The sequence below is a fragment of the Dendropsophus ebraccatus genome, chromosome 6, assembly GCF_027789765.1.
Source record: "Dendropsophus ebraccatus isolate aDenEbr1 chromosome 6, aDenEbr1.pat, whole genome shotgun sequence".
Lineage (NCBI taxonomy): Eukaryota > Metazoa > Chordata > Amphibia > Anura > Hylidae > Dendropsophus > Dendropsophus ebraccatus.
Window position 1 is genome coordinate 118,887,436 of NC_091459.1, and position 230,556 is coordinate 119,117,991.

A 230,556-nucleotide genomic window follows, 5' to 3' on the forward strand; every position below is an offset into this window, starting at 1 on the left:
AATTGACAACCAACAACAGCAGAAATGTTAAAACCACTTCAATAGACCATAATGAAACTACACAAGTGCCCTCACAATACACAGGGCAACAAGTCATGTGCCAGGTGGGGGAAACCCTCACAATAAATGTCCTGCCAATACTGCACTACACATTTAAGAAAACATAATAGAGGAAAGAAAAAATCAAAGTATATAAATCAAATAGTCAAAAATCAAGTAATACAATAATAATCTATTCCATAATAAGTGCAATAGCCACAGTAGCAGGACTATCCTGGCACACAGCACCTACACCCTGTTGCCCTGTGTATTGTGAGGGCACTTGTGTAGTTTCATTATGGTCTATCAGGCCTTTTTAAGTGGTTTTAACATTCCTGCTGTTGTTGGTTGTCAATAAACTATTTTTCATTATTTAATCTATTGAGTGTGCATTACTCCTTGTTAGTCTAGCCGCTTTCTCTTTCTTTTTGTTTGACAAAACTAAACTCATGGCAAATGGCAACTTTATGGCTTTAACAGACACTAACTGAAATCAAGAAAAAAAATGAGGCAGTAAAGTTTAATTTTTTTAGACCATGCAGAGGGAAAAAAATTATGAAATGTTCTTTGGGGCCACCTTAGTTCAGTACCGAAATCACAGTTTTGGGCTTTTCAGGTACAATCCTTAAACTATGATATTGCCAATCCAGAACATTGACGCATTTTAGACCTGGTCTGTTACAACACTGACTTATTAGGTTGTCTACTTGGACAGTGTTAAAGAACTCATCAATGATATAGCAAGTAGAGGAGGAAATTGAGACTGCACTCACCCCTTTAAAACTTCTTCATCTTTATTGGTACATCGTGGTACAATTCTGACAAGGTGCAGATACAGCAGCGGCAGACGCCATGGAGGTAAGGTTATAGGCTGTTTCACGCCTTTACCACCGATCTGTAGAAGCATCGTAAAGGCGTGAAACAGCCTGTAACCTTACCTCCATGGCGTCTGCCGCTGCTGTATCTGCACCTTGTCCGAATTTTACCACGATGTACCAATAAAGATGAAGAAGTTTTAAACGGGTGAGTGCAGTCTCAATTTCCTCCTCTACTTGCTATATCATTTATGTGCCTTCACACTTGAAACTAGCACCACCCAATATTGTTGGCTGTCCATGGACTGTGAGCAAGAGGACTGCTGGGAGCAGTAGTGCCACCATTGTCTGGTTGTGGATATAAAGAACCCATCAATGCTGCATTTTAGAATCCAGTTCCTTTTTGAAAATCTTTATTTGATCAACAACGCGTTTTGAGGCTGATCTCATACAGAATGATATTAGTGACAGATCTAGTGCAGTGAAATGCTGACTAGGTAAATGTATTTGACATGGTGTTTAAGGCTAAATCTCCCTCCTTTTAAAGTCTCAAAGCGCGTTGTCAAATCTGTTAACTGTTTCAGCATTGTTCTGGTTAAAGTGACTACATGATGGACGCCCTCATGTATTACAGATGTATAGTGACATCATCAGTATTGCTGCTCCTAGTCACCAATTTTATCTGGACCAGCTACCTATCTAATATGTATGGAGTCCTCTGTCGGGGGGGGGGGGGGGGGGGTATTGATTGGAGCATAGGGTTGGGTCCCTGGTGTCCGGTGAGTAATGTTCCCCTGCAGGAAGTGGCCACACCGTGGGGATCTAGGTTTTTCCTCCACTAGACTCTCTGCACTCTTTTCTACCAGGGCCCCTTCTCTGTAATTCCTATTCCTAAACCGCTGACCTCGTCCTCTGTATACATCTGCGCTTACAGAATGTAATCAATAACAGTCGGGGTGCAGCTGATCCCCGTCAGCCTCTGTATGTGAAGGATAAAGTATACAGCTCATATATCATAAGGATCAGATACAGGTATTACATGAATGTGTGATATAACCTCTCACCAATGCGGCCAGCACCATTACTAATGCGGGGAGGGGGGCTGCTGATAATCACGGCTCACTCCATAGACAATGCATTACATAATCCTTCATAATATCGGGATAAAGAATATACACTGCTCACAAAAAGTTAAGGAAATCTGGCCGCAATACCCCAGAAGCTCAGTGTTCTTCCTGAAGAGTGGGATGTCTTGTCTCAGCAGACAATAAGGCGACTTGTGAACAGCAGGAGACGTCATTGACAAGCAGGAATTGATGTTTAAGGGCACATGACAAAGTTATAGCGACAGTGACATGTTGTTGGGGTATACCTACCACTGGGGTTGGATTTTGTTTCAATATAAGGAAATCACCACTGCTACTTCTACTTATGTACCCCATGATATAATATCACTTTAAACTGAACTTTTTAAGTTTTCTATAAATTTTACCCACAAGCCAAATACAGTGAAACCTTGGATTACGAGCACAGTTTATTCCGGGAACGGGTCTGTAATCCAAATTATTTATATATCAAAGCAAATTTTGCCATAAAAAAATTAATGAAATGCAACAGATTTATTGGGAAGCATCGGTCATACAACATCCATCCTCAGATGTAGGCAAGACGGCGGTGACGTGTGCACGGCAGCGGCGGGAGATAATTGGACAAGGCCCTGGGGAATCAAAGCACTCACCACTTGGGTTACATCTGAACACACAGGATCTAGGCTGTCTGAACACTGAAGTGGGAGCGTGCAGCAGCCTCACTCACTCTCCGTCCTACGGCAGCAGGGAGAGGAGAGAAGGCCGAGCTGCTCGCTTCCACAGGAGGATCTCCGAAGTTCTACAGGATCCCTGACATCGACGGGCACCAGAGGAGAGCCAGAAGACGTCCAGTCTTTGGCAGATTGGATCATGTAGCAATGGGTTAAAATGAGAGGGAATTCTAGCCTGTACAGTATTAGGCTGGGTTCACACTACGTATATTTCAGTCAGTATTGTGGTCCTCATATTGCAACCAAAACCAGGAGTGGATTAAAAACACAGAAAGGATCTGTTCACACAATGTTGAAATTGAGTGGATGGCCGCCATTTAATGGCAAATATTTGCTGTTATTTTAAAACAACGGCCGTTATATTGAAATAATGGCCGTTATTTACTGTTATATGGCGGCCATCCACTCAATTTCACCATTGTGTGAACAGATCATTTCTGTGTTTTTAATCCAATCCTGGTTTTGGTTGCAATATGAGGACCACAATACTGACTGAAATATACGTAGTGTGAACCCAGCCTTAAGATGGGACCACAGAGGAGATTGTATTAAAGGGGTACTCTGGCACTGATAAAAAAAAATAATCATTTAATCAAAAACATAGTTTTCCCACTTACCATTCCTCCTAAATCTGTCTCCGTTTGAATTTCCCGCTGTTTGCAGGTCCCTGAAGCTCCTAGTTGGTGGCTTCATTTTTTCTTTACTTCCTGGTTTGGGCTTTCCTATGATGCACTTTGTCTCCTGTAATGTCAAACTGACTTTGTAAAACTGTTAGGTGGCTTACATCTTGTTCAGCCAATCAGAGCTGAGCAACCTGAGTCCTCTGACAAAGGGAGGCTGGCTTAACAGGGCTTAGACCCGCCTCACTCTTGATGATATCATTGTCACAAAATGGCTTCCACAGAGCAGCCTGGGGTCAACAGTCATTAGGTAAGAATGAGTATTACTTCACTTCCTGGTGGGGGATTGAGGGGGGGGGAAGATAGGCAGATAGGTGATTGAAGCATATTATTAAGTTATATAACTTTCTAATGTGTTTCAATTACTGGGAAAAAGCTTTTCGCTGGAGTACCCCTTTAAGAAATCTTGCTCATTTACCAAGTTACTTTTAATTTACCAAGTTACTCTTAATTTTATAAAACATACAGCTTGTCCTACAAAATGCGCATGGATCAGGTTAACTTTACCTTATAGGGAACCTGTTACCCTCGCACTCGGGGCAGAACCCCCAATAGAGCCCTCCATACTTATCCCCTCCTGCCAGTCCCAATGCTGGTCCCGCCGAGGAGAAATCATCGCCTGCACACCCATTATGCAAATTAGAAGAGATGAGTCCGATTTCCACAGGAAATCACTGCTTCAGTTATTTTCTTTGGACATTGGACTCGTCTCTTCTATATCTCATCTCTTGGACCCACCAACATTTTTGTAGCCTGTCTTTGCACCTGTTCTATTTTATCAATATCTTTTTGTAGGTGAGGTCTCCAGAACTGGACACGGTATTCTAGATGAGGTGCCACTAGAGCGCTATACAGCGGGATCACAGTCTCTCTCTTCCTACTGGTTGTACCTCTAGCTATACAGCCCAGCATACGATCAGCTTTCCCTACCACTTAGCTGCACCCTTTCTAATACAGCACCACAGTGTATCAGTGAGCTCTGTAGACAGTGGCGTAGCTACCATAGAGGCAGGGAAGGCGGTTGCTATGGGGCCCGTGGAGGGAGGGGGCCCAGGGAAGATAAATGTCTTCTGTGTCCTTTTGCTTAACCCCTTATTTACTGCAGTGTGTAAGTGACCCAGTGTTCTCTTACATGCTGCAAAACAAAGAAAGGGTTAATAAGAAGACAATTAGCTCTCTGCCTGACTACTCTGATAACCTCTGACCTCTGTTCTCTGAGCTCCTGCAGAGGTCAGGGGTTATCAGTGCAGGAGTAGAAGGAGAGAGATAATTGTCTTCTGTATTAACCCTTTTTTGTGTTGCAGCATGTAAGAGAACACTGGGTCACTTACACACTGCAGTAAATAAAGGGTTAAGCAAAAGGTAGTCTGCTCCTGCACCTATGTATATAACCATAGGATTCTCTCTCTGGCCACAAGAGAAATTTTTTTTTGGCCACATCACAGAGTATGTGTGTGTATAATATATATTATTATTATTATTATTATATATATATATATATATATATATATATATATATATATATATATATATATATATATTAGTGTGTAGGGGAGGGGGCGCCCCATACAGTTTTTTGCTATGGGGCCCCATGAATCCTAGCTACGCCACTGTCTGTAGAGTGCCCGTTCCATCACTAATTTTTATAAAAGTGACTGCAATGGCACGGCTGGATATTTTTAAACTGAATGTCATGTCTGGATTCAGTGATAAAGAGGTGAGGCCCACGACATTTCTCCTTATATTGTACGATTCAAATTAATTCTTCCAAGAAAAGCTGAAATCTTTTTTGACCACCAGAGGGCAGTGTTGAGCCTTGTAGAACTTCGAATTTTATCTTGTAATTTCTTTGGGAAATGTTCTGCATGTTTTAGTCCCAGTAGTCACATTAACTGGAAGGGGGGAGCAACATTTTTTATGCTTAGAACTTTTTTTTTACAACATGAAAATATGGAAAATGGTAAATATTTGCATACCTCGAAGTCCCCATGTGACATTTATAGGGTACTCTATGGGGTAAATGAGCCGTTAAATGAAGAGTTTAAAACAAGATGTTATTCCAGATTATTATATACACATTTTCATACTAATTCTGGAGTAATTTGCCAGAAACTATGTCGCCTTCTGACAAGATGATCACAAGGTGTCCTGCTGCTGCCAGGATCTTCAGCGATCAGCTGGAATCTGTGAGTGCTCAGTTTTCTTACAGCACCACCACAGGTGAAATCGAGTATTACACTTTTGTTGTTGAAATCAATGGATAGGTCCATGTATTGCAGACATACCCACTCAAGTTCTGCCTCTCTTTCTGGATCTACTCTGGACCTTGTGTCTCCACTAACGTTACCAAAGCTTTTTAATGGGGTCTTGACATCAGGACATGCGTTGTCCATGACCCATGGTTTCTGGCAGCCAGACATCAGATAATCATAGAAGCTGCTGGATCAATTCAGTCTCTAAGGGCCCTATTTCACGGACCGATCAATAATGTAAACGGCCCTATTCCACGGCCCGATGATCGTTTAGCGAGGGCTGCAAGGACATTGTTACCGATGTCCTTGCAGCCCTTGCAGCATACATTACCTAGCAGGGCTTCTCCTCCGCTTCATCTCCATCCCAGTCTTCGCTTGCAGCATCAACACCGGAGCGGCCTGACTGAGCTGTCAGACCGCTCAGCCAATCAGTGGCCGCTATGATCCCGGCCTGTGATTGGCTGAGCGGTCTGACAGCTCAGCCAGGCGGCTATTCTACGCAGCGATGCACGGTGGGTAACCGATGATTTTAGGTTTGGGCCTAAATAAACGATCAGCCGATGACATGATCATCGGCTGATCGTTTTCTCTATTCCAACTAGCGATAATCGGCCAAATCGGGCCGATTAGGCCGATTATCGCTCCGTGGAATAGGCCCGAGAAACACATTATAGCTTTTTGGTTCACCAGTGGTGATGGGCACCAACAGAGATTTTGGTATCACTTATAAAACTAAGGGGCGATCATTGCATATATTTATCTACTTTCCATTGAAAGCTGTAGGAAGCTCCTAAACTGCCCCAGTGAAGAGGGTGGATGAGCAGAACCCTTATGTGATCAGGTCGCTCTTGTTTTGTTCGATCTCCCTTTCAACCCTTTCAAGTCTAATCTTGGCAAAAAACCTCAAATGTGTATGGGGGTCTCCCGTCTCACCACCGACAGATGATGTCAAGAGAAGAGTTTGGCAAGCTAGATTTTTAGGGCTTGAGTCCATTTGTTTCCTCTTTTGAGAACAGATTAATGTCCCCCCCCCATGCCCAGTGTTCATGAGTAGAGATGGGCAAACTTTTCAAAAGTTCAGTTCAGCAGGTTAGCTAAGTTTGGGTTTGTCTGAACTGAACTTTAAACAAAACAAACCACATGCGTTTAGCTGCTTTAATGCGGTTCAGCAAGTTCGCTCAACTATACTTGAAGGTGCCCCCCACCCCCCAGCCACCTTCAGCGCAGCAGGCTGTCACTCTCCAGCCGAGCGGGCTTTCACTCTCGTCTGGAGGCGGCTGTGGGGAACGCGTAGTAGGAATACGGGGGAAGCACAGGCAGGTGAGTACACCCCTTTTTTCAAGTGCATTAAATTGCGTGGCAGCCATCTTTGCAAACTCGCTACGAGTCATTCATCTGTTTTCAAGAGTTGACTGTTCGGCTGACAGCTGTTGAAGGTGCATGGACACGCTACTCAACTGACCCTTATTCCGTATGGTATCGCTATTTCTTAGGACCAGGATTCTAATACCCCATCTAGGACCCCTGATATCCACTGTATCCATAGGTGTCAGTTCCCAGGAGACATGAGCAAGGTCCTTCAACTTTCGGTTGGGTACCAAGAGAGATGAGAGCGCAACTAGAGCATGCTCGAGACCGATCATTTGGCATTTGAATACCAGTGACTGAAGAAGTTGGATGCAGTCCTAGGGAGTCCAGGAAATCATGGATACAGCCATAGGCTGTATTAAACTCCCTAGGACTGCATCCAACATCTTCAGCCACCAGTATTCAAATGCTGAACAATTGGACTCCAATTGCGGTCCTCACTAGTGTCCAACCATCTTTTCCAAGGATCTCATTACATAAGTTTTGTCCCTACCAATATCTGGGGACACAGGATTCACCATTCCTCCTGCCTATCTGTCTTCTTGTAGACCTCGGCGGGACATCTGCTTCACATTTCCCCCACGCTCAGGCCTGTTTTGAGTCGTGCCATGTTCTCCGCATCCCTATGATGGCGTGTAAAGTTACAGATGGGTGTCTGTTCTCCGTAAGGCTTTGTTTACATTTTACAAATTGCTTAATGGTTGATTCTGAAAGTTCATATGCAAACTCCGCTCCGAATGTTACACGCCTCGTAGTCTCTGTTTACAGCAACGCGTTTTAAGGCTTGCCACTGAGTGACACGTCTGCTTACATTCCCTGGATTTTCCATGTGACCTGTCTGAGGCTATAGAGGGCCGTGTGATGAAGAAACAAGGAAAGATGTCCTATTGGGTTTGTCAGATGAGGTGTCCTAACTACACCAACTGGATACAGAACAGGAAGTGTTGTCATGGGATCTGCATGTTTTATGTAAATTTAGACCCCTCTGTGAGTTCACCTGTAATACATTTACCCACCATGACCTTTATGTCATGTTTTCTCAGTTTTCATAATTGCAGAATCGCAGCTCTGAGGCAGGTGAACGCTTTGCGGTCAAACGTATTTCTGAGTAACATGAATCATCTGTGGCTCAGATGTTGGCCGCCTACTTTATGAGACTCTTTTGTCCTTTCGTCAGTTTTTCCCTAAGGAACACATGTATCTCAATCTTCTGTCCAGACTTTTATTATCTTTTTTTTTTTTTTTGCTTTTTTGTCTTATTGTTGTATCGGTATAGTTGTACACAGCAATTGGTAATCTCTGCAACAATCTGCGAACCCACCATCCATAAGGACGAATGGGACATGGGACACGAATGGGACATTGGTACATTGCGGATTTGTGTTGGGTTTTTCATCTAGCATTGACATGAAAATGTTTCATTTATTTTTAATATCTGTTGCGCAGATTTTTGTTGTGTCAATTTCCAAAGGGGAAAGAGAGAAGACTGGTTGCAGAACTCAGCCGGGAATTCCAGGGGTACTCCAGAGATTAAAAATATGTTATTAATACATTGCTTTAATAAAGTTTTATTACTTTGTAATACAACTTGTTAAAAAAAAACATGTAGGGTTTTTATGTACATTTACACTTCAGTTTAGTGGCAGCACGAAGCGGCAACGCGGCCCCCTCTGCTGCCACCAATGTTTATGTCGGGAAATGCTCTGATCTAGTGCTACCACACAACACTATACTGACCAGGCTGTGCCCATGTTTTTCCGGACTCCCTAGGGCTGCATCCAACTTCTTCATACAATGGTAATCAAATTCTGAACGATTGGACTTGAGTTGCGCTCCTCTCTATACAGTTTCTAATACTGTGACCTTGTATGAACTAATTTGTAAGAAAAAAAATTCCAGGGGTTGGAAAATTCCTTTCATTATAAAGACATTTACCTTTACAGTTCTTTTCCCTAGATCACAGGCGTTAAACCTGCCGCCCTCCAGCTGTTGCAAGACTAATAATATACTTTATTTTAAAATTTGGAGTTGTACCTGCATTGCCTCTTCTTTCTGCCATCATTACCTAATGGCGAGCCATCCAGTGCCTTGGTATTTAATTGTGGCCGCAGGCACTTACTGTCATGCAGTGACTCTAACCAATGCATCATCCATGGGGAGTTCATTACGATGATGGCCATGGCTATATTATGACATCGGACGAAGGCTTTTGTGTCGTTAACTTGATAAGGTATTGTTGTGCAGAGATGACAATGGTGGGTGACAGTGCTGAGCGGTAACACAAGATTACCACAATTTTATTTCTATTGTTATAGAATCTTTCTTAAGGGCCCCATACACTTTATACTAAAGTTGCCCAAACCCACCACCATTGGCAGCTTTTGCTAGTTTTGGCAGGTATGGTGGCCTTCTGATTCTCCACTGACGGATGATGAAGGTGGAAATAAGGGTCGAACATGCACGAAAGTTGAAGTGTATTAGGAAGTTAAGAGGTTTAACTACTGGCCAAACTAATGTTATTGAAAGTTTATGGCCAGATAGTTGTACCGCTGTAGGATGTTCTTCTACCCATAAGCTGCAGCCGGACTGATCTGGTGCTGGCTTCTCTGTCTTAGAACAAACTGATCATCGGTGATGACTCAAGAGATCTCCATACACCACTGCTAGCAGCTGATTCAGTCAACAATAGTGATAGGTGATCAGTATCTACTGTCGTCTGCAGCCCGCCCTAAGTTTCCATGACAGGATACAGATCTATCAATCGGCATAAAGGACTTTCCAATGAGAGCATCCAAAACCAATGGACAAAAGCCAACACAGCAAATCAGCTTTTCTACACACATCTGCCTTCTATCGGGTTTGTCACGCTCATTCGTGTCGCAAAACACTTGTGGCTTTTTTGTATTATATTTTAATGGATGTTTTGATCAATTTATTGTAAATGGATTAAAAAAAAACAACACAATGGGTGTCAGTTCTCCAATCCATCATCCAGCTTTAATGGAACAATGATTGTTGGATGATGTTTCCAGAAGATGATTGTTTCCAGAAGTGGATGATGCAAAACAGAGCTGATCTCAATGGAGGCAAGTTCATCTCTCTGTGCATGAATATTTCAACACCAGTCTGAACCCCATAGGCATACATGGGATGTATCAATGTTCCTTCATACAAAAGTTATGGTTAGGCTTAAAGGGTTTGGTGGCTTTTACCTGAATATTCCACCTGGAGAATAAAGGAAAATACTATGAAGAATTCTTCAAGAACGTCCCATCTCTGAAAATCTGCATCCATAACTATGTACATTACATAACTAGGGCTGATCGATGAGTAGGGGGGATCCTGGTTCTCCATGTTAGCTCTCTACCATGTATTTGCAGTATCCTATTGTGTAGGCGATCTATCTATTATTGCTATCAGCACAAGATTAATAGAGCAATCATGTAGTACTGTGTGCTTTAGCAAATAGCTCCACATTACCACTCAGGAGTCCCAGGGAGAGAACAGGAACATTTCACCAAGTTATTATATTCCCCGAGTCTGACATCTCATTGTTCGTTAATTGACGTCTTATATTTTCGGCACATCTGTTACTAGGAGCCTCGGTTTATGGTTTATCCTTCTATACTTGATTAAGAAAGAAAAGTTACAGGTCAGACTGGAAATGCCCAGGAGCAAGGTCCAAGAAGAAGGGGTGGATGGATAGGTGGAACATACACATGGATAGAACATACACACAAATAGAACATACACATGGATGGGTGGAACATACACTTGGATGGATGGAACATACACATGGATGGATGGAACATACACATGGATGGGTGAAACATACACATGGATGAAACATACACATGGATAGAACATACACACGAATAAAACATACATATGGATGGGTGGAACGTATACATGGATGGATGGAACATACACATGGATGGGTGAAATGTACACATGGATGGCTGGATTGTACACATGGATGGGTGGAACATACACGTGGATGTCTGGAACATACATTTGGATGGCTGGAACGTACACATGGATGGGTGGAATATAAACATGGATGGGTGAAATATAAACATGGATGGAACATACACATGGGTGTGTGGAACATACACATGTTCTTTCAGACTACAGCTACATGTCTTAATTCCACCATAAAGTGCTATTAACTTAAAATCCAGAATGAACAATTCTTTTCTCCAGAATCCTTTGTTAAGAGATACTGAGGAGACCCCATACACGTGGGATTATCAGCCAATTCCACCAGAATTGTTGAGTTCTGGGAAGACTCATGAAATGATAGGACAAACCAAAGGTTAGGAATATATTTTGGACCAGTGTTAGGGTGGTCATAGACATTGTATGTTTGTTGGTGTATTCAACCAAGCCTAGTGAGACTTGTTGGTCGTTTAGGTTCTATAACCCACCGGTGACCAAAATTAGTTAGATCCAGCATAAAAAGTCTATGGTCACCATAAAGCTTTAGAAGAGAGCAGCTCTCACCCAAATACTCCATTACCATAGCAGTATATCTCACCATCAGGGTCCTGCTGGCAGCCATTGGTCACTTCAGGTTGCAAGGCAAATCCTCTCACCTCTCTCCACCCTAGATCTCCCTCTTGGCCGTGGCTTTCCTGGAAATGCCAGACCATTGACCTTTAGCAGGTAACTGCATCCTCACTGCACCACCAGTGTACATTACTTCCTTGGATTTTGTTCCTTATTGCAGGTGTGACTCTGATACTGTCCTAACTTTGAACTTGTCACCTGTTGTACTACCCCTACTTTTGCCCCATGACTTTATTTTCATTTCATCCTCTGGTTTCTCACATCCTGACTGCTTTCCTAGTGATGACCCCGGCTATATTACTGACTACATTACACTTTCATCTGTACTTCTGCTGTCGATCATGTACTAGACTATTATGGGGATTATGACCTGGCACTATGACTGGGGGAATTAAGGGTAAATATTAGGAAGATTCTTAGGCTCCACAGCTCGCTCTACAGAGCAAACACTTGACTGCTCATTCTTTGCACCCTCATTTGTAATGTAGAAATATAGAGCAGAAGCATCATGGAAGATGGAGTGAGAAGATGTTAGAGTCAGAATCCTGTTCTCTGGTTGCTGCCTCCCTCAAATCATCCTCAAGTGGTGTCCATTGCCGTGTAGTAAATGGGAGGGTCAGTGACCACCAGAATTGTCATCATGCCCCCAGAAGAGTAGATGGAGGTAACTTCAGTATGTGACGTGTTTATCAAGGATGAATAGTTTTGATGGCCACTAATGTAGGTGTAGACTTGCCGAAGATGGACAACCAGATCGATGGACAAACAAGAGTAGATAGAATGGACCATAGCAATTTACCATGAAACCAGAAGGGTTATTGTTGGAACAGGCTGGGGGAAGATGACAGGATCAGGGTAGAAAGGTAAGAACCAGAAGTTTTAGCTAAGCCAAGATTACAAACTGGGAAATAGAGGCAAACTGAGCCATTGATGACAATGATCGATGGAACCCCCCAAAGTCAGCAAGGCTGAGCTTATACATAGTATTGTGGTCGGTATTTGGTCAATATATTGAAACCTCTCAGAAAGACAACCTCCTTGAGAAGACCATCCTATTTAGTCCAACATACATTATTCATAGTGACCATTTTCTTTGAGATAGATAGATAGATAGATAGATAGATAGATAGATAGAGTGAGCACAGGGTTAACAATATGTCACAATGGTGAACATTTAGTATTTATCCGGAATTTGACTCAACTTTATATATATTTACATGAAAACTTTATTGCGAAAAACCGAACATAAAACTGTCAAGATCTTCCCGGCCATCTATGAGAGGGAGCCAACGTTCTGTCATCATCTCAGATGTTGGCAGCACAATCTGCACATTGTTCTCCATATGTGGCCCCAGATTCTACGATCCTGCGGTTATTCATGTCCTTGTATCACACAAGTTAATGGAACTCATATCTCATGTTCCCACCATGGTAGGTCAAGAACATTACGGGGCCACGATGGCCGGTCAGATAAGTTTATGAATATAATCTGCTATAGCCACTGTTGTTTGACTCCAGCTTACATATATTTTACTTTTTATTCAACCAAATTGGGAACACTATGAATGAACTCTTGGCAAGATTGCATAGAAGAAAATAAGGGGCAACATACCAAGCACACAACGCCACCAGCACCCAACCTTAAAACTTTCTATAGTCTTGAGATTATTTCACTATAGAGCTATGTTGTTGACATCATCTTGGATATCTGCCATGATGAAGAGTGGTTGTCACTAGAGATATGCGAACATCAAGAGCGCTCGGGTTTGTCCGAACCCAAACATGCGCAATTTGATTAACGGTGGCTGGCGAAGTTGGATGTATCCTAAGGAAGTCCTGGAAAACATGGATACAGGTCACACAATATCTAGTCACTACTTTGGTATTCTAGTGAACAATGGACAAGACCTGTGACCATCGATAAGAGGGTGTGAGACCATAGAAGACTATCTATGATTTTCTTGTCTTTATTGGTACTTTGGATAAATGATTCCTGGACTTTCCTCTAACTTTTTGGAATTTATGTTGTTTATGTTCTGATGGCAGGATCCATGAAATTGTCCTGTTAGGAAGTTACTTTTCTACGTATGTCTTATCGTATTTAGTCATGTGCTGTAAAGAGCTTGCTAGTATAGGCTCTGGCTCTTGTTATACCAACCAAGTGAAGCACACTCAAGCCCACCACCCACTATTTTGACATTGATAGTGTTGGTAGGATATGCCACCAATCTCTTGAAGCCCAGCCAATGCCAAGAAAGAGGATTGGCACCTTAAAGAGCACTTTACATGGGTTGATTAACGGCCAAGAGCGTTGCTAGAAATGCTCCTGCAGCCAGTGGGCCCATGTAAAAGTGACAGTGATCAGCCAAGGATTGTGCAAATGCCTGATGTTCAGCTAATCACATTTTTGGCACCTGCTTCAAGTTTTCATTCTTGGACGCACATCTACCTGTGTAAATGAAATATGCGGCCGATAAAGAGAAAACTGACAGCACAGATATGCATATATCCGTACTGTCCATTTCCAGATCACACAACAGTGCATAGTTACCTAGTGCATTGTGGCATACTGCTCTCTGGTTCTCATATCTACTTTGTCTTCTCCAGAATGATTGACAGCTGGAGGACTGAGCAACCTAAAGGTACAGTGGCTGGACGGGAGAGCCAGAGAGTGAGATGCCGTATCACAGCAGTGCACTATGTAAGTATGCTCTGCTACGTGATCTGGAAACTGAAAGCATGGACATATTTATATCCGTGCTGTCAGTTTCCATGGCTGTACGAACAATACAAGGATAGCTCTTGCAGCCTGGCCACTCGATTAATTGTGCCATGTAAAGACATTGCAAACAAGCGTTATGTCCACGCTTGCCATGTTGGGCCTTATAAAAGAACCTCCTGGGACCTCCTCCATGGGAGTCCCCATCCTTCCTCCCCAGCCTGAACTCAGTGGGGAGAAGCTCATATGAAGTCTTGCACTCAGTTGTTTCCATATTATGTGTAGCCAATGGCAAACATGACATCTTCCGGTCCCCCGCTTGCACTCTTCTTCCTACTTTTGAGACTTATCTTGGCAGTGACTACCCGCTCAGCCAGGCACTGACTGAAGTGGTGATAGACAAGTATGTTACAATAGAACGTTTCACAATTTTTCATTATATGACGATTTCGATGAATTTGCATCCTGTCGTTCTGTGGGTTGTGAACTAGTGACCAGCGTCAGGTGACGTCATCAGCCCACGGGACACGCAGTAACTCAATTATCATTACAATGCTAAAACATAAATAAGACTCTGATTTCAGGAAATCTGCCCGGGTCGGTTCACAATTAGATTATCTCAGCCGCGGCAGGCTGAGAACACATGTGAGAAGTGACGGAAGACATTAGACTTTTTTATTGCCTGTTGTTTTATATTGTTTTTCTGGTCACGCATTGGCTCAATGTGACAGATGTGACCATACATACAGAGCACATCGTAGTTGCCATGGCTTGAAGGGGGTCTTGTCATGTTGTATGCCAACTTCTGTACCCAACCATGTTTGTATTTTGGTTCATCTTTGGGACTGGTGGGCATTGAACACATGGCCCCTCCAGGGTAGGCAATAATGTTGTATTTCTGTATGGTGGGAAAACTCTCATCCAACCCATCTAACCCCAGACAAAATGGGTGAAAGGGTCACTCAATCGCCACTAACTTGGTGACAATTCAGTTCTTCATTCTGTTCATTGTTTGTAACGCACATGTACTTGGTATGGCCCACTTCTTGTGAAGGTAACCACAGAGGCCATGGACCTTATTTCCCTTAGAGCCCCGGTAGAGCAGAACAGGCAGCCGACCATTGTTTAGGAAGTTACATCGATGACATGTTGTCCTCACACATGACCACAGCAACCACTGTCAGTGTTCATAGGAGCAATGGGCTGTATGTATGTACAACCATTGCTTATGTCACTGTCTGAATAATGGTAACAGATATGACAGAAACTATGAAAGTATTGAATGGATCACGCTTGGGTAATTGGGGACCACTGGGTGCCAGTAGTACCCAACCAGTCCTGGCACATAGACGACTGTCATCAGAACTGTTCTAATGTCTCTGTAGCCCACGCTTTTCTTGGTTTTGTAAGTTTTTGGGGTTTTGTACAGCGTTCCTGAGAATGAAATACATTCTGTATGCTTGGAAGGAGTCAGCTACAGCTGTTCTTAGGGATGATTCACTTGTCCCGGGCTCTGATCTTCCCCATCAGGATATAAACAATGAAGTGGGCCATAAATTTTGCATTTATCACATTGGATATAAATAAATGGGCCCAGCCGATGAGGAAATATCTGCCCCAGTGGTTACTATTGGAGACTATGCAATGGCCATAAAAACATCAGGTCAGACTTGCTGTTTGGTAAGAGGGTGATTTCTCATACGGTATTATACAGTATTGTAAGTTTTTGTAAGGTGGGCTTCTTGCATAGGTCATTGACACCCATTACACCCTTTTTTCCAATCTTTATGAATCCAGCCCACTCTGCCTGTTTGGATATTGTGGAAAGACCAACATGTCTTCCAAACCGTCAGTCTCCAATGGCCTCACAGGAATCGTGATGGGCGCATATACTGGACATCTCACATTATAGTCTTGTTCCATACATTCATTTGACCTAGAAAGTTCTTCTCCTTTTTTGTAAACTTGCTTCATAGGATTGGGGCTCCATTGTGTCAGCAACAGCAACAAAATGGCCCGTCTGACTTCCCCTTCAGAATCCGAGAGACCCATTTGTGTTTCTTCCACAACTACAGAATTTGTTTTAGCATGAGACAATTGTCTCAACATTAGATGCCCCCCCTTCCCCCCCGGTTGCACTCCCAACACCTACATGAGCCATTGTACTGGTCCTTGAACTATAGCACTGGGCACACCAGTCTCCCAGATAACTGGGTTTACGATTTCAAGCACTGGAATGCATCAGGGGTGCAATAGTTGCTGAGATGGGGTGAATCCCTCTGTATGTGCTGACTACCCTTGACCAACTAATTTCAGCTTTTCGTCTCCTTCCAGCAGATTCAAGGATAAATCAGACTGACGTGGCACAGTAATCTTGCACAGTCAGTCAGTGGTCAATGTCTCTCCACTCAGTACTCCAGAGACCACTTCTAGGCAGCATCCATTGGGAATCAACAGGTATCTGTCTCTTTCTTCTCCAAAGCTCTGTGAAGACGCATCTTGCTGACACAGCCAAAAATGTAAGACATAACTTTATGTAAGGAGAGCATCTTTCAGCCCCTGATACACCCTCCTTACAAGTTCATAAACATAAAAGCACCACAACCAGCCAACTGCAACAGGATTGTGCATCCTAAACATTAGCTCCTGATCCGTCTGTTCTAAGCCACCACCGGAGGTATATGGGGGTGAAAGAGGTGTCTGGCAGTGTCTTACCTCTCCCCACTGAAGTCAATGTAAATGTGGGGTGTCGACTAGTTTCCATGGCAGTTAGAAGCATTTTGAAGGCCTCCACGCCTGCCTCAGGGTAATCTGCCAATACAGCCTGCCTCAGGCACGCTGTAGAAATTAGCAAACTTCAACTTTAAGTCCAGATTCTGCAACTTCCCTAAACCCAAACACTCGGATTTAAACTCTGGATCTGGAAAATTTGGATGCCGCCCCCTCAGGAGTCTATTAACACATGGACATAAGTATAGACTATATCCATGTTTTCCTTGCAGCCATAGGGCGGCAACCAACTTTTTCATATGTGGGGAGTTAAATGCCAAGTGTTTGGGTTCAGAGAAGTTGCTGAATCTAGCTTATAGTTGAAGTCGATCTGAATGGATAATGCAAGCAATAGCATATCATTTATCAGTAGAAACATTCGGATGGAATTGATTATAAAAGTCCTTTAGAAAGGCTTAATAAAAGTCCTTCCCCCTTTTTTTATGTTTTTCAAGCAAAAAATATTAAAAATAAATAAAAATAAACATGTGGTATAGTTTGAACTATTAACATTTAGCATTACTGACTCCACAAGGGGAACAACATAGACAACAAAAGGGGAAAAAAAAACCCGCAAGATTTGCCTTTTTTTGGTCACATCTTATATAAAAAAATAATAATAAAAAATAATCAAATCCTGATCTAAAGCCTAATAGGTAAAAAAAATAGAATGTTCTAGAGGTTAAAATGGCAAACTAATTTTGTAAAATAAAGTTTAACTATTTTAAAAGTAGTAAAATAATATAAAAGCTATTTAAATCTGGAATCTGCTACAGGATAAAGATACCGTCAGTTTTATCATTAACATTGGGGGCTATGTTCACACTACGTAAGTCTCCGGACGTAGCGTGTTCCGTGAATAAGCGGCCGGAGATTTATGTAGTTTGCGTACAGTGGAAAGTATACGATGTATGGCTGCACAGTTCACACTACGTACGAACTTACGCCCGGATCGTACGCGGCGCCGTAAAAAAATGAACCAGACCATTGTTTGAGGACGAAAATGCCGTAACTTACGCCCGTAGCGTAACATGCGGTCCCGTACGTAGTGGTGATTTCTTCATTTTTGCACTTTTCTTTGCCGATCCAAAAGGTTCTGTGGGGTGTTCGGGGCTAGGCGAAGATATCCAAGTAAAAGACCGCTGTCAGATCGCTACGTAGGGCGCACGGGAAGTGTAAGTAGACTGCGGGCGTAAGTTCGCGCTCCGTACGTAGCCGGCCGCAACTTGCGTAAATCCCCGGCCGGAGTTTCACACGTATATGTCCGGCCGCGAAAATATGCGGCCGGACATATACATTGTGTGAACATAGCCTTACAGTGTGTACATGTTATAGAGATAAGTAAGCACACTGGTTAGAGCAGTGCTTCCCAACCTTTTCCACCTCTGGGCACCCCTACCAAATAATGTTCTACAAAATAAGAAAGGCCTCACTTTCCCTTTTCCTTTCTATCCGGGCCGGTCTACCATGATGATTTCTTCCAGCTACGTTTCATCTCTTCAGAACCTGCGAGACAGACATGTTAGGCTCCGCACATTTCTAGCAACTTCCTTCCCTTTCTCCCTCCTATAGGCTCCCATAGTAACGGCACTGTTTGGTGTTATGTGCAGTAAAGCGAGTTGGAATGTGGGATGCCCCTTGTATGTCGGATCCCCTGCTGTACCCTCATATACTATTAATGCCTCCTAATGTGTCCCCTTATACTAATAATGCCCCCTGCTGTGCCCCCATACAATAATAATGCCCCCTGCTGTGTACCCCATACAATAATAATGCCCCCAGATGTGCCCCCATACAATAATAATGCCCCCAGATGTGTCCCCATACAATAATAATGCCCCCAGATGTGCCCCTATACACTAATAATGCCCCCAGATGTGCCCCCATACAATAATAATGCCCCCAGATGTGTCCCCATACAATAATAATGCCCCCAGATGTGCCCCTATACACTAATAATGCCCCCAGATGGGCCCCCATACAATAATAATGCCCCCAGATGTGCCCCCATACAATAATAATGCCCCCAGATGTGCCCCCATACACTAATAATGCCCCCAGATGTGCCCCCATACACTAATAATGCCCCCAGATGGGTCAACATACAATAATAATGCCCCCAGATGGGCCCACATACAATAATAATGCCCACAGATGTGTCACCATACAATAATAATGCCCCTAGATGTGCCACCATACAATAATAATGCCCCCTGCTGTGCCCCCATACAATAATAATGCCCCCAGATGTGCCCCCCATACAATAATAATGTTGCACCGTTCAATGGTACTCAGTGACAAATTAGAGGACAGTGGTACAGTACAGTAGGGGGGAAGTGACATCATTAAATTTCTTCAGGGGGTACAGGAGCGCAATTAGTTTGAAGTACAAATACGGCTGTATTTTCAATGTAATGCACTCCATTAAAGTCTATGGGGGATTAGCCAGCACTGCACACACCGTGAAGAATTTCAGCTAGAATTGATTACAACCAAATAATTAACATGCTCATTATTTACCAACTGGTTTTCAAAAAGCTTTTCTTTTATGTTTGTTTGTTTTTCACCTGTTCACTCATTGTTTTATTTTCACTCAAAATTACGACCATATTTTGCTCTCATTTTACTGTGTGTTAGCAAACACAGGTTTGCTCCTACATTGTAGAAACCATACTGTAAGGGGGAGTTTACATCTGGTAGATTTGTTGCAGAGATTTCTGCAGCTGTCCTATGGAACTGATTTTCTCCAACAAATCTGCCATGTGTGAACTCACCCTGACACGTATTATCCTGTCAAAGAGAATACACATTACACTGTAACCCATCATGTTATGATGTCAGACGCACACAGCCATGTGACTACTACATTGCTACGGGGATGGCCATTGACCCATTGCAATACAAATGATTATACATGGCTCTTTGCGGATGGATGCCGACATGTCCCATAGACCTGCAGGGTTATTCCTTTATTATTCCTACATGTACACCTCAGGGAATGATTTCTGAATCGCCAAAAAAAGTATTAGATGGTGACAGAAAGGAATAAACATCAGGAATAGGAGATGTCGACAGCTGTGGAGACGTCCTGGGAGAGATTCATGAACATCTGTATGAGCGTTCATCACTCAGGAGCTGTCCATGAGAAGTGGAGGGGAGTACGAGGCTGTCGTTCTCCATTGGGGTCACCGTGTATTCCAGTTATAGGGCGTCCGGATGAACATGTCTCATTTATTAATGGATTGCTTCCTCTAATTCTGAATTCCACACATAATGTGCAGAAGATGGCCGGGAACACAATGTCACAGTCACTGAGTGACAGTCTATTATTACTTTTATCCTGTATTATACTCCACACTATTCTGCTGGTGGGATCACTGTGTACATACATTACATTACTGATCCTGTACTGATACTGAGTTACATCCTGTATTATACTCCAGAGCAGCACTCACTATTCTGCTGGTGGGGGTTACTGTGTACATACATTACATTACTTATCCTGTACTGATCCTGAGTTACATCCTGTATTATACCCCAGAGCTGCACTCACTATTCTGCTGGTGGGGTCACTGTGTACATACATTACATTACTTATCCTGTACTGATCCTGACTTACATCCTGTAGATCTTTTATTTAAAAGTATAAAACATAACAACAAACCAACAATATAAATAACATAACTGTACAATATATATATAAGTCCATAAGAGTCTATAAACGTATTGACTGGTCCAGCCTCACACTTACTAAACGCACTGCTGTATTATCCCTCACACGTGCAAACTAGATTTCCCCAAAAACACCACAATAACAACACCACAATAGTAATAGTAATAGTAATGAAGTCCCAACCTGACTCCCAGAGCTGTGCGGGCTGTGGCTGCTGGAGAGGATGATGGCAGGGGGACACTGAGGGACACAGGGCACTGGAGGGATACTGAGCATCCCTCTGCCATCATCCTCTCCAGCAGCCACAGCCCGCACAGCTCTGGGAGTCGGGTCGTGACATCACCATTTTATCCAGGAAATGACATCACCATGTTATCCAGGAAGTGACATCACCATGTTATCCAGGAAGTGACATCACCATGTTATCCAGGAAGTGAAGCCTTGATGCAGTCGTAAGAGCAGGGAAAAAAGCACTTTATAAGCATTTCCCGTAATAAGTGTATATTGGTAATTTGTATAACTTTTGGGGGGCAATACAATACTTTCAAAAAAATTTCACTGGACTTCTCCTCTAAGGCCAAAATCAGCCCAGTTCTGAAAGGGTTAAGGGGTATATCTGTCATTCATAAACATGCCTTACCCATTCCGGAATATTCCCCTGCCCCCTGCTGCCATTCTCCCACATATCACCAATAAAAGCTTTTCATATGTCAATATGTTTAATTCTTTATGGTCGGCCATTGGTTGGACCATTGTAATGATGATGACGCTATGTCTCCATACTGGTAGCAGCTGGGAAATCACCACCTCTATAACCCCCGCTGTGATCCCTCCAGGCTGCTGCATTGATACTTGAATAAAATATGAAAAGTATTTGCAATCCTTACATCAGTGGAATAGAATTTCCTTGTTCCCTGTATACTGATGATTAGAAGCTGTTGGCCGGGCGGCCGTCTTGCAGGAGCTCACTCATTGTTACTGCTGATACGGGAATCCAGGTGGACTCTCGCATGTAACTCGATTTTCACCACAATCATCATGTATTGTGGTTCTGATTAAACTTCTGGAATGTTTCTTCGGGATTTTGCTTTCCAGATTAGTGACAGAATATCAGAATCAGTGTTATAACTATTATGTACAGATGTGTCCAGACTTACCTTTCCGCAAATGACATTAAAGATCACAATTTCTTGTGATAGATATATAATACAATATCACAACATGTAAAAAAAATGCAATGGGCTGCAACCTCTTACTGATACATATGAACCAATGTGGGTCAGGGAGTATGGAGCAGGCTCAGCAGCTAAGCCTGCCTCATACATAGTGGGTGCCGGCTGTGTATTACATGACTGGTATCTGAGATAACTTCAATCCCAATGTGATCAACAGTGACACTCAAATACCTCCTCCACCCCCATGATATGACATGAGTGATAAGAGGTTAGGATGGCAGCTGGGGGCCTAGTGGAGCTTACTATAATACTTATATATACTTAGAGTGCTTACTATACCATACACAGCAATACAGGATTATTGCAGTGTACTGTAAAAGTGACCAAGCAATGTCTCCTAGTAGGTCTAACAGAAAAGTAAAAAAAAAAGCACTAAAGGGGTATTCTGAGAAAATGTTGTATTTGTGCTTTGGGCGCAATTAAATAGAATAAAAAACTATACTTACCCTCCCCGCTCCCCTGCCGCTGCCTCTGTCAAGTGTCAGTTACTTCAACCACTCCAACCTTCCTGCTCAGGTAATTAGTGGCTGAGGTAGTGAGGTAACCCAGGGAGGGGCAGTTGTTATTAGCAAGAGCAGGTGTTGCGGTAGCACTGCAGTACCTGTCATGGGGCTCAGAGTGCTAAATGCCCTCCCTTGATACCAACACACGCTCCATAATATACAGTGTAAGGCTATGTTCACACAACATATATTTTCGTAAAACCATTTATACGGAAATATACGTGCTATTGCTGTCTAGGAATCCCAGCTAGAGCGTATACACATAATATACACTTCGCCCGGGATCCCTAGCGGTGGCGTAAACAACTGACACGGCAGTTTTATGCGGCCGCTATTCATTGAATAGCGGCCGCAGAAAACCATATTAGTGCTCACTGTGGAGTGTGCTGCTTAGTTGCTCGCTCCAGAGTGTGCAGTGGAGAGTTCTGATGCGGGCACACGGATGTGCCCGCATCAGAACCCTGCAGCTCTAAAGATCATCTAGCCGGTACTGCAGTATCGGCCACAATGATCTTTTCAGAGTCCAGCCAGGTCACGGAACGGCCGGTTTCTTACAGCATGTGAACATAGCCTAAGTGCAGGTAGTCCAGCAGTAACTTAAGCAGTTTGGAACTTTTACTGTAGCATTTCTTAAAAGCACAGTACACAGTAAATCACAGCCTTTTATAATCAAGGTGCAATAGGGTAGTTTGAGAGTTGACTGACTGAGATCCTGTTTTAGACTTGTAATTACCTGAAATACTTGGACTCACTGCTTTAGCAAGTATACTGAAGAGAGGGCACAGAGTGACACAAATCCAGGAACATAAGTCCCACCTTGTGGGTAAGCTAGACATCCGAGTTCTCCTTTAGGTCCTAGTAGGTTTGCAGCCGAGTTAATCTACTTAAGTTGCGTTTTCCTAACTGATTACTTTTTTGCCCCCAGCAGGGTTAGATCTTGGTCCCCATTTGTAGTAGCCTCACAGTAAGTTTACAATTTTAGCATGGCTAGCACAGGAACACTTGAGGTAAAGTAATATAGAACCCATAGACGGGTCCTGTTCTCCAGGCCAGACAATGGGAAGTCTCTCAAGGTTCTCTTTATTTTACTTTCTGTCTCTTTCTAAAGCTGACTAAGGATTGACCTAGAACATAGAACCTAGAACATAGAACCTAGCTCATGGAGCTACTTGATTGGAGGAAAGGTTATAGGGAGACCGTGAGTCTGTCTTGTGATAGGTACCCTCCACGGGGATCGGATCTCAGCCAACTCTCACCTGGTGGAAAAATTTAATACAGTACATGACCTTGGTCACATATACATTCAACCCATTAGCACTCTTTCCTTCAGCTTTGCCTGGCAACAATAAAGATTTCCCACAAAAAGAGGGCTACAACACTTATATAATTCAAAATCCAATATTTTATTAAGTAATCAAAAAAATAACAATTAAAATTGTACACAGAACAAAGTAAAAATTCCTCACACAGGATTCAATATCACAGCCACATGATTGTGTTTGCAGGAGGATACAAGTACAAGGCAACAATAAAACCCACTGTGTGACATCTAGTGGTGGGAGTGCAATACTACACCTTCAGCCCAGTATATATTTTTGGTGGTACCGACCTACATAAGAATACAGAACAGCAATAGCACACCTGTTCTGGGACGTTGCAGTGGGACAGTGATCGGCTGAGTTGGAAAGTCACAGACACACCAAGGTGAAAGAACAGCAACAGCAGGGGAGCGAGGAGAGTAGGTAACAGTTAAATGGAAAAAAGATTCTCTATAATAACTCTTTAAACTATCATCAGTCTATCGGGGCGTCCAATGCACCACCAGCTTCTCTCCAAATCGAAATCCAGAAAATAGGCATGGGACTATAGCTTTTATTTCCTCTCAGTTAATAATAATGTTTCGGCCAAGGACTGGTCTTTTTCAAGCCATCAATCACATGTAGCAGCATGCTGAGCTGGAACAGAAGCTTTAGTCTGGTGCCTCGGATTCTACATTTTTCCTTAAACTATCATGTTATGTTGAAAAAAATGCAAAAATGATTGTTTTCTTGGACAACTTACATCCCCAAAAAATGGCTTTGGGAATGGAAGGAATAAAGCAGATATACCCCATTGCCAGAAGTCTATCAGTGTTTACATTCCTAAGTGCAGCTTGGTTCTATCTATTATCTATACATCTTATTGATATATAGGCTTTTCCTTTCAGGAATTCTTACTATGTCCCTTATTTGGGACAATTTGTCATGAGGGTACTCTATTATACTACATGGTATGTGTATAGTATAATTTACTCTGGCTGGAAGGCGTGCGAGCGGTGATAGCGCTGGGAGAGGTCACAGGGATGTCACGTGTTTTAATATTTTTTTTGTTGTTTTCGATGAAGCTTTTATAGCTCTACTGTAATCTTTGATGAGAGATTCTATACACATTATTATAATATGGGATTTAGGTATATTCCCGTAGCCATTTCCACTATGTTTATTTCACTTAGGACGTTGTATTGTTTGTATATTGTTTTTTTGCTTTATTGTTAAACACTATTTATATACCATACATTAACCCCTCCCCTGACCTCTGGGGTCTGGTATTTGCTTATTCTGGCCTGTTCACTGTATATTTGGGTTTGGATTTGGATTTATATGTGTGTGAATCATCCCGACTGTCCAGATTTTGGATAGATCCCTTTTATGTTTTGTTTTTGCATTTTTCTTTGCACACTGTATTGTGTCAGCACTTCACCATACCAACTTTTCCCGGAAGGAGTGTTATTGTGTGATTTATTCTTGATCCCGTATTATCGGCTCGTACATTGTAACTGTGATCTTTTAGAGTTGTGGTATTCTCTTTCTCAGTTCTTTTTGTGGTATAAAGTCATGAGTCTTTACTGTATGTAGTCTGGGTGTGAGCACAATCCTTATATTTATTCGAAGTGTATATATATATATATATATATATATAAATATATATATATATATATATATCGTAAAAATATAACATGATTAAAAATACAAAATGAAAACTACCAAAAAAATAAAAAATTTTATGATGAATTATAGATATCACTGGGAAAGGGGGGGGGGACCAAGAACCAAGTGGGAAACTCGTTGGTTCTATCAGAAGAAGAAGAAGGGCCATATAGCTGATCATTGGCTAAAGGGGAGATTGGGGGAAAAAAAACTTTAGTCCAGTTTACTTGGGCACAAACCAACTGAGTTGGGGACTCATGGGAGCCCATTATAGGCGAAGGGGGGGGGGCACAGCAAAGGGGTATTTACCCTAAATGCTATAGTGCCCACCCAAATGTTATGAGTCTTGGAATGAAAAACCAAAACATTGCATCCTGGAAGCAAAAATAGACCATGGGGGAGATTTATCAAACATGGTGTAAATTGAAACTGGCTCAGTTGCCCCTAGCAACCAATCAGATTCCACCTTTCATTCCTCATAAATTCTTTGAAAAATGAAAGGTGGAATCTGATTGGTTGCTAGGGGCAACTGAGGCAGTTTCACTTTACACCAGTTTGATAAATCTCCCCCCATGTCTTTAAGGGTCTCTTCACACGTACCGACTAGCAGCTGAAATCTCGCTGTGAGTTTTGCAGCGAGATTAGCTACGAGTCAAGGTCCTGGCAGGTCCCAGTACTACATACTTGCAGCGGTCTAAAAGACCACTGCGAGTATGTAATGCAGCCGCCCCCTTAACCCCTTTTGCTCCTGCCCGGCTCCCGCTCCGCTTCTGTATATACATTACCTCTCTCCTGCAGGGGTCCCGGCGTCCTGCTCTCCCGCCCAGCCAATCAGTGGCTGCGGCTGAGCAACACACTGATTGGCTGGGCGGGAGAGCAGGACGCCGGGATCCTGTGCAGAAAGGAGAAGTAATGTATATACAAACAGCGGAGAGGGAGCCGGGCGGGAGCAGAAAGGGTTAAGGGGGCAGCTGCATTACATACTTACAGTGTTCTTTCAGACCGCTGCAAGTATGTAGTACTGGGACCTGCCAGGACCTTGACTCGTAGCTGATCTTGCTGCAAAACTCACAGCGAGGTTTCAGTTGCGAGTCGGTACATGTGAACGTACCCTAAAGGGCCTGAGGATGTAACATTTGTCGGACTTATTCGTAATTTACTACACATGTTTGTGCTTTTTTTCAAGGCCAGATGTGGATGGTAGACGAGATGTGTACATCGATATGATATCTACTGACTGTTACCTGGATAGACTGTGAGGTCTGCACAGTGATAATTCCATTCAGACTTCGGCCTTGTTTTCTATTGCATAATGGCTATACCTGGGGTGTTCTTACCATACAAATATCCTATACATGCACAACATTTCTATATATAACAACTCCAAAGATCACTCCTTATGATGCCATTACCTAAAAATAATGGACTTGAGTCATTTTAGGATAGTTCCTGAAAACCTAAAACCTAAAAGCAACAGTGATTTAAAGAAAACCTGACATCTTTTTTCACCTTAAAGGGGTAGTGCGGCGGTAAAAAATTATTCACAGAATAACACACATTACAAAGTTATACAACTTTGTAATGTATGTTATGTCTGTGAATGGCCCCCTTTCCCGTGTCCCACCCCCCCCACCCGTGTACCTGGAAGTGTAGTGCATTATACATACCTGATCCGTGCCGACACCCGTCCGCCATCTTGTGCCAAACGTCATCTTCGGCCGGCCGGCCCGAACACCTTCAATCTTCCCGAGTGCCGGCTGCGTCATCAGCTCGGCACGGATCAGGTATGTATAATGCACTACACTTCCGGGTACACGGGTGGGGGTGGTGGGACACGGGGAAGGGGGCCATTCACAGACATAACATACATTACAAAGTTGTATAACTTTGTAATGTGTGTTATTCTGTGAATAATGTTTTTCTGCCGCACTACCCCTTTAAAGGGATTTCTCATGTATGTAATTTATTATGTAAGTCTGTAGAGGAGACATATGTGTAATGTACAGGTTTTCTTATTGTTATATATCTTTAAGAATTTTCCTGCTGGCGGCCATATTGTAAGCAATCTGTATACACAGTGTGGCAGGGTGAGTGCTTGATGGCAGCTGCAATGAACAGGTTTTGATTTACAGAGCAGCGTCATAGAATATTACAGTCTCCAGGAAGTAATATAGAACAGCTCCTCCACCAAACAGCAGACAGTGACTGGGGCACTGTATACAGAGTCTTACCTGTGTATATTGTGATACTAGTCTGTCTTCTCTGCTAATAGAGCTGTCATTAACTCACCCACCCTCTAATGATAATGAGATGACTCTGTTTATTTTGCCCCAGTCTACACAGCAAAGTTGAAAAGTGAGAAGCAGGAAATGTTAGCTTTTTGTCTCAGATAGTGGACAGTTGATTTTAAAAATACGACATTTTCTGCTAATACTATTTCTTTTGAGTATTTTCTTAGCCAACATCTATCATTGAATCATTTATTGATTTTACCCTTTTTAATCTGGGAAGAGTCTAAAATCTTTATGCAGACACAAATATCCATGACTACCATTCCCAGTATACATAACTGAGTTGTTCCCTGGGTGGCCAACAGTGCTTATCATTATATACTGGATCTTACTCACCTTGCCTGGTTCCATCACCTTTTCGAGACCTTTTCTTGGGTCCTTCCCTGTAGCCGTTTTCACTGTTCAGCTGGCTTCCTATTAAACTGCACAACAAGGAGTCTGTACCGAGCATGCTCTTCTGTGTGTACATTGAGGTGTCAAACACTTTAGGTGCCAAAAGTTGGCCAAATTCACTAACTTTGGTAGGTTCATCTGACTCTAGGGACCTTTGTGGACAGATGATGTCAGGAAGAGAAGGGTCAGACATGTTGGATTTCAACCACCTGGTTCTAAGTGACATAAGCCACCTCCAGAGCTGTCTGACAGTAGTTTACTCCCCCCCCCATACCCCATTCATGTGCATGGAGAAATGCACCTATTGAAGGTATATGGCCATCTTCTCCCACAGCTGGAATCTAAAAGAATTCTGAATGCAGCTCTAGATGTGACTGAAGAAGAATAGGAATAACAACGGTTTGAATTTTATCATTAACTTCTGTCCTTACATGACATTTATGCTTTTTCTTCTCTTAGATGGGATTCCCCTTTAGCACTATATTTATACTCATATGGCAGCTATAAACACGGGGAACCACCTTGGATCATGAGGACGAGGTGGAAACAGCTCGTCTTTTGATCTCGTCAAAGTCTGGGCACCATGTCTGATGTCTGGCTGCAGGACCGTGTTTTAAAGGATTCACACCCAAATATCCACAAACAAATCAGAGCGAGCACAAGACGTGCGGGCCGCTGGTGTTTACCTGATCCCAGCCGCTGCCAGTTCTTTGGATAGATGTCATTTATTTTATTCTATCGCAGTGTTCCATGACCACAGTCAGACTCTGCTCAACGCTGACATCATTCATCACCCTGATCCAAATAACTCATCCTTGATGCCTTGCAGTCGTCTATGTGTCAGACTTCATTATCCCGGAAAACATGGATTCAGCTATGAGGAAAATAGGCAAGACTGAGCCAAAACCGCCCTTACTTTAACAAAACAAAACAAATAGTTTTTTGGGCCCACTAGCCAAAAAGGGTCAGGGGCCAGGCCTGTAAGGGATATAGGTGAGGCCTATAAGGATCATTGACTAGGCTTGTAAGGATCGTATGCCTGGCCTGTCATGGGCATGACCTGTAAAGATCATAGGCCTGGCCTGTAAGGGCCATGGGCCAGGGGAGCAGGGGGAATAACCCGGTGGGCCCTACCCCTTGGTGGGCCCCTGAGCAAGACGTGGGCCTGCCTGTCTAGCAGCTCCAGGATGACATATAATCCCCAAGCAATGCTGCACATGCCTTTCACCCGGTCACTCACTGCCTCTATCTAGTAACCTTGGGTTTTATCATATTATATAGAGGCAGGGAGTGAATGGGGTGACAGGCAGCATGTGTGCAGATTTAGCGCAGCCCCTCTCCTCTCCCTTGGGACCCTCTGCCGGCTCCTCCTCTTCTCAGACTGCATCCATCAGCTCTATGTGCTGCTGCTGCCAGTTGGGACACAGAAGGACAGAAGGATAGGAGGGAGAGGGGCTGCAGCCTGCACTGTGTGGCCCTGGAGCTGCAAATCTGACAGCATGTGAGCTATACCTGGTGATTTTCCTTACCAGAAGTAAATATGTGTGTGTGGACAAAGTATGTATATTATGTGAGTCGGTGTGTATGGTGCATGTGTGTGTGTATTATCAATGCATATTTGTAAAGTGCATTTGTTTAGGTGAGTAGATGTGCATATTGTATGTGTATGTGTGTGTGTGTGTGTGTGTGTGTGTTGTGTGTACTATGTGTGCATATAGGTAATTTCTTTATATCTGTGTATGGTGTGTGTAGTGTGCATGTGCGTACTATGTATACATATAGGTAATGTGCATTTCTTTATATCTGTGTGTATATACTGTGCATATTTGTATGTAATATGAATGTGAATGTGGGAATATAATAAAGAAACTATACTCACCAGTCCCCGTGCCCCTGCACTGCTCTCTCTCCCACAGCCGCTGGAAGTCATTTTCAGTAATTTTCGTGTGTGAAGGCCCTAGCTACCTTAGCTGCAATGTCACATACTCGGTTGATGGATTGCCTGCTCAACCAGTCAATGACTGCAGCGGTGTCCATCCCCAGTCAGTGATTGAGCAGGCGATCCATCAACCGAGTACGTGATGTTGCAGCTGGAGGAGCTGCAGGAGGCTGGTGGCTATTGGATATCATTAAGGAAGAGCTACGGGGGTACGGAGAAGGGAAAGTATACTTTATTATGTTCCTGCACCCCCCTGCCTACATGAGATTTGTTTCATGGGACTTCTCTTTTCAAGAAACTTTAGTGGCGGTTTATGCTGTTTGCATAGAGTGACTGACAAGTTACTAGTAGTGAGCTAGCATCGCTGGTCACATACACAGCTCTGTGCAAAGTCGCTATAGTAATGTTAAAGGTTTGGCGCTGGTTATATCTGATATATGTGGATGGGCCCCAAGAATCAAGGTACCCCAGTCTGATACAACGAAACACCTCCTCTCCTAGTAGGGAAGTTGTAGGGCGCAGGTCCAAGGAAGATCAATGCCACGGGCAGGGCCGATTCTGGGGTCTCTGAGGTTTGCCTCAGGCGGCCGCCCCGAGTGATGGCCGGCATCGACCTCTCCCCCCCCAGCCAGCCACTCACCTGTCCCATGCCACAGCCGGCCTGCACTCTCCGCTGTCTCCACATCCCGTCAGGTCCCGCGACGTCGCCCTGAAGCTGTCACGGACCTCCAGGCTGTGGTGAGTGAGTGGGGTGATCGGGTCACGCGGGGCAGCCCCGCGCAACCCGATCACCCCAGCGCGTCCCCCACCGACCCCGGGCACTCACCACAGCCTGGAGGTCAGTGACAGCTGCAGGATGACATCGCGGGACCTGACGGGATGTGGAGAGTGCGGGCGACAGGACAGGTGAGCGGCCGCTGTCATTTTTGTTAAGTGATACTTAACAAAAATGACAGCAGGGGGGACATAATGCCGCCCCCTGCCGGACCACAAAATCTGCCGCCTGAGGAGGAAGGCTCATTCCGCCTCATGGCAGAAGCGGGCCTGGCCACGGGTGAAAAAATATTTATTTAAAATTCCCATAAAACTAGCTAAAAAGCGACACAATGCGTTTCCAAACCGAACCAGTTTCTTTTTCAACTGTCAATGCCAAAACAGGAATTCAGATTCAGATTACTCGGATCTGAATCTTATTATTCTGGAGCAGATCCCAGAGAAATGTTCTAACAGATATAGACGTCTTATCAATCGTGAATCCTTTTGGATCTTTAAGTTATGCAGCTTATCACCCTATGGGTTAAATGAAACTATTGAAAACATCCGTTGATAAGTCCGAATTTCTGCAATATTTATATGTATTTATTTATCTATTTATGTTACATAATGGATTGTTACATATTATGTGTTTTTTATCTAGCTATATATGTGTGGTTGTATGCTACTACGTAACCTACTTATCCTGGTTCTTCTCCTATCCTCATCGCTGTTCTGTGATGTCACGCTTGGGGTGGGGATATAAGCCAGCTCCTTCTTTCCTGTTTTGGCATTGACACTTGAAAAAGAAACCGGTTCGGTTTGAAAACGCGTTGTGTCGCTTTTTAGCTAGTTTTATGGGAATTTTAAATAAATATTTTTTCACCCGTGGCATTGATCTTCCTTGGACCTGCACCCTACAACTTCCCTACTAGGAGAGGAGGTGTTTTGTTATATTCACATGATCCAGTTGGATCTACTGGGGGAGAGGCTGCGGTTCTGATACAAGCTATTCTGAGTGTTGTGCCTCCTTGCTGCACAACCTTCCTAGGTGAGAGCTTCTATTATTGTGCTCACACCCACTCTGCTGTCTGACCTGTGCTATGGAGCGCTGTTTTATTTCTTTGTTCCAGTCTGATACAGGCCGGGCCAGTACTCCCCCTAAAATGCATAAGATAGGGGATATCAAGCTGATTAGTAGGGGTCCCAGTGGTCACGAGAATGCGGGGAAAGTGGGGACAGAGGGGACGGTGCTCCATTATTTCATTTTTGGGGCAGGCTATGTGTTTGATGTTTTACCATAGACTAATATAGGGGGGAAATAATTTCATGTCCATAAGCAAATTAGTGTTTTTTTCATCAGTAGAAAACCTGGAGTCACATGATAAAGAATCACATGGCTGAAGGAAAAAAAAAAACACAGGGGATAAAACTCCAATAGTAATTTACACAAAAATGAGAAAAGTGTCAGAAAAACACCAAAAAGCAGGAAAATCTTGGTTCAGATTAGTAGTGAATTGGCTGCAACAACTTTTGTGGATTTTGTTGAATCATGGAGGGTTACTCAATTTATTTATTTCTTTTTTCAAATCAGCTGGTGTCAAAAAGTTATATAGATGTGTAAATTACATAAATGTACAACTATCCAGTCTTCCAGTACTTATCAGCTGCTGCATGTCCTGCAGGAAGTAGTGTATTCTTTCCATTCTGACACAATGCTCTCTGCTACCACCTCTGTCCATGTCAGGAACTGTCCAGTGCAGGAGAGGTTTTCTTTTATCTTTTTTTAAGATATTTTATTAAAGGTTTTTTGTTATAACTGTACATTCCACTAAGGATTTTCATATAGTTCTTTTATTCCCCCACCACCACCCCTGTACAACACTGTTTTCTCTGTACGAAAATATTGTGTAATGAGGAGAGGTTTTCTGTGGGGATTTGCTGCTGCTCTGGACAGTTCTTGACATGGACAGAGGTGGCAGCAGAGAGCACTTGTGTCAGACTGGAAAGAATACACCACTTCCTGCAGGACATACAGCAGCTGATAAATACTGGAAGACTTGACTAGATTTTTTTTTATTAGAATTACCAAATCTATATAACTTACTGACACTAGATGATTTGAGAAAAAAAAGACGGACTCTTTAAATTAAAAAAGTCAATGGGGAAAAATGAGAAAACTTAGACTAGACAGTCTAAAAATGCGCCATATTTAGGTGCAGTTGACACCACGTTTTTACTTTGTTTGCTCCCTTACAGATACGTCCCCAGTTATGGTGGACGCTGTGTTATACCATCTGTCCTACATAAACTCCCAAAACTCATACTGCAATACCTCCCATTCTTGCTTTTCATTCTGAATCATAATGTTATGAGCATAATACAAATTCTATAACACTCTGAACCTACAGCATTACAACCAATATAACCATAATCTATTTCTGCCTAGAACACCACAACCCCCAATATAACCTGACAACTGGATACAGCCATAATACAGTTCCCTACTGCATTACCCACATGTATGTACATAGGAAGGCGGGAAGAAGGTCTAGGTTCAGAATAACCTGGCTGCCTTTTAGCAAAAACATTGTCACAACTCTCCACAAGCTGCCGGTGGAGTCCTATTCATTTCAATGGAGCTTTACAGCAATGGAGCAGCTTTATCCATAGCAACCAATCACAGCTCACCTTTTATATCTAAACAAGCTCTTATAAAATTAAAGCTGAGCTGTGATTGGTTGCTATGGGCAAGTTAGAGTAAAGTTGCGCATGGCAACCAATTACAGTTCAGCTTTTATTTTACCAGAGTAATTTGAGAAACAAAAGCTGAGCTGTGATTGGTTGCTATGGGCCACATCAAACCATATTATTTAGTGTTCTTAGTGTGGCCTAACCATAGGCTGTTTGCTTGGTTACAAGTGTGTTTAATGACCTCTGCAGTAAAGTGCATCGCCAGTGATTAATGGGTTAATGCTTCAGATGTGTTTACCTGCAGTTACCATGGTAACCCTGATGACAAGCGCTTATGTCATAAAGAAGGTTCCATAAAGCAATGCACCGCGACCTGATCAGTGCCATCTTGGATGCGCCAGAGGACCTTGAGCTTGACTACTTTACTCTTCCCTACCCTTGATGTAATTTGGAGGTTCTAGCAGGGAAAAGGGGTGGTCTGCTTTAGACTACCGCTTCATCGAGTCTCCACCTTCTTGAGAAGTGGACCTGGATCTGTGAGGGAGAAGAGATACAGCCGCCTAGCCATCAATAAGGTGACAGATATTGCAGCCGGATTTCTCTCACATCCAGTTTATTATATGTATAGTATGGTATTACCCTCTAAGCCCAGGGGAGGGGCAACTCTCCAGCCATGGCTCCCTCGAGGTTTCCCCCACAGGGGGTTTTTCCTCACCTGAGTGCTGGAGAGTGACTCTTCGTGAGTCTGTCATTTTCGGTGTCATGTAATTTTAAATAAAATTGCAACCCTTTGACACCTGATTACAATGTGTTGTGTCTTTATTTTGTGTTCTTCGGTTCAGCTTATTAGGCTTGGGAGTTGAGGATCCATTACATATTGCAGAGTCATAAAGCATCTGCCACAGACCTATCACCTGCACAATAATCACAAGTAGGATGGAGCAGTGTCTAGTAGAACTCCTGCATGTATATGCATATCCCTGGATTAAAGAGACACTCATATCATGAAGAAAAATCAGTTTATACCTACATCTGCAAGGTTTGTCAAAAGTTTTTTTTCAAGTGAAAGGGTCACACTAATCGTAGCATATTATAGCAACATGGACACCAGCATAAATATACATCATATACACACAACCCAGTGGCTCTTGTGTGTGGGGGAGCATCAGGGGCAAGGCAAAGTATTGCACCCCCTCACACATACATTCAGGTGTGGCCTAGGTAGCTGCCTCCCCCCCAAAAAAAACAATCCACAGGATAAGGGATATCAAGCTGATTGGTGGGGGTCCCAGTGGTCACAACAATGTGGGGAATATGTCCCTGTTAAAGCTTTGGCTGTCTAAGCATGATGGGAATTATAGTTTGCAACAGCTGAAGGGCCAATGGTTCCCCATACCTGATATAGTACATTAGAACATACCCCTCTCCCAAAGTTAAGCCCCTATTCCATGGGACGACTATGAGGAGCAAACGAGCGCTATCAGCGGCTGCCGCTGTTCCACGCGGGTGAGCCGATAATCGTTCCGTGGAATAGGGCCTTTATTCACAGGATAAGGGATAACAAGACCTATAGAGCAGCTGATGAATTCCTCGCTCCCAGTCACTAATTGGCTGAGTGGGTGACCCATTGGCAGAGTATGTGACGTTGCAGCTGGAGGAGCTGCTGAAGGCCGGCGTCTGTCAGATATCGGTAAGGAAGAGCTACGAGGGCAAGGGGACGGGTAACTATACTTTCGTTATTATGTTTCCTCACCCCCCTGCCTGTCTGAGATTGGTTTGACACTGGTTATATCTGGTATATGTAGCATGGGCCCCTAGAATTAAATTTCCTGGTGGTCACAAGGTACCCCAGTCCAACACTGCAGGCCTGTAATGGTTGTTGCAATATCTTGCTGGAATGTCGCATACACTTTTGGTGCCAGCAGGAAATATTTCCTTATGTGGTTGCTGTTACTCTAACTGGAACAAAAACACAATGGTTACAGTCTCTAGACTGTACACAACTTGTCAGTTTCTTGATTAGTCTCTTGATAAAGAACACTTTACACAGTCTCTTGTTGAAGCCTAATGGTCAGGTTGTAACCAAGATGGGTGCCAGCTTAGCGTCTTTCTTTGTCACTGTCGGTTTAAGGGAGGCTAGCCCCCATCAAAACATTCCCTGTTGGGCATTACATGTGCACTTTTAAAGGGAATCCGTCAGCTCCCGGGCACTACCTATGGTGTTGACAGTGTGCTGTAGCTGGCAGCCCCCAGTGAGCATGGTGCCTTTTTGGTAATTTTCCATGCAGCGGATTATGTACAATCTTATGTCTCCTACTGTCACAGAGCAGTTGTTCGTGCCACACTTGTCATGCATCCTTCTCCCTCTTCATGAATAATCAGTGCTGCCCGGCCTCCTGCTCGCTCAGCTTTTAGATTGCAGATCAGTCCTCTGTAGGCAGGTTATGTCTGAAAGAATCTTTCTTCTGTAATGTGTTGGAGCTGTTGTCTAGGGGTAACTCACCTGTCTAGAGACCTGACAGCAGTTCATTCTCTGGTTTGAATCCCCTGATGGAAATTAAATAGATGTCTTTTTTTCCTCATAATTGTATAATTTTTAAGGCTATGTTCACACACACAGTGTTTTTGCTCAGTATTTTGGTCAGTATTTTGCAACCAAAACCAGAAGTGGATTGAAAACACTGAAAGGCTGTGGTCACACACTGTTGAAATTGAGTGGATGGCTGTCATTTAATGGCAAATAATTACAGTTTTTTTAAAACAATGTCTGATATTTGCCATTAAATGACGGCCATCTGCTCAATTTCAACAGTGTGAGAACATAGCCTTTCTGTGTTCTCAATCCACTCCTGGTTTTGGTTGAAAAATACTTACCAAATACTGAGCAAAAATACTGTGTGTGAACATAGCCTTAAAAATGATACAATAATGAGAAAAAAAAATAAAGACCTCTATTTAATTTCCATCAGGGGATTCGAACCAGAGAATGACCTGCTGTCAGGTCTCTAGACAGCTGAGTTACCTCTAGACCACAGCTCCAACACAGGGAGGAGATTCTTTCAGAGATAACCTGCCTACAGAGGACTGATCTGCAATCTGACAGCTGAGCGAGCAGGAGGCCGGGCAGCATTGATTATTCATGAAGAGGAAGGAGGATGCATGAGAAGTGTGGTACGAACAACTGCTCTGTGACAGTAGGAGACATAAGATTTACATAATCCGCTGCACGGAAAATTACCAAAAAGGCACCATGATCACTGGGAGACTGCCAGCTACAGCACACTGTCAACACCTTAGGTAGTGCCCGCGAGCTGACGGATTCCCATTAATATCCAGTTATATACAGTGTTTCACTTTCTTTCCTTAGTTCACCAATGCCATCGCTTCTGCAGGTCTGCTCTCTTCTCTTTACCCATATATAATTGGTGCCAAAAAATTATGTGGTAGCCACATCAGGCGCTGCATGGTTGTATTTCTATAGGCCCCTTCTGTCTCTCATATGGTCTCAGCCACAGACTAGCTAACTTCCTCCTTACAGCCTTCATTTATAGCCTATGATGCAGCAGAGCCATCTGGTGGCCACTTCATTCCCATTTGAAAGTTACTGATGGTGTATCTGGACCACCCCTCAAATATGACAGTCTTCATTATCACCCATATTTATTACTTAAGTCCTTCAAAGCCTAACTTTTAGTCATGGTTATTTGGAAAAGTCTATATGGGCTATATGAGGCCTGTTTTCTGCCAGACTGAAGCCACCTGATGGGACTCAAGTTACATTTCCCTCCTTCAAGTCAGTGTCAATGAGAGTGTTTAGAGAGTTGTACATTTCCAGTCACTCAAATTAAATCGGAAAGTCATGGTATCATTCTTTCTCCATACTTGTCATATATTTCTGGCCCTATGGTATCCTTATGCAAACTGGATGTGATTTGGTGATTGGTGATTTTCTATTTTCCAAACTTGGAATTAGTTTTTTTTTTAAACAACAAATTGTATTTTATTTTGTAATAATGTTTTGCTTTGTTTGCTAAAATTCCAAGCAGCTATGTTCTTGGACATAGACGTTGTGTGTTCCTGTGTCCTGGCCACAAGTTTTTCATTTGTCAGGCTTCATTGATGGTCGTATAAACAGATGAACAGAAAAACGTTTATGGCAACCTGAAGCGCTCAAATCCAATTTGGATCTGGCTGGAAAGTATTAATCACACTGTGAAATAAAGCAGGTCTGTCGGGAGAGGTCACTCATTATCTCAGGGTCATTTACAAAGTCTTTGTAGTTTTCGGCTGGAGATGCATCAGGCTAATAATAGTGGACTAGAGGACCATGCACCTACTATACAACTACAGAAAGTGCAAATCAAGTGGTGCTGATACCTTGCACGTATGTCTCTTCCCAGGTGCACAATTTTAGGAGTAGAGCCATTGTGGCCACATCAAGACCATGAAATGTACGAGAAAGGTCATTCTCCTCAAGACCACTGGTGTTATATTCTACAGAAGGGACTAAAACAACTGTTGGGTCCAGTCAAGTCTAACTCAGGGACAAATGGACATGTATGGAGGTGCTCCACATTTTGTCATGACCATATTATGTTTAAATCAGCATTAGTAGTGTGGAGTCCAGTTGGAGAAGACAAAACATAACCAGCATAGAAAATCTAGAGTAAAGGAGGACATACACATGCAGATGGGACCATCATGGTTCATTGTACTAATAATCACTGTCAAGTACTCAAGAAACTACAGTATGTCCACCCAAAAATCTAGTTTTGGCATAAAAATTTTCAGCATTTTTTTCTATTCAATACCGTATTGCGTGGCGAACCATTGACTTTTTAGTTGATGTGGCAATATGGAGACTTCTTGTTTTGTAAAATGCAGATGTGGCCAGCCTCATCTTTCTCTTAGATCAGTCAGAGAAAGGAAATTTTCATGACAGCCTCCACCACAATATACTGACATGTAATAAAGGAGCCAAAAGGTATAAATGACAATATCTGTGTCTCCATTTGAGGGAAGGTGAAGTATATTCAGTTCAAAGATAAGTTGAGAGTCGACAGTTCTGTAAGGTGTAGATTTCACTGGCCCCATCAAGGTTCATAATATGTATGGGGGGGGGGGGGTTGTCTTTGTTATTAGTAGGGCTGTAAACCACAAAACTCTAGTACTTTTTGAAATCTCCTAAAAACAAGCCAGACATGTGACATCAGTCATGGTGATGTCACATGTCCAAAGTTGACCCCAGTTAAAACTTTTATATATTGAACTATAGGTATGTTTTCCAATAGAGATATTATTCCCTGATGACATTTATAAACTCATACAGGTCAGATCTTAAAGAGGAAGAACTGGATGAGATGTGATGGCTCCTGTGCCATTCTGCCAATCAGAGTTCGCTGAAACAAACTAGGGTTTGGTATGTACTATACAATGTGTTTATCTTGGAAACAACTCTTTTCAGAATTTAGAAATCCATTGAAGAATAATTTTTCTAAATTTAACACAACCCTCAGAGCCAAGAGCTGAAGCAGCTGCTCCGAGGAGACCACAAAAGTCTTGCTGTACCCACAACATTTAGTCATGGTAGGCCAAGTCAGTGGGGCATGGGACCAATTACAACATGCAGATCCAATATGTGTACAAGGAGCAAAGGAATTTATTTACCTTAAAGGCAAATGATTTTTCTAAAGCTCCTTTTACGTCAGATCTTAAAGTGACACTGTCACCCCCATTATTCATTTTTCAATCTTTAAAGATGTGTGTAACCCGCAAATAGCTCTCTGCATACCTTTTCGTATTTTTTTTTTTCATGAGGCGGGTTGCTGAGAAATTATAACTTTGCTGAGTGTCTTCTAGCGCCACTGGGCGGGGCTTAGTCCCTGAAGCGCCACATAGCCCCGCCCAGTACATTGACGTTGACCCCGCCCCCTTTGGCACGTCATATCTCCCGGACGACGCTCACAGTCTTGAGTACTCCAGGACGTCGGTGACGTGCGCGTCCACATCCCCCTGCGTCCGTCAAGTGATGCGCAGGCGCAGAAGGTGACCACCGGGTCACCCACATCCTGCGGATTATACCAGCTGCACAGTCCCTCGCCGTTCCGAACGCTCCTGAGCCCTTGCTGCGGCTGTGAATCTCCTCACAGCCAGCAGCGAGGTGCAGAGATAGTTTGCAGACGCACTGCGGCGTCCACCTTGCACTGCGCATGCGCCGAAAAGAACCTCCGCATCTCCGCGCTAGATGAAATAAATGATTGTTTGACTGTATATGAGCAGCAGTGTAATATGAAGATATCCTGTGTAATATAGAGGAGGAGGAGAAGACATAAGTAGTGTAGCAGTAACCTCTGTCCTCAGTGTGGTGTTTTTCTTCAGTGTTGTATGGCTGCAGCTGTGTGTGTGTGTGTGTGTGTGTGTATGCTATGGCAGCAGGCTGTGTGTGTGTGTGTGTGTGCTATGGCTGCAGCACACTGTGTGTGCTATGGCTGCAGCAGGCTGTGTGTATGCTATGGCTGCAGCTGTGTGTGATGGCTGCAGCAGGCTGTGTGTGTGTGTGTGTGTGTGTGTGTGTGCTATGGCTGCAGTTGTGTGTGTGCTATGGCTGCAGCAGGCTGTGTGTGTGTGTGTGTGTGTGTGCTATGGCTGCAGCAGGCTGTGTGTGTGTGTGCTATGGCTGCAGCAGGCTACGTGTGTGTATGCTATGGCTGCAACAGGCTGTGTGTGTGTGCTATGGCTGCAGCAGGCTGTGTGTGTATGCTATGGATGCAGAAGGCTGTGTGTGTGTGTATGCTAAGGCTGCACCAGGATCATGTAGGACATTAGGGAGAAGCTGCTGATAAATAACTCCCCTGGTATATGCCTGGCCATTTATGAAGGAGCAGGAGTCAGAGTCGGTCCTGATAAAATTCAGGAGTCGGAGTTGGAGCCTGAGCTGCGGCTTACTGACTCCACAGCCCTGATTAGGATTCCAACCTTTTGGACTCCACCAGTCCTGAGAATAAGCTGAATGTTGATGCCATAAGTCTCTACTCAAGAGATTGGGCCCAGATGCAGTTCCCAACACAATCAGGTGACCAGTAGCACCGCTGTACATTAAACCATACAATACAATACAATACACCACAGTGGGTAGAGCTTGAGAAGACTGCCGTTGTGATTGACTAGAGCACTAATAATTCTCTAATCTGGTCACTGATGATAGTACGAAGAAGGTCCTCAAGGGATCATGCATCCTAACATAATCCATGCTTGGTGACAACCTGCCACCTGTTAATATCTGCCACACACATGAATGAAAAGGGGGTGATTGTGTTACCAGCCAAATGTATTCATAGGCAGGACATTGTAACTAGATGAGGAACATCTCCTGGAGCGGGAATACAAAACACTTCACTTTGTTTCCCAGTACTAAGTAGGGATGTTGATCCAATGTGTTTGGTTCATTTCCCAGGGTGAACATGCACATCTGAAGTCAACATAATCCTGCATTGAAGCTCATGTTAATTTGCCATGGAAAGTTTAGACAGTCTTTTTCACCGCAGTTCCTCAGTTGACTGCGAGTCCTGCATGAGTCACCAGTAAAGAAGTTCTGTAAAGGAAAGCTCTAACTCAAAATTCGCTCTGACATGGTGTCTATACATGCTGCAACCTGCCAAGTGTCTCTCACATGGTGTCTCTATAGAGAAAAGGAGGGAAAAAAAGGGCGAGAGGCGGCGCCTCGTGTGATACCGTTTGAGATGGTAATGAGGGTGAGGACAAGTGATTTAAGGCTCACCTTTTAGCCACTTGGGCTTGATGCATATCACCCCTTGTATGGGGTACTCGATGGTTTCCAATGGTGATGCTGTATTGTATACTGGAGCTGCAGGCTAGTCCTAGGGTAGGCTCTCTGGGATGCTTCCAAAATGGGGCCCATGGGAAGAGTGCATAGAGGAAAAACGAAAAAGGTGCCAAGAAGTCCATCTGGGAACCAGCGCTGCTCCAGAGAATTCACAGCCACGAGGTAGATGAAATAAATGTTTGTTTATTGCAAAGGCACAGGTATAACGCATTTCAGAAGCAGCAGCTTCCTTCATCAGAAATTGTGCATACAGAGCAGAGACAATCAATGGGGTTATAAAGGGTACATTTGGATAAAAAAAACACAAAAACATGCAAAGGGCGCCAAACCCGCCCACTCATGTTGCTAGGCGGTGCTGGTAAACACATCTAAACATATGTAAACAGTGACACAATGTCAGACACAAAGTAGTTTCAATACAAAAATATAAACAGTAACATTTAAATACAACTAATAGTAAGACTATAGTGAAGTGAAGGATTCAGCGATCGCTATAGTTGCAGGTTGTAACCGAAAGATACTATGAAGCTCCGGCTCACGGAGCTGGAACGGGTCACGTGGGGGCACGCTGGCCAATCAAGGAGGAGGTGTGGCGCTATTGGACCAATGGGAGTGCGGCCAACACACTGGAAGCTCCGGTCTGAATCCCCATGCAGCTGTCGTGTAGTACAGCGTCTGATGGTGGTTTGAGTGGTCCTATTGAGTGAATGATCGGGTAGTGGATGGCCAGCGATCGTGAAGTGTATACCGCATCTTAAAAGGATTAGTTGGATGCAGAGGCCAAGCACAGGACAAAGTAAAAACATAATATAGGACAACATGTGCATGGTCAAATAGAAAAAATAGTACATAAAAGTGATAAGTATAAAGGGATATATAAATATATAAATAGATATGCGTAGGAATGCGTAATAAAAATAAATAGATATATAGAAAGATATGTGTAGGGGTAGATACATATGATGAAATCATGAGCAAAACTGAAATGTATATGTGTAGATAAACTGTATAAAATATATGATGATTAAATGAACAAACATAAAATGTATATATGTAGCCTGTATAAAATACATATGATGAATTAATGAACAAACCTGAGATGTATATATGTAGATAGTCTGTATAAAATACATATGATGAATTAATGAACAAACCTGAGATGTATATGTGTAGATAAACAGTATAAAAATATTGACTATAAAAACAATTAAAAATGCATATGGAGAAAACATAAAGGATAATCATTATATTATGAACAAAAATGGAATGAAAAGATCATATATCGAAAGATATAAAAAGTAAGGTATGTGGATGTATGTGGCCATACATATGGCGGATGGAATAGATACATATAAAATGATGTAGGATGGGAATGGATGGAGAGGATCTGTGACTGGGGGGTGGGCTCATAAGTGCATCCAGGACTAAGGGAAGGTACAGTCAGTGGTAGATAGACTAAGGGAGTGGGAGTCAGTAGACATTCTCAATGTATTCATTAAGCCCTTTTGGTATCAAAGTTTTTAGTTTGAAAATCCAGAAATTTTCCCTTTTTCGCAGCGTTTTGAAGCGTTGGCCACCCGTGGGGATTTGTTCGATTGGTGTGATGCGGAAAGGACAGAAACTTGATTCGGTGCATTCAGTCGCATGCCTGGAGACACTATGTAGAGTGAACCCTTTTTCTACATTCGCTCTATGTTGGTTCATCCGGGTACGGAGATTGCGAGTTGTACGACCGATATATTGTACCCCACAGCGACACTCTAGTAGATATATGACGTATGAGGATCCACAGTTAAGGAAGGATTTGATGGGGTAGGACTCGCCTGTGGTGTGGGAATTGAAATGTGTGGTTCTATGAGTGATGTTCTGACAGCATTTGCAGGCTTTTGTTCCGCACCTAAAACTGCCCAGTAGTGGGGTGGTATATGTATCTATTCCATCCGCCATATGTATGGCCACATACATCCACATACCTTACTTTTTATATCTTTCGATATATGATCTTTTCATTCCATTTTTCTTCATAATATAATGATTATCCTTTATGTTTTCTCCATATGCATTTTTAATTGTTTTTATAGTCAATATTTTTATACTGTACACATACACATTTCAGTTTTGCTCATGATTTCATCATATGTATCTACCCCTAGACATATCTTTCTATGTATCTATTTATTTTTATTACGCATTCCTACGCATATCTATTTATATATTTATATATCCCTTTATACTTATCACTTTTATGTACTATTTTTTCTATTTGACCATGCACATGTTGTCCTATATTATGTTTTTACTTTGTCCTGTGCTTGGCCTCCGCATCCAACTAATCCTTTTAAGATGCGGTATACACTTCACGATCGCTGGCCATCCACTACCCGATCATTCACTCAATAGGGCCACTCAAACCACCATCAGACGCTGTACTACACGACAGCTGCATGGGGATTCAGACCGGAGCTTCCAGTGTGTTGGCCGCACTCCCATTGGTCCAATAGCGCCACACCTCCTCCTTGATTGGCCAGCGTGCCCCCACGTGACCCGTTCCAGCTCCGTGAGCCGGAGCTTCATAGTATCTTTCGGTTACAACCTGCAACTATAGCGATCACTGAATCCTTCACTTCACTATAGTCTTACTATTAGTTGTATTTAAATGTTACTGTTTATATTTTTGTATTGAAACTACTTTGTGTCTGACATTGTCTCACTGTTTACATATGTTTATATGTGTTTACCAGCGCCGCCTAGCAACATGAGTGGGCGGGTTTGGCGCCCTTTTTGCATGTTTTTGTGTTTTTTTATCCAAATGTACCCTTTATAACCCCATTGATTGTCTCTGCTCTGTATGCACAATTTCTGATGAAGGAAGCTGCTGCTTCTGAAACGCGTTATACCTGTGCCTTTGCAATAAACAAACATTTATTTCATCTACCTCGTGGCTGTGAATTCTCTGGAGCAGCGCTGGTCCCCAGAAGGACTTCTTGGCACCTTTTTCGTTTTTCCTCTATGGTGTCTGTATGAGTTTCTCAGTGGTGGCTTATAATATGGGCAGTTTAGGCATCTGCACTTGGCCTATGGCAGCCCAAACTACCCATATTCCACTACATCCCATTTGCTGGGAACCCAGGGCTACTTCCTAAGGTAGGCACCATATTCCTGTGATCGGCCAGAGAGTCATTGACTCACTACACAACACATCGATGGCAGATAATGAGAGATGATTGTCTTCTTTTTCCCCACTCGGTTGGTGCAAAGAGGGCAATGTTGGGGGGCTACTTGGTAAGGGCACTATTGGGGAGGTAACTACTGTATGGGGCTCTATTGGGGGTAACTACTGTGGGGGCACTAGTATCAGGTATCTACTGTGTGGGACACTATTAGGGGATAACTACTATTAGCGGATAACTACTATGTGGTGCACTATAATGGTGGCCAAATGCTGTGTAGGGACACTTTTACGGTGTAGTGGCAATGTTAGGGGGCTATGTACAGTACTATGTGGATGAACTATTGTGGGCCTAACTACTGTGTGGACCACTAACTACTGTAAGGGGGCATTATTTAGGGGTTATCTACTTTGTAGGGGCACTATTGGGTTATAACTAGCATTAGAGTGGCATTGCTGGGGAGGCAACTTTTGTATGAGGGCTCTATTATGGGGGTAACTAATGTGGGGGCACTAATATCAGGTATCTACTGTGTGGGGCAGTATTAGTGGGCTTCTGCTGATGGGGACACTATTGGGGCTAATTACTGTGTGGTGCACTATTAGGATGTCCAAATGTTGTGTGTGTGGGGGGGGGGGGGGCACTTTTAGGGGATGCTACTGTGTGGTGGCAAGGTTCAGGGGGTTAACTACAGTCTCTGAAAAATATTAGGGTGCCAACTACCGTGTGGGGAAACTTTTAAGGAGCTAACAGCTGTGTGGGGGCACAAAAGAGACACTATTACTTTTAGAAGCACTATTACTCTGTGGGTCAAAAAGAAGCCATTTGGGGAGGTATGGATGGTGAGTTGGGGAGGTGTTTAGGGTGCCCTAAAACTGAGGAGCCTAAAGGTGTCCATACACCGTATACTAAAATCTGCCAACCCCGCCTCTGCAGTATGAAGTGTATAAAAGTGCCCTGACATGTTCTGTCAGACGTGATGGATTTTCAACCCCCAAACCTATTGTACTCAGGGAACAGTTACTAAAAATGTATGGGTTACATAAAATGTTTGTATGGCAGATTTTATAGAGTCATTGCTGAAAGACGTCTTCATGGTGGTCTGGGCTAGATGGAATAGAAATCCATACTCCGTAATCATTAACCAGGACACATAACCACTAGACCACAAGGGAATAATACCAATCACCTGGATTACCATAGAATGGCTGAAGAAGGATACTAAAAGACTGAATGATCAATGCATTGCGTAAATCACAGCTTCTTTATGTATGGGCCCTAAATAACAGGATCAATAGTTACCTGTAACCAGAATCTTCTCATACTCAAGCTGGTCACAAGTTATTAGAACATCAGAGAAAATGTATCTAAAATCCATTGTAGTTGGACATTTTCATTCTTTTGATAGAATTTATTACTGTACTTTGTATATCGATTCTCACCAAAGCATATGAGATGGTATCACACATATCTTAGATACATCAGCTGAGTTTGAATAATGACAGGACATGGTCTTCATAAAAACATTACCTTTACTTCATACCATATGATCACATTATCACTGTATATTCCTCAGTATATAGTCTCGGTTTGGCTCAGCAAAGTCTCCTGTCTGCACGAGCTATGGAAGTAAAAACAGAAGCTGTGCCGTGACAATATGGCTGTCTACCTTCGAGCCCTTTTTGGTCATATTGTTTTTTCCACTTGAGCTAATATAGTCCTGCTATTTTTCTGTTTTTCCATTAGCTTCCAATACATGAATTCAAAAAAGACAAAAGCGCAGTATAAAAGAAATTGTTCATCGGATAAAAAAAAATGCAGAATTGGCGAGTACGGTAAATATCTGCTCAGAATTTTTTTGGTAAATTTTTTATGCTTATTGCTCAGTATACAAGGCTCTGGGGCAAATGTAGACGCAATAAAATGTCTTACATGTTGCATTTTACTTGTGATTGGTTGTTTATTATAACCGTGCTTGGCTCTTTATGATTGTCTAGGATCGCAGCCTCCATTCTAACTCAGTAGGGGCCATTATAATAAAAGTGGAGTGGCTACACCAAATTGTGGAGCCATTGGTCAGGTCATGGTATTGCCAGATAACAATAACGTGCCCCTTCTGAATATTTCTTTGGCCTCATAATCACCTGCGGTAAATGGATTTAGAAGCGTGAACATCTTTGTTTCCTTCCTTTCAAGCCTGAAGTCAACGAAGAATCAAAGTCTCATCCAACAGTCACCGTGATGCTTGGACCTCAGCATTCAACATAAGATGTCGTAACCCACTACGCTGGGATAGGATCTAACATCTCCATGATCAAGGTTACAGTGTCTTCTGCCCCTTGGCTCACTGTTTGATACAGGTCACGCCGGCATCTTCAGCGTGGCCACAGTTAGTCTTGCCCCAGCTGGAGAACAGGCACTGAAGAAGGGATTCCTCAGTTCCTTTACAGGCAACATCATCCATCCAGATACGTCCAGTACCTGTAAAAATGGAAATAAAAGGTGAATTCATATTTTTTCTATTGGTGGAAAAGGGGGAAATAAAGAAAATAAACACTTTTTAATACATTTTTAATTTTTGTCAAGCTGGTGGGGGGTATGACATCCTTTGACCTTCTCCACAGGTTAGATCTTCCTGTCATTGGGAAGATCCTTCACAGTTTATGTAAATGAACCATTGCATACTTGCCTTGCCCTGGTGCCCTTACATCTCCTGATTCTAACGTCCTAGCACAAGAATAACTCCTGTGCATCAAGCTTGATGTCTCTGGGTCATGCTAGACTTGGATCTATCTTTTACTCCCTATATCCAAGCTCTTGCACGCTCCTGTCATCTACATCTCAAAAACATCAACAGAATCCGCCCATTTCTCACCACTGACACAGCTCATACTCTTAAAGTCGCCCTGATCCATTCTCATCTTTACTACTGTAACTCCCTACTAATCAGTCTTGCTTTCGCTAAGCTCTCTCTTCTCCAGTCTATCCTGAATGCAGCAGACAGGCTCCTCTTCCTCTCCAGCCATTACACTGACGTCTCCTCCCTGTGCCAGTTACTGCACTGGTTGTCCATTAAATCCAGAATTTAGTTCAAACTCCTCATCCTCACCTATAAAGCTCCCCACAACTCTGCCCCTCTATACATCTCCTCCCTCGTTTTCTACCCGTGCATTCTGCTAATGACCTTACACTAACATCTTCCATAATCAGAACCTCTCACTCCCTCCTCCAAGACTTCTCTTGTGCTGCACCAGTTCTCTGGAATGCAATACTCAAAAACCTCAGACTCATACCCTACACCCGCAGTTTCAATCGTGTCCTAAAGACTCATCTCTTCAGGCTCGCTTATAGAACTCTAGTGAGACCACATCTGGAATACTGTGTCCAGTTCTGGAGACCTCACCTACAAAGGGATATTGATAAAAAAGAACGGGTCCAAAGGCTACAAAAACGGTGGAGGGCGTCAGGCATAAAGCATATTAGGAAAGACCTAAGGATTTGAATCTGTATAGTCTGGAGGAAAGAAGGGAAAGTGGGCCTATTAGTAAATCCTGCCGGGGAAAAGGGGCAGGGCCTAGTATAAGACCGACGTACTTGTACGCCAGTCGTCATAAATCCCCCCCCCCCATATCTGAGACACTTTTTACCTGTACTCAGACAATGGCATGTTACTGGCTTACCCAACACTCATAGGTGCTTTCTGTTTCTATGCACAGTGGCCTGACTGTTGACAAATAAAGCACTTACTGCCTCTCGTGTCAACCTCAGTCCTCCTAGTGTGTAAGCTCTTGTGGGCAGGTCTCTCACTCCCTTTGTATCTTTATGGTTTTTAATTATTTAGTTCTGTTATGTGTCAATGTAACCTCTGTATTGTATTGTATCTCGGCTTTTAATGCATTGCATAAATGTAATGGGAATGGAATCAGGGAGTTGGGGCAACCTCGTGTAATGTAATGTGAAGCATTCAATGCTCCAGGACACAGTATTGTAGAACTTCGTGAATCCTGGGGATTCCTGTGTCCTCCTGGTGATTTATAGCGTCTCTTCCTTTTCAGGCTCCTGCACATACTCCTGATTTATATCACCGGGATGGAGATCTTGGACTCAGTTCTGTTGTTTTATAGCAGGCCACGGCAAAGGAACGTGTTCTGCAGATGAGCAGTCCTTGAGGGAGACCTCTATAAATGTCATGGCTGAATGATTCAACAGGAGCAGATATGAGACTCTTTAAGGTTTTGGGTTTTGGTGGTGGATGAAGACGACTTCTCCTAAAATTCATATACGTACATATTGGCACGCAGGGTTAGGGTTGAATCTTCAATCAATCAAAACCATGCAAACTATCAGACTAAGTGTAATCCACCAAACAAGGATGTATGTACTATAGAAGAAGCCCCTATATGTAGAAACGTGGAGGCTAGGTCTTCCCATCTTGGGATGGTGCATTTAGTGATGTGGTGTCTCACCACGGGTGTTGCTATTGGTTACTCCCTTCGTAAAAGCCTCTACTTTTGTCAGTGTAAGTGGTGATGAAGTAGTGCCAGAGTTTCACCACAAGATGTCACTGTTGCAAGTTTGTGTATTCAGTTATTGCACAGCTGTAGTATTATTGTTTGTTTATATGTCACATGGATCTGTAAGCCAATGAGAGTACAGTCTTCTTCTATCCTTCTTCTCTCTTTACTTCTCACATATTGAGTTCTGTATGGAATTATTTCCACCTAATACTGCATCCAGTACTTAATTCACCAACAACAATCACCTCCTGTCCACGATCGCTGCGGACCATCTCTGAATGAACTCATCTGATCGGGACTTGCTCCAATCACCCAGGTACGAACACTGATGTGTATTGCTATGATGGAGAGGGCAAGGTGATTTCTTGAGGTTCTACAGGTTGACGGATCAGTGTGAATACAGCCGAGGGATCGCACTGTGCACTGCCTACAGAATAATGCCGCAGGATATACTACATTCACCAAACACCATATTGGTTGTGAGTGGAATTTATGTGCAAAAGAATACAGTGAGTAGCGCCGATGGTTGCATCTAGATCACTAGCCTAGTGAACTAGTAGCTATTCTTACTTCTCACATATGCACTCCTCACCCACTCACAGCACACCTTACAGGGGCTGTAGATAGGAAGTCACATGGGTAGAGGAAGTGTAGTGTCTTTTGTCACTAGACTCTGTAGAAGAAGGACACAAGCCAAAACGCTCTCTACAGCGGTCCAGTTGGGTCCTGGCCCTTTGCCAGGTCCCCAGTCTCAGTGTGCAGTCTAGAAGCAGACCTAGGCACATGCAACCTACAGATTCTTCTCAAGTAACTCCACTCAACACTATGCAGTGTTAAACCCTCACTAGAGAGGACAAGTCAGAGATCATCGTTATGGACAAGGAGGGACACAGTGCAGGACAGTATCCATAAAGAAAGGGAAGGAACTGATCCGGATAGAGCAAAGTTGCTGGAAGCCTATAAACTCTATCTCGCAGCGTGGGTGTAAGCAGGGAACCCTCAGCATTCCTCTCATCCCAGGTAACAAGGTTTGGGGCTTGTATCACCCACTAGGATAGTATTCTCTCTCCCTCTTTTTAAGTATTCTCCTATTTCTACCTCCGACATCCTGGCAGAGCACAGTACTACTTGGGTTGGGACTCTAACAACATCCTCCTCTCTACTCTTCTGATACCTCTTGGCACGCAACCCAGTCAGCATGACTGTACCACTCTCCATACTCTCACTACAGATCTGGATCCTAAGCTAACAAGTGTCTTATCAAGTGTAAAGTATTCTACCAATACAAAACTGTATAATCTGCTGCATACAAGTATCTTCAGAGTAAACCAGATTTTATTTATGATAAAGAGACTCTGTGATTCCTCGTCAAACACCGGCACAGTACACACACACTCTTTGGGTCATCTCCCCTTTCTGTGGGTGGCAGTGCCAATAGTCCGGGTGGGTCTAGCACCCAAGGGACCCCGCAACAACCCGGCAGGACACTGTCCACAGGGGGAACAAGGTATAACCGGCCCTTTAAAATAAAAGCAGGTGTGCCACCATACCTGTGTGCCCAACAGGCACTGGCGTCACAACATAACATCACTGGGCCCGGCTTTAACTTGGCCAACCACCATAGAACTGGCGTCACACTTCACCATCTGGCAATTGACCGCCCGTGTCACCCCCACACTGGGGGTGTACTACCACCGCACCACAGTGACACTACACCATACCACTGGATGATTGCACTGAAATCACTAAAAGGCCTATTGTTTTAAGTGTTCACTCAGCTGCTACTAATGGATATCTGAACTTTTAACAAAAGCCAAGAAATTCTATGAACAATGGACATACACTAGAAATCTATGTCACTTATAACTGGTCTGGTGGTGATATGGTCTATATGCTAGATTATCAATCAGTGAAACACAAACGCCTGGGTGTGTGTGTGTGTGTGTGTGTGTATATACAGTGGTGCCTTGGATTACAAGCATAATTAGTTCCAGGATGGCACTTGTAATCCAAATCCACTCTTAAACCAAAGCAAATTTTCCCATAAGAAATCATAGGAATGCAGACAATTGGTTCCACACCCCAAAAATAATGATTTATTATTCTGAATAACATCTAAAACAGATGAAACAAACATTCAGAAACAGCAGAATATGTTACTGTACAGTAATGGAGAGGAAGGGAAACACAAGGGCTGACAGAGACTGCAGGGAGCATAAAGGAATGAGCAGGGTAGCTGTGGGCACATACATGCAGCGCTCTCTGTCCGGGGAGAGAGGGGTTACAGCTATGGAGAGATTACCTCCACAGTCCTGTCTACTGATGTGAGTCCCAGCCTGAAGTGGATCTGCTATGATTTGAAAGGTGAGGGAGACTTCCTGGGTCAGAGTACAGGGCTGTAGACCCCGCTATGCAGACCATGCCCCTCCTCCACTCTCCACCCTCCACCCAGTACAGGGAGCTCTTAAACCAAAGCAATGTTCTTAAACCAAGTCACAATTTAGAAAAACTGTGAGCTCTTAAACCAAAACGCTCTTAAACCAAGTTACTCTTAAACCAAGGTACCACTTTATGTATACTTGCCATTATTCAAATATGCAGACATTTAAGCCCCACCTACAAGGAACAACCTAAAAGCATTTAAAGCAATACTGTATCCACCAACCTCACCACACCAATGGTATTGTCCGTTTGATGGAATGCCCCTGGGCAGGATTTCTCCTATTTATTGCTTGTCGAAACAGTGCACATGTGCCGCTTTGGATCGTTAAGGCACATGTGCAGGGTTTAGACAAGTGATGAATAGGAGAAATCCTGCTAGAGGCAATCCTAATACTGGGGAGGGAGGGAAGGAAAAAAGGAGAAGCGTCGCAGGCCTAGGGCACAGATGCTGTAAGCCACGCCACATTGACTCGGCTGCTGCAGATTGAAAGATTGTTTACCCTAACTAAGGCACCGGGCACATTTTAAAAGACACGACTAGGAAGGCCTTACTCTCATCAAATGCACCAGGGTACCAGCGGTTTGGGGAGTTAGTTGGTGAATTTAAGAATGTCCCCCAAATGGCCACTTTAATAAAGATTTGTATTAACACTGCTTTTACAGTTCAGTTGCATAAAGGCTGTAAAAGGGCTACAATGCAGTTGTGCCCTGTGCTAAGCCCACCCATTGTAGGTGTTTTAAGATGTTTTCCTAGACATGGAAATGTGGTTGGGGAGTGTTAAGCTTTATAAAACACTTCATGGCAGTCTGGGCCAAACAGAGAATAAAATGGAAACTGAACAGTTCCATACAGAAAAGACGCCCCCTGTAGTTACTGAATGTATTTGCCCTGTAGTCACTGGGTGTATCTGCCCTGTATTCATTCTTCACTGCTTTGAATAAATACATGACCATTATATAGTATCTTCACTACATGACCATTATATAGTATCTGCATTATTTACAGCTTGGCAGCTGTATCTAAACTTATCTTATAGAAGTTGCCTTATAGATACGCTGCCTCCAACCTTCTAATAACACAGGGCGTATCATCCATAAGATCTAACAGGTTATTTGTGGATCATCTGTTATTGTGTCAGCGCCGGGGCCTCCGGAGACTCCTTAGGTAATCTGATTCATTTGTTAGAACATGGAAATCCTTATTAAGCCCATTCCTGAGATGACTGAGCCCTTACCACCCTGGACAGTAAATTGTATTAGTGCTTCATGTATCTGCTGGGGGTGTATCATAATAATCTAATAATGTGCAAGTCATCATTATAGTATTAAAAAGAAAAATTCTCTGGAATTATAAATCAGTCTGTCTGGTCTGTTTATGGAATTCGTAGGCACAGTGTGATGTATAATCTCGTAAGTCTCTTTCTAAAAATAAAATTACTGGAATCCAGATGATCTGCGTCGATGGCTTGACTCCTACATCTGCCAGCGTTCCTGACACGGCCCCCTTCCCGAAGCCTTACGTGGGCACCGTGGCCGACATTCTTTGGCCTACTCGAAGTTCACTCCATTTCTTCAGCTCAAGACATTAGGTTATTTGATGACTTTTTGTTGGGGTTTGGTTGCACTGACGGAGGTCATTATGTGTAAGCTTCACAAACACAAACACTGGCTTGTATCCTGGTTCATGAGGGCCGTGTCCATTGGCATCATCTTGCGTTTCGGCACCTCTTGCTGGTCGTGTTTGTACGTAAGATTTAATTCCATTTTCTGCCAGGTTCTCAGACTAAACACAATTTGCAGTAATTATTCTGAAGGAGTATAAGGAAATCAATAGATCCGCCTGGCCAGAGTAAATAATACTAAGACCAAAGTTCTGTGTTTCTGACTGCATTCAGTGCCTGGATTCTGCTGAACCAAGGGCATGTGATACACCATTCCAGGCAAATACCCTACTAAATGACTCTTAACTCCCATCTGAAGGATTATAATAGAGTGAATGCTCTACATAACACTCTCATGGCTAATTTGTCAAAAAGGATTCGTGTGACCAGCTTCATGACTTTATCAACCAATCGCTAGTGTTGAATGGACTTGCTGAACTGCTTGGGTTCGGCAGCGCCCCCTAAACTCTAACACTCTGCATTGACTCCTGGTGGCTGGAGAAGTTTAATGCTGCCCTAGGGAGACCAGGAAAATAGCCATAGGCTAAAGGCTGTATTCATGTTTTCCTGGCGTAGTTTCATGGTTTCCCTAGGGCGACATCTACCTTCTCCAGTTTCTGGGAGTCAAATGCAGAGCGTTCAGGTATGAAGAACGTTACCAAACCCAAACAGTTTGGCTAGTGTGCTCAACACAATTTTATCACCTCTCGAAATGTCCAAATAATGACTTGCAAGGGGTGGCCTCTATTCCATAGAGGAGGATGTTTCAACAGCTATGGGGTGAGGTAAGGGAAGGATCAAGCTCCCGATGGCTGATTTCAGTCTCTGGCTTTTTGTGTCAGGGGTTTTCAAGGCAAGGCACCTGCCCAGGTTTCCAAAGGAATTTGGCTTATACCATGTTCATCATGTGGGGATGTCAAAGCAAGATGCTTAGACACATTTTGTCAATTCTGCATATCTCTAAGATGTGAAACGTTATGCCCTACCTTGAAGAAATGAACAAGGAATAACAAATATGCCCTTTCTCATGGCAGCATGCCAATTTACATTGGTGGAAATGACATTGGTGGGATCTCCAATATTGGCCAACATGAAGGGGCCTTGATGCAAAGTCATCAGCTACACTAACCTTTGCCCCAAATGGCCTCTGAAATTCAAATTATTTCAATGGAGCCTTAAAGACAGACACTATATTAGACTACAGACCCTTTACAAAGTTATGGGGCAGAAGGTGACCAATCCAATGTCACTCAGTTTCAAAATGTAATATTACTTAGACATATTGTGAAACTACATTTATGACACCTTCAGTGATGAAGTCCTCCTACCACGTGAATGGATGCTGTCACTTTAAAAAAAAAACTTTTAACATCTTATGGTTGGACACTGGGTGTCACAACACCAATCATTTTCTAGAATGAGTGGGGACAAGTCTGCCCTAAGAGACATCCTCCCAGTTAAAGCGACTTTGTACCCAAAATCCCCCCTTCCCCCCCAAAACGCTTGTACCGTTGGATAGCTGCTTTTAAACCAAGATCTGTCCTGGGGTACGTTCAGCAGGTGATGCAGTTATTGTCCTAAAAAACTACTTTTATAATTGCAGCCCTGTGTCAAATTGGCGTGGCCTAGGGTGTGTGTGCCCAAGCCTTGCACCGCCTCTCCTTCCTCCTCCCTGCCCTCTTCATAATTAGGAACACTCCCAGGCAAGATTTGAATAGGAGAAATCCTGCCCCGAGGCATTCCTAATGATGAGGAGGGCGGGGAGGAGGGATGGAGAGGCATTGCAATCCTAGGGCACAGACACTCTAGGCCAGGGGTCTCAAACTCGCGGCCCTCCAGCTGTTGCCAAACTACAATTCCCATCATGCCTGGACAGCCAAAGCTAAAGCTTTGGCTGTCCAGGCATGATGGGAATTGTAGTTTGGCAACAGCTGGAGGGCCGCGAGTTTGAGACCCCTGCTCTAGGCCATATTTACACTGTAGTCTTATTTGACACAGGGCTGCAAGTATAAAAGTTGTTTTTTAGGATAATAACTGCATCACCTGCCGAACGGACCCCAGGACAGATCTTAGATTACAAACAGCTATCCGAAGGTACAAGCGGTTTGGGGGAGGCAGATTGTGGGTATAGAGTCACTTTAAGTCCACTGAAATAAGTTTCACACTTAGAACTCAGCTGCACGCTACTCTCCATGCTCATTCTATTCATTGGTCAGTGTTTAAGCACTCATGCTCGACCAATGAAAACTTTAGGCCTGTCAAGTGACAGGTACACTATAAGGTACCCACGCTTCTCTTTTGACAGTCTTTCGTGTATGGGGCTCTCTTGAACAATCCCCGACAGATGGTTTATGTTGTGTAACTATTGTGTATGTGCCCCGGCCCACCTATGAGAAAATTACTCATTACAGAGGACTTGGGACATTAGGATATTGATAGTCGGTACTGGTTGATTTTTGAGAATCTGAAAATTTTGTAAGATGAAACCGTGGGTATAATTGTGACCAGACCTATGAATTCTATGGACAGGTGCTCCATATAACTTGCCTTTAATGTCTAACGCGATGGCTTCTTAATTATAGGAACACGTTTCAGGCTGGAAATGCAGCAGCTCATTACCGGCTTCTACATTTGGCGCGTCTACCAGCACCTTACATCTGCCACTCGGGAACAGAGCCGTGTTATGTTTATTAATGATCATTAATAGGAATGGGGTCTGTCAGTGAGCGGCATGTCCCGTCCCCTCCAACTGTACCCCAAGGCTCATAATGGGTATGTGTTTGGGTCTTTTGTTTTTTTGTTTGGCCATCGGGCATGTACTGTAATAACAGGGAGCACTATTAAAGTATAAAATCCTATTACCACATGGGGGCACAGGGGGCACTATTACATTATAGGGCATGAGGGCATTATCACTTCATGGGAGCACAGGAATCATTATAACTCTTTGGTACAGTAGGTATTATTTCTGTATGAGGGTACGGGTGGCATTATTGTGCATGCAGACACAGGGGGTATTATCACTCTATAGGGACACAGGGGGTATTATTACTCTATAGGGACACAGGGGGGTATTATTACTCTATAGGGAAACAGGGGGTATTATTACTCTATAGAGACACAGGGGGTATTATTACTCTATAGGGACACAGGGAGTATTATTACTCTATAGGGACACAGGGGTATTATTATTCTATAGAGACACAGGGGGTATTATTACTCTATAGCAGCGGTGGGGAACCTCCGGCCCGCGGGCCACATCCGGCCCCTGAGACCTGAATGTGTGCGCCGCTCTGGTGGGGCAGGAGCCGGCATACACAGCATCCTCCTGTCTCTGTGACAGCTGCCAGACACAGGAGGATGCTGTGAGTGCCATCCCCTTCCCCACCAGAGCGACGCACGTCTTCCTTCTCCGCCTGCAGGAGAAGACTGCCACAGGCTAGAGGGGAGAGAAGAGGATCTGCGCAGCGTGGGAGTGGAGGAAAGGTGAGTGGGATGTTTATTTTTTTATTTGGGACAGGCACTGGGGGTTAACTATGCTACCAGGGACATGACTGGGGGGGAGGGGGTGTTAACTAGGCTACCAGGGACATGACTGGGGGGGTTAACTAGGCTACCAGGGACATGACTGGGGGGGGGGGGTTAACTAGGCAACAGGGACATGACTGGGGGGGTTAACTAGGTTACCAGGGACATGACTGGGGGGGTTAACTAGGCTACCAGGGACATCACTGGGGGGTTAACTAGACTACAAGGGGCATTACTGGGGGTTAACTACAATAGCAGGGGCACTAGGGGAACAATACTATGCCTTGTCCTGGGTGCTGCAAACCCACGCTACTAATTGCCGCGCACAGTATGCAGCCTTGGAATGATTTTATTAATGCCCGACCGGCCCTCGACATGGAAAAGGTTCCCCACCCCTGCTCTGTAGGGACACAGGGGATATTAATATTACTGTATAGGGACACAGGGGGTATTAGTACTGTATAGGGACACAGGGGTTTTTATTGCTGTAACTAATTGACAGTAATATGTATAATGTACTGAATATGACAGGAATTCATCCCGTCAGCGTTATTTATGTGTATATGAAGCTGTGGCGCCCTCCTCTGTTTACGTTCATCAGACTATAACCCAGATACATCAAAATCTATAAAAGTGACAGCCATGCCCTCCGCACGCAGCTGTCAGTCAGCCGGGATTTGTTTGCCATCTTGTCCCCGTACCACATGTTATGCTCAGCATCAGATCCGTATCTGAGGAGGGGATCTACATCTGATCCGGGCGTGGGCGAGCTGTGTGGTTACACGTCTCCTTGCCGCTAGTCAAACACTGGTAATGTGTATATTTACCATATGTAGGATAGGCCATACGCAGTATGTAGTGGTTTGGGGCTCCAAAAGGAAACATCGGTCATTTTGGAAAATCTTGGATTTTTATATTCACATAAGATCACCCTATCTGTTTCTAGGAAAGCTGAATTGCAGGTGGATGACCCCATTAATGGGATAGAAGTGTGGACATGTGATGAGGTTTAGATATTGGATGGAGCTGAGTTTCCCAGCAGCACAGAGTACTTCAGCAGAGAAATATGCAGCTCTTGTAAGAGATGACAGGCTTGTATCGTGGAAGGAGCAGGCACAGAGTGTTTCAGGAGAGGAGTGTGCTGATCTTAAGTGGATTGTGTATTACAGTTACACAGTGGAAAGAATGGGTTGATCAGCAGTACAGAGTGTTTCAGGAGAGGAGTGTGCTGATGATGTGAGAGGTCACACACTGAGAGTGCAAGGAGGGCACAGCAGAGGTTAACCCGAATACACGTTCTTTGCTTGGAGTGCTGAAATCTCCTTAAGAAGCAAATTAAAGTTAAGCCGCCATATCCTGAAGGAGAATCACATTATGAGTCCTGGTTACATGGAAGGAAAACCCCCATTATGTTGTGTAATGGATCCCATATGTCCCGCCGCACACTCCTCTAATCCTGCTCATCTGTCCTGGAGCTGGAGCGCCTCTGCTGGGAGGAATGGGCCATCATAGTGTAGGGGTATCCATACAACATGGAGCCTGATCATCTGTCCTGGAGCTCGAGCGCCTCTGCTGGGAGGAATGGGCCATCATAGTGTAGGGGTATCCATACAACATGGAGCCTGATCATCTGTACTGGAGCTGGAGCGCCTCTGCTGGGAAGAATGGACCATCACAGTGCAGCGGTATCCATACAACATGGAGCCTGATCATCTGTACTGGAGCTGGAGCGCCTCTGCTGGGAAGAATGGACCATCACAGTGCAGCGGTATCCATACAACATACTGTAGAGCGTGATTATCTGTACTGGAGCGCTTCTACTGGGAGGAATGGGCCATCATACTGCAGGGGCATCCATACAACATGGAGTTCCATCATCTGTACTGGAGCTGGAGTGCTTCTACTGGGAGGATTAGGCCATCATAGTGTAGGGGTATCCATACAACATGGAGCCCCATCATCTGTACTGGAGCTTGAGCGCCTCTACTGGGAGGAAGAGGCCATCATTGTGTAGGGGTATCCATACAACATGGAGCCCTATCATCTGTACTGGAGCTGGAGCGCCTCTACTGGGAGGAAGAGGCCATCACTGTGTAGGGGTAGCCATACAACATGGAGTTCCATCATCTGTACTGGAGCTGGAGTGCTTCTACTGGGAGAAATGGGCCATCATACTGCATGGGTATCCATACAACATGGAGTTCCATCATCTGTACTGGAGCTGGAGTGCCTCTGCTGGAAGGAAGAGGCCATCGTTGTGTAGGGGTAGCCATACAACATGGAGCCCCATCATCTGTACTGGAGCTGGAGCGCCTCTACTGGGAGGAAGAGGCCATCATTGTGTAGGGGTATCCATACAACATGGAGTTCCATCATCTGTACTGGAGCTGGAGCGCCTCTGCTGGAAGGAATGGGCTATCATTGTGTAGGGGTAGCCATACAACATGGAGCCCCATCATCTGTACTGGAGCTGGAGCGCCTCTGCTGGAAGGAAGAGGCCATCATTGTGTAGGGGTAGCCATACAACATGGAGCCCCATCATCTGTACTGGAGCTGGAGCGCCTCTGCTGGGAAGAATGGACCATCACAGTGCAGCGGTATCCATACAACATGGAGCCTGATCATCTGTACTGGAGCTGGAGCGCCTCTGCTGGGAAGAATGGACCATCACAGTGCAGCGGTATCCATACAACATACTGTAGAGCGTGATTATCTGTACTGGAGCGCTTCTACTGGGAGGAATGGGCCATCATACTGCAGGGGCATCCATACAACATGGAGTTCCATCATCTGTACTGGAGCTGGAGTGCTTCTACTGGGAGGATTAGGCCATCATAGTGTAGGGGTATCCATACAACATGGAGCCCCATCATCTGTACTGGAGCTTGAGCGCCTCTACTGGGAGGAAGAGGCCATCATTGTGTAGGGGTATCCATACAACATGGAGCCCTATCATCTGTACTGGAGCTGGAGCGCCTCTACTGGGAGGAAGAGGCCATCACTGTGTAGGGGTAGCCATACAACATGGAGTTCCATCATCTGTACTGGAGCTGGAGTGCTTCTACTGGGAGAAATGGGCCATCATACTGCATGGGTATCCATACAACATGGAGTTCCATCATCTGTACTGGAGCTGGAGTGCCTCTGCTGGAAGGAAGAGGCCATCGTTGTGTAGGGGTAGCCATACAACATGGAGCCCCATCATCTGTACTGGAGCTGGAGCGCCTCTACTGGGAGGAAGAGGCCATCATTGTGTAGGGGTATCCATACAACATGGAGTTCCATCATCTGTACTGGAGCTGGAGCGCCTCTGCTGGAAGGAATGGGCTATCATTGTGTAGGGGTAGCCATACAACATGGAGCCCCATCATCTGTACTGGAGCTGGAGCGCCTCTGCTGGAAGGAAGAGGCCATCATTGTGTAGGGGTAGCCATACAACATGGAGCCCCATCATCTGTACTGGAGCTGGAGCGCCTCTGCTGGGAGAAATGGAGCATTACAGTGCAAGGGTATCCATACAACATGGAGTCTGATCATCTGTACTGGAGCTGGAGCGCCTCTACTGGGAGGAATGGGCCATCATAGTGTAGGGGTATCCATACAACATGGAGTTCCATCATCTGTGCTGGAGCGCCTCTACTAGGAGGAAGAGGCCATCACAGTGTAGGGGAATTCATACCACATGGAGCCCCATCATTTGTACTGGAGCGGGAGCTTCTTTGCAGGGGGGCACACTCCTCTAATCCTGCTCATCTGTACTGGAGTCCCATCATCTGTAGATGGATATAGACAGTGGACGTGTCACCCCAACATGTGGTAGGTCAGCAGTGTTGTGGATGCAGCTCTGGATGTGACTGGAGGATGAAACTTAAATGTAAAGTATTGGAGATGTAATTTTCGAAATATTCCAAACATGTCTCTTTAATTTTGAAGTCTGAAGAATTCCAGTTCAGGATTAATGGTGCAATCACATGAGACCATAATAATCCAGATATTACAGTTCTGGCCTGTGCGGTGGGGATGGTGTTCTTACTAATGTCTGTTTAATGATTTTAGGGGAAGCGGTGAAGGTCCCCACTGATTGAAATAGTTTAGCATTAGGTTGGTGTATAGCTTGTCTAGTCTGTCCAGCTGCAAAGGGGCCCCGAGGAAGGAGGAGGAGGATGGGGCCCAATCTACATCTCCCATCATCTTCCCATATTCACAATTTCCAGCCATCTCTCATACATACAGAGAGACAGCATCAGCCCAGTATGTCAGGAGACTCTGTATGATCACCTGAGCTGCCGATATAGAAGGTGGGAGAGGAAGAAGCCAGTGAGACCTACAATCTAGGTATCTTACCCCTGTGCAGAGAGAAACATAGAAGGCTGTCGGCAGAAAATTACCTTTTAGTAATTTCTTTGTTATTCTTAGGATAGATATACAGTGGTGCCTTGGATTGGATTACGAGCATAAAGCGATCAGCATGTGGAGTATAATGTATAGTAAGTGCATAAACCTCATAACACATCAGCATTTTGTAGATACAGGATTGAACTGCAGATCCCCATAATGCATTAGCGTAGTACAACAGGCCAGAATAGAGAAGCAGGGCTGCTGCCAGAGGTCGGTGTGGTCACATGACAGCAATGGGGAAGGGGGTGTGTTGAGCATGGACCAATCAGGACTGACAGAGACTGCAGGGAGCATGAAGAAATGGGCAGGGTATAGGGTGAGCACAGTATAGCAGCACTCTCTATCTGGGGAGAGAGGGGTTACAGATATGTAGAGATTACCTCCACAGTCCTGTCCCCTGATGCAAGCCCCAGTCTGAAGTGGATCTGATATGATTTGTAAGGTGAGGGAGACTTCCTGGATCAGAGTAAAGTACTGTAGACCCCGCTATGCAGGCCATGCCACTCCTCCACTCACCCTCCCACCTAGTACAGGAAGCTCTTAAACCAAAGCAATGCTCTTAAACCAAGTCAAAATTTTGAAAAACTGTGAGCTCTTAAACCAAAATGCTCTTAAACCAAGGTACCACTGTATGTATATACCAGGCAGGTTTACATTCAGTTATTGTGGTTTTACTAACAACATCTGCTGGGAGTTTGTTCCAAGCATCTACTACTCTTTACTCCTGCACCTTATTTAGTCCTGTAACATATTTTAAGGTTTCAATCATGTCTTTCCTCCAGACTATACAGATATACATCCTTAAAGGGGTTATCCAGCGCTACAAAAACATGGCCACTTTTCCCCCTACTGTTGTCTCTAGTTCAGGTGCAGTTTGCAATTAAGCTCCATTTACTTCAATGGAACTGAGTTTCAAACCCACCCAAACTGGAGACAACAGTAGGGGGAAAGTGGCCATGTTTTTGTAGCGCTGGATAACTCGTTTAAGCCTTTCCTGATATATTTTATTTTATATCTATTTAATCAATGTACTTTTTTAGGTTTCCAGAACTGTACACAGTATTCCAGATGTGATGTCACTAGAGCTGTATACAGCGGGATCACAGTTTCCCTCTTCCTACTAGTTATACCTCTAGCTATACAGACCAGCATATGATTTGCTTTCCCTACTGACTGGTTGCACTGGGGACTCATTTTAAGGCTGTCAGAAATCACTGCCCCTAAATCCTTCTCCTCTGAAGTCTTTGCCAACAAAAAACTGCTGATATGATACTCGGATAGAGGATTTCTCCTCTCCATAAGTGCAATATTTTACATTTGGAAACATTGAACTACAAAACCTTCTCCTATGTCACTATCCTTACCTACCAAACCTTCTCCTATGTCACTATCCTTACCTACCAAACCTTCTCCTATGTCACTAACCTTACCTACCAAACCTTCTCCTATGTCACTATCCTTACCTACCAAACCTTCTCCTATGTCACTATTCTTACCTACCAAACCTTCTCCTATGTCACTAACCTTACTTACCAAACCTTCTCCTATGTCACTATCCTTACCTACCAAACCTTCTCCTATGTCACTTTTTTTTACCTACCAAACCTTCCCCTATGTAACTATCCTAACCTATTAAACCTTCACCTATTTCACTATCGTTACCTACCAAACCTTCTCCTATGTAAGTATCCTTACTTACCAAACCTTTTCCTATGTCACTATCCTTACCTACCAAACCTTCTCCTATGTCACTAACCTTACCTACCAAACCTTCTCCTATGTCACTAACCTTACCTACCAAACCTTCTCCTATGTCACTATCCTTACCTACCAAACCTTCTCCTATGTAAGTATCCTTACTTACCAAACCTTTTCCTATGTCACTATCCTTATCTACCAAACCTTCTCCTATGTCACTAACCTTACCTACCAAACCTTCTCCTATGTCACTAACCTTACCTACCAAACCTTCTCCTATGTCACTATCCTTACCTACCAAACTTTCTCCTATATCACTATCCTTACCTACCAAACCTTCTCCTATGTCACTATCTTTACCTACCAAACCTTCTCCTATGTCACTATCCTTACCTACCAAAACCTCTCATATGTAACTCCTTACCTGCCAAACCTTCTCCTATATTACTATCCTTACCTACCAAACCTTCTCCTATGTCTCTAACCTTACCTACCAAAACCTCTCATATGTAACTCCTTACCTACCAAACCTTCTCCTATGTCACTATCTACACAACTACACAACTACCAGCTTGGCAGAGACTAATTGGTCTCAGGCTGAATAATAATGCAACCACAATGCACTGCTCTAAAGCAAGTTCTGCACAGACTCTGAACCAGCAGGGGGTGGCAGAGAGATGTAAGGTTCTGCAGCAGAATAATATGAAGGAGAACTATGATGCGACCAGAGTAGATACAATGATGATGAGTCAGAGGAGTCAGTATTTGCCAGACAAGGGGATATGGGATTTCTCGAGCTCCTATCCAGGACGCTTACAGATGAATGATGATCTCCTTCCAGTAACCAACAAGTCCATGGAGGTCAGCCTGTTCTTTCCTTGGAAAATAACCGCACGTAGCAGGCACAGCGCTGGTTAAATCCTTTGTTACTTCATTCCGCACAATCCTCCTTTGTTTTCCGATGATTACACAGCTCATTTACCGCTGCACATCTGCCTCCAGGCGCTGGATCCTGTGCTCATGTTTGCCATTTTAAGGTGAAGTCACATAAAGGGTTAACCTCAATCCTGATTGTAATGACAATGATTTTCGGTAAAATATATATATTTACTTTCCTAATTTGTTTTGATGTATTGATGTGGAAACAAGATAAAACACCAAGTGGACCGGAAGGAGCTGCGCCACCTAGTGACCATGTCATGTCACCATTAATACTGACTGCTAGGATCTCTGCAGTTTTCTACCTTACCTACTAAGCCTTTAGACTATGACAGTCTGCCCTAGGGCTGTAAAGCATATAATGGCGGTAATTCTCAGATCTCAGACAATTGGTTGTTGTCTAAATCCATAGATGGCAGGATGTGAAGTATCTGCCTATGGGACTAAAATCTATCCTCTCCTTTAAAACACAGGTCTCCATCTGCATCAATATATACATATTGACCCCCGGACGAAGGCAACGAAACGAGCGTCGGGGTGGTGGCGTCCCGGAGGAGTTACATAACAAAGGGACCTCTAAGGTAGTTTACTTGCTGGATCCCCAGAATTTGTGGGGTAATAACAATAACAAATAGGTGGACTACAGGATTAATGTTACCATATATGCTAATTTAATAATTTATATGCACTAGCACTTTGGTATTGTAATATAAAAAATTTTTAGCATTATTTATTGTGTATTGCACTTTATCCATCTGTAAGATGACTTATGTTGTGGGTCAGGGATTGCATAAATTAAGAACCACCTCCGGGATAGCCACCGTTCTTTTTAATGTTAGGTTTTCTCTCTTTTTATGAATTGTTTTAAATATATGTACTCAATAAAGATTAAACTTTCTTGCTACGTAAGTTCAGCATTTTTCTCTTCTTTTGGTGAAAATTGTTACGTAAAGCTGTAGTAGCAGCAGAATGGCTGCATGCAAATAGCTGACCATAGCATATACAATAGAACACAGGATACTGCATTTAGACAAAAGTGTGAATAGTTAAACCATCAGTCACTCAGACCCTAGGATTACTTCTTAATTTCAAAGATACACAAAATAAAGCATTTATTTTCACCTTGCCCAAACTTGGCGGTCCTGTACACCTCCTCGGCTCCCTTGTATCCCAGCATCCGGCACACCACATCTCCGTCTTTCTTATCCCAGCCATCGTCACACACCGTGCCCCAGCTCTTGTTGTGGTACACCTCCACTCGTCCTTCATGGGGACCGGATCCGTTCACCAGTCGGACCACCCCCTCCTCTGCTGGCCCTGCAATACAACACATCAGTCATTACAATACTGGAATACTGGAGGTTGTAGCATATATATATTACAAGCATAATTAGTTCCAGGACTGTGCTTGTAATCCAAATCCACTCTTAAACCAAAGCAAATTTACCCATAGGAAATCACAGAAATGCAGACAATTGGTTCCACACCCTAAAAGTAATGATTTTTTTTAATTCTGAATAACATGTACAACAGATGAAACAAATAATGAAAAATAGCTGAATATGTCATAATATAAGTTACTGTAGAGTATAGCAATCAGCATGTGGTGTATAATGTATAGTAAGTGTATAAACCTGATAACACAGCAGCAGTTTGTATATACAGGATGAAACTGCAGATCTCCATAATGCAGTAGTGTATGGCTGCTGCCAGAGGTCTGTGTGGTCACACAGACCTGAGTGTGAGTGCAGGCACATTATAGCAGCAGTGTATATAGCTGAGTGTAAGTGCAGGCACATTAGAGCAGCAGTGTGTATAGCTGAGTGTAAGTGCAGGCACATTAGAGTAGCAGTGGGTATAGCTGAGTGTAAGTGCAGGCACATTAGAGTAGCAGTGTGTATAGCTGAGTGTAAGTGCAGGCACAATATAACAGCAGTGTGTATAGCTAAGTGTGAGTGCAGGCACATAATAGCAGGAATGGAGAGGATGGGAAACACAAGTGCTGACAGAGACTGCAGGGAGCATGGATGAATGAGCAGGACATATGTGGGCACATACATGTAGCACTCTGTCTGGGGAGAGAGGGGTTACAGCTATTAAGAGATTACCTCCACAGTCCTGTCCCCTGATGTAAGCCCCAGCCTGAAGTGGGTCTGCTATGATTTGTAAGATAAGGGAGACTTCCTGGGTCAGAGTACAGTGCTGTAGACCCCGCTATGCAGACCATGCCCCTCCTCCACTCCCACCCAGTACAGGGAGCTCTTAAACCAAAGCAATGCTCTTAATCCAAGTTACTCTTGAACCAAGGTACCACTGTGTATATATATCTCATTTGACCCAGGAACAAACATAGATTTTGTGTTTGGGGTGAGGTGACCTTTAAGGGTATCCTGTGCACTGAACATCTGTGAGGTTATAATCAGGAACATGCAGCCTGCAGCCAGCAGTCGCACTCTCTGATAGGATGATGACTGGCACATGGTTCTGATTATCCACCTTGGAGGGGGGGGACATCGGAGCCCTGGCTGTAAGCGATGAAGAGCGGCTTTCCTGAGCGTTGTATTCGCTCAGGTTCATGATGTCGCACAGCTGGATGTACAGATGACCATCCCTATAACTGCAGCTCTTGGATCAGACCCCGACCACACGTATATAGTAACAGAGAAAACACTGAGAGGGGCCCAATGTAATCATTGAGGGTCAGATGTCCCATATATTGTATATAGATGGACCCCCACACTATACCCGGGAGACCTATCATAAGAAAAGGGGTTCATATCCAGAAAAACTGTCCTCACCTATTACTTCTCACAGCTGAGGGGTCACTGTACATTACATTACTGATCCTTTATTATACCCCAGAGCTGCACTCACTATTCTGCTGGTGGGGTCACTGTGTACAAACATTACATTACTTATCCTGTACTGATCCTGAGTTACATCTTGTATTATACTTCAGAGCTGCACTCACTATTCTGCTGGTGGCATCATTATGTATATACATTACATTACTTATCCTGTACTGATCCTGAGTTACATCTTGTATTATACTCCAGAGCTGCACTCACTATTCTGCCATCACTATTTCCTGATAATTAGGATAATATGTAGTGAGCGAGGTGCCATAGTATCCCGGGTCATGTGATCAGCAGGGATCTGGTTATTATGACATGTATGAGGGGATCGGTGTAATGTTTCCGCTGCTTATTTTTATGCCGCACGCTGGAATGTCACTTGGCGGCTGACTCCACATTACACATACTGGAAGAGTGTGGAGCCTTGGGGACAGGCCAGGGACTAGACAGGAGAGAGCACAGAGCTGGAGACACACACTCCGCAAACCACCGATGTAGTAGAGCTAACTATGTACCATGCAGCAGAGGTGGATTAGTATTGGACACATAGAGGAGTTATTTTTATTTTAAAGTCCTCTATATGTACAGCTATGACAGAGAAGACTTCTCTCTATATATTATGATTCAATACTCACAGATGTAGCTGAGCTGAGTATACCAGGGCCATAACAACGCTCATCTATTCTGTGTTCTGTTACAGGTTTAGCCAAAGAGCTACAATTAATTTTACTTATGAGGTCTGGAGTCAGGATAGGTCTGATCTGAGGTCTCTGTTTATTTAGAGGCTCTCATCTGGGGTCTGTTTTAGTTTCTAGGTTCTGATTTGGGGTCTGTGCTAGTTTAGGGGTCTGGTCTAGGGCTTAGTAGTCTGATTTGGGGTTTGTGTTAGTGTATTGTCCTGGTATGGGTGGTCCACTAAGTTTGATTCCACCTGGGTAAAGTACCTCTGTCAGGTATTGTACCAAAGGGATTGGACCAAAGGGATGAAGGTGTTTACTTGTATTTCCCCACTAGGTGTCACTCTCTGTTGTATAACCATGTCTTCCTAACAGCACATCTGAAGAAGAAAAAAGTGTTAACTAAAGTATTACCCTTCTTCACACACACTCACACACACATCTCTGCACACACGCACACACATCTCTGCACACAGCCCCACCAATCAGAGTGAGCCTTAGTGCCCCCTATACAAAGGTGGTTAGTTCCTGGTGGGAGGTCTTTCGTCTTTTGTCAGTGTATGGGAAGAAAGAGCCAAGAGAGAGAGTTTCTTCTATGCAAGCTACCTTTGCTACTATGCAATGCTAAGCCCTCAGGAGGGGGAACCGTCCTCTGGGAATACCTTGTCCATGTCAGCGATCCTTCTCAAGTATTCTCTGAACAGTTACCAAGCCAAGTAACTGATCCCCAGTAAGACAAATAGCGTGAAAACTGAAGCACTGAATACTGAAAAACCCTCTGTCCTCTTCTGGGAAACCTAGTTGTAAAGGCCTGGGGCTCGTACTGCCTCACAGGGCGGTCACCGATACTGTTTAGGCAGAAGGCCTGCATGGTCTGCATAGTGGGATCTACAGTACTGTACTCTGGCCCAGGAAGTCTCCCTCACCTTCCAAATCATAGCAGATCCACTTCAGGCTGAGGCTTGCATCAGGGGACAGGACTGTGGAGGTAATCTCCTCATAGCTGTAACCCCTCTCTCCCCGGACAGAGAGCGCTGCATGTATGTGCCCACATCTGACCTGCTCATTCCTTCATGCTCCATGCAGTCTCTGTCCGCCCTTGTATTTCCCATCCTCTCCATTACTGTACAGTAACTTATAATATCATTATAATATCACATATTCTGTTTCTAAATGTTTGTCTCATTTGTTTTACATGTTATTCAGAATAATAAATCACTATTTTTGGGGTGTAGAACCAATTGTCTGCATTTCTGATTTCTTATGGGAAAATTTGCTTTGCTTTAAGAGTGGATTTGCATTACAAGCACGGTCCTAGAACAAATTATGCTCGTAATCCATGGCACGACTATATATATATATATATATATATATATATATATATATATATATATATATATATTTTTTTTTTTTTATTGAAATACATAAAATTCTCATCCAAACCACGTAATATAAACAATAACTAAACTTCATGTTCCATCAGCAGTCACAGGCGGCCATCTTAGAAACTTCAACCATACATCTTTCTCCTGAATGTGACACTGATTCGCCTTATCTGTCCAGTAAACAGCACCCCGTCTAATTATTAGGAGAATTGGTAGAATTCCCCCCCCCCCCCAAATTTCTCTTCAACATTTTGTTTTGTATCAATAAATCTGACTATAAGAGTAAAACCATAAAAAAGAATCATTTATCAAAAATATCTTTTAAATTTGCCAAGAATTTGTAATCTGGCTTTCACCGTGATGGTGACGGGCCAAGCTCCATGTGAGGCCCAGGACCCTGGTAATCTCTCTTTTTTCATGTTTTATTTCTGTTCTGAGAAAATACAAGTAATTTTTTACATGTCATCAGCTATATCTTTATCTTTATCTTGATTTTCACTTTTTATGTAATATATTCCCAAAGGAACCACAAAAATGATTTGGTTTAGTCTTCTCCATTGTTCATAATTCTAACATTATTTTTTTACGCATGTATTTTTTATACAGCTGCTTTAAAAGTTGTGGTTGCTGTTATATACTCATAGCAGGTGCAGCGCCAGTCTGCTGTTGTTTACAGATAGTAGGTCCAACATCATTTTGCTGTTGTATACAGATAGTAGTGCAGCGTCAGTCTGCTGTTGTACAGTATACAGATAGTGGGTCCAGCATCAGTCTGCTGTTGTATACAGATAGCAGGTCCATCGTCAGTATGCTGTGGTATACAGATATCAGGTCCAGCATAAGTCTGCTGTTGTATACAGATAGCAGGTGCAATGCCAGTCTGCTGTTGTATACAGATAGTAGGTCTAGTCTTAGTTTGTTGTATACAGATAGCAGGTACAGCATCAGTCTACTGGTGGGGTAGACTCTCTCCAATTCCTGGCTACAACTGGTGGCCAATAATATGCCTAGAATGGAGAAGACCCCATAGCCAAATCAAATAAGGGCCCTATCCTAGAGTTTTCTTATGCCACTATGACAACTCATCCAAGGAAAAGCCCCGAGCTTGCCTATTGTTTCTATTCCTTGTAGGAGAGAAAGCTATGAGGACCCTTGGGGTCAGATGCCCAACTCCTGTTTGTTTAAGATACTGTTGAACTTTGATACTATTGAACCATCCTTAGGATATTGGATTGGTGATATCCAGGCCTTAGCACCCAACGATCAGCTGATTGCCCCACTTAGCGCTGTATTCTTTTTGTTATTTATTGGGCACAGCTCCATACATTTCATAGTGGATGTGACTGGTACTGTAACTCAATCTTATTCACTTCAATGGGACTGCAGTTCCAGGCACAGCTACTACAAAATGTACAATGAAGGCATTCACCAGTAAGGCCTCCTCTGATCTGTAGAGGTGCTGACATTTTTAAGGTAGTCTTACACATACTGTAGCTGTTGGCTGAATGTTTACGTGTTCTGAACAGAGAAAGGGGAATAAAGCCTCTGACAGGCCCCTCTGGCGATGGCTTATCTCCTTAAGAATAAAAAGATGTGGCAGTCGAAATCCAACATGCCTGATCCTTTCTGGGATGCTCCCATACCCATTAGACTGTCATCCAGTCTTGGCAATATCGCCAGCTTCGGTCAACTTTTCTCGAATGTGTACGGAACCTTAAGAATAAGCCTTCAAAATCAAGGTCTAGAAAAGCCCTTTAATGGTATGTTTTCAGTGGAGAGGGGGTAAAGTTGTTTTAGGTCCTTAAAACTTACACATGTCCAACCAGAGCTGCAGCCTCATGATTAAAAAACCATACCCTGTAATGGTAATAGAGTCTTCTTGAGACTCTTATAAATCCCTGGGGAAAGTCTTGAATTGAATCCTGAAGAAGAGCTCATTCTGTCTAGACAGGTGTTATCCGACTCAATGGACTGAAAGTTTTTCCTTTAATGATCTTCGGGGTTAATCCACCAGTACACCACCCGTCGTTTCTTAAAAACAATATCTTATTAGATCAACAAATTGTCCTGCCAATTTCTTTGGATTCGCCAACAGCTCGTAAAAGCAGCTTAGCTTTGGGATCTCACCGGGACCAATAAAAATGTCTTATGTTTAGCAACGCCAGCTCGAAGACCGTACGTCTAGAATAGAAGAGTTGCTCCCCGTTACAGGTGCTGAAGCCGGATTGCTACATTCATCAGCTGTAAAAATGCCTTGTAGGCTCTTCATAAACCCTTCATCGGGGCTTTAACAGTAAGTGCAGAACACTGAACCTGAGCCTACCGAGCTTCAGCCTACACAGACCAAACTAAAGAGGAATAATCTTCACCAGGATGAATGTCTTCCTGGAGGATTTTCTAATCACATCAAGGACTAACACTGAGGCATTGTTACGGCATCTTAAACTCTTTCTCTGCCAGGGATTCCTAGAATTAACACATTTTTGATATATGTCGGGAAAAAAATAACAATATTACAGCCCCACATCATAAGAAAAACAGTTTACGCCTTACTGCCACCTTTAGCATACTACCTCCGATAGGTGGCAGTGGAGGGCGTGCACTTTCCCTTTGGCAATTTCATGCAATTTTGCACCAAAAATTTTGTTGAAAAAAAGCATAAAATAATCAGATTTTACGGCTAAAGGACTCAAGCAGAAAAACAGATGTACAACCCATCATGATATGTGTCACATTTGTCTACGAACATCTACGAGCTCTGGAACCAGGGCAAACTTACATGAGTTTGTTGCTACTCCTTAAGGTAAAAGACCCCATAAATGTGGCACCTCTGCAACATCTCCAATTTGATCGGTAAGGGGAGTGATGACATGAAGAAAAGGAGAAAACATCTCCAGTCTGTAAGGGTATATGCACACAAAATAATTCTTGTGGAAAACTCTGTGCGGAATCCGCCGCTCGCTCCCCCGCACCCCCACTTGAAGTTGTGCCCATCACATAGGCTCCATTATATACTCAGGTGGATTCCGTCGTCCACCCAAAGAATTTATGTCAATTCTTTGGGTGGACAGTAGAATCTGCCCAACTACAGAATGGAGTCTATGGAACCAGCGGAGAGGGAAGCAGGAGCGCGCGGGGGTGAGCGGCGGATTCCGCAAAGTTGTTTGCGTATATTACTCTGTGTGCATATACTTTAAGAGGGTGATGACATGAAGAAAATGAGAACATATTTCCAATTTAATGGGTAAAGGGGGGGGGGTGATGACATGAAGACAAGAAGAACACATCTTTGATCTGATGGGTAAGAGGGGTGATGACATGAAGACAAGGAGAACACATCTCCGATCTGATGGGTAAGGGGGGTGATGACATGAAGACCAGGAGAACACATCTCCGATCTGATGGGTAAGGGGGGTGAGGACATGAAGACAAGGAGAACACATCTCAGATCCGATGGGTAAGGGGGTGATGACATGAAGACCAGGAGAACACATCTCCGATCTGATGGGTAAGGGGGGTGATGACATAAAGACCAGGAGAACACATCTCCGATCTGATGGGTAAGGGGGGTGACGACATAAAGAAAAGAAGAACACATCTCAGATCCGATGGGTTAGGGGGGGGGGGGGTGATGACATGAAGACAAGCTCTACTCCTTCCATCAGTGTCCCCCAATTTGTGGCTCTATACCTGTTGTAAGACTCCTATCTTGCCTGGCACTCGAAGGCTGTATGGACTTGGTGGAAATTTTAGATTTGCAGGGAACCTCATGGAGAGCCACAGGTCAGGGCACATGCCGGTGTTTACAGACATGATGTATGACTTACATCCTTGGCAGCAACAGGCTCATAACTTCATTACTTTTACATCGATGTAGGAGGCCGTGTTGTTAGTTGGGCGAATTAAAGTTTTTATGTAGATTCTGTACAGTTTAAATTCCTTCATGTTTCATTTTTATTATTTCAATTTAAGAAGAAAATTCTGAAAGGGAAATGACAGGTTTTTACAGCTTTCGTCTCTGATCTAAAGTAAACATACTTAAGTGTGGAAATGTGCTCAGACGTAGGCGAGGACGTGTACTGAGTATATCCTAGAGTCTGGAGCTGCGGTATAAGGAGGGCAGATGTAGCTATGTCTAAAGGTCTGGGTAATAGGAGATGTGCAGCCAACGAATGATGGTAACAAAGGGCTACAAGAACGATCTATGGGATGGGTGATCATTTACTGTACAAAAAATAAGGTCTCTCAAAAAGAGACTCTTTTTGAGACTTATCCTGTATATAAACGTAGTTCCTATGGTATATAGCATTTCTGGTCATGGGCTACACTGACCATTGGTTCGATAGACCATTTACTTATGAAACCTTTGATATTCATCTCTACAGTATTATGTGTACACACATGGATCCTTCATTCTTCTTCTTCTTCTTGTACAGCCATTCAGGTTAGATATGTGTTGTCCAACACAACCAAAACGCCAACATGCCCTAGCTGGATGGAGGAGTCAGGGAAGATGGCGAGTTGTACTCCTTAGATCAGGGATAGGGAACCTTCGGCCCTCCAGCTTTTGCAAAACTACAATTCCTATCATGCCTGGGCAGCCGAAGCTTAAATGGGAATTGTAGTTTTGCAACAGCTGGAGGGCCGAAGGTTCCCCATTCCTGCCTTAGATGCTACTGGGCATTACACTACTGCCAGACACCTTTGTTCCCCTTACTGGGTATTACACTACTGCCAGACACCTTTGTTCCCCTTACTGGGTATTACACTACTGCCAGACACCTTTGTTCCCCTTACTGGGTATTACACTACTGCCAGACACCTTTGTTCCCCTTACTGGGTATTACACTACTGCCAGACACCTTTGTTCCCCTTACTGGGTATTACACTACTGCCAGACACCTTTGTTCCCCTTACTGGGTATTACACTACTGCCAGATACCTTTGTCCCCTCCAAACTCCTCCATGTTATCTTCTGTACAGCATGTTGACATCCAACTGGCCTGATCCTTTGGAGGGAGTATATTAACCTCCTTAGACAGCCATCTTGTTCCACTAATTTCGGTGGCTTTGACCTACTAACATCTAGTGTGTACGGGCAACTTAAAGGGGTTTACCCATCTTTCAAAATCTTTAAATGGAGTGATGGGTTGAATATGTACATTCTAACCATTCTCTACGGAAGAGGCAACCTGCATGCCCAACTCATGTCTCCACTGTTATAGTAGACTTGGGTCTCCACTCGCGAGGATACCCAGAGACAGTGATTCCTTCAGGTACCATGGTAAAGTGTCCTCTTTGATCTTCACTATGGGACCCCCTCTCTTCCTTGTACATCACTGGCAGTGGAGGAATAAGTATTTACTCCTTACTACAGACTGTGAACCTGACCATACCTATAGCATAGCTCATTCACCTCATTCACCCCCATACACATGCAGTCTTGAGGAGGGACATAAGACATCCCAGCTGGTTTCCATCATAGGATTAAGCCTTTACTGGTGTGGAGAAGATGCCCGCTTGACTTTGTGTTTCACCACCTGTTACATGGGATCCTGATCAGACCTCGGGGGGGCCAGAACCTTTCTGAAAAGTCCCATTCATGTCTTCCAGGCTTATGGGGTGGGGGGTGTTTGTCGGAGAACAGAGCTGTGTTATTTCATTATGTGGTTGGTTTCTGGTGAAAACACATGATGTCACCCACCGTAATAAACAGGAAGGACCACCCTCACTACACTGGTCGGCCGCTGGCAGTTATTGACTTGGTTTGTGTTTCATTTCTAATGTAATTTTCAGTGTTCCTCGTCTGGAATTAAAGTATCTTGTGTTCTTACGAGAGCAACAGATATAGACGCTTCAAGGGAATTATCCAGTAGTGAATGGAACCATCTGTGCATCAGCTCTGCCCATAGACTTACATTAAAAAGGTTGCCATTAGGTTACGAGACCAGTCCGAAAATAATCTGATCAGAATGATCAGCGATCATCTGTGATCTGTGAGGGAACCGTACTGTAAGTGCTCACTTTCCCTGCAGCGCCACCTCAGGAGAAATTCAGTATCACATGTTGCTTATTGAAAAGAAGTAAGACTTTTTTCACATAATTTTTTTTTTTTTTGGGGGGGGGGGGGGGGGGGTAGAATAAATCTGAAATTTGTTTTAAAGGGGAACTTATTTTTCTTTTTGTTATCAGAAAGGTATATAGCTTTGTAATTTACTTCTATTAAAAAAAACCTCAAGTCTCATTTTTTTCTGGTCTTACTCTCTCTGTGTCTATCTTTTTCTATGGGCATTTGCAACTGCTCTGGACAGTTCCTGACATGGACAGGGGTGGCAGCAGAGAGCACTGTGTCAGACTAGAAAACACACCACTTCCTGCAGGACATACAGCAGCTGATAAGTACTGAAAGGCATAAAATGAAAAGAGAGGAAAGAAACAGCAGCAGCAGAGCAAGGAAGGGGTTACACTAAGCACTAAGCTGCTACTGGTGTTGCTGCTTTTGTTGAGACACTTAGAGGATGAGGAGGTTGCTCTTCAGCACTGTGGACATACAACAGTAGATATGCTGGTATTTACATGAGGGACAGCTGTTTAGAACTTTATAGGTGGTGGGATGAGAGGGAAGCTTTGATTTACCTTTGAGGAACATTGTTGATCATTTGGAGCAGGTAGACTCACCCAGCTTGCAGGTTCACAGCCCATGCTTTCTCAGGCTCTCTCCCACTCCTCTTCCTGTAATGTATCCTGATTTAGCTGTTACTAGAGAAAGATTTCCGCTGACAACAGACAGTGGTCACACAGCCTGTTTATTTGAAGTCATTTTGGGTTAAAGAAGTGATATACGAATATGTTTAAGATTATAAAGTCTATCAAATGACAGTGACCTTATATGTTGGAAAATTGTCAATGAGTTCAGATAATGGAAAAACTCAATCTAATCTAACATCTTCTCATCTTGTCTTTTTCTCCAGTCACACCCAAAGCTGCATTTAAAATTCTATTCTAGGGATGCATAATGGGAGCACAGTTGACAGTAGGATAGAGCAGAGCTGTCAGACCACTACTACATACCAAAAGCTGCTTTCAATTGGAAGAAGTTTGAATGCAGCTCTGGAGGTGACCAGAGCATAAAACATAATATAACTCAGGATGATAATAAGATAAAGTAATAGTAAAGCTGGTCACTTTTTAATATAGTATGTATCTATAAACTGAAGGCTATGATCATAGAATATAATGATGGATCCTGGGGGCTACTGTCATACACCACTGGAGGGGCAGATGGGATTGATTGTGATTTATGAGCATATAAGGTACAGGCAGCACGTGCTGCATTAGGGTGGGGGGCAAATTCCAGAGACCTGATGAAACATGAGCTGTAATCCCTCCCCCCATTATATTATTATAGGATCCCCATTTATTATTTATTGGGATACTCTTGGTTTATACTGAAATGACGTATACCTCTGCAGAAAATATAATCCAGATGAGACGATATAAGGGACAATGTATAAATATACAGCAGATGACGGGCAGGCTCGTGGCAGATGATTTGCCTAAGGGCCATTATTAGACTTATAACAGTAATATTAAAGGGCAGACATGGCATAGAGACAGCTAATGTAATGGGGGCCAGCACCGGCTCCCCCCTCCCCGTTTTGTAACGCTATACAGATCCCCTCACTCTACTACTCACAATAGACGCAAGTCAGAGGTTGTATCTTATAAAAGCCGCTCAGGCTTATACCTACCCCACTTTTTTTTTTACCTTAGGGGTCTTTTTTGCCCATTCTTTGTACGTCTGTGTTACATCCCCATGCCACTATTGCTTTTGTCGGACATACCCACTGGTAGAAGATGAATGGGGCTCTCCCGAGTAATGATTTCGGTGGAGATAGGAGTCCGTAATGATGGCAAATCACCGCCCAACCCCTTTGTTCTGGGAGAGATAAGCCACAGCCAGGGCTCTCGCTGAAGCTTATCCCTCTCCTTTGAGAATACAGGCTCAGATCATCTAATATGGAGAATCTTTTAGCCCAGTATCATGTCAGTCCTGTGGATACCGGGAATTACAGCTATTGGAATGGATAAGTTCCTAGATGAGTTGTGGGGGTACAGAGAAGGGAAAGTGCAGGCCTGACTGTGGCCTGTGATAGTATCAGAGGCTTCTACAGTATATCCTAGGGCCAGTGGACTCCTACCTGTAATCCCCCTGAAAAGAGCAATGCTGCTAGGGACACTCTACTGCCATTACTGAGGGTGGGCACTATGCGGCACTCTGTCTGGGAGCACTCTGCTGGCAGTATTGTTTACGAGGGTGGCACTATGCAGCACTCTGTATGGGAGCACTCTGCTGGCAGTATTGTTTACGAGGGTGGCACTATGCGGCACTCTGTATGGGAGCACTCTGCTGGCAGTATTGTTTATAATGGGTAGACTGCTGTAACTGTTATGAGGGCATTCTGCTAGCACTTTATGCTTGTAATAATGTTTCTGCAATAGTGTTTATTGGACACTATGGGGGGGCACTCTACTGATAGTATTGTTTATCGGTTAACTCTTTGGGCACTGATATTGAACACTCTCACTCTGCTGGTAGTATTGTTAATTGTATAACTCTTTGAGTACTGATATAGGACACTCTGCTAGTAGTACTGTTCCTACATATAGAGGCACATAGTGCAGACTGTTAGTGGATCCGTCAGATAAGGAAAGTCAGTAATGTATAGGTGACAAATACCTGTATATAAGTCTAAGTGCGAAAGTAAGTACATGGATACCGAGTAGTCAGCCTCCATGTAGGTCTATACTTACCCTCCTATATACAGGTATTTGTCACCTATACATTACTGACTTCGCTTATCTGACGGATCCACTAGCAGTTTGCGCTATGTGCCTCTATATGTACAGTCTCTGCCCTGTATAATTGGGGGAATATAGGGTGTCCCCCACACACCTAGCAGCACTTGTTTTTGTATACAGCGCTAGTGAGCATATTGTATCAGCTCAACACAATAGGGGAGGTTTATCAAAGGCTTTAAAATTTAAACTGGTGCAAACTGCCCACAGCAACCAATCACAGCTCAGCTTCCAGCTCTGGTGAAAGGAAAGCTGAGCTGTGATTGGTTGCTGTGGGCAGTTTGCACCAGTTTAAATTTTACACCCTTTGATAAATTTCCCCCAATGAGTTGACTGCACTACCGCATATTCTGGTAGTATTATTTCGTGGAGCACTCTATGGACACTCATATGGGCCACTCTGCCTGCATAACAAAGTAATTACAGCCTGCACATTTATTCTAACACTTGTTCACACTATGCAGTTTGCACACAGCCATGGCTAGCAGTAAATCAAAAACAGAAAGTTGCTGCAGCAAAGCGCAAGTGCCATGTAACATTTTAGTTTTTTAAGGAAATTTTTGAAATTTTCAAAAAATGTTTCAAAAATTTTCTTAAAAAACTAAAATGTTATATGGCACTTGCGCTTTGCTGCAGCAACTTTCTGTTTTTGATTTACCACTCTGCCTGCAGTATTGTTTATAGGAACACTCTACGCCAGTGCTTCTCAATTCCAGTCCTCAGGCCTCACCAACAGGTCATGTTTTGAGAATATCCCATACAAAGGACACCTGTGATACTACCTGATGCACTGACTATAATTATATCATCTGTGAAATACTAACGAAATCCTCAAAACTGGACCTGTCGGTGAGGCCTGAGGACTGGAGTTGAGAAGCACTGCTATACGCGCACTGATATGGGGCACTCTGCTAGTAGTATTAGTTCATTGGAGCTATAGGTTGCTGTGCATTATTACAGAGCGATGCTGCATGTTGTCACAAGGGGGCGCTGAGGAAACAAATATTTTCAGCTGTGTTTGGGTTCTGTGGTTTGGATGTGGATACATTCCGATCGGGTTTGTTTATTGCACTTGTTGATGTGTAATAGGGAACAGGTTTCAGTGAAAAGTCATCGTCCTTACTGAGGAAATATCCAGACTATTGCATCAAGATATTAAATCTTAAGGTCCCTCCTTCTTAAGGCTCCGCCCCTAGTGAGACCCCTCCCATTCTTGAGGCCCATCCCCTTAACAAGAACAGTTGCAGTATAAAGCATGGGAGACAGATAGACCCCTGCCTGATCCTAAGCAGAGCTAAAATCCAGAAGATATCTATAGATGAGCTGCGTAATCTGGTGGCGCTATACAAATAAATGTTATTGTTATTATTATAGAAGTGTAGGAGAAAGGGAAGAAGTGCATGCTGGGATTTGTAGGTCTTCAAGACACATTTAGACTAAGGGCCGCTACATACCTCGAAGTAAACAAGCAGTGATGAAAGCTACCTACATCTGTAACTAAAGGCCCTATTCCACGGAACGATTACTGGACGTATTCGGCCGTTACGGACAATAATCGTTCCGTGGATTAGAAGGCAACAATCAGCCGACATAGGAGCGGTGACAGCAGACTGCCACTATCCTCCATAGGCTGCCCGGATGACCTAGCAATCACCCCCCCAACCCCCCCCCCCCCCCCGCACCCCCTCTCGCACCCACCTGCTCACTGCTGAGATCAGACCTTACTAATCAAACACTGATGGTCAATTGCCTGTGAACTGGAATCACACATCAATTGTAATTGAGCAGCGGGACCAGGCACTATTGGAATAGCGGTAGCAGGGGATCAGGGGGAGGTGAGTGCAGGGTATTTGTATGGGAAAACCTCTTGTTTGCAGTTCAGTTCCTGGCATGAAATTGCAACTGTGGTATTGTGGCAAAAATTACTGTGGTATTGCAGCTAGATTCCATTGAATTGAATGGAGTTGTAATACCACACACAACCTGAGCACAAGGGTGGCGCTGGTTCTGAAAGAAAACAGCTATGTTTTTCTAACCTCGTATAACCCCTTTAAGGGCTTTATATGCAATTGTTCTAATATCTAATTGTTATGTAATGATCCTCAGCGGGCCTTGCCGTCATGTTTATGTCATCCAGCGTTCAGATATCCAGACGCCTAGATCTTGAGAATCCAGGACACGCAGTTCTCTTATCGGCCTGCAGGGATCAGCTGTGACGCCGCTGCCTGCTAAGACTTCACAGAAGTCATTCCCACATTATATCTGGAGCGCGTCATTCCGCATCTGGTTTGTGTCACTGAAGAGACTAAAAGCTAATGGGCCTGGGTCTCTTTAATTCTGTTCTACAACCTGTAGCAAAACTACAACTCCCATCATGCCCTGACATCCAACTGCTGTTAAAGCATGATGGGAGTTGTAGTTCTGCAGCAGCTGGGGATCATTACTTGATTTGTGCTTTCTTCTAAACACAGCGCCACTCATGTCTGCAGGTTACGAGTGGTATTGCAGCTCAGCCTAATTCACTTCAATGCACAACACATCAGGAGGCTCTTTAAGGGTTACTACTATGTTAGAACTGAGACAAACAATTTTTTTATTTGTTCTCAGAAAATTCATAATATTTTATTCTTTGGCAATGCCTAGTCTTTGTGCAAGAAGGAAAAAATGCTGCAAATCCAATCTATTTCTATCGATGCCCGGGACTGGAGATGATGACAGCCGGCTATATGGACCAGGGCCAGATGTGTGTTGTTGTATGCGCATAGACCAATCTGCCTTAATAATCGTATCACACTGTGTCTAAGTAAATAATAAAATCGTGCCCCACTTTGTCCAAGTAAATACTGCCATATAGTGCTCAGGTAATAAAGATATGTTAACCGAAGAACATATTATATAACAATGGCATACAGTTTTTATATAATACTGGCATACACTGTCAAAATAATATAGTCTATAGAGCCTAAATAATTGTGCCATGCTTTGCCCAAGTAAATACTGCCATAAAGTGCTCAGGTAATAGAGATACATTGACCAAATAACATATTATATAACAATGATATACAGTTTCTATATAATAATAGCATACACTGGAAAAATAATATACACTATACCGCCATATAGTGCTCAGATACACTGACCGACTAACATATAATAAAGCCTTGTTAGGCAATTTCTAAATAATAGTGGTATACAGTACACTGCCATAAAAACAGAGCCTAAGTAACAATATTAGATTGTGCCTATGTAAATACCACTATAAAGTGTTCGAATAATAATAACATAAAGTGACCTAATAACATCACCTTATGTGCAGGGCCTAAGTATTATTACCAGACAAAGCTTAGTGAAATACCGCCATACAGGGGTGTAGCTAATGTCTCTTGGGCCCTGGTGCAAGAGGTCAACTTGGGGCCCCCCCTTACCACATACTGACTAATAACACCACATACTGACTAACCACACCACTGCTATTGACTAATACCACCACATACTGACTAACACCACCGCTGCTACTGATTAACACTACCACATACTGACTAACACCACCCAGGGCCGTTTCTGCCATGAGGCGGAATGAGTATTCCGCCTCAGGCGGCAGATTCTGCGCCCCTGCAGGGGGCGGCAGGCAGAAGCCCTGCAGCCGCTCACCTGTCCTGCCGCAGCTGTCCCGTCGCCAACGCTCACCGCTGTCCCGCGCCGTCAGCCAGCAGCTGTCATCGCCCTCCTCATCATGAGTGCCCGGGGTCAGTGGGGGCATCCTCTTGTTCCTTCATCATCATACCACTACACCCCCATCATTCTCTTGTTCCATCATCATACCACTACACCCCCCATCATCCTCTTGTTCCATCATCATACCACTACACCCCTCATCATCCTCTTGTTCTATCATCATACCACTACACCCCCCATCATCCTCTTGTTCCATCATCATACCACTACACCCCTCATCATCCTTTTGTTCTATCATCATACCACTACACCCCCCATCATCCTCTTGTTCCATCATCATACCACTACACCCCCCATCATCCTCTTATTCCATCATTATATTATTACACCCCTCCTCATTCTCTTGTTCCATCATTATATTATTACACCCCTCATCATACCACTACACCCCTCATCATCCCCTTTAAAACAAAAAAATCTATACTCCCCTGAATGATTTCTCTAGTCCCCTAGTCACAGGCGCTGGCGGGCTTCCCGTGGAGGGGGGCAGAGCTTCGCGGGACCTGTTTTTTTTTTTTAACGCGATGCTCCCTGGCCGGAAGTACTCCCGCTTCCCCCCGGCACACACGGAGCTCCATGGGGTGCCGCAAGACAGTCGGGGGTCCGTCCCAGCCTGCCTCTTGTGATCGCAAGCAAAACATTGCTTGCGGTCACAAGAGGGAGTGGGAGGCGGGCAGTGCAGTGGCAAGGGGGGCCTCTCTGTGACCGTGGTCGCTACGCCACTGCCGCCATATAGTTTTTAGGTGCAATAACCAAATATTAGCTTCTTATATTACACCGCTATACAATTTCTAAATAATACTATATACATTACAAAACGGCCTATATAATATTACCGCCAAACGCATGTCCCAAAGCACTCTCCTGGTCCGGCTTCAGCAAGAACACACTGAGGACATTTGGGGGGAGCAAAAAATTATATAAGGCATTTATTATATTATTTTTTGGGGAAAAAACAGTATAAACAAGGATGACCAAAGAGGGATGATACTTGAATGGTGCAACCAGTATAAGGCATCAGAACAAGTCATGGCTTAAAATTAAGGTCAGTTTTCTCTCTACCCTACTGGACCTAAAGAAAAGAGATTGGCTCCTGCTTTGCACATGGCGCCAATGGGAATAATTGAGCTCCACCTCCCCCATAGACGTGTCACCAGTGGGGTCTTGTTCCATAGACATCTTGGTGGCATCAACCAACTAAGATCTCTTGGTTATGGCCAAGCTTGGCAGCAACCATATTTACTCATGTATGGCACCGAATATATAGCGGAGACCATGTAGCATCATTGACGTTCTGCAGACAATAGCAGCAATCTCATTACCAACATGGAAGCACATCTATTTTTGCTGGGAGATGGACGCCTCAGATCAACGCAGACAGCTGACCTGGAGACAAGTCCTGGCTGAGCGCAGCCCCCTCTAAACGCATCAGGAAATTGCTTACAAATGAGACACTGGGAAGGATAAAACAGATGCACATTTTTCGCTCTGTTCATTTTGGAAGCGTTCAGTGTCTGTTCCTAACCCGAGCGCAACGTCAACACAATGAGGTTCTGTTCACGGATAAAAGAGGAAAAAGAGAAAACAATCAGGATGGCTGCCTCGAAACGCGTCCACCAGGGATGTGACCTCTCTCCTGTTGCTGGATCTAATTACATGACTTAGGCTGGAGTTATGCACGCGTTTCGCTCTAGGCTCGTTGCTCTGACACGTCGGCCCGTAGATGTGACTGATGAGCCAGAGGGATCGAGATATGTCAGATACTAAACACTGTAAGGATGCTCTCTCTAGTAGAGTGTAAGCTCTTATGGGCAGGGTCCTCTCTCTCCTCTAGAGTGTAATCTCTTATGGGCAGGGTCCTCTCTCCTGTAGAGTGTAAGCTCTTATGGGCAGGGTCCTCTCTCCTGTAGAGTGTAAGCTCTTATGGGCAGGGTCCTCTCTCCTGTAGAGTGTAAGCTCTTATGGGCAGGGTCCTCTCTCCTGTAGAGTGTAAGCTCTTATGGGCGGTGTCCTCTCTCCTGTAGAGTGTAAGGGCCCTATTCCACCGGACGATTATCGTTCAGATTATCGTTAAATCGTTCGAATCTAAACGATAATCGTTCGGTTGAAATGCAGTTAACGATTAACGACTGAACGAGAAATCGTTGATCGCTTTATAAGACCTGGACCTATTTTTATCGTTGCTCGTTCGCAAAACGTTTGCAAATCGTTCGCATTGAATAAGACATCGTTCGGTCGTTCGCAGTAGATACAAACGCAATAGCGAATAAATAGCGAAGAAAAAACGATCGCAATTACGATCATAAGTAACGATTATTGTTCCATGGAAATGAGTGAACGTTTTCAGGTCTTTCGCAATAGCGGTCGTTTGAGATCGTTAATCGTTAACGATTATGCAAACGATAATCGTCCGGTGGAATAGGGCCCTAAGCTCCAGGGCCGGACTGGGACTGAAAATCAGTCCTGGCATTTCAGAGCACCCAGGCCCACTCGCCGTGCGGTGATAAGTTATGAGACGATGGCTACATGTTGTATCATCACGGCCATGACTGGAATTACAGATATTAACACAGTAAATGGGGTCAGAAGCTTCTGCCTCTGTACTGTGTAGCTGTGCTGCAGTTACAGGTCGTCACCACTACACAGTGTACAGAGACAGTCTGCTTCCGGCCCTGGGCACCGTGCTGAGTTTAACACCACCACCGCATACTGACTAATGTCACCACACACTGACTAATGTCACCGCATACTGACTAATGCCACCGCATTCTGACTAATGTCAGTGGTGGCATTAGTCAGTGTGTGGTGACATTAGTCAGTGTGTGGTGACATTAGTCAGTGTGTGGTGGTATTAATGTCACCACATACTGACTAATGTCACCCCATACTGACTAATACCACCGCATACTGACTAACCCCACCGCTGCTACTGAATAAGATCCTCTGTACACAGATCACTATCACCTCATCCAGTTTATAGAGGTGGACGCAGTTCTACACAGGTTTTGTACACCATATACATTACAGTGCAGTTATATTAGGTGACTCACAGGGGTCGTCTTCTCTGATCAGAGTTCTTCCCTTTTCATTTTCTTCTCCATCTGTCATGGGCCATTAGAACTTTTCCAAGCCAGGAATCCACAGAATCTGCCAGACAGACATATAAGGCTCCTCACACTGGCACCATCTTCATCTCTATACACACTGCACACTTGTATTGTCCCCTTTACACCCTCCTTTAGTGGGTAGGCTGACTCTATGTGATCCCATTTTAGTATATGGCCCTCCTCTCTGTCGCCCCTCCTTATAGATAGCCCCCCCCATGCTGCCCCTCTTACAGATGCCCCCATGTTGTCCCCTTATAGATTGCCCCCTATGTTGCCCCCCCTATAGATGGCCCCTCCTATGTTGTCCTCTTATAGATGGCCCCCTCTCCCCCTTTATTGTCCCCTTATAGATGTTCCCCTCTCCCCCAATGTTGTCCCTTTATAATCCCCCTCTCCCCCTATATTGTCCCCCTCTCCACTATGTTGTGCCCTTATAGGCCCCCTCACCCCCTATGTTGTCCCCTTATAGATGGCCCCCTCTCCCCCTATGTTGTTCCCCCCCTTATAGATGGCCCTCTCTCCCCCCTCCCTTATAGATGGCCCCTTCTCCCTCCCTTATCGATGTCCCCCTCTCTCCCCCTTCCTTATAGATGGCCCCCCCCCACCCCTTATAGATGCCACCTTCTCCCTTTCTTATAGATGTCCCCCTCCCCCCCTTCCTTATAGATGGCCTCTTCTTCCCATCCCCCCCCTTATAGATGCCCCCTCTCTCTCCCTTCCTTATAGATGGCCTCTTCTCCCCCCCATATAGATGCCGCCTTCTCCCTCCCTTATAGATGTCCCCCTCTCCCCCCTTCCTTATAGATGGCCTCTTCTCCCCCTTCCTCCCCCTTATAGATGCCACCTTCTCCCCCCCTTCCTTATAGATGGCCTCTTTTCCCCATCCCCCCTTTATAGATGCCACCTTTCCCCCCCCCCTTCCTTATAGATGGCCTCTTCTCCCCATCCCCCCCCTTATATATGGCCATCTTCTCCCCCCCCCCATTCCTTATAGATGGCCTCTTCTCCCCATCCCCCCCTATAGATGCCACCTTCTCCCCCCCCTTCCTTATAGATGGCCTCTTCTCCCCATCCCCCCCTTATATATGGCCATCTTCTCCCCCCCCTTCCTTATAGATGGCCTCTTCTCCCCATCCCCCCACCCCCTTATTGATGGCCCCTTCTCTTCTCCCCCCCCCTTTGTGGAAAGCAGGTTTAAAAAAACAATAAAAAAACTCACCTAACAACGCGCTCCCCCATCAAGCCTTTTTCCTGCAGCCTCCATCCGATGGGCGGCTGCCGGGGGTGTCGCATGTTATCCCCGGCAGTGCGCGTATCACAGAGCTCTCTGTGGGCCTGTGGCCGTGACTTCCGGCACACGTCTCTGTGCCGGAAGTCGCGGCCGCAGAACAAGCCCACAGAGAGCTCTATGATATGCGCGCTGCCGGGGATGGGATGCGACACCGCCAGCAGCCGCGCAACAGACGGGGGCCGGGCGGAGCGCTGTGCGCCGGTCCCGTGCTCCTCCTGGCCCAGTGACTCCTTTTCCCTATGGTTGGGGAAAGGAGTCGCCGGGTCAGGAGGAGCACTGGACCGGCCCCCGGAGGCCACCGGCCCTTATGGCATTTGCCAGAAGTGCCCTATGGCCAGTCCGGCCCTGCTAAGCTCTTATGGGCAGGATCCTCTCTCCTGTAGAGTGTAAGCTCTTATGGGCAGGGACCTCTCTCCTGTAGAGTGTAAGCTCTTATGGGCAGGGTCCTCTCTCCTGCAGAGTGTAAGCTCTTATGGGCAGGGTCCTCTCTCCTGTAGAGTGTAAGCTCTTATGGGCAGGGTCCTCTCTCCTGTAGAGTGTAAGCTCTTATGGGCAGGGTCCCCTTTCCTGTAGAGTGTAAGCTCTTATGGGCAGGGACCTCTCTCCTGCAGAGTGTAAGCTCTTATGGGCAGGGTCCTCTCTCCTGTAGAGTGTAAGCTCTTATGGGCAGGGTCTTCTCTCCTGTAGAGTGTAAGCTCTTATGGGCAGGGACCTCTATCCTGTAGAGTGTAAGCTCTTATGGGCAGGGACCTCTCTCATGCAGAGTGTAAGCTCTTATGGGCAGGGTCCTCTCTCCTGTAGAGTGTAAGCTCTTATGGGCAGGGTCCTCTCTCCTGTACAGTGTAAGCTCTTATGGGCAGGGTCCTCTCTCCTGTACAGTGTAAGCTCTTATGGGCAGGGTCCTCTATCCTGTAGAGTGTAAGCTCTTATGGGCAGGGTCCTCTCTCCTGTACAATGTAAGCTCTTATGGGCAGGGACCTCTCTCCTGTAGAGTGTAAGCTCTTATCGGCAGGGTCCTCTATCCTGTAGAGTGTAAGCTCTTATGGGCAGGGTCCTCTCTCCTGTAGAGTGTAAGCTCTTATGGGCAGGGTCCTCTATCCTGTAGAGTGTAAGCTCTTATGGGCAGGGTCCTCTATCCTGTAGAGTGTAAGCTCTTATGGGCAGGATCCTCTCTCCTGTAGAGTGTAAGCTCTTATGGGCAGGGACCTCTCTCCTGTAGAGTGTAAGCTCTTATCGGCAGGGTCCTCTATCCTGTAGAGTGTAAGCTCTTATGGGCAGGGTCCTCTATCCTGTAGAGTGTAAGCTGCAGTTCCCCTTGAGGCAGCCACTGATTTTAGTATACATAGTGAACATCATTTGTATAGATCATCATGAGGAGGGGCATAGGAGTCATAAGCAAATGGCCGTCATGGTGTTGCCTACCCTGACCATTGTTTAATATGGGCAGTAATTATATATGTTATCCAGTTATTTCTGTGTTTGCTCTTCCCCCTACCCTCCATATTGAGTTATGTTTTACAGAATGCTTATATCTGATTGGTTAAGCAATGTCCAATAGAAGACATGCGTTAGTTTGATTGCTCACCTGTTGCTGGTCAGCTCCTTTATACTTCTGCCTAGTAACAGAGTTCCTATTGGTAGGATTTAGAGATGAGTGAACCGGGTTCTGGTTCGAGTCGATCCAAACCTGAACTTTTGGCATTTGATTAGCAGTGGCTGCTGAAGTTGGATAAAGCCCTAAGGCTATGTGGAAATCTTGGATATAGTCATTGGCTGTATCCATGTTTTCCAGACAACCTTAGAGCTTTATCCAAGTTCAGCAGCCCGAGCTAATCAAATACCGATCGTTCGGGTTCGGATCGATTTGAACCAGAACCCGGTTCGCTCATCTCTAGTAGGATTACACTGAGGTACCAGTATACCAGTATATATGTGTGCTTTTCGTGAGATCTTCAGCAATTAATTCAGGATCTTGAGGAGAGAAGAGTGCCCGCCTGCCTTGTGCTGTGTCAGAGCTCCTTCGTCGCGGCCCTAAAAAGTTTAGCAGGGCTTTATAGTCGCCCAGCTTAGGCTGAGTGGACTTTAAATATACTGAAAGTTTATATGTTTTATTATTAATTTAAAAGATGGTTTTATCTATGGTTTTTAACCCTGAAATAAAGAGGACCGTGGCCTCAATTTTCCACCAAGAAGTTGTAGTGTTTTTATTTCTTAGGTATTTAGTAAGTATGGTTATGGCCTTAATGGCTAGTGCAACACCATGTATTTACAGTTTATAACAACAGTATTTGTTCAAAAAAATGTAAAGAATCTTGGGTCATCTCTTACCTACATCTCCTCTGTCTCCTTTCTCGCCCTTCTCTCCCTTTTGGCCACGATCACCTGAAAGAAAACAAAGATACATTTCATGTCAATGGTTAAAGCAACGACAGTACTTGACAAACGTACACATACAGTGCCAACAGTGTGCCCCAGTAACCAATAGTGCCAACAGAGAGTCCCACAATAGTCCTAATACTTCAAATAATTTCTCTCCATGTGATCTCTTATGGGATTCCTAAAATATTTGGAAATCACCTTACTTAACAAAAATGACTCAGTACCCAAGAAAAAAGTGTTGGCCACTAGGTGTCTCTCTCCTCTGCATTCTGAGGTCCATTGTCAGTTGTTAGGAGAAATCTGTCATTAGCAACAGCCACTCCAGGACAAATTACAGAAGACGATTGCTGAAGATGATCCACACTGTTTCTGGAAGGTAAATCAAGGCTTCTTATCTATGATCACACATAAAGCTTAGGGTGGCTGTCCCATGTGTAACAATCACTTTATCTACTGCTGTATGTACTGTACACAGTGCTGCAGCGTAATCTCCCCTCCCTTTAGCTTCACAGTAGCAGCATCAATAGTAGCAGCTTGGTGTAACCCCTTCCTTGCTGTGCTGCTGTTTATTTCCTTTCTGCTCACATAACATCTTGCAAACCTAGTACATCAGTAACCTTTTCTTCCTCCACACACACCATTTGTACGGTGTAAATCATAATTTATTAAAGAGAATTGCCTGCCATATGCCATTTAGACTATAAAGCTCTAATTAAAGAATCCTTAACACTCATGTATTCCTATAAATAATTTTGCTGGCTTGTGATATCATCATGATTGTCATTTTTTCTATCTGAGAAATTCAGTTGAACAGGACCATCTGGCGGTATTATTTCCCTGTTCTTGTCCTTTTTATGAAGGCACAGTTACAGCTGGCAACTTTCTTCCTCATTTACCGTTGTATAAAATATATATCTGCCAAAGCAGTCATCATAGAAGCCAATATAATAATAGATTCATTACCTACACCCAATCTGTGCACACCACTATCAAATTCTATTGTTATATTTCTATTGGTCTCCCTATGCAGTGATGTCCTCAGCTCCCCCTAGTGGTGGTTACAGGAAGCCAGAATTATATCAGGAATGGCACCTGTCACACACCTGCTTCTTTAAATACTCAAGTAAGTGCCCCCTCATCCCCAAAACCTTCTAGGGCTTATTATAAATATAAAATATTTTCTATGTAACCATTATATCAGAAACACAATGACAATCAGGGCTTCATGATATAAAGTTATCATGTTCCCCCATCCCCTTCAGCTATGTATACATCTATCAGTACAGAACATGGGCACGTCTCCTGTGTACGGTCGGTGATGAGTATTAAAATACAGCAGGACATCAGCCAGAAGGATCAGGTTACATAACACAGAGAGTGTTGGGATATTTATGGGGAGCAGGGACTGCGCTGGAATGTGTAATGCCTCGCAGGGGACCCGCCGGGCCGCAGGCCATCGATATCAGATCCTGAACAGACTGGAATAACCAGCGATTTACAGGAAACATGCAGGAGGATTGTAATGACAGAGCTGGATTACTGAGGAACATTCCTATACATGTATAATGTGAACCTGGACCGATAGGAGAGAGGGATGAGGGGCCACATGATCCTCTGATTCATTACAACTCATATCCATCTTTCTTAGGACTCTGAACATCCAACGAACAAGTTATGTACTGTATGGCGGCATACACATGTGCTGGAACGCAAGTGATGTTATCAAGATGGAACGCAAGTGATGTTATCAAGATGGAACGCAAGTGATGTTATCAAGATGGAACGCAAGTGATGTTATCAAGATGGCAGAGCCCGACCTTGCTGCACCGAAGAGGATTAGGTAAAGTAAAAGATACAGACTGCAAAGGCAGTCTTTACCTTCATAAATAGACTTAGGAAGAGATAAACTTTCATAATAGGGACAGTAAGTTTTAGGTGATAGGTTCTCTTTAAAGTGACACTGTCACCCCCTTTCTGTATAAGGACACAGCTGTAAAGCCTAAATTCTTCAGTTTTCATGCCTTACTTCATTATAGATTTATTATTGCTTGGTCCAGTAATAAATGCTTATCAATGGTGGATTCTGCCACCTAGGCGGGGCTTCACGGCTGCAGCGCCACTTAGTCCACCCACATTTTTTCCACAGACTCCGCCCCTCTGTGATGCCCTCACTGTATAGGCCCTGCCCATCAGTCTAAACCTCTAGGCCTGCCCAATCCAATCCACCGAGGCCTAGATGGTGATGACGTCACAGAGGGGGTGGGGCCTACAGAACAAAAGTGGGCGGGGTGTCGCTTTGCCCATGAAGCCCCGCCCAAGTGGCACAATCCACCAGCGATAAAAAGCATTTTTCACTGGACCAAGCACCAAGAAATCTATTATAAAGTAAGGTATGAAAACTGCAGGATTCTGGCTTTACAGCTGTGTAGAGGAGTCCTCCTACAGAAAGGGGGTGACGGTGTCACTTTAATGACAGGATTGGACTACACTGATCGGTAAAGGGTTGTCTTCTCTGCTGGTCGGTAAAGAGTTGTCTTCTCTGCTGGTTGTAAAGGGTTTTCTTCTCTGCTGATCGGTAAAGGGTTGTCTTCTCTGCTGGTCGGTAAAGAGTTGTCTTCTCTACTGGTCGGTAAAGAGTTGTCTTCTCTGCTGGCTGTAAAGGGTTGTCTTCTCTGTTGATTAGTAGGGTTGTCTTTTCTGATGACTGATAAAGTGTTGTCTTCTCTGATTATTGGTAAAGGGTTGTCTTCTCCACTGACTGGTAAAAGGCTGTCTTCTCTGCTGGTTGGTAAAGGGTTGTCTTCTCTGCTGGTTGGTAAAGGGTTCGTCTTCTCTGCTGGTCGTTAAAGGGTCGTCTTCTCTGCTGGTCGTTAAAGGGCTGTCTTCTCTGCTGGTTGGTAAAGGGCTGTCTTCTCTGCTGGTTGGTAAAGGGTCGTCTTCTCTGCTGGTTGTTAAAAGGCTTGGCTTCTCTGCTGGTCGGTAAAGGGTCGTCTACTCTACTGATTGGTAAAGGGCTGTGTTCTCTGCTAGTTGGTAAAGGGTTGTCTTCTCTGCTAGTTGGTAAAGGGCTGTCTTCTCTGCTAGTTGGTAAAGGGTTGTCTTCTCTGCTGGTTGATAAAGGGTCGTCTTCTCTGCTGGTCGTTAAAAGGCTTGGCTTCTCTGCTGGTCGGTAAAGGGTCGTCTACTCTACTGATTGGTAAAGGGCTGTGTTCTCTGCTAGTTGGTAAAGGGTTGTCTTCTCCGCTAGTTGGTAAAGGGCTGTCTTCTCTGCTAGTTGGTAAAGGGTTGTCTTCCCAAATAAGTGACATTTTCTGCTTCATTGATCAAATCAGATGTCATGTCCGACTAGAAACATCAGAGAACAAACACCCTGAAACCATTGGTAGAAGAACAAGTTAGTGGGGGCAGAGTTATTGTCTGGGGGATGTTCTTGTGGCATTCTCTGGGTCAGTCATGCATGTGGAGATGCTCTCAGCTGGTTTGTATTATAGTAATAGTTTCACATTAACCTGTATACCACCCATGACCCCAAATAATAGAAACAGTCACTCTATCCATGTATATTACCCATAGAACCTTTATAACTAAATTGTTTAAGGAGCACATATAATAATACCAGTCAATGTACCCATGTACAGTATATTCTCCTTAGAATCTGCTTAACACACTTTATGGTGCATATATAATAGTACCAGTCACAGTACCCCCTCTTTACTATATGTGGCACCCATACTCTAAGCATCTGTACTCAACCACTTCACTTTCTACTTCTTGGCCCTGCCATCCTGGGCTTTTTTCTGCAGGACATATGGACCTTTCATGTTTCACTCAACTTTGAGGCTTACGCCAAGTGAGAGTGCAGTATGGGCAGGTATTATATCTAGATGAAGGTCTGTGATCGCTCTGCTCTCAGTTGCAGATTGTGTTGTCTCCACAACATATGGTAGCCACAGTCTCCTACACCAAGCCCGAGCAATCTCACGGAGCTCCATAAAAAGCTCTTCATTAAATATCCCAGACCCCATCAGCAGTTTTATGCTTCACTCTATATTGTTTAAGCCTAAATATAAAAACCGTAATAAAAACCTGCAGGAAATTCTTGAACTCAAAGACTCTGGGAAAGAATTGTTCTCAGGAGTCGTCCTCTTAGCTGTGCCGAATGCAGCAAGACAGCGTAGAGGCCTTGGGACCTGATGGGAAGCAGATGAGCGTTGCACCGGTTATTAGATGCTACACATTTACTGAAGGGTAATAAGTGCAGTCGGCACATGAAGGGCAGCTATAAAGCTGATAATGAACCAAATAAAGATCAGACAGGAAGGTCAGTTCTACTCCATTAGATGGCTGGATCTTAGCGTGAAATCCAAGAAGCCTTGAACGTACAACCATTCTCGTGGCTGTATTCCAAGGAGCCTACCAGAAGGTTAGAGTCACCATTATATCTTTGTGATCCATGTTTAAAACTAGTAACTTTTTTTGTTATTTTGGAATCTTCCATGGTCAGTGCTACCGAAAAGGTGCCTTTTATGGTATGAATGCATCATAGGACATTCTGCTCATTGTATGCAGGTACTGTATGTCAATACCAGGGCCACTTCCACTCCCAAGGCCTGTTATAATGTTATATTAGCTGTTATAATGGATGTACCCTAGTAGACCTAAAAACTACATATTAGTCCTCTTTCTGTCTCAGAAGGTTTTGCCCTGAAGCTTCAGCTCCATAAATCTGTTGTTGACCCCTTGCTGCACAAGTACATGAATGAGGCCTGGTGAGGGAGTGTGGCGGAAAGGAGAATCTTATTTCTTGATCTGGCAATTTTAATGTACTGGTCATGGAGGCATGGCCACAACTTAGCGAGTAGCTTGTAGGGGGATACAGAGGTTGCTGCGGCTCATGAAACCTATACTTTGCGAGGGCCTAAAAGTATCTCATCTCTATACAAGGAGAACAGTACACAATAGTTGGAGGCCCTATTGCGGATTACCCACTGGGACCCAGGAGAATAACTTAAGGCTCCATTCCCAGGGACATAAAAGTGGTGTCCATTGTTAAATTTGCAACAAGACCCCCCAACTATCATGTCCAGGCTTTTAACATTTCATGGAAAGAGGCCTAATACTGTCGGAGAATGGCAGAATTTTATTCTCTTGACTGTAGCAGAAAAACTCTAAGGGAAAATGACTCGAGGCCAAATGTTCAAACAATACGCAACATTGGGTGACGAGTTAAACCATGAAGGATTTCAGCATCTACAGCCAGCTGGGGAGGTCAGAGGCCAGGAACTCCACCTTGATTGGCTGCAATCAGAATTTGTGGATTTTCTGGGAAGAGAACTGCTTGGAGCAGTTCACTTAACTCCATGTTCATCATGTTGACTCATGACAATGACAGAACTGTCAATAAATAGACCTGGGCGTGGAGATGATGAAAATCGTTACAGTAAATTAGTTATGAGGCCGATTATTAAACCGCAGTATATGCCGCCAATCAGTGTCCCTTATCATCTCATCGCAGAGCGGATACATAATGTAGACGGCATGGAGGCTTTATATTTTTCAGCTCCTCGGACCGCATTCCTGAAAACCAACCCAATAATTCATCTAACTGAGTGGAGTTGTTGGAGTCCCATACAATGGCATCAGGGATCTATGGGCAACCTTAGCGGTGTATTGCTGGTCCAGTTACTAAGGGGTGCAGGTGGAAAGGGAAGCTCCCTCTCAGTTGGCAGGACGTTTTACTAAGTATCTTCTCTATGAGAAGTCAAGAGCGAGAGAAGGAAATCCACGGGGGCCTGCCATATAGGCATCTTGCCTCTTCAAGGACCACCAGGGCTGTTGTCATTGACTCCTTCACTAGCATAGCACACCAGAGATCTTTTACTTCTTCATTGCCCTAGACCATCAGGGAGGTTATCATAAACCCCCTCACTATGCTAGACCACCAGGGATGTTATCATATACCTTTTCACTATCCTAGACCACCAGGGATGTTATCATTTACTCATTTATTGTTCTAGACCATCAGGGATGTTATCATTTACTTCTTTACTACTCTAGACCATCAGGGGTGTTATAATTTACTCCTTTATTTCCCTAGACCACCAGGGATGTTATCCTTTACCCCTATATTGTTCTAGAACACTAGAAATTTACTCCGTCATTGGCCTAGACCACTAGGGAAGTCATCCTTTACTCCTCTTTTTCTCTAGACCACCAGTAATGTCATCATTTACTCCTTTATTTACTCTAGACCACCAGGGACATTACTTACTTCTCCCTTACTATAGACCACTAGGAATGATATCATTACTACTTAATTGCACTAGATATGTTATCAATTTCTCCTTTACTCCCTAGACCACCAGGGATGTTATAATGTATGGCTTCACTGCCGTAGACCACCAGGGATAGTATAATTTACACTATTGCCTTAGATCACCAAAGTAGATTATTATTTAATATTTATCCATCAATGCTCTAGCCAGCAGGGGTTGTTGTAATTTACACTTTCACTGCTCTAGACCACTAGGGATGTTATCAGTTTCACTGCTGTAAACCACAATCAGTGTTATTATTAACACCGTCACTGCCATTGACCACCAAAGCTAGTATCATTACCTTTTTCACTGCCCCAGACCACCAGGAATGTCACCATTTACCTTTAACTTCTAGAAAACACAAGAAATGTTACCATTACTGCCTTCACTATCATTGACCACCAAAGCTAGTATCACTACTTCTTTCACTGCTCCAGACCATCATGAAATAAAAAATGATTAATCCCTTTACTGCTGCGGACTACCAGAAATATTATTACAAATTCCTGCAGTGCCCTTACCTACCAGCAGGGGTGGACATGCAACATGTACTACCTGTATAGCTTCCCTCTCAGCCACCTTAGAGGATGCCCTAGTGTGTTAGAGCTTATGTAAGGGACACAGTTCCTGGTGAACTGTTCTAGAGACATATAGGGTTGAGGGTACTATGTAATGTGTGTAATATTTAAGGGTTAATGCAGAGTTATATTATTCACAGATTGAGAGATGTGAAAATAGTCAGATGCTCTCCGTCTAGGGGTAAGATAACAAACACGGCTCCGAGGACTCAGCAAAACATCTTCCCTTATGAAAACAGTTTACGTTTCCTATACACAAGACAGACTCAATGTTTCACATTCACAATAAGCCCGAAGTCTGAATAAACAAGAAAGGAAGAGGGACCCTGGAGATCCGGCGCCCACCGTATATTCTGTGATTCCTATTGTGCCGGAGACGACAGGGCCGCAATCGCCAAAATACAAAAATATACACGGCCTGACCCAGATTCTTCATCTCTAGGATGGGAGGGGAACAGGACACATTGCTCCAAACATCTGCAGATCCTGCGCAGATCACTCCTGCCATGAAATGGACCGTCACACTGTATATTTATATAGGATTGTAAATGGGCAAGTGCCGAGGTTCAGGGTGGGGGGTCAGGTTACAGAATAGTTAAAGACTAGAGGAATGGAAATTGTCACAGAAACTATAACTCAAAGCCAAATGCTGAGCATATTTGCTATATTCATAAACAGATGTAGCAGAGCTGATTCAGGTCATGGGACTCCATTAGGCAAGGCTTACATGGTGGCTCCTGCCTAAGGGTCCTATTCCACGGGCCGAGGAGGGCCCGATCAACGATGTGAACGAACGGCGATCTGCTAGATCGCCGCTCGTTTACTGGGCCTATTCCACGGCCGATGATCGTTGAGCGAAGGCTGCAGTGACATCGTTACCACAGGCTATGACAGGCCACACTCAGCCAATCACAGGCCGCGGCGGTCCCGGCCTGTGACATCGTTACCACAGGTTATGACAGGCCACACTCAGCCAATCACAGACCGCGGCGGTCCCGGCCTGTGATTGTCTGAGCGCTCCGTCAGCTGACCGGCCATTCTGAAGATAGAGCGCGCGGGACCCATGGGATGAAGACAGCGCGGAGAAGAAGCCTGGACAGGTAATGTATGATGCTGCTGCTTGTCAAATCGTTGGTCGCCCGCCGCGCACCGCTATTCAACTGTAGCGATGCGCAGTGGGGGAACGATGATTTTAGGTCTGGCCCTAAATGAACAATCAGCCGATGACACGATCATCGGCTGATCGTTCTGTCTATTTCACCGAACGATAATCGGACGAATCGGGACAAATGGGGCCGATCCGGCCGATTATCGTTACTGTGGAATAGGGCCCTAACTCTCACACTACACTAAATCTTCATTTGTAAGACCATGGCCTATTGTATGAGCACTACTACCAAATGACAAATTTGGCACTAAGCACATCTACACTAATAAACCCACATTTAAAAGAATGCCTGCTTATGTTAGATAACGTCTAGCTATAACGCTACGTAGATGAGCTATATTAGACACCAACATCTGTCCTTGGTAATTATATCAGGGGCTGTATCTATGGAACATGTACACAGTCGGGACTCATTATTCTAACCATCAGGACCCGGCAGGTAATATCCAGAGTGCCCTCCATGTGCAGCACGGACAGCAGCTAGACAGGCCAGGAGTGACTCAATAAAATCCCGGTAGGTATCACAGGTATCCAAAGCCACGATCAGGGTCCCACAGAAGCTCAACTGGGTTTAAATGTGGGGAGTTAGGGGCCAGGGTAGCACTGGGAAGTCTTGGCCATGCTCTTTTAACCAATGTCAGATATTTCTAGCCATTTGGAAAATCCCATCTACTCCAGGGGAGACAATCAGCATGTACAGCTATACATGATCGACAAGGATGGATTCAAACCCACATTGGCTAAGAGAGACTTCACATTATTGATTGGCCCAGAAAACATGGCTCTGCCCCCACCAGCTTGAGTTTCTCCAGCAATGGCTCATGGTGTTTTCTGACACGCCAACATCTATACAATCCATGAAGCAGAAAACCCTTTATCAATCAGCAGAGAAGATGATCCTTTGCCACCAACGCAGAAGACAACCCTTTACCAACCAGCACAGAAGAGCACTCTTTACCAATCAGCAAAGTAGACAACTCATTACCAAACAGTGCAGAAGACAACCCTTTACCAACCAGTGGAGGAGACACTCCTTTACCAGTCATCAGAGACAGCTCTTTACCAATCATTGGAGGAAACAACCCTTTACCAACCATTGGAGGAGACACTCCCTTACCAATCATCAGAGGAGACAACCCTTTACCAATCATCGGAGGAAACAACCCTTTGCCAGTCATCAGAGGAGACAACCCTTTACAATGATTGAAGGAGACAACCCTTTACCAAACAGCAGAAAAGAAGACAACCCTTTACTGATTTTTGAAGACAACAACCCTTCACCAAGCAGTGGAGAAGACAACCCTTTACCAACCAGCGCAGAAGACATCTATTTATCCACCAGCGCAGAAGACAACCCTTTACCAATCAGCAGAGAAGACAGCCCTTTACTGACCAGGAGAGAACACAACTCTTTGCCGATCAGCAGAGAAGACAACCCTTTACCAACCAGCGCAGAAGACAACCCTTTACCAATCAGTAGAGAAGACAACCCTTTACCAACCTGTGAAGAAGACAACCCTTTACCAACCAGCGTAGAAGACAACCCTTTACTAACCAACGCAGAATACAACCCTTTACTAATCATCAGAGAAGACGACCCTTTACGAACCAGCATAGAAAACCAGTGAAGGAGTAGACAAGACTTTACCAACCAGTACAAGTGACAATACTTCGCCAATCAGTGTAGGAGAAGACAACCCTTTACCAATCAGCAAAATGTTTAACCTGATACTGAACACTGAAGCCTTTTCTGCTGATTCAACTTGGTTATCTGAGTTGCAGTGACCATCTGTCTGCTCTGGAGCCCCATACACAGTAGGGATCACTGATCCGTTGGTAGCCTCCAGGATTACTATGTTGTCTTCCCTTGTAAACCTTCATAGCCAATGTTCACCTTTCACATCAATGGCAGAGACCTGTGCTCAGTTTCACTTATAATGAGGAGTAAAGGTTTGGAGTTCATCCATTTAAAGTAGGAAGTGATCATAATAACGTGACTCCACCATGTATATAATACAACAGATAAAATAGTAAATTATACAGAATGTCTTTACAATAATCCATATATTAAATTGTTTCAGGTGTCGATCAATGCCAAGCAGCAGTTTCAAAAGCAAGTACAAATATAAGGATGCATAATAATACAGCCTAACCCCCACATTGCTTTAATAATAAACCATGTCTTGAGTATAGGGGTCAAGACGTTAACTAGACTCTGATACAAAAGTTTTGTAACAAAATCCTATAAAAGTGTAACCCCACCCCTTTAAACATTTTATAAGCTTAGTTATTTGTACAACTTTATTAGCATCGCCTGATACAGATCTGCACATACTAAATTTTTTTGCATTCTGCGCTCAAAAGGCCAAAGGAAGCTTCCCTTGGCCGAGCCCCATCTGGCAGTGAAGACTGGCGGAGAGGTCCAGGAAGAATAATACTTCTCAAGTAAATAATAATTGTCAATTAATAAGAAATCACTCAGTACACAAACTCTCCGCTCCAATTTTCCCCGCGCTAATGGCTCTCAATGGCTTATAGCACTGGAAAGTTTTGCAGGTCAACATTGCTTTTCGATATTTTTGCTCCAGTCTCTTTTTGCGAAGGATCTTTTGCTTTCTGTAAAGGACAAATGGCCAGTTACAACCTTTTGAGGAAGATTAGTGTTTTGTGATATTGGGAATAAAAGCATCAAGTTCCAAAAAGTTCAAGGATTACAAGGGAACATTTGTGGTGTGGAAATATCCAAGCAGTGATGCGGCTGTGTCGAGGAAGGGGGAGATATGTTTTTATAATCAGTTACATGAGTTAAAAATCAACATTTTAGAGGAAAAGACTTTTCTGCTCACCCTCGGGGGTTGAGTTGAACTCATGGAAATTTTTGTGGTCGGTGGTTAGACCGCTATGTTGATGGAAGGTTTATCTGCTGAGCCTCCCCAGGCTGGTACCTTTTAGATAGCAAATATCTTATTCTCCTACGTGAAAGTCAGACTTTTGCGGTTTAAGGTCACTGAACCCGTACACACATGAATGAGTTTACCTAGAAGACGTATTGTCTAATCAAGCATGAGAACCCCAATCTGTATGAGCACACTGGTGGAATTTGATTACTCAATGTAGATAGTAATAACCACAATGGACTATAGATGTCACGTTTCAACCACATTTTCTAAAATACCTAATAACCGGGGTCATTATCAACAATTGTGATTACTATGGGATCATTATAGCAGGTCATACTATGTTTTGGAAATTTTTGAAAATAAAGGCAAATATGACCAATAATTGTCATTTCCATTTCAACATTTATGGCACATCCAAAGCATATTACAGTATGATAGATGTTAGACCCACCTCTCGAATAGAGGGTCCCTTGGCCACCTAAATGAAATGAAGAGAATGTCGGGGACCGGAAAAGCTTAATACCTGTACGTTTGGACTAAGGATTTGTAGGATGGTTTGGTTTTGGTTGGTAATAAAGGGAAGTCTGGTCATAGGTGTGTATTAAGAAGAAGTCTGGTCTGTACTCTTTATTAGGGGAGTGTTTTGTTGCCAGTCTGTATTATGTAGGAGTCTGGTCTAGTGTCTATATTAAAGGGGGTCTGGTCTGGGGTGTGTATTACAGGAGAGTCTGGTCTATGGTCTATTAAGAGGGAGTCTGTGGTCTGTATTAAGAGGGTGTTTGGTCTAGGGTATGTATTAAAGGGGAGTTCTGGTCTAGGGTCTATATTAAGAGGATGTTTAGTCTGGGGTTTGTATTAAGGGAGAGTTTGGTCTAGGCCTAGGGTCTCTATTAAGAGGGAGTCTGGTGTCTCAATTAAGAGGGCATTTAGTCTAGGGTATGTATTTAAGGGGGGGTCTAGTCTAGGGTCTGTATTAAGGGAGAGTTTGGTCTAGGGTCTATAATAAGAGAATGTTTAGTCTGAGGTCTGTATTATGAGGGAGTCTGGTCTGTGGTTTGTATTGAGATGTTTGGTTTAAGGTCTTTATTAGTGGTGGAGTCTGGGGTCTCTGTTATCCTTCCCCTTTCCCTTCATACATCCCCCCCTTGGTTGAACTTGATGGACATGTGTCTTTTTTCAACCATACTATGTAATTATGTAAGGGTTTAGGCCTAGAGGGGGTTCTGGTCTGGGGGCCTCTATTAAGAGGGTATTTGGTCTAGGGCATGGGTCTCCAAACTGCGGCCCTCCAGCTGTTGCAAAACTACATTTCCAATCATGCCTGGACCACCAAATCCAAAGCTTTAGCTGCCCAGGCATGATGGGAGTTGTAGTTTCGCAACAGCTGGAGGGCCGCAGTTTGGAGACCCATGATCTACGGTATATATTAAAAGGGGGTCTGGTCTAAGGTCTGTATTAAGGAAGAGTCTGGTCTGGGGTCCCTGTTTAGAGGGAGTCTGGGGTCTGTATTAACAGGGTGTTAGGTCTATGTGGTATGCATTAATGGGGGGCGGGGGAGTTTGGTCTGGGGTCTGTATTAACAGGGTGTTTGGTCTATGTGGTATGCATTAATGGGAGGGGGGGGGGGAGTCTGGCCTGGGGTCCGTATTAAGGGAGAGTCCGGTCTGAGTCTTTATTAAGAGGGAGTCCAGGGTCTGTATTAAAAGTGTATTTGGTTTAGGGTCTCTATTAGGAGGTCTGGTTTGAGGTTTGTATAAATGGGGATTCTGGTCTGGGGTCTCTATTAAAGGTGTGTTTGATCTAGGATCTATATTAAAGGTGTTCTGGTCTGGGGTCTCTGTTAAAAGTCTGGGGTCTGTATTAAGCGGGTGTTCGGTCAAGGGTATGTATTAAAGGGAGGTCTCTCCTGGGTCCTGAATTGAGGGAAAGTCTGGTCTGGGGTCTGTAATAATTTTGGGTCTGGGGTCTGTATTAAAAGGGTGTCTAGGGACTGTATTGAAAAGGAGTCTGGTCTAGGGTTTGTATTACTGGGGAGTCTAATCTGGGATCCCTACTAGTGGGAAGTCTATATTGCCTGACATTCCTTTTTCAAAAAGTTATTAAGTATGAGAAGACATTATAGGAAGCACATGGCATGGGGGGGCTCATATACATTCTGCACTGGAGTCCAGCAGATAGTAGTCATGTCTCTGCAGCGGACCACTTTCTAAATAATGATTTATAAGCAAAAATATTCTCATTTCCAAAGAACTAATGAGCAATCTCTGTGACTGGTGGACTTGCTCCAAGGTTACTGCTCAAGTGCTAAGAAGAAGGATGCGTTTGTACTTTATTCTGTCACATAACAAGAACCTCAGTGTTCTTGGGTAGAATCTCCATGTACTGAGGATTTGTACACTGACAGATCTCCCATTATTGAGGGTGAAAATTCTGCATTGTGTTGTTTGATCCTCATTCTTCTTTGTTGTGATTAGTAAAGACAATGAGCTCCAGCCAGTGCTCAGGGACCCATCTTACATTACTTTTTATTCTGTAAAAAAGCCTTCTAAAAATATATAGGTTTAACTGGTTTTTCAAAAAGATGGATTAAAGTCTCCTTTCATTCTACATGTACTATACAGACCTATGTGTCTCCATGGTTACAGACTACAAAAGTATCTTTGTAGTCTGATCAGTGGCATAGCTATAGGGGTCGCAAGGGTTGCAGCTGCATCTGGGCCTATAAATCAGGTGGAGCCCCTCACCTCTTTGAGCTTGGCTCTTTAAGGTTGACTACAGCGATACCAAATGGCTATAATTTTTTTCATGTTTTACTATGTATAAAAGGTTAAAACTTCTAAAATACTACATGTAAAACTAGCCTAAGAGTGCGGGCCATTAAGCACCCCACAATTAAGTTGCAGCGGAAGGACAACTGGAGGCATCTAACTGCCTTGAAGAGGTACTCTAGCGAAAAGTTTTTTCAGTAACTGAAACACATTACAAAAGTTATATAACTTTGTAATATGCTTTAATCACCTATCTGCCCCATTCCCTATTCCCCCCCCTCAATCCCCCACCAGGAAGTGAAGAAAACTCATTCTTATCTAATGACTGTTGACCGCAGGCTGTTCTGTGGCAGCCATTTTGTGGCAATGACATCCCCAAGAGGGAGGTGGGTCTAAGCCCTGTTAGGCCAGCCTCTCTTTGTCAGATGACTCAGGTTGCTCAGCTCTGATTGGATGAGCAAGATGTAAGCCATCTAACAGTTTTACAGAGTCAGTTAGACATCACAGGAGACAAAGTGCATCATGGGAAAGCCCAAACCAGGAAGTGAAGAAAAAAGGAAGACACAAACTGGAGCTTCAGGGACCTGCAAACAGTGGGAAATTCAAATGGAGAAAGACTCAGGAGGGATGGTAAATGTAAAAACCAGTAGCAGGAATGAGACAGGTATTATAGTCAGACAGGCAAAGGGTCAAGGCAGGCGGCTTTAGAAGCAGGTCAGACAATGCAAGTCAGCAATGAGAAAGGCCCATTATATAGGCAGGAATTCAAGCAGGACGTGTAATCTGGAGAATAAGAACAGGTCAAGATACATGAAGAAGCAGCAGGATCACAGAAGTGCACCTTTACTTAGAATGCACAAATGCAACAACGCTTGGGCAGGGAAGGGAAGGTTGAGATAGTTTACATAGGTGCAAGTGGCTCTGGATTGGCAGAAGGCACCATCAGGCAGAGACAAGCTGCTTCTAAATCCAGAGTATGTGGCAACATGCACACCCTAGTACCTATACATGTCATTGCAACAGGGACCAGATAAAGGAAGATGTCTGAGAACACGAGAGCAAGCAGGGCCAAGCGAAGCATGGAGCACAGCAAAAGAGTGGACTGGACCCGGACGGCACTGCCTAGGGTAAATGGCAGTTGCCGCCGAGTGGCACCCAGGGGCGTTACACCAGTAATATGCAGCACTCGTTGTTAGTGTGGTATTTTACATGACCTCAGTAGGTACATATAATATTTTTTTCTGTGCTGCTTATGATTCATTTAAATATTCTATAGAGGGTTTACAATATGGTTTCCCTGTAGAACCCCCCAAAAAACCCCATGAGAATCAAGAAGAATATATGCACTCTACACAGATACTGCCCTTGATTGAGGCCAAATCCAGAATAAGAAAGCCCTATAAGGCAAAAGAGCAACTTGACCACCGTATTGCCCATATGAAATATACATACGAGCCTACATCAGCTTTGTGCAGATGTGCAGAACTGGGAAATACATGTTACAATAGCATTTCATTTTGCAGCGGTGATTGTTACATTCCCTGCAGTTAATACCGGATATAATGAGCTTCCCCGTCACAGCCCATTGGGATCAGTAACCGTAAGCTCCATCCCTTGGTCTATCACAGTATTTATTTGTTTACTCAGTGGGGGCCGAGCCTCTAAATTACTGAAGCTTCTCATTATAACACCCAATCCTGATGGAAACCAAGTGTCTGATTGGAAATGTGTCAAGCAGACATCTCTTCACCCAATTTCTCAGCCTCAGTTACCACAAGAAAAGGTTCAAGCTAAGATATTGGCCAAGACTCTTCTGCATCTCCCAGGATGCCAAAACCCCCAACCCTTACTGGTCCTCCTCTGCGGGACAGTCGATCCCACCACTTATCAGACCCGCCAAACCCACTGACCTCAGGACCTTGACTCCATAGGAGCCTGTTTTTCCTTGCATGTGGTTATGTTGATTATTTCTAGAATAAGGCTGTTTATTTTCTATTTCTATTGGATCATATTTGTTTGTCCTGGCTCCCATCCCGAGCCCTCATTTCCTTTACTTTGGCTATTAAAGTTTTTCTATGAACAGATTGCTTCCAACTCTGCATAGACAATTGTCACAAACAAATAGGAACGCTATGAAAACTCCACGACTGAGTGGTTTGTATCATGTCCCAATTAGGCTGTGTTCGCATCTGCACTATTATTTCCAGTTTTTTATTCCATCATGAGAACAGGAAAAAAATGGCAGTGCCAGATGCCTTAAATGATGGACACCAATGTCACCTGAAGAACCCCACTGACTCTTTTGGTGTCTGATGGGTTTCTCTCTGTGTTTACCCAATCTACTAGGACCCGAGGTCTTATGTGCTCACCCAGCAAACAGATGGAATGTGCCATTGTCTTGCTCCATCATCCTAGAACCAATCTCAGACTCTGGTACTCTGGTACATAATTCATTGTCCTAGCACACAAGAACCTTGTCAGTAGCTCCACCACCTAACCAGATCACCAGGGGTGTTATCATTTTCCCCTTTCCTACCCCAGACCACCAGAGATGTTATAATTTACCTGTTTACTACCCAAGACCACCAGGGATGTTATAATCTACCTCTTAACTGCCTAGACCACCAGTGATTTTATAACTTACCTGTTAGTTGCCCAATACCACCCCCAGTTACTGCCACAGATGGCCACATATGTTAGAATTTACCCCTTAACTACCGTAGACCACCAGGAATGTTATAATTTCCCCCCTTCACTACCCTAGACCTCTAGGAATATTATAATTTTTCTCCCAACCTGCTGGATTTTACCGTTAACCTTCTTACTTCCCCAGACCACCAGGGATGTTCAGACACTCTCCCATAGATTACACCAATGCTGTAGTCAGTCACTCCTGGAGGTTCTGTGTTTGGGTAAGTTGCTTTATAATATGCTTATTGCTCAGAATATAGCATCTATGTGCCTGAGCTGTATACAGTCAGGTAGTCAACTCACTGCTCACAAAAGTTTGTTGCTATAAACCCCTTTCCTTGAATAGCCCACTAGGAATGTTTAATTTACCCCTTACTTTACCCAAACCACCAGGAATGATAAAATGCACTGCTTAACTGCCCCAGACCACCAGGGATGTTTTCATTTACCCTTTACTTGCCCCAGACACCCTGGATAATATAATTGACGGGTTCCCTTCCCCTATCCACCAGAGATGTTCTAATGTACTCCTAACCAACTCCAGGCCATCAGGGATACCCCCATTAAGCCTTTCACTAGCTCCAAGCCAACCTACGAGTAAAACAAGTAAGACGTACCATATACAGTAAACATAATAATACCATACAGTGCATTAATATCACCAACATATACTGTCTTTACATCGATCAGTATCAGTTTGCAGAGTCCTGATGAGGCTTTATCAGCTGTGTAACCGGGCCACACAAACTTTATGATAGTCATCCGCAAGTTCTCAGTTACAGCGGAAGACGTGCCAATACTCAGCTGAATGCTGGTCCTTTTACACTGCTAGATTATCAGCACCGAGGGTTCCTGTCTGCCAATAATCAGCCCGTGTACACGGATCCTTAGGTGTTTTCCTCTCTCTGTCGGCAGCTCAGTGTCAGTCTACCTGTTAGAAAGGTGTACCTGTCACCACATCCACTGGACCCCCTCGATGTGCAATCTATTTGCGTCTTGAAGTTTGGGTATTCATGGAGATGACCACGCTAGGTCGATACTGTTTGCGACCCACACTGGATCAGAATGTCGGTCCTGCAGAGTATTGGTAATCTCCATTGATACCTGAACTTCTGTCAACAAATGGATTCCACACTGAGTGGGTCCAGCGGATAGGGTGACGGGTACACTTCAATACACCGACCAATTTCAGCCATATAATGTGAATGGGGTCCTCCAACTCTTCCTCATCAAATGACATCAGGGGAAAGAGGGGTCGGGCGTGTTGGACTTCGATTGTCTGATCCTTTTGTTCTCAGAGATGTAAGAGATGTAAGAGTCCAGTTCTGGCTTACTACTTCTTTCTCCATTCAGAAAAGATGAACACTTCATATCTATAGGAGCAGCCAGAAAGACGTCAGTCGGCCAATCAAACGTTTGGCCAAATGCTATGGTATGTATTTGGGTAACTTTAAATCTTTGTGTATTCTATTTCTAGATAACATGACTATGAATGAAGAGCCTCTCTAAAGGTCTGTACACGTAGCCGAGTGATAAACACTTGGAGGGATGTGGACTTTTCACATATGTGTGAACCTAGTTAAAACTTCCACATCGACAGAGAAAGAAAAACTCATTGTTTCCAGGCAGGTCACTTCCACCCTGTGGATTTCCACAATAGATAAACCATGTTTGTTTCCATTCATCGTCACGCCTAGAATCAAGAACTCCAGTGTCGACCACTATCAAACACAGATGTACCACCTGCTGGGCTACAGTCCCGGGGGAGACATATTGAGCCCCAGACTTGTTCTAACTGCTCATATAACTGCACCATAACTCATGTTACATGGAGGACAAGAAGTAACCCTACGTCATTTAACCCATTGCTATCCATGTAACCATCAACAATGGGCACAATATTCCAGGTTTTCTCGTCTTGCTGAGGGACTCCCATTCTCCTATTGCGCGTTTTAATAAAGAGGTACAGTTAATCCTCATAGAACAATATCCTTAGTACACCGAGATTTCACATTAGAACATTGAGGCTCTTGTAGGTGACAGAACGAAGAACAAAACCATTCATCTTGTTAGCACTTGGGAGCGGTAATATTGGATCAAGCTCATGGTCATTCCTTATAAATTTATTGAAAATAAGAATATTTTTGCTATAAAAAATCTAGTAAGTGACTCTATATAGCATTCTGTTTATTATATGTATGTAGAATGGAACAAATAGGGGGTAGATATAGAAGAGAAGGAACCTCATGGGAGGAGTAAAGGTTGAACCTGTCATGTGGCTTGTTGGTTCTCCTCTTCCTAATAAGAGGGGGACAATTTTTAAAGCTGATCATGGTTTCTGGATGTCAAGTTCCCAACCTTTAGCTGTTATGCCAAGGAACTCCATGTCTGCCAACTGGCGCATGCTAGTCACTCATAAAGGACTTGTCTCTTTGATACCTTCAGCCGGACCACAACTGATCCTAAGAACAAGCCAGTAGTTGTGTACATAAGAGTGCTTACCAATCCTAAATTATTTAAAAAAACAAACAAAACAGCAATTATCTGACTCCACCAAACATCTGACCCCACCAAACATCTGACCCCACTGAACATTTGACTCCACCGATCATCTGGCCACATCAATCATCTGATCCCATTGTCTCTGCCTGACATCTCTTCACTTGAGGTCCAGTTGACCAGATTCAGGAAGCAAGACTGCATTGTGACTAAAGCCCCTATTACACAGGGCAACGGAGAGGAGCAAACAAGTGCTGTCAGCGCTCGCTTGCTCCTCGTTCGCCTCTTGCTGCAACCGCTATTGCACGCGTCGGCAGCGAGCGGGTGAGTACAGGGGCGCCGCAGGGAGCTGCCCGGGTGATCGCTTGATTGTCCGGGCAGCTGTTGCTGTTCCTGTTTCACGGAGCGACGGCAGCAGATCGCTGCAATATTAGTTGTTTGTCTTTCAACATGTTGAAAGACAAACGACAGCAACGACCAGCTGATATCGTTCATGTCAGCTGATCGTTGTCTTCTATTACACAAGACGATTATTGGCTGTAACAGCTGATAATCGATTCGTGTAATAGGGCCTTTAGTCACCCCAACCTCTCCTCTTTTTCCTTATAGAGTATGAGCTCCTATGGTCAGGGCTCTTAGGGTGGTATTACACGAAGCGATTTTTTTCAATTAACGATAAACGATCTCCAACGATCGCAATAGCGGTTGCCTAATAATCGTTCGTTTTACTACACGGAAAGATTATCGGTTGAATTGGAGCAACAAAGTTCAAGAACACTCCCCTTTCAATTTGCGAATGAACAGGGAACGACTATACGACATCTTATTCAAACGAACGATGTGCGAACGATGTGTAAAAGACAAACGATAAAAATAGATCCAAAACCTATTAAGCGACGAACGATTAACGTTCGTCGTTTAATCGTTGTCTACTATTACACTTAAAGATAATCGTTCAAATACGACCGATTGAATGATTATTCGAACGATAATCGCTTCGTGTAATACCACCCTTACTCCTTCTCTTATGCTTTATGTATTTTAAGCTCCAATTTTCAGGACTCCTCCACCCCACTCATTATTCCAAATAGATTGTAAGTTCCAATGCTCAGGACTCCTACCCTCTTCTTGTAAGTGCTTATAGTCAGGACTCTTAGGGGGAGATTTATCAAACTGGTGTAAAGTAGAATTGTCTTAGTTGCCCCTAGCAACCAATCAGATTCCACCTTTCATTTTTTAAGACCCTGTGAGGAATCAAAAGGTGGAATCTGATTGGTTGCTAGGGGCGACTAGGACAATACTACTTTACACCAGTATAATAAATCTCCCTCTTAGTCCTCCTCTTATTCCTTATAGATTGTCTGCTCCTATGGTCAGGACTCTCGTTCCTCCACTTGTATCTCTTCTTCATTGTCAGTTCCTATCACTCTCTCCCCCCATTATGTTTCCCTCATTTCTTCCTTTCTTTTTGTACCCTTCCATTGAGGCCTCCGTTCCTTTCCTCCTCTTTCTCCATCTTTATCATGTTATGTCCACAGTCACACTGTCTCAGCATATAATATGGTACGTGTAGATTTCTCCCCTCCATACTCCTTTGTGTATTTTTACAAGGTGTCTGAGAACCGTCCAGACAAGAAAAGTCCCGGAGACATTTCTAGTGACGTTCCACAGTAATGGCCTGGACTGACCCACAGGGGAAACACGTTCTTTCATGTGTAATAACTCTAAATGTTCCTATTATAGTCTACAATGTGCAATATGACCCTGAAGCATAAGAGACACTGGGATAGACGCATACATAGAGGACATGTGCAGGTTAATGACTATAGACAGCACACTCACTGTCTCAGGCAAATATGTAATGCTTACAGGTGTGGCCACAAGAGGGCATAAAAGTGCTTTCACCACTTTGCTATAAAAAGTTCTCAGAGGCTACTTTTAGGTAGTGTCTCACTTGGTGAGAGAATAGCGACTGCTAGACATGTCTCTACGATGTACTCGAAGACCATTATCCTATAGACAAATATACTTTATGGAGAAAAGTATTGGGCCTCAGCTCTTAAAGGCATTATCCCACAAAAAATGTAATTAAAGAGGTAGTGCGGCTCTAAACATTTATTCACAAAATAACACACATTACAAAGTTATACAACTTTGTAATGTGTGTTATGTATGCGAATGGCCCCCTTTCCTTCTAGTGTGGGTGGGGGGAACACGGGGAAAGGGGCCATTCACATACTTAACACACATTACAAAGTTGTATAACTTTGTAATGTGTGTTATTTTGTGAATAAATGTTTAGCGCCGCACTACCTCTTTAAGCCCTGGAATAATATGCACAGCTCTTCTTATAATATCCATGGAAAGCCTACTCAGCTTATTTCTTCACCTTTCTGTAGCTTTGATCTCTTCACTTCCTGTGGGAGGGTCCCAAAGTTATATATAGTAATTTTCTTTGTCTTTATATATACAGGCTTATAAAAGTACATAAAGAAAGTATGTCGCTCAAAAAAAATAAAGGGGAGACGTAACCAACACAACGTAACTCTGCAGGTGGTGACCACAGACCATTTCTCTGTTGTCATCCTTTCTGGCTGTTGTTTTGGTCACTTTTGCATTTTCTTATTGCTCTCACCCATAGAGGTAGCAGGTGGCAGTGTCTACAACCCACAGAAGGTGCTCAGGTAGTGCAGCTAATCCAGGATGGCACATGAATGCGAGCTGTGCAAGAAGGTTAACTGTGTCTGTCAACGTAGTGTCCAGAGCATGGAGCAGATACCAGGAGAAAGGCCAGTATGCCAGGAGATGTGGAGGAGGCCGTAGTGTCCAAAGCATGGAGCAGATACCAGGAGACAGACCAGTACACCAGGAGATGTGGGGGAGGCCATAGTGTTCAGAGCATGGAGCAGATACCAGGAGACAGGCCAGTACGCCAGGAGATGTGGGGGAGGCCATAGTGTCCAGAGCATGGAGCAGATACCAGGAGACAGGCCAGTACGCCAGGAGATGTGGAGGAGGCCGTAGTGTCCAAAGCATGGAGCAGATACCAGGAGACAGGCCAGTACACCAGGAGATGTGGAGGAGGCTATAGTGTCCACAGTATGGAGCAGATACCAGGAGACAGGCCAGTACACCAGGAGATGTGGGGGTGGCCATAGTGTCTAGAGCATGGAGCATATACCAGGAGACAGGCCAGTACGCCAGGAGATGTGGAGGAGGCTATAGTGTCCACAGCATGGAGCAGATATTAAGAGACGTGGAGGAGGCTGTAGTATCCAGAGCATGGAGCAGATACCAGGAGACATGGAGGAAGCTGTAGTGTCCAGAGCATGGAGCAGATACCAGAAGACATGGAGGAGGCTGTAGTGTCCAGAGCAGGGGTCCCCAAACTAAGGCCCGTGGGCCGCATGCGGCCCCCTGAGGCCATTTATCTGGCCCCCGCCGCACTTCCAGAAGAGACAACTTTCATTTGTGGTCAGTGAGAGGACTGCTCTTACTGACCACCAATAAAAGATCTCCCCCTTCCGGATCACGCCAGCTGTAGCCAAACTCCACCGCCGCCTATCCCTGACCCTGCCCCGCATCCATGCCGCCGCCATCCCTGGGCCCTTGTTCAGCAAAGCACTGACAGCATGTCCTACGATCCTCCTGCATGCAAGTGACAGTTACGTTTGCTCATGCACGTCCCGCAGAATGACGTCACTTGTCTCGGCATGCCGCAGTGGGACCTGCGTGAGCTTGGCTTGCCTCACTGTCATTCTGACAGAGCTGCCTCCTCCAGGCAGAACAGGGGTGAGGGGGGGAGAGGGCTGATAGAGCGTGGGAAGGGGGAGTGAGGGGGGAGTTGAAATGGGATGAGGGGGGCTTATTGAGGGTGTGAAGGGGGAGTAAAGGGGCTGGTTGAGGGGATGAAGGGGGAGTGAGGGGGCTGGTTGAGGGGGTGAAGGATAAGTGAGGGGGTTGGTTGAGGGGGTGAAGGAGGAGTGAGGGGCTGGTTGAGGGGGTGAAGGGGGAGTGAGGGAAGGCTGGTTGAGGGTGTAAAGGGGGACTAAGGGGTTGAGTACGGGCTAGGTGAGAAGTGGAAGGAAAGAGGGATGCTTTTAATTTGGGGGTGGTGGGCGGGGGTTGTGGCATTTTGCATTGGGATTTGATTATAGTTTTTTTTTTTTTTTTAATAGTTCGGCCCTCCGATGGTCCTAGGGACAGTGAACTGGCCCTGTGTGAAAAGTTTGGGGACCCCTGGTCCAGAGCATGGAGCAGATACCAGGAGACAGGCTAGTACACCAGGAGGAGGGGGCCATAGTGTCCACACCATGGAACAGATACCAGGAGAAGTGGAGGAGGCTGTAGTGTCCAGAACATGGAGTAGAGACCAGGAGACGTGGAGGAGGCTGTAGTGTCCAGAACATGAAGAAGATACCAGGAGACGTGGAGGAGGCTGTAGTGTCCAGAACATGGAGAAGATACCAGAAGACATGGAGGAGGCTGTAGTGTCCAGAGCATGGAGCAGATACCAGGAGACAGGCTAGTACACCAGGGGACATGGAGGGCCGTAGTGTCCAGAGCATGGAGCAGATACCAGGAGACAGGCCAGTTTTTCCTTTGTAAAGGAAGAACAGGGGGAGCAGTGCCAGAGCCATGCAGAATGACCTCCAGCAGCCACTAATATCAATGTCTCTGATTAAACTGTCAGAAACTCCATGAGGGTGGCATGAGGGCGCAACGTCCACAAGTCAGTGTTGTGTCTACAGCCCAACACCGATTGGCATTTGGCAGAGAACATGAAGATTGGCAGATTAGACATTGGCACCCTGTGCTTTTCACAGATGGGAACAGGTTCACATTGAGCACATGTGACAAAATGTTAGAAGAATAGGTTCCAATTAATGCAGGACAATGCTAGACCTCATGTGGTTAGAGTGTGTCAGCAGCATCTGGGACATCATGTCTCGCTCCATCCACCAACGTCACGTTGCACCACAGACTGTCCAGGAGGTGACTGATGATTTAACCCAGGTCTGGGGGAAGGTCCCTCAGGAGATGTAGGGAGGACATACAGGCATGTGGAGGCCACACACAATACTGAGCCTCATTTCCATTGTAGTTGTATCAAACTGTAATTTGATTTTCCACTTTGATGTTGAATATCATTTCACATCCAGGCCTCATTGATCATTATTATGTTTTGTTGTTCTCAATGCATTCCACTATGCAATCAATAAAGATTTGCAACTGGAATATTTCATGCAGTGTATATAATATACAAAGGTACACAGGTATCACTGCGACTGGTGCGAAGGCGAAACATTGACCCAGAAATCAGCAGAACCAGGAGCAGCAGGGGGCGCTACCACTGACAAAATGTAAGATATCTATGGATAATATATTTATTTTCATATATACTATCGAAATACACTCAATATTTTTCCTGGGACAACCCTTTTAATCATTGAACTCAAGTGATTTAGTCCCATTGCCCACCAATGCAACCGGCCTTTACAAGTATATGGGGGTCCTCTCTCTTCTAAATGGCCTGTTCGATCAGGGAAGTACCCATAATCAGGGGTATACGCTATGAGATACTGTATATTGTACAGAATGTATCTTTGACCTTTGGATTTTATTGAGTCATAGCTCAACCTGATGGGATTTTTCGGCTCTTTACAGGAGGTGACGGCTGTGAATATACGATGGGCTCGGCCCCTCTCTGGTTTATATTATGTGTATCTAATCGAGGAGAGGAAGCATTCACTCTGATGAATTATGTTGGGTTGTTAAGGAAGATGGAATGAGGCTACATGTTTCTATCCCCCCGGTGGATTCTGTTCCATGTTCTCCACCATTAAGGATTCCCAAGGGTCTCAAAATCTTTTTAGTGCCGAAACTGTTCCAAAGCAAACATTTCATCTATGTGTCATGTGACTGGCCTCAAGATACAGAGACAGAGGTATCGAGAACCTTCTAGAATTCCAATGGTTCTCATGTGTTAACCTGATACCTTATCAGGACTCGATGGGAATTGTTTGCAGGTTTGTGTCTGCCTTTATCCTTCTGATCCGCACACCCACTGGTTAATGTGCACATTTTTCTCTGACCCCCTATGGACCATTGCGGCACTAAAAAGATTATTGTTAGACATTACGACCGGATCGATTTTTTTTCCATTCCCAAGCTCGTAACTTAGTTTTACTTTTATGTCTATATAACGGCTGGAAATGTCCCTTTTGTTATCAGAGGGAATTGACTCTCATTGAAGGTGTACAGAGGATTAATGTTCAGCAAACGCTTTATGGGAAATCATTATGCAAATTAGCTCTTCTATTAAAAAGAGAAAACAGTCTAACACTAGCCAAACCACAGTCACCCATCTGCGGACAGCTGTCTTGGGGTTCTTGCCACTTGACACTGTTTGTCTAGTATTAAATATAAGATACCCTCCAGAGAAGAGCTAATCTGCTTATATTTTCGCATGAAGCATTGCCTGAAAATAAGTCTCCCCATACACATGAATATTTGGTAAGGCCAAATGTTTCTATGTTTCTAATGGGGAGGGGTAAGCCGCAGCCAGATTGCTTTGGTGGCGGCTTATAACTCCACGGACAAGGGAGGAAATCCAGACGGGAGTGTATACACATAGTATACACTCTGGCCGTGATTCCTAGCGGCGCTGCAAGAAACTGACATGTCAGTTTTCTGCGGCCGCTATTCAATGAATAACGGCTGCAGAAAGCCCTGTCAGTTTACACTATGGAGCGTGTGGCTCCGGCCGCACGCTCCATTGTGTGCAGTGGGGAATTCTGATGTGGGCGCACACTATATTAGCCGTTGTCTCTTGGTGGGTTTTCTATGTCTTCTGATTTCCTGGCGGTCACCATATACAGATGTAGCAGAGCTAAGTTTGCAGTTGAAAGCTCTGTACCCCTGTCTCATCCTCTCCTTCTCCCTGCCCTGAGATTAGCTGGCCTTATTATTTTACATGTAAGATAAATCCACCGTAAAGCCAATGCTTCCCGACAAATGTGGAAAAGAAGAGTATTCTTTTTCTTCTTCTGGAAAAAAACAATTTGTTGGTGCATAAATAAAATGTCGGTCAGGTTTCTCTGTGTATGAGAGCACGGTGTTGGCCGGAGAGCCAGTGACTGTGTGTTCTGTGGAGGATCACACATCTGCCCACTGTTTGTCTTTGCTCTCAGGTATCAAGGCTCCCGCTGGGCTCCCCCATCCTTGGCACTGCCAGCTCCAGACTCTTCCACATTAATTCACATTTCAGACTCTTGGTTTACCAGGAAAGGTTTAGAAATTACCATGATGAATGTGAGATGGGAAATAACACGCTCCAAACCTGAGGAGTTACTGGGAACCTCACCAAAGATAAGACACCATCCTGCTGTTACACCGGGCATGGAGGGGGGGCGTTCCCCAGCTAGACGTTACAATAACATGTGTGAGGGCCATGGGTGAAGAGCGGGCACAGAGGCCCCTCTGTTCTGTCTGCAGCCACTCATCACTGGAAGAGAAGAAACGCTGCCAGAAATCTCAAGAGTCTCATAAATAAAAGAAGAATTATAGAATCCTTGAAGAGGTTGTCTGGGGAGTCCACCTGCACGTGGTGAGCACCGGATGCACAATGTCCAGTGACATCCTGCAGCTATGGAGCACTGAACATCTTCAGGTTGGGTCGGTTGTCCACACACACAATGATCAATGGCAACCCCCTCCAGTTATAGATGGTATAATCCTACGATGTACAGAGGGCAGAAGAGAATGATGGGGGGCAGTATAGGTCCTTTTCTGATGAACAACCCCTTTAAGAGACCTTTGTGGCAGGGCTGCCCTCACATTGGATGCTGTTACCTAAGAGACAGCGTGTCTCTATCCTGTACCCCAAGTGCCAGCATATTATTATCCTGTACCCCAAGTGCCAGCATATTATAATCTTGTACCCCAAGTGTGTCATTATCCTGTACCTCAAGTGTCATTATCCTGTACCCCAAGTGTCATTATCCTGTACCCCAAGTGTCAGTGTGTCATTATCCTGTACCCCAAATGTCAGCATGTCACTATCCTATACCCCAAGTGTCATTATCCTGTACCCCAAGTATAGGAGTGTCATTATTCTGTACCCCAAGTGTCCATATCCTGCACCCCAAGTGTTATTATCCTGTACCCCAAGTGTCAGCATGTCACTATCCTGTACCCTAAGTGTCAGTGTCATTATCCTCTACCCCAAGCACTAGTGTGTCACTATCCTGTACCCCAAGTGTCAGCATGTCACTATCCTGTACCCTAAGTGTCATTATCCTGTACCCCACGTGTCAGCATCTCACTATCCTGTACCCCAAATGTCAGCATGTCATTGTCCTTTACCCCAAGAGTCAGCGTGCAATTGTCTTGTACCCCAAGTGTCAGCATATCATTATCTTGAACCCCAAGTGTCAGGGAACTTGAACATCTTCCAAGCAATACTGACACAATGTGGGCGGTCATTTAAAAAAAAGGTAAAAAGTTTTGACCAGTCAGGGTCTTACTGCTGAGACCCCCCCAGATCTGGAGAATGAGAATGAGAATGAGGTATACTTTAGGGCTATAACCATTATATTCCAGCTCACAGATCTTTCATCACTTTAAGTACTAGGAAACATGGCACAACCACCTACACAATACCCAGCCTGAGCCATGCAGTCAGATGGCACCAGAAGGGCAACAAAGGGAAAACCTGATGAATTTCACTGACTGGACATAAAGATCAGTAGTAAACACCAGGCATGAAATATCCTTCACTTACGTCACAGTCATAAAACTCCATCACTTCTTCGCTTTGGCTGAGATTTATGTCCAGGCTTCCAGTCATGGTGACCTAACATTCCTGGCCATCGGATCACTTTGGCACAAGATGTCCAGATCCTTCTCCATTATTTCTATAAACATTTAGTTATTTTAAGAAATGCGCCTAATTCCTACAGATTCCTACAATGGGGAGGGCGATGGGAACAACATGTCGGAACAAAGCTTTAACTGTCATGTATCAATAAGACGGAGGATGGTGGCGGCCAGTACATCCCGCACTGTGACTGAAGGGCTTGTCCAACCACAGGAACAGAGGACTCGAAGGGTTGGCTCCTCAAGATAAGGAATATGGAATGTATGAATTATATTCACCAACCAAGCTGTGAATACCGAGGACACGCTTTTTTTTTTTTTTTTTTAATAAATATAATATATGCTCCCAGTCTCTGTGCACCATATTCTAGGTCACCTATAGATATAATAGACAGTGGAGTCACTGTATACGTACAGTACATTACATTACTTATCCTGTACAGATCCTGAGTTACATCCTGTATTATACTCCTGTACTATTCTGCTGGTGAGGTCACTGTGAACATACATAATATTGCTTATCCTGTACTGATCTTGAGTTACATCCTGTATAGGGATGGTCCGAAACTGCCGAGGTTCGGGTTCGTATGAACCCGAACGCTCGGCATCAGATTCCCGCTGTCTGCCTGCTCTGTGCAGCGGGTGGATACAGGGGGAGGACCGCCAGGAAAACTGGAATACAGCCTATGGCTATGGCTGTATCTTAGTTTTCCAGGCGGTCCTCCCGCTGTATCCACCCTCTCCACGGAGCGGGCAGACAGCGGGAATCATTGCCGAGAGTTTGGGTTCGTACGAACCCGAACCAAACTCGGTTCGGACCATCCCTAATCCTGTACTATACCCCATAGCTGCACTCACTATTCTGCTGGTGGGGTCACTGTGTACATAGATTACATTACTTATCCTGTACTGATCCTGAGTTACATCCTGTACTATACTCAATAGCTGCACTCACTATTCTGCTGGTGGAATATTCCATCCTTAGACCCAGAAGACATTTGGATGCAGTTGACTATATTTCACTCTCAGCCCTCTGGGTTGTCACATCTTGGATCTTGGCAGACATCTTCATTAGATATAGGTCTTGGATCACTTAAGTCCACCAACCCATTCGTCTTAATTCTCGTCAAGCTGCTGAGGCACACGTCCTTATGTAACGGAACAGCAGAGCTTATTGTGCGTGTGCGCTCTCACTAACAGGAGACAATCCCGGCCACGATCACCAATGTTTGTTTGCAGGAACAATGTTAATAATTGCATATGTTTTTTGACTATTGTCCAGGAACAATTCTCCGGCCACTAATCCCGTTATGACTTCTTCTGACAATTTTAGAGGTCCTAGATGTTCTACTGCCTTTTAAAGATGCCTGCAGTAACCTATGTTCTCACAGCTCTAATGAAAAACAGTCATGTGAGCCTAATGTAAGGAAGCGGGAGACTGGAAAACATCGAGAAGATCTGAGACAATGAAACCTGTGTCTGTCTTATTTGATCTCATCCATGGAATATAGGACAGTCATGGCCAACCTGTGGCCCCCCAGTTGTATATAATTGCCATCATTGCCAATGGCTGTCCAGACATGATGGGAATTGGGGTTTTGCAAGAGCTGGAGGGCCACAGGTTGGACACCAGTGGTCTACGACGTCCTAGTAGTGAATTGAAGCAGAATCGAAACCCCTACTTAGATTTGGCCAGCAGCCCAAAGATCCGTATTAAGGAATTACCCCAATCCTAGTAGTAGGATATATGGTAATCTAGTGACCAGTGGGGTGCGATCTGGAAGATCAAAGGCATCTCTAGGGGAAAAGTTGCTAGGGTTGTGTTGCAATTCATTACAAACCAGGTGGCCATGAACGCCACATCACAAGGAAACACTCTAGATTCAGTGGAGACCGCAGTGAGACCCCCACAATGAGAAAATGTTGCCACATGTGATCACATACTATGGTGGAATGAAAGATAGGACCTCCTCACCCACTCCCATATAAAGAAGAAATTAATAGAGTGTACTGTACCTTTAAGCCCACGTAGACCCATACTACCCAGATCTCCTTTCTCTCCTTGATCTCCTTTATGACCTTCATAGCCTGAGGGACCTCTTTCACCTGGAAAACCTGGAAGACAAAGAGTTAGATCTGATTATACACAATATCAATCTGACAATGATAGGAGGCCAAAATGTGCTCAGACCCCACTCCCCGCCATCAATTCCCCTTGGTTAAGGGCCCCCACCTTGACCCTATGATGTGAAGGGAACTATGTATAATAATTCCAACAGTGCAGCCATCTGTAAGAGTTCTGCGATACTTTGTTGAGTTGACAGCCCATGCTTGTAGAAGACCCTCATTGTACGCAGTGTCTGGTAATTATCTTGCTATGTTATGTACCTTATACCCAATGCCAATACATAAAGCCAAGAAATCTTCCCATACTTATCAGCTGCTGTATGTCCTTCAGGAAATTTTGTTTTCTTTTCAGTCTGACACAGTTCTTTCTGCTGACATCTCTGGCTGATAGTAGGAAAATTCTCGGCACTCACGTCTTTCTACAATTATATATTCATTATTTCATGTGAATAATGGACGCTGTCCATTATTCGCATGAAATAATAAATATATAATTGCAGCAAGATGTGAGTGCCGAGAATTTTCCTACAATCTGATATCGTTTTATCTACGAGCACCACGGCACGAGGATTAAGGGTGGAGTGTCGGTATACAGATTTAGGCCAGGTTCAGACTATGTAACTGTGAGGCTGTATTTGCGGCTGTAATTGTGCGGCGGTATTTTTGGTGGTTCATGCGTACGCTGGAAAGCATAGGATATACGGCTGCACAGTGCACACTATGTATGAATCTACGGCCCGATCGTAAACGGATCCGTAAAAAATGAACAAGACCATTGTTTGCGGCTGGACATGCGGCCGTGGATTGACAGGCGGTCCGTACGGAGTACTTCAAAAATAGCCGGTAATGATGCCGAATGCCGATGCCTCTAATAGTTAATATATTAAATTAATAAAACACATTTTCGTTGTAATAAAGTCCCTTTCGTTGGTCAATAATTTAATTCTAAAAAATCCATCATTTTGCAATTAAATATACTGTTAAAATAAATAGATATATAAATAAATGTATATTTATATATATATTTGTTTTTTGACAGTATATTTAATTGCACAATGATGGATTCGTTAGAATTAAATTATTGAACAACGAAACTGAATTTATTTAATCGAAAATGTGTTTTATTAATTAAATATTAATTAGTACAGGAAGCTCCATAAGCCGTTAATTCATATGCCGGCAAAAGAGCTTTCTGTACTAATCATCACTTTACTTTAATGAAAACATCAAATGTTTCTTCTAATTATGTTATCACAATAGCATTATTAGAAGAAACATTTAGAATTATATGTGCGCTCAGCTGATTGGCTGATCGGCTGAGCGCACATATAATTAGCGGGTCCGCAGTACAGTGACTTCATTGTGCTGCGGACCAGCGAAGAGGACACATCGGGGTGAGTATAGAGCTCTCCCCACCCCCTCCCCGGCACTGCACCCCTCCCAGCAAGGAAGGGGGGGTCAGTTAACCCCTTCCTTACTGGGATGGGTGCAGTCTGACATCAGTCTGGCCCCCAAGGGGTTAAGGGGGATGCAATACATCCTCCCTTAACCCCTTGGGGGCCAGACTGTAAGCAGCGATCTGTAAAGATGCTGCATACTGTAAGGAGCACAACACTGCTCACAATGATGGGTGTTGTGCTCCTGTTTGTGTGTTTTTTGTGTATTTCTTCCATTTTGTTTTTCAGATATCGGTATCCTGTGGATTACATCGGATTCCGTGGACTACGTCGATGACCAGCGGTTGTTTGTTGTTTTTTTCAATAAAATGGTCAATGAGGGGTGTGGGGGTGTTTTTATTTGAATAATTTTTTTTTTTAACTTGTGTCTTGTCTTTATTTCTTTACTTTATAGACTTAGTAGTGGAAGCCGTCTAATAGACGGAATCCATTACTAAGTTGGGGCCTAGTGTTAGCCGGTATAAAATGGCTAACACTAACCCCCCATTATTACCCCAGTACCCAATGCCACCAGGGGTACTGGGAAGAGCCGGGTGCCAGTGGTCCCGGAGCGTCAAAATTGGCGCTCCTGGACCGGGCGGCAGCAGGCTGGTAAGATTTAGGTTGGGGAGGGCCTAAACCAATGGCTCTTCCCACCCTGGTGTTACCAGGCTGCTGTCGTTTGGTTTTTAACCCGGCTGGTTATAAAAATAGGGGGGACCCTATGCGTTTTTTTTTTAATTATTTATTTATTTAAAAAATTTTGACACTCCGGGACCACTGGCACCCGGCTCTTCCCAGTACCCCTGGTGGCATTGGGTATTGCGGTAATAATGGGAGGTTAGTGTTAGCCATTTTATACCGGCTAACACTAGGCCCTGACTTAGTAATGGATTCCGTCTATTAGACGGCTTCCACTACTAAGTCTATAAAGTAAAGAAATAAAGACAAGACACAGGTTAAAAATTTTTTTTATTCAAATAAAAACACCCCCACACCTCTCATTGCCCATTTTATTAAAAGAAAAACAACAAACAACCGCTGGTCATCGACGTAGTCCACGGAATCCGACGTAATCCCCAGGATACCGATATCTGAAAAACAAAAAGGGAGAAACACACAAAAAACACACAAACAGGAGCACAACACCCATCATTGTGAGCGGTGTTGTGCTCCTTACAGTATGCAGCATCTTTACAGATCGCTGCTTACAGTCTGGCCCCCAAGGGGTTAAGGGAGGATGCATTGCATCCCCCTTAACCCCTTGGGGGCCAGACTGATGTCAGACTGCACCCATCCCAGCAAGGAAGGGGTTAAGTGACCCCCCCCCCCCCCCCTTCCTTGCTGGGAGGGGTGCAGTGCAGGGGAGGGGGTGAGGAGAGCTGTATACTCACCCCGATGTGTCTTCTTTGCTGGTCCGCAGCACAATGAAGTCACTGTACTGCGGACCCGCTAATTATATGTGCGCTGAGCCGATCAGCCAATCAGCTGAGCGCACATATAATTCTAAATGTTTCTTCTAATAATGCTATTGTGATAACATAATTAGAAGAAACATTTGATGTTTTCATTAAAGTAAAGTGATGATTAGTACAGAAAGCTCTATTGCCGGCAATATGAATTAACGGCTTACTGGAGCTTCCTGTACTAATTAATATTCAATTATTAAAACACATTTTCGTTGAAATAAATTCAGTTTCATTGTTCAATAATTTAATTTAAACGAATCCATCATTGTGCAATTAAATATACTGTCAAAAAATAAATATATACATAAATATACATTTATTTATATATATATTTATTTTAACAGTATATTTAATTGCACAATGATGGATTTGTTAGAATTAAATTATTGAACAACGAAAGGGACTTTATTACAAAGAAAATGTGTTTTATTAATTTAATATATTAACTATTAGAGGCATCGGCATTCGGCATCATTGCCGGCTATTTTTGAAGTACTCCGTACGGACCGCCTGTCAATCCACGGCCGCATTTCCAGCCGCAAACAATGGTCTTGTTCATTTTTTACGGGTCCGTTTACGATCGGGCCGTAGATTCATACATAGTGTGCACTGTGCAGCCGTATATCGTATACTTTCCAGCGTACGCATGAACCGGAAAATCCGGCCGATGATTTACCGCCCGCAATAAAGCCGCACAGATACAGAGTGTGAACCTAGCCTAACTAGACATCTCTGGCTGAGACAGGAACTGTCCAGAGCAGGAGAGGTTTTCTATGGGGATTCATAGAAAACCAAGACAGAGTCTCGGCCAGAGATGTCAGCAGCAAAACAAAACAACATTTCCTGCAGGACATACAGCAGCTGATAAGTATGGGAAGACTTGAGATTTTTTTTATAGAAGTAAATAACAAATCTATATAACTTTCTGATATCAGTTGATTTGAAAGAAAAAGATTTTGGCTGGACAACCCCTTTCAGTAATGAATGACAGTAAATCTGGATATACACATTAGAAATTACACATTAGATTTCACTAGGAGCATCTAATGTGGGCCCTTCTGACTGCCACCAACAGCAGATGTTGAGAAGGGTCAAGCATGTCAGTTTTTGACTGCCTAATCCTTTTGCTCCCAGGGAGATTAGCTACTGCCAGAGCAGAACAGCTCAAAGAGGATGTACCAACAGGTACATCCTCTTTAATCTGACCTAGGTATAGAACGGCGCCGTCACGGGGAAGCCGGTGCCGCGGTCCGTTTTTTGATCCACGGCCCGGTTCCCGTGTACGGCGCCGTTCTATGTACGGGTACCGGGCCGGGGCTGAAGCACAGGAGGCAGGCTGGCCCACCCCCAGTGGAAGGGAATTACCCCCCCCCTGTATGACGCGGTTCCATTGATTCTAATGGAGCCGCGTCATAGAGGGGAGGGAATTCCCTCCCACTGGGGGCGGGTCGGTCCGCCTCCTGTGCTTCAGCCCCAGTCCACGGCTTTCCTGTGACTGCGCCGTTCTATACCTGGGTCAGATGTAGGATGTACCTGTGTTTAGTAAACACTCGGCATTTCATTCCTGGCATCTGGAGAAGTTAGATATTATCCTAGCCAGTCCTGGAAGGCGTGGATATAGCTATAGACTGTATTCCTGTTTTCTTCTACCCCTAGGGATTGTATCCAACTTCTCCAGAAGCTGGGAGTCAAACAAGAAGGCTAATTGTTGATAGGCAACCTATGTAACGGGGCCGGTAAGTGGGAAAATACTTGTTCGTCAACATCAATGATCCAGGGATCGTTTGTGCGGCTTGGCTGGACGACTGATTCAGCCTTGTAATAGCTCAGAAATAAGTACCAATCTGTTGGAGCATATTGGCTTTATTGCACATGATCACTAATCTCCTAGACTGATGGTTGTCCATCTTATGCGACTTAGTTTTGGGCAGCTTGGACCAGAGGAACGATCATTGGATGTCAGCATGGCCCTTTACTTCTCACGTTCATACCCCACGATCAGCTGGCAAACAAGCATTTGTTATTTTGGTTACTGGTCATGGATCAGCCAGTTACTGATCACTGATCAGCAAGTCTAGGCCAATCTTTGCTGAATACTAGAGGGCCCTAGGAAATAAGGGAGAGGATGGGGCTACACTCAGGAGATGGTCAGTGGGGGTGGGGGGTGGCTTAGAATGAAGGGAGAAGTGACGGTTCAGAGAACTTACAGAAGGAGAACTTACAGAAGGAGAACTTACAAGGTTTAAGTATATATTAGAAAAATTTCCTGGGCTCCATGCACACTCTTTATAAATTGCGCCAATTTTCGCAGACGCCTTTTTGTTTTCAGGGACAGAATCAGAGTTACAGAAAGTTCCTTTTTGAATCAAACAAAGCTTCTCGGTCTGAATTCAGAACACACAGGACACAGCACTATACACATGTGCTCAATGTACGGACTGTGCACAACACGAGCTACGGGAGGTCCGGCTGTACTAGCTCTGATAGAAAGCAGAATCCTCCGATTACATATGTGAGGGAACGGTCGGCTAGTGAGCTCTGGATTCTATTACTGTCTCATGTAAAAATACTGGAGGGCAAAAAGTCTTATGATGACTGATTGAGAAAATAGGTCAAATTAGCTCTAATAGTAATAACACTATATATATATATATATATATATATATATATATATATATACACACACACAATATGGAGGGTACTGCTCAGTATATAACTCCTAGTTAACAGCACAAACTTGTTCTTATAAGAAAGTTCTTGAAAAAATCAACTTTAAATTCTCATTTTTCTAAAATCTATGTGAATAAAAAAAGAGTTTGGGTCTACCAAATAAAAAGGAGATTGGCAGCTCTGCGAGCTACATAAACAAGTACGGAAACACAACAAATGTTCAAGGAGTCGATGGGATTTGTATATTGGCAGAAAATCGAGAAAACATTATACTCTGGATTTAGTCTGGTGTAGAAGAGATTATAGAATAAGCAGGGTAGGAGTGTGAGGTGGTCGCTGCCCCTGTGCCAGGCAACAAGTGAATGCAGCAGCTGAGCCGAGGATAAAGTACAGAGATTTATAGCAGTATTATAGTAGTTATATTCTTGTATAGAGGAGCAGTATTATAGTAGTGATATTCTTGTATATAGGAGCAGTATTATAGTAGTTATATTCCTGTACATAGGAGCAGTATTATAGTAGTTATATTCCTGTATATAGGAGCAGTATTATAGTAGTTATATTCCTGTACATAGGAGCAGTATTATAGTAGTTATATTCTTGTATATAGGAGCAGTATTATAGTAGTTATATTCTTGTATATAGGAGCAGTATTATAGTAGTTATATTCTTGTATATAGGAGCAGTATTATAGTAGTTATATTCTTGTATATAGGAGGCAGTATTATAGTAGCTATATTCTTGTATATAGGAGTTGTATTATAGTAGTTATATTCTTGAACATAGGAGCATTACAGTCCCACATTACAAAGCTATTATGAACCCATTATTTGTTGTCATGCTGTATTAGTGTAAATCCAGGATTCTAGGATTAATATCCACATCAAGGATAGATAGATAGATAGATAGATAGATAGATAGATAGATAGATAGATAGATAGATTGATGTGATATGATAGGTGACCCTTAGGATGAAGCATATAGGCTTATACTTGTGCGTTGAGCTCTCAGTATGGGGAGGGTCACTGATAATTTCCCTCTCATTACGGTGGATTACTTGCAGGATGAACGCCATCCAAGTTCTGAAGAATAGGGTGATTGATGGGAATATCACATGTGGAAGCAGTTTAGTAGTTGCTGTAATTTTACACAAAGTGCAGATCATGCAAGGTTTGTAAATTCTGTGAAATGTTGGTATTCGGATGAGGTAAACAACATGCCGTGTACTAGGGATATTGACAGATAGAAAGAGCAATGCTATGAGATGGTGATAGTGAGGTGGTGGAGGGGACACTGGTACTTAATCCATGTCCATAATACATAGAGATAAAAAAAATTGTGATCAATGGCTAAAGTGCTCCTATGATGATCCTTTATTCCCACCACCTTTTGTTCTAATATGCACCAATAAACCCTTGTGCTCTCGGTAAGGTACTATTTATATCAATTTAATTTGTACTGTTAAAACTCAAGTTTACCAAATCTACACAAGGGGAATATGGGATAGGGCTATATCTTGGGAGATTAGAAAGTCCTATGTTCAGTTGACTTGGTTTTTGAGATAGAAAGAATCGCACTGGAAGCCACATTTCGCCCATGGCACCCCTCTGTTCCGCCTCTTTGCTCCATCACTTTATGTAGGGCCATGAGGTTATCTATACACAGTAGTTAGTAAGTGATGACCACCCCTATTCAATATGTCACATGATAGACAATAAAAAGGACAGACAAGTTGTCACCTCTTTGTCCGGGGAGTCCAGGAATGCCAGGTTCTCCCTCCATTCCTTCATGTCCTTGGTCGCCCTTTGGTCCTGGTGGACCTAGAAAAGAAAAATAAATTGTGGGCAATTGTTCATGGAAATCTAATATTCTGCATAAAGTCTGGTTTTATCTAAGGCTATTAAGCTTTCCTGAGCTTTAGGCTATGTTCACACATTTGCAGTTTTGTTCCATTGTCTTTAGTGACTGTCTGGGCTTTGCCATGTGATCAGAATTACGAGGCCTCATCATGTGATCAGCATTACCAGGCTTCATCATGTGATCAGCATTACCAGGCTTCATAATGTAATCAGCATTACCAGGCTTCATAATGTAATCAGCATTACCAGGCTTCATAATGTAATCAGCATTACCAGGCTTCATAATGTAATCAGCATTACTAGGCTTCATTATGTGATCACTATTACCAGGCTTCATTATGTAATCAGCATTACCAGGCTCCATCATGTGTTCAGCATTACCAGGCTTCATCATGTGATCAGTATTACCAGGCCTCATCATGTGATCAGCATTACCAGGCTTCATCATGTGATCAGTATTACCAGGCCTCATCATGTGATCAGCATTACCAGGCTTCATTATGTGATCAGTATTACCAGGCTCCATCATGTGATCAGCATTACCAGGCTTCATTATGTGATCAGTATTACCAGGCTCCATCATGTGATCAGTATTACCAGGCCTCATCATGTGATCAGCATTACCAGGCTTCATTATGTGATCAGTATTACCAGGCTCCATCATGTGATCAGCATTACCAGGCTTCATTATGTGATCAGTATTACCAGGCTCCATCATGTGATCAGCATCACCAGGCTTCATCATGTGATCAGTATTACCAGGCCTCATCATGTGATCAGCATTACCAGGCTTCATGTGGTTTTCTTGTCCTAAATGATCTGCTGAAGCCTGGTAATGCTGATCACATGATGAAGCCTGGTAATGCTGATCACATGATGAAACCTGTTAACTCTGATCACATGATGAAGCCTGGTAATGCTGATCACATGATGAAACCTGTTAACTCTGATCACATGATAAGGCTAATCAAATGGCAAAGCCCAGACAGTCAAAATACACATAATCAATTAGTTACAATGAACATTGACACCTGTAATATAAAGCTAGAAGCAGATAACACAGGAACATACTACTGAAAAAGTAATGGAGAGATCCACCTCCTTCTTCCTCGTCTCTCTCATTGCACAGCAATCTCTGTACTGTCCTATAGAACGTTTTCTGTCTAAAACTGCAAGCGCATTATATAGAAGATTAAGGTGACTCTCTGCCTAATATATGTATATATATTATATATAGGGAGGGGGGATTCAACACAACAGAGCCCCCTAAGGGAGAGGTTAAGGAACAGTGGGTCGGTCAGGTTGGACTTCGGCAGCAACATCTTGTCTCCATTTCCTGCTTTATAATATGTAATTTTGTAAGATGTTGAGGATCTGGTATCTGTATTGCTTGATGACTATTCAACACTGGGAAAGTATTGCTTCATTTGCCTTTTAATCCAACAGCTCAAAAAGTTGTTATTGGTCCTGACGGCCAACGTTTCTCATGATTTTTTTTTTTTTTTGGCAGTAGTTTCATCCATATCTGTTAACATGGCGGCCCATAAAAACCTCCTCCACAATAACCCCCCCCCCCATATGTTTTACCATTAAAAGTCATAGAGATTGTCATGATTTGTTTTTGCAATATTTTTGTCCATATATTAATTTCCATAACATGACAGTCCATAGAAACCTCCCCCTCCTCCTCCATCTATGATATGTTTATCCGAGAGTTTCCCACGTTAAACATAATCCTAGGAGAGTGCAGAGCAGATGTACAGTGAAGACACCCTGGCATCCGCAGATGGGAAATCTAAATTAAAAAAAATTCATTATTGTAAAAACACTCTTCACTTTCTCTTGTGGTCTGTGTGAACGTTGGGAAGTAAACAGCGCTCCCCGACTGACGACAGACCCGTCATAATGTCAATGCCAAAGTGATACGTCTGGCAGAACATCTATAACCACAGTGTGCGGATCGTGGTGAGAGACTGAGACGTCTTGGAAGAGTCTCCCTCCAAGTACGAACGCATGTGACGCATGAACAAATATGAAAAAATTGTAGAAATATCATACCATAATGAGATTGTATCTTCTGTATGCAGGTGTACGCTTAACACATACTGAGATCACAGATACTATCATAATCATGAGGTTTGTTATTATTAACAAAGAGTGTCTGCAAAGAGTGTCTCCTGCTCTGGAGGACCTGTCCTGTCCTTCATTACATAGATAGACTATTGAGCAGAATTCTCACAGTGTAATACCTCATTTAGCCTGGGGTGGTGCTGCAGTGAAACTGAACACCTAATTGTTATGAAGGACCAATGGATTGTTATAGACAATGCATTGATTTAAATTAGTATTGTCTTATACCTCCTTTGGCCTGGGGTGGTACTGCAGAAAAATTAAAAACCTAGTTGCTGTTGAGGACCTGTCCTTTCCTGAATCACATAGACATCCCATTCTTTTAAATTGGCATGGTGAAAAACCTCATTTAACCTGGGGTGGCGCTGCAGAGAAATTGAACACCTAGGACCAACTGATTGTTATAGACAAAATCTAATAGATTTCTATTTAAATACATATTATGTAATACTTCATTTAGCCTGAGGTGGTGCTGCAAAGAACTTAAAAACCTACTTGCTTTGATCTTTCCTGGCCTGCATTAGTGTATGCGCACACAGAGTAATTCTGTTGGAAAACCCCCATGCGGAATCCACTGCTTGTCCACAGGTGCTTCCGCTTCCCTCTCTGCCGGCTCTATATGCTCCATTATATGCTAGTGAGGATTCCGTTGTCTGTCCAAAAAATTGACATGACAATTTTTTGGCCGGACAGCGGAATCCGCCCAAGCGTATAATGGAGTGTAGGGAGCCGGTGGAGAGGGAAGCGGGGGCGCACAGGGACAAGTGGCGGATTCCGCACAAAGTTTTCAGACAGAATTACTCCGTGTGCATACACCTTTAAGGGCCTATTCCACAGAGCGTTAATCGGCCCGATTCGGCCGATTATTGCTCTGTGGAATAAATAAAACGATCAACCGATGACAACGATCATCGGCTGATGGTTGATATAGGTTTGAACCTATAATTGTTGGGTGCCGACCGCACATTGCTACGTGTAATAGCGGTGCGCGGCAGGCGACTGATGATATACATTACCTATCCAGGCTGCAGGGCTCCTCTTGCGGTCTTCTTCTTCCCGGGTCCCTCGAGCCCCAGCTTCAGAACGGCCTGCCTCCGGCCAGTGATTGACCGAGCGGCCGCGGCCAGTGATTGGCTGTGTGGCCTGTCAGCTGAAACAGGCCGCTCTGAAGCTGGAGCAAGAGGGACCCGGGGAGAAGAAGACCGCATGAGGAGCAGCATGGACAGGTAATGTATAAAATTTAAGCAAGGGCATGCAGCCCTTGTAAAACGACAATCGGGCCGTGGAATAGGCCCGGTAAACAAGTGCCAATCTAGCAGATCTGCGCTTGTTTACAGTTATTATCGGGCCTCCATCGGCCCGTTGAATAACACCCGTACATAGACAGCCTATCTATCTGAATTGGCCTGGTGTAATACCTCATTTAACCTGGAGTGGTGCTGCAGAGAAATTGAGCAGCTTTTTGTTATGGAGGACCCACTGATTGATATAGACTGATTTGAAGTACTATTGTGAAATACTTCATTTAGCCTATTACAGGTTATTACAACATGTGTATCATAATCTCATGAGATTGTATCATCTGTAACAGGTGTAGTCTTATCACATAGAGAGATCATAGATACTTTTATCATCAGCATGAGGTTTATTATTATTGAATATTTACAAAGAGTATCTCCTGCTCTGGAGGACTTGCCCTGTCCTGCATTACCTAGATAGACCTTTGATTTGAATTAGCAGAGTGTAATACCTAATTCAGCCTGTAGGCATGCTGCAGAGTAACTGAACACTTCCAAGTTGCCCTCAGATCTCAGCTGATCGCTGAGAGTCCCACCTCAGTCCATTGACAGATGGATGGCCCCTTGTAACAAGTAGGAATTGTCCTCCTATCTGTACCGGCTCTACAGGTCTCTGAGCCTCTACAGATCTCTGCCTCCTCCCTGAATCGATGCTGAGCTCAGGTCTCCACAGTTAAATAAACCTGAGGCTTTTTTAGCAAACAGCAATGAAATTCGACCTGCTCAGCAGATAGAACATGTTTTGGAGGTGGACACCGTCCAACAACTCTCTTGTCTTCGCTCTAAGTGCCTTCAGCCCTCAGTTTGGACACACTCAGCAGAAACAATCCAAGAAAAGCTAAAATTCATTGAGGAGCAGGGAGGGAGAAGAAGCATGGCCTCAGGCTAGAGCTTTCATAGAAGGGCCGCTCTGCCACAGATCTTGGTTTTATCATCTTTCATGTAAATACAACAAAATCAGGTCACAACCCGGTTACCAAAACATATTGAGGCAGACCTGACACACCACAGGACAGAGGAGACAGAGGCAGCCCATAGGGAGGGAGGTTTTATTTATACATGTTGTTCCAAAAATTAATTGAAGACTTTAGGACATATTGACCACATGTGATTGGTGGTCCCCTGAGACGTGAGAGCAAACCATCACTAAGGAAGGTCACCATAACCTCACATGTATGGCCTGTGGTCCTTGGATGGTTTACATCAGCCTCTTCTGGAAGTTTAGTTTTGGAATCCTATTGATTCATGATGAATATTGTTGAGCGAGCATCGGTGGTCATAACCGAATTCATTTGTTGCTCAAATTTATGTAGATTTCGTCAAAAATGTTTAAACAAAATATACAAAAACAGTAGAATGCAAAAATGCAATGGGTTTCTGCAAGGCAGATTAGAACTCAAGAGTTATCATGTGTCTTACAGAAACTTTCTGCATCTTTTCGTTCTAATTTTTGTAAATTTCGATTAAACATTGGTTCAAGGGATAAAATATATACAAAAACTACAACAACAAAAAATTGGTTTAACCAGGTACCCTCTGCCAAACAGGGGGCACCTAGTTAGATGGTTTAATCACCTATTGATTTAAATGGGGTTCATTATGCAAGAACTTCTCTGTTATATGTGCCCTGTAAGGCTCTGGTATCTGTGCCCTGTAAGGCTCTGGTATCTGTGCCCTGTAAGGCTCTGGTATATGTGCCCTGTAAGGCTCTGGTATCTGTGCCCTGTACGGCTCTGGTATCTGTGCCCTGTACGGCTCTGGTATCTGTGCCCTGTACGGCTCTGGTATCCGTGCCCTGTAAGGCTCTGGTATATGTGCCCTGTAAGGCTCTGATATCTGTGCCCTGTATGGTTGGTATCTGTGCCCTGTATGGCTGGTATCTGTGCCCTGTACGGCTCTGGTATCTGTGTCCTGTACAGCTCTGGTATCTGTGCCCTGTACGGCTCTGGTATCTGTGCCCTTTACGGCTCTGGTATCTGTGCCCTGTACGGCTCTGCTATCTGTGCCCTGTATGGTTCTGCTATCTGTGCCCTGTACGGCTCTGGTATCTGTGCCCTGTAAGGCTCTGGTATCTGTGCCCTGTAAGGCTCTGGTATCTGTGCCCTGTAAGGCTCTGGTATCTGTGCCCTGTACGGCTGGAATTTGTGCCCTGTACGGCTGTTATCTGTGCCCTGTACAGCTGTTATCTGTGCCCTGTACGGCTGTTATCTGTGCCCTGTACGGCTCTGGTATCTGTGCCCTATACGGCTCTGGTATCTGTGCCCTGTACGGCTCTGGTATCTGTGCCCTGTACGGCTGGTATCTGTGCTCTGTACGGCTGGTATCTGTGCCCTGTACGGCTCTGGTATCTGTGCCCTGTACGGCTCTGGTATCTGTGCCCTGTACGTCTGTTATCTGTGCCCTGTGCGGCTGGTATCTGTGCTCTTTACGGTTCTATTATCTGTGCCCTGTACGGCTCTGATATCTGTGCCCTGTACTGCTGCTATCTGTGCCCTGTACGGCTCTGGTATCTGTGACCTGTTCGGCATTGGTATCTGTGCCCTGTATGGCTGGTATCTGTGCCCTGTATGGTTCTGCTATCTGTGCCCTGTACGGCTCTGGTATCTGTGCCTTGTACGGCTCTGGTATCTGTGCCCTGTACAGCTCTGGTATCTGTGCCCTGTATGGCTCTGCTATTTGTGCCCTGTACGGCTCTGGTATCTGTGCCCTGTACGGCTCTGGTATCTGTGCTCTGTACGGCTCTGGTATCTGTGCCCTGTACGGCTCTGTTATCTCTGCCCTGTATGGCTCTGTTATCTGTGCCCTGTACGTCTGGTATCTGTGCCCTGTGCGGCTGGTATCTGTGCTCTGTACGGTTCTATTATCTGTGCCCTGTACGGCTCTGGTATCTGTGCCCTGTACTGCTGTTATCAGTGCCCTGTACGGCTGTTATCTGTGCCCTGTATGGCTGTTATCAGTGCCCTGTACGGCTGTTATCTGTGCCCTGTACGGCTGTTATCTGTGCCCTGTATGGCTGTTATCTGTGCCCTGTACGGCTCTGGTATCTGTGCCCTATACGGCTCTGGTATCTGTGCCCTATACGGCTCTGGTATCTGTGCCCTGTAAGGCTCTGGTATCTGTGCCCTGTAAGGCTCTGGTATCTGTGCCCTGTAAGGCTCTGGTATCTGTGCCCTGTAAGGCTCTGGTATCTGTGCCCTGTAAGGCTCTGGTATCTGTGCCCTGTCAGGCTCTGGTATCTGTGCCCTGTGCGGCTGGTATCTGTGCTCTGTACGGCTCTGGTATCTGTGCCCTGTAAGGCTCTGGTATCTGTGCCCTGTACGGCTCTGGTATCTGTGCCCTGTACGGCTCTGGTATCTGTGCCCTGTACGGCTCTGGTATCTGTGCTCTGTACGGCTGGTATCTGTGCCCTGTACGGCTCTGGTATCTGTGCTCTGTACGGCTCTGGTATCTGTGCCCTGTACGGCTCTGGTATCTGTGCCCTGTACGGCTGGTATCTGTGCCCTGTACGGCTGGTATCTGTGCCCTGTACGGCTGGTATCTGTGCCCTGTACGGCTCTGCTATCTGTGCTCTGTACGGCTCTGCTATCTGTGCTCTGTACGGCTCTGGTATCTGTGCCCTGTGCGGCTGGTATCTGTGCCCTGTACGGCTGGTATCTGTGCCCTGTACGGCTGGTATCTGTGCCCTGTACGGCTGGTATCTGTGCCCTGTACGGCTGGTATCTGTGCCCTGTACGGCTCTGGTATCTGTGCCCTGTATGGCTCTGGTATCTGTGCCCTATATGGCGCTGGTATCTGTGCCCTGTATGTATGTAATATTTAATTTTTCTTGTATTTGTAAATACCAGATTACAGGACTCACTTTACCTCAGAGCTGCGCTCCTGTATTGAGGATTTTGGGGCCACATGTACAATCTATTTATGGGGTGAATAGAAAAATCTGCTGCCTCATTACAAGCCTGCTGGTGAATGGCCGCCTCCTGCCAAGTTCTGTGTTCTTAGCTTTTTGGCAGACGTCACCGTGTTATGAATATTCAACATGAAAGTGGGAAAAGTCAGCGATGGAAAAAAAAATCTCCTCCTGAAGGAAAACACAAGGAGAGGTTTCACATGCTTTAAACTCGGTGGGAGAACTTCTCCATCTTATGGCAGTGGAAATAATGTAGAAGTTCTCCACCCAGTGAGAAGCCTCAAGGAGCCGGCCAAGAAGCTGATGGTGTCTCCATCCCTGGATAAGGCTATGTTCAGACGTTGTAACAGAACGGCCGGACTCAGAAAAGATCATCCCGGCCGGTACTACAGTACCGGCCGAACGATCTTTAGCGCCGCTGAATTCGAATGTAGGCGCATTCCGTGCACGCCCGCATCAGAATTCTCCACTGCTCACAATGGTGCGTTCGGCCGTAGCCGCACTCTCCATTGTGTGAACTGACAAGGTTTTCTGTACCCGCTATTCACTGAATAGCGGTCGCAGAAAATTGACATGTCAGTTTCTTGCGGCGCCGCTAGGGATCCCGGCCGGAGTGTATATTATGGGGTAGATTTATCAAAGGGTGTAAAATTTAGACTGGTGCAAACTGCCCACAGCAACCAATCACAGCTCCTCTTTCATTTTACCAGAGCTGGAAGCTGAGCTGTGATTGGTTGCTGTGGGCAGTTTGCACCAGTCTAAATTTAATACCCTTTGATAAATCTCCCCCATAGTATACACTCCGGCCGGGATCCCATAGAGAGCAGCACAGTGTAAGGTTCGTATAAATCACGGCTGTTGTTTCAAATCAGCAACAGCGGCCATGATTAATATGAACATAAGTTGTGTGAACATAGCCTAAGCCTGCAGGATACTCAGCAGTATGGTGGGTTCTGTAGACTGATGGAAACAGTAAACATGCAGGATGGCTGGAAGTGTTATAGAAGTGCTGGTCACCTGATGCTGCTCTTTGTTCTAAAGATGGTCCCTGCAAGGGGGGTCACCAGGTGTAATACCTAATGGGCCCATGGTTTGGTGTTTTTTAGTTACATGGTAACAGCACTGATGGAGAAAACTGTACGATTAGATAGATAGATAGATAGATAGATAGATAGATAGATAGATAGTCCTCTTTTTACCTCCCTGGTCTCATCTCTATGACCATAGAGAGCACTGTAAGACCCTACAGTTACAGCTGCACAGTCCTCTCTATCCTCTCCCTGCACTCATCTCTATGATTATAAAGAAAACTGTGTGGCCATACAGTTACAACTTCACAGTTCTCTGTATCCCATCCCTCTACTAATGTCTATGATCATAGAGAGAACTGTGCGACTATACAGTTACAGCTGCACAATCTTCTCTATCTCCTCCCTGCACTTATCTCTATGATCATAGAGAGAACTATGTGGCCATACATTTACAGCAGCACAGCCCTCTCTATCCCCTCCCTGCACTTATCTCTATGACCATAGATAGAACTTTGAGGCCTTACAGTTGCAGCTGCCCAGTCCTCCCTACCCTCTCCCTGCACTCATCTCTATGATCACAGAGAGAACTGTGGGACCATACAGTCAGGGCCCTTTTAACAGCTGCTACTGAAGACGCCCCATCTTGGGGAGCCACGTGCATTTCTCTACATGTAGAAACATTGTCTGAATTGCGTTTTTCATGGTTTTTAACCCTTAGAGGACCGGGCCAATTTAAATTCTTGCGTTTTTGTTTTAGCACTTGCATTTTTTCACCTAGAAACCCACATGAGCCCTTATTTTTTGCGCCACTAATTGTACTTTGCAAAAAATTAAATGTGTGGTGAAATTGAAAAAAAAAGAAAACACATTTCTTTTATTTGGAGGGTATTTTTTTCACGCCATTCTCCCTGGGGTAAAACTGACTTGTTATATATGTTCCTCAAATCATCACGATTACAACGATATGAAACATGTATAACTTCTATTTTATCTGATGGCCTGTAAAAAATTCAAACCATTGTTAACAGATATATGTTCCTTAAAATCGCTCTATTCCCAGGCTTATAGCGCTTTTATCCTTTGGTGTCATTTTTTGCGCCATGATGTTTACTTTCTATCGGTACCTTGATTGCGCATATGTGACTTTTTGATCGCTTTTTATTACAATTTTTGTGGATTTGATGCGACCAAAAATGTGCAACTTTGCACTTTGGGAGTTTTTTTGTGCTTACGCCGTTTACCGTGCGAGATCAGGAATGTGATAAATTACCGAACATGTTTATTTATTTTTATTTATAACATGGGAAAAGGGGAGTGAGTAAAACTTTTATTAGGGGAGGGGGCTTTTTATTAATAATGACACTTTTTTTTTCTTTTACACTTAGGCTAGTAGCCCCCCTGGGGTTAGGGTTATTCCCCCTGGGGTTCAGGTTATTCCCCCTGGGGTTCGGGTTATTCCCCCTGGGGTTAGGGTTATTCCCCCTGGGGTTAGGGTTATTCCCCCTGGGGTTCGGGTTATTCCCCCTGGGGTTAGGGTTATTCCCCCTGGGGTTAGGGTTATTCCCCCTGGGGGACTTCTAGTATATGCACACTGATCTCTCATTGAGGTCTATGCTGCATAGTAATACAGCATAGATCAATGAGATAGGCACTCGATTGCTAGCAAGCGAGTGCCAAGCCGTGATCAGCGCCATTACGGCGCAGACCCTGGCCCGAGCCAGATGAGTGGATTGCTCCTCCGGGACGAACGATCCACCCCACTAGACTACTGGTAACGGCTGCATAAGGTAATCGGATGCAGCTGTCATCTTTTCATAGCCGCGGCCCCAGGCTACATGTGGCAACCAGGGTCGTGGCGGTTCACAGCACAGCCATCGCCTGGCCCTGCTCTGAACGCCCGTCGGCGGCCCCGGACGTACAGGTAAGTCCAGGGTCGCCTCGGGGTAAAACATATTTCCACATTGAATCAATGACTAGAGCCGTCTGCATATTGTCTGAGGGAATTCTCACCACAGGATTAGTAGATGGGTAGGTAATAGCTCCAGGCGTCACATTTACCACCACCACACCAAACCTGAACAACATCGCCATACTGTGACTGGATAACACCGCCACACCAGACCTGACCATACTGCCATACTATGACTTGATAATACCACCATACAAGTTTTGACCAATACCACCATACACACCCCCTCGAAAAGACAGCAGATTTAGTGGCAAGTCTAATTGGGAGGTGAAAGACAAAAAAAATTAAAACAAAAAAAAGTTGTTTGTTTCCCTCTGCTCCCTGGTGCTGCCCTAGACACCGGACCACGGGTGCCTAGTGGTAAATAGAGAAGTGTGGGACCATACAGTTACAGCTGCACAGCCGTCTCTATCACCTCCCTGCACTCATCTGTATGATTACAGGGAGAAGTGTGGGACCATACAGTTACAGCTGCACAGCCGTCTCTATCACCTCCCTGCACTCATCTGTATGATCACAGAGAGAAGTGTGGGACCATACAGTTACTGCTGCACAGCCCTCTCTATCACCTCCCTGCACTCATCTGTATGATCACAGAGAGAAGTGTGGGACCATACAGTTACAGCTGCACAGCAGTCTCTATCACCTCCCTGCACTCATCTGTATGATCACAGAGAGAAGTGTGGGACCATACAGTTACAGCTGCACAGCCCTCTCTATCACCTCCCTGCACTCATCTGTATGATCACAGAGAGAAGTGTGGGACCATACAGTTACAGCTGCACAGCCCTCTCTATCACCTCCCTGCACTCATCTGTATGATCACAGAGAGAAGTGTGGGACCATACAGTTACAGCTCCACAGTCCTTGCTATGTGGCCCAGGCTCTTATAGTTTTGTCCCTAGGCATGAGAATTCTCCTTATACAGATACAGTGTTGGCCGTAGATGACCTTTCTCAGTACACAGTGGTGTCGGTAGGACAGATATCAGATGGATAATACTCTGGGCGCTCACATTCTCCTGTGGATTACGGAGGTGACACTGAGTGCACAGACACACTGTAACAGACGCCACGTGCAGCATCTGTCCACCAGCTTGTGATAATGCTCTTCCTATCAGTCTTGCGCTGTTAGCGGCCCAGATCTGCAGCTCATGATCTCCTTATTTCAAACAACTTGTTCTTTCCTTCAGTATTCACCTCGAGTGACCCGGTGTAACACATCTCCCTGCAGAGACACCCCATATATTCCTTCTCCACCACCTCTACTAGACAGGACAGCTTTTGAAGTTCCTTTAACAGGAAAAATCCGAAGTAAATAAAAGGCCTGGAGTCGTCTTTTTCTGACAAGATGTTTAACCTTCTATTCTGTAGTTTCTGGGTTAGACGTGTTTTTGACAAAGCCGGGTGACAACCAGCATGGGGAGCACTAAAGCTCCCATAGGGATTGCTCTCCCCGACTCTACCGCACTTAATGGACATTACGTACAGAAATGAATGGCCGCCAAAATGTGTAAGTGTTTATATTCTAGAGCCCCTTGTAAAACACTAATCCCTTAATGGGATTTTAAAAAAAATATAATAAAAATAATAAAAAATCTTCATAAAAACACATTTATGTACCTACATTAAATAGAACATGACGGTCATAACATGAAGAATTAATGTAATGGATATTTCAAGTGAAACATAAAGGGCGACATTTATGAAACTTACGGCAGGGGCGTATGCCAGGGAGAAAGTGCAGATACGGTGGGCGGGCGCGACAAAGCAGGAAGGAGGCGTGGCCTCCTCCCGAGCAGCATTTATTATGATTTACGAATGCTCACTAGCTTGGGTGCCACACACTTTCTTTACTTATCAGACTCTTACACCTCACTCTTTCTAGCACTTTCCCCACCAATTGGAGGTTAGTCGTGGTCACACCTATATAGGAAAGTTGGTTCTTGGTGGGAGGGTTTTCTTTTAGCTGGAATTAGAGAGAGAACTACTAGGAATCGGAATTGGAGAGAGAAGTGTTTGTGAGAGAACCATTATGCACTGCTAAACCTAAAGGTGGGGTAACTGTCACCTGGGTCCAACCTTGCCTACACCTGGGAGTACTATACAGTCAGGACAATCCACCAGGGAGGGATGATCTCTAGTGAAGCAAATAACATAAGCTGAAGTACTCTATTGGATCTTGCTTGGCCTACTCTGGTAATCTTGAGAGGTTAGCTTCTTCAGCTACTCAACTCAGCTACACCTTCTTAACCTACTTTCTGTACTCCAAGCACCCAAAGCTAAACGTTCTTTAAGAGAAAGGACATTGTATTGCTGTTATTATTTTTGGTGCACTTCCAATGAAAAGTATTAACCTCTATTGCACTGAAGAGTATTTAAGTTAAGTGTTACTGTTGTTTAAAGTGACTCTGTACCCACGATCTGTGCCCCCCAAACCGCTTGTACCTTCAGATAGCTGCTTTTAATCCAAGATCTGTCCTGGGGTCCGTTCAGCAGGTGATGCAGTTATTGTCATAAAAAAAATACTTTTAAATTTGAAGCCCATGCCAAACGGGAGTACCTGTGCCCTAACTTTGCACCACCCCCTCTGTCCCTCCTCCCCACCCTCTTCATCATTAGGAATGCCACTGAAACATTTTCTCCATGCTGAACATTGCACAGGTCCTTAACGATCCAGTCCATGTGCCAGGCTGCCACAGGTGGGGAATATGAGACAATCTGTCTGGACAATTCCTAATGATGAAGAGGGCGGGGAGGAGGCACAGAGAGGTTGTGCAAAGTTAGGGCACAGATACTCCCGTTTGGCACAGGCTTCAAGTTTAAAAGTATTTTTTTAGGACAATAACTGCATCACCTGCCCAATGGACCCCAGGACAGATCTTGGTTTAAAAGCAGCTATCTGAAGGTACAAGTGGTTTGGGCGGGTCAGATTATGGGTACAGAGTCGCTTTAAGTGCTTGACTCCATACCCGTCGCACCTGCACCTACACACCTGGTTCCACCTTTACAAAGCCCAGTGCTTCTATACCCGGGGGTGGGCGTCACCACTCCTGGCCACCATGACAAGTGCCTAGTTGATACCACCACACCAAGCCCACTGCTAACAACACCTAGCAACCCCAGGTTACAGAAATTGTTTTACAGTAAGTATAGTAAGCACAGAAAAGTGCAAAAGAAGTGAATACCTGAGCGTTAGTGTCGGCAGGTGTCGGCTCTTGGTTCATTCCCTGGCCTTAGTCTGGACTTCAATCCCTATCTCTGCTGTATATCTTCCAATCCCTGGTCCTTAATACTTTGATTTAGTCCAGTATAATCTATTCTACCTCTTTGTATGAAGCTATTTTAAACCTGTCCATATTCACCCCACCTCCTCCATTCTGCCTCCTCACTCATCTAGTCAAGTATCCTGGTCTGTCCTGACACCTCTCGGTCATGGCCATAATTCTAAGTTCAGCATGTTTTCTGCTATCCCTGCGTAATGTAGAACCAGAAAACATAGAAGACAATTACAGCCGAATATTCACATCTGGAAGTCTGACATAACAGCGATAAGATCTAAGCAAACCATGATGTAAATGTTTGACGGCCCCGGGGCTATGAATGCTGGATATGTTTCATTGGATCTGACACAACACCAAATGACATGAAAGCGGCAACTATAGGTCATGACATATCTGAGTTCTAATGACTTAGATTCCATCAATAAAACAACAAGCTAGCCTTAAGATGCCATAATGTGTCTTGTGGGTGGGCAAAGAGGTCCAACAGATCACATCTCAAGTGGTTCAGATGGAGGGGATCATTTTCATTTCTATCTGGCATCTAGATCTCAGAAACCTCTTAGTCTCCATCTTTACTAAATGTTGGCTGGCAATGGGTTTGGGGCTTGGTCAGAATCCCAGAGTTGGTGTAATCTTACTTATGCCTGATGGTTATAACTGTAAAACACTATAGTACCAGCTATTATTACCCTTTCCTTCTAATGCATTCCCCAGGATTTCTTAACAACTATATGGAACTCAATGGTATGAAACCAGAAGCCTATGGGGGTCCAGTGAAGGTCCATATACTTGTATTGTAAGGCTTAACAAAAAGCTGATTGGCTGAATGTAACTATGCAACTAATCGGTGATTGCTGGGATTTCCTGCTGCGAGAGGGGAGAAGAGTACTGCCGGACCCTACTATTACATGAGAAAAACATTTGTATCTAACATAGGCAAAATCACATATACCTCCCGTGTAGATGTTCTCTTTTACTTTTTAGTTTCTGGCAGAATTTATAGCTTGTGTTTTTCACAACCCCATAAATAATCTTAGGAGCGCTGGTTTCTTGCTTTATTACAAACAAGGTTTGGACGATATTTACACCAATATCCAATCTAAGAGGTGCACAGAGAGGAGAAGAAGACCTACAAGATACACAGAAAGAATAAGGAGACCTACGAGGTACACAGAAAGACTAAGGAGACCTAAGTGGTACACAGAAAGAAGAAGAGGAAGGAGACCTATGAGGTATAGGGAACAGATAAGTAGAAGGAAACCTACGAGATACAGGGAAAAGATAAGGAGAAGGAGACCTATGAGAAACAAGGAAAGGAGAAGGAGACCTACAAGGTACACAGAAAGGATACAGGAGCTACCAGGTACAGGGAAAGGATAAGGGGAAGGAGACCTACGAGATGCAAGGATAAGGGGAAGGAGACCTACGAGGTACAAAGAAAGGAGAAGGAGACCTATGAGATATATAGAAAGGATAAGGGAAAGAAGACGTGCAGAGAAAATCCTAAGCATTTCAGCTGCTAGACAGCAGCCTTAATCATGGCTTAATTGAGCCATGATTAAGGCAGCGGTCTAGCAGCTGAAATGCGTAGGCCTTTCTGTTGGGGGCATGCCATTATGTGTGTACGGTGATGGAAGATTTCAATAAACGCACTTGATCCCACCTTGCCGGGAGCTGGACTCATTCATCTGTTGTATCTACTGTGGACACCTGTTGGAGTGTGCGCCAGTGTTGGGAAGCTCGGTGGAGGGGGTAAGCTGGCTTACTTTCTTTCATTACTAAGGGGAAGGAGACCTATGAGGTAGACAGAAAGGAGAAGGAGAAAAAGACCTACGAGGTACACAGAAAGCATAAGAAGACCTATGAGGTACAGGGAACAGATATGGAGAAAGGGACCTACGAGGTACATGGAAAGGATAAGGGGAAGAAGACCTATGAGATACAGGGAAAGGAGAAGGAGACCTATGAGGTACAGAGAAAGGATGAGGGGTATGAGCCCTACAAGGTAGACAGAAAGGAGACCAACCAAGTAGGGTAAGGAGACCAGCAAGGTACAGAAGAAGGAGAAGGCTACCTAGTAAAAAAAAATATGGTGCCCAGACCTGGTTCATACCATACAATATCTCCACATTCTGGGACATTTGTTCTTCTCCTACTGCTCTTACTCCATGTAGGACTGAAGGGAATTGTGACCATTAACTTGGCTCCACATCACTCGTTTGGTAATGGTATGGCAAGCCTTCTTCATTGGCTTAAAGGGGTATTCCAGGATATTTTGACATTTACTCTACAGATTAGTCTTGTAATAAAATTAATTTGTCTCATTAGTTTCTATTACGAATTTTGTCTCTTTCTCGCAATTTTTACATGAGTCACGTGGTCCTGTGACGTCACCGAACCGGAAGAGTACTGACTTGCCGACTCAGCCGGCCTCTAGTTAGTTATTCACTTAGCAGGCTTCAGAGCCTTACAAACGGCCCTCCCTGAGCACGGGACGTCACATGACGCCCTGTTCCAGAGCAAGCCTGTCAGTGTAATCACCTCAATCCTCCCGGCCCCCCTCCCTGTGTAATGATTGCGGACCCCTCAGCCCCGGCCCCCCTCTCTCTGTAAATCATTGCGGACCCCCCGGCCGCGTCCCCCCCCTCTCTGTAATGATTGCGGACCCCTCCCGGCCGCGTCCCCAACCCTGTGTAAACATTACGATATACAGATCACTCACCCCCTGGTGTAAGCCTGTTGCATCGCTGGACCCGATTTTGGCGCCTTTTTCAAGCAGCTATCCTCAGCTGACAGGCGCTCTGTGTGAGGCAGGAGAGATTCCTTTCCTGCTCCGTACAGAGCGCCTATAGATCGCCCGATACAGCTCAGCTGACAGGCGCTCTGTACGAAGCAGGAAAGGAATCTCTCCTGCCTCACACAGAGCGCCTGTCAGCTGAGGATAGCTGCTTGAAAAAGGCGCCGAAATCGGGTCCAGCGATGCAACAGGCTTACACCAGGGGGTGAGTGATCTGTATATCGTAATGTTTACACAGAGATGGGGGACGCGGCCGGGAGGGGTCCGCAATCATTACAGAGAGGGGGGGGGGGCGCGGCCGGGGGGTCCGCAATGATTTACAGAGAGAGGGGGGCGCAATCATTACACAAGGAGGGGGGCCGGGGCTGAGGTGTCCGCAATCATTACACAGGGAGGGATTGAGGTGATTACACTGACAGGCCAGCTCTGGAACAGGGCGTCATGTGACGTCCCGTGCTCAGGGAGGGCCGTTTGTAAGGCTCTGAAGCCTGCTAAGTGAATAACTAACTAGAGGCCGGCTGAGTCGGCAAGTCAGCACTCTTCCGGTTCGGTGACGTCACAGGACCACGTGACTCATGTAAAAATTGCGAGAAAGAGACAAAATTCGTAATAGAAACTAATGAGACAAATTGATTATATTACAAGACTAATCTGTAGAGTAAATGTCAAAATATCCTGGAATACCCCTTTAAGCAACCCAAGAGAAGGGAGAAGGGTCTCCTTTGTCTATTAGGGTAACATGGACACAGAAAACAGATGGCCATTTTTGGACCCCTTGTTGCCCAGCATCTCATTTGTCAAAATCTTAAGCTTCTCTAGCAGATTCTTTATGGTTAACTAATATCTAAGACCCATTGACTGTAATATCTCAAGCCTCCACAACTATCAAAAACAGAAATCTGTTGACCCTCAACTTACCAATGGCACCAATATTAAGGAGGAGAAAGATTGAAGAGGTGACCACATTAGCAAATTCTTAAAGAAGGGTATGGAGAGAGGCGACCACCTGATCACATGGTAACTTCTTTCTCTGTCTGGTGGGTTAATGCATATGAGATGGGAATACCTCCTTAGGGTAGATTCACATGTACCGTATCTCAGCAGATTTGATGGTGCGGATCCGCAGCGGACTTGATGTAAATAGCTGAACACAGCTTTAAATCTGCACCATCAAATCTGCTGCGGATCTTGTAAGTGTGAATGTACCCTTAAGGTGTTGGTGGTGGTGGTAGACCTTCCTGTCTCCATGGCATCATCGTTATCACTCACCCTCAAACATCTAGATGATGAAATTATTGATATAAGGCGTTAACCTACCTCTAACTAATGTGATGTTCTTTAAGGCTATTGAGTGTTCCCAGTCTTTCAGACGCAGATCTTCTGTCACGTTATTGATAAGGGCCATCTCATGCTTTAGCTGCTGCTCCATAACTATATGAAGAAGCCTTGTTTGTCTGGTGTCTTCAGACACGTTGAATATGAGACCCTGAAGTTCCTCTAGCCTTGAATGATGGATTCCTACGTCATAGGATAGAGTTCCATTTATCGCATTTAGGGTGACATTCAAGTCACTTATCTGCTCATTAAGTCCCTCAACTTTCATTGTTAATGTGTTTAACATGGTGTCATGGTGGTTCCGTAGATAATGACTGTTGTTTACTTCAGCTGATAGTCTATGGATGTCTAAATTGTGAGACTCACTTATCTGGTTTAGGCTGACACCAAGACTTGAAACAATTGTGTCCGTCTTGGATGCCATGTCTTGGACCCCATTGAGATTCTGCTCAAGTTTCTGCAATGATTCTGTCAATTGAAACAAAGATTCTGTATGGTTCTGGAAGAGGTCCTGCAGCTTCCAGATATGGTCCATAAAGTCTCCCTTGAAGGTGAGCTGCATGAGCTTAAACTGAAGATCCCTGTAGCTCTCGTTTAGGCGGTTGACATTGCTTGTTAGCACCTTTAGATCTTCCGGTGCACTCTGAGGTCTTGATACTGAAATAAAATAAATACAAAAGGCATTAAGAACAATAAATAATACCATAAAAAACAAGAGTTGAATACACATCTCTATAGTCATATAGCTGCATGATAAATCTAAGCAACCGTACACCACTAAGACCTCCAAAACAAATGGATCTTGGTGGTTTCAGAGCTGGAGCAAACAGGCAAGGAAATGCTATATGCATATGCGTTTTTTATTGGTTCATGTCATAGTTATATCCCATCCCATTATAAGGCATAATCCTATGTTTCAATCCTCAGAGGAAGAATCGGGTTGTTCTAAATCTGTGTGACTCTATTTTGGCTGGTCTCCCTGAGATCAGTGATCATTTTCACATATGGCTCTACTAGGCATTGCTCACACCTAGCCAGAATCCTGCTCCACACTGATGAGGGGCAGCACCCTGAAACAGCTGTCTGTGGATGGATACCTTGCCTTGGTTTGTCCCTTGTCATTATATTGACTTATAGGGCCCCATAATATGGTGGTTTTGGTGGTTTTCCTACAGGAGCCACCCCTTGGCTGGGTCATTTCCGGATGGATATCTGGCTAGTCCTGTGTTTTGATACTCTTAAACGAGGCTCTTCTTTTGCATATTTCTATATGACAATGACATTAAAAATGTATGTGAGCCATCCAAATCCTGTAGAGGTTTTGAGTTTCTATTCCAGTGTATAATGTTTGCTTTACAATATTATCCAAGACAGGGGACACCCCTTCTGGCTGTTGTCCTCTCCTCCATGTGATGTTTTCTTACTCATCTTGGGGTACGGAACGTATTATGTTCCCAATCAATAACGCATCATGGAGTCTGAACATCCGAGGTTACTCCTTGTACTTTGTTGGGAAGCCAAAAAATTAGGTTATTTAAGTTGAGATAGAAAAACACAGAAGTTAGGCCCTGAATTCCTCAGGAACATTGTCGGACCTAATACAAAGCAGGAGTCACATGTCAGCGAGCCTGGCCGGGCTCCAGGGGCAATTAATGTATATCTTCTGTGAAATATGAGGAAATTTGTACTGGAGTTGTTTCCAAGTTCCTCTGATTTATTTTGACATGTTAGGGCTGGACGTACCATGTTATCCTTGATCCTATATTCTTCTTATAGGCTATTATACGTGCTAGTTGTCCTCAAGGGGAACATAGGACGTGTTATCCAATATATGGTGGTTAAAGTCACATTAAATGTGTTTGTCAAACGAAAAATGGCTTAAAATAATAAAAGCTGTAAAAATGAATAAATAAATACATTTAAAAAGCTAAATCTGGACTAGTTATGGGTTTTGTTAATGCTGATCCTATGTCCTAAATCAGCTATTTTTGACCAATACAGAAAAGAGGCCCTAAGCCTAATTTGGCCATATTTCCATTCCTCGGGCATTAGCAGGCTTGGTCTCTGCCTCTTCGTGTGCACTACAACTAAACAGCAAACAAAACAGAGAAAAAAATATCTGAAGCTTATAAACACCCTACTTTTCAACTAGTGATATAAAGTAGAGTTTATAAACCAAGACTAGAGGGGGCTTTTTATTTACTTTCGCTAGGGGGCCCTTTTTGTATGTGAACTCCTGTTTGAACATATTGGTTGTATAGATGAGTAGAGTATAGATGGTTGAGTAGATTTTAAGGTTCTGAAATTTTCCTATTTGGTCTAGAAACTTCAAGCCATGTTTCTTAAATGTACTATAGTGGTATCCCTGAATTTGCTATGGTGCCAAAACAAATGGAAGACTATAAGCTCAATTTGACCAAATCCCTTCTCCTCAGGGGCGGAACCTATATGCGTTAGGCTTCACAAGCAATAGGCACCATAACAAAATAAGGAAACAAACCAAAAAAAGAACTAGCTGAAGGATCATATCACTTTGGAGGTGGATTATGGAGTTTATAAACCAGGACTAGAAAGGGAGAGCCTAATTTTTTCTCTTTGTATATGAATACACCTGAAAGTATAAAGTTACTTAAGTTTTTCCCTATGGACGAGAAATTTGAAGCTATGGTTCTCACATGTACTATGGAGGTGAATTAGCCAAGGAGGTGCTAAGCTATATGTGACAAATTCTTCTCTCCTCATGGACGGTACCAACATACTTAAGGCTTCTTTCTATGGGCACCACAACAAAGAAGCAAACAAAGTAAAAAAAAAAAAAAAAAATAGCTTAAGGCCAATATCACTCTGGAGGTTGATGGTGGAGTTTATAAACCAGGGCTTCATTTTTACTTTTTATGGCCCTCTTGGTACATGGACACTTCTAGATGCATAGAGTTTTCCCTTGTGGTCTAGAAACTTCAAGCTACTGTTGTCACATGTAACATGAAAGTAGCCTTGAATTTATCAAGAAGCCCATATAGAGACCCAGTTCTGCATGGTCACATCTCTATTTCTCATGGGTGGTACCTATATGCTTTGGGCTGCGTTATGCCAGCCCACTCATCGAGGGCCGTCTGTAAACCAGAGGCGGGGGGCATTGTGACCTTTGCTCAGTTTGTACATAGATCTCTCTACATAAATATTGGGGGCGCGTGTAGTCACTATCACTTCTATCCCATCTGGAGCAATACAGCTGCACTTACCATATTTAATCAGCTTTTATGGCATGTAAATGTGTTTATTTAACACCCATTAACTTACAAGGCCGGGATAATGGGATTTGTTTTGGATAGTCGGTCGGCTCAATAAAACAAGGGTGGACGACAGCTCAATAACATGAGGACCAGTCAAGGAGCGAGCGTGGCCAAGGAAAAGCCATTAAAAGCTGCAAATGGATCTGCAAATGAAGGAAAGTTGGAAGCACACTCATCATGTGGCTGCGGCGTCAAGAGGAACTGAGAATGCCATTAACCCGAGAATGCGAAGCCCCTGTAAGAGGCAACAAAGATTCTGGAAGAAGACTCCTGTTATTTCACCCTTCTCTAACAAGATAATTGGGGGGGGGGGGGGGGGGGGGGCAAAAGTAAATGTCATTGCTAATGGACCTTTCCACCACAGAGATTTTTGGCGGCAGTGTTTATGGTTTTTATTTGCAGGACGAGTTGCACTTTTTAATGGCAACCTTTATTTTCCCATAAAAAGAGTTTTGCAAAACAAACAAAAAAATTATTTTCAGGGTGGAGTCAGGAAAAACACAATTCTGCCATTTTGTGGGGTTTTGGATTGAACTTTTTTTTCCATGTGATCAATAAGAAAAGTTTTTTTTCTTTGTATATTGGGGATTCTTTACAGTAAAAGGTGAGATTCACTTTAGGCTTGTCACGCACAGAAAGTAGAATTGAACACCTATATTGTTCCGAGTTCTTTACAGTAAAAAGTGAGATCGACTTTAGGTTTCTCACAGATGGAAGGGACATATGTAATTTTTCTTTATGTTTTTAAAGATGAAATTCACTTTAGACTTGTAATGTACGTGGAATGTAAATTTGCATCTTCATAGTGTTGGGGGTTCTTTAAGCAAAAGGGGAGATTCACTTTAAGACTGTTCAAGAAGAAAAATAGATGTAAACATATATAGTGTAGGTGTTCTTTTCAGTAATAAGTGTGATTACCTTTACGTTTCTTAAAGAGGAATAGTTGATTTGAACAACAGTTTTTTTTTTTTGTTTTGTTTGTTTCTTTCCAACAATTCTTTTGGTGGAATGCGGAATCTGGAATGCGGGATCAGCCGGCCCATAGAATGGTGTCTATGGAGCCGATGGAAAAACGCGCGGCCGTACGCGCGTGCAGGCGACGGAATTCCGCGGAGTTTATCTGCGAGAATTCCCCAGTGTGAACCCACCCTAAAGGGTAAGATTTATTTTCAGTTTACAACAGATGGAAAGGGGATTTGTCTAGCACAGTGCTTCTCAATTCCAGTCCTCATGGCCCAACAACAGGTCATATTTTGAGGACATTCCATACAAGTAACACTTGTGATAATACCTGATGCACAGAGTATAATTATATCACCGGTGAAATACTAAGGCAATCCTTAAAACATGACCTGTTGGTGGCCATAAGGACTGGAATTGAGAAGAACTGGTCTACAGTATTGAGTATTATTTACAGGAACAAGTGAGATTCACTTTAAAGCATGGAGGCATATCAAAGTTTTTTTTTTTTTTTTTAAATGACGGAAATACCTGGTAACCTAGGGCAGTAAGGAGTTAATTTAACAAAGCCTTCATCTGTTGGGATATGATGGGAGTTGTAGTTTTGCACTAGGTAGAAAGGTTACAGGTTGCGGATAACTAGTTTAGGGACTCAGTGGGGTCGATGGTAAATTCAGGTTGTGGCATGCTGTGGCCCTCCAGTATTATGTGGCCCTCCAGTATTATGTGGCCCTCCAGTATTATGTGGCTTTTCAGTATTATGTGGCTTTTCAGTATTATGTGGCCCTCCAGTATTATGTGGCCCTCCAGTATTATGTGGTCCTCCAGTATTATGTGGTCCTCCAGTATTATGTGGCCCTCCAGTATTATGTGGCCCTCCAGTATTATGTGGCCCTCCAGTATTATGTGGCCCTCCAGTATTATGTGGTCCTCCAGTATTATGTGGCCCTCCAGTATTATGTGGCCCTCCAGTATTATGTGGCCCTCCAGTATTATGTGGCCCTCCAGTATTATGTGGCCTTTCAGTATTATGTGGTTCTCCAGTATTATGTGGCCCTTTAGTATTATGTGGCCCTCCAGTATTATGTGGTTCTCCAGTATTATGTGGCCCTCCAGTATTATGTGGCCCTCCAGTATTATGTGGCCCTCCAGTATTATGTGGCCCTTTAGTATTATGTGGCCTTTCAGTATTATGTACTCCTCCAGTATTATGTGGCCTTTCAGTATTATGTGGCCCTCCAGTATTATGTGGCCTTTCAGTATTATGTGGTCCTCCAGTATCATGTGGTCCTCCAGTATTATGTGGCCTTCCAGTATTATGTGGCCCTCCAGTATTATGTGGCCTTCCAGTATTATGTGGCCTTTCAGTATTATGTGGTCCTCCAGTATTATGTGGCCTTTCAGTATTATGTGGCCTTTCAGTATTATGTGGTCCTCCAGTATTATGTGGCCTTTCAGTATTATGTGGCCTTTCAGTATTATGTGGTCCTCCAGTATTATGTGGTCCTCAAGTATTATGTGGTTCTCCAGTATTATGTGGCCTTTCAGTATTATGTGGTTCTCCAGTATTATGTGGTCCTCCAGTATTATGTGGCCTTTCAGTATTATGTGGCCTTTCAGTATTATGTGGCCTTTCAGTATTATGTGGTCCTCCAGTATTATGTGGTTCTCCAGTATTATGTGGCCTTTCAGTATTATGTGGTTCTCCAGTATTATGTGGTCCTTCAGTGTTATGTGGTCCTTCAGTGTTATGTGGTCCTCCAGTATTATGTGGCCCTCCAGTATTATGTGGCCCTCCAGTATTATGTGGTCCTCCAGTATTACGGGGCCCTTCAGTATTATGTGGTTCTCCAGTATTATGGGACCCTTCAGTGTTATGTGGTCCTCCAGTATTATGTGGCCCTCCAGTATTATGTTGTCCTCCAGTATTATGGGACCCTCCAGTATTATGTGGCCCTCCAGTATTATGTGGCCTTTCAGTATTATGTGGTTCTCCAGTATTATGTGGCCCTCCAGTATTATGTGGCCCTCCAGTATTATGTGGCCCTTTAGTATTATGTGGCCCTCCAGTATTATGTGGCCTTTCAGTATTATGTGGTTCTCCAGTATTATGTGGCCCTCCAGTATTATGTGGCCCTCCAGTATTATGTGGCCCTTTAGTATTATGTGGCCTTTCAGTATTATGTACTCCTCCAGTATTATGTGGCCTTTCAGTATTATGTGGCCCTCCAGTATTATGTGGCCTTTCAGTATTATGTGGTCCTCCAGTATCATGTGGTCCTCCAGTATTATGTGGCCTTCCAGTATTATGTGGCCCTCCAGTATTATGTGGCCTTCCAGTATTATGTGGCCTTTCAGTATTATGTGGTCCTCCAGTATTATGTGGCCTTTCAGTATTATGTGGTCCTCCGGAATTATGTGGTCCTCAAGTATTATGTGGTTCTCCAGTATTATGTGGCCTTTCAGTATTATGTGGTTCTCCAGTATTATGTGGCCTTTCAGTATTATGTGGTTCTCCAGTATTATGTGGTCCTTCAGTGTTATGTGGTCCTCCAGTATTATGTGGCCCTCCAGTATTATGTGGCCCTCCAGTATTATGTGGTCCTCCAGTATTACGGGGCCCTTCAGTATTATGTGGTTCTCCAGTATTATGGGACCCTTCAGTGTTATGTGGTCCTCCAGTATTATGTGGCCCTCCAGTATTATGTTGTCCTCCAGTATTATGGGACCCTCCAGTATTATGTGGCCCTTCAGTGTTATGAGGCCCTTCAGTATTATGTGGCCCTCCAGTGTTATGGGGCCCTTCAGTCTTATGTGGCCCTCCAGTGTTATGGGGCCCTTTAGTATTATGTGGCCCTCCAGTGTTATGGGGCCCTTCAGTATTATGTGGCCCTCCAGTGTTATGGGGCCCTTTAGTATTATGTGGCCCTCCAGTGTTATGGGGCCCTTCAGTATTATGTGGCCCTTCAGTGTTATGGGGCTCTCCATTGTTATGGGGTCCTTGGCTATTACCAGCCACCAGGAACACGACTCCCATCTGCAGTTCTATCAAACTGAAATAAGTGCAGCCGCGTCCAGCCAAAGATCTTTACTGTAGCCGGGCACAGCGCCAGGGCAGCATAAAGCACCAACGTGTTATGTGATTTATAAGATTGCCTTAACCCCTGCGGCAAGTCAGCAGGGAAACTGACTAAAGACATACAGATGTAGCAGAGCTGAGAATGTCGAATTAATGACTAAGCTAAGTTTGTCAGGTGTAGAAAAGTTATGATTATTATCAGATATTGGGTTACTAAATCTGTGAGGTGCGGAGGGGCTGGACTTGCCCCAGTGTAAGAACACGAGTATGTAGATTTAGCAGAGCTGAGTGTGTCCATGTAGGACGGCTGAGTTTGTCAGGTGTAAAATGGTTATGATGAATATGGAATATAGCATAATAAAGTCTGTGAGATATAGAGAGAGATTGAGCTTGCCACATTGTAAGAGCTGGAACATGTAGATATAGCAGAGCTAAGTGTGTACATACAGGACTGCTGATGTTGTTCGGTGGAGAAGAGTTATGATTATTTAGCTTTGCACTTTGTAAGAACCTGAGTTTGTAGCAGAGCTGAGTGTGTAGGGGTAGGGCTGCTCAGGAGTTTGTCAGGTGTAGAATGGTTATGTTTCTCACATGTAAGAGAGTTTGTCTGATGTAGTTGAGATAAGGATATAAATATAAATATAATAAAGCATATTTTTTTCAGATGTAGATGTTGTCCAGGTAAATTTGTCAGGTTGAGATGTAAATTTGTCAAGTTTGCCAGATGTAGCAGAGCTGATTATGTTGTAGATATAGGTCAGATGAGATTCAGAGGTATAGAATGGTTGTGTTTCTCATGTGCAGAATGAGATGTTCTGATGTAGCAGAAGTAAGATGTAAATGTAGCAAAGCAGACTTTTTCAGATGTAGCAGAGCTAGTGTAGTGCAGCTGAGGTTTTCAGGTGTTAAAAGGTTATGACTGTTTTCAGATATAGCAGAGCTAAATTTGTGAGGTGCAGAGAGGTTGAGCTTGCAACACTGTTAAGAGACCGAGTTTTTTAGATGTAGCAGAGCTGAGTATGGAACAGCACTGGGAATACAGGGACAGTACTACGGATATAGGAACAGTACTGGAGATATATGGATAGCACTGGAGATATAGGGGTAGTACTGGGGATAAATGAATAGTAATCAGGATATATGGACAGTACTGGTGATATTGGGACAGTACTGGGGATAAATGAATAGTAATGGGGATATACTGTATGGACAGTACTGGGGATATAGGGACAGTACTGGGGATATACTGTATGGACAGTACTGGGGATATAGGGACAGTACTGGGGATAATTGAATAGTAATCAGGATATATGGACAGTACTGGTGATATAGGGACAGTACTGGGGATAAATGAATAGTAATGGGGATATATGGACAGTACTGGGGATATAGGGACAGTACTGTAGATATAGGGACAGTACTGGGGATAAATGAATAGTAATGGGGATATATGGACAGTACTGGGGATATAGGGACAGTACTGGGGATAAATGAATAGTAATGGGGATATATGGACAGTAATGGGGATATAGGGACAGTACTGGGGATAAATGAATAGTAATGGGGATATGTGGACAGTACTGGGGATAAATGAATAGTAATGGGGATATAGGGACAATACTGGGGATAAATGAATAGTAATCGGGATATATAGACAGTACTGAGGATATAGGGACAGTACTGTGGATAAATGAATAGTTATGGGGATATATGGACAGTACTGGGGATAGAGGGACAGTACTGGGGATAAATGAATAGTAATGGGGATATAGGGACAGTAAAGGGTGTACAGAGACAATAATGGGGATATAGGGACAGAACTGGGGATATAGGGACAATATTGAAGATACAGGGACAGTAATGGGGATATAGGGATAGTACTGGGGATAAAGGGGCAGTAATGAGGATATAGGTATAGTAATGGGGATATAGGGATAATAATTTGTATACAGGGACAGTACTGGGAATACAGGGACAGCAATGGGGATATAGGGGCAGCAATGGGTATACAAAGGCAGTAATGACAATACATGGACAGTAATGAGTATAAAGGGACAGTACTGGAAATACAAGTATAGTAATTGAGTATATGGATGGTAATCGGGATACAGGGACAGTAACGGAGTATATGGACAGTAATGGGGATACAGGGACAGTACTGATGATACAGGAACAGTAATATGGATATAGGGACAGAAATGAGTATACAGAGACAGTATTGGGGATATAGGGACAGAAATGAGTATACAGAGACAGTAATGGGGCTACAGGGACAGTACTAGGGATATAGGCACAGTAATGGGAATACAGGGACAGTACTAGGGATATAGGCACAGTAATGGGGATACAGGGACAGTACTTGGGATATAGGTTCAGTAATGGGGATACAGGGACAGTAATGCGGATATAGGGATACTACTGAAATTACAGGGACAGTTATGGGGATATAGGGACAATACTTGAGATATAGGGACACTACTGGTTACTTCCTATCCCAGCTTGGGCTGCTCTGTGACTCCTTCATGCTTTACACTGCAGCACTTCATGTAAGTTCTGCAACCTTCTGCTTTCTCTGCTTCATAAGAGTGAATGGGAATATTCTTCTTTACCTACAGAAAGCTGATATAATATTTCTCACAGCTGAGGGTTTGTTACAATGGTATCCAGGCTGTCCCCACAGCACAGGGTCGCTATAATACAGGGTCGCTATTCACCATTGGCTGTGACTGTCCTCGCGACCCCCGAGGATTCAGGGATGGTTGAGTTTTGGAGAGTGAGTTATTATTATACATATAATTTGTCACTTGCGCTGTATATACAGTCACGCTTCACTCTAATTGGGGCAGAGACGTTCTTATGTATTAATGGGATACAGATGGGATGTAATGGAGAATACAACCGTGGAGAGTCTTGGCAGAAGAAAATGCCCCTGAGGAGCACAATATGTAAATCATTGTAATTTATCTCCATATAGCACAAGGCCATGAATCACCAGCGTGCACCCATCGTCCTGTACCCAGCGCACATGCAGCTCATTACAACATTTATTCTTAAAGGGGTATTACCTACTAAAACTAGGACTCCTGAGACCCTGAGATCAGAAGGTCTGCAGTGTTGGTGTGTAATTCTGCTTCTCTATTCTATCCTAAATAAGACCCCAATATAAATACAGATCAGACCCCAGACCAAACCCCAGAATAAATACAGACCCCAGACCAAACCCTAGAATAATTACAGATCCCAGACCAGACCCCAGTATAAATACAGACCCCAGACTAGACCCCAGTATAAATACAGACCCCAGACTAGACCCCAGAATAATTACAGATCCCAGACCAGACCTCCGAATGAATACAGACCCCAGTATAAATACAGACCCCCACACTAGACCCCAGTATAAATACAGACCCCAGACTAGACCCCAGTATAAATACAGACCCCAGACTAGACCCCAGTATAAATACAGACCCCAGACTAAACCCCAGAATAAATACAGACCCCACACTAGACCCAAAAATAAAACAAGACCCCAGAATATATACAGATCCCAGACCCCAGGATAAATCTTTACCCTCCTGCAACTGATTCCAAGTAACAGCCACCATGTTAGCAACTGTAAAGCCATCACCCAGCCCTTAGAGAACCACACAGCCCCTGCTCCCTCCCTTCTTCCTCTGTGGTTCCTGACCCTCCCTTTTTGGCCCCTGTTTCCTCCCTCCCCTAATGCTGTGGCCCCTCCTCCCTCCCCCTCCACCTATGGCCCCTCCTTCTGTGATCCCTCCTCCCTCCCCTCTTTTCATCTGTGGCCCCCTCCTCCCTCCCCTTCCATCTATGGCCGCTCACCCTCTCTCTGTGATTCCTGCCCCCATCTGTGGCCCCCTTCTCCCTTCCCCTTTATCTATGACCCCTCACCCTCTCTCTGTGCGCCTTCCTCCCCCCATCTGTGGCCCCCTCCCTCCCACCACCCTCTGTGTCCCCTCTTTCCTCCCACCACCCTCTGTGTCCCCTCTTTCCTTCCACCTCCCTCTGTGACCCCTCTTTCCTCTTACCTCCCTCTGTGGCCCCTCTCCCCCCCCCCCCCATTTCCCTCTGTGGCCCCTTCTCTTAGGTAGACATTCAATGTCTGTCACCCTTAGGGTTAAAGCTAAAACATTATGGAAGATAGAAGCTTTATCAGTTCTGATCCAGAATTGGACATGTATTGGGTTTCTGGCCATGACTGGAGATTGTTCAGTGACGCTTTAAGCTGCCGGTCCTGATGGCTTTTACCAGTATGACAGTAAGACAATGGCCGAGACCTCCGATTCAATCTAAACTCTACATGAAGAAGCCATTGTCCTGCTTTATACATAAGACAGGCGACATATATAGCAGATGGTATTATATTGTCTATGTGAGACATTGGTGTCCCCTTCCCGGGCTATAAAGGGTGTCACTCGGCATACGTGGCCCCGATCCCTGGCACGGCTGAGTGCTGGCATCTCCCCTGTAGAATATAAACCCGCTAATTGCTCGGGATTAGAAAAGATTTGATATAAAAACAAGCGTGCGGTGGTCTTGAGCCTGGACGGGGGAGACATCACCTTCTCTGCCATCACTAATGGAGATGGAGAACAAAAGCCCATAAAATGGGCAGGAACGGCCTTGTTGTGCCAAGTGAGTCCATAAAATCATGTACCAGGAAGGTTGGAGACAGGGTTTACTGTCAGGGGAGAGGATATTCTGGCAATAGTAATATACATGGCAGGGGGGGGCCTTGGGAGATGCAGATACTGTACTTGGGGGGGTCCTCTAGAGCCTGGGGCAGTATTATTCTGGGGATCCCCTACAGACCGGTCCAATATTATACTGGGGGCCCCCTAGAGCACAGGCCAATACTATACTGGGGAACCTCTAAAGCCTAGTAAAATACTATACTGGGGTCCCCTAGAATGTGGTTCAATACTAGCTCAGTCCAATACAGCTCAGTCCAATACTATACTGGGGTTCTACTAGAGCCTGGTCCAATACTACCCAGGGGGTTCCCCTAGGGTGCGGTCCAATACTATACTGGAGTTCCCCTACAGCCCGGTCCAATACTCTACTAGGGGTCCCCTACAGACTGGTCCAATAGTATACTGGGGTTCCACTAGAGCCCGGTCCAATACTCTACTGGGGGTCTCCTACAGACTGGTCCAATAGTATACTGGGGTTCCACTAGAGTGAGGTCCAATACTATACTAGGGGTCCACTAGAGGCTGGTCCAATACTATATGGGGATCCCCTAAAGTGAGGTCCAATACTATACTGGGGGTCCCCTAGAGTGAAGTCCAATACTATACTGGGGGTCTCCTAAAGTGAGGTCCAATACTATACTGGGGGTCCACTAGAGGCTGGTCCAATACTATACTGGGGGTCCACTAGAGGCTGGTCCAATACTATACTGGGGGTCCACTAGAGACTGGTCCAATACTATACTCAGGGTCCCCTAGAGTGAGGTCCAATACTATACTGGGGCCCCCTAGAGTTAGGTCCAATACTATACTGGGGGTCCACTAGAGGCTGGTCCAATACTATATAGGGGTCCCCTAGAGTGAGGTCCAATACTATACTGGGGCCCCCTAGAGTTAGGTCCAATACTATACTGGGGGCCCCCTAGAGTTAGGTCCAATACTATACTGGGGGTCCCCCTAGAGTGAGGTCCAATACTATACTGGGGGTCGCCTAAAGTGAGGTCCAATACTATACTGGGGGTCGCCTAAAGTGGGGTCCAATACTATACTGGGGGTCCCCTAGAGTGAGGTCCAATACTATACTGGAGCCCCTTAGAGTGAGGTCCAATAGTATACTGGGGGTCCCAGTATATCAGCCTGCTGTCTGTGAATGGGGACATTTTTTCTCTAACCTATACAGACTAAATGCCTCTCACAGCTGAGGGTTTGTTACTATCATAGCCAGTCTGCACAATGCACCGTAAGCTCAACACATCAGCAGCACAAATCCCATTCAGGTGGTTTGTTACAATGTGTCATTGCAGGTAAAATGTGTCAATCTTACTTCCTGGGTGTTTATACTGGAGACAAATGTAATAATCCCGCATAGCTGTAATATCAGGAAAAGTAAAGCAGCAGAATTGTGAGTACAGCTCTGGCTGTCACTAGAGATCACTATAAGATAAGCATAGTAGATCATGCACAGAAGGATCATAGTGAATTCCAGATTGTCTCCCTCCGCCCCCATCCATCTATATACAGGGAGTTTATAGAGGAATAATTCATATGGAACGGGATTTAAAGGGCCGGTAATTGAGCAGTGCAGATGTGTATTTTCGGCTATTACCAAATGTATGCCATAAAGCGATCTGTAAAATTTTATGTGTTTTCTCTACCAAGCTGTAAAATATCCAATATTCGGGACTGGGAGAGCTGGGTGGCCACCGCTATAGCCATCATTTTACCTCCCATATGGGCTGTCATACAGTTATCCATTTGTGTAGTGAAATTGGAGCGAGGGATGTGAAAGGTTATAATCTGACATCCAGGAGTCTGAGAAGTTGGGTGAGAACCAAAATGGCCGACTCTAAGGTGTGTAAAGTACATAATGACGCATCAATGTAACTTCTGCATCTGCGTGCCCACCAACCCGGAAGACTGGAAAAGCTGGGTGACAACCTCTGTGCGAGCTGGAATGGTGGCTATAGTGTTTGTCACTTGCTTTGCCACATACAGATATGATGCAGTAATAATGGCCACAAATGGCCCATAACTGAATAACTAATATGTGCCCTATATGTGCCCTATAATGGTCCCTAACAAGGTCACACTGTGCAACGCAACTCGTTGGGCTGTTCTTCCCTCTCTGTCCGCACTGGCAGCACTTGGTGCAGGTTGTATTGCTTTGCCTTTGGGCCTTTATATTTTCATGCACTAGGGCACTTTTGCATATAGGATGAGGGAGCAGTATATCATGCATAATAGATACCAGGATCATGTATTTATCTGCACCCCAAATCTATTTGCATTAGTCTATTGAGCTCTGTTTCCCCTATTTAGGGATATAGGCAATACACCATTGCCGTTTTGGACAGAGTTGGTAGTATACCTTATCATGGATTATACTACATGTTTGTATGTTTTTAAAAAATTTTCTGTGCTCTAATAAAATTATATATTTTTGGTGAAATAACAAAGGTGTGCTGGTATACTGCTTTTTTTTTCTTTTGTTTCCATAATGTAATGCCATATCCTGCCCCCCTCAAACTTATGTTTCCGAATCACAGACCTCAGTATGAATACCCCAAACCTGAAAATAAATACAGACCCCAGAGAAAACCCCCAAATAAACACAGATCCCAGAATAAATATAGACCCCAGACTAGACCTTAAGGTACATATAGACCCAGAGAAGACCCCCAAATAAACACAGACCGCAGACCAGACCCCAAAATAAATACAGACCCCATAGAACACCCCAAAATGAGTACAGACCCTAGAATAAATACAGGCTGCAGAGTAAATACAGACCCCAGACTAGACCTCAAGGAAAATACAGAACCCAGAGAAGACCCCAAAATAAATATAGGTTCTCGACCAGATCTCAGAATAAATACAGACCGCAGAGAAGAACCCAAAATGAATAAATACCCCAGACCAGACCCCAGAATAAATACAACAGACCAAATCTCAAGATAAATACACACCCCAGACCAGACCCCTAAAAATTCCGTACCACAGATCAGACCTCAAAAAAATTACAGAACACACAGAAGACCTCACAAAAAATACAGACCCCAGACCAGATATTAAGATAAATATAGACTCCAGGCAAGACCCCAGAGTAAATACAGACACCAGACTAGACCCCAGTATAGAAGCAGACCACAGAGAAACCCCCCAGTATTAATATCTACCCTAGAGATGAATACAGACCCTAGAAAAGGACACAATATAAACAAAGACTTCAGACAAATACTATAGAAAAAAATATAAACCAAATACTAGACACTAGAAAATAAAAAGATTCCATACTAAACCCTAAAATAAACACAGACCCCAGATCGGATGTCGACATAAGTAAAGACCCCAGAATAAATACAGACCCCGGACTAGACCCCAAAATAAGAGACACCAGACTAGACCCCAAAATAATAAGAGACACCAGACTAGACCCCAAAATAATAAGAGACACCAGACTAGGCCTCAGAATAATAAGAGAATAATAACAGACCCCAGACTAGACCTCAGTAAATGCTCTCACTCTATTGCATTTGAAGTACACCACCCTTCACTCGTGCCTCATGCTTTAAAATTAATTCAGACCTCAGTATCAATCAAGATCCGAATTCTTTCTATATGACTAAAAATGAGACCCTAACTACAGTTCCCCCTAAAAAACCAAGGTCCATGTGCCCCCCCTTCATGTCCCCTAACCCTTTTTTTCGTTACATATACACTAAACATAAAGAGAACTGCAACCAGATGGCTTCTCCCACTATTCTGCAACTTTGTGGGATTACACTTGGATTAGTATTAGACGCCACAGTCTATGGAGGGACCCCGCATCCTCCTCAGTTATATACAACCCTCTCCAGCTTCTCCTTTCATGTATCTTGGTGTTTGGAGGATCGTTTTCGCTCGGCTTGTTATAGGCGTCGTGTATCATTGGAGGTAATTATAGAAGGATTTACAGAATGTACACGAGCATTGAATTGGCGCGGAAACAATTATGTGATTTTTGTGTTTGGAGCGGTGGGTGGTCCATAAAATCTTACAATTATGATGTCAGTTGGCCTTTGAATCCTATAATGAAGTGCTCAGAATAACAGCCCTACAGGGTCACATTAAACTCTTATGGACCGCATCCCAATAACTACGGAAAAGACAAAACAATTTACAAAAAATTTATAAAAATTCTGCCATATAATGCCAAATAATGCTTCCATATAGTATCCCAATAAAACTACTATATAGTATCCAAATAATACTGCCAAATTGTGCCAAATAATGCTTCCATTTAGTATCCAAATAATACTGCTATATTTTATCCAAACAACGCTTCCATATAGTATCCAAATAATACTTCCATATTGTGCCAAATAATACTTCCATATAGTATCCAAATAATACTGCCATATTGTGCCAAATAATATTTCCATATAGTATCTGAATAATATTGCCATACTGTGTCGATTAATGCCTCCATATAGTATCCAAATAATACTGCTATATATTATCCAAATAACACTTTCATATAGTGTCCAAATACTGCCATATAGTAGCCAAAAAATACTTCAATATAATGTCCAAATATTACTGCTATATATTATCCAAATAACGCTTCTATATAGTGTCTTGTATTTATTAACCAAATAATGCTTCCATATAGTATCCAAATAATACTGCCATTTAGTATTCAAATAATAGTGCCATATGGCGCCAAATGATTCCACATTTTATCCAAACAATACTGCCATATTGTGCCCAAGTAGCACTGATCTGTATGTCCCATACAAAACAGTTATATAATGCAATTAATACTACTATATTTGTGCCTAAATAGCACTGGCATATATTTTTCACACAATACCAATGAAAAAATATTGTTTTTTAAATAGTATACAAATAATACTACTAAACAGACTACTGTCTAGATAACACTGACAAGTATGACCAACACAATACTGTTATACCATGCAAAATATTTCCATACAGTATCCAAATTATACCACCATATACTACACAAATAATTCTACAGTATCTACATAACACTGCCTTGTATGACCCACACAATATTGCTGTGCAATGCCAAGTAATACTTTCATACATTATCGATACAGTATACTACCATATAGTACCCACATAATACTGTTATATATTTCCCAAAACACTGATATGCAATGCCAAATGTAACTTATACCACTGTATAGTACACAAATCATAAAGCCATAAAGTCCATACATAACACTCACTGACATGTATGTCCCACATATTACACCTATACAATGCCAAATAGTATATCCATACAGTATAGAAATAATGCTACCATATAGCATACAGATAATTCTACCGTACTGACATGTATTTATAATACAGTTATTTAGGTTAAAGTTGTTAACACCCACCTCACCCACCATGATAACCCATTGGTGCCCTTATGGATGACTTGGATGACCCTGGCTAGGAGAGAGCCACATATCAAACAATGGCTCCTAACAGGAGACAGAACGGCTCTTCCACACTAATAAAAAATACTATTTACCCAAAACACCATAACCTGAATAGATGGATTTATAATCCCTAACATGCAGATACATAATAATTGCCGCTTGACCTACTAAACACAACAACGCTCAATAGGGATTTATTAGATGAGAATTCCTAATTGGATCTCTCTGGATGGACGGGATCCAGGATGGAAGATGTTGGCGGAGAGCGCGAGTCATTCCGGAGCAGAATCTGGGCCCGCTGTCAAGTGAGACAAAGGCTCCCGAGCTCACATTATGGCTGGCCTAGGGCTGGATTGTGAAGGTGGTCACTTCAGACCTGTATAGGAAGAGGCTTCTCCTGCTACTGACCCGGATCTGTTTGCAGCTACAGGTAAACTACCCAGAATTCCCTGTTCTGACGCATTTTGGGCTCTCATGGTTTATTTCTAAGGCCTAGAAAGGCTCAAACTGTGTACTGACATAAAAACAATTAGGATTTGTTTTCTTATGTACACATGGAAACTTGATGGTTGCAGTCACTTTATGTGGCACTATATGCTTGATAGTTTCCAGAGGGCTGCCCAATACCATTGGCCCACAAGTAGGTCAAGATGGCTGATAATATTACTATGAGTCCCTGTGAGGCTGGGACTTGAAAGACAGGTTCCTAAGCAGGTCATTTAAAGCAACTCTGTACCCACAATCTGCCCCCCCCCCCCCCCCCCCCCCAATCAGCTTGTACTGTCGGATAGCTGCTTTTAATCCAAGATTTGTCCTGGGGTCCATTCGGCAGGTGATGCAGTTATTGTCCTACAAAACAACTTTTAAACTTGCAGCCCTGTGTCAAGTTGACGTGGCCTAGAGTGTCTGTGCCCTAGGCCTCTCTGTCCCTCCTCCCAACACTCTTCACCATTAGGAATACCCCTGGGCAGGATTTCTCCTATTCATCCCTTGTCTGAACATTGCATTGCATATTGCATTGACACACGCCAATTTGATACACGCCAATTTGACACGGGGGGCAGGTTGTGGGTACAGAGTCACTTTAAGGCCCTTTTACACAGGCTGATCTGAAGGAGCAAGAGAACGCCGACCTGTCAGTGCTATTACATGTGCCGACGGCTGAAGGAGGGAGTCCCCAGACAATCTCTTACACGGAGCGATGGCCAGCAGACAGTCACTATCGTTCTAGTTTTTTCAACATGTTGAAAGGCAAGTATCAGCCGATCAGATCGTTGCCTATTAACAGGAGCTATTACACCAAGCGATTATCGGCCATAACAGACGATAATTAGCCAAACACGGCTGATAATCTCTTGGTGTACTAGGGTTATCAATATCACATCGAAGATTTCTATAAATCCATCTCATCAGGTCTCGGGTTGCTGAAATGTTTCTCCTTCATGCTGAAGAGGTTGTAGACGCATCCGGGCCCTGAAGCCTGAGAAGCCCAAAGATCCTTCTACAAAATCAGTAATGGTACAAATAACATAATGATTGCTGAGTCGCTATATAGATTATACATCAGGGGCCAATAGCTTCAAGTTACACCTCTAACACCCACATTTACCCTTATATCACTCATAAAACTACAGGACCTGTAACCCCCCCCCACTTATCCCCATATTATTCATAAAAGTACAGGACCTGTAAAACCCCCACTTATCCCCATATTATTCATAAAACTACAGGACCTGTGCAACCCGCACTTATCCACATATGGATCGTAAAACCACAGGACCTGTAATAAATACTGCCATACACTCATCACTGCAAGAAGATGAATCAGACAGGATCGGGGCCAGGCCGTGTATATGTTTACTGTGTCAAGTGCCAAAGAATAGGTGGAGTCTCCTCCAGGATTACTCCATGCCGAGGGTGGAGCAGGATTCTTATCTCTGATCTCACACCATATGGCAGTGATTACACCAGACTTACTGTACCGTATTAATAATCTGCTTTACTGGAAGCCGCAGTGTATGGGAGATGTCACAAGAGGGAAGGTGATGAAATATTAACTGTGATTACTCAGCAAAAAAAAGAGAGAAAAAACAACATTACACAAAGCAGAAACAGTGCTCAAAGGCCAAAGACACAGATAATGCTAAAGGGGAAGTGTATGCTGAATGTGGACAGATCTAGGCCATTAATACATATATAACTAAGTCTATTTCCACGGTTCTGCTACTTTAACTTAACAAAAACAAAATTATTACACAATATAACTACTATTATACTGATCCTATAAACAAGTACATAGCGACTATAATATGCACTAGCCTAAATGACAGAAATGGCTGCACATCGCACCCATGGTTGACGCAAAAGCTTGTTCAGCTACATTAAAAACTAACATCAGAAGTAAGTATATAATTTGATCAAACTATATTGCCTCATGTACCACGTGCAGGTCTCTGATACACATGAGTCCCTAACCAAACAACACTGTGCCGGTCAGCGAACTCAAACCCCGCAAAGCGTGCGCAAGCAGGGAAGGGGGGCCACAGAATGGCCCAGCAACCCTGCAATGTCACAGGACCAAACCCCAAGGGCCCCCCCGAACCCCACAGGCACCGCCGGTGGAGAAAGTGGCCACCAAGCAACACAAGTGTGAACGAGCTGTTACCTCTCACCATTGCTCCTGCAGGTAGAATGGGAGGGAAAAAAAGGAGGTACTTACCATATGTACACAGGTGCTTCCTGCTAATTTGGATCACATGGGTCTTACAAATGAGAAAGGGACAGAATACATAAAATATGCACAAGCTTAAATGACATATGTTAAGTACCTCCTTTTGTTTTGCCATTCTACCTGCAGGAGTAATGGTGAGAGGTAGCAGCTTGTTCACACTTGTGTTGCTTAGTGGCCGCTTTCTCCACTGGCGGTGCCTGTGGGGTTTGAGGGGGCCCTTGGGGTTTGGTCCTGTGACATTGGGGTTGCCGGCCATTCCATGGTCCCCCTTCCCTGCTTGTGCACACTTTGCAGGGTTTGCGTCTGCTGACTGGCACAGTGTTGTTTGGTTAGGGACCAGGGTATCAGAGACCTGCAGGTTGATACTTGAGGCAATATGGCTTGATCAAATTATAAACTAACTTATGATGTTGGTTTTTAATGTAGTTGAACAAGCTTTTGTATCAACCATGGGTGCGATGTGCAGTCATTTCTGTCCTTTAGGCTTGTACATAACTACTATAATACTGCCTCCTATGTAAAAGAATATAACTACTATAATACTGCTCCTATGTACAAGAATATAACTACTATAATACTGCCCCCTATATACAAGAATATAACTACTATAATACTGCTCCTATGTACAAGAATATAACTACTATAATACTGCTCCTATATACATGAATATAACTACTATAATACTGCTCCTATGTACAAGAATATAACAACTATAATACTGCTCCTATATAAAAGAATTTAACTACTATAATACTGCTCCTATATACAATAATATAACTACTATAATACTGCTCCCTATATACAAGAATATAACTACTATAATACCGCCCCTATATACAAGAATATAACTACTATAATACTGCTCCTATATACAAGAATATAACTAATATAATACTGCTCCTATATACAAGAATATAACTATAATAATGCAATAATGTAGATACGAAGAACGGGCACTCACCATTCAGTAGTCGTGTCACTTTAATCGAAATGCATATTCATGGAGTTGCAGGGAGGGGAAGTGAAAAAGCAGGCACGCTCTCACTGATCGACAACGCACGTTTCACGCTACCTAGCGCATCATCCGGTCGTAAAGCTTTACGACCGGATGATGCGCTAGGTAGCGTGAAACGTGCGTTGTCGATCAGTGAGAGCGTGCCTGCTCCTTCACCTCCCCTCCCTGCAACTCCATGAATATGCATTTCGATTAAAGTGACACGACTACTAAATGGTGAGTGCCCGTTCTTCGTATCTACATTATTGCATCTGTTTCACCTATTGGAGCACCACCTTTAGCATTGCTCACCACATTACATTTCATGTACTTCGACCTGCTTACCTGAGAGCCCAGGTGCGCTTGAGACGTCCGTAGTGCTCCCCCACCCTTACTCCTTGATTGGATTGGATAACTATTATAATACTGCTCCTTTATACAAGAATATAGTGAGTGCGGCTTGTAAGTCACAGAACACCATCTTATCCCCTGTGTAATAAATGACACCAGATACATCTACTTATTTCTCTCTCCCTATTGATATCACACGTTAGCTTTGTAGGTTGGCGGGGGATCGGGGGGTTAGAGACCAGTTCACACCCATCACTTCGGACACATTCTCTCACGTTCTCTCTCTCTCTCTGACTACATATATCTATATCATGTTACATTTCTGATAAAACGCCAAGTGGAATGGTTTTGCACATTTTGCACGGTGCCTCGGGCAGTATTAGTGAGTGTTCCCGCACGTGCTCTCCTTGGCTCGTGTTCAGACTACGTGATATGCTCCATATTTTATTACAAGTATCACTTAAAGAGCCAGAAAGTAAAATAAAACAAGTCTGTGTACAACATAGAAAAGGTGGATCTGATCCCCGACCAGGATCCCAGCCCAATACAGAGCAGCGAGGACAAGCAACTCAAACCTCAGTACTACGCCACTGTATATGTGAGACCAATGGCCGTCCTGTGACCAGAGAACATGAACCACAAGAATGGAATATAAATGTAATACAGGAACGTATGCTTCATATAAAAATGTAATTAAAAGAGGATTTACTTAATAATGTGTCAATGGGCCTGGTAACAATAAGGAGAGGATGAGATCATGGGCCGCAGATCAGAGGCCTGGCGGGGAGATGTGCACAGAGGAGGCCCAGGATGGAGATGCTTACTATAGATTATTGTTATTATTATTATTATTATTATTATTATTATTATTATTATTTTCCCCTTGATTCCAGATGGTAAGGGGTTAATTTACTGGATGGAACATATTATCCAGGCTGGTGCATAGGTAAAGAGGACCCAGCCCACCAGGGCTTATATATAGAAGCGTATGTCACAGTGCCTTGGATGCTTGTCACGGTGGCCAGGGGTGGTGATACCCACCACCAGGTACACTGGCAGTAAGCTTTGTTAAAGGTAGCACTGGGTGTGTGAAGGTGCGGGGGAGAGTAATGAGTCCAGCACTTAAACAAGGATAACAGTTTACTGAGTAAATCTTCACTGCAATACAGTTAAGACTTTGGGAAGGTGAAAGTGTGCCAAAAATAATCACAAAAAATACAATTTCCTGATGGACAACACAGTACGTTTAGCCTGGTTGCTGGTAGTGTATACAGTAGGTAACTTGAGTAGGATACTGTAGGTTAAGGAGTGTAGCTTGAGTATAGTACTTAAATAATGTAGCTTGAGTAGAGTAGGTTAAGGGACTGTCTTGGGGTCTTGACTATGTAGTACAATGCTCTGCCGGGATAACTTTGTGTAGGAGAAGAAGACTCTCAAACTCACGGTTAAGAGAAGAAGAGAAGAAGAAGACCACCTTCTGCCAGAAGAGCCCACAGAGTGTCAGGTCTAGTAGTATGAGTCCTCAAGGTTTCCTGAGTAGACCGAGCAAGAATCAATGGAGTACTTCAGCTTATGCTCTTTGCTCCATTGCAGACTAATCCTGTTTTCGGATAGTTCTGACTTAGTAATAACCAAGGCTGATCCCAGGTGACAGTTACCCCAATTTTGGATTTAGCACAGCATACTTTTCTCTCTCCAACTTCAGCAAAAACTGTGTACTGTCTCTCTCTCCTTCATCCACTAAAGAAGACCCTCCCATCAGGATATAACTCTCCTAAATAGGAGTGACCGGGACTAACCTCCTGTTGGTGGGGAAAGTGCTAGAAAGATTGAGATGTGAGAGTGTGATAGGTGAAAGAGTGTGAGGCACCCAAGCTAGTGATTGGTCATCAATTAACAGCATATACACAAGATAACCATTTACCTTCAACTGTGCGCAGAGATAAGGGGGAGGGAGACACCAAGTGGTGATAGTGTACACAGCACCCATCATCCCGGAGTGTGACACCTGACAGAGATACCTTTTGACAGGTGGAATACAGGACTTAGTGGCACACCTGTACTGGGACACTACAACAGGTCATTGGTACACAAGGTGATCAAGGTGACCGGTGACATATCCGCTGGACATCCATTGGTGCAGAAGGACTTCTGGGTTTTATGATCCGCGCATGTCATCCGTCTACTATTATGACAAATTGTGACTTAAAAGACTTAAAGGGGTGCTCTCATTAAAACTTAATTGTCCTATATCAACAGGATAGGTGACAAGTAAGGGATCACGGGGCTCTGAACTCAGTGCCCTCCATGATCTCCAGATCGACTCTCAATTTCTTAGTTTTGAATACAGCTGTGAATATGTGTGTGCACTATTCAGGTATTAGAATATAGCTGCATAGTCAGAGAGACCGTATGCTATTCTACATACATAAACAGCAGTAGAATAAATATAGTATACTCTATTATATGAATACATGTTGGGTACATAGCTGTAAATATATATAAGGTGGACCTGAAAAGTCCACGGAGATCACTCATCATAATATTATATAGGGACAAGATGTCCATAGTCTAAACTGGAGCAAAAGAAAAAACACCTAGCGCAAAACCTTTTTACACTAGCCACATTTTATGTTGGGGATGGTATATAGATGACATTGTGATTTTTTGGGGACGGAACAAGACACTGTCTAGGATTTTGTCAATATTCTCCGTAACCACATAGGTAAGATGCATGTCACTTCTGTATTCAGGATTGTGCCATTCATTATCATGATCTAATCTCTATTCTGATACTATATGTGGCCTACAGCGAAGGCAGGACTGATAATATATTGGGGCTGCAGAGGGGGGTGATATTATTTGGGGTTACAAGAGGGAGAAAGATACTGAATGGGGTTGCATGGAGGAGCTAATACGCTATTTGGGGCCTGTACAGCAGGAAGAGTTGATATCAAACGCGGGCTGCACGGAGGTGGGGGGGCTTACACGATTTAGAGGATTCAGGGGGGAGCCAGGTATAGGGTCTGTAGTGGTAGACATAGTGTCATGGTGTGGCTGTATTATTTAGGCATTGTGTAGTGGTATCATAGGTCATATATTTCTGTTTTGTTTACTGTATGGTGGGAATATTTATCAGCAATAATTTTAATAAGATAATTATGTATGTATTGAGGCACTTGATACCTGTGATTCTGATGGCACTGTGTCTATAATGGGGGAGGTGGTGGTGGTGGTGGGGGTGCCCAAAGAAAATTCTGCTCAGGGAGCCGTTTACCCTAATGCTGGCCCTGATTGCACTCTAGAGCTGCACTCACTATTCTGCGAGGTCTGTGTCTGGTCTGTGAGGGTGTCGGTGTCTCTCTGTTTGTATCAGCTGGAGAGGAATCCTCCTTGTAGTCACAGAGCAGAAGACCTCTGACCATGGTGCTGAATCCAGTCCAGCAGCGAGGAGTGTTATCAGAGGAGCGGCACACACAGGGTAAGGGCTCTATTCCACCGGACGATTATCATTCAGATTATCGTTAAATCGTTCGAATCTAAACGATAATCGTTCGGTTGAAATGCAGTTAACGATTAACGACAGAACAAGAAATCGTTGATCGCTTTATAAGACCTGGACCTATTTTTATCGTTGCTCGTTCGCAAAACGTTCGCAAAATGTTCGCATTGAATAAGACGTCGTTCGGTCGTTTGCAGTAGATACGAACGCAATAGCGAAATAAATAGCGAAGAAAAATGATCGCAATTGCGATCAAAAGTAACGATTATCGTTCCATGGAAATGAGTGAAAGTTTTCAGGTCTTTCGCAATAGCGGTCGTTCGAGATCGTTAATCGTTAACGATTATGCAAACGATACTTACTCCGGGCTGTAAGATGGGAGACACCGCCTGTATGTAGATTAGGTTCAGTGATTTTTGCCCCCATGCCCGACTCTTTCCTGGAGTTACCCATACCCCAGGCTCGGGTCACATTCACCATTATGGGGAGATTAAGAGGGTCATTCGTCAGGGGGTCAGACCAAAGGGGCTTCAATATTTTATGGTCACCTATATCATGGTTAATCATGGCTATGGTGATAAAAATGTCATAGTTCTCTTTGATGTCAGCAGTATATGGCACTGCTACATTACTACAAGAGCTCTTTCAATGTATATGGCCCTATTATGATAACAAAGTGAGTATTGATTGGCAGTATTATGTAGGAACTGTACAGCAGTATTATTAGGGCACTTTCCAGCAGTTATTTTGGAACTAAATTGCAGTATTATTTTGGCACTGTATGGTAGTATTATGTAGTTACTGTAAGACTTCGTTCTTTGCTCTTATTAAGGCAGTGACAGTATTATGTAAGCACTATATAGCAGCATCATATAGGCACTATGTACCGTACTATTATGTTGGCATTGTATTGTAGTATTATCCAGGCACTGTCTGACATTGTAATGAGTTCACTGCACAGCACTTGTGAACGTGTGAACATACTGTGGCAGTATTACATCAGCACTACATACCACTATATTGTTATCACTGTATGTCAGTTTTATATGGATACTACCAGGTATCACTATATTTTCACTGTATGTAAGTATTAAGTTGGAACTGTAAGAATTAAGTATGACATTGATTTGTAGACACTATGTGGCAGTATTGCCTCAATATTGCCTTGATATTTGGTATTGTATGGCGGTATTATTTAAGCACAGTGTGGCACTGTTATTTGGGCAGAATTGTAACATAAATTATTCTACACTGTCCTAGTCCACTAGAGTAGCTGACACACATGGATGATGCCACATCATATCATCATTTATCCACAGTGTGGTCCTATGAAAAAAATATACAATATTAAGAAATTCTCTAAAGAAAATCAACTCCATTCAACATATCAGTCCCTGGCAGATATATGTGAATCACAATGAACCATTAACATGGAAGGACGACTACCACTAGCCGACTCCTAGTCATTAGCTCCTTCCGCTAGTGCAGCGTGTTACCGCCACACCTCGTCACGCTCACCGCTTCCTGCTTCCACATATTCTCCATTAACATCACTTTTCACTCCGGTCCTCAGTAAATCTCACAGTTCAGGAGTCTCCCAGGAGTCATAACCTTCATTTTAAAGGATTAAAACTAAAGAAGACTTGGAAGGAAGTCAGGAGTCTGTAAATTTATCTGGAATGAATTTCATGCACACATCATATAGTGGATATAGAATAATCACTGCCCATGGTAATAGCAGTGTATGTGCTGAGAGCAGGTACTATCTATATATTATTAAAGGAGCAAAACTCTGGACCAAGCTTCTCAGAATACTTGCACCCATACATTAACTTGGATGTGCCATCCGTCCGTCTGTCCATCTCTGATCTATCTATTTATCTATCTATCTCTTTCTTTTCTTCCATTATTTATACACAGGATGGTTGGATGTTGCAGTAGTGTCTCCAATCTCCTTGTGTATTGCAGTGTTACTGTGTATGTGTTGCTATCGGTTGTCTAGGATTTATGTCTCCGGAATATTCTTACTCCGTGTTTAATTGTTTGCTTTAGAAAATTCCACTATACACTCTATATTTAGTAGATTAGAGAGTTTAGAAGACAATTATTTTTGTTTTTGTTACAAGACACCAAATCCATCACATCCATGAGCGCATGTCTACAGGCATCACATACATGAGCGCATGTCTACAGGCATCACATCCATGAGCGCATGTCTACAGGCATCACATCCATGAGCGCATGTGTACAGGCATCACATCCATGAGCGCATGTCTACAGGCATCACATACATAAGTGCATGTCCACAGACATCGCATCCATGAGCGTATGTCTACAGGCATCACATCCATGAGCGCATGTCTGCAAGCATCACATCCATGAGCGTATGTCTACAGGCATCACATACATAAGCGCATGTCCACAGACATCGCATCCATGAGCGTATGTCTACAGGCATCACATCCATGAGCGCATGTCTGCAGGCATCACATCCATAAGCGCATGGCTACAGGCATCACATCCATAAGCGCATGTCCACAGGAATCACATCCATGAGGGCATGTCTGCAGGCATTACATCCATGAGGGCATGTCTGCAGGCATTACATCCATGAGGGCATGTCTGCAGGCATTACATCCATGAGCGCATGTCCACAGGCATCACATGCATGAGCGCATGTCTACAGGCATCACATCCATGAGCTCATGTCTACGGGCATCACATCCATAAGCGCATGTCCACAGGAATCACATCCATGAGGGCATGTCTACAGGCATCACATCCATGAGGGCATGTCTGCAGGCATCACACCCATAAGCGCATGTCCACAGGAATCACATCCATGAGGGCATGTCTGCAGGCATTACATCCATGAGCGCATGTCCACAGGCATCACATCCATGAGCGCATGTCCACAGGCATCACATCCATGAGGGCATGTCTACAGGCATCACATACATAAGGGGAATGTCCACAGGCATCACATCCATGAGGGCATGTCTGCAGGCATCACATCCATGAGGGCATGTCTACAGGCATCACATCCATAAGCGCATGGCTACAGGCATCACATCCATAAGCGCATGTCCACAGGAATCACATCCATGAGGGCATGTCTGCAGGCATTACATCCATGAGCGCATGTCCACAGGCATCACATGCATGAGCGCATGTCTACAGGCATCACATCCATGAGGGCATGTCTACAGGCATCACATCCATGAGCGCATGTCTACAGGTATCACATCCATGAGGGCATGTCTACAGGCATCACATACATAAGGGGAATGTCCACAGGCATCACATACATAAGGGGAATGTCCACAGGCATCACATCCATGAGCGCATGTCCACAGACATCACATCCATGAGCGCATGTCTACAGGCATCACATACATGAGCGCATGTCCACAGACATCACATCCATGAGCGCATGTCTACAGGCATCACATACATAAGGGGAATGTCCACAGGCATCACATCCATGAGCGCATGTCCACAGGCATCATTATGTGTGATATCATTATATATACATTACAGCAAGATGGAACTGTCAGTGTACTCATCTTATTCTGCTCCTATGTACGATTTATTGTACTGTTTCTCAGCCTGTGCTGTGTTGCATTTACATTATGTATGTTGTTTGATGACAGATTGTAAATTTCAATCATGGCCCGGTGCCCTTTTGGCCAATTCCCTCTGGTCATCTAGGGGAGGTGTTTGTGACCATCAGGTTCCTCACCTTCTTGCAGCTTTGGCTCGCTTTATAGAAAGGCAGCTGTTTATTTTCTCCCCATGGTGGACACTGGAGTTGCTGCCCAAGTGAAAGCTGGGAGCAAGTTGGACTCTCCATAACCTTCAGGAGCCTTCAATTCTGAACCCTTGTTGGAGCCTTCTGGCCCAAAGGCGAAGGAAACTGTTTGTAGGGTCATAATGGGATGTGATAGACTTTATGTTTTTTTATACACTTGGGTGATAAAGCAAAAAATTGTGCATAAAAAAATAAAGAAATAAAAAAGTTATCTACAGATCCTCTTTCTAATGGAGGAGATTCTGGTTTGGCTGATAATACCAAAGTACTGTATATTTCAAGGATCTTCCAGGGATTCAGCACTGATGTACAGACATGGTTCTTCCAATAGGTGGCACCGGAGCGAAAACTGTTTTTCTCCTGCAGAAATTCTACTTTGTGTAATCTTTACCCAGAGTGCATTGCAAGACCTATAAGACTCTATGAGACAGAAGGAGACACATTATCCTTCAAAACCTAATAGGGTTAAACTCCTTTAATTTACCAGAACTTAATGATTCTTTTTTTAAATCTAGCCAATGAACATAATATGAACTAGTTGGTGTCTTCACTCCAAACTATTCACCTCCCCCTCAGCCTCCCCTATTTGCCATGTAATTACCATAAGTCTAATTCCAGGTCAACCAGCTTATTTTACAGCTCAGCATATCTGCATCTGACCTCAGAGATTGGCACAGAAGGTTACGTAAACTGAAGGGTGGCGGACTTAGCAGCACTGGCCGGATGACGTAGTCCTGACATTGGTAAAAACCAGGCCAAACACAACGGTGACAGAGCCAAATCACAAATCAGCTTGCACAATGTTACACATCTGTGAATGTGGAAATAAAAAAGGCCACCAGGCCCGTCCACCTCGCCCCCCTCGCTCACCTATCCCACAGATCTCCCAGAAAAGAATGGTGGAAAAGTCAACCGAAATGTTACTAAAACCTGAATAAATTTTTTTTTTTATTTTACTTTTTCCGACCATTGAACTGGCCTCTTCCTGATCTTCCAGAAGTCTGTGGTTCCCATTTCCTTGCATGCAGCCTTTATTTTAATGTCCATAAAACACAGTAAGAAAGTACAGAGTAAACTAGAATAAGGGGGAGGAGGGGGCTGCAGCTTCCTACATAATATGTCAATGAAACAGCATGAGAGGGAAAGGAAAGACCTGGGAGACATCTAATTGGTTCAGAGATCACCACACTTATATCACATCAGAATAAGACCCCTACTCCACACAGGGAAATAAAATGTACTTATTTGCAGATGGTGGGGGACATTCATGAAAGTCACGGCCGGGGCGTACGCCAGGGAGAAGGCGTATGCCTGCTGTATCCCCTGCTCGCCTGATGGGGGGGCTTTGGGGGGGATGGGGGGTGGCAAGGCACCTCACTTATCATGATTTACGCCTGATTCAAATCTATACCTGCTGGAAGCAGTAGTAGATTTGTTGCATAGGGTCGGACGCACAGCCAACCGGATTTACTAAGAAGCTTGCGCCTTTTAGTGAATTCAGCCGGGGAAAAGGGGACGGGGCCTAGTTAAAGGTCTACGGACTTAGTAAATGTCCCCCGTTGTGTATAAATGCTCTCTCAGCTCTAAGCCTGTTTATTTTTCTGCCTGCTGACTTTGTCTTGACGTTCTCTCCCGGTAGACAACCCTTCCATACCCTCCCAGGGTTACTTTATTAGTTTGCGGCTTCTGACCTGTGCGTTTTTTCCATCTTTTTGCTCTGCAGATGCAGTCTGGGTCCCCGATGGACCATCCAGCTTTGCCTAGACCGCAGTGAAAAAATAGGGCCAGCCATAGACTCTGCCAGTCAGAGTAGGGTGACATATTGGTAGCTCTTTTTAACCATTTGGTTGTCTTTCTGATCAGACGTCTGGTTATTATCATTATTATTATTACTTTTAAAAGCCTACCTTTTCAACTGTGCCTCCTGTGTGGAACAATCTATTGTTATCATTAAAGATTGAAATTGCCAACATGTATAGTCTAAACCTGGCCATCACGGTTACCCCAAAACACCATGGCCCTAGAAACCTTCACAGGGTGTGCCCCAGGGGAAAGACATCACCATCATCATCTCAGTACCACCGACTGGGCCTCCAGTCACTGCACACAATACCCATGGGCTGTCACATACTTACAGTAGATGCAGTGTCCCAGAGAGGGTATGGCCCCTGATGTTTCTTGCCCACCTGTAATTATCTGCACTCTGCCTGTATTCCTGCACTTTTTATTTTATGCCACTAGATGTCACTGTGTTGTATGAATTGTATGCACAGCTGAAGGAAAAGGTTAAAAGTCTAACTGTCACTAAATGTGTGGGGTGATGTGCCCTGGCCAATCCCTGAACTGGATACCTCAGGTGATGTAGCCAATCCCTGTACAGTATTAAGGCCTTCCAGTCTGTGTCCGGCCAATCAGGGATTAGATTATTCCCCTGAAGGAAATCAGTCGATTTTCCCAGAGAGAGGACTACACTACAGAGAACTCCTGCTGAGGTTTCTTTCAATGCTTGGCTTGTGCCAGGTGTCCTGTGCAGGACTATGAAGACAAAGATTCTTTTATTTTATATTTTCTATAACTGCTTAGAGTTATTAATGTCTGGCTAACAACCTATAAAGGAGGCTGAGGGGAAAAAAGGAGTAATGGGATACCCTACCTACACTGGGCGGCCATCTTCTCTCCTAAAACCTAAGACAGGACTATAAGACAGAGAATAGGTAAAAGTGGTAAGCTGAAAGACTTTACTGAGATTTGCTAGGTTCTTTAGGGGTCCCCCCGACGGCTAGCTCTACCCACAAGGTGGGGCCTACGTTCCTGCTCTATGTCACTAGGTGCCCATAGACAGCGATAGGTGGAGGATTCATACCCATGGGCGTAGGTATTTTCTCTTAAAACCCCACAGTTGAGTACCTTAGGGTCAAGGTAGGCCCCAGTAAGCCTGTAGTAACCCTCAGTTCTCTCCTCTTCCAAAGCCAGCCAAGTTACAGTATCTAAAAAATTTGAAATTTGAGAAATACAGTATTCAAATATTATTCCTCCAGCGAGAAGCTGTGTCCAAATCTAAAGATACCCTGTTCAAGGGATTGGATTTTATATATTGTACGTCTATTTAAAGAAAGGACTTACTACAGTGTACCGAGCTCAAGGAATTACAGTAAAATTGTTTTCCTGTTCAAATTCAATGCAGACTTTGGTGATTTAGTTCACACCTACACCCATATTAAAAAAGTGTTTTGTTGGTGTATCCAGGGGTGGGCTCATACCACTCCTGGCCACCTTGACAAGTGCCTCAGGAGCACCACCGCCATCTAGTCCAGCTACACACCACCTAGCAAGCCCCTGGTCACCACATACAGTAGATACATAATACTAAATGGTGGTTTCCCAAAGAGGAAGACAAGTGACTTCTGGAGAACCTGCACTCACATATCCTGTAAGATCCACTAAGGAAGGAGGTAAGCAGACAGAACTCGGATTCTTGAGATACTTGCAATACTTTGCATTGTACATTGTGCACCATGGGTGGTGCTGCTTCTGGGGGAATCTCTTCCAGGACTGCAGACTCGGAGCGTAAGATTGTGACCCTCACGTTTCATGCTCTTATATATCCATATTTCATTATTTTCCCGGAGCATCAGGCCATTCCGTCTCTTAAAGCTGTCATGAGAGTAGGATACTGCTAACCAGCTGCAGCCATTTACAGGAACATCTGCTTTGTGTAGATCACTTACGTCAAACTTAAGTTCTAAAGTGATGTTCCGGCACCGACTGCCAAGACATAGAGCAGAGTCACACCAAACTCCACCCTGGGATCTTTTGTATCAGCGAGACCCTCCTAATGATGGATCATTCTCTCCAGTCAGGTCTGCCCAGTCTTGTACAGCACAATTTATAGCTAAGAAGATAAGCCCTGATTATGTCCATTAGCGGCCATTCCAGAACAGGCTCAGGCCTGAGCCAAAACTGGCCCAGATCGGGGAGCGTCATGTGACTGGTATCATTACTGCCCGAGAATTGATAAGGAAACGTGTTTATATTACTCATCACAGTCCGGTCACCTCATAAAGGGTGAGATAAAGATCGCTCATCTACCATAAACCAGCTGGACCACTTGCCAAGAACTGAGAACGCCTTTGGGATGTTCAAGATATAAATTGCAATCTCAGAAAGCTACAGGGTGAATCACTAGTCGGAAACACAACCCCTATGTGAAAGTCATATATTGACAGATGGTGACGTTAAAGATGGAGGAAGTAGCATACAATATGGTCTCTAATACATTGGCTATCGTTAAAGGAATTGACTTTTTTGATAAGTTATTAAGAGATACCATAAAGCTGTGTATAGGGGATCAGGTCCCAATTCTCAATCGATAGATGCAATGAAATAAATAGGACGTGAAATAATGGTTGTGTGGTCATACTGGACTATAAGAGTCTCTATGAGCAAAACAAAGTTTTTATCCTGACTGATAAGTCTGGGCCAAAGTATGTACTAGGTGTATTACACATCAGTTCTCATTGGACACCTTTCTATTTAGACACCGAATTAAGCAGCTCTCGCTGCGCCTGACCTAGCAGGAGGTCACAGCATTACCTGTATATATATATATATATATATATATATATATATATATATATATATAAACCATCATTACATTTACAGATCCTTTACAAGGCTCAACCAATCCTGCGGTCTATAAGATTCATCAATATCGGCCACACATCCGCAGTAAATGTTGAGTCTAGTATAGGGTCTGTCAACAAGCACTGAGCTCACTCATCAGGGCACATTATGGCAGTAGTGTTGGGTCAGGTAAAAAGGCCCTTTAACCGAAGGACTATATCACCTGTGTAGCTTTACCAAGTGTTGGCACCAACCTATCCACATTCGGGAGCCCCATATGTGCTATCAGTAAGTTTTCGGTGTGTAGGGCAAACTAAAGAACCTGAAGGGAACTCAAGAGAACGTGATGAAGGACATAAACTCAATGCAGATGCTCTTCTTGACACGTCCAGATCTAGGACCCCATCAGTGCTAACCACATTCATGCCATCACACCTCATCATCCTCAGAGAAAAGGGCCAGGACCCACATCACTTTTTATTAGTTGTTTTCAACACATTGTTTGCCTTTTTCATAGACCTCAGGATGCCCCTATGGTATATAGATCCATAACATGAATATAGCTCGTCTGCCTCGGATGGAAATTGGCTGGTATCTTCATGTATAAAAAGTTGGACCAGTTTCCAAACTCTGAAGATCTTGGCCCACAGATAATGATGTCTTCCCATTGACTTTCCTGTGTGTTATTTTATTTGCTAATTTATCTCCATGTTGCCTGTTGAGTAAATAAATCAGAACTAAATGAGATCTCACTCATGTGATTGTCCGATATCCGAGCAGGCCAAAGACCTCAACTATTCCCATCTTGTCTTAATCTTGGAAAATATTTAATTTCTGTGGGGTAAAGAGCGTGGATATATTCCAGGCTCCAGATGCGGCCAAAGATTTCCATGACATTGGGTCATAAATTACCAGTATCCAGCAAATGCTGCAGGGGAAGTGATACGTTATCCGACCATGGATGATGGATGTACTGGAGACACAATGGGGTTGGTTCATCCAGGCCCATCACTCTGATATCTTATCAGACCCATTACTGAGACTTATGAGGTCGACCAGACATATTTCAGGATTTACAGCAGATAATAAATCGCTATTGACAAGAAATTCTGGTGAAATTGCTCTGAGAAATTAATATTCTGTGATTTATCATTGACAAAACTCATTACGGACATAAATTATGAGCCGTGGAAGCAGTTCTTTAATTTCAAGAGATGCTCAGTACAAGTCTGGAAAGATCTTATGCTTTAACCCCTCACATTCACAATACTGGGCTGTACGGGGTTAGATATGCCTGTATGATGACATATGGGAGCAACTATGATTGACAGCTGCCACACCTGCTCAAAAGCTGAGATCAGAGATAGCTCTGATTCTGGATGTTTAAAGAGAATGTACCATCATGTACATTTGCTTTAAGTGTTAGACATGAATAGACTGGTGCGGGGAAGCCGCTGCCACAGTCCTTTTTTTGAACTGTGGCCCAGTGCTCGGTAATAGACCGGCGCCGTGATTGGGAATCGGGCTGCCGTTCTATTCATGTGTAACACTTAAAAAGTGAATGTACATTCGCTTTAACCTCGACCCCTTGATGGAACTTCCACAAGAAATCACACTGAGGTCAGTGGTCCAGAACTTGAAAAATGTATCGAATTCTAATGGGAAACCGAGGTCTCTGTTCTCAACATTGTAGTGGCCTCCAGCTCTTGGATCCCTGTCATCAGTTAGTTATCCTGTATCCCGTGGATAAGAGATAACTTTGTCAGATGGGAAAACCCCTTTAAGACCCTACATATTGGTTTTAGAGCCCCTCTATGCTTTTCCTGATCTTCAGTGCTGATTGCTCTGCCAAAACATGAGTGGCACTGATGTCGCTTAAGCTCCATGCTGACTGACCTGCGATCACATGATCAGGTACCTGCCTCTAGTCCTTAATCCTAATACGCCAATCAGAGACGTACTGTGTACATAGTAGCTGCTAGGCCTCAAAGCAAAATCTATACCCCTGCTCGCAACCTACCATGCACAATTATATGTGATCTCCTTATGTGCGAGGGAAGCTATTGAGCCCCTTTAAACACCCAGACCCAAGTGAAACTATTTCTCCCAGCCTGGACTAGCATTCTAAAAGTATTTCTATAAATGAAGATATGATCAGATCTGTGGTTACTGTATGTGTCACATGCCGAAAGTTTTTTTTAACAGCTTAAGCTCAGAAGTCAAGGCTGTATGGGTAGTTTCACCACTAGTGGTCACGGGTATCTGGTGGTATTTAGCGGCCTCTCTGCAGTAACAATATCCTACATGATTGTGTAATTTGTTTTTCGGCTGATGTGGCCGATGAGATGATATAAAGTGCAAACTAATAACATAGAAACACCAGAGCCAAGAACATATTAAGTCATAAGGAATAGAAGAAGCAGCCAAGATGCGGCAATCCTGCAACAAGATCACAGCTCTCCTCCTGCCGGGGACGGCATTCTACGCTTTTTTATTAGTTGTTGTTTTATGTTCTGTAAATGTTAAATTAATGGCCCTATAGATGTAATAATGTCCTCACAGGTCAATGATGTGATTCAGTCCATTCAGGGGAAGGAATGTGGTTCTTGATGGGACATTGTGCACCGAAACGCACACGGCTGTTTTTGTTGTTCTTGTTTTTATGGTTTTTATGTTCTTGTTGATCAGGATCTTGATTCTGTTCATGCTATAGGGTTGTCTGCTTGGATTCTCTAAATTACTATCAATATGGCACTCGCTAGACCACAGTGTGGAATCTAAAGTATCTAGTTCTTTATCCCTAGCCCATAGTTAGGCATAGTGCCAAGGAAAGTGGCAAGGGGGCCATAGGATGAGACAAGTAGTGGAACAAGGAGTAGAACCACAAGTACCAAGACATGTAACTAAAGGGCGAGACAACCTAAATCCAGAAACAAAGCCAAGGCTAGGACCAGCATCAGGAGCAAGAGGCACAATGGAATGGTCCTACATCTAAGCCATCCATAGCAGCTCAATCCCCAGTGCCAGCTGAATACTGAGAGTCAAGGCCGCAGGAGCAGAGACATCACCAAATTGGATAGAGGTGAGTCAGGTGCCTAGACGGAACGAATCTGGAAGATGGAGACGCATCAGCAGGAGCCAGAAGATAGGAAGGTCTATTATTATATTTCTCAACCGTCTGATGGTTTTGCACATTGTCTTGCAAGGGAGACCTCAGAGAAGGTCAGGACTATCCAAATGCACCACAAAGCACGTTTTTGTTGGCGTTCTGGGGACATTCCTGGCAGGTTTAGCACTTGGGCTTGGCATGTCCCATGAACAGGTATACAATTGTTGGGAAGTGTGCTACAAAGAACATGTGTCCTCAGACGACCCAAAACCTTCCCCCAGCAGCATATGTTACTAGCTGCCCGAGCAGAACACATGCACTACGGAGTCTGAAGGTGCCAGCGTTTACTTTAAGAAATATGAGTGCTCAGTCCTGTGCAGGTCAGTATGGGAAAGCTTTCCAAATGTGCCCATAGCTCTTGGAAATTCTCTCGAATGTCAGCAAAATTACGTTATTGCAAAGTCATGATAAAGGCTGCACATTATATGTATGTGTCAGCAGGAGTAGGATGCACGCTCCCTACATACTGGGATCTATGGTCCCTACATACTTGGATGTATGGGTTCTACATACCTGAATGCATGTTCTCTACATATTTGGATGCACACTAAGGCTATGTTCAGACACTGTATGAGACCGGCCATTCCGCATCAGAACTCCCCTGTGCACTGACATGATAGTTTCTTACGGCACTGCTTGGGATCCTGGCCGGAGTGTATAATATGTGTATACACTCCGGCTGGGATTCCCTCAGCCTGCAGCACAACGTAAGTTCCATACTAATCACGGCCGTTGCAACAACAGCCATGATTACTGAGGAACTTACATTGTGTGAACATGGCCTAAGAAAGCACACTACATACATGGAGACATGTGCGACGCCCTGGCCCCTAGGGGCCACTCCGCAGTATAGATGGTGCTAACAGGCAAAAACCGGGGCAGCTTTAGGATAATGTGGTCACGGTGTAGGCACGAGGGTGATACAGCTGGAAACCAGGCTCCTGACCATGCGGGAATACTGGGCATGCGATTCTTCGTTGTCCTTAGTCAGGGCACCAATTATCACACCAATGCCAAGGTTTAGAAACAACGGTAGTTGTATATTTATTGTAACGGTGGTAACTAATAGCAACAGTCTCTCCGGATGCAACCAGGAATAAGGCAATCTTGAATAAAGCAGAATAATGGGTGATGCTGCAATAGGCTGTGAGAGTAACGTGCTGAATGATGGGAGTAGTAGTAAAAATAAAGTTGAGATGCTGGGTGGAATGAGACTTGAATGAAATACTTGCTGTTGATGATTAGAGAAGATGATGATTAGAGGAACTGAAGAATGACTGAAGAATCGACACCCAGATGAGAATCTTGAGACTTGAGACAGGAACACAGCCAGTGGACTGGAGCAGCAGAGCACACGCAGGCCTCTCTCTTAGCAGGGAGAGAGGACAGACAGAACTTGTCTCCTGAAGGTGGAGGACAAGACTGAGACTGCACAGGAACAGCAGAGCAACACACCCTATCCCCTCTGGGGCAGGAGATAGACTGAGGTAGAACAGGAAGTCACATGGTAACCCCAGCCAAAAGCTTGATGACCATTGGTGTTACCATGGAAGCAGGGCACAGTCACGTGACATCCAGCCATTGCATCATCACACCATTAGGCATATACAGAGAAATATACATGAGAAGTACCATACTTGAACACTAGGAGGCGACATAATACCATTAGGCATTGATACCTGAATATACATGCAATAAATGAATGAAATAGCAGAACTGAATACTGCAGGGGTGACACAATACATGCAGTTTGCAGTGGACCATAGCTTTCCAGAACAAAACTGGTTATAATAAAAGTATGAGCATAAGAAGGGCTGTTCTGGGACACTGCACATGCTTCCTACATACATGGAGACATACTCCCTATATACATGGAGACAGTCACCCTACGTACATGGAGGCATGCTCCCTACATACATGGAGACAGTCACCCTACATACATGGAGACATGCTCCCTACATACATAGAGACAGTCACCCTACATACATGGAGACATGCTCCCTACATACATGGAGACAGTCACCCTACATACATGGAGACAGTCACCCTACATACATGGAGACAGTCTCCCTACATACATGGAGACATGCTCTCTACATACATGGAGGCATAATTCCTACATACATGGAGACATGCTCCCTAAATACATGGAGACAGGCACCCTACATACATGGAGACATGCTCCCTACATACATGGATACATGCTCCCTACATACAGTACATGAAGGCATGCTCTTAACATACATGGAGACATGCTTCCTACATACATGGAGACATGCTCCCTACATACATGGAGACATGCTCCCTACATACATGGAGACAGTCACCCTACATACATGGAGACAGTCACCCTACATACATGGAGACAGTCACCCTAAATACATGGAGACATGCTCCCTACATACATGGAGACATGCTCCCTACATACATGGAGACATGCTCCCTACATACATGGAGACATGCTCCCTACATACATGGAGACATGCTCCCTAAATACATGGAGACAGGCATCCTACATACATGGAGACATGCTCCCTACATACATGGAGACATGCTCCCTACATACATGGAGACACGCTCCCTACATACATGGAGACACGCTCCCTACATACATGGAGACATGCTCCCTACATACATGGAGACATGCTCCCTACATACATGGAGACATGCTCCCTACATACATGGAGACATGCTCCCTACATACATGGAGACATGCTCCCTACATACATGGAGACATGCTCCCTAAATACATGGAGACAGGCATCCTACATACATGGAGACACGCTCCCTACATACATGGAGACATGCTCCCTACATACATGGAGACAGGCACCCTACATACATGGAGGCATGCTCCCTACATACATGGAGACATGCTCCCTACATACATGGAGACATGCTCCCTACATACATGGAGACAGTCACCCTACATACATAGAGGCATGCTCCCTACATACATAGAGGCATGCTCCCTACATACATGGAGACATGCTCCCTACATACATGAAGACATGCTCCCTACATACATGAAAACATGCTCCCTACATACAGTACATGGAGGCATGCTCTTTACATACATAGAGGCATGCTCTCTACATAGAGACAGGCACCCTACATACAGTACATGGAGGCATGCTCTTTACATACATGGAGGCATACTCCCTACATACATGGAGACATGCTTCCTACATACATGGAGACAGTCACCCTACATACATAGAGGCATGCTCCCTACATACATAGAGGCATGCTCCCTACATACATGGAGAAAGGCTTCCTACATACATGGAGACATGCTCCCTACATACATGAAAACATGCTCCCTACATACAGTACATGGAGGCATGCTCTTTACATACATAGAGGCATGCTCTCTACATAGAGACAGGCACCCTACATACAGTACATGGAGGCATGCTCTTTACATACATGGAGACAGGCACTCTACATACAGTACATGGAGACATGCTCCCTACATACATGGAGCCAGGCACCCTACATACATGGAGACAGGCACCCTACATACATGGAGACAGGCACCCTACATACATGGAGACAGGCACCCTACATACATGGAGACATGCTCCCTACATACATGGAGACATGCTCCCTACATACAGTACATGCTCCCTACATACAGTACATGGAGGCATGCTCTCTACATACATGGAGGCATGCTCCCCACATATATGGAGACATGCTCCCTACATACATGGAGGCATACTCCCTACATACATGGAGACATGCTCCCTACATACATGGAGGCATGCTCTTTACATACATGGAGGCATGCTCCATACAAACATGGAGGCATGCTCTCTACAAACATGGAGGCATGATCCCTACATACATGGAGGCATGGAGGCATGCTCCATACAATCATGGAGGCATGATCCCCACATATATGGAGACATGTTCCCTACATACATGGAGACATGTTCCGTACATACATGGAGGCATGCTCCCTACATTCATGGAGACATGCTCCCTACATAGGGACTGATGTAAGTGTAGCTTTTAGACACCATGATGTTTGGATTTCCTCCTCTGATCACGTATTTTCAGATGATGTTGTCCTGTTGGGTTCAGAGATAGCGTTTGCACCCAGTCCTCCTAGTTCCATGCTCCTCTCTGGTAAGCGGTACACAATCTTTGGTGTGTGGAGTGTATAGTAACAATGCGGGGGGGTGGGGGGGGGGGTTGGAGGAAATAACAGGCTGTGATGCTTAGAATACAATTCTGATTGTATAATGATAATTAAAGGTAGAACAGGAGACACAACAGCTGAGAGCGATTATGGCACGGGGATAGCGGACACGGGGGTCATTAGTGGCCGCCTAATTGTATATTATTCAGGAAATCATTGCTGCTTTAATTACTGAATTACATATTTCAGGAAACAAATTCCAGTGCATGAACCTGGTGTAAACATCATAATAATGGCTATATGTATATAGAAAATCATGGCACAATCCCCAGAGTCTGTAGAGTCAATGAAGCGGCTCTAAACATCCAGACTATTGGTAAATTCCTGCTAATTCCTTATAGGACTTTTGGCATCAAAACAGAGTTAAATGGTAAGTTTTAGCTTAAACTATACAGGTGGAAAATGGTACTGAATCATTGATATAATTTAACTGCAATACCCTATTTAACCACTGGGTGTGCTATTAGCAGAGAACACACCCACGAGGAACAATGAGCATAGCTTATCACTCAGAATGATGTAGTACAATACTCTATAGCACCAAATAATATTAAAAACATTATGTGCAATTATTTATCTATTAGATCTTGGGCCAATCAGGTGCTGTAGACTCAACAAAGTAGCTCTCAACATCCAGACTATACGGCAGATTCCTGCTACTTTCTTGTGGTACTTTAACAATTTAATTTAAACAAAGGTGTTATACAGTATGTTTTAGCTAAAACTATACTGATGGAATATGTTATTGAGTCAATAATACGTTTTTAACAGCAATACCTTGTCTGACCACTTGGTGTGCTGTTAACAGAGAACACGCCCATGAGGAACACTGAGCATAGCTTATTATTGAGGATATGTGTAATACAATTTTTCATAGCACCAACTAGTGTTGGAAATGAAGCCATTACTATATTAGATCTTGGCACAATGTAGATTTAACTAAACTGCTCTCAAGAAATGGACTATTGGGTAATTTCTAATGCGACTTTACCATAAAAACGTAACCTCCAATGTTGCCTCACCTACCCACTACCTAAAACTATAGAGATGGCCAAGGTAGCCAACTCATTGATACATTTTAAATGTAATACCCTGTTTGACCACAAGGTGTGCTGATTACAGAGAACACACCCATGAGGAACACAGAACACAAAACACACATTTTAGACAGGAGTAATGCAGTCCTATAGCACCACCTAGAGTTAGAAATGCAGTAATTTCCAATTTCTGGGGGCAAATTATTACAAAGTCTACATTTTTTAAGGTTCATTTACAGAATCCCAACCTTACTTTTGTACATATGGAAAAGCTATAAAGATTCTATATCCAGGGCCCTTTATGAGACATTATTCCTTTTGTGGGTCCCAAGTGGAATAGTGCTCTGCTATACGATACTTGGAACGTGTTCACGCCTCATAGGAAAAGAGCGATACAAGATGCAAGACTGTATGGAGGAAGTTATTGCAAAACAATAGAGAAACCTCACCTATATGGAATAATGGAATCCACCTAATAAACTGTGTGTCTCCATTTCTTACCAGCTGTAAGATCTCTGCTTGTTATCAGGGAATAGCATTGAGGTTTACATCATGACCTAATGCTGCATTTACACGGAACAATTATTGTTCCAATTTGCGCAATAACGATCACACTTGAGTGTTAATCGGCTCGTGTAAACACAGGGAACGATCAAGCGACGAGCGAGAAATGGTTCATTGTGATCTTTCAACGCGTCGTTGATCTTAAAATGATCGCAATAACGATTTTTTAAACGATTTTTCACTTCGGCTAAATGCTGATGGTTAAAGAATCAAATTGTTGCTTTAAAATCGATAAACCATCGATTGGGCGAATTATCGCTCAGTGTAAATGGACCATTCGGCTGTTTAGGTATTAAGGTTTTTCATGTTTTTTTTCCCTTTTCTCTATTGGTTTCTAGGTGTTTGTTAAATTTTAAAAATAGTTTTTACTTTACTGCCAAATGATGTAATTTTGCTTCTTGTCCATTTTTTCATGTTTTTCATTTTTTAAAGTAGAGCCAGAAACATCATATCAAAACTATAACATAAAACATACAAGCTGTGATAAAAGTAAGAATTTTTTTTTTTTTAAACTGCAGCATGTGAACCCAACCTAATAATTGTGTTGTTACAATTGCATCCATTACGGAGAATCCTCTAAGAGCTCAACAAATCGACAGTACAAATATGTCTCTTGCCCTGATTTTTTGTTACAATGTATCAGTGAAGGTAAAATGTAGCGTTCAGGAATCTGTTTAGCTCACAGAGCATTGTCTAGAATGGATACAACTGTAACAAACCCTCAGTTGTGTGAATATTAGTCCGAGCTCCATTCATTCATTGCAAGTAGAGAAAAAACTCTTCAATTATTACGTTTTTTTTTACATAAGACTAGAAGAGTCCCCACTTTACCACCAACACCCCCACTACTACCTACTCCAACACTCTGCACTAACAACACCCCCACTACCACCCACTCCAACACTCTGCACTAACATCACCCCTACTACCACCCACTCCAACACTCTGCACTAACATCACCCCTACTACCACCCACTCCAACACTCTGCACTAACATCACCCCTACTACCACCCACTCCAACACTCTGCACTAACATCACCCCTACTACCACCCACTCCAACACTCTGCACTAACATCACCCCTACTACCACCTACTCCAACACCCTGCACTAACAACACCCTTTCTACCACCTACTCCAACACCCTGAACTAACATCATCCCTACTACCACCTACTCCAACACCCTGCACTAACAACACCCTTTCTACTACCTACTCCAACACTCTGCACTAACAACACCCCCACTAACACCGCTAACAGCCCCACTACCACCCCGACCCAACACCCGAGCATCAAAACCCCACTACCACCACTAACACCTCCATCACCAACAACCAGCTACCAGCACCATCTCTACTACTACCACCAACAATGCCTCCACCAACACAAAACCCCACCACCCACAATCCCCCAATACCACCAATACCCCCACTACCACCAATACCCCACCAACAACCTTACCACCACCATTATCACCGTCAACACCACCAATACTCGACTACCAACAAACCCACCAACAACAACCCACCAAAACCCCCCCTACCACTCACACTACCACCACCCCACCACCAAAACCCCAGCTACCACAAACACCCCACCCACAACCCCACCACTAAAACACCTCCACTACCACCAACACCGCCACCTCCGCCACCACATGGCCACTACATCAACTTCCACTCTTCTACTAGAAAACATGTCCATACTCTGCTTTTTCTTACTAGTAAATTGATCTTGCGACAGAGCTGCTGATGGAACCTTCTGGCATGTGGAGTTTGCAGTAAATGCACTAGAAGGCCCCTGTGTCCTGTAAATCACAGTGATCGACGCTACATTAACTGTTAATGAGGTATCAATGGGTTGTAAGCTAGCAATGCGATAAACTCCCCGTCCTGAAACGTTAACTCTGCTCTGAAGACCCAGAACCACAGAGAGCGCCATGATGTCACCTTCTCAGGCTTCCAGCCAGGCCGTCTATAAAACCGCAACCTGGAGCTACAAAGATTTACAGTGAGGACCAAAGACATCAGCTGAGATCACTGTTACTTGTACAGTAAGCCATGTTTTATCTTCTAGACAGTGTAAGAAAAGCAATTAGGTCTTCAGAATGTGCTAAGGGTCTTGTGATGAGAGTGATTATTGCCCAGTTGTTTGGGGGAGTATGGGGGGGATGGGCTTAAATGCCCACAATTTAGTCCCACTGCCAGACACAGACAGATCAGCTGTGATCTGTGGGAAAACTCAGCAGCAAGTGTTCCACTTCCCTGCAGTGCCTCCGCAGGAGAAACAAAGTATTACACCGTGCAAGGTCCTCCAGAGACAGAGATCCTTTTCATTGTCGATTTTACTCAGAAAACCAATTTAAAAGGGTTGTTCCGGGCTTAGACAAACTTGGCTGCTTTCTTCCTGAAAGAGTGCCACTCTTGTTTGAGTGTGGTATTGCAGCTCAATTACACTGAAATGAATGGAACCGAGTTATAATAACACACACATGGAACTAGAAGTGGTACTGAGATATTTGCCCAGAGAAGATGTCAGTTCTACTACCTCCCCCAGCAGTGAAGAGGAGTAGTAGTAGTCCTCATCTGGGTGGAATATTCTGAGATACTCTCTTTCCAGCATTTTAGAGACCCCAGCCCAGAGATCGGTCCAGTCTCCTCCCAGTCTTTTATCACACAGAGAATATATAACCATCACCATGTCCCTGTTACTGTGCAGATCCTGATGATGCGCCCAGAGATTACTCACCCTGTTATTATTGGTTACACCCCAAAATAATGACTGCATGAAGGAGGAGGAGGAGGAGGAGTATAACACTGCTCCATGCACTACAATGTGTCACCACAGAGCGGAGCTGTAACATATTTTCCATATTAGTGTATGAAAGAAGGAAAGACAAGACACATAATAGAGTGCACTCCACAAACAATTCAAAATAAGCCAAAAATATATATACAATTAATTTTATCACATGACAACACTATACAAGAAAAACAAGGAAAGCACTGAAAAGCAAGGTTAAAATCACGTAAAACATTCCCCAAAAGGGATAAATGATCAACGGTTTAAACCAAAAGGTGTGAGTGGGTACAAAACCTACAGAGGGCAGCATACAGACAATAAATTGTAACCAAGATCCAGATATGATACGTAACACAATAGCTCTATAATAAATAACCCAATAGCTCTATACAGTCCAACCTGTGGGTGTTAAAAGATACATAGGGTATAAAACACACAAAGATATAAAGCACAAGTAGAGAATAAATAGTATCACCTATAATCATGGAACCAAAAAATGTGTGCTGGAGTAAGGCTATGTTCACACTACGTAAAACTACGGCCGTAGTTCTGGCCGCAGAACTACGGACGTAGTTTTGCGGTGTGTGACATAGCCTTGTGTGCAATTGGATCCCGGCCGGAGCGTACACACATCGTATATGTTCCGGCCGGGATCTGTGTGCGGCGCCGGAAAAAACTGACAGGTCAGTTTTCTGCGGCCGGAATTCAGTGAATTCCGGCCGCAGAAAGACCTGTCAGTTCACACAGTGAAGCGAGCGGCTCCGGCTATGGTAAGCTCTGATGCGGGCGCGCGCCGATGTGCCCGCATCAGAGCCCTGCGGCCGGAAAGATCATCCGGCCGGTACTTAAAGTGACACTGTCACCCCCTTTGTTCATTTTGACATCTCTACACAGGTGTAAAGGGTAAATTTAGTGTTTTTCATACCTTATTTCATATCATATGTCATGGTGCTTGTTCAAGTAAAAAGTGTCCTTTTATCATCTGCAGATTGTATTAAGTGGGCGTGGCCTCGCGGCACTAGCGCCACATAACCCCGCCCACAACGGCACAATTGGCCCCGCCCCCTCGTCGGCCATTGGAACAGGCTGGCCGAAAGGTCTAGACTCCACCCCCTTTACGTTGGACAACCAATGGGCGTCAAGGGGGCGGGGCCAACCGTGCCGTTGTGGGCGGGGTTATGTGGCGCTAGTGCCGCGAGACCACGCCCACTTAATACAATCTGCAGTTGATAAAAGGACACTTTTTACTTGAACAAGCACCATGACGTATGATATGAAATAAGATATGAAAAACACTAAATTTACCCTTTACACCTGTGTAGAGATGTCAGAATGCACTAAGGGGGTGACAGTGTCACTTTAAGTACCGGCAGAGATGATCCGGCCGGTACTTAAGTACCGGCAGAGATGATCCGGCCAGAGACCGGCCGGGTCACGGAGTGTGAACATAGCCTAGTGTGAACATAGCCTAGTGTGAACATAGCCTAAAAGTGCAAAAATAGTGCAAAGAATACCAGCGGCTCCCCAGTGGGAGTCCCGCAATATAAAGTGCACCAGTAGCACACCTTTCAACAATAAATAAACCGTGCAAAATAGTATGAAATGTATCTGAAGCAACTAAACCCTATGTATCCGAAATGTACTGATGGTATACCCCAAGGACCTCAGACAATCATGGAGCAGTCACCCTGAAACAAACCCCACGCGTATCCTCCCTCAAGGAGACTTCGGCAGGGGTTGCTTTTCAGTGCTTTCCTTGTTTTTCTTGTATAGTGTTATCATGTAATAACATTTATTGTATATATATTTTTTGGCTTATTTTAAATTGTTTGTGGAGTGCACTCTACTATGTGTCTTGTCTTTCCTTCTTTCATACACTTGTAGTCATTATTAGACACAGAGTGGCACCCCTTGTTTGTTTGTTAGTTATTTAGGTTGAGCCCCTCAATACTAATTATAATTTTATTTTTGCCATATTACGTTGTGTTTGTCTAGTGTAGTAGTAGTGTAGTTTGGTAGTGTAGTGTCCTCATAACAATGGCAGCTATAGAGCTCTGGGATAATATCATAGTGATCCATGACCATGCATACCACATTGACCACATAACAATACCATAGTAATGCCAGTTATAATGCTCTATTACTGTGCACAATGAGGTCTATACAGCAGTGTCTCTCCATTACAGTGCTCACCATAAGTGACATTCACACGGTACACATAGCATCACAATGTACACTTAGTATCATAGTATCACAATGTACACTTAGCAGCGCCATCCATAGTGCTCCATAACAATGCCTATAACAGTGTCTATATATCAGTGCCATCTATAGTGCTCTGCAGTGCTCACATAGCAGTTTATTCCATAGTGCTCCATAACAATGCCTATAACAGTGTCTATTTATTAGTGCCATCTATAGTGCTCTGCAGTGCTCACATAGCAGTTTCATCCATAGTGCTCTATAACAATACCTATCACAGTGTACACATATCAGTATCATCTATAGTGTTCTGCAGTTCCCATATACCAGTGTTATCCATAGTTCTTAATAACAATACCTATCACAGTGTACACATATCAGTATCATCTATAGTGTTCTGCAGTGCTCACATAGCAGTTTCATCCATAGTGCTCCATAACAATACCTATCACAGTGTACACATATCAGTATCATCTATAGTGTTCTGCAGTTACCATATACCAGTGTTATCCATAGTTCTTAATAACAATACCTATTGTGGTAGTCGACCGGTGACGTGCTAAGTGACGGCACTTCTGTGGTGGTTGGTCAGTTCTGTTGTACAGCTCAGCCAAGGAGATAAGTGTTGTGACGCCAGTGCTAGTCTAGTGTGGCTGGCTGTACTGTTCCCCAAAATGGTCGGTGACCTTCCAGGTTGTGATGGGTCCCTTGGGCTCTTGTCACAGTAGTCCTGAGTGACAATCGACCCACCCAGACTATCGGTACCGCCACCCACAGAAGGGGGAAAATAACCCAAATGTGTATAGGTGCTGGTGCAGAGGAGAGGATGACTGAGTCCCAGTAATGAAAAAAATTGAATATTTTTACAAGAGTGAGAAGATACTTGTACCCGTGTATAGACTATAGTATGACCACCTTTTGCCCAACAGTGTCAAGGTAATCATCCTAATAGGGTGATACAAGTCCCAGCCTTGGTTACCTAGGTGAAGATAAGTGTCCGAGGTTTCACCCTTTCACACTGTGAGATAGAATATGTAGACCTTCTAGGAGATTTGTTCTAACCAGGCTAGTTCCACTGGTACATCAGGATACTGCCCTTCACTTTGTAGAGTTTCTCGACATGGGCTGGGTTTATCCCCAACTCTTATCCTTTTGTAGTGTTAAGCACTACATAGTAGATAGACTAGAAGAACTGAGTGTTTCTGGTTGCTTCATACATGTGTCTTAGACTAGACTGGACTGTCCCGGACAAAGGTCCTAGCAGAACCAGGCCCTGGCTTGGCTACAGCAGGGACGTCTGCTCTGTGTGTCCTTCTCCCACAAGAATCTTAGTAGAACTGACGTTACATTTCCTCCCACTCAATGACTACTTCCTACAGGGATGTGAGTGGACAATAAAAGTGCATAATACATAGGAAATAGTAACCCTTTGTTGGCTTCAGCTGTGCAATACATAAGAGCTTAAATACAAAACCCTGACATCTTGTGGTGAAACTATAAAATACCTTCATCACCACTTAACCTAGAGAAGAAGCTTTTGCGACAGGTGTAAGAGAGAAAGCACACCTGTGGTGGGACACCACACTATCACAATGTACAAATAGCAGTATCATCTATAGTACTCAATAACAATCTCGAACACAGTGTACACATAGAAGTGTTATCTATAGTGCTCCATAACAATGTCTATCATGGTGTACAAATAGCAGTGTCATCTAGAGTGCTCCATAATAATGCCTGTCTATCACAGTATGCACATAACAGTGCTATAGTTTCTTAGATACAGTTAGATACACTAGCTCAGCAGCACACTTTTCCTGAAGGTAATATTATGCAGAAATGATAGGTGATGTAGTGATTTTACTAATGTAACTATAACTTGGTAACGCCCAGGTCACCACCGCCATATGTTACAAGGTGATTCATCCTGCCTGTCCCCAAGCGCTGCCCCTCTGTAAAACAACCCCATAAGATATCATAACAGCTCCAGATACCCCGGATTATCCAAGCAGCCTGTGATCCTGGGGCGACTCCTCTCTGGGGATACAATAAATCACATTTCTCTACTTCACCCCATGGAAATAATTAAGGAATGGCTGCGAATCCCACAAACAGATGTAGCAGAGCTGAATGTGCTATTAAACTGTTCCACTTATATAATGATATAATGATTGGTATAATGATAAGGGGTACTCCGGCTAAATTACTTCTCTTTAAAAATCTCCAGTCTTCTAGTACTTATCAGCTGATGTATGTCCTGCAGGAAGTGGTGTATTCTTTCCAGTCTGACACAGTGCTCTCTGCTGCCACCTCTGTCCATTTCAGGTACTGTCCAGAGCAGTAGCAAATCCCCAAAGAAAACCTCTCTTGCTCTGGACACCAGAGTACCCCTTTAAATCAAATCATTGGGTGTACCTGTAACCTTTTGGAAACCCTCAAATATCAAATCATAATATCACATGGATCATGCAAGGTGTCAAACACAGCTCTGCTACATCTGCATATGTACCCCATAACTGTGCAGTTCACAGTGCCCCCATAACACTGACACCACAATACCCCATAAGTGTGCAGACCCCTTGTGTGACCCTCCTGACCATCACACATGGTCATCACAACATTCAAACATGATGGTAGCAACAATTACAGATGTCAACATGACAAACATGGCCGTCGTAACAATCGCATGTGGTCATCGAGACAATCAGAAATGGTTATTAAGGTTATTTCATTTGGTCATTACGTTGGTTAATATTATGGTAGTCGGTGACTGGGCCACCTGACAAGTGACATCATCCGCACTATAAAGGGGTCTTACCTGCCAAGATGAAGACTCCAACAAGGATAAGAAAGACCAGTAAGTAGAGACCGACCACTGCGTACTTCAGAGCTGCGATAGACCCCAGCTGCCCGCAGCGTCGCGCTTTCCTGCCATTTGCTGGACCTGCACATCAAGAAAAAGTGGAAACATCACAAGACTTGTAAAGGAAATAAAAATAAACCAAGAAATCCTCGGAGTCCACTGATTAGGAATACTGAGGATGATGCTAGAAGATCCCATGAACAAGTGATTGCAGGTCTTTGTTATTGTTGGGATGTATGGTGTGTTTACACAGAAAGATTTATCTGACAGATTATTGAAGCCAAAGCCAAGAATTGAGTTGAAAAGAGGAGAAATCTCAGTCTTTCCTTTATAACCTATTTTCTGTTTATAGTCTGTTCCTGGCTTTGGCTTCAATGAACTGTCAGATAATCTGTCTATGTAAACGCACTCTCACAATGATAAGCTACAATCGGTGGAGGAACCTGCTAGCAAGTGTTTATCTCTCCTGCAGCGCCACCACTGGAGACCTGAGGCATTACATTGTGAGAATTAGGGTCCTATTAGACTTCAATTATGATAAACGATTGCAAACAAGCGCATTTGCAAATGACCTGAAATCATTTAATATAATACAGGGAATGATAGTCACAATCGTTCATTTGCATAATCTAGTATACAAAGTATCGTAATAACGACCAATGTGTACAATGTGTACAAGATTTGTGAACAAATAACAAACGATTAACAATGATTTTATGGTCAGCTTAAAAAATGCGATCAGCGACAAACAAACAAATTTTCATTAATAGATTATCGCTTACATTTGAGCGATATAATGATTTTTCGTACAATCTTTCCATGTGATGAGGCCCTTAAAGGGGTACTCTGGTGAGATGTTTTTCATTCACTAGAGTGAATAAACTGTTGTCAGAAAGTTATACAGATATGTAAATTGCTTTTATTTAAACATCTCCAGTCTTCTAGTACTTATGAGCTGCTGTATGTCCTGCAGGAAGTGGTGTATTCTTTCCAGTATGACACAGTGCCACCTCTGTCCATGTCAGGAACTGTCCAGAGCAGGAGAGGTTTTCTATAGGGATTTGCTACTACTCTGGACAGTTCCTGACATGGACAGAGATGGCAGCAGAGAGCACTGTGCCAGACTGGAAATACACTACTTCCTGCAGGACATACAGCAGCTGATAAGTACTGGAAGACTGGAGATTTTTAAATAGAAGTAAATTACAAGTCTGTATAACTTTCTGACACCAGTATTTTTGATAGAAAAAAATGTATATACATGTATATATGCAGTGACAGGTGCATTGGGTCCTCCAGAACAAGACATGCTGTTTGGGTTATAAATGAGGACCCGAATGACCGACCAAACCCATAATAACTTAATAGAGTAGACGGATCCTTAAAGCAAGTACATTTCCATGGTTGAGATAAGAGGCCATGAATCGATAGTCCCAGTGTATCCTTGGATCGGGCTCTGCTTGGTATATCTCAGCATAGCAGAGCCTAATCTATGGCATAAGTCACTCGGAGAGGTAAATCCCTTCATCTGAAATTTTAATCAGATAATGAGAATTCCAATAAGTAAAAAGCTAAACTGCGCAGTGTAAATGGGCGACTGGGCTCTTGTTATGACTCGTCCTAATGAAATAATGGTGCCGAAACGGGAAATAAAATCACATTTGAACGTCGACTCTCCCCGTCTCTCTTGTTCCTCACTCCGTGTTCTTAATACATTGGCCAACCTATCAAACGCGTTGGGGTTTAAGCGAAAAACCAAAAGACCGCAAAAGGGAAACAGATGTAGAGCTCAGAAAAACCTCAATAAATTGTGGTCTGAATGTATTCGCAGTTTTAATCTATAAAAGATGTAGAGGATTCCAACCTGGAATATATGAAGACACCTTCTATGGCAGGGCCGTATATTACAGGAGGTGCGGAGAGGCGAGGGCGCCGCATGTATCGCACGTCCGATGAATCTGCTGACAAAACCACATAACTCCCTAATAACCGAGATATACACATATCAGTCAGATATCACATGGGCTCTAGCTTCACCAGACTCCCGAGTTATGGACCTACCGTGTTTCCCCGAATATAAGACAGTGCCTTCTATTATTTATGTCTTATATTATAATTTTGTTCCAAAAGAGGCACTATGGGGGACATTTATCAAGGGGTTTGCGCCAAATTTTTGGTGAATAATTGCATTTTTCACCCATTTTTGGTCTAAGTTCTATTTATGAACCAGTATTCGACAGGTGAATATTTTTAGATGCGACTTTTTTTTTCAATCTGCCTGTTTTAAGTATTCACCCAAAAGTTCGCATAATCCGGGATTAGCGCCCAATTTATCATTTGCGACTTTTTAAAAAGTCGCATAAAGAGGCGCAAGCTTATGTCTGGTCAGAACCAGGTGAATAAAACTGCGCAGTTTTTTCATAGTTGCGCCTTTTTTGCGCCTTTTTCTTTAGATGCATTTACTATGGCAGTGCTACATTTTAATGAATCAGTCACAAGATATTAGAACAAAATACACACCAATCCCCATTAGAATAGTTGCACTTATTAGACTCCTTAGTAAATGTCCCTCTATGTCTTATTTTCGAGGGATGTCTTAGTTCTTTGGAGGGGCACGGGGAAAGATGTGAACGGCACAGGGAGAGATATGAGTGGCATGGGGAAAGAGGTGAGCGGCACGGGGGGAGGGAGGTGAGCGGCACGCGGAGGGAGAGAGAGAGGTAAGCGGCACGGGGAGAGAGGTGAGTGGCACGGGGAAAGAGTTAAGCGGCACGGGGGGAGGGAGGTGAGCGGCACGTGAAGAGAGAGAAGTGAGCGGCACGGGGAGGGAGGTGAGCGGCACGCAGAGAGAGAGAGGTGAGCGGCACGGGGAGGGAGGTTAGCGGCACGCAGAGAGAGAGAGGTGAGCGGCACGGGGAGGGAGGTGAGCGGCACGCAGAGAGAGAGAGGTGAGTGGCACAGGGAGGGAGGTTAGCGGCACGCAGAGAGAGAGAGGTGAGCGGCACGGGGAGGGAGGTTAGCGGCACGAGGGGAGGGAGGTGAGCGGCACGCAGAGAGAGAGGTGAGCGGCACGGGGAGGGAGGTGAGCGGCACGTGGAGAGAGAGAGGTGAGCGGCACGGGGAGGGAGGTTAGCGGCACGAGGGGAGGGAGGTGAGCGGCACGGGGAGGGAGGTGAGCGGCACGCAGAGAGAGAGAGGTGAGCGGCACGGGGAGGGAGGATTAGCGGTACGAGGGGAGGGAGGTGAGCGGCACGGGGAGGGAGGTGAGCGGCACGTGGAGAGAGAGAGAGGTGAGCGGCACGGGGAGGGAGGTTAGCGGCACGCAGAGAGAGAGAGGTGAGCGGCACGGGGAGGGAGGTTAGCGGCACGAGGGGAGGGAGGTGAGCGGCACGGGGAGGGAGGTTAGCGGCACGAGGGGAGGGAGGTGAGCGGCACGGGGAGGGAGGTGAGCGGCACGCAGAGAGAGAGAGAGAGAGGTGAGCGGCACGGGGAGGGAGGTGAGCGGCACGCAGAGAGAGAGAGGTGAGCGGCATGGGGAGGGAGGTGAGCGGCACGCAGAGAGAGAGAGGTGAGCGGCATGGGGAGGGAGGTGAGCGGCACGCAGAGAGAGAGAGGTGAGCGGCACGGGGAGGGAGGTGAGCGGCACAAGGGGAGGGAGGTGAGCGACACGCAGAGAGAGAGAAAGGTGAGCGTCATGGGGAAAGTGGTTAGCGGCACAGGGAGAGAGGTGAGCGGCACGGAGGGAGGTGAGTTACACGCAGAGGGAGAGAGGTGAGCGGCATGGGGAGGTAGAAAGGTGAGCAGCACGGGAAGAGATGTGAGGGGCACGGGGAGGGAGGGAGAAAAGTGAGCTCCACAGGGAGGGAGAGAGGTCAGCAGCGCGGGAAGAAATGTGAGCAGCACGGGGAGAGATGTGGGAGGCACGGGGAGAGATGTGGGCAGCACAGGGAGAGAGGTGAGGGGCACGGGGAGAGATGTGGGCAGCACAGGGAGAGAGGTGAGGGGCACGGGGAGAGATGTGGGCAGCACAGGGAGAGATGTGGGAGGCACGGGGAGAGATGTGGGCAGCACAGGGAGAGAGGTGAGGGGCACGGGGAGAGATGTGGGCAGCACGTGGAGACAGGAAGAGAGGTGAGGGGCACGGAGAGGGATGTGAGCGACACGGTGGGGGATGGAGAGAGGTGAGAGGCATGGGGAGAGATGTGGGCGGCACGGGGAGACGGAGACAGGTAAGAGGCACAGGGAGAGATGTGGGCGGCACGGGGAGACGGAGAGAGGTGAGAGGCACAGGGAGAGATGTGGGCGGCACGGGGAGACGGAGAGAGGTGAGAGGCACAGGGAGAGATGTGGGCGGCACGGGGAGACGGAGAGAGGTGAGGGGGCATGGGGGAGCGATGTGGGCGGCACAGGGAGAGAGGTGAGGGGCACGGAGAGGGATGTGAGCGACACGGTGGGGGATGGGGAGAGGTGTGGGGCACGTGGAGGAATGTGAGCGGCATGGGGAGAAGGTGAGCGGAGGCAGGTGTTGGTGGATGGCCTTACTTTCGGGGGCGCCTTACTTTCATGTTGGGGGTGCCTTATTTTCGGGGATGTCTTACTTTGGGCTACTTCATAGATTAGTTGGGGTGTCTTATTTTCGGGAAAACACAGTATATTGTGATTCATATTGCATCACCCTGCTATACAGCTCTGTTCACATTGTATTTCTACATGATATATGATTGTAACCCATCATATACTTCTCCCATAGACCCCTATGCAAAAAGAGACATCTATAGAAGCCATGTATAGGGGGTGGGGGCATAGACAGACCAATAGTGATTGAGCAGATTAAAGAGGTCTTTACATCTGGACTAGTCATTGCCTATCCACAGAAAATTATATAACCATGAGATTGCGTAGGGTCCAACCTCAGGTATGGGGACCCCAAAATCCCAGCTGAAAAGAGTTCTGGGTGCCACCCCTTGATTCCTTCTAAACAGAGCCGCTATAATAATGGAACAGCGATGCACATGCTCCAATCAGTGGGGATTGCAGGGTCCCACAGAGCATGGTCTGAGGCATTACTGAAGGTGAGGTCACAGCACCTGCTGCATTCACTCCCTGTCTGCTCTTTCTGTAGCATCATTCATCACAATGAGAAGAGGGGAGACAGGGGGCGCTTCCTTGTGTAGAAAAGAGTGACCAGGTGGATGGAAGGAAGATCTGACAGGGATCCACTCACCTGGGTAGGTTGTGCAAATATTAGGCACAACTCTAAATGCAGCATGAAGGGGTGTACTCCGCAGCTGTACTGGGGGACATCACCACCGACGGTGGGAGAAGCAAATGCAGAAGTGTAGTCAAACGACTACAGGACCGAAGACCAAGTCCACGCCAGAAACGATGAGCGCAGGAGTATATACAGTTTACACACGGCGGTGCAACCAAAAGTTATCCAAAAGTAGATGACGTAGTAAATCAATGTTCATTTATTGCAACGCGTTTCGGCCCTATATTATCTAACATGGGCCTTTATCAAGCATCTGATAAAGGCTTGATAAAGGCCCATGTTAGATAATATAGGGCCGAAACGCGTTGCAATAAATGAACATTGATTTACTACGTCATCTACTTTTGGATAACTTTTGGTTGCACCGCCGTGTGTAAACTGTATATACTCCTGCGCTCATCGTTTCTGGCGTGGACTTGGTCTTCGGTCCTGTAGTCGTTTGACTACACTTCTGCATCATTCATCACAAGGCAGCTGCTGTAATCACACCTCACTCTCCCTAAGTGTCCCAATAAAGATAGGTATATATATATATATATATATATATATATATATATATATATATACCTATGTATAAAACAGAGAGATGGTGATAAAGGCTAAAGGAGCTGGTCAGTGATGGTGACATCACTCAGGGGGCGGGGCTAGAGCTAAGAGACAAGATCCAGCCTCCTGTGGTCTATTGAGAGAGGGAGGAGCCGGAGAGCTGGAGACAATACACGTTGTGTAGTTCTTCTATTTTCTCATTCCTGTAACTAGGGAATCCCACCATGCTGAGGCCAGTACTATTATTGATAACCCTATATGAGATAGTTATATGTCTTGGGGGTGATATTTTTATTAAATAAAATTTTCTGATACCGGAGTGCCCCTTTAGGAGCTGTATTATCGGCCACAATGTGTTGCTGTTTAACGCTTCTATGTAGCTGTATAGTACTTTGTCTGTGCTCAGTGCAGCAGCAGCAGGTGTACAGTGATCCAATATCCGGCTAAGCCATCACATCTTGTATACAGCCCTGAAATAGGACACGACACCTGCAGATTCCAGCACACCTCCATCCAGTCACATAACAACCAGCCCTGTGCTTCACCTCTCTGTCCCCAGCAGGCCCGGCTGGACTGGTGCTAATAGAGCAGCAATCACGGCTATTACAGAAGATGAAGATAATGGGATAGAGAATAATCAGGACATTGGAACCTCCAAAGTAACATAAGACGGGATGAACCGGGGTCTGTGCACGATCCTGTGCCAAATACTCCTATTATTGGACGGAGCGTGCTGCATGTAACCTGATCCCGAGCCCCAGAGACCCCGGCAGGAGCACAGCAAACATTACTAAAGTCCTCAACCCAACCATAAAACTCCACACGTGTTCCTGTGTTTTCCTCTGAGCGTGATCTCCACATGGCTGCCTTCATATTACCCATTGTATCCATCCCTTCCTCCAACTATGTGACATTTGGTGATTAACGCTTCTCAGGGATGAAAACATTTATACAGCTGGTAATTTGGCACCATCAGCCTCGTGGTGGAGGTCCAGGAAGACGTGCACCTTGGCACAGGAGTCGGGTCTCCCGGGAAGAGGTGGTTTCTCGTGATCGAAATATCCCTCTTAGTCAACCAGTGAACTCAGATGACACGGAACAATCTCTGCAGCTTCGGCAGCCAAGACAAAATAAGAAACCGCTGCCATGGAAGAAGAAAGAACTTTCTATACAACCTATCTGGACTATAGGAACGGTTTGTCTTCCACATAGCTACATATTCCTCCGATAGAGTCGTTGTGTCTATGGAGGCTTCCAGGGCCGGACTGTGCAGGTGCTCCGGAGACCTTGGCCAACGTCTTTGGCACCTTGGGATAGAATAACCACAATCCCACACATGAGTAATCCCTTTCCCACAATGGTCACTTTATAAGTGGAGCGAGAGGCTCGGGGCTGGGTGTGGACGCTCCATCCATTGGCACATGTTTTTATCTAGGCTCGCACCTCCTAGGGTTTTGCTATAAATTCAATAAGACGTCTTGTGTTAGGAATGATCTGATCATTGGCCATGGACATCTTTATCCAAGATTATTTATTCAGGGGGAAGACGCGGGTCACGGCCACCCACTAGCAGGACTTGGATATATACAGTCAGAATCTTTAGGGACACAATAATATTCTAGGTTACTGTGTACACACAGAAGACGTCTAACAGGACATTGCAGATAGAAGTTGTCGTTTAACACTTTGTAGAAAAGCTGGACGTATATACCCTGTTTTTTTGAAAATAAGACCTGGCTTAATTTTGCAGTTTTTTTGGAGTAGGTGTGAAATATAAGCCCTACTTCAATAATAATCCCTAGTTACAGTCAGCTGACCAGATCCGCGATACTGGGCGGCTGAGCATCAGCCAATCAGTGCCAGACTTGTTATGCCCCGCCCCCACCTGCTCAACAAAAGCTGCAGGGGAGGCAGGAGGGGTAAGAAGATGCATAGATGGGGACATTGAAATGGGGGAGGGGGAGAATGTGGGAGGTATACAGTATGGTGGAGCAACTACAGAGAGGGGAAGTATACAGTATGGGGGACTACCAGCAGAGGGGGGAGGAAGGTATACAGTATGGGAGGCCTTAGTGCAGATAGGGGAGGTATACAGTATGGGGAAACAACTACAGAGGAGGGAGGTATACAGTATGCGGACTACATACAGATGGGGGTGTATACAGTGTGGGGGGAAAACTACAGAGGAGGGAGGTATACAGTATGGGGACTACCTGCAGAGGGGGATGTATACAGTATGGGGAAACACCTACAGAGGGGGGAGGGAAGAATACAGTATGGGGGAACAACTAAAGAGGGGAGAGGGAGGAATACAGTATGGGGGGACAACAACTGAGGGGGGAGGGAGGAATACAGTATGGGGGACAACAACTGAGGGGGATGCATACAGTGTGGGGGGCCCTTACTAGGGGGAATACAGTATGGAGGCCTAACTACAGGGAAACTTACAGTATAGGAGCCTAACAACTATGAGAAATAAATTATGGCGGCTACCTACCGTATAGAGTGGGGCTACAGTGTAGACGCATACTGAGTTTCTCCGAAAATAAGACCTAGCCCTTTTCAGAGAAAAAAATAAGACCCTGTCTAGTTTTTGGAGATTAAAAACTGAATCTGATGGTTATTATACTTGATATGTCTCATATAAAACTGAATTTCATACAAATCCCAGATTAAATTATTCATACATTCTGCTGCCAAACATAAAATTGGGGGAGGAGGGTTAAGATAAATAAGGAGATATCCACATTACAGCATTGTATGCCTTGGCGGTATTCAACCATGATCCGCTGTCTGTCAATGACCTCACTGCACATGGAGACCGAGATGGATATAACCTAGTGTAACATAGTGCCATTTGCTGGACGGGGTTCTCACAACTTCAACACATTATGCCGAATCTGTCTTCAATCATGTCAACTTATGTAACACGTATCAACATTAGTGGGGATTTTACAAAGAGAACGTTTATATCTTCCCTAAGTGACGGCATCCATGAAGGAACACTAAATCACATCCATATTTAAAAGGGATTTTCCAAACCAAAAAACGAATCACAATGGAAACTGACATCTAGCACTCAGTGTTTAGTTTTATAGTTCTGTCATTATAAAGTGCTTATTTTTTAGGCAGTGCCTAATAGTATTGCACTAAGCGTGACCGAATTACAACTGTTATTCGTAGACATGTTTCTCCTGAACAGCACACCAAGAGGTCAGACAGAGTACTGCAAGTAAACAATATTTAAAGGGGTAGTGCACCAAAAAAAAATTTTCTTTCAAATCAACTGCTGCCATGAAGTGCCAGAGATTTGTAATTTACTTCTATTAAAAAATCTCAAGCCTTCCAGTACTTATCAGCTGCTGTGTGTTGAGCAGGAAGTGGTGTTTTCTTTCCTGTCTGACACAGTGCTCTCTGTTGCCTCCTCTATCCATGTCAGGAACTGTCCAGAGAAGGAGCAAATCCCCATAGAAAACCTCTCCTGCTCTCCAGACTGTAAATAATACCACTTTCTGCTGGGCATACAGCAGCTGATAAGTACTGGAAGGCTTGAGATTTTTGAATAGAAGGAAATTACAAATCTCTGGCACTTCATGGCAGCAGTTGATTTGAAAGATTTTTTTTTTGGTGCACTACCCCTCTAACTAAAATGGAAAGAATTTTCCTGCACAAGTGGCGCCTATAAGGCACCATGACTCTTACAGCTACATATTCTTTTCTCTCCTTGCATTCATATCTATCTTCAGTCCTGGGAATGAGAGTTAACTGAGGCAACACTGAGACTTGGAAGGGTGATTAGTCACTAGACACAAGCTAGTGACTTCACCAAACATCCACTTTTTATTTCTTTAGGCCCCAAGTGATAAAGGCATCAGCCCATGTATGAACCGTTGTATGCCCTAGACCACCAGGGATACAGTCATTAATCCATTCATTACTTTAGACCACCAGGGATGCAGGTAAGAACTTGTTTTATGCCGTAGACCACCAGGGATGCAGTCATTTATCCCTTCATTACCCTAAACCACCAAGGATGAAGGTATGAACCTTTTTCATGCTCTAGACATCCAGCGATGTAGATAAGAACTTGTTTTATGCCCTATACCAGTGATTTTCAACCTTTTTTGAGCCGCGGCACACTTTTTATACTTAAAAAATCCTGGGGCACACCACCAACCAAAATGGCACTTAAACAGTACATATTATACATATAGTTAGTAATATAGATTCTAAATGTATTTATACTCACTCAGTGTGAAACCTGGGCCTGTTTTCTTCTCCCCCCTGTGCTTCTCTCCACCATACTTCTCTCCTGTGCTTCTCTCCACCATACTTCTCCCCCCTACTTCTCTCCTGTGCTTCTCTCCCCCATACTGCTTCCCCCTGCTTCTCTCCCCCATACTGCTTCCCCCTACTTCTCTCCTGTGCTTCTCTCCACCATACTTCTCCCCCCTACTTCTCTCCTGTGCTTCTCTCCACCATACTTCTCCCCCCTACTTCTCTCCTGTGCTTCTCTCCCCCATGCTTCTCTCCACCATACTTCTCTCCACCATACTTCTCTCCCCCCTGCTTCTCTCCACTGTTTCTCTCCCCCATCCCCATGTTTCTCTCCCCCCTGCTTCTCTCCCCTGTTTCTCCCCCATCCCCAGGTTTCTCTCCCATTGTTTCCTCCTGTTTCACAGGGGCACCATAGTTTGGGGAACTTTCCCCGCGGCACACCCGACCATGTGTTGCGGCACACTAGTGTGCCACGGCACACTGGTTGAAAATCACTGCCCTATACCACCAAGGATGCAGTCATTAATCCTTTGGTATTGTAGCCCACCAGGGATCCAGATATGAAAGGGCTTCATGCCTTAGACTAAATACAGGTATTACACCTACCACTACCCTAGACCACTAGGGATTAAGGAATGAACATTTTCTATGCTCCAGACCACCAGGGATTCAGGCTTTATTCTCTTTAGTACAGTATTGTAATGTACTATAGATACAGTTATGAACCTGTTTCATGCCCATACCCCCTTCACTACCCTAGACTACCAGGTATATCAGAGTATGAACCTTTTTCACATCCTAGACCACCAGGGATGCAGGCATTAATCCTCTTAGTGCCCTAGACAAACAGAGATCCAGGCATAAACCTGTTTCATACTCTAGACTAGCAGGATAGAGGCATTACATCTTTGAAGTAGATCTTGCATTAACCCTTTTAAGTCCCCCTCATCAGAGCACAGTCTGGCCCCCCAGGGGGTTTACCGAACCTGATGTTTTTAGGTTAACCAGGTACCATTCTCATTGAGGTATCTGGTTAAATGCTTCAGTCTCCCATTGTTTTCAACGGAGTTCATTACTCCAGCACTGAAAAAAGCTCAACTAGAGTAACAAGCTCTCAAGCATTTTAGTGTTCGCTCATCTCTAATTATTACTAATCCCCCTTCACGAAGCAAGAGGAGACCTCTATGGTCCTCACCTTAAAGCCAACATTTTTTGTCCCAAACTGAGTACTATAAAGCTTTGGATGAACAATTAATCTCTTCACCTTCTTACAATCTGACTGATGGCGCAGTTCACACAGAAGAGACCTCTCACAACAAATGTTCAGACCTGTGAGGGATTACAGGAGGGAAGAATGATATAATTCCCTTCCTACATCTTGTTTACTACCAGTAACATATGCTCCGCGGAGTCTTTGGCTCCACCACATATTTTCTTCTCACTTGTTTTTGTGGTTTTGGCCATGAAATTTTTTGAAAAATAGTTGAATGTCTCCGGAACTGGAAAGACAATAGAGATTTCCTTATTTTTTTTTTCATTGTGTCCCGGAATAAACCTGTAAAGAGGAGAAAGGTGATTGCTGCCTTTGACCGGATGGCGCTATACGCCGGGGTCTTTCTGGTTATGATTAAGCCCCTTCTTACTTCTTCATTGCTCAGGTAATTTTCTTGCAGAGAAACAGATGGACTCGGCCTTGTATATTAGAGGTAACGGCAATATTTTACTGACATTAGCGCTTATATTGGGTCCTTGGAGAACAAAGGAAGACTTGGCTGGCTTTGCCGTAACCCGCCCACTCCGAAGCTTTTCGAGGCAGCTGTACAAGCAAAAAAAAAAAAAAAAAACCTTCCAGATTGTTAGTCAGATCCATATAAGTTAAGTCCACACTGTAACCAAGGGGGAAAAAATATTTTTCTGGTGAATATTGCAGATTCGCAGTTTCTCGGCGCTGATACGACGCGTGCCAAAATATCCATTTTCCAGAATGTTGAGGCATCTGGTGGAAGGTGCACGGGACGCTCCATATGGATTGTTAGGAAAACACTTCGGTCACATTTGTTTCCTTTTATCCCGAGTGTTGAAGTGAAATTCCGCTTTATGTTTATTTTGAGCTGCCTTTGTTTTTTTCCGGTGAGGTTATTATTATTTCAAGGGGTCATTTTTTATGCATCGAGCTTTTAAGAAGAAACAATAGGCTGGGATATGGCTTTTAGGCTTCGATTTTTGAAGCGATGAGGTCACAATGAGAACGGGAGGCAAAGCTTTTAGGATATGTCATGAAACCATTACATAGGGCATCAGGGAGTAGTTGAAGGTTCATGGCCGATTTTTCTAAGCCAGTGTTCCACGACCTGTGGCTATCTGGCAGTTGTGAAACTACAACTCCCATCAAGCCCTGACATCTGAAGGCTGGGGAAGAGCGCTCTAAACTGGCGAATAGGAAAGTAAAGTTGGTTATACACATGAAATAAGGGTCAGAAAATCCTACGTGTGCGAACGGCGCCTAAGGGACAGAAGGATTGGGCATGTTGGATTGTTCTTGGCAAGATAAGTCCCCACCAGGGAAGTTTGGCAGTGGCTTCCTCCCCATTAGGGAAACATACATGCCTGACTGAAGATATTGGGGGACATAGCTGTTAGCTGTTCAAGCATTTGGCTGACAGGTATCTTATATATTCAAAAGATCATGTATACTGTATCAGGAAGGCCCATTATATCTGACTGCATGTTGTCCCATAGGTGTAGTAATAAAGAGGAAAAACAAAGCTTGTATGATAGATAGATAGATAGATAGATAGATAGATAGATAGATGGATAGATAGATAGATAGATAATAGCAGATAGATAGATAGATAGATAGATAGATAGATAGATAGATAGATAGATATGGATGGATAGATAGATAGATAGATAGATAGATAATAGCAGATAGATAGATAATAGCAGATAGATAGATAGATAGATAGATAGATAGATAGATAGATAGTTACCTGTCGTAAGGTATTTTCTTTCCAAGTGCCACACTCTGGGCTGAAGGCTGCTGTTTACAGATTCACCACTTGGTGTCTCACTCTCCTATTCTTTTGCACAGCTGAATGTATTGTATTGAATGTAATGTATTGTGTATGTAAGGGTTAACTGTGCAATCCAACAATCCAAATCCAAACTTGGGATTTGTCTGCAGCGGTGCAAAGAGCAAACAAGCCGACAAACTCCGTTGATATCTGCTCGAGTTACTTGAGGAACCTTGAGAGGTTATCTTTGCCCAGTTGTTCAGGCCTGGGACTTGTACTACCAGACCTGACTCTATTTGTTCAAAACCGTGAGTACGAGATTATTCTAGAAAGTTGCCAACACACAATATAAGTTGCTCTGGCAGAGTTCTGTACTACTAGAAAAGGCCCCAAAACAGCCCCTTAGCCTTTTTCTACACAATTTACACCTCTTTACAGATACCTCAAGCACCCAAAGCTTACTCTTCTGTGTTCTCCACCAAGTGAAAGTGTGGTGTAGTACTCGGCCAGTGATGGTAGTTGTTGTGACGTCAATGCTAGTAAAGCAAACAGGTGTGATGTTGGTACCTGCTTTTAGTATGGCCAGTCTGTACTGTTCCCCAAATAGTCGCTGACCTGCCGAGCTGTGATTGGTCCCTTGGGCTCCTGTCATGGTAGTCCTGAGTGGCAATTGACCCACCGAGACTATTGGTACCGCCACCCACAGAAAGGGGAAAATGACCCAAGGTGTGTGGCGAAACCGTATAGGTGCTAGTGCAGATGAAAAGAGTTCCAGTGATAAAAATAGAACAGCTTTACTGTGCAGTCTTTGAATAGCATAAAACACTTGGCAGCAAATAAATACTCTTTATACAGACTTTAGTGCTTCAACTTCACAGTGGAGATACTTGCAGAAATAGGGTACAGTAGAGGTAGTTGTAGTGGTGCTTGGAGAGTTTAGAGTAGAGTAGAGCAGCGTAGAGGAGAGGAGTTTGTCATAGGAGTGATAACCCAATGTAGTACTTGTGCTCTGCTGGAACATTAGAGAAATACTTGAGAGTGAGAGAGATACTTGTACCCGTGTTTAGCCTAATGTCTGACCACCTTCTGCCCTACAGTGTCGAGCTACTCGTCCTACTAGGGTGATACAAGCCCCAGCCTTGGTTACCTGGGTGAACCTAAGTATCCAAGACTTCCTGGGGTTACTTGCACTGCGAGATAGAATACATAGACCTTCTGGTATCTTTGTTCTATCCAGGCAAGTTCCTCTTGGCTTGTAGGATACTGCCCTGCACTTTGTAGAGTGTTTCTCGGCGTGGGTTAGTATTATCCCTGACTCTTCTCCCTTTGTAGTGTCTAGCACTGCATAGTATAGATATAGTGGATAGACTGAAGAAAGTGAGTGTCTCTGGTTGTTTCTGCATACACGTGTGTCTCAACCAACTCACTAAACACACTATATAGACTGGAATAACTTCCTGTCCACACAGGGCTAACTAGCTACTTCCCCAGGGGCTGTGTGTGTAGAGAGAGTAGGGATAGGTCGATAAAGAAAGTATCTCCTATATGTCAGCACAGAACACGTTGTACAATAATAACAGTAACCCTTTGCTTACTTCAGCTGTGCAAGGAAATAACAAGGTTTAAAAGTGACACTGACACCTAGTGGTGAAACTATAGAATGCTACCTTCATCACCACTGAACTGAAGCCATCATGACAAGTTCCTAGTGGGTACACCCCAGCACCTAGCCCACGGCTAACAACACCTAGCAACCCCAGGTTACTGTAGATAGATAGATAGATAGATAGATAGATAAAACTTCTATTGTAAAATTATTATTATTATTATTATTATTATTATTATTATTATTATTATTATTATTAATAATGTCTTCCCAGTATTCCTGAGGAATGATGGCGGCACCTGTCCTGTTACTATTATGCATAGCCATATAGCTTACTAATATCCTATATTATTTATCTTAATGTCATGTACATTATGTGGTAATATTCATCCTGCGTTGGGCTGCGTCTCTCCGTCAGAGGTTTGCGGTCTGGCGTCAGGCTTGTGGTTTGTGGGATCTGCTTGGGGAGCCATATTTTCATTGATTTTCCATTTCACGAGGAGCTTTGGACTTTTCTTCAGTTAATCTGTGTTTAGGGAGTCGAGTCCCCGAGTTCCCAGGAAGATTAAGGAGGAATGTTTCTCCTTATTTCCTGTTGGCTTCTTATATCACTAACAAGATGAGAGGCTAAAGCCTGTAGAGGAATCTACTATACAGTATAGAGTAATGGAGAAGTCACAGAGACGTGTAATTATAGTCACAGGACCAGGACTGGAGCTGTACAATGTATGGATAGTCACAAGACCAGGACTGGAGCCATACAATGTAAGCATAGTCACAGAACCAAGACCAGAGCCATACAATGTAAGGATAGTCACAGGACCAGGACTGGAGCTGTACAATGTAACGATAGTCACAGGACCAGGACTGGAGCTGTACAATGTATGGATAGTCACAGGACCATACAATGTAAGGATAGTCACAGGACTGGAGCCATACAATGTAAGGATAGTCACAGGACCAGGACTGGAGCTGTACAATGTATGGATAGTAACAGGACCAAGACCAGAGCCATACAATGTAAGGATAGTCACAGGACCAGGACTGGAGCCGTACAATGTAAGGATAGTCACAGGACCAGGACTAGAGCCATACTATGTAAGGACAGTAACAGGACCAGGACTAGAGCTGTACAATTTATGGATAGTCACAGGACCAAGACCAGAGCCATACAATCTAAGGATAGTCACAGGACCAGGACTGGAGCCATACAATGTAAGGATAGTCACAGGACCGGGACTGGAGCTGTACAATGTAAGGACAGTCATAGGGCCAGGACTGGAGCTGTACAATGTATGGATAGTCACAGGACCAGGACTGGAGCTGTACAATGTATGGATAGTCACAGGACCAGGACTGGAGCTGTACAATGTATGGATAGTCACAGGACCAGGAATGGAGCTGTACAATGTATGGATAGTCACAGGACCAGGACTGGAGCTGTACAATGTATGGATAGTCACAGGACAAAGACCAGAGCCATACAATGCAAGGATAGTCACAGGACCAGGACTGGAGCCATGCAATGTAAGGATAGTCACAGGACCAGGACTGGAGCCATACAATGTAAGGATAGTCACAGGACCAGGACTGGAGCCATACAATGTAAAGACAGTCATAAGGCCAGGAATGGAGCTGTACAATGTAAGAATAGTAACAGGACTGGAGCCATACAATGCAAGGATAGTCACAGGACCAGGACTAGAGCTGTACAATGTAAGGATAGTCACAGGGCCAGGACTAGAGCCATACAATGTAAGGATAGTCACAGGACCAGGAGTCCTGTGTGTGTTACACCGCCATGGTAAGGACCCTCAGCCAGTCTTTATTAGAGGGACATCCCAATAATAAATTGATTAAAGGGATCTCCACCACTGCGATCAGCTCTAATTTGCAGCAAGTGTAGTGCCACCACAGGTGAAATGAAGCATTACATAATGTAAAATAACGACAGGCTGGATCCTTCAGAGAAGAATACTTTTTATTTCATCTTGGGGCCTCCACCCTTTTTGGTTTTCGAGGTTTTAGTACCCCCAACACCCCACTGATAAAAGTTTCACAGTTAACTGTACTTGAGAGTTTCTGCAAATTAGCATGGCTCCAGAAAGTCCTAGAGGAAAGCTCATTTGCATTTTTTTTTGGCCAGGGAGCATTGCTAGCCTATAACACCCCCTAGGTGGTCTCCCTGATGAGATACATCACTTCCTCAAAACCTGACAGTGCTCACAGAGTTAAACTTACCTAGTAAGAGGGATAGGGAACCAGCAGCACAGAGTACATCAGGAGAAAACTATACCGATCTTGTAAAAACTCACAGACTGTGAGTTATATAGTGGGAAGACAAATGTACCAGCAGCACAGAGTGTTTCAGGAGAGGAGTGTATCAATCTTGTAGGAGGCAGTAACCTGTTCTATTTATGTGATCATGTTACTGAGGTAAGGGCTGCATGCAACTGGCAACACAATAGTGTCAAGTGGATTAAAAAGTTATATAGCGAAAGTGTAATAAGCAGTACAGAGTATTTCAGGAGAAGCTCTTACTCTCTAGTGCTGATAATGTATTGCTCCTGCCTTCTGGGTGGTGGGGCCCGCTCCCTGACAGGTTATTGGAAGGAGATGAAGTGATAAACCTGTAAAGTGTTACTCAGTCCGGGGCGATACCGCCAAGATAGAACTGAAGAACTTCTCGGGGGTTAGTGAGCATTAAGGAAAAGCCGCAAGTGAAACACGGGGCCCAAACTAGAAGGAGCCAAGATCACGAGGAAACGCACCTCCGCGCCAATGAAGGCATCTGAGGAATTCTCCTGATCGATGGAGGGTCAAATCTAAAATGTTCCGAAGGAGAAAATCAGCAAGACGATAAGAGAGTGGAAGTGACAACCCTTTACCAATCAGCGGAGTCCAACTCGTGGATATGTGTGCTGACTACCACACCTTATATACCTACTAAGCTGCTCACCACAACTCAGTCCATCATAAACTACACGCTGTTAGGGCCCAAAGTTTACCCTAATAAGTTGCCCTTTGGCAGATGTTGAGGTGACCATTTGAGCCCTAGCACAACATTCATAGAACTTTCCCAGAGTCGTAGCGGTGTCCATGGTGCTAAATAAAGAGCTCCGCTGACATATGTGAACCGCTAAGAGCCAATGCCAAAAATAAATTGGATTTACATGAAAACCTTCTGCCAACCTGAATCCTGCAGAACATCGATCATGTGGCTTTTTCTTCCTCGCTGTATTTTATCACAGACGTGAACACGGTTATGTCAGAGAACTTAATGTGAGATAAATGACACTACTAAATAATGCCCAGTTAGTCTACATATTCTGCTCTCTGTTTCCACTTACGCTGCCTGAGCCACTGCATTTGTTATACAGTACGTCTTGTCTACGACGAGTTGTGCTATGACCTCCATTTTTACATGAAATCTATGGCATGACCTGGGTTAATTTCCATTCAATGGTCTATGCAGTACTTACCTGTCCGGGCTCCCCTGTGTCCTCCAGCCTTGTTCCTGTGTTCCTGCTCACCACAGCCGCCTTTGGGACTTTTGATCCTGCCTCTTAAATGACAGGCTGCTCAGCCAATCACTGGCCAAGACGTGACAGCACTGTGGCCAGTGATTGGCTGAGTGTGCCAGAGGTGCCGGAGAACACAGGAATAAGGCAGTAGGACATAGGAGGAGCCTGGACAGGTAAGTATAATCTTTAGTTGTTTTTTTTTTTTACCTTCGAATTAGCATTAGCAGTTGGCACTCATTTCATTTCTATTGTCTCTATTACACAGAACAATATTTGCCCGAATCAACCTGATTTAGCAGATTATCAATCTGTGTAATCCTCACTCATTTAGTGACCTGTTATGGATTACTGCCCAATTCAGGCCTATATTTTAGTCAAGCATATTTCTTATCTACGGTATAAATAGGATGAATCAAAATTATTTACTGGGATTTTTGTTAAGGTAGAATTACTTATTTTTAAGGTGGATAAATGATTAATCTGGTGACTGCTGAGGCCTGAAAACAGAACAAATTGTCTTACTTCTGAGGCCTCCCGAATGTCCTGTTAATAAAATAACTGGGGAATGAGGTCACCCGTGAGACGCAGTGTAAAAATAGCCCAAGTGTCAGACGTTGTTGGCTTCACTCATGTTTACACCAGACCAGCTCGCCTTGTTCCTGAATGGCAGACGTGGGCGCTGCGATACATTCCCTCACACCAAGGCTGCAGCCGGCCAGGCCCCTGTTCATCCAGAGGACACAGCTCTTCCCTATGTGATCCTGTATCTATGGGCTGAAGAGCTCACACATTGGCTTCGGCAGTAACTTTCGCACATTTTTTTGCCTCGTTTTGTAGCCATCATGTGAATTATTGAGTAACGTTAACCAGATCCACTCAACATCAAAGGAAAAATTTATCTGCAAACATAGTGATGTGAGGTACTCCGCAACCTAATCTTATGGGACCTGTACAGCTGTCTGGGAGTCCCCGCTGATCTCATGTCACATAATACAAGAAAGGGTCATAGGTGAATTATGAAGATCTAATCGTATCAGATCACACAAAGCAGATAAAAGATGAGGGAAGGGGCCAAGAGCAGGCATTGCATCAAAAAAGTATTTGTATTATAATCCATAAGTTTTGATACTAATTGATAAATATTGACTTGCAATTCCACTCCTGACCACATGGAGCGCTGTTATGAGCAAAGCTGAGCACCAAACACTTTCGTATGTAGAACAGTACTCTAAAGCTCCACCTAATGGTAGATATATGTACTGCAAAAATATATTCAGCTGAGATAGAACCCATCACTAGTTTGGGTTATTATATGCCATGGGAAACATGAAAAATTTATTCTACCGCTTAGTTTATGGATCAAGGGGCATTGCTCTTTTCTGAGAAAAGGTGGCATATTTGCACTACTACTATTGGACAAAACCACTGATGTGAGTGAATACACTTAGAATACAATCATAGGGGGAGATTTATCAAACATGGTGTAAAGTGAAACTGGCTGAGTTGCCCCTAGCAACCAATCAGATTCCACCTTTCATTTTCCAAAGAGTCTGTGAGGAATGAAAGGTGGAATCTGATTGGTTGCTAGGGGCAACTGAGCCAGTTTCACTTTACACCATGTTTGATAAATCCCCCCCATAGTATATAGCCATATGCTGATGTTGAACACAGTAAATTCTTGAAGGTCCTTATCTGGCCAGGGGGGTCACCATTGGGTCAACCACATATTGGAAGGGGGTCAATACTTACATCCCTCACATAGATTCATCTTGGACAGGTTTTTCCCATCGAATGATTCCTCAAATACTGAGCCATTTTCTTTTTCATCAAACGTATGTAGATACATGGCCTTATTGTCCATCCCGGGTCATAAACTCGATCTAGAACGGAAAATGTAAATGGGTTATAGAGTTCTGTATGATCTCAGGGGAACATCTGAGGCCCCACAACTTGTATGTACAAAACAGAACTTATATATGAGCCCTAAGTCCAATTACACCTGAGGGTCTATTTACAGGTTGAGGTCAAAATAGTGATATTTGTTAAAGAATAGTCAGCTGGATCCAGAAAGTCATACAGATTCGTAATATACTTCCATTTAAAAAGTCTTCCAGGACTTATCAGCTTCTGTATGTCCTAAAGGAAGTGGTGTATTCTTTCCAGTCTTACACAGTGCTCTCTGCAGCCACCTCTGTCCATGTCAGGGACTGTCCAGAGCAGCAGCTCTAGAAAACCTCTCCTTCTCTGGATAGTTCCTGACATAGACAGAGGTGGCAGCAGAGAGCACTATGTCAGACTGGAGAGAGTACACCACTTCCTGCAGTTCATTCATCAGCTGATAAGGAATGGAAGAGTAGAGATTTGTAAATAGTAGTAAATAACAAATCTGTATAACTTTCTGACACCAGTTGATTTGAAAGAAAGTTTTTGTTTGACCCTCTGATGTGTCCAGCCATTAATATTCACTTTCTCATTGGTGGGACGTGTGTTAGTGTCCTGAGACAATGACATCACATGGAGAGAAATATACATTATAAGGAAGGACCAGCTGACTAAACACATTAAGAGAAATGTATCCTCTCTAGAGTATTCTATAAAAGGCGATAATCCAGAATATCCTCTGTGACTGTGACATCCTCCAAGATAAAGAGACTGAGAGTTATATCAAGTATAGAGTGTAGATCTCCTCATCACATGCCTGCAAATTTTACTTTTATTATAGTATTATAGTACTGTAGTTATATTCTTTTTTTATAAATTGTCTTTTTATTAAAGTTTTTAGTATAAACAAAGTAAGACATAGGTATAAAGGAAAAGTGTAGCAAAAATAATGAACAAACTGTCCTATGACAGAAACACAATCGCCCGCTCACGGAAAAGAAGCAGTGCGAGTAGCAGCTGTATGAATCGGGCTATAAGGCAACATAAACCAAATACAACAAAGGGAGAGGCGAGGAAGAAATCCTGCTCATAAACGTCATCCCGGAACCAAGGGAAAAATATATCATGACAAAACGTATGGTATCCTCGAGGACCGGGAAGGTGAACTTACATAGTATTACAGTAGGCTCGCCTCTATTACTAGTAAGAAAAGGAAAAGAGAAAAAAGAAAGAACATAAGATAACATAGTAAAAGAGATGAGGGAGAGAAGTACGGGGGAGGGAGAGGGAGAGAAAAAAAAAGGGGGGGGGAAGGAGGGGGGGGGGAGAGTTATCTCGAACGCCTGTCCCAGAACGCATCCCAAGGCAGTATTATAGTAGTTATTTTCTTGTATATAGGAGGCAGTATTATAGTAGTTATATTCTTGTATATAGGAGCAGTATTATAGTAGTTATATTCTTGTATTTAGGGGGAAGTATTATAGTAGTTATATTCTTGTATATAGGGAGCAGTATTATAGTAGTTATATTCTTGTATATAGGAGGCAGTATTATAGTAGTTATATTCTTGTATTTAGGGGGAAGTATTATAGTAGTTATATTCTTGTACATAGGAGGCAGTATTATAGTAGTTATATTCTTGTATATAGGGAGCAGTATTATAGTAGTTATTTTCTTGTATATAGGAGGCAGTATTATAGTAGTTATATTCTTGTATTTAGGGGGAAGTATTATAGTAGTTATATTCTTGTATATAGGAGCAGTATTGTTGTAGTTATTTCTAGTTAACATGTAACTATTGTTTTCTAGGCTCATCTGTTCCGCATTGCTGTAATGCAATGACTATAGATAATGAATTGCTATGTCTTATGTGAAAACCTCAGACACCACATTAGCGGGCAGTCAGACTTGACTTCACAATGTTACCAAAAGTTGTGCTGGATGACACGCTCGGCTCTGCTCTGTTGCTCGCTCACTTTATTATGAATTTATTTTACATTTTATACTTTATTTTCCTTCAAATCTTAAAAATTTAATTTTCCTTATTATATTGTTACTGAGAACGGAAGGGAAAAGAACATTAGACTGGACTCCATGTAAACAGAAGAGGGAACGCTTCTTGTTTGTTTTAGGAACAAAATGTAATTTTCTTCCAGTTCTAATTTGTGTTTGGTTTTAGCAACAAACCAAGGCGGACGCCAGAGGCCAATGGAAGCCGCTCTTCTGCACAAGATGCTACGTATACCAGATGCCGGACCTTCCAGGTATATGACTGTAGAGTGATCTATCAATTATTAGTCTGTGTTGGTGCACCAAGATATTAGACATTGCAGATGAGGAGGTTGCAGAAGGTGATATGGTTCTCAAGTCTTGTCGTCATGGTAAATCTTGATATAAGACCCCTTCCCCAACATGTTCTTATGGTACTTTGAAAAGTTTCTTTCAGTACCCTAACAACGAATGATTTTCCTTCTTGGAAAAGTTCCTGATCTGGTTAGAGGGACCCCTGGTTTGGTGCCAGATCTAGTTAGAGGAGAAGACTGTGGTAATGATTGAAAGATAGACCTCTTCTGGTTCGTGAGGAGGTCCGAGCGCCCAGTTTGGTGGCACATACTGAGGTTACATGTCTCTGCACTTACTGGAGTTGTAGTGTTCCTTAGGCTGAGCAAATAAACTCCTGAGGTAGAATTCCAAGAGAGAGAATCCTGGAGAGACCATATGAGTTGTCACAGACTACCATTACCTACTCCACAGTGCAGTAACTATGAGTACTTACCACCCTGCTCAGAACATTGGTCTTACAAGAGACTCTGAGTTAAGTGTATTGCCCAGACAAGAGGTTGGGAGAAAAGACTTGGGCCTCTTTACACCTGGGCCTAGCTGGATGGCTGTGGGGTACGAGACAACAGCCCTGTGGGTTTTATTAATACCAGTTTGTATGAAACATTTAGGACTGTGGAAGAATTACGGCCATCATTCTAGTTGTTGTTGTTGTCAAGACATAGTAATAACCTAAAGTTGGTTAACTGACCGTCTCCGTGAGCCTCTGTTCTAGATCACTTGCGGTCACTGGGCGTAGCCCATTAACGGGCCTTAGCTCTTCTCACTTCAAAGTAACTGTGGGCCCATCACCCACTCTAGACAGTGTCTCCCCCAAAAATTATAGGAATATCAGGGCTCTGGCACAGGACAAAATATCTATCCATAGGACAGCAGGTTCTTTTTGGTCTCACCAAGTCCTGTATGTAACCTGTCAGAGAACAGATGAACATGTAAATCATGGGTAACCAGATTTCAGCTCACAACTCTATGGGAGACCACCTAAGGCGTCTACATCTAATGTGAAAGGCATGATGGCGGCTCAACCACCAAAGTCAACAGCCAGTAGTAAAAAAACTAACCTGATTCAATCTACATTTTCTACATATCTATTGGGGGTCATCAAGGTGATGGATTGTGTCACCCTATGTGACCAAACTCACCCAACAGTAGTGCCGATAGTATCATACATGGTTAAGTGCCAGCAAGGACACAGAGTCTATGGGACTCTGCATATTTTACCCTCCACCCTGAAAAAAACAAGACTTTCCAGGTGCAGATTGCCAGAATGGTCACTGACAAGTAGATTGCTAAGGGTCATTGCCAAGAGAGAGAAAGAGTTGGATAGAAGTAACAGGAAAGATCCGAGACAAAGCATAGATCAGAGTCCAACATAGAGAGCACCAAGCGAAAAGTCATGGTGAACGTCCGGATATGGTGAAAGTCCAACAGAGCTGTAGTAACAGACACAACCAGATGAGGAGATGTTTATCAAGATGGAAGCAGCCATGTTTCTCTAAACTTAAGAGACTCTTCCCATGTGAAGGAGGTTTGGAGGGCCAGGAATAATAAAGCCTGGGCCTGTGGTGATGGCCTTGGTCTTCACTGATCACCATGGCAACTGGAGACACAGCCATGATGTGTGATAGACGAATGGTGTTGGGTGGCGACAAAATGAGTTAAAATTTACCGAGCCTGCTGAGATCTATGGGAAGTTCAGCTCTACCAGAAAAAGGGGGAAATTCTAAATTATCCACAAATTTAATTCTTTTTTAATGAAGCAAAAATAAAGTGAAAGGAGAAGTTCCTGAGTATTCCTCTGACGCCATTTATAATATCCTAATATTAAGCTCCAGCTCCAGCTTCCACACCGGGAGACGTCCATTATCATGTTATTACAGCTGCGCCGACCGATGACCGGGAAATGAATGAAAGTCAATATGAAGGAGAAAGCAGGGCGACACATAGTGTAAAGAGGGGGAACCCCAACAAACATGGGGGGTCTACACCCAAGAGGAAGACGACTCAAAATCCACAGCCTGAACCTCAATAGCATAGTGTGATCATCAAGTGTAAGGACAGGGGGCGAAACCCCAACAACACCCAAGGATAATGAGTGTCCACCTGTACCCTAGATGTCATTATCCTGTACCCCAAGTGTCAGTGTCATTATTCTGTACGCCAAGTGTGAGTTTAACTGTCCTGTACCCCAAGTGTCAGCGTGTCATTATGCTGTACCCCAAGTGTCAGTGTTATTATCCTGTACCCCAAGTGTCAGCGTGTTATTATCCTGTACCCCAAGTGTCAGCGTGTCCTTATCCTGTACCCAAGTGTCAATGTAACTTTCCTGTACCCCAAGTGTCAGTATCCTGTACCCCAAGTGAAAGTGTGTCATTATCCTGTACCCCAAGTGTCAGCGTAACTGTCCTGTACCCCAAGTGTCATGAGCCTGTACCCCAAGTGTCACTATCCTGTACCCCAAGTGTCACTATCCTGTACCCCAAGTGAAAGCATGTCATTATCCTGTACCCCAAGTGTTATCATCCTGTACCCTAAGTGAAAGCATGTCACTATCCTGTACCCCAAGTGTCACAATCCTGTACCCCAAATGTCACTATCCTGTACCCCAAGTGAAAGCGTGTCATTATCCTGTACCCCAAGTGTCATCATCCTGTACCCCAAGTGTCAGAGTGTCATTATCCCATACCCCAAGTGTCAGTGTAACTGTCCTGTACCCCAAGTGTCCTTATCCTGTAGCCAAGTGTCAGCGTGTCATTATCCCGTATCCCAAGTGTCATTGTATTATCCTGTACCCCAAGTGTCAGCGTGTCGTAATCCTGTACCCCAAGTGTCAGTGTGTCATTATCCTGTACCCCAAGTGTCATTGTGTTATTATCCTGTACCCCAAGTGTCAGCGTGTCATTATCTTGTACCCCAAGTGTCAGCATGTCATTATCCTGTACCCCAAGTGTCAGTGTCACTATCCTGTACCCCAAGCATCAGCATGTCACTATCCTGTACCCCAATTATCCTGTACCCAAGTGTCAGCGTGTCATTATCCTGTACCCCAAGTGTCAGCGTGTCATTATCCTGTACCCCAAGTGTCAGCGTGTCATTATCCTGTACCCCAAGTGTCAGCGTGTCATTATCCTGTACCCCAAGTGTCATTGTGTTATTATCCTGTATGCCAAGTATCAGTTTAACTGTCCTGTACCCCAAGTATCAGTGTGTCATTATCCTGTACCCCAAGTGTCAGTGTTATTATCCTGTACCCCAAGTGTCAGCGTGTTCTCATCCTGTACCCCAAGTGTCAGTGTGTTATCCTGTACCCCAAGTGTCAGCGTGTTATTATCCTGTACCCCAAGTGTCAGCGTGTCCTTATCCTGTACCCAAGTGTCAGTGTAACTTTCCTGTACCCCAAGTGTCAGTATCCTGTACCCCAAGTGAAAGCGTGTCATTATCCTGTACCCCAAGTGTCAGCGTAACTGTCCTGTACCCCAAGTGTCATGAGCCTGTACCCCAAGTGTCACTATCCTGTACCCCAAGTGTCACTATCCTGTACCCCAAGTGAAAGCGTGTCATTATCCTGTACCCCACGTGTCATCATCCTCTACCCCAAGTGAAAGCATGTCACTATACTGTACCCCAAGTGTCACTATCCTGTACCCCAAGTGTCACTATCCTGTACCCCAAGTGAAAGCGTGTCATTATCCTGTACCCCAAGTGTCATCATCCTGTACCCCAAGTGTCAGAGTGTCATTATCCCATACCCCAAGTGTCAGTGTAACTGTCCTGCACCCCGAGTGTCAGTGTGTCCTTATCCTGTACCCCAAGTGTCCTTATCCTGTAGCCAAGTGTCAGCGTGTCATTATTCTGTATCCCAAGTGTCATTGTATTATCCTGTACCCCAAGTGTCAGCGTGTCGTAATCCTGTACCCCAAGTGTCAGTGTGTCATTATCCTGTACCCCAAGTGTCATTGTCTTATTATCCTGTACCCCAAGTGTCAGCGTGTCATTATCCTGTACCCCAAGTGTCAGCATGTCATTATGCTGTACCCCAAGTGCCCTTATCCTGTACCCCAAGTGTCAGTGTTATTATCCTGTACCCCAAGTGTCAGTGTCACTATCCTGTACCCCAAGCATCAGCATGTCACTATCCTGTACCCCACTTATCCTGTACCCAAGTGTCAGCGTGTGATTATCCTGTACCCCAAGTGTCAGTGTGTGATTATCCTGCACCCCAAGTGTCATTGTATTATTATCCTGTACCCCAAGTGTCAGCGTGTCATTATCCTGTACCCCAAGTGTCCTTATCCTGTACCCAAGTGTTAGTGTGTCATTATCCTGTACCCCAAGTGTCAGTGTGTGATTATCCTGTACCCCAAGTGTCATTGTATTATTATCCTGTACCCCAAGTGTCACCGTGTCATTATCCTGTACCCCAAGTGTCCTTATCCTGTACCCAAGTGTCAGCGTGTTGTTATCCTGTACCTCAAGTGTCATTATTCTGTACCCCAAGTGTCAGTGTCACTATGCTGTACCCCAAGCATCAGCATGTCACTATCCTGTACCCCAATTATCCTGTACCCCAAGTGTCATTGTGTTATTATCCTGTACCCCAAGTGTCAGTGTGTCATTATCCTGTACCCCAAGTGTAAGCGTGTCATTATCCTGTACCCCAAGTGTCCTTATCCTGTACCCAAGTGTCAGTATTATTATCCTGTACCCCAAGTGTCAGTGTCACTATCCTGTACCCCAAGCATCAGCATGTCACTATCCTGTACCCCAATTATCCTGTACCCCAAGTGTCAGCGTGTCATTATCCTGTACCCCAAGTGTCAGTGTGTCATTATCCTGTACCCCAAGTGTCAGTGTCATTATCCTGTACCCCAAGTGTCAGTGTGTCATTATCCTGTACCCCAAGTGTCATTGTGTTATTATCCTGTTCCCCAAGTGTCAGCGTGTCATTATCCTGTACCCCAAGTGTCATTGTGTCAGTATCCTGTACCCCAAGTGTCAGCGTGTCATTATCCTGTACCCCAAGTGTCAGCGTGTCATTATTCTGTACCCCAAGTGTCAGCGTGTCACTATCCTGTACCCCAAGTGTCAGCGTGTCATTATTCTGTACCCCAAGTGTCAGCGTGTCATTATCCTGTATGCCAAGCATCAACATGTCACTATCCTGTACCCCAAGTGTCAGCGTCTCTCTATTTGGTACCTAAAGTGTCAGTGTCCTTATCCTGTACCCCAAGTGTCATTATCCTGTACCCCAAGTGTCAGTGTGTCATTATCCTGTACCCTAAATGCCAGCATGTTACTATCCTGTACCCCAAGTGTCGGCATGTCATTATCCTGTACCCCAAGTGTCAGTGTAACTGTCCTGTACCCCAAGTGTCACTATCCTGTACCCCAAGTGTCCTTATCCTGTACCCAAGTGTCAGCGTGTCATTATGTTATTATCCTGTACCCAAGTGTCAGCGTGTCATTATCCTGTACCCCAAGTGTCATTGTGTTATTATCCTGTACCCCAAGTGTCAGCGTGTCATTATCCTGTACCCCAAGTGTCAGTGTAACTTTCCTGTACCCCAAGTGTCATTATCCTGTACCCCAAGTGTCATTGTGTTATTATCCTGTACCCCAAGTGTCAGTGTGTCGTTATCCTGTACCCCGTGTCCTTATCCTGTACCCAATTGTTAGTGTGTCAGTATCCTGTACCCCAAGTGTCAGCGTGTCATTATCCTGTACCCCAAGTGTCAGCATTTCATTATCCTGTACCCCAAGTGTCCTTATCCTGTACCCCAAGTGTCAGCACTGACGACCACCCATCACATTCACTGACAGCGTGTGACCTCTTCAGTAATTCCCTGCCTTCGATTTATACATATAATATGAAGGTGCTACTTAAGCAATTGCCTACCACATTCTGCCAATATGTACAAGAGTTCCCCTTAAAGGGATTTCCCTGTTTTTAGTTAATAAAGTTCAATCATTGTTGTGCTTTCTCATCTCCTTGGTGCATCAATTCTTCTTTATCATCTCCAGTTATCAGTTTGCTGTCAGTGAATGGAAATATCTGTGAATGACAATAAAATCCTAATAGTTCTCACAACTGATCATGTATCTAATCCAGTGTGATACCTTGTAGCTAACTGAAGTATAGATACATATGCGCTGTACACAGCTGTGACACGGAGTAGATATGTACAGGCTTTCAGCTTCTGGATGTAATAAAGAATATTCCCAATTATTGACAGCAAGCCGAGATCTTGAAGACTGAAATATCAGGCCTTTTCATTATACAAGGACTACGATGTAAAAGTAGAAAATCCCTTTAAAGTTTCCAGGCAATCACTCCATGCATACTTGTAAGGAGCCTGCACCTGTTACACATAATGACAGGTCCTATTACACTGCTCGCTCTGGCTCCAGCAGGTCTCTGTCCTTCAGAGCTGAAATCAGCTTGTTACATTTACAGGTTCTCATACCCCATAGTAATACAAGTGCAGATCCCATATAGACCCCCAGCCCTTCATACACTGACAGAGGGGTTGCAGGAGCAGGTCCTTTACATGCAGAGCTGGATGTGATCCCAGGTCCCTTACATGCAGTGCTCACCTGCAGAGCTGGATGTGATCCCAGGTCCCTGGTGCCTTAGTGCTGCCCACTGTCCTATATAGTCCTATGAGGGGATCCAAAGCCGCAGTCCAGGGGCCAGTGTGGCTCTGTTGATATCGTCAGGTTTCAGCGTAATCTCCTCTGCGTCTCCTCTGACAAACTTTCTGACTGCTGGAATTTGGTGGAGTTTTGCGGTCACCTTGTTTTGCAGAGGGGTGAAAGAAAAAAAAGGATTTTATTTCTTATTTGACAAATCGTACAATGAAACCTCCCCCTTTCCTGAAAAAAAAAAATAGGTTGTATTGATGAGTTCTTAAAATGTGCAGATCCAAATTTCATATGTTCAACTTTATAGCAAAGTTCATGAGGATCTGTCCCATCTGGCTGGGAAGACAGTGGCCTCTAGTGGACCCTTTATAGAACTGCAATGGAGAGAGGGAAAAGGTTATTTCCATGGAATCAATGCGGGGGTGGGGGGTAGAGGATAGATAGGCCTGAGATGTTCCACATGTTCTTTTTTTGTCTATTTTTATTTTCATACTGTAATTTTTTATTTAATATTTTGTGTACGTTATTATGGGAGCAGCCATCTTGCCTGAGCTGTTTAGAGACAAGTTTATAGATTGTTAGCTCTTGTGAGCAGGGCACTTACTGAATAATTGTGTAATAATGCAATGCAAATTGTGTATATATAATTAGTATTATGGAATTTGTTAGTGCTATATAAATATTAATATTATATTAATATAATATAAGGGCAATGTGCTGTAAAAAGGGTGGCCCAATGTGTAGGTGTAGCGATAACAATAGGACAGAGTCCAGCACTTAAAGGGGTTATCCAGCGCTACAAAAACATGGCCACTTTCTTTCCGAGACAACATGATTCTTGTCTCCAGTTTAGGTGCGGTTTGCAATTAAGCTCCATTCACTTCAATGGAACTGAGTGGCAAAACCCTGCCCAAGCTGGAGACAAGAGTGGGGCTGTCATTGGAAGAAAGTGGCCATGTTTTTGTAGCGCTGGATAACCCCTTTAATGAGGAATAAGCTTTACTTGTCAGACTGCAGTGCAATACAGCAAAAATAGTACTAGGAGCTTAGCAGGTCCAGTTAACTAAGGTGCATGAGGTAGAAGAACAGAGGTTAAGGTGTAGTAGGGTTTGTCTGAAGAGCAGGTGTAGGGACTGTCTTGGGGGCCTTGTACAATGTAGTAGTGTACTCTGCTGGGATGATAGTGTAGACAAGAATGGTGAAGAAGAATACTCATACTCTTGTATAGATAGTTGACTATCTGACCGCCTTCTGCTCAACCAGATCGGAGTGTCAGAATGGGCAATAAGAGCCCCAGGCCTTTAAAACTGAGCTTAGTCGACTTCCTGAGACCTCCCAGGATTGCCATGCACAAATCAGTAAGATACATCGGCTTGTTCCTGCACTTCGTCTTACTGGGGACCAGTTACTTGCTTTGGTATCCGTCCTGACCTGTAACAAAGGATCCCTAGCGTGGACAAGGTGTACTCTTGAGGATGATTACCCCTCCTATGGGTTTTTGCACTGCATTTTAGGGCATAGCTCCCAACTGTCCCGGATTCCGCGGGACAGTCCCGTTTTTGGGGTGCTGTCCCGCGGTCCCAGAACAACACCCAGTGTCCCGCATTATATGTGGCCCCACCGAAAAAAACAATAAACCAGTAACTCACCTGTCCGCCGCTCCAGCAGCTTCTCTCCCGACACAGCACGCACTCCCGTCATCCTCCGGGGCGGGCAGCGGGGTATACAGACACTGACTGTGCCGGAAGTGACCTGTAGCCTCTGTCATGAATTACTTCCGGCACAGTCAGTGTCTCTGTCTCCCGCTGCCCGCCCCAGAGGATGATGGGAGTGCGCGCTCTGCTGGGAGAGGAGCTGCTGGGACAGGCGGACAGGTGAGTTACTGGTTTATTGTTTTTCTGGTCGGGCCACACTAATGGGGGCATTGGCTACTATGTGGGGCACTATATGGGGGGATTGGCTACTATGTGGGGGATTGGATACTATGTGGGCACTATATGGGGGCATTGGCTACTATATGGGGGATTGGATACTATGTGGGGCACTATATGGGGGATTGGCTACTATATGGGGGATTGGATACTATGTGGGGATTGGATACTATGTGGGGGATTGGATACTATGTGGGCACTATATGGGGGCATTGGCTACTATATGGGGGATTGGATATTATGTGGGGCAGTATATGGGGGATTGGCTACTATATGGGGGATTGGCTACTATATGGGGCGCTATATGGGGGATTGGCTACTATATGGGGGGATTGGCTACTATGTGGGGCACTATATGGGGGGATTGGCTACTATGTGGGGCACTATATGGGGATTGGGTACTATGTGGGGCACTATATGGGGGATTAGACACTATGTGGGGCAATATGTGGGGATTGGGTACTATGTGGGGCACTATATGGGGGATTCGATACTGTGGGGCACTATATGGGGGCATTGGCTACTATGTGGGCACTATATGGGGCATTGGCTACTATGTGGGGCATATATGGGGGCATTGGCTACTATGTGGGGCACTATATGAGGCATTGGATACTATGTGGGGCACTATACGGGGGGATTGGCTACTATGTGGACACTATATGGAGGGATTGGATACTATGTGGGGCACTATATGGGGGGATTGGCTACTATGTGGGGGATTGGATACTATGTGGGCACTATATGGGGGCATTGGCTACTATATGGGGGATTGGATACTATGTGGGGCACTATATGGGGGATTGGCTACTATATGGGGGATTGGATACTATGTGGGGATTGGATACTATGTGGGGGATTGGATACTATGTGGGCACTATATGGGGGCATTGGCTACTATATGGGGGATTGGATATTATGTGGGGCAGTATATGGGGGATTGGCTACTATATGGGGGATTGGCTACTATATGGGGCGCTATATGGGGGATTGGCTACTATATGGGGGGATTGGCTACTATGTGGGGCACTATATGGGGGGATTGGCTACTATGTGGGGCACTATATGGGGATTGGGTACTATGTGGGGCACTATATGGGGGATTAGACACTATGTGGGGCAATATGTGGGGATTGGGTACTATGTGGGGCACTATATGGGGGATTCGATACTGTGGGGCACTATATGGGGGCATTGGCTACTATGTGGGCACTATATGGGGCATTGGCTACTATGTGGGGCATATATGGGGGCATTGGCTACTATGTGGGGCACTATATGAGGCATTGGATACTATGTGGGGCACTATACGGGGGGATTGGCTACTATGTGGACACTATATGGAGGGATTGGATACTATGTGGGGCACTATATAGGGGGATTGGATATTATGTGGGGCACTATGTGGGGGACTGGATACTATGTGGGGCACTATTGGGGGATTTGATACTATGTGGGGCACTATAATGGGGGATTGGATACTATATAGGGCATTTTGGGGGGGATTGGATACTATATCGGGCACTATTCAGTCAGCAGCATGTGGTGACTGTAGGGGAGTGGCTATAGAAGGTTGCTATGGGGGCGTGGCTATGGAGGGTAGCTATGGGGGCGTGGCTATGGAGGGTTGCTATGGGGGCGTGGCTATGGGGACCACGGCGCACATGTCCCTCTTTGCTCTTTGCAAAAGTTGGGAGGCATGTCTTAGGGTATAAACACACACACCGTATTAGCAGCGTATTTACTGCTGCGATACGCAGCAAATTAGATCTAAATAACTGAACACAGTAATAAATCTGCACCATCAAATCTGCTGCAGATCTGTTGTGTATACGGTGTGTGTGTTTGTACCTTGATAAGGAAAATCTGTATTGGATCTGTCTGTAGTCCCATTTTGAGGGCTCTGGCCTGGGCCAGACCCAGCTTCACTGCAGCAGGAATTCTTAGGAACCCAGGAGCTCACACTTTAATTTCCTATCTTACACAATGTGTCACGCCCATCATCTTTGACCCCAGGAGCTCACACTCTAATCTCCTATGATACACAATGTATCACTCCCATCATCCCTGACCCCAGGAGCTCACACTCTAATCTCCTATCACACAGTGTATCACTCCCATCATCATCCCTGACCCCAGGAGCTCACACTCTAATCTCCTTAGGGAGAAAGTTCAGTCTCAACACCTACCAATACATCCAGAATCAATAAAGAAATCACATGAAGATTTAGATATATATGCCCAAAACTTTATTGAAAACATCGCAAGAAAAAAGGGGGGAAAGGAAAGATATTAAAATCAAAACCTGGGAGGTGGGAGACTGCCGGCATCCCATTGCACCTTGGCTATCTTGCCCCCTGAAATGGAGTAATCCCAACTTATGCTACTTAATTACTCACTGACAACTGTTTGTTCTCTTAAATGCGTGGGGGTAGGCCACAGCTTTTTTAAATTTTCTTAAAACTATTTTAAACTTAAAACATATATTTGTGTAATGTGAGGATAGGACCTTGCGCTGTCGCCTTCCTGGCGAGGACACCGGAATGCCAGGCCACCGCTCCGGTGGTGGGCATGTCTTAGTTGTTCTGCCGGGTGCCTCGCCGATGCTTCTCCTTCCTCCTCTGCAAGGTCCCCCCCAGCGCCAAGCTGTGACAACAGTATTAACAGTAAATAAACACATACAAACAAATAAACTTCTTCCACAGAAAAACATTAGGGAGGGTGGGTGGGAAAGCTGTTTTACCTCTGCCTGTCACGCTGGTGTGGTGTTCTGCCACTTCCTGCCAGTTACTTTTGTTAGCCTATTTCCCCGCCCCCCAGACCGCCCCCAACATGGACCGCCTTCTAGGTGCTTGCTACGCCCCTGTCCCCGTCAGTCACAGTCACTGGCTGCTTAGCCAGCACCAGTGACCCAGACCAGGTATATGTTAACAATAAAGTGCAATGGGACATATGGAACTTCAAGTGGAGTCTGCCGCACTGTCTCCGCGTGAAATTTCCGAACGTATTCCATAGTGTGAACATACCCTCATAGTTATATATATTCTTGTGTAGGTTTTTTTAATTTGAAAAATAGGTTAAAGTAGTGATTTGCATTTTTTATACAGTGGATTCTTTTTAATTTTTTTACATCTTTTTACAGTACACTGCACTAATAATGTAAGTAGTGTCAGTGGCGTAGCCACCGTGGTCGCAGGGGTCGCCGCTGCGACCTGGCCCGGCGTCGAGGGGGGCTCGCGCCCAACAATCTATCCCCTGCTCCCGGCCGTCCTCCGCCGCGGGTTCCCGTCGCACTGATCACTCTTGTGACCGCAAGCATTCTTTCGCTTGCGGTCATAAGAGTCAGTGTCGGACGGGCCCCCGGTGATGCTCAGCTTCCCAGTGGTGTCCCCGGCATTCCCGGGCAGCATAGGCACCAGGGAGCTGTGTGCACCGGAGTTGTTACTTCCGGGTCAGGGAGCGCGTCGGGAGCATGTATAGGGGAACAACACAGTGGGGGCATCTACATGGGGGGCAGTATAAGGGGGGCAACAGAGAGGGGCCATCTATAAGGGGGAGCATCAATATGGGGGACAACATAAGGGGGGCATGTATAAGGGGGCAACACAGAGGGGCCAGCTATAAGGGGGGGCAACATAAGGAGGACAACATAGAGGAGCAATTTGTAAGGGGGGCAACACAGGGGGCTATCTAAAAGGGAGGGGGGCAACATAAGTGGTCCATCTACAAGGGGGGGGGCAACATAAGGGGAACAACACAGGAAGGCATCTATAAGGGGGGGGCAATATAAGGGGGCCATCTATAAGGGGAGGCCTTGTAAGGAGGGCATCTATAAGGGTGACATCACAGGGGGCCATCTAAAATGGGGGCAGAGGGGGACAACACAGGGGGCATCTTTAAGGGGGAATACACAGAAATGGTCAATCTGTAAGGGACACTACACAGAGGGGGGCATCTATAAGGGGGACTACACAGGGGGGGGTGTATACTATAGGGGATACAGAGGGGACCATCTATAAGGGGGACTTCAAAGGAGCCATCTATAAGGGGAACTAAACGAGGGGGAATCTACTATAGGGGACTACACAGAGAGGGGCTGCACAAAGGAGATGCACAAGGGGCCATCTATATGGAAGACTGAGCTAGGGACCATCTACACAGAGGGGGGCATCTATAAGGGGGACTACACAGGGGGGGGTGTATACTATAGGGGATACAGAGGGGACCATCTATAAGGGGGACTTCAAAGGAGCCATCTATAAGGGGGACTAAACGAGGGGGAATCTACTATAGGGGGACTACACAGAGAGGGGCTGCACAAAGGAGATGCACAAGGGGCCATCTATATGGAAGACTGAGCTAGGGACCATCTACACAGAGGGGGGCATATACTATCATGGGGATGACATAGTCAGCCTACCCACTTAAAGTGACTGTACCACCAGGCCCAGGCTGAAGCACTGGAGGCGACCGACCCACCCCCAGTGGGAAGAAACCCTAGCCCCTCTATGACGTGTCTCCATTAGAATCAATGAATCCCTATCATAGAGGTGCGGGGGTTTCCTCCCACTAAGGGTGGGTCGGCCGCCTCCAGTGCTTTGGCCTGGGCCTGGTGGTACAGTCACTTTAATGAGGGTGTAAAGGGGCCAATACAGATGTGCAGTGTGTATAGAGATGAGGATGGTGCCAGTATGAGGAGCCTAATATGTTTGTCTGTCAGATTCTGTGGATTCGTGGCTCGGAGAAGTTCTCATGACGGCCCAGGACAGATGGAGAAGAAGATGAAAAGGAAAGAACTCCAATTAGAGAAGACGTCCAATGTGAGTCACTTGATATAACTGCACTGTAATGTATATGGTGTACAGAGCCTGTGTAGAGATGGGGCTGCCTCTATATGACTGGATGAGGTGATGGTGATCTGTGTACAGTGGATGTTAGTCAGTATGCGGTGGTGTTAGTCAGTATGTGGTGGTATTTGTTACTTGTAATCTGGTACAGTGCTTTATTGGTCTTAGTATACTAGATTTGGTCAGTAACAATATGGTGGTGATGGTAGTGGTTGTGGTGGTAATATTTCCCCCTTGTATACTGGTATTATTGGTAATATCAGTCTCAGTATACAGGATTTGGTTAGTAACAGTATGGCGGTAATATGTATGGTGATAATATTTCCTATATACTGGTATTATTGGTAATATCTGCCTCTAGCTATTATCTATGTATCGCATCGCTTGGTCGAGGAACGGGGGGGGGGGGGGGCCCAAGTTGAACTCTTGCACCAGGGCCCAAGAGACATTAGCTACGCCCCTGAGTAGTGTATATTAATTTTTATGGTATTATTACAGTGTGCGGCTATAACTATGGCATCTAGGGATTTTCTATTGCTTCCCCAGTAAGGTGACTATGTGTACAGGCTGTGGGGGCGCTAGTAATACAACAGAATGCCAGTCATTGGTGACTGATAGCAGCTGGGCATAGACTGGCCTCAGCTACTGAGATCGCTCCATACTTATACAGGGCACATGTGCTGTACATACAGGGCAGATTAGATGCACACACATACACACTCACATATAAATATATATTTATACACACACACACATATATACACACACACAAATATATTCTCACATACACACACACACTGTATACACACACATATACTGTATACACACACATATATTGTATACACACAGATATACTGTATACACACACACACACATATACTGTACACACACACACACACACACATATACTGTATACACACACACATATACTGTATAGACACACACATATACTGTATACACACACATATACTGTATACACACTCACATATACTGTATACACACATATACTGTATACACACACACACATACACATATACTGTATACACACACACACACACACATATATATACTGTATACACACACATATACTGTATACACACTCACATATACTGTATACACACACACACACATATATATATATATATATATATATATATATATATATATATATATATATATATATACTGCACTTGCACTTTGTTGTTAACATATACCTGTCCTCCTGTATGGTCTCCCACCTCACAGGTTTTGATTTCAATATCTTTCCTT

General features: G+C 44.2%; 1 protein-coding gene across 1 annotated transcript; it reads right to left on the reverse strand.

Annotated features, from left to right (window-relative positions):
* Nucleotides 1-46,004: 46,004 nt before the first annotated feature.
* On the reverse strand, nt 46,005-222,747 carry SCARA5 (scavenger receptor class A member 5). Its single transcript, XM_069973979.1, has 9 exons — nt 222,462-222,747; nt 213,396-213,526; nt 193,362-193,487; nt 143,056-143,730; nt 125,204-125,284; nt 117,779-117,877; nt 87,911-87,964; nt 64,796-64,990; nt 46,005-46,971 (listed from the first exon to the last, which is right to left on the reverse strand). The coding sequence occupies exons 2-9, from the start codon at nt 213,505-213,507 to the stop codon at nt 46,835-46,837; spliced, it is 1,479 nt and encodes a 492-aa protein (XP_069830080.1). The 5' UTR covers nt 213,508-213,526; nt 222,462-222,747; the 3' UTR covers nt 46,005-46,834.
* Nucleotides 222,748-230,556: the final 7,809 nt, after the last annotated feature.

What these genes read in the sequence shown, in the direction of transcription:
- SCARA5 (XM_069973979.1), bottom strand. Translation starts at nt 213,507, where the DNA reads ATGGACAATAAGGCCATGTATCTACATACGTTTGATGAAAAAGAAAAT. An exon ending in TGGACTCCCCGGACAAAGAG is followed by an intron (nt 117,878 to 125,203) that starts GTGACAACTTGT and finishes TTTGTCTTCCAG; the next exon opens with GTTTTCCAGGTGAAAGAGGT. An exon ending in AGGAGACAGAGGAGATGTAG is followed by an intron (nt 64,991 to 87,910) that starts GTAAGAGATGAC and finishes GTTGTATTGCAG; the next exon opens with GGCCAGCAGAGGAGGGGGTG.